A 288,358-nucleotide genomic window follows, 5' to 3' on the forward strand; every position below is an offset into this window, starting at 1 on the left:
ACAGTTTATTCTTAACAGTGTAGAGGTTAAGGGCATTGACACCCCTAAACACACACACAGAGGTGAAAATCTACATATAAATTCTGACTCCCCCAAAACTTTACTAATAGCCTACAGTTGACAGGAAGACTTACCAATAACACAAGCAGCTGATTAACACATATTTTGAATGTCATACATATTATATACTATATTCTTACAATAAAGTAAGTTAGAGACTAGAAAATGTTATTAAGAAAATCCTAAGGAAGATAAAATACACTGGAAGTAGGTTGAATCATAAAGGTCTTTATTCTCATCATCTTCACATTGAGGAAGCTGAGGAAGAGGAGGAGAGGTTGGCCTTGCTGTCTCAGGAATGGCAGAAGCAGAAGAAAATCCACATATAAGTGCACCTGCACCATTCAAATCCATGTTGTTCAAGGGTGCACTGTATGTACTAAAATGTTCACTCTCTATGATAACAAATTTTATGGAGCAGAAGAAATTACTCTACCTATAGTGTGTTCAGAGGGAGATGAGATTAAGATACTACCTGTAGTGTGTGCAGACGAGATGAGATTAAGATTCTGCCTATAGTGTGTGCAGAGGGAGATGAGATTAAGATACTACCCATAGTGTGTGCAGAGGGAGATGAGTTTAAGATACTACCTATAGTGTGTGCAGAGAGAGATGAAATTAAGAAGCCAGCGTAGGTACAAAAGGGATTAGAAGTCAACCTGCCTGGCTTTGCCTGGTGGCTCACATCTGTAAGCCCAGCACTTTGGGAGGCAAAAATGGGTGAATCTCTTGAGTCCAGGAGTTCAAGGCCATATTGGGCAACATGGCAAAACCCCGTCTCTACAAAACAAAGAAACAAACAACAACAAAAAAACAAAACACACAAAAAATTAGCCAGGTGTGGTGGGGCACACTTGTAGTCCCAGCTACTCTGGAGGTTGAGGTGGGAGGATCACCTAAGTCTGGGAGGTCAAGGCTCCAGTGAGCTGTGATTACACCACTGCACTCCAACCTGGGTAACAGCGAGACTCAAAAAACAAAAAAAAAAGTCGACCTGCCTGACTACAGGACATCAGCAGCCAGAAGCCAATTGCTAAAGAAGGTTAGTAGACTCCTCTCCAGAGAAACTGGGTATATCCAGAGAAAATATCTCCTTATCCTGACATTTGGAGCATCCCCAATAAAATGGGTAGTTTCATACCCAGCTCTGGAAGAGAAGCTCCCCACTTCAGGTTGTAAGCTTCATCTATTCTCAGAGCGTTGTTATTTTAGTGCCTCACTGTTAAATTAATAGGTAAGGATCTAGAGATATTTAAGGAAAATGTGCAAGAGACAAGAAAATAAAGGTGAGAAAACATAATGCAATGGACAAATGAAACCAAAAGAAAAAAGCTAACAGTAAACTTAAAGAGATAGATAAGCAACAGCAGGATTCTATCAAGTAAGAGTGGTCTGAAAGTTAGAACTCTTGGAAGTTGAAATTGTGAACCAAAATTAATAAGAAAATAGTAGAGCTGGAAATTAAAGTAAATAGAATATATCAGAAGATAGATTCAAGTAATAGTGGATTTATCCAAAGATAGATCCAAATGATGAACAGACAAAACAGCCTGGGTGGATCAAGGCAGGGAGATTCATTTCATTTCATTTATTTCATTTCATTTCATATTTCATTTCATTTCATTTTTTCATTTATTTCATTTCATTTTTTGAGACAGAGTCTCGCTCTGTCGCCCAGGCTGGAGTGCAGTGGTGCGATCTCAGCTCACTGCAACCTCCACCTCCCGGGTTCACGCCATTCTCCTGCCTTAGCCTCCTGAGGACTACAGGTGCCTGCCACCGCACCCGGCTAAGTTTTTGTATTTTTAGTAGAGACGGGGTGTTGGGCAGGATGGTCTCAATCTCCTGACCTCATGATCTGCCTGCCTCGGTCTCCCAAAGTGCTGGGATTACAGGTGTGAGCCACCACGCCTGGCCAAGGCAGGGAGATTTTTAAAAGTCAATTATTAAGATTTAAAGAAAGACAGGGAGGAGAAAACAGAGGAGAGGAAATTAATAAAGAAATCATGCAAAAGACTTTCTTAGAACTGGTGACATTTGATCTCAGGTTGAAATGCCTCCTTAAGTGTCAGTACATAAAAGACACACATGGCTCTGAAATTCTAGAACCAAGGAAGGAATGACTGTGTAAGCATCCAAAGAAGAGAAGAAAACTAACAAAGAAAAAAATCACCAAAAAAAGCAACAAGAATCGGAATGGCATTGTGTTTCTCAAAAGTGACATTAGATGCCAGAAGAGAAAGGAGCAACGCTTTCAAAATTTTAAGAAAAAAGTATTGTTGTCAGGCGTGGTGGCTCACGCCTGTAATCCTGGCACTTTGGGAGGCTGAGGCAGGAGGATCTCTTGAGCCGAGGCATTTGAGACCAGCCTGGGCAATATAGGGATACCTCATCTCTACCAAAAAAAAAAAAAAGAAAAAAGAAAAAAGAAAAAAAAAGTATTGTCAACCTAAATTTTTCAACCTAGATAAACTGTTATCAAGTATGAGAACGAAGCATCAACACTCTCCAGCCTGAAAGGCTCAGAACATTTGCCTGATGATGCCTTTCTCAGGAAGCTCGTGGAAGATGTGCTTCGGCAAGACAAGAGAGCAAATGAAGAAAGAGAAAGGTACAGCAGAGTCCAGGAAATCTTGGCTCCAACTAAGGCGAGGGGCAAGGAGAAGCTTCAGAAGAGTGACCTCTAGAGGAACCAGTACAGAATGTGTGGAGAGATTGAGTGCCCCGAGGGTGGTCTGGAGGGAGTAAAAGGAGACCCTCCTAGAATTGATGGCTTGATAGACTGTCATGGTGTATCCAGACATAACAAGAAGATGCAGACAATTATGAAAAAAAAGGATTTATTAACTCATGAAAAAACAATACAGTGGAAGAAAAAAATCTTTGTTCAATACTTGGCTTTGCAGTGAAGAACATTAACAATGATAAATTTGTAAACATTGAATAGTTTAATGTAAAATAGTAATTATGTTGGGGAAATGGGTGGAAGGGAGTTGAAGGGTAGGTGTAAAATAACTGCATCTGCAATGGTCTTATCAGTCAGTAAAAATCAAGAAATAGCAGTATAAGCCAATTTAAGTGTAAAGAGATAAGCAGTAACCCCTCCCACCACTGCCAAAAGTGCTAAAAGCAGTGCTTCTGAACGTGGGGTGGGATGGAGAGGGCAGGTGTTCATTTAGGATTTTCACTTGGCTGCATATGACAAGAAAGCACACATTACAGTGACTTACCAAGGCTACTGTTGTGTGCTGTCTGCCAAGAGAAGAGCATCAGTTCATGGGGTCACCGCAGTTCCAGACTCTTACTGTTATCGCGCAGTCATCGATAGTGTGGCTTTTGTCCTCACAGGTTCAACATGGCTTTTGTATCCCCATGTTCTGCAGTAGATGAGGAAAGACAAAGTCTAAAAGGTACATTCCAAGGAAGTCTTCCTCTTTTATAGGACCTTTTAAAATTAATAGTTTTATTGATATGAGTCACTCTTCATTTCCTCCCAAATCCCCAGCCCTAGGCTGACTAACATCCTTTCTATAGGTTTGTCTTTCTGCAGGCGAGCAATATAAATGGGACCATACAGTATGTGGTCTTTGCAGTACCTCTTTTGGGGGCCCGAGATTCCTGGCGCTGTCGCCAGGCTGGAGTGCAGTGGCGGATCTCGCATCGCTCAAGCTCCACGCCTCCGGGTTCACGCCATTCTCACCTGCCTCAGCCTCCCGAAGATGGCTGGGACTACCGACACACCACCTCGCCCGGCTATTTTGTATTTCTTAGTAGAGGCGGGTTTCACGGTGTTAGCCAGGATGGTCACCGATCTCCTGACCTCGTGATCGCCCATCTCGGCCTCAAAGGTGCTGGGATTTGGAGAACTGGTACGGCCCGGCCAGCAAGTACCCTCTTTCATGTCATATATGTTTAAAGTTCAACCATGTAATTGAATATATCAGTAATTGTTTACTTTTCTTTTTTTTTTTTTTTTTTGAGACGGAGTCTTGCTCTGTCACCCAGGCTGGAGTGCAGTGGCCGGATCTCAGCTCACTGCAAGCTCCTCCTCTCGGGTTCACGCCATTCTCCTGCCTCAGCCTCCCAAGTAGCTGGGACTACAGGCACCCGCCACTTCGCCCGGCTAGTTTTTTGTATTTTTTAGTAGAGACGGGGTTTCACCGTATTAGCCAGGATGGTCTCGATCTCCTGACCTCATGATCCGCCCGTCTCAGCCTCCCAAAGTGCTGGGATTACAGGCTTGAGCCACCGCGCCCGGCCAATTGTTTACTTTTCATTGCCAAGTAATATGCCACTGTATGGATAGCCACACAATGAATATGCCACATTTTATTTATCCCTTTGGATGTTTGGATTGTTTCCACTTTTCTGCTTTTATGAATAATGCTGATATTAGCATCCATGTGGAAGTTCATGGCATGGAAGCTCCACCCAGGGGCTGGGGCAAAAGGTCCTTGGGGTTCAAATATTCTCAGCTTACCATGCTTCGGGCAAAGCTGGGAATTTACCCTCTGTAACTCAGAGTTGGAGGGGATGAGGAATACTGGCAGCTTCTGATGAGATTGAGAGGTGAAGGTAGAGGGGCCCCAACTTCTTGGCCCCACTCACCCAGAGCGGAGCCTCTGTCATGCTGAGAAGAGTGGGCAGGGTCAGGTTCAAGGGTAAGACTCTCAGTTCTTACAGAGGAATTTTGTAGATTTTATGGAATAATGATTTCTTCATTTGTTCCCTGCCTTTTCGACAATTTTCAGGTAAATTAAATGGTTGATATTTTTACAATTAGGATGAGTTAGGAATTTTTTTTTTTTCTTGGAATGGGTACACTGAGCTCCTCACACTGCCATTCTGGAAATGGAACTCTGTCAGAGGTTCCTTAAAAAAGTGACTCAATGGCTTCTGCCAGTGTCTCTCTGGCCAGTTTTGTGACAGATGGTCACTCCTGTCTGCAAAGGTGGCTTGGATATGAGCAGTTTAATTAGATACATAAGCACCCCAAGTAGGGATAGTGGAAAATGGAGTTTAACTAGCACATTGCCCACAGAAAGGCTGACTGCTTGGCAGTTTTTAAAAGTCATGTGCATCCATTAGTTTGATAAAAGTTAATTGTAAAATGTGAAAAAAAATTCAGGGCCCACCAACATCATTTTTCAATATCTTCTCCTTTGATTACATAGTTGGCTTAAGGTTATACTCTAACAGGGTTTTTTTTTTCTTTTCCAAAAAGTAGTCATGAGAATGGTATTTTAAAAGTTCTTATCTGTTTTAAAAATAGCTTTATCACAAACTTTGGCTTGAATGAATGTTGACTGCATATTTAAGTCAAACTTTGCTTTAAGATTTCAAGCAGGCCTGGTGCAGTGGCTCACACCTGTAATCCCAGCAATTTGGGAGACCAAGGCAGGTGGATCACTTGAGCCCAGGAGTTCAAAACTAGTCTGACCACCATGGGGAAACCCCATCTCTACTAAAAATACAGAAAATAGCCAGACATGGTGGTGCACACCCGTAGTCCCAGCTACTTGGGAGGCTGAGGCAGGAGAATTACTTGAACTGGGGAGGTGGAGGTTGCAGTGAACTGAGATCATGCCATTGTACTGCAGCCTGGGCAACAGAGTGAGACTCTGTCTCAAAAAACAAACAAAAAAATATTTCAATCAAATGACGTTAAGTAGAAATCCGTGGGTGGCTTCATTGTTCTCATTTATAGAAGCCTTGATTTGCCGATTTTTGTCCACAGAATAATTTCTCAGTCTTTGAAATATATTCCCAAGTGCTGCACATCCTGAATCACTTCTTGAAACACATTGTGACTTTTAATTTATTTTTAATTTTATTTAAATTCTTAAAAATATGTATTTAGTGGGTACAAGTGCAGGTTTCTGAAAAGCATGTGTCGTGTTGTTGGGAAGTCAGGACTCTTAGTGCACCTGTCACCCAATAGTGAACCTCGTACTCAACAGGTAATTCTTCAACCTCCACCTCCCCACCCTTCCACCTTTTGTGTCTCAATATCTATTCCTCCACTCTGTGTGTCCTTGTGTACACATGGTTTAGCTTCCACTTATATGTGGGAACACACAGTATTTGACTTTCTAAGTTATTTCAGTCAGGATAATGCCCATCAGTTCCATCCATGTTGCTGCAAAAGACATGATTTCATTCTTTTTTCTGACATTGTGCCATTTTATTTGGTAGATTGAAGCATACTTTAAGGAAGGATTTTTGTCTTCTGCTTTGTTTGTTTTTTGAGACAGGGTCTCACTCTTGTTGCCCAGGGTGCAGTGGAGGTTGCTCACTGCAGCCTTGATCTCCTGGACTCAAAGGATCCTCCTGCCTCAAGCTCCCGAGTAGCTGGGACTATAGGTATGTGCCACCACACTTGGCTAAATGTTGTAATTTTTTGTAGAGATCTGGTCTTACTATGTTGCCCAGGCTAGTCTTGAACTCCTGGGCTCAAGTGATCCATCTGCCTTGGCTTCTCGAAATGTTGGGATTACAGGTGTCAGCCACTGTGTCTGGTGGAGAGTTTTTTTCAAGTCCTTGACATTTATTCTCTTGCGTTTATTCTTGTCTTTTTTGTTTGTTTGATTTTTGAGACTGAGTCTCGTTCTGTCACCCAGGCTGGAGTGCAATGGCATGATCTCGGCTCACTGCAACCTCCGCCTCCTGTGTTTAGGCGCTTCTCCTGCCTCAAGCCTCCTGAGTAGCTGGGACCACAGGCACATTCCACCATGCCTGGCTAATTTGTATATTTTCAGTAGAGACGGGGTTTTGCCATGTTGGCCAGGCTGGTCTTGAACTCCTGGCCTGAAGTGATCTGCCCGCACTGGCCTCCTAAAGTGTTAGGATTACGGGCGTCAGCCACTGCGCCCGGCCTATTCTTGTCTTTGACTTAGACATCTTTCATTTGGCTTTAAAATGCTCTTAAACATTTTTTCCTTTGCTGTCTCATTTGCTCCGTTTCTCAATCATGTTCTCCACCACACTGAATGACAATGGAGCGGAGTCTGTTTTTCTTTTGTGCTGCTTTTATTGTTATCTTCATTTCTGGAGACTCTCTCCCTTTCTTTTTATCTGAGTTTGTCAGTCCATCATTTCATGTCCTTTGCATCATGTTGCCCTTGTTGTCCAACTCTTATGTTTCTTTTTCAGACCCTTACATGTGATGGACAAGACATTCTGTAAATTCTTCCATCTCACAGAGAACTTATTTTCCCCAATTGTATTAGTTTTCTATGTCTGCCATAAGAAATTTCTACAAATTTATTGTCTGAAAAACCACAAAAATTATGATCTTACAGTTCTGCAGGTCTGAAGTAAAATATGGGCCTCACTGGGCTAAAATCATGGCACTGGCAGGGCTGCGTTCCTCTGTGTTTCAGGGGAGATGCTCTTCTCCTGCTTTTCCAGCTTCCAGAGGCTTCCGTTATTCCTTAGCTCGTGGCCCTTTTCATCTGAGTCCTTCACACGTCACATCCCTCTGACCCTCCTTTTACCCTCCTCTTTCCCTTGTAAAGACCCTCATGTTCGGGTCCATAGATTAGGCTTACCTGGATGGTCTGAGATACTCTCGCTACCTTCAAGTCAACTGATTAACAAACTTAATTCCATTTGCTGCCTTAATTCTCCTTAGCTATGTGTCTTCATCTGTTTTATGTGGCTATCACAGAATGGCACAGCCAGGGTTATTTATAATGAACAGAAATGTATTTGGCTCATCGTTCTGGAGGCCCGGGAGACTGAGTGCACAGTGAGCACAGTGCTGGCATCTGGTGAGTGGCTTCATGCTGTGTCATCCCATGACAGAAGGCAGAAGGGGCACAGAGGGCAAGAGTAAGAGCAAGAGAGGCTGAACTTGCTTGTTTTTGTTTTGGTTGTTATTTTAAGAGACAGGGTCTCTCTCTGTCATCCAGGCTGGAGTGCTGTGGCACAATCACAGATCACTGTAGCCTGGAATTCCCAGGCTCAAGTGATCCTCCCACTTCAGTCTCCCACATAGCTGGGATGATAGGTGTGCACCAGGCTGGTCTCGAACTCCTGGCCTTAAGTGATCCAGCTAATTTTTAAATCTTTTGTAGAGAGGGAGTCTCGCTGCATTGCCCAGGCTGGTCTTGAACTCCTGGCCTCAAGTGATCCTCCTGCCTCAGCCTTCCAAAGTGGTGGGATTCGCAGCATGAGCCACTGCTTTTATAACAAAACTATTCTTGTAATAACGAACCCATTCCCTGGAATAATGACATTAACTCATTAAGAAGCACAGTGTCCTCGTGAACTAATCACCTCTTATGAGGCCCTTACCTTCCAACACCATTGCCTTGGTGACGAGGCTTCCAGCACATGACTTTGTTGGGGCGTATTCAAACCAGAGCGCCGCGCTACGTCACGAGAGCGCCGCATCACGTCATTAGCGCGCCGCCGCACGTCTGCGAGCGCCGCCGTCACGTCATGAGAGCGCCGTGGCACGCCATGAGCGCGCTGTGTCATATGATGTAGTTATGGTTTATAGGATTTAAGCTATGGGCATCTCTGGGAGCCATTATTGTGCCTGCTTTGTGGTATACCATCATCGCTCAGTGTTCTCCATTATCTTTCTGTCTGCCATATGCCTTTCCTCTTTTTGTTTTCTCCTCTGACATTATCTTTTATAGTTTTCATGATGGTTCTTATAAAAAAATTGGTCACCTTTCTTGAAATAATGGAATTTTTCCTGGAGTAGCGCTTTTTTGGAGAGTAGTTGGGAGAAGGCTAGCAAATATCCCCAAGGAGTCTGTGGATATCGTTCAGGGGAGATCTGTGAGTTTGGATGGGAAGAATTTTCTCTTCTTTATTTTCTCTAATGAATGTGAGTGACACAACCCATTATTATCGGTAGGTCCTATACATTTTTCACATTAGTAATTAGATACTTTCATATTGTTACAGATTTGCTGAAATGTCAGTTGCTGTCACCACAACTTTCAAATTATGCCAGTTATTAGGCCCACTGCTAGATATGATTAATTGCTGCATAAATATTACAAACTTTAAAAATGTTTGACTATTCCCTTTGTCATCTCTGTGTTTTATTTCACTCACTTGAAGTCCTTGTTCTGAGAAAGGATATATCCGCGTCATCGGTCATCAGACTGACAGCGAGTTTCGGGCAGTGCGAGGCCCAGGCCTGGGGACGTGCTGGCAGGGCAGGCAGCGTGAGTCCTGCCTTCCTGCATTCATCCTGTGCTCTGTGCTCCTCTTTGTGGGGTGTGGTCCTCTCCAGACTAACGGGAAGTCTTCTTGACTCACACCAAAACCTACGTGTCACAGATTTGGGGTGATTTAACTTGCACTTCTCAGCGACTGGTGTCAGCATGGCTGAGGCTGGTCTCGACCTGCAGTTTCTCCCACACTGGGAACATACAACCACTTGCTCTGGCAGATACTCGTCCGTGTTTCCTCCCCATTTCCTGCTGTCATTCACAGTGTCCAAAGAGGTTTCGAGGTTTGCCCATGGATTTGACCTTTGCCCATGGACTTGACCTTGTGGCTCCAAAGAGAGCGGGGCTCAGGGTTGACGATTCTACTAGTTTGTGCTTCAGCCCTAGAAAAACCTTGATTCTCTTTGCCTCCCCCAAGTTCTACAGAGGGTCTCCCTCATCCTGTCCCTCCTCTTCCTGGTCCCAGGTGCCAAGCACCTGGGGGTCAGTCCTCTGCTGAGTGGTGGCGTCATAGAAGTGGAGATTCCTTTTTTGTTTCTCTTTCTTGTTGTTTTTAGTTGATTTTAGAAATGACACGGGGGCTAGAGCTATCCCCCAGCTCTCTTTATCAGGAACTCTTTTTAGCTTTTTCTGTAACTTTTTAACAAATTGCTGATGTTATTTGCAACAAATAGATGATGCAGAATTGTGTGGAGCAGAAACTTCTCCCGACTCAGTCATCTCTTTTAGGGGTGACCTTGGAGGCAAAAATGGTATGTGTTTTCCATTCTTTTCTCTATGCTTATACATATATTTCAAGAATTCAGTCCATTTATTATTTATATTGGTATATCTGGTAAAGTGAAATACAGTTTCTTACTTTTAATACTCATATTCTTGCACAACCAATCTCCAGAATCCTTTCATCTTGCAAAAGTGAAACTCTGTACTCATGAAACACTAATTCCCCTTTTCTTTCTCCCCCATCCCGTCCCCCACCCTCCGTTTTTTTTTTTTTTTTGTCCCTGGTTCTATTTTTTGTTTCTGTGAATTTGGTTACTGTAGAAACCTCATATAAATAGAATCGTACAGTGTTTGTCCTTTTGTCCTTTGGTGACTGTCCTATTGCACTCAGCAAGTGTCTTCAAAGTTTGTCCATGTTGCAGTGTGTGTCAGAATTTCCGTTCCCTTTAAACTAGAGTATTCCGTGGTGTATTTATAGTGCTTTTTGTTTTTCCGTTCATCTGCTGAGGGAAGCTTGGGTTGTCTCTACCTTTTGGCTCTTGGGCATAGCCGACTGTTATGGACAAGGGGCACTAAAATAACCGTTTTTTTTTTCCCTGCAGATAACTGACTGCTCTCAAATGTCCCTTATCTCTGATGAAGGAACTTGAATTGTTTATTTTTTGATTATTTGTTTAAAGATAAGGCTGAAAGTCAGGAGCTGTGAATTCCAATTCCTAGAGTTTCCGGTGGGCAATATAAATGACAGGTGTGGACGGAAAGTAGTAGGTAGTAGGGAGTGGTGGGGACTGTGGAAAACTTGAGTCTGTGCTCAGTGGGGCAGCCTGTAGAAGCTCCTGGTGCCACGTTTGTTGAAGGGATGGTGGTTGACTTAGTTCTAGAATTCTAAGTTTTAAACAGAAACCTAAAATCTGACTACTTTATGTAAAAGCCCTGATTTTACATCTTGGCAACAAACTTAAGAGATGTAAGTATACTGTGAGACTGAGATTTTGTGTCTACACCTCACAATAAAGATGAATCAACTAAAAATGTATTCAAAAGGAGACAGGCTTTCCAAAATTGTGAAAAAGAAAAAAATATATAGGTGGGATTGAATTTATTCCCTCATATGTGAAACTGTTTATATTTCAGCAATAAAATGAAAGTGACTCAGTCACTGGTTTTTAGTCAAGCCATGTACGGCTCACAAAAATCATACTATTGGCTGGGCGTGGTAGCTCATGCCTGTAATCCCAGCACTTTGTGAGGCCAAGGTGGGTGGATCACCTGAAGTCAGGAGTTCGAGACCAGCCTGACCAATATGGTGAAACCCCATCTCTACTAAAAATACAAAAATTAGCCGGGTGTGGTGGTGGGCGCCTGTAGTCCCAGCTACTTGGGAGGCTGAGGCAAGAGAATTGCTTGAACCCGGGAGGCGGAGATTACAGTGAGCCGAGATAACGCCACTGCACTCCAGCATGGGCAATAGAGTGGATTCCATGTCAAGTAAACAAACAAACAAACAAAAAACAAAATCATACTATTACTTTTGTAATGAAGAATTCTTACCTATTTTTCTTCTCTTTGTGAGTTTGCAATAAAGTCTTCTCAATTTGCTTTAACTTGGAATGTGTCTTTCAGAAGTATTGGAGAGCATTGGGGGGCATTCCTTAAAGGTAGATGAGGCAAAGAACCATGACAAGGGGCTCTGACTCTAACACTCTTGGTGAGTTCTAGAGATCAGATTATGAACACAGGAAAAGGAGAAGATAAATGGGATTAAGAAGCCAATTCCAAGCATATGACATAGCATGCTTATATTAAGGACTTGGCTCTCATAAAGTAAGAACTGACAGCTTTTTTCTTGATGGCCATCCACTTTATAGTCTGTCTCAGAAGGTGTAGAGGTCCAAGAATTGGGGGCCACTGGAACTCTTGGGTCATAGACACATTAGGAAAACCCATCTCAGCTGGGGAAGCTGACTCAGCACCAGCCCTCCAGGCCCCAGAGGAGCAGTCATCCCTGGAAAGAGGGAAGAGCAGTAGTGGCAACAGAAGGTCGCTTCTCCTCACAAGAACTCACAAAGTCTCGGTAACATTATGACTGTACTTTCTGAAACCCAATTTGTCTTTGTTCATAACTTTTCCCTTCCTGCTAATCACATTTTTGCTGGTGAGAGAAAGTGAAATTGCCATTTTTAATATCAGCCAGTCACTTTCAATTTGAAATGCAGTCTCTTTCTTGGTAACCTCAGATCCTTTGGCACTCCCCACCTCCGATCTCTTCTGTTCTCTCTGCTAGGGGAGGGTGTCTGGCTTCTGGGCTGATCTCTGCCTTTGCTGAGCCCCCCTGAGGTCACCCCACTTGGGCTTGTGTCTTAGTCTATTTGTACTACAAAACAGCTGAGACTGGGTGATTTCTAAAGAACAGAAATTTATTTCTTAGAGCTCTGGAGGCCATGAGGTCCAGGATCAAGGCACTCGCCTTGGTGCCCGGTGAGAAGTGCTCTCTGCTTCCAGGATGGTGCGTTATTGCCATGTCCTCACATGGCCCATGGCAGATAGGCAAGAGAAAGCACCACCTTGAACCTGGAGCCCTTTTACAAGGGTGTGAATCCCATTCATGAGGGCAAAGCCCTCATGACTCAGTTACCCCACAAACACCATACCCCTTAATACTGTTGTTTTGGGGGATTAAGTTATTTTTAAATTTTTATTTATATATGTATATTTATTTATTTATTTGGAGACAGGATTTGGCTCTATTACCCAGGCTAGAGTGCAGTGACACAATCTTGGTTCACTGCAAATCTTGACTTCCCGGGTTCAGAAGATCCTCCCACCCCAGCCTCTGAAGTAACTGGGGGCCACAGGTGCTCACCACCACACCTGGCTAATTGTTGTATTTTTTGTAGAGACAGGGTTTCACCATATTGCCCAGGCTGGTCTTGAACTCCTGGGCTCAAGAGATCCTCCTGCCTCGGCCTCCCAAAGTCATGGGATTACAGGCGCCCAGCTGGGGATTAATTTCTAACATGAATTTTGGAGGGACACCATTATTCAAGCCATAGCAGCTTGGGTACTAGCCTCCTTCTCCACTGCATCTGGCACCACATCCTCACCCTAGTGTCAGGCCTCCTCAGATTCTCAGTCATCCCCCAAACTTCTGTTTCTTCCTTGGGTCTGAGCCATGCAGCGTTTTGTGAGTATGTCCTGGCCTGCTCACCTGGCACCTGGGTGCCAATTCCTTGTTGTTTTCGAAGCGAGGTTTCTTTCTCTGAGAGGCATACACTTTCTCTGGGCCACATCAGGACCACGAGGTGTGTTTTCCTCTGCTAGATCCTAGTAGGTTCTGTCCCTAATGGATGCTGGTCTGATCACCTATGGGATCTGCTGTACTCCTGTTAAAATACTATGCTGCCTCACAGGGCAGAGCACATGCCTAGCCTTAGGCAATTTATGCCCTGACTTTAGGAAGAATTGGCACCTATTGGGGAAGGAGGACATTTTAAAAAGGGAGCACTGCTACATGGAGAACTGGTGTGATGAGAGGGGTTGAAGAGGCCGGAGAGACCCACTGTCAGTAGCATCTTATTTCAAAGCCACCAAAATCATACCAACTTGATATCTGCTCTAGGAAACACCCCTTTTCTCTTGGTTTATTTATTTATTTAATTTTATTTTTTTTGAGACGGAGTCTCGCTCTGTCATGCAGGCTGGAGTGCAGTGGCATGATCTCGGCTCACTGCAAGCTCCGCCTCCCAGGTTCAAGCGATTCTCCTGCCTCAGCCTCCTGAGTAGCTGGGATTACAGGTGCCCGCCACCGAGCCCAGCTAATTTTTGTATTTTTAGTAGAGATGGGGTTTCACCATCTTGGCCAGGCTGATCTCCAACTCCTGACCTCAGGTGATCCACCCGCCTCCGCTTCCCAAAGTGCTAGGCTTACAGGCATGAGCCACCGCGCCCGGCCTCCTTTTCTCTTTTTTTAATCACAAAGTTATGTATGCTTGTTGGAAAAAAGTCAATCAATACAGAAACGAATAAGGTCTAGAAAATATAAGTCCTCTCTGTTTTCCTATTTCCTGTGTCGAGTTTCAAAGATAGATCTTCCTGATTTGTCTACACATGTATTAGTGCAAATGTGTGTTTTATTTTTTTTCTCTTTTTATTATATTTATTTAAGGTGCACAATGTGATGTATTGGTACACATATACATAGTGAAATGATTACTACAGTCAGGCAAATTAACATATTCATAGCCTCACAGTTTTTGTTTGTTTGTTTGTTTGTTTGTTTTAGCATAGTAAGAACACCTAAAATCTCTTAGCAAATTTGTAATATACAATCCTATGAACTGTGGTTCTCATGCTGCACATTGCATCTCTAGTCTTATTCATCCCTCCCATTTCCTCCTTCTGGTCACTACCGTTCTACTCGGTTTCTATGTATTTGACCTTTTAAAGATTGCACATGTAAGACTGACCATACAGTATTTGTTTTCCTGTGCCTGGCTTATTTCACTTAGCATAGTGTCCTGCAAGTTCATCATGTGATACATTAAAAAAATCTCTCCCTCTCTCTATATAGCCTTAGCCCAACTTGCCTGATACCTGATAGAATACTATTGTGCCCTTGCGGGTGACAGAGCTGTCACACCAGGCTGACAAGCAGAATCCCCTTTGCAGTAGCAACTCCTCACGTGTGCTTCCTACGCCCTTAAAATGCTACTGTGTGGGGCAGTGTGGGTTTGAGCAAATGAAAAGCAACGCCAGCCTCTGCAGCCTGAGAGAATCTCTCCTTCAGGGAAGCAATATGTCTTCTCGTTGCTCACTGAGAAGGGTAACCACTTCCTCCCCAGGCTGACGGTGGAGGGATCAGCACGTCACTGGACAGAGAGAGCAGCGGTGAGCAGTGGGAGCTGAGCTGAGGGTTATACGCAGGGTCAGCGCTGCACTGCAGTATCATTACTGTTCTGTTTTTTCTCACTATGTTGCCTGGCCTGGACACAAACAATCCTCCTGCCTCAGCTTACTGCTCTGTTTTGGACTTTCCCGTGGAATCTTGACTTTCAACTTTGAGTGTTTTAGGTCTCGTTCCCTCACCTATACTTTCTTCTTCTTCTTCTTTTTTTTTTTTTTGTTGAGACAGGGTCTTGCTCTGTCACCGATGCTGGAGTACAGTGGTGCACTCATAGCTCACTACAACCTTGAACTCCTGGGCTCAAACGATTCTCCCGTCTCAGCCTCCCAAGTAGCTGAGACTATAGACGCACAACACCACACCTGGCTAATTTTGTTTTTATTTTCTCTTTTGTAGAGATGGAGGTCTCACTGTCTTTCCCAGGCTGGTCTTGAACTCGAGGGCTCAAGCAACTCTCCCACCTTGGCCTCCCAAAGTGATGGGATTACACGCATGAGCCACTGTGCCCCGCCTCACACCTATACTTCCATGTCTTGTGTCTGGATTTTGGGGTTCAGAAAGCTCCTATGACATTTCCTCAGCCTACTTCTACCCATGAAAACGGGGCTTTTCCCAGTCTCCGTACGACCGACTCAGCCCTGTTTCTTTTCGCTTTACCCTCTGGATCCTACACCAGCTATTCATTGCTTAGTCTGGACCTTACACCAGCTATTCATTGTTCATTCTGGATCTTGCACCAGCTATTCATTGCTCAGTCTGTATATTACACCAACTATTCATTGCTCAGTGTGTATTTACATTTTTGCTTGTTTGTTTCCTCTGCTGTATTCAACTTGAAATCATTCTTGCAATTTTAGTTTGGAATTCAGTGCTGTGAGTTCCAGTCCGTTTAAGTGAGCTTCGGATATGTAATGGAAGTAGTTATTTTTCTTAAATGTACAAGAGTAAATTATTATTATTTATGTTTTTTTTGCATAAATGATGCATGGAAAATCACTACATTTTACTTTTGTGAGTTGACTTATTTATTTGTGTTGATTTTGATATTCCCAAATCTGAAACAAAATTTTTTCAGAATGCATAATAACACACAGAGTATGGTGATCTTTCATTGACAAGTTTTTATATATGATTAGAGTATCTTTTCAAGATTCTTAATCTGCCTTTTTTTTAATATAGGGTCTCACTCTGTTACCCAGGCTGGAGTACAGTGGCACAATCCTAGCTCACTGCAGTCTCAATTTCCTGGGCTCAAGTGATTCTCCCACCTCAGATCCTGAGTAGCTGGTACTACAGGCATGCACCACCACATCCATCTATTTTTTAAATTTTTTGTGGAGATGGGGTCTCACTATGTTGTCCAGGCTGCTCTTGGCCTCCTGGCTTCAAGTGATCCTCCTGCCTCAGCCTCCCAAAACATTGGGATTAAAGGTTTGAGCCACTGAAACTGGCCTACAATTTGAATACTACTGTACGCTTTACATTTTGCTGTCAGGTATCTTTTTTTTTCCCTCTCTACAATAAGGTATTGTAGATCAGGTATTGTTTTATTTGAACTTCACAGGAAAGCTGAGGTGAGGGTCACAGGCAAGGAGTCGGGCCACTGGAGTGGTTGCAGCATTAAATGGAGAGTAAAGCAGCAAAGGCTGGAAACCTCATCCACTTCTCATGAACTTCTCACTGCCCGGAGTGACTGATGTCCTTACATAACTGCAGCCAGTTCACCAGCTGCATGATTGACAGTGGCTTAATTGACAATTGCCAAAACCTGGAAACAGCCCAAATGTCCTTTGCCTAGGGAATGGAAAACCAAATTGTGGCCTATCCATCCCATGAAATACTTTACTGCAGTAAAAAGGAATGATCTACTGATCTGAATCTCACATGCATCGTATGAAGTGAGCGGACTCGCTCACCAAAGGCTGCACACTGTTTATGTGACACTGTGGAAAAGACAGTGCTTTAGCAGATGGAGAAAGTGGGGCTGCGGGTGGGGACAGAGGCTGACTATGCGACAGCACAGTGGGTGGGGACAGAGGCTGACTATGCGACAGCACAGTGGGTGGGGACAGAGGCTGCACAGGGAACGTGTGCAGCTGATGCAGGTGCTCTGTGTCTTGGTTGTGGTGGTGGGTAGGTAGCTATATGCTTGTAAGTGCTCACAGGCCTGTGCATGAAAAAGGTGTGAATATTTATTTTGTTGTGCATATTTAAGGTGTATAGCATGGCGGTTTGATATACATAGTGAAATGATTGCTGCAGTCAAGCAAACTAACATGAGTTAACATAGCCACCATCTCACATAATAATCTTTATTGTGTGTGGTGAAAACATCTTAAATCTCTCTTAACAAATTTCAGGTTTATAATATTTTTAACTGTTGTTCCCACACTGTTTGTTAGATCTCTCGGCTTATTTATCCTACATAACCGAAATTTTGTACCTTTTGACTGTCATTTTATTTCCTTTACCCCTGGTAACTGTCTGTTTCTATATATTCAACTTTATTTTTTTCTGAGACAGGGTCTCGATCTGTCGCTCAGGCTGGAGTGCAGTACTGTGATCTCGGCTCACTGCAGCCTCAACCTCCCAGACTCAAGCAATCCTCCCACCTCAGCCTCCCAGCCTCCCAAGTACCTGGGGTGACAGGTGCACACCACTGCACCCAGCTTCCTTCCCTCCCTCCCTCCCTCCCTCCCTTCCTCTCTCTTTCTTTCTTTCTTTCTTTCTTTCTTTCTTTCTTTCTTTCTTTCTTTCTTTCTATCTTTCTTTCTTTCTTTCTCTCTCTTTCTTTTCTTTCTTTCTTTCTTTTTTTCTCTCTCTTTCTTTTCTTTCTTTCTTTTCTCTTCTCTCTCTCTCTTTCTCTTTCTTTCCTTTCTTCCTTCTTTCTTTCTCTCCTTCCTTCCTTCCTTCCTTTCTCTCTCTCTCTCTCTTTCTTTTTCTTTCTTTCTCTTTCCTTCCTTCCTTCCTTCCTTTCTTTTCCTTCCTTCCTTCCTTCCTTCCTTCCTTCCTTCCTTCCTTCCTTCCTTCCTTCCTTCCTTCCTTCCTCCTTCCTTCCTTCCTTCCCTCCCTTCCCTCCCTTCCCTCCCTTCCCTCCCTTCCCTTCCCTCCTTTCAGATGAAGCCTCACTATGTTGCCCAGGCTGGTCTCTAGCTCTTGGGCTCAACTGATTCACCCACCTCAGCCTCCCAAAGTGCTGGGATTACAGGTGTGAGGCACCACTCCTGGCCTAACTTTTTTTTTTTAAGATTCCACATATAAGTGAGATCATATAGTGGTTGTCTTTCTGTGCCTGGCTTGTTATGCTTTGTGTAATGTCCACCGGGTTCATTCATGTTGTGGCAAATGGCAGAGTCTCAATTTTTAATACTAACTAATATTGTATTGTGTATATGTGCCTTAAACTCTTTATTTATTAATCTGTCAACAGACACCTGGGTTGTGTGCCTATCTGGACCATGGTGAATAATGCTGCTATGAACATAGGTGCACAGATGTCTTTGTGAGGTGGTGATTTTATTTCCTTTGGATATACACTCAGAAGAAGGATTACTGGGTCATATGGCTGTTCTATTTTTAATTTCTTTAGGAACCTCCTTATTGTTTTCCGCAATGACTGCACCAATCTGCATTCTCAGCAGCAGTGTGCAAGGATTCCCTGTTCTTCATGCCCTAGTCAACGTTTGTCTCTTGTTGTTTTGATAATAGCCATCCTAATAGGTTTGAGGTGGTACCTCATTGTGGGTTTGGTTTGCATATCCCTGATGATTAGTGATGTTGAGCACTTTTTTGTATACATGTTGGCCATTTTTGTTTCTTCTTTGGAGAAATGTCTATTCAGGTCATTTCTTCGTTTTAAAAATCAGATTATTTGTTTTCTGCTATTGAGTTGTGTGAATTGCTTACATATTTTGGATATTAACTACTTATCTGATATATGGCTTAAAAATATTTTCTTCCAATTTGTTGGCTGCCTTTTCACTCTGTTGATTGTTTCTTTTGCTGTACAGGAGCTTTTTAGTTTGATGTATTCCCACTTATTTATCTTTACTTTTGTTCCTTTGCTTTTGGTGAGACATTAAAAATATCCATGCCAAGGCGAATATCAAGAAGTTTTTCTCCTCTGTTTTCTATTTTTTATTTTTAGTTTTTAATTTGTTTAGAGATTGGGTCTCATTCTGTCACCCAGGCTGGAATGCAGTGGAGTCATTACAGCTCACTGTTACCTCAAATTCCTGGGCTCAAGTGACCTTCTTGTCTTGGCGTCCTGAGTAGCTGGGCTACAGGTGCACACCACCATGCCTGGATAAATTTGTTTTTATTTTGTAGAGACAAAGTCTCACTATGTTGCCCAGGCTGATCGTGAACTTCTGGCCTACCGTGATCCTCCTGCTTCAGCCTCCCAGAGTGCTGGGATTACAGGCATGAGCCACCCTGCCTGGCTTTTTCTCTGTAAAACTTCTAGGAGTTTTACAGTTTTAGATCTTATGTTTAGATCTTTAATCCATTTTGGGTTGGTATTTGTATGTGTCAGCTTTTATTCGTTTGCACGTGGAAATCCAGTTTTACCAAAACCTTTATCTTTTAAAATCTTATATTTTTCTTGATTTTTTTCCTGTTTTTTTTTTTTTTTTTTTTCACACTTCTATAGCCAACATCTTTATTGAAGAGATTGTCCTTTCCCCATTATGTCTTCTTGGTGACCTTGTCAAAGAATTAGTTGACTGCATATACTTGAGTTTATTTCTGTTCCATTGGTCTATGGGTCTGTTTTTATAAAGGCATGGATTTTTATTGCGTATGAATTATACCTAAATTAACTTGACTAAACAAACAAGAACAAAAAGATCCCAGGTTCAGCCAATGAGCTCTTTTTTTTTTTTTGAAATGGACTCTCGCTCTTGTCACCCAGGCTGGAGTGCAGTGGCACGATCTCAGCTCACTGCAGCCTCCACCTCTCAGGTTCAAGTGATTCTCCTACCTCAGCTTCCTGAGTAGCTGGGATTACAGGTGCCAGCCACCATGCCCAGATATATATATATATATATGTGTGTGTGTGTGTGTATATATATATTTTCTATATATATATAGAAATATATATATATTTTTCTATATATATATAGAAATATATATATTTCTCTCTCTCTCTCTCTCTCTATATATATATATATATATATTGTATTTTTATTAGAGATGGGGTTTCGCCATGTTGGCCAGGCTGGTCTCGAACTCCTGACCTTGTGATCTGCCTGCCTTGGCCTCCCAAAGTGCTGGGATTATGGGCATGAGCCACTGCGCCCAGCCTGAGCTCCTTTCTTTTGGAGCATATTTGGTCTGCTTTCTCTCTAGCTTCAGCACCTGAAGTTTTTGCTGCTCCTGCCCCGGCCCCGGCCCTGAATGACACCTTCATCTGGTTCACGGAGACTCAGGTCTGCTCTCATGCCCCTGAGCAGGGCTAGATGCCTCTCTCGTCCTGTAGGGCATTCTCTCTGCAATTCTGTAGAAAGGTGGTGGTCATCGGAACCAACTGCTTGTTCTAGCTTCTCTGTGCCAGGCTCTGTTTTAAAGGCCTCACGTTTAGCCATTCACTCAGTGTTTTCTGACAGCCTTCTAGGATAGGTGCCATTATTTGGGCTGGTGTAGTGCTTGGTCAAATGCAGCATAATGAGGGATCAAGGCGGGAACAATTCCAAGCAAAGCCACTTGTTCACCCATCCTGAGTCTAGGAGATTTGGAAGATCTAAAGAAGTAGCAGGCGATTATTGTCACCATTTTACAGATATAGGCACAGAGAGACCCAGTTATTTGCTGACATCCCTCCACTGAACTAGGCGCTCATCCTTGTCACTCACCCAGAGGCTCACCCACCAAGCTCTGTTGAACTTGTGCCTTTGCCGGGCTGTGATCCTGTGGCTGTCTCATGGAGCTGCAGAGTAGGTCTGTGTGTGTCTCTTCTCAGGCTACTGAAGGTGAGGCTTTGTGTGCATGCCTGGCACATACCAGCCATTCCATAAGTGTTAGTGGAACAGGTGAGTCAATAAGTCAGGGAGTAAAATTTGTGCTTTAAAAGTAGAACATGATGGAGAGAACTTGTACTGCCTTCCAGCCACCTTGCTGTGAGAGGACAGGTCATGGGCTCTGGAGTTTGAAGGCTGGGTCAGGTCATGCTCTGGATTCTTTACTTGCTCACATGGCATGTCCTTAGTTTCACTTCCCTCGCTGTCAGTGGAGCTGTTGCAGCGGGCAGTGTCAGAGGCAATATCCATTTAGCGCTGCCAATTCGACCCCCATCCCCATCTTATACTGGCCTCCCACCCTGCTTCTGTGGGGTGCCTCAGAAGAGAGTAAGGTGAACCCAACTATGCAACCGAGACACGGCTTCGACAACACTGTTGATCCCGTTTGGAAAATCCAGCTATGTGAGTAACCGTTAGTTTCTCTGCCTCTGCTATGATGTAAGTGGGGACCACATCCTTCCTGCCCCTTCTGGGGCTGTGACTGCTATAAATTCATTGCATTTCCTCTCTAGCTGTTCCTGAGGCTGGCATCTGGGTAAGTCCAACTCCGTGGGGCAGGGTAGGTGACAGGACCAGGAAAGCAGTGGGGGAGGTTGTGTTGAGAGGGCAGAACTTGTCTTGGTTAATGCACTAGCAATTTCTTCTGCTAGCCTCCAAGTTTGTGCTTCAACAACATTTCTGGAATGTTCTTTTATCATCATTTGGGCTCTACGTGTGCAAGTGCATGTGTGTGTATGTGGTGGGGGAAAGGGGAGAGGACGGGGCAGCAAGCATAGTTTACACCCATGACCTCAGCAGATTTGCCCAGTATCCTTCCCAGGGGAGAAGATGGATGGGATACATAGAAGGAAACAAACCTCCTTAAAAACCAAAGGGCAGCAGCTATTGTGCTGGTGTTAGGGTGGAAGGAGCACAGAAGAAAGGCAGAATCCTGATGCGGATTGAAGGACTGATGGGGCAGGAGCTGGGAGGGTATGCAGAGCTCATAGGGCTGTCTGGAGAGCAGTCACCTCAGGATGCACAGGGCTGGGTTTGCGGGGCTCAGGAGGCGAGGAGTAGATAGGCAGGAATGGAGATGGGACGGGAAAGATGAGTGAGTCTGGGGCGTCTTGACATTGAACTGCAGTCACAGAAATTCCAATTTGGAGAGCTCCACTGTTTTCCAGGTTCTCTCCCTCCCTTGAGTGTTATTTATGGCTTTAGGTTGAGGTGCTTTGCCAAATACAGTGTAATCAAGGGATCAAGGCGGGAACAATTCCAAACAAAGCCAGCTTGTGTGTCCAGCCAGGCTCTAGGAGATATGGAAGATCTAAAGACACAGCAGGTGATTGCTAGTTTTTGTGGAACTCAAGGTCTAGTTGGGAAGACTATGTTGGTGAACGCTGCAGTGAAATACCTGTGATAAATGCTGGGAAAGTGTGTCTTTTAGTCATCTATTTTGTTGTCTTTGTCTTTGTCTGACTGAAACAAGGGATAGAAGACATGGTCTCACATCTCTGGTCAAAATCCTGGCTCTGTTCCTTCCTGGCTCCAAGCCCCTCGGCAGGCTTCTTAGGCCCCCTAAGACTCAGTTTATGCATCTATAAAATGGGGTTAGGGATAGATGCACCTCACAGAGCTCTGTGCAGGTTAGATGGGGAAAACCAGTGAGCACCTAGCCTGTGGAAAGCTCTAAATTAATGTGAATTATAATGATAATTGCAGATTTTGCAAGGAGACATTAAATAGATGTATGTTTTTATTTATTTTATTTTATTTTTTGAGACGGAGTTTTGCTCTTATTGCCCAGGCTGGAGTGCAGTGGCGTGATCTTGGCTTATCGCAACCTCAGCCTCCCGGATTGAAGCGATTCTCCTGCCTCAGCCTCCCGAGTAGCTGGGATTATAGGTGCCTGGTACCATGCCCAGCTAATTTTTGTATTTTTAGTAGAGACAGCGTTTCTCCATGTTGGTCAGGCTGATCTCCAACTCCTGACCTCAGGTGATCCGCCCACCTTGGCCTCCCAAAGTGCTGGGATTACAGGGATGCATGTTTTTATTATTCTCCGTTATGCACTCCCAGCTTCATCTTACTTCAATCCACTGGTTGATAGAAGTGCAGTCAAAGACCGTCCCCTCCTCTGCAAGCTTTTATGTTCTCTCTCCTCTCTCCCTAGCCATGTCCTGCTCTGCTATCAACACAGTTCCTCACCTCCTGGCCTTCTCCTTCTATTGTCTCTCATCCCTCTTCCCTCATGAAAACAGAAGCAAAGAGCTAGAGCCTTCAGTTTGGAGGAACTGAGAACATTCTCTTCTGCTTTCTCATTTTATAGATGAGGAAACTGAAGTGGAGGAATAGTGAAGAGTTTGTCCAATGTTGTAGCCCCGTAATCAACGGGACAAAAGTTTTCTTGCTGATGTGTCCAGATGGCATCATGAACTGGTTGTTCACCGTAAACTGTAATACAATCCTGTTTATGGACTTGTTTACATATTTTTCCCTCCATAGGGAAGCCTTTCTTCCATGGCTCAGAACACACTCCTGGATCGAGCCAACAGGAGAACTTTCTGGTAAGCATTTGGCTGATTTTTTTTTTTTTTGAGGTGGAGTCTCCCTGTGTCACCCAGGCTGGAGTGCAGTGGCGTGATCTTGGCTCACTGTAACCTCCACTTCCTGGGTTCAATCAGTTGTCCTACCTCAACTTCCTGAGTAGCTGGGATTACAGGCACCCACCACCACACCCAGCTAATTTTTGTATTTTTAGTAGAGACGCAGTTTTGCCATGTTGGCCAAGCTGGTCTTGAACTCCTCAGCTCAGGTGATCTGCCTACCTCGGCCTCCCAAAGTGCTGGGATTCCAGATGTGAGCCACTGTGCCTGGCCTTGGCTAACTTTTCAAAATTAAAGATTATGACTTGTTACAGTCATGTGACATTTTTTTCTGTCTGTTTGCTGAGTTTTTGATAATTTATCTCTCTCAAAGTGGAGACTTTAAAAAAGACTCATCCGTATGCCGTGTTCACTGCCTGGTATCTTAGTGAGGACTGAAGCCTAAGGACCCTGAGAACGGCTGCAGATGAAGATGGCAAGCACCCGCTGCAAGCTGGCCAGGTACCTGGAGGACCTGGAGGATGTGGACTTGAAGAAATTTAAGATGCACTTAGAGGACTATCCTCCTCAGAAGGGCTGCATCTCCCTACCGAGGGGTCAGACGGAGAAGGCAGACCATGTGGATCTAGCCACGCTAATGATTGACTTCAATGGGGAGGAGAAGGCGTGGGCCATGGCCGTGTGGATCTTTGCTGCGATCAACAGGAGAGACCTTTATGAGAAAGCAAAAAGAGATGAGCCGAAGTGGGGTGAGTGGAAGGAAGACTTTAAAAAAAATTGTGGCAAAGTGCACATCATGTACAATTTTCCACCTTAATTTTTTTTTTTTTTTTGAGATGGAGTTGCTCTTGTTGCCCAGGCTGGAATGTGGTGGCGTGATCTTGGCTCACTGCAACTTCCACCTCCCGGGTTCAAGCGATTCTCCTGCCTCAGCCTCCCATGTAGCTGGGACTACAGGCGTTGCGCCTCCACGCCTGGCTAATTTTGTATTTTTAATAGAGATGGGGTTTCTCCATGTTGCTCAGGCTGGTCTCAAACTCCCGACCTCAGGTGATCCGCCCGCCTCGGCCTCGCAAAATATTGGGATTATATGTGTGAGCCAATGCGCCTGGCCTTAATAATTTTTAAATGTACAGTTTAGTAGTGTTAGGTGCACTCACATTGTGCAACCAATCTCCAGAACTGTTTTCATCTTGCAAAACTAAAACTCCTCACCCGTTGGGCAGTAACTCCCCCTTGCCTCATTCTCCCAGCCCTGGTAACCGCCTTTCTATTTGCCATCTCTGTGAATCTTACTACTCTGGGTACCTTATATAAGTGGAAACATACAGCATTTTTTCCTTTATGAGTAGTTGATTTCACTCAGCATAATGTCCTCAGGGTTCAACTATGTTGTATCATGTGTCAGAATTCCCTTCCTTCAAAAAGACTGTATAAATACTCCATGGTACGCATATACCAAATTTTGTTTAGTTATCTGTTGATGGACACCTGGATTACTTCTACCTTTTTGTTATTGTTAATGCTGTTATGAGTGTCGGTGCACAAATATCTCTTCAAGACCCTGCTTTGAATTCTTTGGGGTGTATACTGAGAAGTGAAATTTCTGAATCATATGGTAATTCTGTTTGATATTTTGAGGAACTGCTTTACTGTTTTAGATACCATCTGTGCCATTTCCCACCAATAGCACACAAGGGTTCCAATTTCTTCATATCCTAAGAACACATGTTATTTTTATTTATTTTTCCTTTTTTATAGTAGCCATTCTAATGAGTGTGAGGTGGTATCTCACTGTAGTTTTGATTTCCATTCCCCTAATGATAAGTGATGCTGAGCACCTTTTCATATGCTTGTTGGCCATTTATAGAGCTTCTTCAGAGAAAGTTCTGTTCAAGTTCTTTTCTCATTTTCAGATCAGGTTTGGTTTTTGTTGTTGTCTTGTAGGAGTTCTTCATATATTCTAGATATTAACCCCATGTCAGATATATGATTTACAAATATTTTCTCCCATTCTGTGGGTTGTCTTTTCATTCTGTTAACTGTGTCCTTTGATGCACGGAAGTTTGTGTGTGTGTGTGTGTGTGTGTGTGTGTGTGTGTGTGTGTGTATATATATATATATTTTTTTTTTTTAAATAATTTCTTGGCCAGGCGTGGTGGCTCATGCCTGTAATTCCAGCACTTTGTGAGGCTGAGGTGGGTGGATCACCTGAGGTCAGGAGTTCAACACCAGCCTGGCCAACATGGCAAAACCCCATCTCTACTAAAATACAAAAACAATTAGCCGGGCGTGGTGGTGGGAGCCTGTAATCCCAGCTACTCAGGAGGCTGGCCTGAGGTAGGAGAATCGCTTGAACCCGGGGAGTGGAGGTTGCAGTGAGCTGAGATTGCACCACTGCACTCCAGCCTGGGCTAAAGAGCAAGACTCCGTTTCAAAAAATAAAAATTTCTTGTATTGTCTTGGTTTCTTCCTCTTTTCCCCTCTCATGGTAGTGCTATGAGAAGGTGGAGGCAAACTGTTTGTTTTCTCTAACTCCTTTAAAAAGCCAGTGCAGATTGTACCTACCCCCTGGGCACCTGCCATGATTAGCTCCTCTTTATCCGAATCTCAGCAGTGCCTGGACCTACCTCCAGTTCTCCATCCAGCTCCTCAGATCACATGTTTTGTCCAGTGTCTGCTGTGTGGTCAGCAGGCTTGGGCCTCTGCTTCCTGTGGCCCAGAGGGCAGCCTCTCTCCTCGAAGAACTGTGGAGTTTGTGGCAGAAGCTGTTCCTTTCACCATCGCTTTGGGAATTGGAATGTGAAAGAAATTCTCTTAATCCCCATGTACACATTGAGGATAAGGTTCTTTCTTTTGTCTTGTGTCCTAGGCAAAGGCAGGGCTCAGAGAAGGGCAGGGTGTTGCAGGATGATGATGTGGAGCCAGTAGTGATGGGAAGGAGGAGTAACAATGAGTCAGTGGATAGGGAGACACACGTTAAGACAGGCAGCAGTGTGGGTGTAATGACACCGGGGAAACAGACAGGCGTGTGCAGCCGGCGGAGATCAGAAACCGACTTCCGCAGTGACTCTCACCTGTAGTCCCAGCTACTCAGGAGGCTAAGGCGGGAGGATTGCTTGAGCCCAGGAGTTCAAACCTGGCGTGAGCAACATAGTGAGACCTCATCTCCGAATAAATAAATAAATAAAGCAATTATCATTGTGTCAGTACTTATATACTCACATACCCAAATGAAAGTGTCATAATCACAACTGTAGAAGTACTTTGCTAAGCAGTTTTTATGGATTTTGTGGCACATTCAAGAACCCCATGAAATAGCTTCTGGTTTTATCCCTCCTGCAAGTGAATGAAGTGAAGCTGGAAGAGATTCTGACTGGCCCATGGCTTCTTTCTAGCCATACCCAGAGCTGGGGTAAAAAGCAGGACGTGCCTTTGATCAAAGCCCAGCTCTTAACCACTATACCATCTGAGCTTCCATGTCTGGATTTTGAGGCAGAGAAGTTATAACTAGGGTCAGAAGTTTGTTTGTTTGTTTCCTGGGGTGGGGTTAGGTTTCAGGTAATAGACTTTGGCTAATCTACTGTGCTGGCTCATACCCGAGTCCCAGTTACTCAGGTACTGAAGTAGGTGCATCACTTGAGCTCAGGAGTTCCAGGCTGGAGTGAGCTGTGACTGTGCCACTGCCCTCCAGCCTAGGGAACAAAGCAAGACTCTGTCTCTTAAAAAAATAAAAATAAAAAGAATAAGGTTTTGGTTTTGGCTTAGATTGTTTGGATTTTGTTTTGTGACATGGTTACCAATACCTTTCTTTATTTTCAGAATAAGTAGACAGCTGTCACAGGTCTTTTATGGGCTGGGTACGGTAGCTCATGCCTGTAATCCCAGCACTTCAGGAGGCCAAGGTGGGAGGATTGCTTGAGCCCAAGAGTTTGAGACCAGCCTGGGCAACATAGTGAGAACCTGTATCTACAAAAAATGCAAAAATTAATTGGGCGTGGTGGCACGTGTCAATAGTCCCAGCTGTTCCGGAGGCTGAGGTGGGAGGATCACTTGAGCCTAGGAGGTTGAGGCTTCAGTGAGCCGTGATTGTGTCATTGTACTCCAGCCTGGGCAATAGAGTGAGGCCCTGTCTCAAAAAAAAAAACATTTATGTTCCTCATAGATTCCTGCCCACCTGAAGTTATCTGTCTTATGTATTTCCCCTAGTGACTGACTCTTGTTTTACCTAACCTGAATTTCTCCTATAGAATGCCTTCTTAGGATGTGCTATCTAGTGACTGTTTGGGTTTGTGATTCTCAACACAGATGCATGTTGGAATCACCTGGAGCTTTCAGTATGTAACGGCTCCTGGGCCTCACCTCAGAGGGACTGAAAAAAAAACCTCTGGGAATGGAGTCCTGGAGTCCGTATTTCTAAATTTAAATCCTGGGTGATTCTAACGCCAGCCAGGATGCCCAGCCGCCGGATTAGGCATGGAACAGACTGGCCATTCTCACTCTAGAAGAACCAGACATCTCGACTTGACAATAGAAGATGTGTGTGAAATGGATTGCAGGGAACTGGGGTCAGGGAAGGGTGACCTTTCTTAGTCCACGGCCACGCTGGGGATGTAGGAGAGCTTGGAGATGCCCTCACAATCAGGCTGCCAGGGTCAGGCAAAAGCAAACGAGGGTAAAAGAAACTTAGCCTGCTTCACACGTTTGCTGATTGATTTCCGGGCCTGCGGAAGAGATTCTGAGACTGGGGACAGTGGGGACGTGTGCTTGGCAGGTGGACAGCAGAAGTTGTTTTGAGACTAGGAGTGCAGAAATGCTCCCAACTAGACTTTTGACTGGACACCTGTCCTCTGCAACTCAGAGCCATGTTTTGATTTGGGGGATGTTTGGGGTCTCTTCTCTTATGCCAAATATTAGGCCAGGTTTCAGTTGCATCCTCTGTGATAATAGTTCTGGGTTTTTACACCTTTTTTTTCCCTTTTAGGTTCAGATAATGCACATGTTTCTAATCCCACCGTGATATGCCAGGAAGACAGCATTGAAGAGGAGTGGATGGGTTTACTGGAGTGCCTTTCCAGAATCTCTATTTGTAAAAAGAAGAAAGGTAAGCACCTGGGGTGGTGCTTCTAGTTGAGCTTTAAGGCCTGGTTCAGGAGGCTCTGCGAAGCCGAGCAGCGGGGTGACTTGGCCACACTATAGGCTCCTGCTCTTTAGGATGCAAAGGCCTGTCTCAGGAAATCCATTGTCAGTTGAAGAAACACATTCATGTTTGTGTGGCTCTTGCAGTCCCAGAGCCAGCAGGGGTGATTAGGCATTTCAAGTTTGATAAGGTGTGGGATGCAGATTGTTTAAAGGAATAAGATTGATTCAAAGAATCTTTGGGCTGGTGGCTACACATACAGACAGGCCTTCTGCTCAACTGTGTATCTGAAAAAGTTGACACCAGAGATTCTTGGCAGCTTTCCCATCCAGGGGAGAGAAGCTGCACCTTCCATTTCTCCATTCCGGTTACCACTTGCTTCCGACGACAGGCCCCTGTTGAGAGCGCATCTCAGGTAGATGTGTGTGGCCTTTCCCCCAACTTCCTGTCTTTGCCGTAGATTACTGTAAGAAGTACAGAAAGTACGTGAGAAGCAGATTCCAGTGCATTGAAGACAGGAATGCCCGTCTGGGTGAAAGTGTGAGCCTCAACAAACGCTACACACGACTGCGCCTCATCAAGGAGCACCGGAGCCAGCAGGAGAGGGAGCACGAGCTTCTGGCCATCGGCAAGACCAAGACGTGGGAGAGCCCCGTGAGTCCCATTAAGATGGAGGTGCTGTTTGACCCCGATGATGAGCACTCTGAGCCTGTGCACACCGTGGTGTTCCAGGGAGCGGCAGGGATTGGGAAAACAATCCTGGCCAGGAAGATTATGTTGGACTGGGCGTCGGGAACACTCTACCAAGACAGGTTTGACTATCTGTTCTATATCCACTGTCGGGAGGTGAGCCTTGTGACACAGAGGAGCCTGGGGGACCTGATCATGAGCTGCTGCCCTGACCCAAACCCACCCATCCGCAAGATCGTGAGCAAGCCTTCCAGAATCCTCTTCCTCATGGACGGCTTTGACGAGCTGCAAGGTGCCTTTGACGAGCACATAGGACCGCTCTGCACTGACTGGCAGAAGGCCGAGCGGGGAGACATTCTCCTGAGCAGCCTCATCAGAAAGAAGCTCCTTCCCGAGGCCTCTCTGCTCATCACCACGAGACCTGTGGCCCTGGAGAAACTGCAGCACTTGCTGGACCATCCTCGGCATGTGGAGATCCTGGGTTTCTCCGAGGCCAAAAGGAAAGAATACTTCTTCAAGTACTTCTCTGATGAGGCCCAAGCCAGGGCAGCCTTCAGTCTGATTCAGGAGAATGAGGTCCTCTTCACCATGTGCTTCATCCCCCTGGTCTGCTGGATCGTGTGCACTGGACTGAAACAGCAGATGGAGAGTGGCAAGAGCCTTGCCCAGACATCCAAGACCACCACTGCGGTGTATACCTTCTTCCTTTCCAGTTTGCTGCAGCCCCGGGGAGGGAGCCAGGAGCACCGCCTCTGCGCCCACCTCTGGGGGCTCTGCTCTTTGGCTGCAGATGGAATCTGGAACCAGAAAATCCTATTTGAGGAGTCTGACCTCAGGAATCATGGGCTGCAGAAGGCGGATGTGTCTGCTTTCCTGAGGATGAACCTGTTCCAGAAGGAAGTGGACTGTGAGAAGTTCTACAGCTTCATCCACATGACTTTCCAGGAGTTCTTTGCTGCCATGTACTACCTGCTGGAAGAGGAAAAGGAAGGAAGGACCAACGTTCCGGGGAGTTGTTTGAAGCTTCCCAGCCGAGATGTGACAGTCCTTCTGGAAAACTATGGCAAATTCGAAAAGGGGTATTTGATTTTTGTTGTACGTTTCCTCTTTGGCCTGGTAAACCAGGAGAGGACCTGCTACTTGGAGAAGAAATTAAGTTGCAAGATCTCTCAGCAAATCAGACTGGAGCTGTTGAAATGGATTGAAGTGAAAGCCAAAGCCAAGAAGCTGCAGATCCAGCCCAGCCAGCTGGAATTGTTCTACTGTTTGTACGAGATGCAGGAGGAGGACTTCGTGCAAAGGGCCATGGACTATTTCCCCAAGATTGAGATCAATCTCTCCACCAGAATGGACCACGTGGTTTCTTCCTTTTGCATTGAGAACTGTCATCGGGTGGAGTCACTTTCCCTGGGGTTTCTCCATAACATGCCCAAGGAGGAAGAGGAGGAGGAAAAGGAAGGCCGATACCTTGATATGGTACAGTGTGTCCTCCCAGGTTCTCATGCTGCCTGTTCCCACAGGTAAGGAAACTCGGCTTCCAGCTACTTCCTCCTGCTTCCTCGCTAGCTTCTTCTTGGCACGTGCCTCCTCTCATCTCTTTTCAACTGTCTTCCAAATACAGTTGCCACAGCTACATAATGCCACCACCATCTGTTTTAGACCCCTTGATGAGCAAAGACTGACGTATGGTAGGTGGATATATGGGATGAGGAAAAAACAATAAAACAAGGAACAAATGTTTGGGAAATGCCAGTTTAGCACAAGGTAGGATTGCCTACAAATGTTTGTCAACTGAAACTGCTTGTAAGCTACTTGGAGTGCTAGTGCCTAAGAGTCAGTCAATGTCTGTGGGGCAGAACAATGCCAGAGAGCCTGTGTCCCAGGAGCACAGGGGATAGAGGGCCTCAGAGCGGGAGGCTGGGGAGAGGTTTCTTAGAAACGTGCAATCTAAGCCTGCCTTTAAGGAATGGTGGAACCTGGGTGCATAGAGAAGAAATGAAAGGAATTCTGGCACTGAAGACTGGTGTGAGCCAAGTCAGGAATGCAGTCTGAGAAAAAGTGTGTGCAGGTGACAGTGGAGAGAGACACAGTGTCCTTGGGAAAAAACACGGTGAAGGTAAATCAAGGGAAATAGAGCAGAAACGTCGAGACCCTCCGTCTAGGCCCCCATGTTGCTCTGCACTGGGCTGTGGCCGAAAGCCCGTTTTCGGGGCTGTTCACACACTTGCTGGGTGGTTGGAAGCTAGTGGCCAAGTCTGTGCAATGAAGTGGTTGAGTCACCTGACTTCTGAGTCCCTTCTGGGTTTATCATTCAGTGCCTCCTGCAGAAGGACCACCCACAGTGGTTGTAGGAAGGTGGCCACCCTGTAGTGATGTGTGAGTTTAACCTGGATAGAAGATACTAGACATGGGGCACAGTTAAGGGAAACAGGAGGCTCAGCGCTTCCACGGGCAGCAGTGAGTTTCAGCTTTCTCGATCCCTTGACATTACCATGACCAGGACCACCTTCGTAGTCATGGTTTGGCCATGAAGGACTGACTGCCCATGGGACCCAGTGGTGGCGAAGACCCAGGTCCTGGTCACAGGCTTGAGGTCTGGCTGTGGTACTGTCCGGAAACAAAGGCAGATGTCAGGAGGATGGGGTCATGGACTCTGACAAGGAAACTTGCAGAGTATCCAAAGCACAAGGGGACGGACCTGTTGACCAGTGGGGCGCGGGTATCCCCGCTCAGCCAGCTTCTGGAGGATGGGCAGTGAGAGAGTGAGAGAAGGCGAGGGGCAGCCAGGCTGGGGGTATACAGTGTTTAGAGAGAGGGCAGGCATGGGAAAACAGGGTACGGTTTCAACAGCAGCAAACAGTTCCGAGTGACTGGAAAAAAGACAGTTGTCTTCATCCATCAGGCTGCCATAGCAAAACACTACAGGCTGGTTGGCTTGTACGTGAAAGGAATGTTCACCTTACAGTTCTGGAGGCTGGGAAGTCCATGATCCAGGCTCTGGCAGATCTGGTGTTTGGTGAGGGCCTGTTTCCTGGTCAATGGTGCCTTCTCACTGTGTCCTCACATGGTGAAGGGCCAAGGCAGCTCTCTGGGGTCCCTTTCCTAAGGACAGCAGTCCCACTCCTGAGGGCTCCAGCCTCATAACCTAATCACACCTCAAAGGCCCCATCTCCTAATACGTCACGTTGAGGGTGAGGATTTCAGCGTATGGTTTTTGGGGCACACAAACATTCAGACTGTAGAAATGGGAGAAGAAGAGTAAGACAGAGAGAAAAGTAGGCAGAGCTACTTATTAAGAATGAGGTGGAGAGGGCAGGGAGACCTCATGAAGATCACACACCTGTGAGGAAGGCTTGCACACTCTCACTGAAGCCCCAGTGGGAGGCTTAGCACCCATCCCTCTAGGTGCCTTCCTCTGAGGACAGACTCTGACCGGAGCCCTGGTAGGAGGCTTAGCACCCGTCTTTCTAGATGGCAGCTGCCTTCCTCTGAGGGCAGGAGCTTGGTTGTATGTTCCAGTCCCTTCTGAGAACCAGAAGCCTGAGCATCTGTTAGAAATGCAGGATTGTGGACCCAATCTTAGACCTAGGGAGCTAGACTTTGCATTTGAATGAGAGCTACAGGTGATTCAAAGGTGACTGCATGTGTGGGTGCAGTGGCTCATGCCTATAATCCTAGGTTTTTGGGAGGCCAAGATGGGGGGATTGCTTGAAGCCAGGAATTCAAGTCCTTCCCGAGCAGCAAAGTGAGAGCACTTCTTTACAGAAAAACAAAAGCAAAAACGTGACTGCATGTTGGAGTCACCTGGACATTTAAAAAAGATCCATATAGCTGGACACAGTGACTCATACCTGTAACCTCAGCTACTCGGGAGGCTGAGGCAAGAGGATTGCTTGAGCCCAGGAGTTTAAGGCTACAGTGAGCTGTGATCATGCCACTGCATTCCAACTTGGGTTACACCTAAAAAAAAAAAGTTTAAAAAATTCGTCTGGTTGCACCTCAGAGATTCTGATTTTATTTCCATGGATGTGGCCTGGGCTTGGGATTTTTTTTTTTTTTCCGAGATGAAGTATTGCTCTGTTGCCCAGGCTGGAGTGCAGTGGCACGATCTTGGCTCACTGCAACTTCCACCTCACAGGTTCAAGCAATGATCCTGCCTCAGCCTCCCTAGTAGCTGGGATTACAGGCTCGTGCCACCACACCCAATTAAGTTTTGTATTTTTAGTAGAGAGAGGATTTCACCATGTTGGCCAGGCTGGTCTTGAACTCCTGACCTCAAGTGTTCTGCGCACCTCGGACTCCCAAAGTGCTGGGATTGCAGGTGTGAGCCACCATGCCCAACCTGGCCTGAGGATTTTTGTGAGCACTCCTGATGCTATTGTGTAGCCTGGAGTGAGGACTGCCCTCTGGTCACCCAGCACAGAACGTTCAGGGCCACGTTGGGACAGTGGACTGGTAAGGGCGAGAGAGAAGGACACTGGGGAGCAGGCTGCAGGGTGCCACAGTCAGCCACAGTCACAGGCTCATGCTGTCCATCCGAGAGGAGGCAGAACTGGTTTTACCAAGGCTCATGCAGCCCTCTTCATTTCTCTGGGAGTAATTTTTGGTTTCGTGACCCGTTTCTTAATCCCCGGAAGGCATTTCTCTGGACTGGTGCCCCCAGCTCCAGTTAGTTATTATTCAAGGCTGATTTCTTTTCTCTCTGTCTTCCTTCTCATTCCTAGATTGGTGAACAGCCATCTCACTTCCAGTTTTTGCCGGGGCCTCTTTTCAGTTCTCAGCACCAGCCAGAGTCTAACTGAATTGGACCTCAGTGACAATTCTCTGGGGGACCCAGGGATGAGAGTGTTGTGTGAAACGCTCCAGCATCCTGACTGTAACATTCGGAGATTGTGGTGAGTACCCGTGTGTGTGATCTGTGTGACTTCAAGTTCATATGAGAGAGAGAGAGAGGGAGAGAAACAGACTGGAGAAAGATCTTCAGGACCAGATTGCTGGTGTGGTTTCTTCCTTTTCTTTTCTTTTCTTTTTTTTTTTTTTTTGAGGCGGAGTTTTGCTCTTATTGCCTAGGCTGGAGTGCAGTGGTGCGATCTCAGCTCACTGCAACCTCTGCCTCCTGGGTTCAAGTGATTCTCCTGCCTCAGCCTCCTGAGTAGCTGGGATTACAAGCACCCGCCACCATACCCAGCTAATCTTTTGTATTTTTAGTAGAGATGGGGTTTTATCATGTTGTCCATGCTGGTCTCAAACTCCTGACCTCAGGTGGTCCACCTGCCTCGGCCTCCCAAAGTGTTGGGATTACAGGTGTGAGCCACAGCTCCTGGCCTATGGTGTGGTTTCTGCTGTAACAAAGTGCCATAGACTGAATGGCTTCAACAACATAAATTTATTTTCTTGCAGTTCTGAGGCTGAAAGTCTAAGATCAAGGTGTCAGCAGGGCTGGTTTCTTCTGAGGCTGCCCTCCTTGGCTTGTAGATGCCCCCTTCTCCCTGTGTACTGACGTCGTCTTCCCTCTGGGGGAAGAGTGGCCTAGTCTCCTCTTCTTACAGGGACAGTCTTGATGGATTAGGGCTCACACGCATGACCTAATGTTAACCTAGTCACTCCTTTTAAGACCCCATTTTCCAAAACAGCCACATTATGAGGTCTTGAGGATTAGGGTTTCAACACGTAAATTTTGGGCGGGGGGCACAGTTCAGCCCAGAACAAGTGAGAAGGCAAAATGGATTGGAGGCCAGCTGGGGAAGTTTTGTGTGGGGAAGAATGAAGGAGGAACTGAAAAAAATGTCATTTCTTGAAAAGACCATGATGCTCAATATATTCCATTTCCTCATGGACCATGTTCATAGATGGGAATTGGAGAATTTGCCATTTACCACAATGGTAACCTCAGCTAAAAACTATGAAAATACTTTTTTTTTTTTCTTTGAGACAGGATCTCCCTCTGTGACCCAGGCTGGAGTGTGGTGGTGTGATCACGGCTCACTGCAGCGTCGACCTCCCAGGTTCAAGTAATCCTCCCACGTCGGCTCCCCCGAGTAGCTGGGACTACAGGCATGCGCCACCACACCGGCTAATTTGTGTATTTTTTTTGTAAAGATGTGGTCTCATCACGTTGCCCAGCCTGGTCAGAATGCTTTGTATGGGTTGAAATGTTGCAGGGTGCTTGCTCTCGCCTGTTGTCCCAGCTACTCAGGAGGCTGAGGCAGGAGAATCGCGTGTACCCGGGAGGCAGAGGTGGCAGTGAGCGGAGATCGCACCATTGCACTCCTGCCTGGGTGACAGAGCGAGATTCCATTTCAAAATAATAATAATAATAATAATAATAGTAATGATGTGCTTGCTCCCTCCCACACCATGACTCAGATCCACACGCCCCAGGTGCTGTGCCTGGGCTGTCTCACCAGCTCTGTTTCGTTCCCTGCTCTGTGGATGCATGCAGGCGTCTGCATTTTTGAGGAGCCGCACAGCCAGTGTTAAAGCCTGCCACTCTAGGACATTTTCCTACCTCCCTCTCCGGCTCAGCACACTCACCTTGTCACCAGTCTTATCAATTTTTCCTTCTACCCGAGCTGTTTTCCACTTTTCCTCGTCCTCACCCCACCAGCCCAGGTCCAGCAACCGTCACCACTTGCCTGGACACGCGGTGACCTCCTGGACCATCATCTCCCTGGGGATAGGGTTTGCGTTTGCTTGTCTTGCCGTCCTCTTTGCCACGCCTGGACAGGCATCTTAGTCCCTGCCGGTGGTCAGAAACGCACACTGAATGGATGTTGGCTCTTTGGTCTCGCTGTGTCTGCCTTTCTCCCTCACTAGACCATTCTCCACACAAAAGTAAGATGGTCATTTAGAATATTCTGATTTGAGCCGGGCGCGGTGGCTCAAGCCTGTAATCCCAGCACTTTGGGAGGCCAAGACGGGCGGATCACGAGGTCAGGAGATCAAGACCATCCTGGCTAACACGGTGAAACCCCGTCTCTACTAAAAAATACAAAAAACTAGCCGGGCGAGGTGGCGGCGCCTGTAGTCCCAGCTACTCGGGAGGCTGAGGCAGGAGAATGGCATAAACCCGGGAGGCAGAGCTTGCAGTGAGCCGAGATCATGCCACAGCACTCCAGCCTAGGCGACAGAGTGAGACTCCGTCTCAAAAAAAAAAAAAAAAAAAAAAGAAAATTCTGATTTGATTGTGCTGTTCCGTGTCTTAAATGCTTTCTCTCTGCTCTGCTCCTTATATTTTACTTTATTTATTTTTGTCGATGTAGGAGGTGCAAGCGCAGCTTTTTTCCATGGATATATTATTGCACAGTGGTAGTGTCTGGGCTTTTACTGTAACCCCCCCTTTTTTTTTTTTTGAGACAGAGTCTTGCCTTGTCGCACGGGCTGGAGTGCAATGGCGCAATCCCGGCTCACTGCAACATCCACCTCCCGGGTTCAAGCGATTCTTCTGCCTCAGCCCCCCGAGTAGTTGGGATTGCAGGCGTGGGCCACCATGCCCAGCTAATTTTTGTATTTTTGGTAGAGACAAGGTTTCACTATATTGGCTAGGCTGGTCTCAAACTCCTGACCTCGTGATCTGCCTGCCTTGGCCTCCCAAAGTGCTGGGATTACAGGCGTGAGACACCGCACCCGGCCTTTGTGTAACTCTTACCCAAATAGTGAACATTGTACCCAATAAGTAATTTTCCAGCCCTCACCTGGCTCCCACCTTCCCACCCTTCTGAGGCTCCAGAGTCTATCATTCTACGCTCTGTGGAGTTACCCTTTGTTTAGCTCCCACTTGTAAGTGAGAACATGTGGTATTTGACTCTTTGTTTCTGAGGTGTTTCACTTAAGATAATGGCCTCCAGTTCCATCCATGTGGCTTCAAAGATGTGACTTCCTTCTTTTCTATGGCTGAGCAGTATTCCATTGTGTATATAGATCACACTCTCTTGATCTTTGCTCTTTTGATAAATTTCAAATTGTCGTACCATGGAGACTGGCTCTTTGGGACACTTAACCTTATTTCTCCGACTTCATCCCCAAGTTCTCTCCCCACTGCCATTGCCCTGTGTGATTCTGGAGAGGGAGACACAAACAGGAAAGGGTAGGTGACAACGAGATGTTCTGCAGATAAGTAGAGATCCATTTGTCCATTTGCTTGAAGTTGGTGTAAGGATAGGGACAGAAAGGAAGGTGGTCTAACAGGCTCCAGGACCTATGAACTATTGCCCTGGAAAGAAACTAGAATGTCGTTCTCGCCCCCACTACAGGGATAAATTTTTGTTGCTGGAGGTGGTGGTGACGGTGGTAGTGATGTGCGTGTGTGTGTTTGTGTGCATGTGTGTAACGGTGAAACCAGTAAAGAATCAGAGCTGCAGCGGGGTGCGGAACCCCAGCACTTTGAGAGGCTGAAGTGGGCAGATCATAAGCCCAGAAGTTCAAAACCAGCCTGAGCAAGCTGGTGAGACCTTGTCTTTACAAAATAATAAATAAATAAATAAATAAATAAATAAATGAAATAGCTAAGCATGGTAGCACATGCCGGTATTTGCAGCCACTTGGGAGGCTGAGGCAGGTGGTTCCCTTGAGCACAGGAGTTCTAGGTGGCAGTGAGCTATGATCTCGCCATTGCACTCCAGCCTGTGCAACAAAGTGAGACCCTGTCTCTAAAAAAAAGAAAAGAAAAAGAAAGAGAAAAAGAATCAGAGCTGCTTTTCCTTTCAATATAGATGGATGGCTGGGATGAAATCATCAAGCACAATGGGGTGACAATGTTGGTAAAGACAAGAAATAGCTGAGTGCAGCGCTGGCGAGGGCAGAGCCGACTGCGGGCACATCAACAGTTAGGAACACGAGGGAAGGAGGTGGAGTGCACAGGCCCACACCGCCCGTTTCACTTACAAGCCAGGAGCGCACCATTCACTTGTCTGGGGGGTGACTGCAATGCACCCGGCACTGTTTATGGCCGGGAGTTCACTGACGGGTGCTCCCTCTGCTGTGACTGGGGAGCCTGAGGGCTGACCTTGTGCTGTATTCCAGAGCTCTCTGATCAGATGTGTTCTGACGCTTTCTGCCTCTGTCCTTGGCATGAAGGTTGGGGCGCTGCGGCCTCTCGCATGAGTGCTGCTTCGACATCTCCTTGGTCCTCAGCAGCAACCAGAAGCTGGTGGAGCTGGACCTGAGCGACAATGCCCTTGGCGACTTCGGGATCAGACTTCTGTGTGTGGGACTGAAGCACCTGTTGTGCAATCTGAAGAAGCTCTGGTGAGTTGAGCCCATTCCCCAAAGGAAGCCCTGCCAACAAGGCATGTTTCGCACTCTGGCTTCAGTGAGGCCTGGTGGGCTGGAGTTTGAGTGACAGTGGCCTCGGCGGCTCAGGTGGCTGCGTGTGCTTGTCTCTGGGTGTCTGTAGCGTTTCGGTCAGTGTTTGTTGTGGGGAAAGTCACACACTCAACCCTGACAAGGGGCATAAGTAATAAAAAAAGAAGATGACTGCCTGTAGGGTGCCCACTGCCTTAGCTGAGAAAAAGAAAAAAACCAGTGTAATGCATTGCTTTAGAGGAGTTTTAGAATTTCATGACAAGCCCTGGGTCCTCATGTTGTATAAGAAAAATGGTGCTAAAGCAATGCAGACACTCGATGTTGTACGCAGCCCTTCCCTGAATGCTTCTGGGAGACTTGCATTTTGAAGGAGAGAAAAAAACACTTAAAAATGGAAGGGCCAATTCTCACCCATTAGGATGGCTATTATTAAACAAAAGCAAGAAAACTAGAAAACAAGTATTGGCGTGGATGCGGAGAAATGGAAGCCATTGTGTATTGCTGGTGGGAAAGTAAATGACGCAGCCAGTGTGGAAAACAGCACGGCAGTTCCTAAAACAATATAGAATTACTATTGAAGCCAGCATTTCCACTCCTGGGTATATCTGCAAAAGAGTTCAAAGCAGGAACTCAGCCAGGCGCAGTGGCTCACACCTGTGATCCCAGCATTTTGGGAGGCCGAGGCAGGTGGATCAGTTGAGGTCAGGAGTTTGAGACTAGCCTGGCCATCATAGTAAAACCTCGTCTCTACTAAAAATACAAAAATTAGCCAGGCGTGGTGGCACATGCCTGCAATCCCAGTTACTCGGGGTGGAGGCAAGAGAATCGTTTGAACCTGGGAGGCAGAGGTTGCAGTGAGTCAAGATCATGCCACTGCATTCCCACCTGGGTAACAGAGGAAGAGTTAAAAAAAAAAAAGAAGGCAGGAACTCAAACATGTTATTTGTTCACCCATGTCCATAGCAACACTATTAGCAATAGCCGAAAGGTGGAAATAACCCAAACGTCCTTCAACGGATAAAGGGTGTTGAAAAGTGCTATATATGTACATTCAGCTTTAAAAGGAATTCTAGTACACATTACAACATGGGTGAGCCTCAGGGACATTATGCTAAGTAAGATAAGCTAGGCTTGAAAGGGCAAATACTCTGTGATTGTCCTTATAGGAGGTGCCTAGAATAGTCAGATTCATAGAGACAGAAAGAAAGGTGGTTGCAGGCAATGGGAGAGCGGGGAACGGGAAGACATTGTTTAATGGTTATGGAGTTTCAGTTCTGCAAGATGAAAGGGGTTCTGGAGATGGTGGTGAAGATGGTTGCACAACAATGTGAATGTGCTTAAGGCCGTTAATCGTGCACTTAAAAATGGTTAAGATGGTAAATTTCATTTTACACGTATTTCACCACAATAAAGCTGAGTGTAGGGAGCTGGGAAGATGTAGTATTGGTGTGAGCTTGGAGAATGCTTGTTATTCCGCCAGATGGAAGAGGAAATCAGAAGTGCACGTAGAGCTTGGGTCCACTCCCTTTCCATGTGTAAACTGGAGTGGAGGCAGTGGCAGGTACAGGTGCCTCATTGTTCGTGGTGGAGCGTGGGTGAGAGACATGACTGACATTCTGCCATCTTTGTGGAAGGCTGGTCAGCTGCTGCCTCACATCAGCGTGTTGTCCGGATCTTGCGTCAGTATTGAGCACCAACTGTTCCCTGACCAGACTCTACGTGGGGGAGAATGCCCTGGGAGACGCAGGAGTCGCAATTTTATGCGAAAAAGCCAAGAATCCACAATGTAACCTGCAGAAACTGGGGTAAGTCTTCATGGGTGTCTCAGCAGAAAAGTAACTTCTTTTCAAAGGTGAATTATGTGGAAAACGTGGATGGGGGTTACTCTGGTCAGGCAGAGTTGAAGGTAGAGTAAGGAGGTAAAAACATCAGAAATGGTTTGAAGGACTGGATGCGTATAATGTATACTACTGCTAATGAGATAATTTATGCTAATTTATGATTATAGCATTATAGTTTCTTAGTGTTGGAAGAAACCTTAGAGATTGTGCAGCCCAATTGCCCATTGAGGGAAAAACTTGCTTCCAAGGCATTCACATGAATAGTCACCCATTTTATGTGTGCATGCTTGCAAGCATGCAAGTTATCGTACAGTGCGTGCAGCCTCTACACCAGGAAAGAGCTCTTGCCCTGCAGCCTCTGCACTAGGAGAGAGCTTTTACCCTGCAGCCTCTGCACTAGGAGAGAGCTTTTACCCTGCAGCCTCTTTATCCTCAGCAGTGTCAGGGCTCAGCACCTTCACCTGTGTAGCCATGCTCTCCCAGGTACACAGGCTGGTTTGTTAGTGTCTCTCTTTGAAATTTGGTGCCCAGACCTGATGATGCGTGGTGGATGTTTTAGCTCCCGTTGCAGAGAACTATGGTTTCACTGGTGGAGCCTCTGATTTCCTTATGCTTTTTGGCAGTTACATAAACCTTTTGGTTCATGTTGGAATTCTGCAGTAAACAGTAGTAGAGAATACCCACTAATAATCATGCACTTTCCCTGTACCACTTTCCTGTATCACCTGCTCTTTCCTGTTCTTACATGGATTTTCTCAGTTGGCGTCAGAAAGATGCTGTAAGGTGGGTATCTGTGTCTCCAGTTTGAAGAGGAGAAAATACAACTCAGGGAGCCTCATAACTTTGTCCAAGGACACTCAGAGAGAAGGTAGTGGAACTCAGTGTAGACAAACGTCGGTGACCCCCCCCCAGCCACTGCCTTAATTCCCAGTGCATTGCCTTAGGAGATGTTGCTAATGGGCTCTCTACGGAGCTTCTTCCTCTGGCTCTCAGCCTAAGGGTGGGACCTTCAATTTAGCTTTGCTAAACCTCATCTTACCTGTCTTTTGACCCATTGACTAAGCAGTTTCAAATCTTGATTCTGTCAATAATATCTACAAATACAACAAGCAAATTGTATAAGTCTTCATTCATTCATATTATTAATACATATACCAGCCAGATCAGCATTCAAGACAAAATAGAGCAGGAAAGGTCTTCCCAAAGGAGTAATCCACTAATCCGTAATTAACAACCAATATCTGTTCACAAAGCTCTGATCCTTCCTTGGGCCTGTCCCATCAGCCCATCCTCAGATGTGACCATGTCTCTTTCTGTGAAGTCTTCGTGCAGGGCCTTCATTTCCTCGCCTTAGGGCATTACCCTTCCTTAGCAGTTTGACTTCTGCTTCTCTAGGTTTGTTCAACAGACATGACTGGGTCCCTGTATTTTGCAGGCTCTCTGGGGGCTCTGTGGTGGGCACTGACAGTAGCCGTGAGTAAAACAGACCACAACCCTGTTTTCACAACCATGATTTTAGGGAAACGATAACAGATAATAGACAAGCTAAACAATATACAGTGTGTATAAGAGCTATAAGAAAAACTAGAGTGACGGTGAGGGGTGCTTCTCTGCTCAGGCTTGGCGAGTGCCTCTCTGAGCGGGTGACATTGGAGCAGGTGCTAAGTGAAGTATGGGATGGGCTGTGAAGGAGCCGGAAGAGCCCTCCAGGCAAAGCAGATGGAACCGAAGGGGCCCAGCCATAGGCGCTCAGGTGACTCTCTGATCCTGGTTCCAAATTCCAAATGACAAACAAACCAATTACAAATGTGCCTGTTGGCATCTGTAATACACTCTATGTAGTCAATACCCGACCTGGTAGAGCTGCTGTGATAAAGTATCACAAACAGAGCGGCCTGAACAACAAGAGTTTATTGCCGCTCAGTTCTGAAGGCCAGAGTCTGAAACTGAGGCATCATCAGGCTGGGTCCTTGTAGGTCGTACAGGTCCTTCCCAGTCCTTATTTTAGTTGACGTCTGCTGCCTTTAATTCACTTCTCTCCTCCTCTTTGGAAGCCTTCTTCTCTCTTACGTTTAGGTCACTGCTCAGTCTTTCCTGCTAATGTTATAGCTTCCCCCTTCCTGGATCCTGCATTGGCTTCTCTTCCTGTGGTCTGGGGATTTTGCCACTGGTTTAGTTTTGTTGTTTTATTTTTTTTTGAAATGGAGTCTTACTCTTGTCACCAGGGCTGAAATGCAGTGGCGCAATCTTGGCTCACTGCAACCTCCGCCTCCTAGGTTCCAACAATTCTCCCGCCTCAGCCTCCTGAGTAGCTGGGACTACAGGTGTGCACTGCCATGCCCGGCTAATTTTTGTATTTTTAGTAGATACGGGATTTCACCATGTTTGCTAGGCTGGTCTCGAACTCCTGACCTCAGGTGATTTGCCTGCCTTGGCCTCCCAAAGTGCTGGGATTACAGGTGTGAGCGCCACAGCCTGCCGGGTTTACCTTTTTGTTTGTTTGTTTGTTACTAAATGTTTCTACACTCCCTGAGAATTTTCATATACCTCTCAATTTCAACAAGGATAGGTCTTAAACCCAGATGTCATTCACAAACTTTTTATTAGAAAAGTAACACATGCTTGGTGTAAACATATCATAGTACAGACAAAGTGGAAAGTGAAAGCTCCTTCTCAACCCTCTTCTGAGAGAGCCATTTACAATAGTCTGATGAGCAACCATCCAGACTTTTTAAAATACAATAGATTGTTATATAATCCATCCATCTGTCCATCCGTCCGTCCGTCCATCCATCCGTCTGTCCGTCCGTCCATCCATCCATCCATCCGTCCGTCCATCCATCCATCCATCCATCCATCCATCCATCCGTCCGTCCGTCCATCCAAGGGAGTATCAGAGCTTTGTGAACACATATTGGTTGCTAATTATGGACAAATGGATTTCCTGTATATGCTGATCTGGGTGGTATTTATATCAGTAATGTGAATGAAGACCTATGCGATTTTCATGTTGCATTTGTAATACATTGTTACATAGTATTTTAAATGCCTAGTCTGTTAGAGCTGCTGTAATAAAGTATCACAAACAGAGAAGCTTAAACAACAGAAATTTATTGTCCCTCAGTTCTGGAGGACAGAAGTGTGAGATTAAGATACCAGCAGGCTGGGTCTTTCTGAGGGCTGTGGGGAATCTGTTCATGCTTCTCTTTGGTGTCTGGTGGAATGTCATCTTGCTGACACATTTTGACATTCCTTGACCTGTAGATGCCTCTCCCACACCATTGCCTTTATGTCTACGTGGCGTCTTCCCTGTGTCTGTGTGCGTCTTTCTCCATGTCCCACGTTTCCCTGTGAAAGAACACAAGTCATGGGCGCGGTGGCTCACGCCTGTCATCCCAGCACTTTGGGAGGCCAAGGCGGGCGGATCACGAGGTCAGGAGATCGAGACTATCCTGGCTAACACGGTGAAACACCGTCTCTACTAAAAATACAAAAAATTAGCCGGGCGTGGTGGCGGGCGCCTGTAGTCCCAGCTAGTGGGAGGCTGAGGCAGGAGAATGGCGTGAACCCGGGAGGCGGAGCTTGCAGTGAGCCGAGATCGCACCACTGCACTCCAGCCTGGCGATAGAGCGCAGACCTCATTCCTCAAAAAAAGATTAGTAACAACCTCTATCTTTTAACTAATTAAGAATTTCAGCAACCAATCCAAACACCAGTCTGAAGTACTGGGGCCTAGGACTTCCACATGTAAAGTCTTGGAGGAAACAGTTCAATCCATAACACCCTATCTATTGAAACTAGAACCATGATATAAATATTTTTCTGTGATATCCTTTTTTTTTCACTTATCATGGATAAATTTCCATGCTGATTTGTGTAGATCTATTGATTGGGGCATAATATCCCATAGTGTCCTTTACCATGATTTATTTCATCAAATAAGGCATTTTGGGATAACTGTTCTTTTCCACTATTACAAACAACTCTGCAAAAATCACATTTTTATATATAGTTTTATGCATGTGTATTTGCTTTTGAGATAGATATCTATAAGTGGCATTAATCAGTCAAAACTGTTATGCATTTTATGTGTTAGGTGTAGCCATACATGTGGCTGTGTGTTAGGTATAGCCTATGTGTTAGGTATAGCCACATTTTTTTTTCTTGAACTTTAGGTCCTCATGTCTAGCTGCATATTGTGTGCTGCCTGTCTCAATATTGCTCAAGGTCACACATGCTGAGCGTTTGCAACATTGGTTTAATTATCATACCCCACCTTCCACCCCCGTTCTCTGACCTGCTCCTGCCCTCTTCCTCCCGCCTCATTGAATGGTGGGGCTTTCCAGGAGGCTGCCAAGTGAGTACATGGAGGACAGTCCTAAAGCTCTGCTTTCAGTTCCCTCTACCACTCATCGTTACACCAGAGGGAACTTTTTAAAATGCAAATTTGAAAATATTGACCCTTTGTTCAAAAACCTTCAAAAGTTCTTCTCTGTTGTCAGAGTGACGTCTTAGCTTGGCACACAAGGCTGTCCCTGATGCTGCCCTCTCTCCTGCCACATCTTGCACTCCATTTTGAGTCATGTTGAGTAAGTTTTGTTTTGCTGTTTTAGAGATGCGGACTTGCTATGTGGCTCAGGCTGAATTTGAACTCCTGGGTTCGCCTACTGCCATACCACCCAGGGCGCCCGATCTCATCTGAACTCCTGGGTTCAAGCAATCCTCCCATCTTAGCCACCCAAGTAGCTGGGACTATAGGTGGACATCACTGTGCCTAGCTATGAATTAGTTTTGAAACACCTTGGTGGTTCTTTTAATCTTCCTTATCCTTGCATACTCTTTTCATTTTGCCTGGAGGGTTACCCCCACTTTCCCACTTTCTACCATCCATCTAAGAAGCTCCTACTTATTTTTTAATTGCTGTGATCCTCATTTTGTCCATTTAAAAGTAGGGATAAAAATAACTTTCCCATCTTGAGGTTGTGATCATTCAATGAGATAATCCTATTTAAAGTCATCATCCATGTCAAGCACACGATAAATACTGTGTGTGCTGCCTGTCTCAATACTGCTCAAGGTCACACATGCTCAATCTTCTTCCTCAGTTTCCTTCCTTCCTTCCTTCCTTCCTTCCTTCCTTCCTTCCTTCCTTCCTTTCCTTTCCTTTCCTTTCCTTTCTTTCCTTCCTTCCTCCCTCCCTCCCTCCCTCTCTCTCTCTCTCTCTCTCTCTCTCGCTCTCTTTCCTTTCTTTTTTTAAGACAGGGTTTTTTCTCTGTGGCTCAGGCTGGAGTGCAGTGGTAGGATCATAGCTCACTGTAGCCTTGAACTCCTGGGCTCAGGCAATCTTCCTGCCCCAGCCTTCTGAGTAGCTAAGACTACAGGTGTGTACCACCATGCCTGGGTAATGTTTAAAATGTTTAAAAATTGTTTTGTAGAGACAGGATCTTGCTATGTTGCCCAGGCTCATCTCAAACTCCTGGCCTCAAGTGGTCTTCCCACCTTGACCTCCCTAAGCACTGGGATTCAGTTTTCATTATGAGACATTTTTGTGACATAAGCAGGTAGTTAATAGATAAAAATCCCCAACAAATTAACTTAATACAGTACATGGCAAGATATCTAGCTTGGTAAATGTAGAGTTCAGTTAGGTGGATTGGTTCAAATCAAGATGTTATGTCGATCACATTCCTCTAATCCAAGGATTGGTTGGTGGGACATGGTTGTTTGATTCTTTAAACACTTTATTATGTGTTTAGTGTAACCATTGCTTAATAGTTACCAGCATTTTCACAATCTGGGTATGACATGTTCTTAACAAAACTACACTGTCTGTTGCCACTTCTATTACTATTACTACTGTGTAGTGCTCCCCAAACATCTGTTGAATAATCCATTCTACTCCTTTTTGGAAATAGTGGTAAAGCCTGCGTAACTTTAACTACATAACTTTAAAAATATTTTCTCTTTTCCTCTTTGAAGACCATCCCCATTCTACTGGAATGTCCCTGGCCTTTGCCAGGAATCCTACAAATCCCTTCTGCATGTTCATTAACAACAACCCTCTAATAGAATTCTTACCTGGGGGTGAGAGCTTAGTAGAAGCCACTCAAAACTTGCTTTGTTTTTGTCTGTCTCTCTTGGGTTTCATTTCCCTATTAGTCTTGCTTACTGTGTCTTTTCAATTTGATTCTTCCTTAATTGGGAAGATAGAAACCAGTGGGTGGATAATCGCTTTTTCCTGCTGGTCATCTGCTCACACTTTACTGTCTGAATAAACTTTTTCTGTATTTCTATTTTTCCTGCCTCTTAGACACCAAAGAGCTTAAAAACATGCCATTACCAAGGACTCTGGTAGGAAGGAGGCTACTCCTGGCTTTGTGGAAGGGCTGGAGTATGAGGCTTTCTGTGTACTGTAGACTACCTTCTGAGCATCTATGCTCCCAGGAATTACACCACTAGTGATTTTAGAGCTCTTATGCTCTTCCTGGGTGACAGAACGGGCTCAATTTGACTCAAGAATAGTACATCAAAACTCTTAATTCCATTGAGATTAATGCATTTCTGGGGTTTTATGCTCTAAGAGGCCCTTTGCTGTGCAGAAGGAAGACAGAGGTGGACAGAAAGGGCAGTGGGGAGACGATGAGACTAAAACGTGGAAAGTCCGGGTCTGGATCCCTCCCCACCACACACCTGCTCTGTGGCCTTGAGAGAAACATGTAATCTTTATAAGCCTTTGATTTCTAATCTGTAAAATGTATGTAATAGTTTTAGCTGCACTCCTTCCTTGCCAGGTTGATATAATAATCAAATAAGACTGGTCTCTGGGTCAGGCACAGTGGTTCACGCCTGTAATCCCACTTTGGGAGGCCAAGGTGGGTGGATTGTCTGAGCCCAGGAGTTTAAGACTGCAGTGAGCTGTGCACTCGGCCTGGGTGACAGAGCAAGAGCCTTTTTCTTTTATTTATTTGTTTTTGAGACAGAGTCTCGTTCTGTCACCCAGGCTGATGTGTAGTGGCAATCTCGGCTCACTGCAACCTCTGCCTCCCGGGTTCAAGCAATTCTCCTGCCTCAGCCTCCCCGAGTAGCTGGGATTACAGGTGCCCACCACCACCCTAACTAATTTTTATATTTTTAGTAGAGACAGGGTTTCACCATGTTGGCCAGGCTGGTCTTGAACTCCTGACCTCGTGATCCACCCTCCCAAAGTGCTGGGCCTCCCAAAGTGCTGAGATTACAGGCATGAGCCACTGCACCTGGCCTTATTTATTTATTTAGGCAGGGTCTCACTCTGTCGCCCAGGCTAGAGTGTGGCAGCACAATCATGGCTCACTGCAGCCTCGACTTCCTGGACTCAAATGATCCTCCCACTTCTCCAATGTGGTTGAGGGCTGCAGCGAGAAAGAAGTGAAAGGTGCATTTAGGGGAGCAGGAAGGCGGGAGGTGGCAATTGCTAAGGGCCCCATAGTGTTCCTGTCACAGCCCTAGCTACAGCTTAGAAGGTCACAATGGACATTCACCTGTTGTCTTTGATGTTTAAATCCACACTGACTTTCCATGAGGAGGATTTTTTTCCCTGTCTCTCTTCAAAACAAAACAAAAGCAAAAACAAAAACAAAAAACAAACAAAAGAACAGGTGTCTGCAGTGTTACGGGCATTATTAGTCGAGGATAACCGCTGGGATGTCTTTCTGGAAGGAGTGGTGCTGAGGAGCGCTCCTGGCTGGAGGAAAGCTGTGTGAGAAGCAGGAGGATGGGGTAACCGGCTCAGTTTGCCTTGGCTCTCTTTCTGTCGGAATGATCCAGCAAAATGTCTGCTGAGGCATCATTTGTGTCTCCTGTGGCAGCCACAGACAGCAGGCCATGCTCTCCCCAGATTATATCCGAGATGCTGGCTTCTGCTCTCTGAGCTAAAGGCTGCAGCTGCTGAGAGAGGACAGGGCATGGAGTTGAAGCAGCTGCACAGTGTTGGGGAAGAGCTGGGCACTGAGGACTCTTCTCCCCGTCCTTCTACAGGTTGGTGAATTCTGGCCTTACGTCAGTCTGTTGTTCAGCTTTGTCCTCGGTACTCAGCACTAATCAGAATCTCACGCACCTTTACCTGCGAGGCAACACTCTCGGAGACAAGGGGATCAAGCTACTCTGTGAGGGACTCTTGCACCCCGACTGCAAGCTTCAGGTGTTGGAGTAAGTCCTTCCACTTATTACAGCGATGAGAACACATGGTGGCCAAGGGTGGAGGGAAGTTTAGGCAGAGTGGCCACAAGATAATCTGTATCTTAGAAGTGAGGTGTCTTCTTAGAGTTTGCCTTGTTACAGGATCATGGGACTGGGAGGAGTCCTTCTAGATGATATAAAGGTAGGAACTGGAGTCCGTTCCATCACAGTTTTCTGTACCACAAAACAAGGGGGCAGTATGACACATATTTAATGGAAATGTAGGGAAGGGCACAGAATTCGGTAAATCGGTGAACAAACCACTGTTACTAATTTGATCTGTGCAATGCAGTGGATTTGAAAGAGATGCTCCTATCTGAAAAGGAGAGAGAAGAATCATGACTGGCATACAAGGCTGCTTCAAGCTAGTTAGTCCTGTGCTCTTTTTCTTTTTTGTACCTGAAAGAAGACAGACTAAGATGCTAAGATCTTGGGGAGCCGGGGGGATGGTTAAGGGGATGTTTTCTTTAAATCACCCCCTTTTGCAGATTAGACAACTGCAACCTCACGTCACACTGCTGCTGGGATCTTTCCACGCTTCTGACCTCCAGCCAGAGCCTGCGAAAGCTGAGCCTAGGCAACAATGACCTGGGCGACCTGGGGGTCATGATGTTCTGTGAAGTGCTGAAACAGCAGAGCTGCCTCCTGCAGAACCTGGGGTGAGTGCGCGCTGCAGAGATGCCCGTGGCGGGACTCTGAGTCCTCAGGAAATGTTGATGGTTATCAAAATCCAGGATGGCTCTGGCTTCATTTGCAGCCACTCAGGATTAGGTTGGGCCTGGGTCAGTTGTGTGGATTTTTTAAAACAGAGAATATGGGGCTTAAACTACACATTCCACTTCATTGAGACCATTAGAACAACCAAAGTTAAGCTGGATTTCATCCATATTCCCTAAAGAAACACAAGTACTAATGCAGTCATGGCCAAGCAGGATTCTGTTCTACACAAGGAACCGTACTTTGTAGAACTCGTCTATGGTTCATCCGATTTGGAAGGGTCTTTACATAGTGGAGATCTTGTTGTTTTGTTTCTGAGGATTTCTAAATGGGAAAAGAGTGCTCCAGGAACAGCAAGATTGGAAATTACATGAAATTCAACAGTGTGTCAGGACATTGCCGACCCACCTCTGTGATATCACTGAAGTAGTCGTCTCCTCTCTAGTAAGAGCTTCCTGGCGAGTCCCACGGTTCTGTCAGCTGTGATGATCGCACTTTTCCCTGAAGACGTTTTCACTGCTTGGCTTTAAGGCCAACATGTTCCCTTGGGTTTTCTTCTATTTCATCAGCTCTTTCTACTCAGTCTCCTTTCTGGTCTTTTCTTCATCATCCTGACCCTTATGTGTTGAATCCTCAGAGCTCAGTCGCTGGGCTAATTTTTCTTCCCTATACTTTCTCCCTCATTTAAATTACCTGGTCTTCTGGATTCATGATATATGTGCTGTGGCCTCCAGATTACATGTCCGTAAATTCTGTGTCTGCGTGCTTGTCTGATCTTTCTTCTTGGAGATTTAATAAACCTCTTAAACGTCACATCCAGATCCACACCCATGCTATTCTCTTCTACCTGAAACCTGATTCTTCCCCATCTCAGTCAATGGTCACTTCCTCCAAGTTGCTCAGGCCAAAACATTTCTGGTTCTGTCGTCACTGTCTCTTTTTTCTTATAACCACGTCCAATGTGTCAGCACATCCTGTGAGCTCTGCCTTCCCAGCTTGGCCACTCCCTGACCACTTCTGGCCAGCTTCATGGCTTCTTCCCTGGCTCAAGCCACCATCACCTGGTGTCTGGATTGTCATGGTGGCATTCTGACAGGCCACCCTGCATCTGTTATTCTGATTTTAGCAGACAAGGGATTCAGCTAAAATGTAACTCAGATCATATCACTCTTGCCAACATCGTCTGGTGACTTATCACTTTCATAATCAGAGCAACAAACTCATGGTGTATTCCATGCCCCACATAATCCAGCCTCTCCTGCTTCTGAAGATTCCGCTTCTCCCAACCCTTGCTTATTCTACCCCAGTACAGTGGTCTCCTTGCTGTTTTGCAAGAACACTGTCATCTCTGGATTTTTGCACTTGCTTTTCTTCCTGCCTAGAACTCTCTCCCCTTCAGTATCCACATGCATTATTCTCTGTACATTCCTAAATTCTCTCTTAAAGGTCTTCCTCTCTGCGAGGCTGTCTTTGACTATTCTACTGAAAATAGAAGCAAGCGCTTTTTTCTTCTCATTCTTCTCTGCAGTGAAGCACATCTTATGTACTATGTCGTTTTCTTGTTTATTTATTATCTATCTCTGCTCCCAAAATATAAATTCCTTTAGTCCAGGGACTTCTGTCCATATTAATGATCTCAAGGCTGAGAACCTGTTGGAATGCAGGTTTGAATAAATACAAGTTTGAATCAGCCTTGCATCCTTGTGCTGACGTAATGGAGCACGTTTGCTGCAGGACAAGCCAACATTCCCAGAGCTAAGAGAGATGGGGGAAGAAAAGAAGGATTGGTCAGGTCAAAGCTGGGGACACTACTACATGTAGAGTCACTGACCTAGCCCTGAGGGACATTCAGGACTCAGGCTGAGGGACAGGCTCAAAATAGATTGAAGAATCCATGAATGCAGTCAACCTGTTTTCTCAGGCTGCGATAACAAGCTGTTCTAGACTGTGTGACTCACACACGGAGATTTATTTTCTCACAATACTGGAGGCTGGAAAGTCCAAAATCAAGTCTCTGTGAATTTGGTTGCTGGTGAGAGTCCTCTTCCTGACTTGCAGATGGCTACCTTCTTGCTATGTGATTGCATGGAGTGAGGGGAGGGAAGGGAGAGAAGACAGGGGAGAAAGAACAAACTCTCTGGTATCTCTCCTGTAAGGGCACTCACCCCATCCTGAGGGCCCCACCCTCACAACTTCATCTAACTCTACCTACCTCCCAAGGGCCTCACCTTTAAGTACCATCACATTAGGGGTTCGGGCTTCATCATGGGAAATTTTAAGGAAGACAGGCATTCAGTATATAACACCACCACATTGAGATGGTTAGAAATGGTGCAGGACAAATGGGCGGATTTACTAGTTAAGTTGCAAGGGAAACTTTATTAAAGAGGAGGAAGAACTTACATCGAAGAAAATGTGAGAGGCATCCTGGGCAAATGCAATGTGTAGAATTGGTTGGGTTCATGACTAAATGAACATAAGGTAAAAAAATTTACAAGACAGTTAAGGAAGTGTAAATGCTGACGGGACATACAGTGATACTAAGAAATTATTGTTAAACAGTTTTGGTGTGATAGTGATATTATAATTATATTTTAGTGTCACAAAGTGAATTATTGACAGATGCATTAAATGCAATATTTAAAATAATCCATGGGTGGGAGGAGTGGGTGGGCAATAGAAGAAACAGGTTGACATGACCTGTTTAATAGTCGAACTTGAGTAATGGAGATGGGGTTCATTATACTATTTTCTATACTTTTATGTATGCTTAAAAAGTTCCCAACTACATAGTTAAAAATATAACAGGACCACATCGGGCACTTAGAGCTTTTTTTTTTCCCCCACATTTTTACTGGGAGCTGTGGGAGGGGCCTCCTCTGTCACTGGGGGCGCTCACAGTTTCTTCAGCCGCTCCAGGCTGGGGCCCTGGGGGTCTGGGGGTGGCTGGGCACGTCCGGCTGGTCCCGTCATCGCGGACGGGCACTGGGTAGTTGTGGGGCGTGGCCTTGTTGGTGGTGATGGAGTACTTGGTGTAGGGGCTGAACGGGGGCAGAATCACAGCGAGGCTCCCGACGACGAAGGACACGACGAGCGCTGGCTCCTCGGCCCAGGCATTCCTGAGGAAGCCGCGGAGTCTCGCGGCCATCTTGGTCTCGGCGGCGGCGACAGCGGCGAGCCCGCGGAGCACGCTGGGAGTTGTGGTCCCTTTTTGTTTGTTTGTTTAACATTTTAGAAGTGTGTGGAGTTTAGGGAAATGGAGAGAAGACACTTCTAAGGTTAACGACTCTGAGAGAGTTATCTGAAGTGTGCAACCCAGGCTCTCTATTTGCTTTTACAGGTTGTCTGAAATGTATTTCAATTATGAGACAAAAAGTGCGTTAGAAACACTTCAAGAAGAAAAGCCGGAGCTGACCATCGTCTTTGAGCCTTCGTGGTAGGGGTGGAAGCAGCGCTGCCAGACGCGGCGGTCTCCGGCCTCCAGCCGGGGGTCCCTCCAGCCGGGGGTCCTCAGGGGGAGCGAGCTGCGACCCATGCGGGCCAAGAGCACAGCTCTGTGATCCTTCCGGGGGAGTGTCGGAGAGGAGAGCGCGCCCGCCGGCCTTCGTGTGGAGAGCTGGGGCGGCTCCTTTGCGCCCGGGTGAGGGAGACCCCAGGGCACTGACAGCAGCGGATGTTGTTCTCATCCCAGCGCCTCAGTTAGAGGATGTTCCTCTTGGTGACCTCATGTAATTAGCTCGTTCAATAAAGCACTTTCTTTGTCTTTATTTTTCTCTTCTCACTGTCTTTCTTTTTCCTATCATTTTTTTCTTCTTTGTTCTGTTTACTTTTGCTCATATCATCATTCCTGCTATGTTTCTATTAACTGACCATAACACAGAACTAGTTGACTGTATATTATGTTGAAATTTTATGGCAGCTATTTATTTATTTAAAATTTTTGTAATACTGTTGTTTTCTAATAAGAATAATCCATGCTTTGTGTAGCTAGTTGAAAATTCAGGAATATGTAAAACTTTTTTTGTATTTATTTAATTAAATTGTTTCCTTTTCTTAATTTTAAAAAAGAGTACCTGGAAATTTTTAAAATTATTTCTCTAAAGCACTAAAGGTAAATTAAATTGCTTGGTGCATTTTAAAAGTCACTTTGGCAAATGGTTCTATTGTAGATAATTTTTAAACTACCTCACTCTAACTGTAATGAGTGGAATTTCATCTTTGCTAGGATAGAATTGAAAATCGTGGAGTGAAAGGTTTGAGAGTATCAGAGCCTGCACTCCTAACTAGAAGTATTATGCAGAAGATGCATCTTGCTTTCAGTTGATAACAGCTTATTTTGGATGTATCCCATCCGAGGAACAGTTCATCTATCATACTTCACAGAGCATTAAGTTTTAAGGAAATATTTACTAATTGCTTCTCAACACATGGACAATTCTTAAACCGCATGGAATTGCTCAGGATGGAAATCCTACTTCCTCTATACAATTAGCCGTCAAAGTAGCCACACTTTGCTACTCAAAGTGTGGTCTATAAACTGTCAACATAGGAGTTCGTGTAAGAATGTAAAACAATCACATTATTAAACATGCCTTTTAGATGAGCTGACATTTAAAAAAAACCCTTAAGACTGTTTTTATAAGGGAAACAGTATGAGATTTACATTCTATTGCAAACTGTCTTGTTAGCACTTCTGAGCAGCACCAACTGGAGATTGGGTTTCTGCATCTTGGTGAACTATTACCAACTGCCTTCCTGCTACAAACACTTTGATACCCTGTATAAATAATGTAATCAGAAACACATAGCTGAGCTTGAAAGAGAGAAAGATAACTTTTGGGCATTAGGACTTTAAAACTGGCCAGGTTGCTGAGAATGCCATTATTTCATTCCTTTTTATGACTGAATAGTGTTTTTCCATGGTATATATCTCACATTTTCTTTTTCTTTTTTTTTTGAGATGGAGTCTCACTCTGTTGCCCAGTCTGGAGTGCAGTGGCGCAACCTCAGCTCACTGCAACCTCCGCCTTCCGGGTTCAAGCAGTTTTCTGCCTCAGCCTCCTGAGTAGCTGGGATTACAGGTGTGTGCCACCATGCCCAGCTAATTTTTGTATTTTTAGTAGAGACGGGGTTTCACCATCTTGGCCAGGCTGGTCTTGAACTCCTGACCTCGTGATTCACCCGCCTTGGCCTCCCAAAGTGCTGGGATTATAGGCATGAGCCACTGCACCCAGCCTATCTCACATTTTCTTTATTCACTAGTTGACTGATGGGCATTTGGGCTGGTTCCGTATTTTTCCAATTGCAAATTGTGCTGCTATAAACACGCATGAGCAAGTAACTTTTTCATATGATGACTTATTTTCGTCTGGGTAGATGCCTAGTAGTGGCATAGCTGGATCAAATGGTAGATCTACTTTTAGTTCTTTAAGGAATCTTCACACTGTTTTCCATAGTGGTTCTACTAGTTTTTGTACTAGTTTACATTTCATGGAAAAACTTTCTATAGAAGAAAATGTAAACTACAGAGAGAAAAAAAATCCAAAATCACAGGAAAGAGATAGCAATCTACTTAATTCCTGGAATTGTCTGAAAAAGTCATGTAAAATTTGTGGAGATTTAAGTATATGGAGAAAAACACATATTCATTATAAGTAAAATAAGATTGTATTTCAGCTTCATCTTGTGTATACTTAGGAGTAATAGAAGACACAAATGGGGAAAGAATAAAAGAAATACAGGAAGAGGAAAAGAGAAAAGAATCAGGAAATTGGAAGTTAAATAATTCCACACATACTTATTGAAGTCTATTTAAACAATGCTTAAAAACATATGGCCTCTTAGAATTACACTTTTAAAATGAACTTTGTCGCTATGGGATTTGGGGTATTATGACAGGAAGTGAGATGTTTGAAGACAGAGTTTTTGAGCTCTCTGGGTATTAACTCCTTAAGTGAAAGATGCTCTGAGTGCACAATAGACTTGTGCAGTGCTCTTTAATTGATGGAGATGCTACATCTCACGTCCTCATCGTCCACAGAGCCTCCAGATCCTGGCCAGGAGTCTCCTCAGAGCCCCTTTCACATCTTTATTTCTCAGGGTGTAGATGAAGGGATTGAGAGTGGGGGTGATTATGGAATAGAAGAGAGAAATAAATTTGCCCTGCTCTTGGGAGTAGCTGGAAGGGGGCTGAAGATACATGTAAATGGCAGGTAGGTAGAAGAGGGAGACGACCATCAGGTGGGAGGAACACGTCCCAAAGGCCTTGTGTCGTCCCTTGGAGGATTGGATCCTGAGCACTGCGCGGGCAATAAAGCCATAGGAGAGAAGGATGAGAGCCAGGGGCACCAACACGAAGAAGGCCACCAGCACAGCCAGCGTGGCATCATTCACAGCTGTGTCGGCACACGACAGCTTGATCATGGCCGGCACCTCGCAGAAAAAGTTGTTTAGCACCTGCCGCCCACCGAACGGCAATTGCACAGTCAGGACCACCTGCACGAAGGAGTTGCCGAAGCCACTGAGCCAGGCCAGAGCCACGAGCTGCTGACAGAGAGCACGGTGCATGAGAACGGCGTAGTGCAGGGGCTCGCAGATGGCCACATAGCGGTCCAGGGCCATGGCGGCCAGGAGGATGCACTCCGTGCATCCCAGCCAGTGGAAGACTGCATACTGCACAGTGCAGCCTCTGTAGCTGATGGTCTTCTGGGAACTGCCCATGTTGACCAGCATCTGAGGGACTGTAGTGGTGGTGTAGCAGAGGTCCAGGAAGGACAGGTGGCTGAGGAAGGTGTACATGGGACTGTGGAGTTGAGGATCCAGCTGGGATGCCAGGATGATGGCGACGTTCCCCAACATGGCCAGCACGTAGGACAGCAGGAGGACCACAAAGAGAGGGAGTTCCAGCCATGGCCTGTCAGACACACCCAGAAGGATGAAGGCTTTAGGGGGGTCCCCTGAGAAGCTCTGGTTGTCACTTTTCATGTTGCGGTATTTTCTGGCACCTGTGACAAATTGAGAAAATCCGAATGAATAATACCTGAGAAGAGGAGCTGATCGCTTTCCTCCGTCTTGCATCCACTCTTCCTTCCCCAGGTGATAGCCTGTTTGATTCTCCTTACCTCTGTGGAGACGCTGGGATGTGGAGGGATCAGAACAAAGCGCCCCAGCAGCAGCCTGTGGGTCTTTGCTCTCCTTCCTACTCAGTGGCCTCAACTAAAGCCATTTAATCTCCCTGAACTTCTGCATCTGTGAAATGGGGAGAAATACCTGCTTCAACTGCCAAGGCTTGGGGACGATAGAGACATTAAGTATGTGAGAAGAATACCTCATGAATGACAGTTGTGTTCCAGGTAGAGTGAAGCCTGCCACAGCTCCCATCACTGTCAGAATGTTCGATTTCTGTCTACATCCACATCGACAGGGAATTGTCCACCTTTTTAGGCTTTCTCATTTTGGGAGGTAGTGGTAGGAGGCAGGTGGGTGGTGACATAAAGCAAGCAGAAGGGCTTTGTGAGCAGCTGGGGGCTGTATTGATAGAACCACCCCCCATCACCTGCTCACGCTTGCATCTGGCTCCCCGATTCATGCTGATCTCTGCTTTCAAGACCGCTCACGCACAGGCAGCCCTGTCACTCACACTGGTGGTAAAAGCAGCACAGTTCTAGGTCCTGTGAGCCTCTGGAGTGGAAGAGCCAAGTCATATGTTACTTCAGCCCCTGAATAGGTCATGGTAGTTAATGAGACCCCAGAGCATGGAATTTTGAGCACAGGGAGAAAGCTCTTGATTGGCATGAGAAAGGTAGTCCCTGGAACTGTCTACGGAAAGATCAGACTGCCCTCTATGGCTAGGTTTTATCTGATGGCTTGAGTGACATTCCAATTTCCTGCACAATTTCTTTGCCAAGCAGCTGTCACCACTCAGTGATAGAAAACAGCCAATTTGATTTCTGAAACCATTGCTGTTAGGAAGCAACTGGGTTGCCACCTGCTGATTAGTGGCTCCTTTCGACTGCACCCTTGGCTTCTCACCTCCTACACTCGCTCCAGCATTGCACACCTTCCAGTTCCTGATGGGGATGATATGCTCCATGATAGGATTGAAAAATATTATTAATAAACAATAATTAATAATTTATTACTAAATCCTGCAAGCAGATAATTTATGAAGGATTTTTATTCTTGATGTGGTACCTTATGCATAGACTGTAAAACTAACGGAGATCTGCTCAGCTTAGATGTTGCAGCAGGTGTTCCCCGCTGCCCCAGTTGATATTCTGATGAACTCTACTGTTACTGGAAAACAACTCAAACTCCAGGGTTTCAGTGGAGGAATAAGTTCAAAATTTCCCTCTTGCTTCTCTAGTTTCAAAACTACACACGGTTTGTTAGAAAGTTCCCAATATTCTTGGAAACACTCAATTACTGTACTTCCTCCCAGATTCTATCAACAATACTTACGATATAAACTTCACAGAGTGTGATCTTATCTCCAACGAGCTCAACATGCCAGCCAAAACAGTGAGCTGCGGCTGAGCAAAGTCAAGCAAGCACATGTTCAAGCCTAATTATTAAGCAGTAAAGGAATTAGGACATTTCTCCTTCTGAGATTTCTCATTCCAGACTTTCTTTTCAGAGCCTAACCTGGGAGAAAAGGGAGAAGTTGTAGGGATAGTGAAGAAAGAAATGAGAGAATGAAGGAAGCAAGAAAGATAGAGGGGTAAATGTAGGCGGCAATTTATAAGAAAGACAAGTTATTTGCCACTCACGACGAGCCAGGTACTGTAATAATAACTTGATGTTGCTTTAATATCTCAGCAAGGTCCATGTTTTCACCCCTAATTCACTGAGTGACTTGGGAGGATAGCTGGTCTACCTTAGTTACACAGCAGCAAATGGTAAAGCCAGGACTGAAAGCCAAATTCCTGCTCTTAACTACTATTCTCTCCAGAACTTTGCTTTAAAAAAAGAGCAGCTGGTGACATGGGAGCAGCAAGGGCAGTCGCCTAAATGACTGAGACAAAAGAAGATGCTGGGAAGGGGAGATGAGAGAGAGGAAGGTCACAGGAGAGAAAGCGGCTGGGATTACAGAGGAGAGGTTTTCTTGTAATTATAGTCCACTGTACATGTGCACACCTACGTACACACGTGCACACACCTGCATGCGCGCACACACACACACACACACACGGTTTCTCAACGGCAAAGCTGGATACTCCCCAGCCCTGCCCCTCATGCCCTGGATCTGATGCTCTTCTATTCAGGCCTTTCCACATGGAGCTTTCGTAGGTGTCTGGCCTCTGCAATCCTTGACCTTCTTTCATCTTCCAAGTACAGGTGCCCCCCACGGCACAGCCTTGCTTCCCTGGATGGACACAATCATTCCCACAAATGTCGCCGTGGCATTCAAACGGAATCCCTCCAGGCTGTTTCTACATCTGCCAGTTCCTCACTGACCTCTAACCTCCTTTTTGACATTGTGAACCGAGGCATCCCAAATTTCAGCTGGCAGCCATCCTCCCAGACTCAAAGCAACTCCTTCACCTTAATTCTGGCTGACTTCTCCTCAGTCACGGTGACACCAAGTACTGAGGTTCTTTCTAATCATGTTCTACTCCTCATTCACTCTAGTTCAACACCAAAGTTAAATAATTCAACACCCATGCAGTGCTGTGATCCCACCCATACAATGTTGCTTCGTTGCAGGCACGCACCGTCTGAATCCTCACCACTGCCATCCTGGGCAGAAACCCTCACCAGGAGCCCTCTTGGAACTTGCTACCTGCCTCTCTGCAGGCAGCTTCAACCCCTCACTCACCCTCACACGAAGTCATCTTTCTGAGACTCAGGCCTTAAGAGCAAAGATACCTTTAGGTGTTTCAATTACCAAAAATATAAGAACCCATCGCTCAAGGAGTTATCTGCTGATTGTATTGTGTTCACACTGAATTCCTGTAGTTTCCTCTGAGACCCATCATGTCCCTCTGCCTTGGCAGCCACCACATGGTATTTTAACAGCAGCACTTAGGCCATGGCTGCTGGCAGGCTAGTCGGTGAACCCGCGAGCTGTGATACACCCTTAGATATATATCGTTCCCTGGAGGATATATAATCCTTATGATTCATATATCTATATTATCTATCTCTTATCCCTGACATTTGCTGCTGAGATCTCTGCTGAAGCTTGACGGAACGCATTGTTACCTATTCCACCACACAGATCTAAAATCAAATTCACAGCAGTGTGTGGAATTCCTAGAAAGCAGCTTATGAGATGGGCAAACAGAATTTTATGGATCATAGATTTTATTGCTTATTAGTCCAAAGGGTGTCTTTCTTCAATCTAGAATGCAGCCTTCCACCCCACAACCGGGGTAGCCTGGTCCAGGCCCTGTTCAGCTGCAGAGGCCATCATTGGGATTACACTCAAGAGAGTCTTGGGGACGAGGCGTAATGATAGCAATGTTTTTCTGAACTGATAGTAACAGGGACTCTTTCGTCACAAAAAGAGAAAGAGCCCCTTTCTCCTTATTTGTTTGCATTTGCCATCCTGGTTCAATGGCATGCTTTTTCTTAGACAGGAGTGTGACAAGTACAATCGAGATATTAGCTGGCACAGGGGCTTGAGAGCACACAAGCCCAGCCTCAACTCCACCTCTTCATCTTTATTCTCAGTCTCACTCAGCAGCCTCTGCAACATAGTTAGTGTCCCTGTGCATGCACAGTCCTTTCTCATCCTATACCAGGGTCTGGGGAAGTGCACATCCTCCTGCTGGGAATAGCAGGAATGTCTTGTGAATCTTACCTCCTTCCCTTCCCTTCATGTCCCGCCTCTGGTTTCAGGACAGCCGTTTCTTTCCTTTAACTGTCCTCACTAATTGAACACTATTCATCGTCTTCTGTAGCTCCCACAGTACAAGGGGGTTTGAGGACCATGAATATCCCTATTGCCACAGCGGACCTGAGGTCTAATTTTTCATAACACTTTAATTTGAAAGATTAAATACATTCCTAGCATTGAGAGGAGAAGGGAAGTAAGTCAGCGCTGAATGGGCACTCACCAGCTCTGTCTGTGCACCAGGCACTGCATATGTGCCTTCCCATATCCCGTTTCAATAACTCTGGAAAACTCAGAGGTTCAGAAAGATTAAGAAGTTCACCTCGTTCAGGGACTGGGGTACGAGTCCACGGGGTAAGCTATTTAAACACCCAATGCTGGTTCACACAGAGGGGAAGTTACTTTCTTGTAAGCCTCTGGATGTCATAATCTGTCCCTCTTAAAAGTAACAATCAGTTTCCCTTTAAAAAATGTATTTTATATTTACTTAAAATAAATAGAGATGGGGTCTTGCTATTGCTCAGACTAGTCTCCAACTCCTAGACTCAAGTGATCCTCCCACCTTGACCTCCCAAAGTGCTGGGATTACAGGCGTGAGCCACCTCGCCCAGCCCAGTTTCCCTTTTGCATGCACGACTTTGTTAAACACCCTGTAAACCTGAAAAATATTAAAGACCTCGTCTAATGAAAAAATTTTAAATGTGCTGTTATCACTTGGTAATCATTTCCAATATGTTAATTTTTTACTTTTTAGGGAGATTGTAATTTCTTTTTTTTTCTTTTCTTTTTTTTTTAATATTATACTTTAAGTTCTGGGATACATGTGCAGAACGTGCAGGTTTGGTACACAGGTATACATGTGCCGTGGTTGTTTGCTGCATCATCAACTCATCATCTACATTAGGTATTTCTCCTAATGCTCTCCCTCCCCTAGACCCCACCCCCCGACAGACCCCCGTGTGTGATGTTCCCCTCTCTGTGTCCCTGTGTTCTCATTGATCAGCTCCCACTTATGTGTGAGAACATGAACATGTCTTACATATTATGTCATTCACAGCATAAATAATGCAATTAATTCACAAAAATGATCATTGATTTTGGTAGCAAATCTAAAAGCCTCATCCCTCAAATAGCTCCTTATTCCGGAGGGTAGGTAGAGTCCTCAGCCTCATCAGTTATTCCTTCTAGTGCTGGGGAGGAGGGGAAGAGGAGGAGAAGGAGCTGGGGCCCAGCAGTGATGGCCTATGGGAGGGAGGATACGGCTGCACAGCCCTCAGCGCACGGCTCACGCAGGGTCGGCCCCTCTGCACATGCCTCCCCCCTACCACTGCCACACTTCTTCGCGTTTTTATGTGGTCTGACTTTTTCAGATTTTTCAGTCTGAAGCTTGCTTTCTCGGGGACTGATACTATTCAGCTTTGCGTTCTCTTTTTCTCTTTCCATGGCCTTGCTCAGCTCAATACTGCCCTTGTGACTGCAATTCAGCATCCTCAAAAATAGGGGCAAGCAGAGGAAGGGGCTCAGGGTCCCCGTACACTGTGTGCAACGTCCGCTGTTCCAATGAGTGTCAGAGAGCATGCCTACCTACAGGCAGAGCATCCTGTTCTGCTCCCGGCTCCCTTTTCTAGATAAAACGACCCAACACAATTTTATACTTGCTGCTGAATGCGTGGTCATTGTTCATCGACTCATCCATCCTCCACCTCAGGTGCCCGTGGTCTCCAGCATAGACCAGTGTTAATACTGCCGCAGCCTGCACCTCCACTGCACTGTACAGATTTTAGCTTGACTAGAGTTGAGGATGAATCATTCACCTCCAGGGTACCCGGCTCCTACAGAAGACTTGGTTTAGGACTGAAGCCATATTGCAGCCTGTACTGGCCTTAGTTGCAGAGGGATATTTAAGGATGGACTTACTAGAAATGCTCTTCGTATTCCAGGAAGACACAGCTCATTTTCTCTGATGGGCCACTGTGGCCTTGCCATTTACTGGAACCCCGCCCTCTGAGCAAGTCTGAGAGATTATTCTCAGTCTAGAAGGAGTCTGCTGTCCGTTGCAACAGCCTTGCTGGGGAGACTCAGGCTTTTCTGGACTCTCCCTTGGCAGTGCGTGAGGTCCGTGGATCTGCCCTAACCTTGGTCCCCCAGAGTGCCTATAGACACCTTGACATGCTGGAGGTTACTTCCGAGGATAAAGCTTTCAGGCAATACACCGTGCCCGTGTCACGTTCCCTGTTCATTTCAAAATTATCCCTCAGGTTTAACTTGATCTCATCCTCTCCACTGTTTTCTATAAGGGCCCTGCTCATTCTCCCAAGACTTGCTCTCCTCTGGCTGTGAAATTATCCTTAACCCTGATGTTTTATTTAATTAGTGTCTAAGGAGTTAGCTGATAATTGAGGTGGTGTGAGAGCTTGGAGTTCTTGCAATTAATGGCAAATCCCAGAAGACCAGAAAACCAGAGAAAATGGATCAATAATGGGGAATGAGAACTCGTGTGTGTGTGTGTGTGTGTGTGTGTGTGTGTGTGTGTGTGTGTGTTGAACTCTTTAGGGTTGGTGCATGGTGGGGCGATTACTGTAACATCAGAGTGGAGTAGTAACTAGTGTGTGATTCAGTTGAAGCATGAGACCTGAACTGGCTTCAGCACCAGGCTCGGTCCTCATGCTGTGTGTCTTTGAGCAGGTTACTTAACCTATCTGTGCCTCACTTGTGTCATCTAAAAAACACAAGAAACATTAGTATTGTTTTGCACAGTCTGTTACAAGGGTGGAATGAATTGGTGCTGGTAAAGCACTCAGAACAATGAGTGGCACAGAGTAATACATGTTGAGGGGTTTTTGTTGTTCTTGTTGATATATTGTCTCAGCACCCTGTTCTATTTTTCACATGGAGGGGATAAAAAAGTCGTAAGAGAGCCCACAAGAAGTAGTGCAAATTTTATTTTATTTATTTTTTTCCTTTCTTATTTGTATAAATTTAAGGGCTACTGGTGCAATTTTGTTACACGGATATATTGTGCAGTGGTGAAATCTGGGCATTTAGTGTAACTATCACCCGAATAATGTACATTTTACCCCACATAATTTCTCCTTCCTCACCCCCTGACACCCTCGTACCCTCCGTAGTCTCCAGGGTCACTTACTCCATCCTCTGCATCCCTGTGGACACATCATTTCGCTCCCACTTGTAACTGAGAACATGTGGTATTTGACTTTCTGTTTCTCCGTGGTTTGGCTTAAGATAGTGGCCTCCAGTTCCATCCACATTGCAGCAAAGACATGACTTCATTTTTTTATGGCTGAATAGAATTCTTATAGTGCAAGTTTTAATTCTTGAGCAATAATTCATGTGATTAAATGCTGCTACAGGAGCCACTGTGAATAGCAGCACCTTGGTGCAGTTACTCTCCCTCTCTAGGTTTTGACTTGATTATCTTTTCTCTCTAGCTTTAGATGTCTAAGTGGACGCAGGGTGAGTCATGGCCGTGAGTCAGGGCTCTATTTTTACCTTCTGGGGATGGAGGGAGGAGAGAGAATATGTACCAGAGAAAGATGATGCGACTGTGCTTTGGCAATGAAGTGGGAGCTGTCCCTAATTCTAAGCATGCTCTGTTGTACTCTCTTCCACGGAGAGCCAGATGAGGCACCAGGAACGTCTTAGACACTATCTTTTTTTCTTTTTTTTTGAGACAGAGTTTCGCTCTTGTCGCCCAGGCTAGAGTACAGTGGTACAATCTCGGCTCACTGCAACCTCCGCCTCCCAGGTTCAAGTGATTCTCCTGCCTCAGCCTCCCGAGTCTATGGGATTACAGGTGCCTGCCACCAAGCCCAGCTACTTTTTTGTGTTTTTAGTAGAGACAGGGTTTCACCATGTTGGCCACGCTGGTCTCGAACTCCTGGCCTCAGGTGATCCGCCTGCCTTGGCCTCCCAAAGTGCTGCGATTACAGGCATGAGTCACCATGCCCGGCCTTAAACACTGTCTTGTTATCCAGCTGGGATAATTTCCAGAGGTGGAGAGGCTTACATATCTGTGCAGTTGGGGGAAGAAAGGTGGAATAGGCAGTTTTGTGCTGAGAAAACCGAGATGCAATTGTAGTTGGAAACTCTCATGACTAAGACTGACACAGGGTCCCACTGGAATTGTGCTAATTGTCATCTTGATCATCTTTCTTCAAATATCTGTTCTCCCACTCTTATTGTTGGCACCCGCTTTTACTCCATGCAGCAAGGTACTCTGTGATGTGATTATATTTTCCAGGCTTTCTGACAGATAGGGGAACCTAATGAGATAAAATTACTGGGAAAGCTTGGAAAAATATTAGCCAATCCTCCTTTCTCTATTTTTGTGCATGGAATGTAGTCTTGATGGCTAGAGCCCTAGCAGCCATATTTGATCTTTTTTTTTTTTTTTTTTTTGAGACGGAGTCTTGCTCTGTCGCCCAGGCTGGAGTGCAGTGGCCGGATCTCAGCTCACTGCAAGCTCCGCCTCCCGGGTTCACGCCATTCTCCTGCCTCAGCCTCCCGAGTAGCTGGGACTACAGGCGCCCGCCACCTCGCCCGGCTAGTTTTTTTTTTGTATTTTTAGTAGAGACGGGGTTTCACCGTGTTAGCCAGGATGGTCTCGATCTCCCGACCTCGTGATCCGCCCGTCTCGGCCTCCCAAAGTGCTGGGATTACAGGCTTGAGCCACCGCATATTTGATCTTAAAGAAGAAAGGCACATACTAAGAACGGTGGAACAGGCCAGCCACGGTGGCTCACACCTGTAATCCCAGCACTTTGGGAGGCTGAGGCGGGCGGATCACCTAAGGTTGGGAGTTTGAGACCAGCCTCACCAACATGAAGAAACCCCGTCTCTACTAAAAATACAAAAAATTAGTCAGGCATGGTGGCGCACGCCTGTAACCCCAGCTACTCGGGAGCCTGAGGCAGGAAAATCGCTTGAACCTGGGAGGTAGAGGTAGTAGTGAGCTGAAATTATGCCATTGCACTCCAGCCTGGGCAACAAGAGCAAAACTCCATCTCAAAAAAAAAAAATAAATAAATAAATAAATAAAAATAAATAAAAAATAAATAAAAACATAAAGAAAGAAAGAAAGAATGGTGGAACATTGAGAAGGAGCCAGCTTACTTGATATTTGATGGTCACATAGGTGCCGTGAACTGTTGGCTTCCAGTTTCTTTGACATAAAAGCAATAAGCTTCCATCTTATTCACAGCACTGATCTGGGTTTTATGTCTTAGGAAACTGAACTCAATTCTGGCAGTGATTTCAGGAAGATTTTCTGAGATTTCTTTTGTAATATTATTGTGTTATAAGATATAATAAAGCACAGATATTAGTAATTCCAACCTCTAAAAGAATGTGATCTAACGCAGTCTGTGTTGATATCAATGTCACAGATTAACAACTGAAAAACAAACAAATGGATACATTTAATGATCAAATAGATGATGATAAATACTTAATGCAGCTGCAGTCAGAGGCGACTGAAGATGAAGGCAGCCAGGAGTCAAAAACTGTTTTATAATTCCAGGCATTCTAGAATGAGAAAAGAGAAGAGTTGCTCTGCTTGGTGTGAACCGGGGGGCTCCCTGTGGAGAGGGCAGGCGTGATATGGATTGCCTGTATTTCTAGAATTGCATGTTATTTCAGCTGTGGTTAGGATTTGAGTACAGAAAAGAAAGAATCACACCAATATCCACAAGGAATATATTTAGGCTGATATTTATTTAACATGAGTCCGATAGATGGAAGTGGTGAAAAATGGGCGTTTGCAGCCAAATGAACTGGATTCAAATCCCGGGCCTCACGCATTAAGCTTGGGACCTTAAATGAGTTGCATAAGTCTTCTGAGGCTCAGTTTCCTTTACTGGTACAATAGCAATAATAATTTCTGGCAACTGCATTGATAAAAGAATAACTGAAATAACATATGCAAATATATTAGTACAGTTCCTGGTACAAAACTTAGTAAGCGGCAGTCCACACTTTCCTTCTTGCTTTCTTTCCTTCCATTCACCCATCCACAAATATTTAAGACATTCTTTTTTTGTTTTTGAAATGGAGTCTTGCTCTGTTTCCCAGGCTGGAGTGCAATGGCGTGATCTCGGCTCACTACAACCTCTGCCTCCCAGGTTCAAGCAATCCTCCTGCCTCAGCCTCCCAAGTAGCTAGGATTACAGGCACACGCCACCACGCCTGGCTAATTTCTGTATTTTTAGTAGAGATGGGGTTTCACCATGTTGGTCAGGTTGGACTTGAACCCCTGACCTCATGATCCACCCTCCTTAGCCTCCCAAAGTGCTTACACGTGTGAGCCACCGTGTCCGGCCAAGAAATTCTTATGATGTGCCATGTGCTGTGACTAACGGTGAGATGTAGTGTAAATGGAATTATTTGTGCCCTCAAGGAAACTTTGGAGTGATAGAAGTGTTTTACTAATTGTTTGGAATGGTAGTTGCATGACTGCTTACACTTAGCCAAACTCATCAAACTGAGTATTAAAATGAATAAATTTTGTTATATGCAAATTCTATCTGAATAAAGCTATAAGAAAGTATTTGGGCCCATGTGGAGCTACCAGAATGGTGTGGAAAAAGAGACATTAAGCAAATCGTCGCATAACTATGAAGTATAGCTGTGAGAAAGATTAAGAAGGAAAAGAAAGGACAACAAAGAATGCTTCAAAAAGGACCTATTCCTGGCTGGGAGAGGTGGAGGGCCAAGAACAGTTCCTTCTGGATGGGACGTTCAACCTGATCATCATTATCGTCATCAAGTTTAATGACTTCTGAGATGTGCACTGGTGAATACTAATCAGGATGAAACACAGTCACACCTCTGAGCTGTATCCGTGCTAAACCCGTGAGGATGTTAGAACTGACCCACCTGCAGTAACAGAGTTTTCTTGCCTCCAGTATCCTCAGACTGCTCTGATAGACAGCAATGTCCATAGTATCCATGCCACGTAATTTACTGATTGATATAATAATGTCTTCACTAGATTTATGGGCAAGACCTTTGTTCAGAAATAAATAAAGAAGATCAGACCAGAATTAAGTATCATCTATGATTTTTGCCTCTTTGGCATCTAATCAATTAAAATGAAAAATAACCCAGGCGTCGTTCTAAGATCCCACAGTTTGATTTTTGATTTAATAAAAATCACATAAGTAACAAAGTCATCGATGTTGTAACTAGTTTCAGGCTATGTAATGGCAGTCACTCTGGGTGCAAATCAGTGGCTATGACTTCATTTCTGCAAGGTATTGTAGATACAAACATGTGGTTAGCTACAAATGAAAGGAAAATGAAGGACTGCTTCAGCAGGAAAGCATTGCAAAATTAGATTTCATGTATAAGGACTACATTTTCAGATTAACCAGATAGGAAAAACCATGTTGGAAAAAAATGAAGTCTTATAATGTAAGATCTGGGAATTAAGAAATATTAAGTAAAGTAAGATTTAAAAAACAATATTTTTTTAAAAAGGAAAAGAAAATGAGAATAGGAGGAATGGTAAAGAAGGAAATAGAAAGATTAAATAGTACCCTTTGTGAGAGACGTAGTGTGACAGATAACTTACCACAACAAATTTTAATTTGTATTTGTGAAACATTATACTTTAAAAAGCATTTCAGGTCATGTGACAGTATGGCTCTGAATTATAAACTTCAGTAACTCTTCGTATTTGCTGACAGATTATAACTAGTGAGATTTTTCCAAAATAATTAATTTATAATTACTTCCAAATAGTTTCTATAATTATTAAATAAATCTGACAGAGTCCAGGGCTAATACGTGATGTAGAAAGACAGTAAAATGCTTTATGTGAGTCTAGAAGAAAATGCAAATAATAGTCTTCTTACTAGCGTTAGGATGCATTATCACTGTACCACAGTTTGTCACTTTTCATACTTAAAAGTGAGTTAAATAAGGTATTAAGTTAAAATTAAAAATTCTAGTTCGACAAATGGGTGGGAAGAGCTTTACATGAAAAGCTTTATTCTTTTTTTTAAAAATAAATTTTATTGTGCATGCTTAAGGCATACCACATGATATTATGGGATGCATACAGAGGTAGTAAAATGGTTACTATGGTGAAACAATTACCATAGCCATCACCTCATAGCTATCTGTGCCAGCTGATGGCAAGAGGAGAAAAGCAACTGTAATCTACTCAGCAAAAATTCTGAGTCTAATATGCTTTATTAACTCTGGTCCTTAAGTTATGCTGTACATTAGATCTTCCAACTTGTCCATTCTGCATATCTGCTACTTTGTATCCTTTCATCTACCTTTCTCCATTGCCTAAACCCCAACCACTGTTTTATTCTCTCAATCTGTATATTTGATCTTTTTTTCAGATTCCATATATAAGTGAGATCATGCAATATTTTTCTTTTTCTGTCTGGCTTATTTCACTTAGCATAATATCCTCCAGGTCTATTCAAATTATGGATAAATGGCAGCATTTCCTTCTTTTTTTTTTTTTGGAGGGTGGTGAATACAGAGGATTTTATTGTTGATGAAAGTGGCTTTCAGTGGGAAGGGGAGCTGGAAAGGGTATGGAGTGGGAAAGTGGTCATCCCCTGGACTCTGGCTGTCCCCGGCCAGGCTATTCTCTGAAGTCCCACTGTCAAGCCGTCCCTCTGAAGTCAAGCTGCTTCTCTGACATCTGGCTGCTTCTTCTCTTCTCTTCTTTTCTGCCGTTCCTCTGCCAGTGGAGCCTGGGGTTTTTATGGGTACAGAATGGGCGGGCCAGGGGGCTTTGAGAAAAGGCAACATTTGAGCAGAAAAATGGGGATGTTCTCACTTTGGGCCATGGTTCTAGGCTTGAGAGTGGGGCTTCACCAGGGACCCCACCCTTTTCTGCCTAGAATTTCTCTGCCTCCTGTCCCTATCAAAACCATAGTGTAAGGGAGCATATCAGCAGTTAATCTGAAGCCAGAAGTGTGGAGAGAGGCATTTCCTTCTTTTTAAGGCAGTGAGATGCTTATGTCTATCTAGCCATCTAGCTGGCAAGCTCACAGTCTGTCTATTCCTTCACTGACAGACACTTAGGTTGTCTTCGTTCCTTGGCTATTGTGAATAATGCTGCAATGAACATGGGAGAGCAAAAGTCTTTATGAGGTGGTTACTTAATTTTCTTTAGGTATACCCACACGAGGAATTGCTGGATCATATAGGAGTTTTGTTTTTAACTTCTTTAGGAATCTCCAAACTGTGGTCCATAATGGCTGCACCAATCCACATTCCCACCCACAGTGTACAAGCTCCCCCTTTCCACATTCTCATCAACACTTCTTATCTCTTGCCTTTTTGATAATAGCAATCCTAACAGATGTGAAGTATTATCTCACAGTAGTTTTGATTTGCATATCCCTGATGACTAGTGACATTGGGCACCTTTTCATATACCTATTGGTCATTTATATGTCTTCTTTGGTAAAGTATCTATTCAGGTCTTTTACCCATTTTTCATTGAGTTATATATTCTCTTAGTTTTGAGTTGTAAGAGTTCTTTATAAATGTTGGGTGTTTACCCCTTATCAGATATTTTTTTCCAATCCATAGGTTACCTTTTCATTTTGTTAATTGTATCCTTTGCTGTGCAGAATCTTTGTCGTTTGAAGCTCTATTACTATTTTACTTTGTTCTGTGGTGTTTATGAACTAGGGCTTTGCAGAAATGGAGGAAGTGGTAAACCGGTGAAAAATGCTGTCCAAGCGTCAAAAGTCCTTTGAGCAAAATCAGGGGCTCTCCAGATTTCTAGACTTGCCTTTCTCTCTCTTTGCTCAAGAACTGTTTCTCTGGAACACTCTGTCCTCCTCAGCCCTGAAAACAAATATATACTAGTGTTCTTCAATACAGTTCTCCATGCTTATAGAATTATATACATATGTGCAAATAAAATATGTGTTCCTTTATATGACAAATTATATCATATAATATAAATGTAAATTATATGCATAAAAGTTTAACTTTTCTCTATTTCTCATCTCTCTACAGTATTTACTTTAGAATTGTCATTCAGACTTTAGAAAGACATCACAGGAATGCATATTTAACAGTCATTTAATAAAAAAGAAATTCAGTGGATTTTCAGATAAAAAGTAAATTTTATAATTAAATTATATGTTACAAATCAAGGGCCAATAGCAGCTGTGAATGCATATTACCTGTTTCACAAAAGAGTTATTTCTTGTGCTGAAAAGCTAGTCAAAGGTGAACATACTAATACGTAAGTTTGGACCTTATTATTAATTATTTGCCAATTAAGAATGAGATTTACAAACGCCTTTTGTTGAGAAAGAGATTTCTTCCAGGATCCTCAGTACCAGGGTTTATTGAAAAGTACTCTGTTGCACAGCAAGGTGTCTATAGTTAAGAATAATATATTGTATATTTCCGATCGGGTGTGGTGGCTCACACCTGTAATCCCCAGCACTTTGGGAGGCTGAGGCAGGTGGATTGCTGGAGCTCAGGAGTTCGATACCAGCCTGGGCAACATGGTGAGACCTGCCCTGCAATTCCCATCTCTATTTAAGAGAGAGAGTAAGAACAATAATATATTGCATATTTCAAAAAAAAAAAAGCTAAAAGAGGGGATTTTAAATGTTCTCATCTCAAGAAATAATAAATCTTTGAGGTGATGGATATGCTAACTGAATCACTCCACAATATATACACATGTAATTCATAAATATGTAGTTACTATTTGTCAATTAAAAATAAAATAGAACTTAAAAGTTACAGTATTTAGCTTAAAAAATAAGTGATATAAATTATATGCTACATTGTGTATTAATCATAAATATTATATTTATTATATATAATGTATATTATATTATGCATTATATTATATATTATATGGCATATATTAGTCAGCATGCAAAGAAATGGGTAATATCATGTAGTTTTCGTGTACTTTGCTTTATTACTGTGGGAAATGGAGGGAAATCCCTTTACGTGGGCTGGGTAAGATCATACTCATCTTTTTTTTTTTTTTTTGGAGTCTTGCTCAGTCGCCCAGGCTGGAGAGCAGTGGCCTGATCTGGGCTCACTGCAAGCTCCGCCTCCCAGGTTCGGGCAATTCTTCTGCCTCAGCCTCCCGAGTAGTTGGGATTACAGGCCCCGCCACCATGCTCAGCTAATTTTTGCATTTTTAGTAGAGACGGGGTTTCATCATGTTGGTCAGGCTGGTCTTGAACCCCTGACCTCAGGTGATCCACCCACCTAGGCCTCCCAAAGTGCTAGGATTACAGGTGTGAGCCACCACGCCCGGGCCGTACTCATCTTTTATAGTGGCAGGATCCTTTCCTCCCCAAGCTATGCAGTGGTGAAATGCTAGTGAATTTTCTTGACATGGCAGTGATTTCAGTGTGAAATGAGCTGCCATTTCATATCTTCATGGTGTTGCTGGTTTTACTCAGGGCTCTTTGGTTATTCTGCAATTCCAATTATCTGATTCTGTTGAAATCCTGTGTGTTGCTGCCTCTGCCGCCCCTTCTTCCTCATTCTGCCCTGGGGAATATGTCAGATATTCAAGGCACACAGTACTGGCAAGACTCGCTTACTAAAAATCCATTTCCACCCCCACTCAAGTTTTAAGATCAGAAACGAGGTGGCTACTATCCTCTGTTATCTTTCATTCTAAAGTAAAATAATTTCTGAAATTCCCAAATGCTGCAGGAGAAGTATTACAAGGAAACCGAGAAATCACGTTTGAGAGATACCGTAGACGATTTGCTTCAACTTTCACGGGTTACTTCTTCGCCACTCCCTCTTCACAATCACTTTTCTTCCACTTCACAGTAAAAAAGTGTTCCTTTAACCCTTCCTGAAGACGACTAAGAAGCACTGCTCTATGGCCCAAAATCCTCATTAAAGGGATACTTAAAAAAAAAAAAAGTATCATTTATGGCAGAGAGCACTGCGAGAGCTTAGGTATGAACTGCTGGAGGCAGCATCACCTGACGCCCACCAGGGGGCGAGCACGCTGCGGCGCCGGGGCCCCCCATCCATCCCGGGTATTGGTTTCCTTTTTCCTCCTTCTCATCTCTCTGTTAATACCTATCCTAGAGTTAGAATGCAGGCTTGAAAAAAAGTCACGGGGATGCATTTGTTTATTTGTATAAATTACTAGGGATGTAAGTGCACCTGTGAGACGTGGCTAGACTGCTCGTGGTGAATGAGGGCGTTTAGGTAATCATCACCTGAAGAGGATGCACCACACTCGGCAATTTCCCATCCCTCACCCCTCCCACTCTTACACCCTTCCGAGGCTCCAGTGCCTATTATTCCACACTCTGTGTCCATGTGTACACAGGCTTTGGCTCCCACATGGACGTGTTTAACACGCTTATTTAATTAAGAGTCGACAGAGGCCTTTTCAGGTGAAAAGTAAGTCTGGTTGGCCGGACTGGTTTGAAAATGAGGACTGGGTTTGCTAACGAGGATAAAGGGGAGGAATTTTCCAAAATTGAAATATACCTTTTAAATGCTCTTTCCTCTCTTGGAATATTCTCCCCACTTCCTCTCTCATCCAGGACATTTCCCTGCATTCTATAAGGCTCAGCTCAGTGTTATCTGCTCACGCCAGTGTGAGACTAAGAATCAGTGAGTGGAAGAATCTGCCTTAGAGTCCCATTCTGCTTATTCCATTGTGTGCACCATTAGACTTTGGGGACTCCAAGAAACTGAGAGCTTCACTGGGCTCTCCAAAGCTGGGAACCACGTTTTCTCTGTAAGGAGACCTGTCTTTACTCCCATCACTCTGTTGAAGTCCTAGTGTCTTTTGTGCATAATTGGTTTAGGGATCACAGTACTTGCAACAGGAAATTCTAGAGTAATTCTTTCAACCACCTTTTGTTAAACCTTTGGCTTTGTGGTAGATTTTAAGACTGGGGTCAGTGGTGATAGAACTGACCAAAATTAACTAATTAATGATGTTGGATTGCTGTAGAATGACTGTATTAATTTCATGTGGGGGCATTCTAAGAACTCCAAGTGTGTGGAGGTGAAGCTGCAAGTTTCCATAAGGAAGGTATTTCTGTAAAGATTGTAGAAACCTAAAATAACCTAATTTCTTTTAAACACATATGTATATACACATGCCAAATTGCAGGGCATTGCAGAGCACCTTAGTATCTGTTGTTTTTTATTTTTTAAACTTAGAGACAGGGTCTCATTTTGTTACCCAGGCTGGAGTGAGGTGGCGTGATCATAGCTCAGTGCAGCCTTAAATTCCTGAGCTCAAGAGATTCTCCAACCTCTGCCTCCCAAGCAGCTGGGACTACAGGCTCACAGTACGATGTCCAGCTAACCTGTTGGTTATTTATACCCTGGGTGATCTGTTGCACAGGTGCACCTGTTCTCTCACTTATTTCTCGTGGCTTCACAGTATCCTCTAATGTACTGCTCAATTCCCAGAGGTTTATTTTAAGCCTTCATGTATTACCTCTTGAGACTCCCTTTCATTCCCAGTGGTTTTGAATTGCCTCTGTGGATGGGAAGCCAAATGCCCTCATCTCAGAATATAGCAGGCTGCAAGTTCCAACTACAGGGAAATGATGTGTCTTCAGTCCATGTGTAGGGAGTGTCTTAGTCTGCTTGGGCTGTCTTAAAATAAATACTGCACACTGAGTGGCTCAGACACCAGACATTTATTCTCTACAGTTCCAGAGTCCGGGAAATCCAAAATCAAGGTCCTGGAAGATTCAGTTTCTGGTGAGGCTCCTTACAGATGACTGCTTTCTTGCCTCTGTGTGTGTGTGTGTGTGTGTGCATGCGCGTGTATATGAGAGACAGAGAGAGAGACACACACACACACACAGAGAGAGAGAGAGAGAGAGAGAGAGAGAGAGAGATCATCTTTCGCATTTCTCTTCTTGTAAAGGCCCTAATCCCATCATGAGGACTTCACTTTCGTGACCTAATTACCTCCTAAGAGTCCCACCTCCAAATGCCATCACAATGGGGGTCAAGGCTTCAACATATGAATTCTGGGAGAAGCTAAATATTAAATTCATAGCAGGAAGCCACAGCAAGTCTCTCCATCATATTGGAGATAAATGAAGACACACTCTGAGAATCATTTGAGAAAAGTCACTCAATGGCTGAGATGAGTCATGAGGATATATGATCTACTTTCATTACTATTTATAAACATGCTTCTGTTATCAAGCCAAGCAAAGTGTCCTTCTTTGTACCTAGAATGTAACCAAGGAAAGCTAGAAAATGAACCACCAGCTTTTTGTTTTGTTTTGTTTTTTGTTTTTTTACAATGGCAGAATAGCAAACAATGGAATGGATCTAAGGAGTCCAAAGGCAGAGTTTTATCATCCAGGGAAGGGAAGCCCTGCACTCTTATCACATAACAGAAACATTCTCACAGTGGAGATGGATGTAGCTGGATGAATAAAGCTCTCACAGTTGGTGAGACACATCAAGCCACTGCTGCTTTTGGTTTTTGATTCCTTGTGGACCACAGATGTTTGGCATTTCGGGGAGATTTGGTAGGGTAGAGAATGCATTGGCTTGCTGACGGAAGGACTACACTCTTATCTTCTATCACCTTTCCAATAACTTCTCTTCTATAAAGCTGCTTTCTTGTGGGTTTTTATAAAGTGTTGCACAGACTCTGAGCATATGCATTAGTGGTTTATACTCAAGATGGAAGTGCATTCCTAACAATCTTCTGCCCCAGTCTGAGCGGCCGGTTGGCTCTACTCTTTGATATCTCCCTTTGTAAATCAATGCTCACTGGTTCAAAACATCTTTTCTCAGAAGTAAACCTCTCTTCTTGTCAGAGATCTCACTAGTGTACCCTCTGGCACTCTATTGTTCAATTTCTCATGAAGGATCCTGGGCCCTTAATGTTTTCTCTCTCTTTTGGAAAACAAGTTAGTGTTAATAATCTGACAATAAAATTGTTTACAGCAAGATTTTTCTGAACCCTTTCCACACAGAAAATTTCAAAAGTTACAACAAGTAGAACATGTCAAATGTTCAAACTTTCTGAGAAAAAAGTATACTTGCTTTCTCTTTGAAGTTATAACGATAAGAGAGGAACCTGCCCATCAAATTTAGTCCAAATGAACTATGGAGCTCTGATTTGATACCACCCGACTGTCTTCTCTGCCTTAGGAAATGTTAGCGAGGGATCAGATGTTCAGAACCACGCCCACTTTGAAGCAGATGCCTCATTATGAGCAAAGCATTTGTCTTCATCTCAACAATGTTGGGCTGGGAAGTCAATTTCTGTTTAGATACATGGAAAAAGGAAGGCATTTCATTTAGCTGGGCATCATGGTGCCCACTTGTGGTCTCAACTACTTGGGAAACTGAGGCAGGGAGCCTGAAGCAGGAGGATGACTTGAGGCCAGGAGTTCAAGACCAGCTGGGCAACATAGTGAGATCCTGCCTGTGCAAAACAAAAAAGTTAGCCAGGTGTGGTAGCATGCACCTGTAGTCCCAGCTACTTGAGAACCTGAGGTGGGAGGATTGCTTGAACCCTGGAGGTCAAGGCTGCAGTGAACCATGATCCTGCCACTGCACTCCAGTCTGGGTGCCAGAGTAAGATCTTGTCTCAAAACAAACAAACAATAAAAAACAAACAAACAAACAAATACAAAATGCACACACACAAAATAAAAACCAAAAAGGCAAGTCATAGACTCTAAAGGATAACCAGCTTTAAACTTAAATTAAATTAATTTTTTTGAGCCCAGGAGGAGTTCAAGGATGCAGTAAGCTATGATTGTGCTACTGTACTCCAGCCTGGGTTACAGAGCCAAATCCTTTCTCTTAAAAAACAAACAAATAAAAAAGAGCAAAAGTGGGGCATTTCATAAAGGAGAGGCTTGGACCTAGTTTTTGATCGTATCTACTTTTAAATAATATTACGAGTAGGGAATAAATGGATAGTATATATATTTTTTGCTGTAAGTTTCTGGTTAAATTCCCCTCTATTTGTTATGAGAGATCAAAAGTAGTTATCTTCCAGCCCAGGCACAGTGGCTCATGACTGTAATACCAGTATTTTGGGAGGCCAAGCTGGGAAGATTGCCTGAGTTTGAGACCAGCCTGGGCAATACAGGAGGACCCTGTCTCTATAAAAAAGAATTTAGGCCGGGCTCAGTGGCTCACGCCTGTAATCCCAGCACTCTGGGAGGCTGACGTGGGTGGATCACCTGAGGTCAGGAGTTCAGGACCATTCTGACCAACATGGCAAAACCCCGTCTCTACTAAAAATACAAAAATTAGCCAGGTTTGGTGGTAGGTGCCTGTAATCCCAACTACTCGGGAGGCTGAGGCAGGAAAATCACTTGAACCCAGGAGGCAGAGGTTGTAGTGAGCCGAGATGGTGCCATTGCACTCCAACCTGGGCGACAGAGCGAGACCCCATGTCAAAAAAAAAAAAAAAAAAAAAGATTTTAAAAATACATACTTTAAAAAGTAGGCATCATTCAGAAAAGGGAGTCTCCTATGGCTTTGGCAAGCGGCGAAAACAAATTCGACAAGGACATTATGTGCTTCTGGAGTCCAAATAAATTGGGATCCCCTTTGTACTCTATTAATCCTTAGTTTAAATCTCTGTTCAATCACTGTTCCATGTCTTATGTCTTAGGCATTTAGAGCTTAATATTTAGTGATCAGTATACAATGGAAGAAGGCTGTCTAATCTCTAGAAGCATACAATGAAACAGAGAAATTAGACGAATGCAGATGATGGCTCATAAATATATAAAATAAGATATATCGAATCAAATTTGTCATAAATTAGTTGAAAGAAGTAAATCTGTTATGGTGAGGCTGAAATTATTATCTCATAAATGAATGAGATGGATTGTGAGGACATGGATGAAGTAAGAACGGAATAAATTGTAGGGTGACAAGGTGTTGGAGGAAGGAGGGAGGGCATGAGTTGCTTGGAAACAGGAGAGGTTAGAATGAGTAGTTGAGTAGGACACATATCAATCCAATAAGTCTTATTTAGAAATCTTCTTGGGACCTATTCAAGTGTTCTAGCAAATTTACTTGAGAGCATCTGGTAAAAGGGAGAAATTACAGGAAGAGATTTGAAAAGATGGTGTTGTTCACTTTCGCATAGATGGATGGACCATGCTGCCCATTGTGTCCACTGAAAACACATGTGCCCATTGTGTTCTCAGAAGACATTTGGGAAGGGTCAAGAGAAGCACAATGGCTCTATTTGGGATTTCAGAAGATAGCACTTTCTAGTCAAAAGAGCTTCTGCAGACATCAGGGTAGCTCATGTTGAGAGATGGGAACTCTTTCCTTGGAGCTTGCGGACACTCATTTGGAAAGCCGACATGCTATTATTAATGGATGCATGCAGGCAGAGATTATCTGACTTTTCAAGACCACCCTACCCTAGGATAGTAGGATCCTACTCCACGCCCTCTTCACTTTCTTATTTCTCAGGGTGTAGATGAATGGTTTGAGCAGTGGAGTGACAACAGAGTAGAAAAAAGACATGAACTTGGCTTGAGTATTATTGGCAGAGTGCTGGACGTACATGTAGATTGCTGACCCAAAGTATATGATGACGACCACCAAGTGGGAACTGCAGGTGCTGAGAGCCTTGTGCCTTCCTTTGGCTGAAGATAACTTCAGTACAGCCCTCACAGTGAAGGCGTAAGAGATGAGCACAAGCAGGGGTGCCACCAGTGCAAAAGGGATAGCACCTACAGTCAGGGACAGGTCATTAGCAGTGGTGTCACCACAGGCCAGCTTGATCAGAACAGGCACCTCACAGAAGTGATCCAGGGTGTGGTGACCACAGCATTGAAGCTGGAAGGTGAGCATGGCTTGGATCAGGGAATTGGCCAGGCCACTGGAACAGGCTGCAGCTGCCAGCTGCACACACACCCAGGGACGCATAATGAGTGTGTACCTGAGGTGCTGGCAGATAGTCACATGGCAATCAAAAGCCATTACTGTCAGCAGGGCACATTCAGTGCAACCTGTCCAGTGGAATAGGTAGGCCTGCGTGATGCAGCCCCAGGAAGCAATTGTCTTCCCTGGTCTCCAGAGGTTGGCCAGCAGCTGTGGTACAATGGTGAAGGTGACACAAAGGTTGAGCACACAGAGATTGTCCAGGAAGAAGTACATGAGGGTCTGGAGTCTGGGCTCCATGAGGGAGAGAAGGATGATGGAGCTGTTTCCCATCAAGGTGAGGATGAAGGAAACCAGGACCAATCCAAAGAGAGGAATCTCTAGCTATGGATGCTCCAAGAAGCCCAACAAGACAAATGTGCTGGAAAAATTCACATTTTCTCCTTGCATGGTATCCACCTTACATACAGCTAGAGGGAAAGAGACAAGATTTTGAGGATAAATGTGATTTTTATTTTTTTATTTTCTTTTCAACTTTGATTTAATGTTCAGGGGTACATGTGCAGGGTATTCAGGCAGTAAATGTGTGCCAAAATCCCACTTTCATATTTCAACCACTCCATAGGAACCTCCCCAAGTCTTCAGCTATGCTGGCGGGATAATCTGCATAATTGCTCTGGGAAGTTCTTAAAATATGAGGCAGATTCTGTATAGCACTTCCCTAACAGTTGACCTTAAAGTAGGGATGAAGGTGTAGTATTCTAGACATAGTGAGAAACGCTACAGAGCCCAGCCAACTCAACTACATATCTGTTTATATAAAGATTTCTCTCTCTTTTTCTCTGTCCCTCTTCCATCTTCCTCTTCCCCACCATTGTCTTCCAGTTCATTCATAAAGCTCACTAAAAGAAGACATGCACTCCTTTGCATTTAGCATGTCTCTTTCAGAAAATCGGTTATAGGAAACACTGCTTAATGTTTCCTTTCAGTCAAGTTAGATGGAAGATATTTGGATTCTCAGATAGACAGGTTAGAAATTGTGGGTGTTCTTATAGCTGCAAAACAGCACAAACTCTTTCTGTAGTGAACAGGCCATCCAATGGTAGTTTATTTTAGGCAATCCTCTCTCCTTATCTTTTTCCTCCCAGTTTTAATTATGGTAAAATATACATAACATAAAATGCACTGTCTCAACCATTTTGAAGTACACGGTTCAGTGGTATTAAGTACATTCATATTGTTGGGCTACCATCACTGCCATTCATCTTTAGAATCTTCATCTTGTAAAACACAAACTATACATATTAACCAATAATTCTCTGTTCTCCCCTCCTCTGAGGCCCTGGCAATCACTATTTTTCTTTCACCTATCCTCAGCTCACCACCACTTAATTGTGAAAACAGCTCATTTCCCCTGACTCATTTACTGTGCTTGGGGAAATCACCTTTGTTCCACCTTCCAAAGAATGAAATTATCTCCCAACTAGGCCAGAGAGGCAGTTACTGTTGTGGTGTAGTTTTAAAATGCTGAGTACCACACTATCAAATACATTTCTGTTATTAGTGTGCTCATACTTCTCAACTCATTTTATGTTGCAAAATTTTACCAGGATGGGTCATGATGAGGAGTTGTCACATAATAACTCATAACAACTGCAACTGTCAGTTTTATGGGTGTTTATCAAACTAATGTTATTTAGAAAGACTCACACCTTTTTTGTGTGTTTTTTTTTTTTTTGTTTTTTGAAATAGGATGAGTAAGATTGATTGTAAGAGACAGAGAGATTCTGAGACAGATGGGCAGATTGTCTTTCCAGATTTCAAAATCAGAGTGATTGCCATTAGTTATAACTTGAACTAATCTTTTAATTACAGTTTTAGACTCAGTACTCCTACACTAGCTTGAAACTTCAATATTTTGAAGAACGTGAAAACTAGCAAAAGCCACTACATAGTTCTTGTACTTTATTCTTCTAGCCATAGGTTTTATTTGGATATAACAAATTTGTATTTTTGCCCTTAAACTGTTAGGTCACACAGTTATGTGTGGATGCCAACCCCATTAAACCAATGTAGAATCCACTCAGTTTTTATATACCTGCAGTATTAATTATAACAAGATTGATGAGACTATTACGAGGTTGTAAGCATTTTCAACTGTTTATGAAAAACATAATGTATAACTTTTAATGAGCAATTTTTCTCAATGTTCTAACAAATACAGCTTCACATTGCTAACACCCAGAGTCTAGTTTTAGGAAATATATATGAAGTCCTCTGTATTGTATCAAAAATATTTATAATTTATCATGTAGAGATTACTACAAGATATGAAATTAGAATGAGAGCTAAATAATTCAATAGTTCGATGTAGCCATTCTCTAAATATACCTCTTTTCTTTCTAAACAAAAGGAAATCATTCACCAAATCCTCTTCCTACTCAAAGGCTTTTGTGTTGACAATTTTCTCAAGATTTGCCATTAAATACGATTCAACTTTGTGGATATGGTTCCAAATAGAATTTTAACTGAGCTGTATAATGATTTTATTCCATATAATTTCACTACCCTTTGGCTTTAAAATTATGTTAAAACAATATATATACACACATATATATGCTTAAATATATATGTTTATATATTATTGTAACATAATTATATATTTAAACATATATATGTATATTTAAAAACTGGCTGATTAACTAGTAAATATAACCTTGCCTTTGGGAATTTCCTTACTTCTTAAACTTCTGTGGAGAATAAATGTATTGTGGACCTTAATTAGCACAATTTCCTGAAGAATTAACTTTTGAGTTCCATGCTTAGAAGCAAAGCTTGCATGAACAAAGAACATCTGTTGCCAGACATTTTATAACAATGATCAGTGTCACTACTTGACAGCAGCACTGCTATTGTCACTGTTGTATTGTACTCCCCATACTCCGGCTTTCCACCCAGAAGTCAGTCTGATACAACTGGCAGGTTGATTTTATCTACACACTCCATTATCATATGCTATGGACTGAATTGTGGCTCCCAAAATTCACATGCTGAAGCGCTAACCCCCAGTGTGACTGCATCTGCAGATAGGATCTTTGGGAGGTAATTAATGTTAAATGAGATAATGAAGGTGGCACCCTAATTCAATAGGACTGTGGCCTTATTAGAAGAGGAAGTGCTCTCTCTCACTTGCTCGCACGCTCTGTGTTTCTGTCTCCCTTTCTCTCTCTTTCATATTCTTTCTCTCTCCCCACCATGTGAGGACACAGAGAAAAGGTGATCTTTCGCAAGCCAGGAACAGAGTCCTTACCAGAAACCAAATCCTGACAGAAACTTCATCCTGGACTTTTTGGTCTCCAGAACTGTGAGAAGGTAAAATTCTATTTTTTACACTGTGGTGGTTAATTTGTTATGGCAGCCCAACCAGGCGAATGCATCACCTTCATTATATTGTCTCTCTCTACCTCATTCATTCTTCTATCCTTTTCATTTCATCAAAAAACAAATCATTATGTAACATAAAGTGTGGATACACAGCAAATGTTTTCATTTGTTCCACATTTTGAAGGACTTTTAATCTCACACATGGGAAGAGTGCATATAAACTAGTTTCAGAAAACAAATAGCATGAATTTGGAAACATAATTTCCTGAAGGCCGAAAAAACTAAAACTATGAGTTAAGTTTTTAGAAAATGCTACAAAATTATATTTTTTTCTTTATGCGGAAATAAAAACACACAAGGAAGACGCAGAATAATTGCTAACTACAATCTTATTTAGAAAAGTGAGTTCTAGAAGAGCATTTCAGCACTATACTGTCAAGCAATTAGGAATAATCACCTTGCATTGAACATGTGTTTAATTCTTTAGATTCACAGATATTACGGCACAATATCTTCAATTAACTTGTAAATGATCATAGTCATGGAAAATTCCTATCAGAAAAAGTATCGGCCCGGTGCAATGGCTCACGCCTGTAATCCCAGCACTTTGGGAGGCGGAGGCGGGTGAATCACCAGAGGTCAGGAGTTCTAGACCAGCCTGGCCAACATGGTGAAATCCCATCTCTACTAAAAATTTAAAAAAAAAAGAAAAAAAGAAAAAAAAATTAGCTGGGCATGGTGGTGCATGAAAGCAGAATCCTGGAATTAAACATTGACTAAGTTTGTGATAAACTCTGGGGAGACCTGGAGGAGAAACTAAATACATAATCTTGTAATTTTATAAGCATTTTGAGAAAGTGTGAGCAGTAGTAGCAAATGTAGGCAACTCTAAACAAACATGAAAAATAGCATGATTTGCAGAATGTGGCTTTGGATGTTGGTTGAGAGTGGGCACCATGGACATGGTTGGGGCATCTGGTTTAGGGGGATGAGCATAGTGTTTGTATCCAGAGTACATATCTCTGGATCTGTGTCACAGACACAGTGACACTACATACTTAGGGCAAGAAGTATCAGCACTTTGAGCCTCAGCCTTCTTGCACAAAAATGCAAGATATAACGTTCGCCTCCTAGGGTTTGGAGATGATTGAATGCTTTAATGTATGGGAATAGAAGGCATGCTGAAACTGATTATTTCTTCATTCCAAAAATGATTATTTTTTGTAAATAATAAACAAAAACAAGCAAAACCATAACAGCATGCAAGAATCAGTGTGGGAAGAGCAGAAATTATGTTGCCGTGTTCCAAATACTACCGCCTACATTTTAACAGTTGTTGAGCCCTGTGCAATTTAGTTAGCTTCCAGCTGAGCCTCTATTTTTTCACTTCTAGAGCAAGAATTATCACAGTTTATATATTATTTGCACTTTAACTTGGTGCTAAATAACTGGGAAATATATGTAGTCAATGTAGAGGAAACTGAAGCACAGAGAGATCAGGAAAGCTACAAGAGAAAGCAGAGCTACACCATGACACAGCTGGAGATTACACTCACACCAGAAGCCAGGCCCTTTCACTGCACTGCCTCATAAAAGAGATGCAAATCTATGATGATGCAAAGCTGGCAGGGATTGCTCATGCACATCACCCCAACAATGAAGAAGCTGATTCTGAGTAAAAAAGATAAAACGTAAACAGGATGTTGCTTTAAAATTCAACTGCTCCATTATAGGCTACGGGAAAGCTGGTTGGGAAACCGCTTGTGCAATAACATTCTGACAATCTCTCTCTCTCTCTTTTTCTTCATTCAGTTTAGAAGGTTCTATGAAAAGTTTTCTTTGATTACACATTTTAAATAAATAAAGCAATAGAGAAATTATGAGAAAACCTAATGAATTGTTTTCAATAGTAAAAATACCATTCATATAAAAATCTAGTAAAACTATGCATTCTATACTGTTAAACCACCTGGTTTTTTTTGTTGTTGTTGTTTGCTTGTTTTTTGTTTGTTTATGTAACTTATTTTTTCCTTTCCTTTCTTTTTATTTTTCAACTTTTATTTTAGATTCAGGGGAGGTAATCTTTTCAAATTGAATTTTAAATTGACACACTGGAGTGTTTGGGAGGGGAGTCTGGAGACTTGCTGTAGAACACTCTCTTTGAAGGATTTATTATTGGCAGGGCCAGTGTTATACAGAAATAATATCATTTTCTAAATGAGTTCACATTTGGAAGAGAGGGACATACACCTGAACATTTTTTTCAGTAGGAAACTACATTAAAACACAATGAGAGCCAGCAGTGGTGGCTCAACGCTTGTAATCCTAGCAGTTTGGGAGGATGAGGTGGGCGGATCACTTGAGGTCACGAGTTTGAGACCAGCCTGGGCAACATGACGAAACCCCATCTCTACTAAAAACACAAAAATTAGCCGAGTGTGGTGGTGTGCGCCTGTAGTCCCAGCCACTTCTGTGGCTGAGGCAGGAGAATCACTTGCATCTGGGAGGCAGAGGCTGCAATGAGCTGAGATTGTGCCACTGCACTCCAGCCTAGGTGACAGAGTGAGACCCTGTCTCAAGAAACAAAACAAAAATCGCCCCCCGCCCCGCTGCAAAAAAACAAAAAACATTTGGAGGTCAATTTTGGATAAGTAGGAGTTATTTTTTTTCCAAGGATTTTCTCTGTGCAGTACCATTGAAAGTAATTTACTTTTGGCTGGGCCACCAACTTTTGGGAATAGTGCAAAAAGAAGACTACTTCATGAAATCCAACGGCAAGTTAAATGGACACCTTTTGCCATCCCCTTGCTGCCATGATGTTAGAATTCTTACCTATCACTGAGATACCTTGTTTCCACAGACACCTAATCTAATCCATTCTTCATGCTTACCTGCTTGAATAATCTTCAGAAACTGCAATCCTCATTTTATGATTCAACTATTTTAAAGCCCATACGGAGCCTCCAAAGAGCAACATGTGACACCTGGAGCCATCTCTGACTTGTCCTGTATGTCACCCCATGCCTCCTCTCTCACCAACCTCATTCTCTTATCACTTGTTCCAATGTTTAAAAAGCACATGCTAGTTTCAGATAGAGAGGAGGAAGGGGCTTTGAGATCTGTTGTACAGCACAATGGCTATAGTAAATAATAATGTATTATGTATTTCAAAATGACTGAGGGTACATTTCAAATGTCTCACCATAAAAAATGATAGGTAGGTGAGGTGATGGATATCTTATTAGCCTGACTTAATCATGCCACGTTGTATAAATGTATCAAAACATCACATAATTGTACCTCATAAATGTATATAATTATGATTTCTTAAACCAAACTAATAGTAGTAATAAATTTTAAAAAAATGAAAGAATGACCAAAACAAAAAGGGGAGAAGCACACACTCTAGGCTGGTTTCTTTGCACATGCTCGTTTCTCTGTCTTTCTCTTGCATTAACTGGCTAGAGTCCTACTTATCCTCTAATACTTGGATCAGTCTCATTTCCTTCTATGAAACTTTCTGTGATGTCCCTGTCTTTGTTTCCAAATTCTGCTTTGTTTTCTTGTGTCATTACAGTCCCCTGCTGGCCCTGCTTTCTGCCATGTTTAAATTCCCCTTGCCTCCTCAGGACCTAGTTTTGGTCTGTAGCAGCTATTTACTAAATGCATAAGTAAATAGATTGATTCTGGGGTTACTGATCAAAATATTTGCTTCTGTAATGTCAGTCTAATTCTATCGTCAACTATTGTCCCAAATAAATGCTCATATGGCCTGCTCTTGTCTACCTTTTTATAGTTCACTTAGTCATTGTCGCCTCAATTCATCCACAAATGCATTCTTTCACTTGCCATACAAACTTCTTTGTATTTTTTCCCCCAATTCTACTCAACACTCAACACTTGGTTCAAATTTGACTTTTTCTTTAGCCATTTGTCTTTACTATTGTGTAAGATACAGGATGGTAGAAATTTTTTATTCTATTGTCTTGATTTTTAAATATAATACCTGGTACAATGCTTGATGCCTATTAGAGGCTCAATATGGGCTTGGATAATTATCGTTTTTTGTCTGTTTGGCTGTTGGCTTTTCCTTTGCCACTGGCTTTTAAAAAATGTATACACTCAGTCCTAATCTGGTCCTGGACCTGAAAACTACTGTGGTGATTCTGGAAAGGGGGTCATAATTAGGTCTGAGAGGACTGTCTCCGTAATGCTTTTATTTGGGGTCCCATGTTTTTACCTCCCATTACGTAGAGTAGTCCATGCTCCTTGGGTAAGTGAGAGAATCTCCTTCATCATTCTGGGAATTCAGTAGAACAGAAGTGAGTGTTAATTCCTGTGCTCAAACCCAACCTAAACCTAAGTGGCCCTTCCACTCATTTTACCTTGAGGTTAAAGAAGGAAGAGAGGTGAGGAGCCAGCAGTAGGAATATTCAGACCTAGGTCAGGAGATGCCGATTCTCTTCAGGGGGTCTGGAGTTTAATGGTCAGATGGGTGAGACTAACCCAAATTCAGCCAAGAGAGAAAAAACTTGCTGACATTGGAAGGGACCTCCTGAGGTTTATTCTTTTGACTCCTCTGAGACCTGAGCAACTACATGTAGATAATAGTTCAGGGGCTTAGTAGGTAAAAAGGAGGGATTTCTGCTCCTTCTAATTTATTGTCTTTAAAATAATCTTTGCCTTAGGGAATAAACCTGAGTGAGCTGAAGGCAAGACCCTGAAACAATAAAATTGTTGTACAACAGGATTGAAATAGAGTCTTTGGCCACATCATGTTTTCATAGGCTTCCTATTAAAGAATGTGCAGAGGGACAGAATGATGTCCACCATAGGGGAATTTTTGTTTAAAATTTTATAGTTAATTACATGTGAAGCAATAACCTAAAAAGAATAAAATATCTAGGAATATAGTTAACCAAAGAAGTGAAAGAGCTCTACAATGAGAATTACAAAACACCGCTCAAAGAAATCAGAGAAGGCACAAACAAATGGAACAATATTCCATGCTCATCGATAGGAAGAATTAAAACTGCTAAAATGACCACACTGTCCAAAGTAAGTTATAGATTTAATGCTAATCTTATCAAGCCACCAATGACATTCTTCACAGAATTAGAAGAAACTATTTTAAAATTTATATGAAATAAAAAAAGAGCTTGAATAGCAAAGGTAATCCTAAGCAAAAAGAACAAAGCTACAGGCATCACATTACCAGATTTGAAACTATATTGTAAGCCTACAGTCATCAAAAAAGCATGGTACTCATTCAAAAACTGATACAAGAAACCAAAGGAACAAAATAGAGAGCCCAGAAATAACATTGCAAACCCACAACCATCTGATTGTTGACAATGCTGACAAAAACAAGCAATGGGGAAATGATTCCCTATTCAATAAATGGTGCTGGGATAACTGGCTAGCCATACACAGAAGATTGAAACTGGACCCCTTCCTTACACCATATACAGAAATCAACTCAAGATGGATTAAAGACGTAAATGTAAAACCTAAAACTATAAAATCCCTGGAAGATAACCCAGAAAATGCCATTCTGGACATAAACCCTGGCAAAAATTTCATGACAAAGATGCCAAAAGACACCAAACAATTATTGCTCTTTTTGTAATAAGAGTAAAATTGACAAATGAGATCTAATTTAATGTAAGAGCTTCTGCATAGCAAAAGAAACTATCAATAGAGTAAACAGATAGCCTACAGAATGCGAGAAAATATTTGCAAACTATGTATATGACGAAAGGTCTAATATGCAGAATCTATAAGGAACTTAAACAAAGTTACAAGCAAAAAAAAAAAAAAAAAAAAAAACCCAAAACAAAACAACCCCATTAAAAAGTGGGCAAAAGACACGAAAAGACACTTTTCAAAAGAAGACATACATGTGACCATTGAGCATATGAAAAAGTGCTCAACATACATGGAGCACAGTGGCTCACACCTATAATCCTAGCACTTTGGAAGGCTGAGGAGGGAGGATCACTTGAGCCCAAAAGTTCAAGACCAGCCTGGGCAACATAGTGAGATTCCATCCCTACAAAAAATATAAAAATTATCCAGGCGTGGTGGCTACTCAGGAAGCTGAGGTGGGAGGATCACCTGAGCCTGTGGAGGCAGAGGTTGCAGTGAGCTGTGATCAAACCACTGCACTCCAGCCTGGGTGACAGAGTGAGACCCTATCTCAAAAAAAAAAAAAAAAAAAAAAAAGACAAAAAACAAAAACAAAAACAAAACAAAAAAACTCCACATCAGAGAAATGCAAATTAAAACCACAATCTGACACCAGTCAAAATAGCTATTATTAAAATGTCAAAAAATAACACATGCTGGCAATGTTGTGGAGAAAAGAGAACTCATATACGTGACTGGTGGGAATATACATTAGTTCAGCTCTTGTGGAAAGCAGTCTGGTGACTTCTCAAAGAACTGAGAACTACCATTTGACCCAACAACTATTCACAATAGCAAAGACATGGAATCCATTTAAAAGCCCATCAACCGTAGACTGGAGTTTTTAAATGTGGTACATATAGACAATGGAATACTATGTAGCCACAAAAAGAATGAGATCATGTCCTTTGCAGTAACATGGGTGGAGCTGGAGGTCATCATCCTAAGCAAACCAATACAGGAACAGAAAATCAAATACGGCATGTTCTCACTTATAAGTGGAAGCTAAACTTTGAGTACATGTGGTCACAAAGAAGGGAACAACACTCACCAGGTCTTACCTGAGGGTGAAGGGTAGGAGGAGGGTGAGGATGAAAAAACTACCTGTCAAGCACTACACTTAGTACCTGGAAGACAAAATAATCTGTACACCAAAACCCTGTGAAGTGTAATTTACCTGTATAACAAAGCTGCACATGTACCACTGAACCTTAAAATTTAAAAAATAAAAACAAAAATACCCATAAATGTTAAGAGAACAAAAAAAGTTTAGAATTATAATATCAGTATTATACCATTTATGTAAAGTTTTAAAGTGTGCAAAAATAGTATATTATTTTTGAATACACGGATGAATTAAAATTAATTTGAATATGTTTGAAAATGGTAAACATAAAATTTATTTTACCTCTGTGGAAAGAGGGAAATAATATGTTCTCAGGATCCTTGAATATACCTATGTTTTATTTCATAAAAGAGCTGGAACACGTAATACAGATGTTAAAATGTCGTAAAGCTGAGTGGTGGTTAGTCTATCCATTGTTATCTTATTTTGTCTATGTATCTATAAGTCCAAAATATTTTATAAGTTTAAAAAATCTACCAACATAATGCCAAATAATCAGTTTTACTGACATTTTCTTGAATTGACTAAAATAAACAGGTTTTTTTGAACAACAAAAAAAACATGTGAAGCAGTATACTTTAAACATTAAACACATCACTTCAGTAGAAAATTGAGAAGTTCTTTAGGTGGATAGATATTTATTTTCTTGCCATGGGGGCAACTTTATGGTATCTTTATGAAATACCATATTTCACAGTACAGTTTTTCTTGAACTGTACTTTTTCTACAACGAAAACCATTATTTTATTCCAGTCTTCCAATGTTAACTATTATCACCATCATTCAGAGAACTTCAGAGAGGATGAAACTACTTAGTTTTACTTTATGAACAAGTTATTGGCTGCAATGACTTTTCCCCGCCATGGGGGAGCTGGTGATGAGCTTATGCACTCCCAGCTTGGAGAGACAACTGTCACAAACACGTTTTTTATTTGTGTAACTGTAAGGGGTACAAATGCAGTTTTGTTACATGGATATATTGCACAGTGGTAAAGTCTAGGTGTTGGCTGTAACCATCACCCAAATAGAGTACATTGTACCCATTAAGTAATTTCTCATCCCTTATCCCTGTTCCACTGTGAACCTAATGGACTTCATTCACTCCTCCAGGAAAGGGAAATACTGAATCAAGGAACAAATTGTAAACATCAATACTGTAGAAGGTGTTGTGTTAAACTCCAAATGCAAAAATTCTCTTTCATTTTAGCTAGAAATATCCATTTTCAAAGTTCTAGAAATGACAGAATCCCATGCAGTAAAAACACAATTATATATATATAAAAAAACTTAAAATGTTAACTTGGAGCCTGAAAAACCATAGTTTGAATCTCTTTACTAATTACCCTCCACCTCAATAGTATCAGTTGCATTTTGCCTAATGTAATGGGAAGGGTAAGAGATAAGGTGATTGGTGAGAGGTGGTTCCAGTTTGGGCAGCCAGTGGCTACTAGTTATTTGACCTTGAGTAAGTCAGTCACCTCAGTATAGTTGGAAATTAATTTTTTCTTATGTAAAATTAGAAATTAAGTTTTTTCAAACTATATGCAAGTTTTTTTAATCAATAAAGGTTAACAGTTGACATTCAAGAAAATTGGAGATATTCTATTTTCTGCTACTTCTTAAGAGATTCCTATTTTGACTTAATACACTAATGTCAGTTCAAAATGCTAAATGAAATCTTCCAAACAAATGATTTTTCGCAGCTGTATGGAAAGCTGCCGTTGCCATCTAGTGTTTCTGTCTGAGAGGTCTCCTGTAGGAGGTGAGATGAGAGAGCCTTGGCAACTGGGAAGACACATGCACAGTGAATGTGGGGAGAGGTAGGGCACAGTAACCTACACAGGACTCTCCTGGGTGAACACCAGCCTCCTGATGTAGCCCCGTCCCAGTAGGAGGTAAAGACATATTGAGTGGAATGGAGGGAAGAATTGAAGTTTCCCGTAGCCTCTTAAAGTGGCAATAACAGACCCAAGAGTTTCCTATATCGGTGTCCCCCTTACCTCATTCTTTCTTATATTGGAGGGTGTACATTCTTTGGGCATGCTTGCCTCCCCACATTTTCATGATTTTAATTTTGTGAGTCCAGGACCAAATGAAGAAATTGATCTACTTCTGTTTTGACATAGAACCCAGAAATTAATTCTCTTTTCAAGAATACCTGAGCCCCATGTTTGGAAACTTTCTGTGTTGCCTCCCCGGTGAGTTTTGTGTTTGTGTGTGTGTGTGTTGTTGTGGGGGGGGGGGGGGGGGGGGCCCCGCTGGGCCAATCTCTAGATGACAACACCAATTCCTGAGGTCTTAGCTCTGTAAACAAGCTGATGTCAGTTTTCCTCATGCTCCTAGATGATTCCAAATCCCCAAGGTGACATGGCATTAAAGTTGTCCTCCTATCTACTTAGTATGAACCAATAAAATGACATCATCTATATTCTCAAAGCTCTTAGAACTACGTGTGCTTTCCTTTATCCCTGGGGGTGGTCTGCCATCTCCTTAACCCTAGACTACCTGTATATATGGACGTGATAAAACATGTTGACCTGAAATGTGGCACTATGCCATACCACTCACTGAGCTTGTCATTCCTGCCCACAGTTCATCATTTCTCTTTCAAGCTCTGCTACTTAAAGGCTTATTAACACTTAAATGGGACAGACATTATTTTTGTGCTCAATCTCCTTTCAGGGTTTTCATTGGAATTTCCTCTGGAAGATCTGGAAACTAAAAGGGACCAGAATTAGCTGCCTTATCCATGAGAAAACTCCTGGTTGATCTCTGGAATTGAAGTAAGGAGGGTTGACAGAATCATAGGTCTTCTACTTTCTGGGAAGAACAAGGGTGAGATTTTAATGCAAGCTTTGTTGTAGCAATGAGATTTATATCTGTATCTTCAGTCTTCTGTATGCAGATATAGAGTTATCTTTGTAATAGTTTTGATTAGAGTTTATATCTGTTAGAACACCAGAGTAACGGGTTTCTCAATGCCAACTTATAATTTGGAACTCAATTTTGGAAAAGAGACATTGTATCCAACTCAGAAACAATCAAATGCACCAAATCCTAACAAAGTGAATCTAAAGTAGATTAGGAGTGATTATGTGATTACTCATTATCCATTTGTCCATTGCTAGCTGAGCCAATCCTAGAGCCTCTTCTGAGCCTACATGCACACACAATAAACCAATCTTTTTAGTCTCTTGATAAAATGATAGCTGATTTGAACAGAAAACCATGTGATTCTGTTTAAATCAAGCATTGCAAATCTCTGGCGATTTTTAGAGTGGTCACAAGCTTCTCTCTGAAAACGGCTCATGATGATGGATTTTATTGTTAGGATTGTAATGTGTAGGTTAATGGGAGTGCAGTAATCAGTGATTGACTTTAAACAACTACAGCATTAAGTGGCTGAGAAATAGATAGGAACAGGGAGGAAGGAAACTTGAGTTAATGCGTAGGGCTGGCACTATAAACCTTGCTCTGATATGAAGCTGTAGTGCAAGCATTGGCTATTCTTTCTTCTTCTCTGTTATTGAGGTTGATAATCTCTAACATGGAGATTCTAATGCCTGTCCTGTCCACCTTTCAGGGCTGCTGTGATGATGGTTTGAAACTAGACTGTGAAAGCTCTGTAAAAGTCTAATATATAGTAATATGAAAGGGTTGTGATTGTTTATGATGTGCTCTATAGCTAAGCCAGGCAAAAATAGCTCTACTGCTTGGCATTGTTAAATCCTGTTCAGTAAGCACAGAGAACCATTTGGTGGATTCTCCTCTACATGAGTTGGTATAGTTTTGGGCATAACCTTCAACCAGAGAATCAACCTAATTCAGACCTTGGGGCCTAAGTTTTCAAAATTAGTAAACATTTATAGTATTATGTGTCAACTAAACTAGTAAAGGTATTTGGGTATTTCTAAGAGCTGCATTCCTTGCAATTTCATGGTTCTGAACTAAAGAGCTAAGAAATGTGAGAAGACAGGGTGCATTAATTTATAGTTGAATACGTGTTAGGTGAAACAGAGAAGAGCCTCTGCATATTTGTCATAAGGGTTAGCAGTGGGACATTTTGGATTCAAAGAATAAAGCATTGTGAAAAAAAGTAGTTTTGAACAGATGACTACAAGGTAAACTTGCAATTTTGGCTAAGGAGTCAGAGCCAAAGTGATAAACTTTGCTATGATCACCCAAAGTTATCACAACTTTATCACCCAAAGTGATAAAGTTGCTGAGCAATTTGTGTAGCTTGTCATTGCCACTCTTGGGGTCTTCTGAACCTGGGACAAAACTTATGATGGGTCTGAGGATACAGAAGTACAAGTTGTTTTTAATAACCAATGCCTGTAAAGTGTGTGTCTGTGAAAGTCTCCTTTGTGAGTACTCAGGAAGCCTCTGAAAGTCTTCCATTGTTTGATACTTTGCTGGCTACTTCTGATAGACCCTGCACCCTTTTACCCTTTCATAGGGCTTTGCAGAGGGTCCGATGCCTGGACCAATGGATGGGAACTACCGAATTCCCAATTGCAGCTCCAACAGGATACAGCTCATAGCATGTCAGTTGTCAGGATGGACAGGTGGTGACAGCGGCTGCATAGACACATGTCCTTCAATGTATTTCTGTGCCCTCACTCCCACAGCTTTCTTCTTGTGTGTTGCCCAGATCCTGTTTGCTATTATCACAGCGGATACACGCCTGGGTGGACATTGGCTGTATAAGGCAGAGTTCCCATCAAAGCTCTCGGCTTAGACTGGAAATCATCAATAGCTGAAAGGGCTCAGGGTATAAACTCAGTGTCACCAGTTACATAGACATGTGAGGTCTGAGTGGGGAATTAGAGAAGATCTAAACTCTTTCCCATGTTGCACAAGAAAAGTCAAGTTAGAGAGAGATGAACTGAATAGCAGGCCATACATTTGCAGACCTGTGTTTTACAGAGGCAGAATTAAACCTATCATCTCAGTCCTTTCTTGTAGGGTCAAAAATCACTGTGTTTCTTCTTAATAAAATTACATGCCATTAAGGAGTTGCCTGGTATGTACATTCATGTCTTCCCTAAGCATCATCCATAAATGTGGTCCTTCATGACTTTGCATATACTACCTCCTCTTTGTGAAACATATTTAGCTCAATCTGCTACATGTCAAATTCTTACTTATTATTTGGAACAACCAAAAAAAATTCTTAGACTCAGTAGTCTCCCTTAATGCAAACTGCTCACACAGGCCCCCCTGGTCACTTGGGAGTGATCTGCATAATGCTCAGCCTTTTAACAAATATTCTTTGAGAGAACTTTCTCTTTCTCCCTTCTTTGTCATTATTCATACACATTATTCACCAAGGAGGGAAGCTCCAGAGTCAATTCATCCCATCTTCCTGGGGCATCAGGCACACGACTTTGCACGTAACAGGTTTCAATAAGTGTATTCTAAAAAAGCAAAGAAAGGGCAAATGGCCCTCTTAACTTCACAGACCTGTAAATGGAAATTGGAGAGTGCCAGACGATCTGCATGTGCTCCCTTATCTAATTCTTTCATTGTTTCTCTGTAATAGCTGGTGGATTATGGGAAAGGACAATGCCAGTGACCTACAGGCATTCATCCTGGTGGGCTTTTCTGATTGGCCTGGACTGGAGAAAATTCTCTTTGCTGTTATCTTGATCTTCTACATCCTGACCCTGGTGGGCAACACTGCCATCATCCTCTTGCTGGTCGTGGATGTCAGGCTCCACACACCCATGTACTTCTTTCTTGGGAACCTGTCTTTCTTAGACCTCTGCTTTACAACAAGCATTGCCCCTCAGCTGCTGTGGAACATGTGGGGTCCAGAGAAGACCATCACCTACCACGGCTGTGTGGCCCAACTGTATATCTACATGGTGCTGGGCTCCACCGAGTGCATCCTCCTAGTTGTCATGTCCTATGACCGCTATGTGGCCGTCTGCCGGCCCCTGTACTACACGGCAGTCATGCACCCACGTCTCTGCCTGCAGCTGGTGACCATGGCCTGGTGCTGTGGCTTCCTAAACTCCTTCATCATGTGTCCTCAGACGATGCAGCTCTCACGGTGTGGACGTCGCAGGGTGGACCACTTCCTGTGTGAGATGCCTGCTCTCATTGCCATGTCCTGTGAGGAAACCGTGCTGATGGAAGCGCTCACCTTTGCCCTGGGGATGGCTCTCCTCCTGGTGCCCCTCTCCCTCATCCTCATCTCCTATGGTGTGATTGCGGCCGCGGTGCTGAGGATGAAGTCAGCAGCAGGGCGAAAGAAAGCCTTCCACACCTGCTCTTCTCACCTCACAGTGGTCTCTCTCTTCTACGGAACCATCATCTACGTGTACCTGAAGCCAGCCAACAGCTACTCCCAAGATCAGGGGAAGTTCCTGACTCTCTTCTACACCATTGTCACTCCCAGCATCAACCCCCTCATCTACACTCTGAAGAACAAAGATGTGAAGGGGGCCATGAAGAAACTTCTGGGGTGGGAGAAAGGGACTGGCAAGCCTCAGTGAGGGGAACACTCTAGTAATGTAGACAGTTTACTGGAGTTATTCTCTTAGACGTGTCTGTGGCCATGTGGAGAACTAATATTCAAGCAGTAGAGTGAACGTGGGTGGGAAGATGCTTTCGAGTTTGACCCCGTCCTCTGCCCTCTGGATGTGAAGTGGTTTCCTTCTGTTTGAAGGTGCCTGCTTCAGGATATCTCTGCTGTATCTTGCACTTTCCTTATCTTTTTGATTTATCCACAACCGCTGAGAACTTATAAAACTAATTCAATCACACAAAGGCACTGGGCAGTCTGCAGATTATGTCATGGATGTCAAATAAAAATTGAGACAACATGAGTGGCCTTTTCTTCAAGCCCTTTTATTTGCTTCTGTGGCAGTTTTTCAAAGAGAGAGGGGTCAACATCAGTCAAGTTATAGTGCCCTGTCCTGGATACAGGTTGGTTTTGTATGAGTAGGGAATATCCTTTGAGTTGCTTTTTGAAAAAGACGAACTTGCTCAGAGTTATTTGCATCTTCTCCTTGACCTTTTCTCATAGCCAAAGTACCTACAAAAGAGCTGACTTTAGTCAGGAATGCAAGCCTTTGCGAAGAACAGAGCAAATGATACACATCCAGATAGAATGAATGACTTTGTTCTCCTTAACAGGTTACTTTAAACAGCTGTAAATATTCTACTTCAAAGACAGCTGTCCTATACTCAAATTAATCACTGACCCCCAACCTCCACCAATAACTCTGATGACCAATCTTGTAAAATCAGTGCATGTTGGAATGAGGCGTTACTGAAAGCAGTGTTTCCAAAACTTGATCGTGCATCAGAACGCTTAAGGCACAAATTTCCGAGAACTCTCCAAATTTCCTGAATCAACAATGCCAGGTGTGGGTCTAGGCATCTCTGTTTTTAAAAAGCTCTCTAGGTGTTACCGATGGTAGATTTTGAAATCATTGTTTTAGGCCGGGCGCGGTGGCTCAAGCCTGTAATCCCAGCACTTTGGGAGGCCGAGACGGGCGGATCACGAGGTCAGGAGATCGAGACCATCCTGGCTAACACGGTGAAACCCCGTCTCTACTAAAAAATAAAAAAAATAAAAAAAATGAAATCATTGTTTTAGAGATAATAAAAATCCAGCTCCTCACATTACCCAGGACTCTTCCTGTAGCATTCTGAATCCATGGCTGCCTTAACTGGGTATGAATGATTCCGTGCACCAGGCATGGGAAAGACAGTATCATCCATATCTGGATTTGGAACTGATTTATCTTCTCACCAGTTAACTTTCGAAGCCTAGCCTTTTTCATGTGTATTATGGAGGTCATACTCCTCACCTTAGAGGGTTGTAGTAGAGATTAAGTAAGACAAGGTGTGTTAAATATGAGGTGGGTGGTCTCTCAGTAATACTTACTTTTTTTCCCCCATGTACTACAGGCATTGGGCAATCTTCTTTTGTAGGTCTTATGCAATTGTTATTTAGATCTTGTTTTTAGTAAAATTCTGCTTCAGTATTTTTCCATTTATTATCTGCAAGATGCAAAATGTTCTTCTCTTCCATGTGTAGACAACACCCTTTGCTTGCTTCTTTCACATTAGGTAGATAGGATCCCTCATAAACTCTCAGAGGACTTTGCTTCCTATTTTTGTACCCTAATATAAATGTGGGTTGGGGGGTGAGGTGGCGATTCAGGGTAAGTGTGCAGATTTCACATTATTTGTAGATAATACCAGTTCAGGCTTTTTGAATTATAGGGCAGAGTGTGTCCATAGACTATCACAGAGGTTAAATCTATGAGATAACAAAAATACCCAGACAGAAATGGAAAAAAATTCAAAGTTGTTTAAACAGGTGTTTTGGAACTATTGCATAAAATATTTCAAAACCTGTTGCTCCTGTCATCTTCCTGAATAAAGATGATCATAGGACATGCGAAAAGTAGATATTCTTTACCCTATTTGCAAATAATGTGACTAAAACATACGGAGGCTAAGGGAGTTGCTTAAATTACAAGGCAAGTGAATACCTAAGATGGCATTCATTATTTGTCAAACATTTCCCATGGAGTTTTTCATTCCATTAATTACTGCTTACACATTTAGGTCCTATGTGGTTAAATTTGGACTATTGGACTATTTAGTAGCCAAATGCTATTTTTTATTGATAAAAAATTTAAGTTTTTCTTTTAAAATCTTTTCTTTTAAAATCATCCAAGGGCATCATCCTAGAGATAAAAGATTAAAAAGATTTTGTCTGTTAATCCAAATACCAGTCCTTTTCTTTACTCCAATTCTCCTGGTTGAGTTTCTGTGGCATAAAAACTGCCAGGAAAGCACCCCCATATATCTAATGAGTATATTTTCAGCTTAAGTGGAGGAGGGTACTGGCCACAGCTGTGAATATCATTTCCCACGTGGTTTTTTTCTTTATATTAATGCTATTTCTGTGATAAATTTTTCAACGGATCAAGTTAAGGAGTATTTATTAAATGCATATAATACCCTGGAAATTCCAAGGAAATCAAAGAAATTGACATGGCTATAGGGGCCTGTCCACTGACAGCTCCTAGGGTACACTACCATTCAGATCCCTGTCATTTGTCCTAGCACTGACACTGCAACAGTGGACGTTTTCATTCAATAACACCTTTATCTTGGATACAGTTAGTGACAAGTTGGAGTTTCAGGGTATGGGGAGAGGAATCAATCAACCCATCTACAAATTGACCATTGACTTACGTGCTTTAGTTTTGTCAACTTTAAATAATCAGATTCAGAAAATACGATTAAATATATAGTTTATTTGAGGGCAAAACTTGAGAACTAGCCACCTGAATAACACAGACTCCAAAGAAATCTAGTCAGTACTCCAAAGTGGAAAAGTTAAAGTTCACTGATTTAGGCAGAAGCAGAGGAGTTTAGCAGAGTTACAGTATTTTTCATATAAGGTCAATAAATACATTATGGTGATTTGATTACGTTCAGTTGGCTACATGCCAAGGAAAATTGTTTAACATGAACATTCCACAAGAAGGGGTAACGGTCTTGAGGAGTCTTATCTCTGGTACAATTTAGTCTTTCCTAATCATTTACAGGAAAAAGCAGAAGTTGCAGCTGTATGCTACGACTCAGGCCACATAGTCACATTCCTCTTAAGGCTCAAAATAATTTAAAGTTCCAACAGCTTAAGTTTGAATTGCTTATTTCACAGTTTGATAAAATTTGTTAATCTGATTTCCCTATAGGGGCTTAGGAAACTGATTCAAAGGTACTCCCCCAAATTCTCATCAACTGGAAAGAAAATAGAATAAAATACTACTATAATAAAATTGGACAAAGTAATGATATAATACAGAGTAAGGTAGAGATGGAATAGTAAGAAAATATTTGACCAGAGAATTGAACTAGAACATAAAATTGTGAAATTCTGATGCTCTTTAAAAAGTATTTGGGAAATACAGAAAGACAATAATGATACATTAAAAAAGTATTTCTGTCTGAAAAAAAGTTTGTGTATGGAAGGCAGGTAGAGTAAGATTGATTGTAAATGATGTTGAATCTGGCCGGGTGTGGTGGCTCATGCCTGTAATCCTAGCACTTTTGGAGGCTGATCACTTGAGGTCAGAAGTTTGAGACCATGCTGACCAACATGGTGAAACCCCATTTCTATTAAAAATACAAAAATCAGCCAGTCGTGGTGGTGGGCACCTGTAATCCCAGCTACTTGGGAGGCTGAGGCAGGGAGAATCCCCTGAATCAGGTAGGCAAAGGCTTTCTTCCTTCCTGGCTGGCTTCCTTCCTTCCTTCCTTCCTTCCTTCCTTCCTTCCTTCCTTCCTTCCTTCCTTCCTTCCTTCCTTCCTCCCTCCCTCCCTCCCTCCCTTTCTCCCTCCCTCCCTTCCTTTTTTCTTCTGTCAGCAAGTATACTATGCTGGGACAATGGAGATATGTATATTAAAGACTTAAAGAAAAAATGCAATCTGATGCTGACAATGTGGTGTGGAATGAATGAGGTGGGTACTTGACTTGATCATTGAAGTTTGGGTGTTTCTATAGGACATGAAGTCTGTTTTGAGTCTTAAAGAGTGAATAAGTTAGAAAGGAAAAGAATGAGAAGGAAATGCTATGTGTAAAAAATAAAAAGACTGTGCTAGTCAAAGAGGAGATGAAAGGTATTTTGAGTTCAGTAGTTTGACATATTTGTTTGTAGGGTTCTTATGGGGAACTGCCATGGGTAAATAATGGAGGCACAGGCAAGAACAAGGTTGTTGAGCACACTCTTCTAACCTAATATCAAGTTGAGGAACTTGGATTTTATTTTCCCTAACATGGAGAGAAAATGAATGCATTTAGGAAAGAGTGGCATAAGTAGGGTGTATTTTAGGCAGATCATTTGCTGCAATGTAAAGTATATCTCTGAAAAGGGAAGAAGAAAAGCACTTTAATAACTCAAGAGAGAAGTTGTAACAATTTAATTAAGAAAACCAGAGTGTGAGTGAAGAATAGGAATTGGATTTTGGAGATGTTAGGGAATAGAATTTTCAGAATTTAGGATTTGACTGGAAGTGAGAAATGAGTAAGAGAATAAACACGACTTAATCTCTGGTATGTGATTAGCTTTTCTGGATGTAGAAAGAGCATATTGGGTGGTGGCTGAAGACTTTAATTTTACATGAGTTGATAATTAACACAGTTTTCTCCCAAATTAGAAGGAAGCATCTCAAGAATCATTATTTTAAGACTAAGGGTCCAAATCCTGTGAAAATAATGATCTCAGATTCATCAAGTCCTCTGAGCCATCCTGGCACAGAAGGACTTATTAAGCTTTTGCTAACACACTCCAAGCTATGGAACTAAGCCATTAAAAACTGTGGTGTTCTTATGTCTGTTTTGGGCCTCTGAGGTGAAGGTTTCTTGGGGATTGTCTCTGTTGTCCCTACGGGAATGAGCTCTGAGGTCTGGGTGGATGATGACAACCCCAGTAAGGGATGTGGCTAACAAGTCAATGTGTCTGGAATCTCATTGCCCTGGGCAAAGGCAGAGATAGTTTGATCCTGATCTGCCTGACTTAATTCTGTCTCTGAGCAGTACATCTATAATGGATCAAACCATATAATTCCTTAAAAGTCCAACAGCTGGTGAGTTAAGTCAGTAAATGGTCCAGTTCAAACTGACTTTATTTTTATTACCCAGGTTATTCGACTGAGCCGATCCATTCTTTTACTTTTGTCATTGCAGATATAATTACACTAACAATCAAAGCACTGTTTCTTCCATCCCACCCAGTGAGAATATAGGTGTTTATCTTTCTGTGCCTGATGTATTTCACTTAATATAATGCCCTCTGGATTTATCTGTGTTGCCGCAAATGACAGGGTTTCGAATCTGTATCAGTGAGGAATTTTGTTTGTAATTTCACTTTTGTTCTATGCATTATTATTATTATTTTTCAGATAGAGTTTCACTCTTGTTGCCCAGGCTGGAATGCAATGGCGCAATCTCGGCTCACTGCAACCTTCGCATTCTGGGTTCAAGTGATTCTCCAGTCTCAGCCTCCCGAGTAGCTGGTAGGTGACTGACAAATGCTCCAAAGTAGCCAAAACTTAAAATTAAGTTAAAGTTTACCTTCAAGATTCAACCTGAATGAGTTGCTCTGTATTGCTGGTAACAAAAAATAACCTTTAATGGTATAAAAGCAAACCTCAGAGAATTTTTTTTTCCCCAGTTGACATCTAAATGGGAAGCTGTAAAATATTTGTATGGCCTTATGCACTTTTTACTTTAGAATTTCAATTTTTTCTAGTTAAATTTTTTCTAAACAGATTCTTGCGTATTTGAAAGACAAATGACTTAATTTAAATGCTTAAGCAGTTTTTAAGAAGTTAAAGCTGTTGTGCTTATTCTTTTAATGGTTTATTTAATATAACTACATTTTAAGAGTTTGATTTAATGTTAAGTTCCTCTGAACTTTGGTTAAGCAGAAAGCATTACATGAGATTCTTGACATATGCTTTCAAGGAATCTCTTTAAAAAACGTTAAAGGTAGAAGTATTGAAATTTTAATTACGTATTTGCATAATTTGAAAAATTATGTCTTGCAGCTTTTTAAATGCCCAAGTATGATACATATTTTCTCTTAGTAATATGACGATAATAACTGTAGTTACCATGGGCTAACTATATGCTACACGACATGCTAAATTCTGTATGTATATTTATCTTCTAATCTTTAGAATTGCCTAATAAGTTTGGCAGTTTTATTGTCTTCATTTTTATAATCATTATTCTTGATTCATTATATAGTCATTTTTCTGTGCTTGATTCTTTATGTATGTTTATGTTTGTTCATGCAGTTTTATTTCTAATAATGTAATAAACATTTAGAAATTAGAAAACTGAGATTTAAAAGTGGAATAAATTGTCCATGGGACACCCAGCTATAACACGCTCAGAGCCAGGATTAAAACTGGCATCTGTCTGATTCTAAAACCTGCGATGGTAACTACCGTGACTGCAGAAATCTTCCTTGATCATTCTACGTCAATTGACTTACCTGTCTCTTTCTACTCTCAGTCTTCTTTATTTTTTTTCTTATACTCATTACCATTTGACGTGTGTGTAGTTTTTTTTTATAGAGATGGGGTCTTGCTTTGATAATCATACATGTATATTTTTAATATACTATCTGTCTCTCTTGCTTTTTTGTTCACTGTTCTCCTAAAACAAGTCCAGGCATTTGTATGTGGTTTGTAGGTATTGGTTGATACTTAAATGAATGAATGTAATTAGTGTATTCTGTACACCTTCAGTGCATATATTATTAAAGATGTGATAGATTTCGTGTTTTCCTTTCTTTATATTGTTATTACTATATTGCAGCAGTCCCCAATCTTTAGCACCAGGGACTGGTTTCGTGGAAGACAACTTTTCCATGGACTGGGCAGGGGGACGGTTTCAGGATGATTCAAGTACATTACATTTATTGTATACTTTATTTTATTATTATTGCATTGTAATATATAATGAAATATAAAACTCACCATAATGTAGAATCAGCGGGAGCCCTGAGCTTGTTTTCCTGCAACTAGACAGTTCCATCAGAGAGTGATGGGAGACAGTGACACCCGAAATGTGGTGCTTATGTCCAGTCTGCTCCGTAATCTTGGCTGCTGTCACTGCAAAAAACCCTGCTTCACAAAGACAGGATGTTGGAAATGCAAGCAGGTGTTTCAGTGATACTATTGACAAGGAAATGTCAGTCCTCCTGTGGAGAACAGCAAAGGCTTTGCTGTCCTTAAATTTTACATAACATTTTGTATTATTGGTCCTTCTCTGTGTTATTTTTTTTTTTCTGATATCTCTCCTCTGTTCCTCCTCCTCTTAAATGGTACATCTAATCCTGTTCTCTTATTCTAAATTTTAAAATGATTTTTCAATGCCTGCAGGTCTTTACTGAATACCTCTATAATCATTTAACTCCAATTCTATTTCAATAGCTAGGCTGCCCATCTGGTATTTCCATTGGTTATTATACTTATCACAAACTTGATAAATCTGAAATTCTGTGCAATAGATAATTTTCTTGTGGTAGTTAAAAAATATGTTCAATAATTATTTGAAACTCTTCAAAAAGTATGAGGTATCTTCAAAAAGTTCATGGGAAATGCATATTATGAAGAAACCATGCATAGATTTCAGAAATATTTTACACCTAAATAAACTTGTACTAACTTGTTATAACATGTCTGAACAGGATCTAATTTGAGGAATTATAATAAGAAAACTAAGACATCAATTTGAAAAGAGGTCCTATTAGAGCAACATGAATTCTGCCAAAATTAATGCAAGAATAAACATCAAATTTATGGCAATTTTGGGTGAAACAGTAAAATCACTGGTTCTTTATGACAAGTTTATGAGGACAATGCCCTCCAACATTCGCAAGTTTACAAATGAATAACTCATTTGAAGAAGGGATGATAAGATATTGAAGATAAAGCCTGCAGTGGCAGACAATTCACATTAGTTCACCAGAAAAAAAAAAAAATCTTGTTCATGTCCTGCTTTAGGAATAACAATAGCATAAACAGCCAACACCATAGCCATCTCAATTGGTTACATTTACACAATTTTGAAAAATTTTCCACTCAATAGTTTCAAAAACTCTTGTTCCCAGATCAACTGCAGCAAGAGCAGAGCTTTCAACTGATATTTTGCATAAGTGGAATCAAGATCCTGAAGCATTTCTTCAAATAATTTTAAGAGGAGGTCAAACACAGCTGTTCCAGTGAAATCCTCAAGACTTTCTAGAGGGCCCAAAACAAAAGAACCCCAATAACACATGCTATTATGAGAGTATTTTGAGAAAGTTAGCCAAAGTTTTAGAAGAAAAACTTCCAGGAAATTTCACCAGAGAATTCTTCCCCACCATAACAATATTCCTCCTCATTCCTCTCATCAAAAAAAGACAAATTTGCCAGAGTTTCAATAGAAAATTATTAGGCATCCACCTTATAACCCTGATTTTGCTCCCACTAATTTCCTTTTTCTTTTCTGATTTAAAAAAAAACTTGAAAGGACACCCATTTTTCTTCAGTTAATAACATAAAAAAGACTGTCTCGACATGGTTAAATTCCCAGGACCTTAGTTTTTTGTAGGGATAGACTAAAGGCCAGTATTATTGCTTATAAATGTGTCTTGAACTTGATGAAGCTTGTGTTGAGAAATAAAGTTTCCGTATTTTACTTTTGTGTTTTACTTTCATTTTTTCACAAACTTATTGAAGTCCTTTCATAGACCCTAATTCTCTTCTTCTTGAAGGTATGTCCAGCTTCAGTATCCTTTCTTGTGAATAGAATGTGACAGAAGTGACCATGTGTGACTTCTGAGTCTAGGTCATCAAAGATTTTGCCACTTATGCTTTCCTTTTTTCTAAGCCACTCACGCTGGAAGAAACCAACAACTATTTGGTGAGAATAATCAAGCAGCCAAGCAGCCCTACAAAAACATCCATGTGGAGAGAACCTGAAGCCTTCAATGACAAACACCACCAACTCGCAGGCTGTGAGTGTGAGCAAACTTGAAAGTGGATCTTCTACTTTCGGTCAAGCCTTTGGATGACAGCCCCAGTTGAAATCTGACTGTAACCACATGAGATATCCAGAGGCACAACCACCATGATAAATTGTTCTTGAATTACTCGTTTACAGAAACTCAATTAGGTAATAAATACTGTGAGTTTATGATACAAAATTTTGGGGTTATATGTTATGAAACAATAGATAGCAATTTCACTCTTTCAACATCCATTTTATTTTTATACAATAATGCATTTTTAATAATGGGGTATGTATTGAGAAATGCACCATTGTGTAATATCATTGTTGTGTGAACATCGTAAGATGTACTTACACAAACCTAGGTGGTATAGCCTATCACACACCTAGAGTATATGGTATAGCCTATTGCTCCTAAACTACAAACCTGTGCAATACGTTACTGTGCTGAATACTGTAGGCAACTGTAACACAATGGTCAGCATTTGTGTATATAACATAGAAAAGGTAGAGTAAAAATATGGTATAAAGATTAAAATGGTACACTTGAATAGGGCATTTACCTCAGATGGTCTGCTAATTTTCATGGTCACATGAAGATTCCACTGAGATATATTTTCCCATAGGTGACAGCCTTGACTATGTGCACCATCCATGAAGGTCCCCTTTGCCTTGCTTTTCCTGACTTGTCAAGTGCATGATGATGTGGCAAGCCAGCGCAAGAGCTGAACTCTGTTCTCTTTCTATTGAGTTCTGCAGCTATTTATTCTGAGTTTGGTACCTAGACTTTGTAGACCCCATTTCTTTGACATTCTTGGTAGAATCAGGTCATCTTCATCCCATTGTGCTATCCTTGTGTTACTGTTATGTTTTATGATGCCTAAAGTTATTTTATAGAAGAATAATCTGAGGGTAGACCATAGGCCTAGAACCTTTGAGCCTATTGTTTGAGCCAGCCTCACAGAGAGGACAGTTAGTGGTTTTCACTGGATCAGCATCAATTTGGATAAACATTGCTGTCAGTTACTATGAAACTGGTTACATTTTCTATTCGGGTTTTTTTTTTTTTTTTGTCTTAAGAAAACATTTTTAATCAGAGCATGTTTTCTATGGTTTTACACCCACTAGGGTCATAGGCTTTTTTCTGCCTTAAGAGATGGCCAATGATTGCATTGGGGTCTAGACATTAGGTGCACAGAATTACATACAAACTGTACTCTAAATACTCTTCATTTTAGGATAAAACTATTGGTACATATATATTTTTATTATAATTCTTATGCTTATTTTTCTGAATAGCATTACTTCATCAAAAATTATTTGAACCTTTAATGGCCACACTAACGAATGTTGACCAGAGAAACATTGTTCCTTTGAGTGGCCTTTTAGGAAAACAAAGATTCCTTGGGTCCAATGGGCAGTATTGTTAGTTGGTAGGCAGAGGACTCCACATGAAATCCTGAATCAAACACTGCTCCACTAAAATATTCTGTGGCTAAAGATGAAAAATTTTACAATCAGAAGCAATAAAAACTAGACACATTTTTTAGTAAATCTTTCCCTTTCTTGTCCTTCGGTTGCCTCCTGGCATGCAGCTCTCCCTCCTGTCTCTTATGATTCTGTTCTCTCTTCTTCTGCCCCACCATTGACTTTTCCTTCTTGCTTTCTGTCCTGAAATTATTTTCCCGTCATAAATTCTCAAATTATTTGTTCCATCTAAAGATCCAACTTTACCATGAGCCAGATATGTGAGCAACTGCAGAATTTAAATCTAGTGCACGAGTTCAGAGTCATACATGAACTAAGAAGTTATAATGAACAATTTTTAAAAACTAGACAAGGAAATAAAATATTAATCAAATGATTTAGAATTCTTTAGGGCACATATGGCCCAGGTTTGCTGGACATATCAACTTGTACACCTGTTAATTGAAACATCAGATGCGAAATCCTAGATGACAAAATGTGATTTGGTCTGACCTGGTGGTCAGCATTGTGCCATACCTTTGGAATTGACAGATAAAGACAGGAAACATGTAGAATTCCGCTTTCCAAAATAAATATCAGGGTCAAAATCATTCATAAAAACAATAAAATTATTAAACTATGGAAGAATTTGGAGATAGACTATAAAATTTATTGTCACAACTCAAAGCTAAATAAAACAGGTTTTCATTAAAAATCAAATTATGTAAAAGTTGTAAAACTTAAAATCTTAATATCAGGAATAATTATATAATAAAAGCTATCATAAATACTCAACAGGAAACCAGAAATTTTAATTATTTTGCCATTTGTTTTACTATCAACTCTGATTATTGTGTTTCTTAAAAGAAACAAATATACCATTATGAGGTGATCAGAAGCAGACAAGGAGATTAGACATTCCCTCATTTATTCACTCAGCAACCCTGCTACAGAACTAAACCTATGCCAAGTGCCCTGGTGGGCCCAGCATGTGGTGCTGAGAAATGATTGTATTGCCCTTTCCCCCACTCAGGGAGCCCACAGTCTGAGGATATATGGACAAAAACACTAAAGCAAGTACATATAAAAGAAGAGTAAATGCTATAATAAAGTAACATGTTGGGAGGGAGGGCAGGGGAGCCATGGCATTCGAGGGACCCAAATGCCTCATTGAGGTGACATTTATGCCATGACCAGGATAACAACAGAAGGCCAGCCCTACACAAGTCTGGGAACAGTATGTCAGGGAGATGCCACTCCTGGTGCAGAGACATGCAGGCAGAGGTGACGTTGGCAGAGGATGTGAGAAAGAGGCCGGTGTGGGCTAGAGGGAGCCTGGGGGAGAGAAGAAAAGAGGGAGGATGACTCTGGGGGCTGGAAGAAGACAGTGATCTGCCTCTCTCTGACAACATTGTCCCCAAACTTAGCACCTTTAAACAACAATGCTTACTATCTCATGATTTATGTGGACCAGAATCTGGACACCGCTTTGCTGGCTGCCTCCACATGGGGCTCCATGAGGCTGAGGCTGTGTTCTCAGCTGAAGCTGGGCTGTGGGAGGATTGGCTTCCAAGCACACTCACGTGGGTACTGTCCAGGTTCAGTGTGGACTGAGAGCCTGAGTGTCTCCTGGGGCCTGGGCACTCCCTCATTCTCTGTTGTGTAGGCCTCTGCCTAGGGCAGCTCATAACACTGGAGCTTGCTTTCTGAATTTGAGGAATACAGCAGAAAGACAGGGAGATAATTACATATTGACAGAGAAAGACAAAGACACAGGCAGAGAATGAGGGATAAAATACTGGACAGAGTAAGTAGATGAGAGAAATAGACAGAGAGATTGAGAAAGGAAACACAGAAGTGACTAGGAGAAAATGACAGCTTTTTTGATAATAACATAATGAGAATTGCAATACACTGAACATTTCCCCACCAAAAACTGTGTACGTTGAAATCCTAGCTCCCAGTGTAACAGTGCTAGGAAGTGGGAGGTAATTAGGTTCTGAATCCTCATGAATGTGATTACCAGCTCTATAAAAGAAACCCCAGAGAGCTCCTTACTCCACTATCTGTCAGGTAAAAATACAATGTAAAGTCTACAGTCTTCAACTCAGAAGACAGAGTTCTCACCAGAGCCCAACCACGCTAGCGTTCTGATCTTCAACTTCTGTCCTCCAGAACTGTGAGAAAAAACATTCTGTTGTTGATAAGTGGCTCAGTCTATCTTTGCTATAATAGCCTGACCTAAGACAGAAGTGTTATCCCATTACGTCCGTTGCATTCTGTTGGTCAGAAGTGAGTCACTAACCCCTTAGTATTGTGAGCCTTCCTGTAAGCCTTGCCCACCACATAGGCCAAAATGAAGGACATGGGTCTGATTCTGAATATAATGAGAAGGCACTGAAAGGAGTAATGTCAGAGGATGACACTCTCTGAATTCCATTTCATCTCAAACTCTTACTGATGCAGAATGAAAAATGAGGCTGAGAGGGGAAGCGACTTTCCAATATCACATTGCTGGATACAGGCCTGTTTGAGGTGTACTCTATGCTACCTCCCATTCCTTCTTATAGTTCCTTTATCCCTAAGTGTGTGCATTATCTACATGGGATGCCACACTATGAGTTTTACAAGTTTTATCTCATACACACCTGATGAGTTCCCTAGGAAGAAGATGCTGGCATGTTACCCACTGTACGTGTTGAAAGGCCCCTAAACCCACAATAACTTTGCTAGTGTCACAGAACTGTAAGAAAGAGTAGGTTCTTACCCACATCTGTGACCTCACACCTGAGGCCCTGGCTGTATTCAGGTCTTTCCAGGGAACTGAGGGCTGTGTTTGCATAACTGCACACAGGTAAAGAGTTAACATGCAGGGATAGTGAGCAGTCAGTGGCCCAGCAGGGCCTTGGGGTAGGTCTTATGGAAGCAAGGAGCCCAGAGGATGAAACTTTGAAAAAGTGATCTTACTTCCTTGGTGACAGACCCCAACAGAACTTAGAATTCTGGTAACCAAGCACCCACATCCTAGAGACAGCCCTGTATCCAGGTGGGAAATGCTTGGTTGGAAATGCTTAAGAGAGCACAATGTGCACCTGCTAGATCCCAACTCTCTTAGGCTCTTGCTTCAGGAAGGCCTAAAGTGAAAATCTTTTCGGAGATGCTGACATTGGCTTATTCCTCACCGTATAAGTCTCTGGAGATTTTGCAGGGGTTGCCCAGAGGTAATATGTTAAGTCTAGGGCAGGCTCCTCCAGCCTAGGTCTCATCAATGCTTTCATTGTCCTTTGCTTTAGAATGTAAGGAAAAATCAGGAACTTAAAATAGGAAAAATTGACCAAAACTACATTTTTGTGAGATTCCCTAAGGTTCGTTGTTGTTGTTATTTTGTTTTAGACAGGACCTCACTCTGTCACCCAGGCTGGAGTTCAGTGGCACAATCACAGCTCACTGCAGCCTAGATCTTCTGAGATCAAGCAATTGTCTCACCTCAGCCTCCGAAGTAGCTGAGGGACTACAGGTGCACACCATCACACTTGGCTAATATATGTATTTTTTATCTTTAGCAGAGATGAAGTCTCATTATGTTGCCCAGGCTTGTCTTGAACTCCTGAACTCAAGCAATCCTCAATTTTTGATACATAGCTTTGCTAGGTGTAGGATTCTTAGTTGACAAGTTTTTTCTTTTTTTCTGTGAGCACTGGCTAAAGAAAGTTTAAAAAGAAGAAATAGAGAAACTTCAAGTAAGGCAATTAAACGAACAAATTAAGAGCTAAGAAACAACAAAGACTGAGTACTGAGGTTGTAATTATGGCAGCTAATGATAGAATGGATCCAGTCAGAGAGTTTAGGCAGAATCGTACTTGCAGAGAGTAGAAGTCTGAGGGTGAAGGTGTCCTAAATGAGGCCAACTGGAAGACTTGTTTATTACAGAATCAAAGACAATGCATGGGAACACACCATGCCAAACCCAAACAGGTTGAGGTGGTGCTCTGTGCAACGGTATATAGGTTTATGGGAAGAAAAGCTACTATTATAACATCAAGTTGTTTGTTTTTTTTTTAATTAAAAGAATCACAAATGTGGCAGTTATAATCAGGGTTAAGGTTAAAGTTAAAGTTGTATTTCAGGTTTGGTTGGTGGGTGTCACAAAGAAAAAGTATGTCTGTTGCCAAGAAGTGGGTGTTCTAGTTTGTGAAATAAAACATCCCAATGACTAGAAACAGTAGAGGAGAAAAAGGGATGGGATGGCAAACACAGGTTCCTGGAAATTTATATTAAAATAAGGTTTACAAAGGAGGGCAGTGTGCATCTCAGTCATCAGTGCTGCCTGCAATGGAGTATTTCTACCCATGATAAATACACCATAATATGTGAGAGGTGAAAAGCAGCCTACCTTATGCTTCCCACGCCAGATGCCTTGATTTGGGGCTCTGTTCCCAGGGAAAAAGAGCACATCTTTGAAGTAGTTTTGGAGCAGGAGGTATCTTCCAAATTCCAACGAAGTATCTTATATTTCTAGGTGATCCTGAGACCTCTGCAGAAGAAATAAATGAAGGCCATGAAACTTCCTTGAACTAGTGGAAATCCATGAGAAAATCTGACATTATGTTCTATTCTCTTGGAAGGTAGAAATATTGTTTGACTTCTGTTTTGTTGACAAGAAGTGAGGCCAGACCACCCATCTGAACAAGGCTACCTGGGACAATTACCTCACACGTGGAAAACATTGGAGTCCATCTGTTTCCAATCTGCTGTCTTCCAAAAATTAGAGAAGTTCAGTTTTCCCTTTGATATCCTGTTTCTAACAATCCCAGTGCCAGTGCTGTCCTGCTTCCACAAGTGACAGTGACAAATATGAGCCTGAAGGAAGATGAGCTGATGGCATTCCCAGCTTATTATGACTCCTTGGGGGCCTTATCTTACATACATGGATTCAATTCGTAGACTTAGCTGGGTGAGTATCTATTATTCAGCTGCATTAGAAGTGACTACTTAAGACTTAGGTCTTAAGTAGTCCTAAGACTACTTAAGTGGTGAAATGAGGCAGGATTTTCTCCTCATGATTGCCATCTTACTATCACTGAATCATAGCTAAAATCAGAAATTATTCACGAAGAAACAGAAATGTAATATTATGAGGACATATATTTAGAGATTGGTGGAAAGGCCTTCATAATTTTGTGGCGTGCTCTTTGAGCTGGAATTATAGTTGACATTTCATTATATTAGCTATACTAGACTTTATGCATTTATGTAAAGTTTTATTTACTTTTATGATACTGTAAGTTCTGGGACACATGTGCAGAACGTGCAGGTCTGTTACACACGTATACATGTGCCATGGTGGTTTGCTACACCCATTAACCCATCACATACATTAGGTATTTCTCCTAATGCTATCCCTCTCCTAGCCCCCCACTCCCCGAAGGTCCCCGGTGTGTGATGTTCCCCTCCTTGTGTCCATGTGTTCTCATTGTTCAACTCCCACTTATGAGTGAGATTATGTGGTGTTTGGTTTTCTGTTCTTGTGTTAGTTTGCTGATAATGATGGTTTCCAGCTTCATCCATGTTCCTGCAAAGGGCATGAACTCATCCTTTTTTATTGCTTAATAGTATTCCATGGTGTATATGTGCCACATTTTCTTTATCCAGTCTATTGTTGATGGGCATTTGGGTTAGTTCCAAGTCATTGCAGCAGTGAACACTGCTGCAATAAATGTATGTGTGCATGTGTCTTTATAGTAGCATAATTTATAATCCTTTGGGTATATACCCAGTAATGGGATGCTGGGTCAAATGGTATTTCTGGTTCTAGATCCTTGAGGAATTGCCACACTGCTTCCACAATGGTTGAACTAATTTACACTCCAACAGTGTAAAAGCATTCCTATTTCTCCACAATCTCTCCAGCATCTGTTGTTTCCTGACTTTTTAATGATCGCCATTCTAACTGGTGTGAGATGGTATGTCATTGTGGTTTTGATTTGCATTTCTGTAATCACCAGTGATGATGAACTTTTTTCACGTTTGATGGCCAAATAAATGTCTTCTTTTGAGAAGTGTCTGTTTATATCCTTCGCCTACTTTTTGATGTTTTTTTTCTTGTAAATTTGTTTAAGTTCTTTGTAGATTCTGGATATTAGACCTTTGTCAGACGGATAGATTGCGAAAACTTTCTCCCATTCTGTAGGTTGCCTGTTCACTCTGATGATAGTTTCTTTTGCTGTGCCGAAACTCTTGTTTAATTAGATCCCACTTGTCAATTTTGGCTTTTGTTGCCATTGCTTTTGGTGTTTTAGTCATGAAGTCTTTGCCCATGCCTATGTCCTGAATGGTACTGCCTGGATCCTCTTCTGAGGTTTTTATGGTTTTAGTTCTTATGTTTAAGTCTTTAATCCATCTTGAGTTAATTTTTGTTTAAGGTGTAGGGAAGATGTCCAGTTTCAGTTTTCTGCATATGGCTAGCCAGTTTTCCCAACACCATTTATTAAAGAAGGAATCCTTTCCCCATTGCTTGTTTTTGTCAGGTTTGTCAAAGATCAGATGGTTGTATGTGTATGGTCTTATTTCTGAGTTCTCTATTCTGTTCCATTGGTCTATGTGTCTGTTTTGGTACCAGTATCATGCTATTTTGGTTACTGTAGCCTTATAGTATAGTTTGAAGTTGGGTAGTGTGGTACCTCCAGCTTTGTTCTTTTTGTTTAGCAATGTCTTGGCTATTTGGGCTCTATTTTGGTTCCATATGAATTTTAAAATAGTTTCTTCTAATTCTATGAAGAATGCCAATTGTAGTTTAATGGGAATAGCATTGAATTCTTTTATAAATTACTTCGGGCAGTATGGCTATCTTCATGAACTAATTCTTCCCATTCATGAGCATGGAATGTTTCTTCATTTGTTTGTGTCCTTTCTGATTTTTCTGAGCAGTGGTTTGTAGTTCTCCTTGAAGAAGTCCTTCACATCTCTTGTAAATTGTATTCCTAGATATTTTATTCTTTTTGTAGCAATTGTGAATGGGAGTTCACTCATGGTTTGCTGTCTATTATTGGTGTACAGAAATGTGTGTGCGTTTTGTCAATTGATTTTGTATCCTGAGACTTTGCTAAGTTACTTATCAGCTTAAGGAGATTTTGGGCTGAGACAATGGGGTTTTCTAAATACAGAATCATGTCATCTGCAAACAGAGACAATTTGACTTCCTCTCTTCCTATATGAATACCCTTTATTTCTTTCTCTTGCCTGATTGCCCTGGCCAGAACTTCCAATACTACGTTGAATAGGAGTGGTGAGAGAGGGCATTCTTGTCTGTTGCCGGTTTTCAAATACGCTTCCGGATTTTGCCCATTCAGTATGACATTGGCTGTGGGTTTGTCATAAACAGCTCTTACTATTTCAAGGTGCGTTCCATCAGTACCTAGTTTATTGAGAGTCTTTTGCATAAAGGGGTGTTGAATTTTATTGAAGGGCTTTTCTGCATCTATTGAGATAATCATGTGGTTTTTGTCATTGGTTTTGTTTACGTAATTGATTATGTTTATTGATTTGTGTATGTTTAACCAGCCTTGCAAACCAGGGATGAAGCTGACTTGATCGTGGTGGATAAGCTTTTTGATGTGCTGTTGGATTTTGTTTTCCAGTATTTTATTGAGGATTTTTGCATCGATGTTCATGAGGGATACTGGCCTGAAATTTTTTTTCTGTTGTGTCTCTGCCAGATTATGGTATCAGGATGACGCTAGACTCACAAAATGAGTTAGGGAGGAGTCCCTCTTTTTCTACCATTTGGAATAGTTTCAGAAGGAATGGTATCAGCTCCTCTTTGTACTTCTGGTAGAATTCGGCTGTGAATCTATCTGGACCTGGGTCTCATTAATTACTGCCTCAATCTGAGAACTTGTTATTGGTCTATTCAGGGATCCAACTTCTTCCTGGTTTAGTCTTGGAAGGATGTATGTGTTCAGGAATTTATCCATTTCTTCTAGATTTTCTAGTTTATTTGCATAGAGGTGTTTATAGTATTCTCTGATGGTAGTTTGTGGGATTTCCGTGGGATCAGTGGTGATATCTCCTTTATCATTTTTATTGTGTCTATTTGATTCTTCTCTCTTTCCTTCTATATTAGTCTGGCTTGTGGTCTATCTATTTTGTTAATCTCTTCAAAAACCAGCTCCTGGATTCATTGATTTTTTGAAGGGTTTTTCGTGTCTCTGTTTCCTTTAGTTCTGCTCTGATCTTAGTTATTTCTTGTTTTCTGCTAGTTTTTGAATTTGTTTGCTGTTGCTTCTCTAGTTATTTTTTAATCATGATGTTAGGGTGTCGATTTTAGATCTTTCCTCGTTTCTCCTGTGGGCATTCAGTGCTATAAATTTCCCTCTAAACACTGCTTTAGCTGTGTCCCAGAGATTCTGGTATGTTGTGTCTTTGTTCTAATTGGTTTCAAAGAACTTATTACTTCTGCCCTAATTTCATTATTTACCCAGGAGTCATTCAGGAGCAGGTTGTTCAGTTTTCATGTAGTTTTGTGGCTTTGAGTGAGTTTCTTAATCCTGAGCTCTAATTTGATTGCACTGTGGTCTGAGAGACTGTTATGATTTCTGTTCTATTGCATTTGCTGAGGAGTGTTTTACTTCCAAGCATGTGGTCAATTTTAGAATAAGTGTGATGAGGCGCTGAGAAGAATGTATATACTGCTGATTTGGGGTGGACAGCTCTGTAGATGTCTATCAGGTCCGCTTGGTCCAGAGCTGAGTTCAAGTCCTGAATATCTTTGTTAATTTTCTGTCTCATTCATCTGTGTAATATTGACAGTGAGGTGTTAAAGTCTCCCCAGTTTATTGTGTGGGAATCTAAGTCTCTTACTATTATGATTGAGTGGGAGTCCAAGTCTCTTTGTAGGTCTCTAAGAACTTGCTTTATGAATCTTGGCGCTTCTATATTGGGTGCATATATATTTAGGATACCTAATTCTTCTTGTTGCATTGATCCCTTTTATCATTATGTAATGCCCTTCTTTGTCTTTTTTGATCTTTGTTGGTTTAAGATATGCTTTATCAGAGACTAGGATTGCAACGTCTGCTTTTTTTTTTTGCTTTCCATTTGCTTGGTAAATATTCCTCCATCCCTTTATTTTGAGTGTATGTGTGTCTATGCATGTAGATGGGTTTCCTGAATACAGCACACCAATGGGTCTTGACTCTTTATCCAATTTGCCAGTCTGTGTCTTTCAATTGGGGCATTTAGCTCATTCATATTTAAGGTTAATATTGTTATATGTGAATTTGATCCTGTCTTTATGATGCTAGCTGGTTATTCTGCCAGCTATTAGCTGAGCAGTTTCTTTATAGTGTCGATGGACTTTACAATTTGATATGCTCTTGCAGAGGCTGGTACTGGTTTTTCCTTTCCATGCTTCAGGAGCTCTTATAAGGCAGGCCTGGTGGTGACAAAACCTCTCAGCATTTGCTTGTCTGGAAAGGATTTCATTTCTCCTTTGCTTATGAAGCTTTGTTTGGCTGGATATGAAATTCTAGGTTGCAAATTCTTTCCTTTAAGAATGTTGAATATTGCCCCCCACTCTCTTCTGGCTTGTAGGGTTTCTGCAGAGAGGTCCACTGTTAGTCTGATGAGCTTCCCTTTGTGGGTAACCCGACCTTCCTCTCTCGCTGCCCTTAACATTTTTTCCTCATTTCAACCATGGTGAATCTGATGATTATGTGTCTTGGGGTTGCTCTTCTCGAGGAGTACCTTAATGGTGTTCTCTGTATTTCCTGAATTTGAATGTTGGCCTGTCTTGCTAGGTTGGGGAAATTCTCCTGGATAATAGTCTGAAGAGTGATTTTCAGCTTGGTTCCATTCTCCCTGTCACTTTCAGGTACACCAATCAAATGTAGGTTTGGTCTTTTCACGCAATCCCATATTTCTTGGAGGCTTTGTTCATTCCTTTTCATTCTTTTTTCTCTTTGTCTTCACGATTTCATTACGTTGATCTTCAATCTCTGATATCCTTTCTTCTACTTGATCGATTTGGCTATTGATACTTGTGTATGCTTCAAGAAGTACTTGTGCTGTTTTTCAGCTCCATCAGGTCATTTATGTTCTTTTCTAAACTGGTTATTCTAGTTAGCAATTCCTGTAACCTTTCTTCAAGGTTCTTAGCTTCCTTGCATTGGGTTAGAACATGCTCCTTTAGCTCGGAGGAGTTTGTTATTACCCACCTTCTGAAGCTTACTTCTGTCAATTCATCAAACTCATTCTCTGTCCAGTTTTGTTCCCTTGCTGGTGAGGTGCTGTGATCCTTTGGAGAAGAAAAGGCATTCTGGTTTTTGGAATTTTCAGCCTTTTGTACTGGTTTTTCTTCATCTGTGTGGATTTATCTACCTTTAGTCTTTGACGTCAGTGACCTTCGGATGGGGTTTTTGTGTGGACATCCTTTTCGTTGATGTTGATGCTATTCCTTTTTGTTTGTTAGTTTTCCTTCTGACAGTCAGGCTCCTCTGTTGCAGGTCTGCTGGAGTTTGTTGGAGGCCCGCTCCAGACCCTGTTTGCCTCATTATTGCCAGCAGAGGCTGCAAAACAGCAAAGATTGCTGCCTGTTCATTCCTCTGGAAGTGTCATCCAAGAGAAGCACCCACCAGATGCCAGAACGGGCTCTCCTGTATGAGGTGTTTGTCAACCCCTGCTGGGAGTTGTCTCCCAGTCAGAAGGCATGGGGGTCAGGGACCCACTTGAGGAGACAGTTTGTTCCTTAGCAGAGCTTGAGCACTGTTTTGGGAGATCCATTGCACTCTTCGGAGCTGGCAGGCAGAAAGGTTTAAGTCTGCTGAAGCTGTGCCCACAGTCACCCCTTCCCCCAGGTGCTCTGTCCCAAGGAGATGGGAGTTTTATCTATAAGCCCCTGACTGGGGCTGTTGCCTTTCTTTCAGAAATGCCCTGCCCAGAGAGGAGCAATCTTGAGAGGCAATCTGGCTACAGTGGCTTTGCCGAGCTGTGGTGGACTCTGCCCAGTTCAAATTTCCTGGTGGTTTTAACACTGTGAGAGGAAAGCCGCCTACTCAAGCCTCCGTAATGGCAGACACCCCTCCCCCCACCAAGCTCAAGCGTCCCAGGTCACCTTCAGACTGCTGTACTGGCAGTTGAGAATTTCAAGCCAGTGTTAGCTTGCTGGGTTCCATGGGGGTGGGATCCACTGAGCTAGACCACTTGGCTTCCTGGCTTCAGCCCCCTTTCCAGGGCAGTGAACAGTTCTGTCTCACTGGCATCCCAGGTGCCACTGGAGTACAAAAATAACCTCCTGCAGCTAGCTTGGTGTCTGCCCAAATGGCCACCCAGTTTTGTGCTTGAAACCCAGGGCCCTGGTGGCACAGGCACCCGAGGGAATCTCCTGGTCTGCGGGTTGCAGAGACAGTAGGAAAAGCGTAGTACCTGGGGCTGCAGTGCACCATCCCTCAGGGCACAGTCTCTTGCGGCTTCCCTTGGCTAGGAGAGGGATTTCCCTGACCCATTGTGCTTCCTGGGTGAGGCAATGCTCCACCCTCTTTCTGCTCACACTCCGTGGGCTACACCCACTTTCTAACCAGTCCCAATGAGATTAGCTGGGTACCTCAGTTGGAAATGCAGAAATCACCCGCCTTCTGTGTTGATGTCGATGGGAGCTGCAGACCAGAACTGTTCCTATTCGGCCAACTTGCCAGTGACCACACCCGCCCACGTTGTTTTTTTTTTTTTTTTTTTTTTTGTTTTTTTTTTTTTTTTAATGGAATCTCGCTCTGTGGCCAGGCTGGAGTGCAGTGGTGTGATCTCGGCTTACTGCAACCTCCACCTCTCGGGTTCAAGCCATTCTCCTGTCTCAGCCTCCCAAGTAGCTGGGATTACAGGTGCACGCCACCATGCCCAGCTAATTTTTGTAGTTTTAGTAGGGACAGGGTTTCACCATGTTGGCCAGGATGGTCTTGATCGCTTGACCTCTTGATTCGCCCACCTTGGCCTCCCAAAGTGCTGGGATTACAGGCATGAGCCACCACTGCCAGCCTGGATATCTCCTTTTAAGAATTGTCTATTCATGTCTTTAGCCCACTTTTTTTCTCTCTCACTGGTTTGAGTGCTTTGTAGATTTTAGATATTAGTCCTTTGTCAGATGTGTTGTATATTGTGAAGACTCTCTCCTACTCTGTCAGTTGTTTGTTAACTCTATTTCTTTTGCTGTGCAGAAGCTTTTTAGTTTACTTAAGTGCCATCTAGTTATCTTTGTTTTTGTTCCATTTGCTTTTAGGTTCTTGGTCATGAAGTCTTTGCCTAAGCCGATGGGTTTTCCAATGTTACCTTGTAGAATCTTTATGGTTTCAGGTCTTAGATTTAAGTCTTTGATCCATCTTGAGTTTTTTTTTTTATAAAGTGAGAGATGAGGATCCAGTTTCATTCTACACGTGACTTGCCAATTATCCCAGCACTATTTGTTGAATAGGGTGTCCTTTCCCACTTTATGTTTTGTTTGCGTTGTCAAAGATCAATTGGCTGTAAGTATTTGGCTTTATTTATGGGTTCTCTATTTTGTTCCATTGGTCTATGTCCCTATTTTTTATACCAGTATCATGCTATTTTGGTGACTACTGCCTTATAGTATAGTTTGAAGTCAGGTAACATAATGCCTCCAGATTTGTTCTTTTTGCTTTGTCTTGCTTTGGCTATGTGGGCTTTTTTTTGTTCCATATAAATTTTAGGACTGTTTTTTCTAGTTCTGTGAAGAGAGAAGGTGGTATTTTGATGGGAATTGCATTGAACTTGTAGATTGCTTTTGGCAATATGGTCATTTTCACGATATTTATTCTACCCATCCATGAGTATGGGATGTGTTTCCATTTGTTTGTGTCAACGTCATTATTTTTAAAATGCTGCCATTTGACTATCTCAGAACCAGAATATGTGGACTATGAACCACATGAAAGCTAAGGAGCCACCAGACAAGGCAGCCAGATAATGAGGTAAGTAATGAGAGCATGGAAAATGAATAAAAGCCTTTCAAATCTCTGACAAAGTAACTGAAGACAAGGACTTTTCCCCTGTGTGAAGTTTGTGGTTGACACATTGTGGCACTGCAACAGTAATTTTAATTTTTAATATGCAAGAATATATTTAGAAATACAGTTTAAAATGTTTAAGAAAAATGAATGGTAACTGATTAATATATAATAACTCTGTACCTTGATGAGGTCCTTGTAGGTCCAACAGCTTCCTGTGTTAACAGACGTAGTGTATTATTCCATTCTCACACTGCTAGAAAGAACTACCTGAGACAGGCCAATTTATGAAGAAAAGAGGTTTAATTGACTCCCAGTTCTACAGGCTGAACAGGAATCATGACTAAGAGGCCTTAGGAAACTTACAATCATGGTGGAAGGCGAAGGGGAAGCAAGCACTCTTAACACGATGGAGCAGGAGCAGAGGGAGGTGCCACACACTTTTAAAGAACCAGATCTTGTGAGAACTCATTCACTATCATGAGAACAGCAAGGAAGCAATCTGCCCCCATGATCCAGTCACCTCTCACTAGGCCCCTTGTCCAATTCAACACGAGATTTAGGTGGCGACACAAATCTAAGCTGTATCACATAGCAGTGATCAGACTCAGGAAGCACATTTATTATACTGACCACACCTACACATAGTTAGCTGATAAGACTGCTATCTGTTGGTTGAGGGGGGAGGAGACCCAAAGAAGGACCAGAATATTGTCATTTAGGGTATGATGTTTAGGCTATTAGGTGGACAGCAAAAATGGCAGAGGAGGGTAGGGTGGTACAATGAGTGATAGACGATCCGATGTGAATTGAAGGCCTGAAAACTACAAGAACAGGTGTGTTTTGCCACCTACAGTAAGAACACTCATGTCAGTAAGGCAGGACCACTCCTTCTTGTGTATTTCTGAAAACACATACAGGAATTCCTAATCTCTCATTCCCTCTTTTCTAAATGTCATAAGACAATTTGTAGTCCTGTGTTGACATTATGGATTTTGGTTTAGAGTTTAGACATTTAAAAGATACTGGACCCTAGGTCTGTGACAGTGCAGTTAGTGAACACAGGTGATGAGTATCAAACAACTTGAGTAAATGATTCCTCGTGTCCATGTTACAACTTTCAAGTTCCAATTCATGCTGACTTAGTTTAGTTCTAGATGTGTATTCTCATGATGATATCTGCAGATACAACATGCTCATAATAGATTCAGTTTCTAAACTGTCCCTTAAACTGGTTTCTCTATAACTTTCATGTTGATTGTTTTTTTAAAAAACTCCAGATCTAATTGCACTTTATATACGGCTAGAGATCAGACAGTAACCCTTTTCTGAGTTTAAGGTCTACAATCCTTTCAGATTAGACCTCAAATGGACACATCCTGTACCTGTACAGCAGAGCTCTGGAAAACCAGAGGGATGTAATTGTAACCCTCTGTTTACACTGCATCCTTACTGCTTCAGCAGCTGAGTCAAGCCAAAACCAGTGATAGTAGAAAATTATATTCGTACAGCCAACATTTAATTGTTGACATATAGAAAATACCTTTTTTCAGTTAATTTCTTAATTATAGGTGAGATCTATGTTCCCAGCCCAAATACTCGATGGGTGTCTATTTAATAATGTGAACATTTAGTTTGCTTTCACTGAAGGAGTGCAGGTCATAAGACACACTACCAAAATAAACCTCTACAATGATCCTGATTATTCTGTTTAACTGATCTCTGGGCACTGTATAATATTGACTGGAAAGGCACAAAAGAACATTCCTTGCTTTTCTGCTCTTTTGTGAGTGGACATGGCAAGGAAGAAAATCCTTTCACCTTTGCACAAAGCTGTTCTTTTGGATAATGTTAGACTAATCACTGAGTAAGAAGACTGGACCAAATCTTTAACAATTCAGAGGAAAATGAATTTAGGGCTCCCTTATTCTCAAGGGCCCCCAGGCTATTTTCCCCAAAATGTACAGGTATTATGGGTAACTTATTACTAGGTGTCTTGTCTCTTTCCTGTCTAAACCTGCAGTTCACAGTGCAAGGCTGGCACACAGTGTGAGACAATACTCTTTATGCAGTGGATTTTAAATCATTGGAACACAGAAGTGTAAAATGTGGAAACGTGAGAGCTGATCATATTAATTGAAGCTATTGTTCCACAAATTTTAGGAGATTGTATCCAGTAGCAGAGAAATTGGTTCGTTAGTAGATTCTGACAAAACGTTGGTTTTTATATTATTTACTTTTTTCTGAAAAGAACAGAAAGTTTAAAAAATTTTTATTTTTAAAAGTCTATCCAGTTAACTTGCTTGACTAGATCAGAGTGCTGAGAAAAAAGTTTTAGCTTCCTTCTCTTCACAAATATCTTTACTTAACGTCTTGCCCTTCAGTGCTAGATAATCAGCAGGCAAGAGAGACTTGCTAAAAACTGTGGGTGGTGGAATGGATCCTCAGTACTGAGTACAGAACAACACGTGCCATTTTCTAATCATTGTGTGTGCGGAATTGGTGGGTTCTTGGTCTCACTGACTTCAAGAATGAAGCCGCGGACACTCGCGGTGAGTGTGTTGCAGTTCTTAAAGATGGTGTGTCCAGAGTTTGTTCCTTCAGACCTTCAGATGTGTCTGGAGCTTTTTCCTTCTGGTGGGTTCATGGTCTCCCTGCCAGGAGTGAAGCTGTAGACCTTCCTGATGTTACAGCTCTTAAAGGCGGCGAGTCTGGAGTTGTTCATTCTTCCCGGTTGGTTCATGGTGTCATGGCTTCAGGAGTGAAGCTACAGGCCTTCCCGGTGAGTGTTACAGCTCATAAAGGCAGCCTGGACCCAAAAAGTGACCAGCAGCAACATTTATTGCAAAGAGCAAAAAAACAAAGCTTCCAAAGTGTGGAAGGGGACCCCAGCGGGTTGCCACTCCTGCCTGGGGCAGCCTGCTTTTATTCCCTTATCAGACCCCATCGACATCCTGCTGATTGGTCCATTTTACAGAGTGCTGATTGGTGCGTTTACAATCCTTGAGCTAGACACTGCTAGACAGAAAAATTCTTAGTCCCCACTAGGTTAGCTAGACACAGAGTTAGCTAGATACAGAGTACCAATTGGTGTATTTATAAACCTTGAGCTAGACACAGAGTACTGATTGGTGTATTTACAAACCCTGAGCTAGACACAGAGTGCTGATTGGTGTATTTAGGATCCTCTAGCTAGACATAAAAGTTCTCCAAGTCCCCATCAGATTAGCTAGATACAGAGTGCTGATTGGTGCACATACAATCCTCTTGCTAGATACAAAACTTCTCCAAGTCCCCATCAGGCTCAGGAGCCCAGCTGGCTTCACCTAGTGGATCCTGCAGGGGGCTGCAGGCAGAGCCACCCGCCACTCCCGAGGCGGGCCTGCACTCCTCAGCCCTTGGGCGGTCGATGGGACTGGGCGCCAGGGAGCAGGGGGCGGCGCCCGTCGGGGAGGCTCCGGCGGGATGGGAGCCCACCTCAGGCGGGGAGGTCAGACATGGCGGGCTGCGGGTCCCGACCCCTGCTCCGCAGGGAGGCGGCTGAGGCTCCGTGAGAATTCGACCACAGCGCCGGCGGGCAGGCACTGCTGGGGTACCCCGCGTACCCTCTGCAGCTGCTGGCCCGGGTGCTAAGCCCCTCACTGCCCTGGGCCGGTGGCGCCGGCCGGCCGCTCCGTGTGCGGCCCGCAGAACCCGCCAGAACTCACACCGGCCCGCAAGCGCCGCGCGCAGCCCCGGTTCCCGCCCGCGCCTCTCCCTCCACACTTCCCCGCAAGCAGAGGGAGGCGGCTCCGGCCTCAGCCGGCCCACAGAGAGGCTCCCACGGTGCCGCGGCGGGCTGAAGGGCTCCTCAAGCGCCGCCAGCGTGGAGGCCGCGGAGGCGCTGAGAGTGAGGGCGGCTAGCACATTGTCACCTCTCAACTGCGCCCGTGAACCTCTCTAAACAGGCAAATGAGACCACGGGTGATGGAGGGTCAGTGAGAGCTCGCAGGGAGACGCCATTCTGCTGGGGTTCTGGAGAGGCCAAAGGTGAAGACGGTCCTGTTAGCGGTCGGCAGGGCCTTTTACTTTCTGGCCATTACTGGCAACTGCACCAACCTCCTCCTCTCGCTGGTGGCGCCTCCACTAAACACTCCCACTTCCTCCGCGACCGGGCCCTCCTCCACCTCCTGCCACAGCACTCGCAGCTTCCCCCAGGTGCTGGTTAACCTCGGGGGCTCAAGCAAATCCATGGCCCGCGGGGTGAGAGGTGCGGCCCTCTGAAGCCTCTGGCTCGGGGTCTGGCCTGGCCGCGCCGGCTCCGAGGGCTGCTGTTTCGCCCTGAGGTCGCCGCGTACACGTACCTGGGGCGGTGCGGTCACCGCCGCTGCAGCCACTTCGTGTGTGTGACGCCGGCCAACACTGCATTTCCGCGTAGACCGGCCAAGTGGAAGGCCTGGCTTTCCCCGGCCACCCTCGCGGTCCTACCGCGCCTCTCGCGCGACTTGGCCTGGGCCCCTCGGGGTCGGCACACTGCTGCGCATGCGGTCTCAGCGCCCGGCCTTTCCGCGCGGCTGCCGCGCTTTCCACAGCACCGCAGTCTGCACGAGCGCCGGACCCGCTTCAGCTGCTTGTCACCGCCGCTCAATTCCCTCACCCACACGCCGAGAAGACTAGAAAGGCGCCCTGGGGAAGGCTCGCGGGAAAGCCCGCAGCCGCTGGACGCGGGAGGACATGGAGGTAGGCGGGAGCACTCACCGGTGATTCCGTGTCGTCGGCGAAGCGTTTTCTCTTCAGGAAAACACTGCACAATGGCATCCATTAATAAAACGGTGGGGAACGGGCGCCGCGGTGCTTGCCTGCAATCCCAGCGCTTTGGGAGGCCAAAGCGGGGGGGTTGCTTGAGCTCGACAGTTCCATAGCAGCCTGGGCAACACGGCGAGACCCCATGCTACGAGAAATTTTAAAAATTAGCCAGGCGTAGTGGCGCCTGCCTTTAGTACTAGTTACTTGGGAGGCTGAAGCGGGAGGATCGCTTGAGCCCAGGAGTTTGAGGCTTCAGTGAGCTCTAATCACACCACTGCACTCCAGCCTGGGCAACTGAGCAAAACGCTATCTCTGAAAAAAAAAAGTGGCAGGGATGTGAATGTAAATGGAGCAAGCCGTTCTCTCTTTCAGGGGTCTCAGACTTTGTATCTTTGCTTGCAGGTGGACTGACTCTCCCATGTCCTTCAAAGTTAATTGCAAAAGAGTTCATTGCAAGAGATGATGTGCTGGTGGAAAGAGAGATGCTGCTTCCTCTTTCCTTAGTGGGGTTTTACAGGCAGACAATGACTGCTTTGCAGCTCACTTGTGACTGATTCCACTGAGCGGTAATGTCAATATTAGATACAAGAGTAAGGAGACAGCATGGCAGAAACGCACGTGTGTGTCTGTGGGGAGTGTTTTCTGGGGTACACTTTTTACTTCCTACGGGCCCTTTTGTTCTGAATTTTCCAGACCGCTGTGCAGATGACACTGTTACTTCCTCAGGCTGTTGCCTGTCCCCTCAGGCCCTAAGTAGGTAACATGTACCTGCCTAAGAGCAGTGTTTCCTTTACATTTCAGGTTATATGCCACTTACAACATCAATTTAAAGAATGTGGCAAACATTTGTTATTCTAGGTTAGCATAAAATGGATTAGAAAATTTCACAGAGGACTATGCATGGTAGTGAGTCAGCTGTGTGTATGTGTGTGTGTGAAATTTGTTTCTTACACCGACAGAAAAGTTTGAAAGTCACTACTTTAGAGCTTTAGAGAGTTTCTGTTGGAACAAAGTTCCAAGCAACCCATACGTCTGTACAAGAGGAAAATCGAGGAATATCACTTTAAGGAAACATAGGGTCATGTGTAGCAAGATACGGATTCGAAGTGTGTGTAGAGCAAGGAAATCACAGCTGCTTAGTATGGGAGGGTTTGCCAGGATAAATGATGATGATATGTTGACAGTGATAATGTTAATCATGCTAATTATGATAAAAATGAAACTATTTTTTCAACTCATGCATTTTCACCTTTTGACAGTCATGAAGTAGGAACATTTTAAGATTTAGTGGCAAGTCATAGTTTTTACTTCATATTTCCCTTTAAAATTTACACTAAAAAACAAAGGTGAGCTTCTCTGATTACTCTAAAAATAAATGAAATTGCAACTATTTCCATGAACTACTTATGCTTAGTTCCTGTAATGGCTAGTTTTGTGTCAACGTGACTAGATTGTAGTACCCAGATATTTGGTCAAATACCGGTCTGAGTGTGGCTGTGAAAGTATTTTTTTCAGATGACATTAACATTTAGATCAGTAGACTTTGAGTAAAGTAGATTACCCTCCATGATGTGGATGGGCCTGATCCAATTCAGTTGAAGGCCTTAAGAGAAAACAGACTGAGGTCCTACAAGGAAGGAGGAGTTCTTACATCTGCTTTCAAGCTACAGCTGTAACACCAACTTTTCTTGGAGTCTCCAGCCTGTCCTGAAGAGTTCTGATTTGCCAACTCCCACAGTTGAGTTAGCCGGTTTCTTCAAATAAGTACCCTCACCTCTTCACACACACACACACACACACACCCCCACCCACCCACACACACCCACACCCCTTCTGTTGATTCTCTTTCTCTGGAGAGCCCTGACTAACGCAGTTGTACTACAAACTTCCCAGAAGTTACAGAAAACAAAGCACATCTTGATCAAATTTGGATGTTTTTGCCTTTTTTTAAAGCCCCTAAACTCTTTAGGTTAATGCATAGTTTTCAAATTTCGTTTCTCATGTTCAAATATGTTTGTTCAAGCAGGACAATCTTTCCTTATATTTTCAGTTCAGATTTCCTCATTGGATTATTAGAGGTTAAAAAAATTATGGACATTGCAAAAGGAAAAGGGGAAACCAACTTACGTCTATACTACTTTATCTTCTGATTTTTGAAAGGGAAAAGAAGTTTGTTGCAATCTTTCTTTTTCTGTATTTCTTATTAAGCCTCTGAATTTTTCACTACTTTGTCTTACAGTTTTAGTATGTTTAGCCTGGTGTGTACTAGACATTGCCTCTGGCACTACACCACATGCATTTAGTGTGGGCCTATATAAACTTAGTCAAGCAACTGTGTTAGAAAAAAAATTTTATTCTGGTGAAATAAATGTTTTAGATTTTGTTTTTTATTATTATTATTTTTTTTTCATTTTTATTTTTTGAGACAGAGTCTTGCTCTGTCACCCAGGCTGGAGTGCAGTGGCGCGATCTCGGCTCACTACAAGCTCAGCCTCCTGGGTTCACGCCATTCTCTTGCCTCAGCCTCCCGAGTAGCTGGGACTACAGGCGCCCACTACCACGCCCGGCTAATTTTTTTTTTTGGTATTTTTAGTAGAGACGGGGTTTCACCGTGTTAGCCAGGATGGTCTTGATCTCCTGACCTTGTGATCCGCCCGTCTCGGCCTCCCAAAGTGCTGGGATTACAGGCTTGAGCCACCGCGCCCGGCCAATGTTTTAGATTTTGAATTTATATTCTTGCTTTTTTTTTTTTTTTTGCAAGGAGAAAATCCTATAGGCACCTTTCTAACCATCCACCCAACTAGGAATTGGGAATCCAAAAAAATTAAGAATTCACTCAATTTTTATATACTTGTAGTATTAATTATAACAGGATTGATGAGACTGTTACAAGGTTGTAAGCATTTTCAACACTAAGAAAAACATAATGTATAACTTTTAATGAGAATTTTTTCTGAGTGCTCTAACAAATACAGCTTCACATAGCTAACAGTCTAGTTTTAGAAAATATATGAAATCCTCTGTATTGTATCAAAAAATGTTTATCATTTTTAGTAAATAACTGTAAAGATTACTACAAGATATGGAATAAGAATGAGTAGCTGAATATTTCAATAGTTCTATGTAGCCATTCTCTAAGCACACTTCTTTGCTCTCTAAACAAAAGGAAATCATTAAACACATCTTCCTACTCAAAGGCTTTTGTGTGGACAGTCTTCTCAAGGTTTGCTGTTAAATACGATTAAACTGTGGATATGGTTCCAAACAGAATCATTTTATTCCATATAACTTCACCACCCTTTGGCTTTGTTTTCTTTTCTGAATATCAGAAACTTGGTCTAAATAATGATTAATTTGATAACGATGATTTTGGCAAAAATGCCAATGTTGATGATGCTGAGGATGAAGTAACAATCTTTCTATATGTGGAGATTATATACTTTCTTGTTTTCTTTATCTTTCTCCTTTGATAGCCCAAATCTCTTCATTTGATGGGCCTTAAATTAAGGAAACTCATGGGCAATTGGAATAAAAACCCCAAGGTGGGGTAGTATTATCTTGTGATCTAAGCAAGGACCAAGTGACCTTTCCCAGGGACTAAGAGGAAGCTGATGGTTGTCACATCTCAGTTCATTTTATTTCAGATAGAGAAGGAGTTGGCAATTGAAGAAGCTCCATCCATCTACTGTTTGTCAGTAGCTCTTGCTGTGCAGTTTGGGGTTGGCAGCCTCCTACAGAACAGATGTCCTGTCAACCTGTATACACTTTATCTCCTTTGAACCACTGTAGTTTTGATCTCTGTTACAGCAGTGTAATAATCAAGTAATAATCAAGACCTATATGAAGAAAACTGGAAATCTTTCCTGAAGGAATAAAAGATCTACATACATATATAGATAGGCATAATTCCTAACATTCATTGAGGTTTTACTGTGCTAGTCACTGTATTGAGTACCAATTTCTCGTTACTTAATTCTCTACAGAAACCCTTCAAGACTGGTGTTTTTGCCACCCTTTACAGATAAAGACAGCAGAGTTCAGAGAGATAGGTTTATTGACCAAGGACTCATACTCAAGTGAGGCATCAGGACCCATAGCAAGTGCTTACTCAATGACATGATCCCACCCCCGTGCTTCATTATCCACACGGAAGTCTTGGTCCTGCAAACATGGTAAATTTTCCAGACGTTAACTTAAAAACGTGGTTCAATACCAACCACAGTCCCAATAAGATATTGTTTTGGGTTAGGAGGAAGCTAGTTGTGACTTTAACCTGGTAGAGCAGAATATAGTGACAACCATGAAAAGTCTAAATTAGAAAAATAGATAACGATTGATGCCTTGTTCTACTAGATGACAAAATATACTATACATCAACAGCTATTAAAAGTGTGTTACAAATGTGAATAAATGAAATAAAATAAATGAATAAATATTAATAGAATTGATATTCCTGAAACAAATTTGCACATATATGAAATTTTGAATATGGTAAAGATATAATTTAAAGCTAATAACAAAAATACAACTAGTGAAATAAATTGTTTTGGGACTATTGACTGAAGATTTGGAAAATAATAACATCTGTCTTACACACACACACACACTCTCTCTCTCTCTCTCTGCAGATGCAGCGAATTGAAAACCTAAACATAAAATAGAAACCCATAAAACAAGAAGATAAATACAATCTGGAAGATCGGAGGCCATTTCTAAGCATAACTCCAGGCATGAAGGCTTATCATGCCTTTTACTTCTTCCAAATAGTCTGAATATATGAAATTCCATGCATCTAGGACCTCTAAGACATTTATTACCTGGGCCTGAGGGATCTCTCAGACCTCACTTCCTGCCATTCTTTCCCTTACTCTATTTCAGCCACAACAGCCTTTCAACACATGAAGCCCTTCGTCTTCCAAAGCCTTGATACTGGCTACTCCCTCCCTTTGGGATGCCCTCCATACTCATGCTGTGTGACTTCTTCCTTCATTTCAGGGGAGAAGTCAAGTGGCAGCCCTAGACCTCATGTCACCTTCTCCAGGCTCACCCTGCATGGCGGTTGATCATATCTCTTCTTAACCGACATTCTCATTTGCTTCCTTTGTTGATGAGTATTCTCTCTTCCCGGAACTTTTGCATCCCATGAAAGCAGGAATATCAGTTATTTATTCCTGCATCTTCAGCCTTCAGTACAGGCCACATACATAAATGATGTTTAAATAATAATTCATTTCTTTGAATGAAATAGTGAACAGTTCCACAACTAGAAGGCATAAAGGCATGATTGATAGAGTTTAATACATACAACATTTAAAACTTTTTGTACCACAAATGAAACAAACAAAACATAGCAAAAGGATAAACGTCCCACTAGAAAAATGATTCAACACTTACATGATGACAAAGATGTGTAGAATCATATGTCAACTATCACTACAAATCAGTAAGCAAAGTGTAAAACAATGAAAATTTAAGAAAAAGCAATTTATTGAAGAAATGCAAATAGCCCCCAAACATACCAGAAGATGTTAAACCTCACTAATGATTAAATCAATGCCAAATAAAATGATACTGAGGTAAGATTTACAAGTAAAACTAAAGTTACTGACAAAATCAAATGTCAGTGAAATTGTGAGAATATATGCCTTTGTACACATTATTGGCAAAAGTATGAATTTGGTCTCTGAAGGGAAATTTAAATATGTCCACATAATGTCAACATGTTCTGTGAGGAAAAAAACTAAAGTGCTTTTTCTATTCTCTCACTCAACAATCAACACAGAATACTTCTATGACTAAAGGTGATGAGGTTAAGCCCATATACCAAGCAATCAATCAATCCTGTGGCAGACACCAGCTGGGTGTCCTTCAATTCAGTTTTGACACTGTCTACCTGGAAATAACGCCAGTATGCAGGGTGATGGCTAAGTCTCAGAAGACATCTCCCCATTTCCAAAACCAATTATAAGCCTCAAGTTCTTTTTACCTGTGCATCTGACCAGTGAATCAGCAATAAGTCTGGGTGACCACAGCCCCTTTCTTGGGTTTGATTAATTTGCTAGAGCAGCCCACAGAACTCACGGAGGCATCTACATTTAGCAGTTTATTGTAAAGGATATTGCAAGAAATACAGATGATGAGGTGCATAGGGCGAGGTATAGGGAAAGGGTGTGGAACTTCCATGTTCTCTCCAGGTTCACCACCTTCCAGGAATCTCCACGTGTTCAGCTGTCTGGAAGCCCTCTGAACCCAGTCCTTGAGGGTTTTTATGGAGGTTTCATTCTGTAGGCATGACTGATTAAATCACTGGCCATTGGTGATCTGCTTAACATTCATCCCTTCTCCCCTCCACGGAGGTTGGGGGCTGGGTCTGACTATCTTAACCCTCTAATTCTGCCTTGGTCTTTCAGGTGTCCAGCTCCCATCCTGAAGCTACCTAGGGACTACCAGCCATTTGTCCACTCATTAACATACAAGTACCACTTTAAAGAATCTAAGGATTTTAGTAGTTGTATGCCAGGAAACCTATTGAAGACCAAATATACACTTCAGAGTATTACACATGTGAATACCATTTGATTTTTTATTCTAAAATTTATCTTGAGCTACTAGTCAAGTTTGCAAAGATTTCAATACACATGAACTTATTGTAGCTTTGTTTGTAATAATGAAAATGAGAAAATTCCATGGTCGTTGGGTTTGAAATATACATGTGCACAGCATGTGTTGAGATGAGAAAATATCTATGATCTGTTAAGTGAATTTATTCGCCAAGAAATCTTGAGCGTGCTATTCTCTGGGTTGGTTTCTCAATTCTTGCATTCCTTTCTTACCACGAGAAGCTTGCCATGTTGAGGGTGAGTATAATTTTTAAAGTTTATATTTTTTACTGTATTTGACTCGCAACACTTGACCTAAAGTTCTGACAGAAGCTGGAAGATAAACTGGTGTGTGAGAAATTACCTTAGTCTGGGTGTTTCCAAGGCAGAAGCTGTGTCCAGTGCACATGTTCTGTGATCCCAAAGAGCAGGAAAGGGCAAGGACAAAGAGGGTTTGGCCATGACCAAGGGTGACTGGTGCTCCATCCTTCTGGAACCTGGGAGCTTTGTGAAATGCATCTTACTTCAGGAAGTGTGTCTCCACTGGCTTACATCCCCATAGTCAGTGTGGCTTGGGTCCTTCACTCTCCACATTTCTCAGCTGTGCATGCTCTGGTGATGCATGACCCTCACAGTGGGCAGCATGGGAGGAAACCCAAACGTGAAGTAGAGGGTTCACAGAGCAGGTTTGGGATGATCCAGGTTTTGTATCCTTCTGTGAGAAGCCATCAAAGCCTATGGTTGCTGCAAGAGGAATAAAGGAAAAGATGGAGCCTAGAAAATTCTGACATATTAGGCTGAAAAGGGACCTGGCATTGAAAGACAAGTCGTATCCAATATGGCATGTAAGCATTTTCCTCTTTATTTACTATGATTTAAGTCCAAGTAAGATGGGACTTCACTCTATTTAGAAAGGTCTTTCACTTTCAGGATTTACTGCCTCAAGATGGCTGTGTTGGAAGATCCAATAGTTCTACTGGATGTAGAGCCAGAAATTGTGTGGGAATGCCTGGTGTTTCTTTCACTTCTTCTTGGATACCAATCTGAGGCACAAATCACATTTCAAGTGTGTTTCCTTGGGTTTTGGAGAGGATGTCTTCATTTTCTGTTAAGCATTTAGGGAGCAGTTGGGTGAACACATGACCAATCAGCCTGAGCATTTAAGGCAGTTGGAGGAAAGTGTGAGCTATGGTCATCGTTCTCCTCTGTGCCAAACAGGGACTGATGGATGGTCAGGCCAGTGCTGTCCTCATGGTTCTGGGAGGGTCTACGTTACCCCCAAATAAACTGATGAGGACCTGCACTCCTGTCCTGACTTGACACCCAGCCTTGAGGTCAAGAAGATGACAGATATTTGGGGGTAATGGGTCCCAGAGGATCCTTCTGTCACTTCCTCATTGCTTTCTCTGGAGGTTCTAAAAACTTGACTACTGAGCTTAAACAAAGCCATGAACTGGCAGAGGAAAATTACAGTGCATCCAAACTCCAGAGATTTTTAATTAATCTTTTCAAGAGGTTAGGGAAAGTTTTTAGTATTCAGATTGAAGTTTTTCTTCAGATCTTGAATGTTTGAACATTTTTTATTTTAGCTTTTAGTGGACATATAATAATTGTACCTATTTCTGGGGTAAACAGTGATGTTTGGATATACATAATGTATAGTGATCAGATAAGTGTAATTAGAATATCCATCATCTCAAACATTTATCGTTTCTTCGTGCTGGGAACATTCAATATCCTCCTTCTAGCTGTTTGAAAATACAGAATATATTATTGTTATGGTCATCCCACAGTGGTATAGAACACTAGAACTTACTCCTCCAGTGGAGCTATAATTTTGTATCCTTTAACAAATCTCTTCTCATTCCCCCACCACTGCTATCCATTCCCAGCCTCAAGTATCCTCTGTTCTACTTATTTCTATGGGATCAACTCTTTTTTTAGCTTTCGTATATGAGTGAGAAATGCAGTATTTAACTTTCTTAAAAATTTTATCTGATACTTTAAAAGTTACTATTTCCCCCATTTGTTTCTGTTTCTTCAGTCTTTGGGTTCTAAACTGAGTAAAAAATGTCAATAACTTGATTTCTCCCTTCCCAACTCATACTAATGTTATGTGTCTCTGACTCCTAGAGTACCTGCTGTCTGCTTTTTACTTCCCCTTCCCCCACCCCGAAGCCCCTAAAATTGTATAATTATTTTTAAATTTCATTTTACTTTGTTTTTAATTCACAAATAACAATTGTTCATACTTATGGGGTACAGTATGATGTTTTGATACATGTATACTTGTGTAATGATCAAATCAAGATAATTAACATATCCATTACCTAAAACACTTGTCATTTCTTTGTAGTGAGAGCATTCAGAATCCTCTCTTCACAACATGGATGAACCTAGAAGACACTGTGTTAAGTGAAATAAGCCAAACACAAAGGGACAAATCCTGCATGATCTCACTCATATTTCATGTTTAGCCAACTATTAAGGAAAAAGTATGGGCCACTTTACAAATGAATCTGCATTATACACCAGCAACAGAAAGAAGCAAATGGCATTATACCACAGTACCCCTCCAGGTGGTGCCAAAAGATGGTGAGGAAGGGAAACTTCCCAGTGGTCAAACTACAGGCAGTTTAGCTGGTTGTTAATTTTTTATAGAAGGAGATGGGCACAGAAGTTTGGATATGCACTGATTTAGGAGCATTGGATAACAGGTTTTTTTGGTGAGAGATTTGTGAAGAACAAGGCTGGAAAATTAATGGCAGGCAAATCTGGAGAAGAGGACATTGAAGAATTTCTTGTAAAGTGCACAGATCATGAAGATATTTGTCTTACATAGATGCCCATGGAGAGGGCATCCACTGCAGAGATGGATCTTGATAGTATGGTAGATAAGATGACTCATCTAGTAGATAATCAGTCAATCTCTTTTGCCAGCAGGCTTGCTCACTGGGCCTATGAGAAATTGAACATGGAAGCAGGGATGGAAACTATGAATGGGCACAGCATTATGACATTTCTCTCACCAAGGTTAGCATGTAATTTGGCACTATTTCCAGGTGTCTGGCTGGACTAGTAGCGTAGTGATTACTTTGGACTCTCTTGAGCATAGAGTAAGCAATGTTAGTCTTTATAGGGACAGAATAATATTCTGGGGACCGTTTTGTCTTCCATGCCCCAACCATTTACATAATGAACAAAGCCTTAACCATCACCATGGCATCCCCTGCAATGTCACCTGTAACTAGGAAACATATTTCACAGCCAAAGGGGAGTGGCAATAGAATCGCCCTTGGAATTCATGATTCTTACTTCATACCTCAATATTCAGAAGCAGTGGGCTTGACTGAATGATGGAATGGGCTTTATTGAATGATGGAATGGCCTGCTGAAGGTTTAGTTATTGAAGCTGAGAAACAATACTGTGTAAATAAGGACTACTTTCCTACAGGCTGCAGTGTATGCCCTAAACCTGCAGCCACCGTAACCTGATACATGAGTCCAGAAACCAAGACTCGAGAGTGTCTTGTACATGATGCATAATAATCCAATTGAAGAATTTTGCTTCATTTCACTGAAAGTTTGGATTTGGTGTGATGGTTAATGTGATGTATCAACTTGGTTGGGCTGTGGTGCCCATTTTTTGTTCAAACACCAGCCTAGGTGTTACTGTGAAGGGTTTATTTTTGTTTGTTTTTGTTTGTCTGTTTTGATGCGATTAACATTTAAATCAGACTTTTAGTAAAGCAGATTACCCTTTATAATGTGAGTGGGCCTCATCCAATCAGTTGAAAGCCTTTAGAGAAAAGACTGACCTGCTTCCAAAAAGAGGGAATTTTGCCTCCAGACTTTGAACTCAAGCTGCAACATCAACAGCTGTCAAAATTTACAGCCTGCTGGCTTGCCCTGAAAATTTCGGTCTTGCCAGTTCCCTAAATTATGTGAGCCCATTTCTTAACTCTCGATCTCCTTTACTGTTTTTTTTCTCTCTGTCCCATGTGTGTGTATGTGTGTGTGTGTGTGTGTGTGTGTGTGTGTGTGTATGTGTATTTGTGTATATATTCTCTTTTACATATATTTTTGGTTCTGTTTCTCTGGAAAACCCTGACTAATACAGTGAATTGGAAGATCCTAGTACCAAAGTAGACTAGTTTCATGAGAGAATATAGAGAGTCATAGTTCCTTATATTAAAAACTAAATATATATATATAGAGAGAGGTGAACTCTATTGATAGGTTACTCTATTGACAGAAGTTCTTTAACATCTCGAAAGACTAGGTGTTGTAAATTAGAACTCGTTTGTCCTTTAGATACATTGTATACACAGATAAGTAAAAGAAAATGCACAATCATAAGAAACAATGGTGAATCTCGCCTCACTGTTAGCACACTGGCGTAGAGCTCTCTGCACCTCTCTTATCCCCTCCTTCCTTGAACTAGTCCACAAACACCATGCCATCCCCCCACAAAATAACATTTCGTATGAATTTTAACAAAAAGTTATTTACAAAATATGTCATTTTACTATCTCTAATTTTAACATATATCAGGTACTTCAGAACATCTGGAAGGAACAGACATTTCAAAAAAGCTTAGCGTTGTCAACTCTATAGAGAAGTAATAAAATGCACACACATAATGGATAGAATATGAAAATGTCTTGGAAATACGACCCTTCAGGACTAGGTAGGTCTCGCCCAACTGCGACAAAGAGGTCGCCCAGAATGTGGACCTGCCGGCTCCGTGGCCTAAACGGGCAGCCGACCCCGCGCCCCTGGATCACCTTCTTCGCCCTCCACAGCCTAACGGCTTCCTCCCTGCTTACCGCCGTCACTCAAAGGCGCTGAATCCCGGCAGCTCGGCGCAATCTTGGTCTGGGCCGGTAGGGTTGGACCGGGAGATCAAGGCTGGGGGAGGTCGCCGCTGTCGTCAGGTCCCCGAGGTGGGGTAGGAAGAGGTTCGCCGCAGCCTGAAGGCCTGGGCTGGGCGGGGGAGCCACAGCGAGGGCTCCGGAGCCTGCAAGGCGGAGGCCGCGGCCTGTCTTGGGACCAGCTCACCCCAGGCGCAGAGCCGAGGGCTGGGAGGGCTCCAGGGGCGCCGGGAAACAGGCCGGCTCCGGTCTCCCTGTGCGCTCTCAGCATCGTCAAAGTTTTTTTAGCCACGGAGCGTCCTGGAATCCACCCGATTCGGATACTGAGAAACAGCTGTATAACAACGCAAGGAATTTACAAAACAAGATGACAGTCAACATGTGTATATATAGCAAAAACCAACAATGGCAATTTAACAAAACTACGATAATTAACAAACAATAAATGTATTTTCTTGGTCTGGAAATAGTGTGAGCACACTCCTTTCAGATTTCCATCTACCTTGAGCTCAAACAATATTGGAAGAAAAACGACATCCCAACGACATCCCAAGTGTCCCGTCCTCCAAGGTCAGTTTGCTCTATGTAAACTTGATCTTCCTTCTCAGAAGGAACTGGAGTCTCTAAATTTGGGCCCGCTTGCCTGCAGAGCCACAGCAGTTCTCTAACACAGTGTGTCGGAGGGCGCTCTTCACCTCTGTGTTCCTCAGGGTGTAAATAAATGGGTTCAGCGCAGGAGTGACTACGGTGTAGAAGAGAGCTATGAACTTGCCCTGCTCATGGGAGGTGCTCTTGGCTGGCTGGAGATACATTAAGATGATGCTTCCATAAAACAGAGACACCACGGCCACGTGGGAAGAACAGGTGTTGAGTGCCTTTCTCTGCCCTTCTGCTGACCTGATCTTCAACACAGCCCGGGCAATATGGGCATAAGAGACCAGGATGAGCCCCAGAGGGAGGACAACAAAGACAAAGCTGGCCAGGTACATCTCCATCTCATTGAGGCTGATATCCACACAAGCCAGTTGCATAATGAGGGGCATCTCACAAAAGAAGTGGTCGATGCGATTGTTCCCACACAGTGGTAGGAGCATGGTGAGAGTGGAGCCCACCATGCTGGTGGTCAGACCTCCCAGCCAGGAGGCCAAAGCTAGCCCAAGGCAAAGCTGTGGATGCATAATGACAATGTAATGGAGTGGCCTGCGGATGGCAGCGTAGCGGTCATAGGACATGGTGGCCAGCTGGACACACTCGGTTGCCCCCAGCCAATGGGAGATACAGAACTGGACCACACACCCTCCATAGCTTATGGTTTTTTGTGGTCCCCAGAGGTTGGCCAGAAGCTGTGGGACAATGCTTGTGGTGAAACTGATGTCCAGGAAGGAGAGGTTGGCAAGAAAGAAGTACATAGGCGTGTGGAGGTGCACATCCATAGGGGAGACCAGAATGATGATGCCATTGCCCAAGATCGAGACCACGTAAAAACCCAAGACAACTATGAAGAGGACAGCTTCTAGTGAGGGTCGTGCAGAGAAGCCCAGGAGGACAAAGACTTCTGGAGAACTCACATTGGCTATTTCCATCATTGTATGCTGGGGGTGGGGAAAAAGGCCACCTGTGGGAAGAGCACAGGGCATACCGGGCATGAGACAAGCAATTACATTAGTTAGCAAACATTAAAAGTAAATTTTATTTCATTTTATCTTATTCTTTTTTAGAGACACAGTCTCACTGTGTTGCCCAGGCTAACCTCAAACTCTTGGGATCAAGCAATCCTCCCACCTCAACTTCCTCAGTAGGTGAGAATACAGGCACGCACTACCATGACTGGTTAAAAATAAATTTTATAGCCATTGTTTTCAAAAGCAGCCACTCAACAGCTCTGTGGATGGCACTGCATTATCTTCCTCACAGCCAACTTGGACTGTATAATAAAAGACTAGGGGGTGTTCACTGTCTGGAGAAAATGGACATTTATGCAAAATCCTTAGCACTGTTTTTTTTAAATTGAAATATTGTAGTAACAACATCTACATGCAACCTAAATGTTTAACAATAAAGGGTTAGTCAGGTAGAGAGTGGTCTTTCATGTGATGAACCACTGTACAGGCATTAAAATTGTGCCCTCTCAAATTCCACAATCATCTGCAATTTTTTTCTGTCATTAAATATGTCCAGTTTTTTATCCCTCCTCACCACCTCTGCTACTACTGGCCCATCTTGCCATCATTTATCATCTGAATTTTCATCTAATATTCTAACTCATCTCTCTGCTTCTCCTTTGCTCCCCTTCCAAGTACTCTCAAAAAAGTGTTGGGGCTCAGAAAACGATACCCCAACATGAAGGTCTCAGAAGCAAAAGTTTCTCTTTCTCCTGCCTTTTTGTCCCTGGCTCTTTCTTCCCCGAGGTTAGCCATAGAAATTCAAAGCCAGTCATAAAACCTAAAAATGTTACTCTAACTTTCCCTCCACCTTTCTATGTTAAAACCAGCCATAAATAAATTATCTGACCTACGTTACTGGATTGTAGATCATAAGACCTCCATTCGAGACAGGTCTTACTCCTTACCAAAAAAAAAGGAACACTGCTCAGAGAGGCCACAAAGAACCTCACAGATGGGTCTTGCTGGGCTTCTTCACTCAGTCCATCAGCATTAGATCATGCCCTTCGTGTTCAATCATATTTCTACATGGCTGTCCAAATGTCTTTGAACCTAAGCATAAAATTGGGAAGTTTTTCCTGTATCTTTGGATCCTCATCTAAAGGCTCCTCTGTCATGTAAAACTATGATTAAATAAATGTGTATGTCTTTTCTCCTATGAATCTGCCTTTTGTCAGTTGATTTCCGTGAAACTTCAGAGGACAAAGGTGAAATTTTCCCTCACTCCTACAAAAGGAATCAGAGGATTACATTAAAACATATGATCATGTCAGTCTGCTGCTCAACACCCTCATTGTCTTGGTACAAGGCTTGTAGCTGCAGTTTGCTATACTTACAGTGCTTTCTCCCCAAGACACCCACACACCCCCTTTCTCACCTTCTTCAGGCCATTTTTGAAAAGTCACCTTCTAACTGAGGCCCTCCCTCACTGTATTATATAATATTGAAAACCCTTACAATTCCCTTCTTTCTCTTTCCTGAATTATTTTTATATAAGGCAATAATCTTATAACAAATAAACTACTCTTATTTCTTTTGTCTGCTACCTGTCTCACTCCACTAGATCATAAATTCCATGGAGCCACAGTTTTGTATTGTTTACCTCTGGGTCCCCAGTGTCTAACCCAGTGTCTGATACACAGTAGTCCCTTAATATTCATGGACGTGCATCGTGAAACAGGTTGCTAGAAAGGTTCTGTGGGGTGGAAGAGGCAGGACTAGAGTAATATGAGGGCAGGTGGAAGGACTCAGCATAAACTTTCAGTAGTGTTGTCAGGAAAGAGCTCTTGGAACTGCCAGAGGCGTGCAGAAGGGTCTGGATATCCTCTGCTTTTGTACAGTTGGAATAAAACAAACACGATTTATCAGGGGCAGTGCATAAAGTCAGAAATTGGATAATTTCAGTGTGCTTCAGATGTCCCTGAAGACCTCTGGGGTCCTTCTTTGCAAAAACATTAATTCTAGCCTGTATTTTAAAAAGAAGAATCAATTTATTATAGTTAGGATTCACCCAAATTTGGGGAACAGAGCAGCTGTGAACTTAACTGTCAGCCTTCTTAAAATCCCAGAGAGTAGAATTTATCTATCCCTGTAACTGGAAGTCAATTAAACAAAATAGACATGAACAGACATGTGCATTCAGTTTTAAAAATACAGGTAGGTTTTCCATTGTGCATGTATAGAAATAAGGCTCAGAAAACTCCAGGCATTTGTTAAAATTCACATGTGGAAGCTGTCCCAGTGCGGACTTACTGTATCAGAATACTGAGACAATCATCTGGCCTGTATATAGTAGGCCAGGGAAGCATTAATACTGTGGGAGAAGGCATCCTGGAGAATTCCAACCTCCTCCAAATCAGGGAGGCAAGCCGGGGGCCTCCTAGTATTCCTAGTACTTTTGGGAGGTTGAAGTGGGGGGAATCACTTGAGCTCAGGAGTTTGAGGCCAGCTTGGGCAACATAGTGAGAGAGTGTCTTTACAAAAAAATAAAATGACCAAGTGTGGCTGTGTGTGTCTGTGGTCTCAGCTACTTGGGAGGTTGAGGCCAGAGGATGGCTTAAGCCCAGGAGATCAAGGCAGTAACGAGGCATGATTGTGCCACTGCACTCCAGCCTGGGCAACAGAGCAAGACCCTGTCTCAAAACAACAAACAAATCAGGGAGGTAGTTGAGACCTGTCAGAACGTGAGTGTTTTCAACATATGAATGTGAGAAAGAAAAGATGAACTGGGATTGGGACAGTTAGGTACAACTGAGTCATGACACAGTCAAAGTGGGTGTACTGTATACAGAGTCACCGCTGATGAGCTGAAAAACAACAGGTTCAACTGACGACTGCATTATGACCCGTGGGTGTATTATGTCCCATCTGTGGAAAGATAAAAATTTTGTTGACTCACAGTTGATAACATGCAGAAAATGTATAAATGATGCTGAGAGAGGAACTACAAGATCACTCATGAGGTAATAGTTTAGTAGAATTTTTGAGGAAAAAGATCTTTGTGGTGATCTGATCTACTTCTAGAAATGTTTAGCAACTTATCCAAAGCCCCAGGGCTGCTTAGTCATACTGGAGCTATGCCGAAGATTCAGATTCTTAGTACAAAAATAGTATTTTCAGTAAAGGAAGAGGTTTGCTTACCCACAGAGATTCACCAAAATTGTCACAATTAAAAACTTACCTTTCAAAATGCAACCCTAACCCAAACACTGTGCCATTAAGACAAAGATAGCATACTGAAGGTTAAGGAAACATCTTGCGTTCCAATTTTGTCTGAGTTAACTAGGCAGTCACAAACTGTATCCCAGAGCATAGGCAACCTGCTAAAATATCAAAGGCCACATGAGAAAATCAGATCACTTAAATGGATCAGTGCTCATCAGTTTTAACTGGAATTACCAGAAAGTCTGAGATCCCAGTTTATCTTAAATACCATAAAACCAACAACAAACAAATGACAAAATCCAAAATGTCACTTACTAATGGTGAGCTAGCAACATCATCTCCATTTATGCAGGGTGGAAATGTTGTAAAATGCGCAATATTTTATTAAAAAGACTGATAACAGTCATGAATTCAGTGCATGTGGCACTGAAAAAATAGATTAGCCAAGGGATTTTAAAGCCCCGCAAATAGTGGAAATCTCTAAGTCGGTGGTAGCAGACGTGTTAGATTCTGTTCAAATTCATGTCTAAAGGACACATTATTAAGTATTTAAATCACAATGGGATTGAGCTAGAAGAAAGCACTTAAAATATTTTGTGAGAAAATTGATAATCAAAGGAGTGAGAATGGCTCATGGTGTTTCCAGAATGAGAAATTATATGCAGACCCCAAAGGGTGAAGTGTTACGTAAAGTCTTTATAATTCTGAGACATTGATTGTAACCTCTGGAGCCTTCAGGAGGGAGCCTGAGGGTGATGGTATATATCAGGGGAGTAAAAGTGGAGGGAAAAAAGCTTTTGGGATTTCTTTCCCTATTGGATAATTATAATTTCATTGTATTACACACACGGAATTGTTTCTTTTTTATGACTAGAATATTATTTTAGGTTTGTATACTGCCAAACTGCTTACGGAGCGTAAGAATCAAGTCTATCATGTAGTGGGGGGGATAGTCTGAGATATTTGCTCATTCTGTTAATTTTGATACATGCTACTACAGACTCTTTTGCTAAAAAAAAAACCCATTGATTTTATTATTGGTGTATACCTCAGTGATGAGATAATGTTTTTCTTAATAAGTTAGATTTACCAATTTATTTTTATTTTGGTAAAATACAGATAACATATAAATTTATCATTGTAACTATTTTAAGTGTGCAAGTCAGTGGAATTAAGTTCTTTCACAAACTTTTTCATCACCTCTATCAAGCGTCAGAACTTTTTCATCACCTCAAATGGAAAACCTGTAGCCATCAAGCAGTCAGTCTTCATTTGCCAGCTCTCCCCAGCCCTGCCAACCACTAATCTGCTTTCTGTCTGTATGGATTTGCCTATTTTGGATATTACATATAAATGGACTTATACATGTTATTGTGTCTTGTTTCTTTCATTTAACATGATATTTTCAAGGTTCATCTATGTTGTAACATGTTCAGTACTTCATTCTCTTTTAAAGAGGAATAATATTCCATTCTATGACTCTACCCCCTTTTGTTTATTCATCTGTTGACAGACATTTGGATTTGTTTGTTGATGAACATTTGAGTTGTTTCTACCTTTTGGCTATTGTGAATAGAGCTGCTATGAACATTCACTTACAAGTTTTTGTTTGAACTCCGTTTCTAATTCTATTGGGTATACCTGGGAGTGGAATTGCTAGGTCTTATGGAAATCCTATGAGCAACTTACTATGGAACCAGCAAACTTTTCTGCTGCAGCTAAACCATCTTTACATTTCTGCAAGCGATTTGTGTTTCAGTTTCTCCACATAATCACCAGCACTTGTTGTTTTCCACTTTTTACAATCTTTTTTTTCCTTTATGGCCATCGTAGTGGAATGCAAAGTGGCATCTCACTGTGGTTTTGATTTGTGTTTCCCTAGTAGCTAATAATGTTGTGCATTTTTTAATGTGCTTTTTGGCCACTTACTTGTCTTCTTTGGAAAAATCTCTATTCAAGTCTTTTGCCCATTTTTTGATTGGGTTATTTGTCTTTTTGTAAGTGTTCTTTATATACTCTGAATACTACACCCTTATGAAATATATGATTTGCAAATATTTTGTCTCATTCTGTATATTGTCTTTTAACTCTTTTGATAATGTGTTTTTGATGAACGAAAGTTTCGAATGATGAAGTCTAATTTATCTATTTTGTTGTTGTTGTTTTTGGTTTTCATATCATATTTAACAAAACAGTGAGACTTCCAAGGTCATGAAAATGTACTTCTATAATTACTTCTAAGGGTTTTATAATTTTTTGCTCTTTCATTTAGGCTTTTGATATATTTTGAATTACTTTTTTGTATATGCTGTAATGTAGGGTCCAACTTCATTCTTTAGCAGGTGTCGATCCAGTTGTGTTGAACTGGATATACGTTTTGAAAGGACTGAACTTTCTCTATTGACACCCTTGTCAAAAATCAAGTGACATAGACCCATAGATGTTAGTTAGTATCTAGTTTAATGGGTCTAAATACGAACCATATTCTGAAGACTCTCTGAATTACATTCGTGGCCAGCACCTCTATGCCAGACTTCAGATTCATATATCTACCTATACTACAGCTTCATTTGATGGTGTTATGAACCGAATTGTGCCCTACACCCATTCATATGCTGAAACCATAACCCCCAATGTGACTATATTTGGAGATAGGGCCCTTAAGGAGATAATTATGAGAAATGTGTTTATAAGAGTGGTGGCCTAATGTCATAAGATTGGAATCCTTATTAAAAGAGGGAGAAATACTAGCTGTCTTCCCTCCCTCCCTACCCCACTCTCTCCCTTTCCACACATGCACAGAGGAGAGGCCAGATGAGGACACAGCAAGCAGGCAGATGGCTACGATCTGGAAGAGAAGCCTCATCAGAAACCAACCCTGAGGGCATCTTGATTTTGGACTTCCAACCTCTACAACTGTGAGAAAATACATTTCTGTTGTTTGCCACCACCCAGTTTGTAGTATTTTGTTTTGATATCCCGACCTGCCTAATACAGATGGCTAATGTGAAGCTCCAATGCAACACTTTAGAAAATGAACCCTGTTGTACACCTGACCTCCTCCAGCTGCAGGCTCCTCTTGTCAGTTGATGACAACTGTGTTCTTCCATTTGCTTAGTCCAGAAGCTTGGAGTCCATGTGGTTCCAAACCAGGTCTGTTCTGCCCATGGCACAGTATGCCAATCACTGAAACGATGAGTTTTGCGGCAGAGAATGAGTTTATTTATGAGGCAGTCAAGTGAGAAAGCAGGAGAACAGGTCTCAAATCAATCTCCCTGAAAATAAAATTTTAGGGATATTTATGGGATAGAGGAGTGAGGTGGTCCCAGGTGTAGGAAAATGTGATTGGGGTAGGAAAAAAGATACTGAGATAATCAGTAATCAGTAATCTGCTCAAATATCATCAAACTTCATGGCTCTTCATAGCACACATGTTCACAAAATGGTGTCTTTAACATGATCTGAGGGTGGAGTTTTGGGCACTGTGACATCCAAAGGTCACCCATTGGACATTCATGCAGGTCCAGTTGGGGGCCAGTGGTTTCAGCTAGCTTGAACTGGACAAGAGTTGACCCTAGTTCCTGAAAAAGAACTTAAGCAGTCATTACCACAGTGATCTAGACGTGAGAGATGTTATCTATAAGGAAACTGGTGGAAGTTTTATTATATATTGCTTAGCTATGTGACCTTTAGCTATGTAAATCTTAAAATAAACTAGAAGCAAGTGACCGGCTAAAAGCAAGTGACTAAAGCCAGTGAGGCAAGTTAAGTCTGGACCTAATCAAGGGAGCCCTCGGCCTCAAACATTGACCCCTCTCATTTCCACAACCTCTGTTCCTCACATCAAATCTGTCAGCAAATCCTATTGACTCTACTTTTAAAGATATCCAGATTACAATCATTTTTACAACAAATCACCCTGTCTCAGCTAGATTACTTGTATTAAAATCACAACCATTTTACTTGAAAACACTTCGCTGACTTCCTACCTGACTCTAAATACAGCAAGTTGTTTCATAGTCCATGAGGTATCTACTGTCTGTGCCTTCCCCCTCCACACACATTACCTCTCTGGTCCCACTTCCCACCACTTCTCCCATTCCTCCCTCGACTGCAGCCTCACGGGCCTCCTTGTTCCTCAAACATGCCTCCTTGTTTCTCATTTGCCATGCTGCTTTTAGCTTTGCTGGTTCCTCTGCCTCGAATAGTTTCCATCTCTCTCTCTCTTTCTCTCTCTCTCTCTCTTTTTTTTTTTTTTTAATACAGTGTCTCACACTGTTGCCTGGGGCTGGAGTGCAGTGGTCTGATCTCAGCTCACTGCAACCTCTGCCTCCCGGGATTACAGACATGCGCCACCATGCCTGGGTAATTTTTTGTATTTGCAGTTGAGGTGGGGTTTCACCATGTTTGTCAGGCTAGTCTTGAACTCCTGACCTCGTCATCCACCACCTCAGCCTCCCAAAGTGCTGGGATTACAGGCTTGAGCCACCACACCCAGCCAAAAACATTCTGATAATGCAACAAATTCCGAAATTGCTTTACCAAAAAGATGAGGTTCTCACTGACTTAACTGAGACTTAAAGTAAAAATGCTGATCTGTAGTCCAGGAAGATATACAGGGATTTTGTATCCTGTAGTAAATGTTGCATCTTTCCCACTGAGAACCTTTTCAATCACATTCATCCTGAGAAATCACAGTCTTATGACCGTCACCACAAGCTCAATACAAATCACCCAAACCAGATCCTTTACTGTCCTGAAATCCATTTCAAACATGATGCTATGGATTTAGTATTTTTTTTTTTTTGAGACTGAGTTCCTGCTCGCCCAGGCTGGAGTGGGTTGTGCAGCTGCGGATCTCTCGCTCACCGCAAGCCCTCAGGTCTAAACGACTTCTGCCTCAGCCCGAAAGGCTGGGACTACAGGCACCTGCCACCACTGGCTAATTTTTGCTTTAGTAGAGACGGGTTTCCACCATGTTAGCAAGGTTGATGGTCTCGGGATCTCCTGACCTTGTGGATCTGCCTGCCCGCCTCCCAAAGTGCTGGGATTACAGGCGAGCCACCGCTACCGCCAAACCCTAAAACGGTATTTAATGGCATGAAAACACGTGCAAAGGATGATCCTATTTTTGGAATTTTTTTGAGACAGAGTCTCGCTTGTCGCCCCAGGCTGGAGTGCGGGCGATCTCGCTCACTGCAAGCTCCTCCGGGCCTCCGGGTTCACGCCATTTTCCTGCCTCTAGCCTCCCGGTAGCTGGGACTACAGGCCACAACCACGCCTCAAGCATTCTTGTATTTTTAGTAGAGACGGGGTTTCACCGTGGTCTCGATCTCCTGACCTTGTGATCCGCCTGCCTCGGCCTCCCAAAGTGCTGGGATTACAGGCGTGAGCCATGGAAATTTTTAAATCAGCGGGTGCATGTTTGTTTTCACAAAGCAAAGATGATAAATGTGTGCATCAGAATTCACAAGGGGGCTGGATGTGGTGGCTCAAGCCTGTAATCCCAGCACTTTGGGAAACCAAGGCAGGAGGATCGCTTCAGCTCAGGGGTTTGAGACCAGCCTGGACAACATAACAAGGCCTTGCCTCTACTAAAATAAAATAAATAAATAAATAAAAAGATTAGCCTAGTGTGATACACATGCCTGTACTCCCAGCTACTTGGTGGATGAGGAGGGAGGATCGCTTGAGTCTGCGAGGTACAGGCTGCAGCTGAGCCCTGATCATGCCACTGTACTCCAGCCTGGGCAACAGAACAAGACCCTGTCTCAAAAACAAAAACAAACAAAAAAGCACAAGAAAGTAGTTGAGGGTAGTAGGATTCTGGGTTATTTAAATATTTTATTTTTTCTTATTTGTACTTAATTTTCTACATGGCACTGAGAATCTAAATCAAGTTGAATATTGTGCATGTCTTTGTTCTCAAACAGCAGCCATGGCCATAAGAATAAGCAGAATACCTACGGCTTACTAAGACTCCCTTTCACGTAGCTCCTATCCATTCTACAGATGGAGAACGTGAGTTCCAGGAGATTTGTTTACCAGACCAATTTATCCTAGGATGGTACAGAATGGGAGTTAGTGCTGTAAAAATGGAAACCTTTTGTGTTACCATATTTCTGTCATTCAGTGCCTAAAAACTAACATGGACCTACTTGAGCATTTGAGGATTAATGCGCTTATTTGTGAGTAATCAGATAAGAGAAACAAAGGTTTATTTCAGAAGCTCTCAAATTTTAGTAGGAAACAGGAGGACTCCACCCCCGAGAGTTTCTGATTCAGCAGGTTTGGATCTTGAGAATTTGCATTTCTAATAAGTTCTCAGTGATGCCCATGTTTCTGGTCAAGGACCAGCAATGGTGGAACATGCTTCTTAGTGCCTTTACTGGTCCATGGATTGGCTGGGGTGGCATCACCTGGGAACTTGTTAGAAAGGCAGAATATTGATCCCAGTTTGAAAGAGTCAGAATCTGCATTTTAACAGGATCCTCAGGTGATTTGCTTACATGAGAAAGTTTTGGAAGCAGCACTTTGGTACATAGGTTCTCAAATACGAATTAGATAAATCATAAATCTGAAATGGAGTGTGTGACATTCCTGCTTGTAATATATTTTTCTTATGTTTATGATTGATAAATAAATAATACAAAACTTATAAATAATTATAAAGCACTCCAGACTCCTGAGTTCTGCTGCTGGTTAACAGTCAATTAAACTTCCTCAGTCCTGATTTCCTCATTGGGATAAAAAAAGAGTTGGAATAGGTGAGCATATAGTTTCTGATTTCAGCAAATAGATTTTGTGTTGGTTGGAAGCTGAAGAAAATCAGCCACCTGTGGTGTAAATCCTTCGGCGGGAGACATCATGAATAAGCGATTTCAGTCTCCTGACAGCCACGGCTCAGAGTCAGCTGTTAGCTAATCTCCTGCCGCTGATATTGTGGCCTCGAAATTATCACTAGAACCAGCTTGTGCTTTGTGGCTCTGGTGGGCAGCGTAGGGGAGGAAGTGGGGGACCAGATGCTGGCAACAGGTCTTCCAGGCCCTGCATTTTCCCCATTGTCATGTGAGTCTTTGAGTTGACAACCAGAACAACGGCTTCTTAACCTACCCCAAATAATTTTGATAACTTTCTATTCTCATCCTTTTTTTTCTCTTTTTCTTTCCCATCTTGTCTTTGGAAGTATCAGACCTCTGAGGAAAGGCTATTGACATTTGATCTGATTATCATTGCCAGAGCCACAAAAAGAAATTTTATTTCTAATGTTGTTTTTTTTTTTGTTTTCCCCAAGAAGAGGCTTTCTGTTTGTATGTTTGGAAGAGGAAAACATATTTGGAATCTTGAGATCTCAGATCTCCATAATGAACAGTTTGCCTAAGAAATCATGAATCCAGATTAATCATTTCTATTCCAGCAAAAATGCAACTCTCTTATTGCCATTCTTGTGTAATCTTATTATTATGCTCATTTCGGAGGAATAGGGAAGTCCTTACCTTGTTTCGTCTTGCGATACCACAATTTCCTTGAAAGCAAAGTGAACCTGGATAGATTCACTCTCATGTTTCAGCCTGATTTTTTCCCACTGTATGTCCACATGTGTGTGTATGAGTGTGTGTGTGTGTGCACATGCAGGCACACACACACACACGCACACTCACACTTTCCTTTCCGCCTCCCCTTTCGAGCTCTTCCTGCCTTCTCTATCATGCGCAGGCCCCTGGCAGCTCGTGGTTGGCAGGAGCACGAACCCGTGGTCAGATGCAACGTCCTGCCTCATGCATTTTCCTCTTGGTGCTTTGGTCAGAACTTCCCCAAGTGGAGTGAAACTCAGGAGCTGAGAAACCGAGTCACTGTGAAAAGATGGGAAATTATCTCCTGCGAAAACTCAGGTGAGTCTTAACTCTTGGTGCTGCCTTTCTTGGGAGAAAGAGAACAGAGATAAGGAGGCTGAACATATGCATTTGTAATGGTGAGGTACATTGTGCTTCTAGAAGGTTAAGCCTGAAGACAGCATCCTCTAGAAGCACACAGTGACGCCCCGTTGACTCCTTCTCTTGCCTTACTCTGGGACCATGATAGGTTGCCAGATGTAGAAAACAAAAATACTGGATGCTAAGTCATATTCAAATTCCAGAAAAACATTTTTTTTAGTATGAATGTGCCTCATATAATATTTTGGCCATTATAACATGGGTTGTACTTTACTAAAAAGTTATTCATTGTTTATCTGAAATTCAAATTTAGCAGTGCATCTTGTAATTCATCTGGCAACCGTACACAATTGTCACGTGAATTTTTCTGCTCCTCTTTTTCTTCATGAGAGTGTAGAGCTTAACTTTCCATCCATCAGCTTTGTGGGTTGGTATGAGAATGAACAGTCAGGTCCTTGCAAATTATGGATGCATGATATGCATTTGAATGCTTCTGACTTTAGTCACACCTTTTTTGGTAATGTTTAGCCTTACACTCTTCTAATACTTCATAATTTATAGAATGTATACAGATGACAGGCATTATTGTTCTTACATCTTGCTTAATCTTAAATGTTGGGTTCTACAGCATCCCACTCCTCTGTCCACTCTCCCAGTCCCCTTCCAGACAATCTTGCATATGATGTGACTACATTAATAGACCCAAGGCAAAACTCTCATCATATCACTCCTGTGCTCCAGTGGGCACCACGTAGAAACATGACTGGACAAAAAGGATATGACCTAACGCTAAGAGACTGAGTGGAAAATCCCAGCAAGTCTTGTTCTGTCTGTTTAGATTCTTCTTGACCTCTCTGTGCAGTTTCCTTACTTATGGGTATGGGGCAGAACACTCTCTGGAATGGTGGCTTATGACCTTCGGTCAAACAAAATAGGTCAGAGAAGCTGTCTTTATGAGATAGCAGATTGTCTTCCCCACACCTGATGGTTCATGCCGTCTCCTTTCACCAGGTTAAATAGCTCAACTGTCCCTTGACTTCTTCATTTAGTCTTTCAGTAAATCCCTATTTCTTAAAGAGTTTAAGGGTGGCCGGGCACAGTGGCTCACGCCTGTAATCCCAGCACTTTGGGAGGCTGAGGCGAGTGGATCATGAAGTCAGGAGATCGAGACCATCCTGGCTAACACGGTGAAACCCCGTCTCTGCTAAAAATAAGAAAAATTAGCTGGGCGTGGTGGCGGCGCCTGTAGTCCCAGCTACTCGGGTGGCTGAGGCAGGAGAATGATGTGAACCTGGAAGGCAGAGCTTGCAGTGAGCTGAGATGGCGCCACTGCACTCCAACCTGGGCGACAGAGCGAGACTCTGTCTCAAAAAAAAAGAAAAAAAAAGAAAAAAAAAGAAAAAAAAAAGCTTAATGGTTCATGGATGGAGAGGGCCCATCAAAGTTCAGGATGAGCATGAGTCTGGGCAGTAGATGGAGGAAAAATGACACAATTGTGCTGAGAGGTAAATTCAATTATTTACCCTGAAGAAAAAATGCTTCCCTTCTTTTAAAGTTAACCAATATTTACGGAAAGCCTAGGTAAGACAGTGGTCTTGGTGGCAAGAAAAAATTAAACATGGAAGGAAAATGGATATGGAGGCAAATTTTGAAAATGGATAGGCCCCTTCAAAGAACGTCGTACTTAATCACTGACTCAGCTTTAAAAAAAATAGGCATTACGTGGCTCAGATAATTAAAACTGAGAGAGAATTAAAACTTGCCAAGGTTGCCTTTGCTATAAAATTATGAATGTAACATGTAATTTATGATATCAAGTCATCCGTCATTTCCATTACACCACAATGTCTTCTTTTTAAGATAAGGCAGGTGCTAATGTGTTCTAGGTAGAAGCACAAACAGTGCACTGTACAAATAAAAGGAAGGAAGGAATGGAATTCTGATTTGGGATAGCAGGAAGGAAGGACATGTTTGAGGAATTGCCATTTGGATTGTGCTGTAAATGTTAGGCAGACTTACAAAGCAGGAAAAGATGGTCCAAGCTGAAGGGACAACCTGTGAAAATGTATGAGTTTCAAGTACACAGTATTACTGTCAATAATTGGAGCATATTGTTCAGAGATGACTCCAGTAGCAGAAGAAGTTGAGAATGAAGTTGGGGGTCTGATAACGAAGTGCCTTCAAAGGCACGTACCAAGTGGTAAAGCAGTGAACATTTATAAGCTGGAGAAAAATGCAGTGTGGCATGTATTTCAGGAAGAAATGTCTATGCTCAGTGAGTATGGAGGAATGACACAGAGAGAAATAGACAACAAGCTCTTAAAATATACCAAAGAAGATGCAGGGGCAAAAGGAAAACGTCCCCTTTGTTCTCTGAAGGTTCTCTGAAATCAGTTGAGAAAAGGCAGATTAATAGGACAAAAGTCATACAAATTTATTGATCATCATTTTATTGACACAGGAACCTCAGAATGAAGATGCAAAGATGCAAAGGAAACTGTCCATTTCTATGCTTAGGTTCAACAAATTTTGGCTAGCCATGTAGAAATATGATTGGACAAAAAGGATATGACCTAATGCTAATAGACTGAGTGGAAAATCCCAGCAAGTCTTGTTCTGTCTGTTTAGATTCTTCTTGACCTCTCTGTGCGGGTTCCTTACTTATGCGTATGGGGCAGAACACCCTCTGGAATGGCGGCTTATGACCTACGGTCAAACAAAGTAGGTCAGATAATGTCTTTATGGCCGGTTCTTACCAGAAAGATAGAGGGAAAGTTAGAGTCATCTGACTAGTTTTATGGCTGGCTTTGGGGAAAAGAGGTTCTGGTTTCTATCAATCACCTTGGGGAAGAGGGATTCTAATTTCTATGGCTAGCCCTGGGTAGAAAAGAGTTGCCACAGAGAGGAGGGCAGGAGAAAGAGAGCTGCTTCTGAGGCTTTTATTTTGGAGTATCATTTTCTGAGCCCCAACAAAGAGATGGTAAAGAGCTGAAATTCATCAGGAACAATCAACACGAAGAGGAAATTCAGTGAAAGTAAATGCATTCCCAAGGAGTCACCTTGGTGTGTGTCAGTCATTTGGATCACAGATGTGGTGTTAGAGAAGGCTGGAGAATGGCCTCTAGAACACGGATGCAGAGAGGCTCCTGTTGCCCTGACCCTGCTTGTCAGAGGCCTGTTACCTCGGGCAATACCTAATTTGCAGCCTGGTAATTGGCTGCAGATGAGTCTGGGGAACGTAGCTGCTGCTTTCTAGCCTCTGACTAGCAAGAGGGTGAAATAAATGTTGACATCGCCCATGGGCAGTGTCCATCACATACCCTCTTTAGTCTTTATTTCAAAATTCATTTAGTTCTTTGAAGATTTTATCCTCCCATATAAATTTATACACAAATTCTGAATTTGTGTATTGTATAAAAAGTGCCAATTTGAATTTTGATTGGGATAACATTGTGAATATAGAGATCTATTTGCAAATTCTTCTATGTTTATGCTGATAAACTATATATATATATATATATTTATATATATATATTTTTTTAAGATGGAGTCTTGCTCTGTCACCCAGGCTGGAGAGCAGTGGCGCGATCTCAGCTCACTGCAACCTCTGCCTCCCGGGTTCAAGAGATTATTCTGCCTCAGGCTATGGAATAGCTGGGACTACAGGCACGCACCACCATGCCCGTCTAAGTTTTGTATTTTTAGTAGAGACGGAGTTTCACCATATTGGCCAGGCTGGTCTTGAACTCCTGACCGCATGATCCACCTGCCTCGGCCTCCCAAAGTGCTGGGATTACAGGCGTGAGCCACCACGCCTGGCCTATGAAGATATACTATTAATACACCAGTCAAAACAATTATTTATAACCACGTTTATTCAAATCTTCTTTAATGTATTCTAATAGAGCTTTAACTTTTTGTTTTTCTTTTATTCCTTGTTAGATAGATTTCTAGATACCATATGCGATAGTAATAAATCTATGAATGACATTTTTTCCTAGCCTGTTATTGTTGGAATGTTACTGAATTTTGCAAGATGACTTTGTATCCACTAGCCTTGTTGAATTTCTCATTTTTCTTCATGGCTTTTTAATCCTACTGGGTTTACATAGTTAATATATCATCTATAAAGTTAAAGATTTTTCCATTCTTTTTTGTTTCTTACAAATCTTATAGGTATCTTTATCATGTTTTATAGCATAATTATGTTTAACAATGTCAGAATTCTTAGGCATCATTGTCTTGTAACTGATCATAATAATTTTTTTCTAAATTTGTTTTCATTAAGGTTGTTGTGTATTTTTGACATTTATATGTGGCATTTATGTTTTTGGCATATTGCCTCTATCAAAATAAGGAGATTCTACTTTTTAAAAAAATATGTAGAGATGAGGTTTCACTATGTTGCCCAGTCTGGAGTGCAGTGGCTATTCCCAGATGCAATCAGAGTGCACCTCAGCTTTGAACTCCTGGCCTCAAGTGATCTTCCTGCCTCAGTCTCCCAAGGAGCTGGGATTACAGGCATACACTACTGCACCCAGCTCTTCTGAGGGTTTTTATTGTTAATAAGGACCAAACATTATCAAATGCATTTTTAAACTATTGAGATAACCTCATGAGTCTTCTCTTAGACTTCTAAAGTGGTTAATTGTGTTAATAAATATTTTTGCTAATTACCTATCTTTTAATTTCTGCGATAAAACCCATTTGATTGTGATGTATGCAATTTTACCATAGTTTTAGATTTAGTTAACTTATATTTTATTGAGGATTATTGCATCTATTTTCATGATTGAATTGGACCTGTGATTTTTTAAAATTTGATTTATTTAATTTGAAATGAAAGTTTACCAATCTGATTAAATGGGTTGGCATTGTTTTACATTTTTCTACTTTCTGGAACATCTTATATATGAGAGAGTATATTTGTCATGTGAAGTTTGGTAAATTGTGTATGCAGCTGTGTAAGCTGGAATTTTTTATTATTGATGGTATTCATGTGTCAGTTTTTTATTTCATTTTTTCCAAGATATTATTCATTTTAAGCCATCATGTTTATTATAAAGAATTCTTCATCATGTTTGTTGTATGTCTGTAATACTTATTCTGAACTTTCTGTTTTCATTATATTTTTGTCTCCATTCCTTATTTCTTTTTGCTATCTTACTGATATTATTCTAAGATATAGTTCCCTATCATATTTATTTTTACCCACAACTTTCTTGTTTCCTTTTTCTTCTCCCAACTTCTTAAGATAAATGCTTACTTTGTCATTATTAGTCATTTATGTTTTCTTATGAATGTATTTTAGCAAGCTATTTTCTTCACACTTCACTTTATCCTTCAAATAGTCTTGTGTAGCTTGCATTATTATTTTATTCTGTGTTTTTAGAAAGTTCCTTTATGATTCCCTGTTTAACGTAAGGATTGTTTAGAATATTACTTATACCTAGACATGTACACTTTTGGTTATAGCTTCTTGGGTTTTAATTTTACTGCTTGATAGTTGGAGAAATCGTGTGCAAATTGCTGATTTTGGGGGATGTTTATTAAGACTTTCTTTGTGGAGTTATGAAGTCATAAGTCAACATCCAACATTTAGAAAGTTTAAAAATAAGAAGAAAAAACCCAGAAGGTATAAAAAATTACTCATAATCTTAATTATTTGGCCAAGATACTTTTGAAGCTTAGTAAAATACCTATTTTTAAAAACAATGGAGTATCAGTTGATTTATTAATTCGGTCAACAAATTTTTGTACATCACCTGTGGCCTGATATTATCTGAATTCCTCTGGATTAAGAAAAACACTTTTTACTTTATTCACAGTAGAATTTAGTATCCAGTTATGTTCAATAATATTAATGATGTGGAATTCCAATTAGGTCCGTACTGATGCTAAGTACTTTCCTGTCTGTCTTGTTTTCAACTTTAAAACACAAACATCCTTTAGATGTATAAGTCAATGAATCATTAATAACCCCAAGGACAATTATTTTACCAAATTCTTTCTTTATTGACCAGTTTAGGAAGATGGAATCATGAGAAAACTGAACTCCAGGAAAAGGGGGAAAAAAGGAGACACTTAAATTACTTTTTACCTGATCTACAATCTGCACTTTTAAATAAACATTACATCCAGATTTGACTGTGATTGAGACTATTATACAAAATCTCTACATCAGCAACTGATTCTATAAAAAGCCCCCTCCTCTGTAAATTGATATTCCTTTATGTTTAACAAATATATTCTTTGCTTAGTAGCCTTGTGTGTTGATATCTAGCAATGTTTCTTGAACGTATACATATGAGCTCTATTCAGGGAAGGCACTTTCTCAGCGTTGGTTCGAAATGCCTTCCCTGAATCCTGCTGGTAAGCAGAGGTGAGGCTCTTACATGCAAAGCTACCTAGAAGCAAAAGGATAGACCAGCGCTCCAGAGGTGATAACAGAGGAAAAGAAAACCGTGAAAGAAATGCTGTGTTTGGACAACTGGTGGAGTAGAAAGTTTGATTAACCAAGTCACAAACACAAGCAGCTAACTATTGTGTTAACCATGCAAATCACCTGATTTCTCTAACTTCATCATTTAGTGTTTGCCTGATTATCATAAAGATGATGATAACTGATGGCAAAACACCAAGAGTAATGTGAAAAAATCAGCTTTCCTGAATGTATGTAAAGATCCCAGTGTCTTATCTGCACATGAATGGCCACATGCAGCAGGGCCCTGAGAAGCTTGCTGTGGTTCAGCGGGCCAAGACTGACAGTCCTCATAGTCCACAAAGGTGTGTACAAGCAGCTCAGCTTGCCTCAGGTTGTTGCAGAAGTGGCGCCTCCCTGTTGTTAAGGTCTTTCTAGCTTCTTGGGAGCTCTCACCTCTTCTGGAGATTCAGGAAGTTTGCATGTCGGGTCACAATAAATCCAAAGACTGAGAGAATCAAAAGTCAGACTATGGGCATTTTGTCCCATCAGAGGCCTGGTTTCTGTGGTTAAGTTCTGAAATGCATTCTATCTGGGACTGCTTATTGATTTTGAAGGAAAGGGAAGTTTGTCAAAAAGAAAAGGCAGGTTTGGTTTTAATGGTACAGAAAGAGAAGAAGGTGAAAAATGTGGAGGGCAGTAACAATCTCTCTTTTTTCTTATGTGTTTCCATATAGTTGCCTGGGAGAGAATCAAAAGAAGCCCAGGAAAGGAAACCCAGATGAGGAAAGAAAACGGTAAGAACAGAGCATATCAGAGTCTTTTTTTTTTTTTTTTTCTCTGAGATTACTTCCAGTGTCTGTGCTCCACTCGAACTAACACCTCTCAGGGCCACTGTAACAGAGTTCTTTGGTGATTACCCGCATGACCTGGCAGCAGGTTAGACACTGACTCTGTCTAAATAAGAAAGACAGGGTGTTAGCCACATGTTTTGTTTCTATTGATTATATAATGCGAGCGTAGAAACATAAAGATAGAATAAAGGATGTCTGGTTTTGGTTGGTTATATGCAGTGGCCGTATTTCCCACCTTTTCCTCACAAGTAGCCAGAATAATGTTTGGAAAACATGTCTCATTATGCCTTTTCCTTGCCTGAGACCATTCAATGGTTCTTCACTGCATTCAGAATAAAATGCAAACTCTTCACCAGGGCCTACAATTCTATCAGGATTGGATTCTGCATCTCTCCCATGTGGTTCCTCACCCTCTACCTTCACTCACTATCTTATATGCTTTCTCCTTTTGTTTGATGTTCTTCAAGCCACCAAACTCAGCCTCACTTTAGGGCGTTTCTACAAGCTGGTCTTTTACTTCACAATTAAAATAAATTTCCATATTTGCACTTGGACTGATTGGTAATGTCTCCTCTTGGAGATGCTGGCCCTCATGCCCTTCTCTGAAAGATTATGGAGGAACTTTGCTTCGGCACCCCATGGTTTTATGGCACTAGAAACTACCTGTATTTGTTGTGGCCTTTATCTCAACTTGTAGCTCTATATGTTGTTTGAGCTGTTTATAGTCCACTTCCTTCATAGACCATACGCACTTTAAAGTCACATCTGTTTCACTTGCTAGTGTATATCTGTTGCTCAACCCTCACAAGACACTCAATGGAAAAAAGATAAAAAATAGAGTGGAAAAATGGTAGATATCTAGATGTTGATATCTTGCCTCAGCTTAGATGAACAGAAACACCCTGCCTTGTTGGTTAACCATAGGCTTTTCATATTTTTGCACTAAGCTCTTTTTTAATCATTTCATCTCAGTGTCTTGGTTTCTGTCTCTGAGATGGCTTCTTCTTCTCTTCCATGGTATGAAGGGGCAGAGGATTGAGGAGATGAGCCAGGTATCTGTTGGTGATGTGAAATGATGTTTGCAGGCATCAGCCCCCTCCTAAATGTTTGAATAACACTTTCCTGCCAAAGGAGAGAGTTGGCTTCATGAGTCAGCACTCAGGGACAGTGGAGTTGGCTATGCCTATCTTGTGACCCTGTCTCATGCTCTCTCCACTCCCCCTACTCCCCTTATGGTTTGTAGCTAGAGAGGAGATAGCAATGATTTAGTGATGTTATTGAACCAAGGTTCTTTTATCAGCTGCTGTGAATCAGTTCTGTATAGCGTCTTTTAAAGTAGACTTTTAGGCATAAACTAGTCATTTAAACTAGGCTTTTGTTTCATCATGTCTAAGGTGAGATCTGCACTAGATGTCATTCTCTAGTATTTTTCTGTTAAAGGAACTGAAGTGTTAACATTTTCAAATACCAGCAAGTCTTTATTACAAGCAGCCAATAACTAAATGTAGATAAATTAAATGTCGTTAGGGTTTTCTCATGCAAGAAAATTTTAGGAGCACGACTCATGGAATTTTCACTAGTCAGCATGGTGAGGAAAATCTGAACCATTTTACCATTCTAGTCAATTGCAGTCAAATATGTGTTTCACGCGGGCTGAGAAGTGAGTTTCCTTTTTGGCTAATTTCACAGGATGATGTCTATTGAATAAAGTTGGATCTTCTATATCTTCCTGAGTCAATTTTGATTATTAGATTCTTACCAGAATATTATTCAGTAAAACATATTTACAGAAAGGACAGTATGAGCTCTTTCAAGTCACTTAACTTTTGAAGTGTAGGTTTATAGAGGTATAGTACAGTAAAATTCACCCTTATATATACAATTTGATAAGTTTAGGAAAAACATACACAGTCATGTAATCACCACAGTCAAGATACAGAATATTTCTACCACCCCTCCCTTTCCCTTCAACCCCTGGCAACCACTGATCTGATTTCTGTTTTGCATTTTTTTCCAGGATGTCATAGTATCATTGCTTTTATCTTTATTGCATTCTTATTTTTGCTTTCCTTAGTTTTTTAAATTATTGCTATTCTAATTGTTTTGAATTCAAAACTTAAAAATTTTGTTCTCAATTTTTTTTGTTTAGGAATGGAAGCATATATGAATATAAACTTTCCCTCTAAATAATATTTTACCTGTATCCTATGTGTAATTAAAGGAAATACTATTATTATCTAATATTTTGTAACTTTTAATTTATTCTTGGACCTGAGTAGTTTTTAAATTTCAAATATTGTTTTATAGTCTTAAATATAATTTAAATTTTATTTCATTGTTACCAGTATCTGTGTGGCCTGTGTTATTTCTGCTTTATGGATTTTATTAAGGTTTTCTTTGTCCTATATGTTAACTTTGAGACAAATTACTTACATTCTGTAAATTTTGGGTTCTTCATATGCAAAATAGCATTAAAATACTACAATTTTAGCTTGTGTTTATGGAAAAAGAAATCACGGCCTATTTCATCAGCATGATGGCTGTCTGGCACCAACACTCAATACATACTAGCTGGTATCTGTGCACATCATTATGTACCTAGATTTTGAAAATCTATTATGTAATCTTTTGTTCAAAGATTATAATTTTGGAATTTGTCTGCTAGAGAAACATTATTGTGTATTTCAGATATTCACTGTCATTATTTTTCCTACTTGTTATCAGCTGAGAGAAATTAATCTACTGGTTTATTTAAGTTACCTTTCATGTTTTCTTTTTCTTTCTTTCATATGGATTCTAAATAGTTTCGTGTGTAGCAATTCATGACGGTATCAGGTGTTTGTTGGTTTTAATCTCTATCATGCCATCTCCTGTCCAGCTCGTTTTCTGAAATGACAGTCTTGCTAAAGTCTTCATCTTCCGGAGCGTGAGAAGGTCCCTGTGACGGGAGATCAAAGACACCAGGGGACATTGCAGGCAGCTTCCTCTCGGATAGGGAGGATAGAGGGACGTCCTGTTTCATTAGTATGGCCTAGTCCAGTTCCCACATATCAGTCTGTATTCATTTACCAAGGCTCTCAAGCAAAGTACCATAGACTGGGTGGCTTAAAGAACCAAAATTTTCTTTCTCACAATTACAGAGACTGGAAGTCTGAGATCAACGTGTTGGCAGAGGTGGGCTGTTTTGTGAAGTCTGTCTTTGGCTTGTCAATGACTGTCTTTTCCCCGAGTCTTCGAATGGTCTTCCCTCTGTGTTATGACTGTGTTTAAATTTTCTGTTCTGACAAAGACACCAGTCATACTGAAACAGGGCCCAATCTTATGACCTCATTTTAATGTAATTACCTCTGTTAAGATCCTATCTCCAAATACAGTCACATTCTGAGGTTCTGGGAATTAGGACTTCAACATGTGGATTTTAAGGGGACACAATTTAGTTCATGAGAGATGTCAAGAAAATCTAAGAGGATTCCTAGAAATCCAGGAATTCCTGCCACTGTCTGGAAGTTTCCAGTGGCCACAGCATGCAGAATTGTTCCACTGTATTTAAGACAGAGTGGACAACCAGTAGGTGCTGATAATCCACAGCCTGGACTTAGACAGGTTTGGATTTTGTGGCTAGAGCCTCAGAATGACACATAACCGAGTGGCCGAATTCTTCATTCACCAACTGCTTTGTTACATAACTTCGCATTTTACAAAGTCCAAATGTGGTTGTGCAGTAATGTTTGCTTTATTTCTTTCCTAAAGTCCTCATAGGTTTTAGATTATCTCAGTACTAAGACATATGACAATACGTTTTCTTTCCTTGGAGAGTAATACAGTTCTTGGATCGTATCTTTCTCCTCACAACTTAGTGAGTGTAATTCCGCTCTGTGGCTGTGGAGCTGGGCCACCTTAAGCGGCTTTCCTGATGACTTGGTTTTACATACGTTTTCCCCATGAAAATTCAAAAACTCATTATTTGTTCCCTACTCCCACCCCCTAATAATGTATTATTTTCTTTTATACATATGTCTTTATTTTAAATTTTTTTCTCATCTTTCTTGAGCTGATTGAAAAACAAAAATTGTACATATTGAAGGTATACAATATGATGTTTTGATGTGTATATATGGTGAAGTGATTACCACTATAAAGTACATTAACTACTTAATATATTTATTATCTCACACAGTTACCATTGTTTTTGTGTGTGATGAGAATGCTTGAGATCCACTTTCTTAGCGAATTTCAAGCACATGTTGTCACTGGCTGTAGTCACCATATCTCAGTGTTCCGTGCCATTTGTTTTTTCCCCCTGTGAAGTCAGTTTTCAGATTTAAGTATTTATTTTATGACTTTTCTCTTGTTATACTTTTGTTTCATTTGTTTAGATCTTTTTTTTTTTTTTTTGAGACCGAGTCTCGCTGTTGTCGCTGGCGCTGGAGTGCAATGGCGCAATCTCGGCTCACTGCAACCTCTGCCTCCTGGGTTCTAGCACTTCTCCCGCCTCAGCCTCCCAAGTACCTGAGACTACAGGTGCACACCATCATGCCTGGATAATATACAGCTTTTTTGTACAGACAGGGTTTTTGCCATGTTGCCCAGTCTGGTCTCAAACTTCTGGGCTCAAGTGATCCACCTGCCTTGGCCTCCCAAAGTGCTGGGAATACAGGCATGAGCCACCATACCTGGCCTATTTTTAAAAGTGATATAGCTAGCATACTTGTACATATTTGGGTGGTACATGTGATATTTTGATAAATGTATACAATGTGTAATGATTAAATCAGAGTACTTGTGATATCCATCTACTCAAACACCAATCTTTTCTTTGTCTTGGGAACATTACAATAATTCTAGCCATTTTGAAATGTACAATAAATTATTGTTAACTATAATTTTCCTCACCATGCTATCAGATACTAGGACTTATTTGTTCTAGCTAACTATATTTTTGTACCCATTAGCTAACTTCTCTTGATTCTTTCCTCTCCCATTAATGTTGTTTTAATTTAACATAAAAATGTTATTCTCTACAATTGTTTTCCTGGTTTAGGCCAGTCCATTTTCCTTCTCTATTTATTATTGTTAATTATTATTCACAATAATTATTAGTAATTATTCCAATAATTGTTCCTTCTCCATTTATTATTGTTAATAACTATTAACAGTAATAAACAGATATTATTTTTCTGCTTCTAAATATTGTTTCTGCTTTTTTTGTTTTGCTTTTGTTATGCAGTTCATCTTTGTAACTTTGTGCTTAGTATTCTGAATGAAAGTAGATCATTTGTGAGATAAAATTGTGTGTATGTGTGTGTGTTTAAGGAGGGTGCAGAAGAGAACCAAGCTATGGCTGTGACTGAACCAAACTGAGGGCAGCTCACCCGGTGCTGTAAAGCCAAAAACATCCACACTGAGGGTTGCAGCAGGACCAAGGATACATCTATTTGCAGGTCACCAAGCAAGGAGAATCGGTCCCTCAGGCTTAAGACCTGTCCTCTTCAATGGCTGACAATCAAGGGTTTTAAAAGGCGGGGGTAAATTTCCGGAAAGCGGAATTTACAGGCAAAATTGTAAATCAGTACATAGAGATTATAGTTGGTTTGGCCTAAAAAGTTGAGATACCTTGAAGCTGAGGGGGAAGGGTGCCTTATGGGTCATAGGTGGAATGAAAGATTCTTTGATTTGCTATTGTTTAAGGAAGCAAACTTTGTCTAAAAATGTGGAGTCAAGAGAAAGGAATGCTAAGGTCTGGCTTCTGGTCATGACTTTCTCAGGCTCCTCAGGAAGAAATGTAGACAAAGCCTGGCAGTGGGAGTTCAGTCCTCAGCGCCCCCGCGCCTGAGGTCTGTGTGCCAGAGGATGCGTGTGGTGGAGGTCCAGGTTTCCTCCTGCTGATCAGGCTGCTCATTTACTTCTCAGGGCTGGCCGGGTGCTGGAATTTCCCTTGAAGAAACTCATGACTTTCCTTTATTTCCTTGCTTGTGGGTGCCCAACAGACTTCCAAGAGGGGTCTCTGCTCTGTTGCAAAATCCAGGCGGTGATTGTGGCATGTCGTTTTAGAATACTTCCTCACAAAATATTCTTCCCTCAGCCCAGGCACATCTCTATACTGTGTAACTGGCTGTCCTTGAGGCGGGCAGCTCATTACGAGTTATATCCTTTTTTCATATTTCCCCTTAAATTTAGGAGTCTGACCGACAGATAAATAAAAGGTGATATGCTGGCAACCCCATCTCCTCACTACCACCTTTGAATCCTCTTTAGTGTGTAAATTGTGTCCCTTTAAAAATAATCTCTATTTCTTTCATCACTGGCCCACATTTATTATTTTTATTTTATTCTATTTTATTTGGAGATGGAGTCTTGCTCTGTCACCAGGCTGGAGTGCAGTGGCACGATCTTGGCTCACTGCAACCTCCATCTCCCTGGTTCAAGCAATTCCCCTGCCTCAGCCTCCTGAGTAGTTGGGACTACAGCCACATGCCACTGTGCCCAGCTAATTTTTTTTTTTTCGTATTTTAGTAGAAACGGGTCTCACCATGTTGGCCAGGATGGTCTCGATCTCCTGACCTCATGATCTGCCTTCCTTGGCCTCTCAAAGTGCTGGGATATAGGCATGAGCCATTGCACCTGGCCACCACACTTTTTAATGTCTATTACCGTAAAGTTTTAGTTAGAATTTGTAAGACCCTCTCATTTACCTTTAAGGATTTATACACCCTCATCAAGAATAGCAGAAAAGTAAATTTCAAAACTTTCAATTTTCTCTCTTGAGTTGTCCTAAATTTCATTATATTATACGTATGTTTTCCATGCATGCGATAATATATCTGATAAGCTAATAATTCCCTTAGCTTCTTGCTGTATGGAGCTTTGTTTTCCACTTTTCATTGTTTATGTAGATTTTTGTGGTTTTTCAAAAAAGGCTGGAGTAAGCAGCCTTTTAATTGTATTTAATATTTGCATGGAAAGTCTAACAATGGCCTTAGGTTAAGGGCAACCAAATGCTTTGAAAGGCATTTTCAGCTTGGGAGAACCTGGAGTATCTCATGTTAACGATCTCTTTCCTTGTAGGCAGGAAATGACTACATTTGAAAGAAAACTTCAAGATCAAGATAAGAAAAGTAAGTCATGGCTGTATAATATTTTTCATAGTAGGGAAGTGCAAATTTAAGCATCCAATTAGCAGACACTCTTGAGCCTATTGTAATAACAGATTGCAGAAGAGGCTGCTTGGAGTTCTTACTCTTTCATAAAATTGATCACATCATTCTTGATATTAAAGTGATATTTGTATATTATTTTTTGAGAGACATTTAAGAAACGCCTGTGGAAAGAAGTTAACCAAAATTCTACTGATTTTAATTTGTATATTGGTGTTCTAAATTAGGACCTCTGAATATTAGCAGGTGATAAAAAGTGTGTTTTTTTTTTTTTTTTGAGATGGAGTCACACCCTGTCACCCAGGCTGGAGTGCAGTGTCGTGATCTCGGCTCACTGTAAGCCCCCGCCTTCTGGGTTCAAGCGATTCTCCAGCCTCAGGCTCCTGAGTAGCTGGGATTACAGGCAGACACCACCACACCCAGCTAATCTTTGTATTTTTAGTAGAGATGGGGTTTCAGCATGTTGGCCAGGCTGGTCTCAAACTCCTGACTTCATGATCCACCTACTTTGGCCTCCCAAAGTACTGGGATTACAGGCGTGAGCCACCACTCCTGGCCCCTAAAAAGTGTATTATTTTGTTCTTAAGAAGTTGAAAGAAGTTGGTGGTGCACTCCTGTAGTCCCAGCTACTTGGAAGGCTAAAGTAGAAGGATTCCTTGAGGCCAGAAATTAGAGTTCAGCCTGAGCAATGTAGCAAGAGCCTGTCTTTAAAAAAAAAAAAAAAAAAAAAGAATTTGCTCTGTTTGCCATAGTATCTAGGTATAGTAATAATGTAATTACTCGAAATCCACAGTTATGAATAACAGGGCTCAGCCCCTGTGGACAAGTATATCTAAAGGAAACTCTGTTTATTTTTACCCCCAACTTTATTGAGGTATAACTGACAAATAAAAATTGCCTATATTCAAGGTGTGCAATGCGATGATTTGATATATGTATACACTGTGTAATGATTACTACACCAAATTAATATATCCATCACTATACATAGCTACCATCCTGTATGAATGTGGGGACATAAGGGCACTTGAGATCTATTCCCTTACCAAATTTCAAATAAAGAATACTATGTTGCTAACAAACAAACAATGGGGAAAGGATTTCCTATTCAATCCGTGGTGCTGGGTTAACTGGCTAGCCATATGGAGAAGATAGAAACTGGACCCCTTCCTTACGCCATATACAAAAATTAACTCAAGATGGATTAAAGACCCAAATGTAAAACCCAAAACTATAAAAACCCTGTAAAACAACCTAGGCAATACCATTCAGAGCATAGGAATGAGCAAATATTTCATGATGAAAACATCAAAAACAATTGTAAGAAAAGCAGAAATGGACAAATGGGATCTAATTAAACTAAAATATTTCTGCACAGCAAAAATAACTAACAAGAGTGAACAGACAACTGGTCACAGTGACTCATGCCTGTAATCCCAGCACCTTGGGAGGCCGAGGTGGGCAGATCATGAGGTCAGGAGATTGAGACCATCCTGGCTAACATGGTGAAACCCCCTCTCTACTGAAAATGCAAAAATTAGCTGAGCGTGGTGGCTTGTGCCTGTAGTCCCAGCTACTTGGGAGGCTGAGGCAGGAGAATCGCTTGAACCCAGGAGGTGGAGGTTGTGGTGAGCCGAGATAGCATCATTGCACTCCAGTCTGGGCGACAGAGTTAGACTCTGTCTCAAAAAAAAAAAAAAAAAAAAAATTAGTAGTGGATTTCAGATTCACACATATGTAAATTGCTTCACCATTCACAGATGGAATCAACATGAATCTGCATATTTGTATGTAACTTGAAATCGTTACTTGTGTTATTTCTGTACCTACCTCTATAGTGAGTGTTCATTTTAAAGAATTGTATAATTTTCCTGTAATATTTACATAAAATTTATATCTTAAATTTGCAGCTATAATCATTCTTTCTTTATGCTTATTATATTGCATTGACAGCACATTTATGAACATTTTATTACCAAATTTTGAAATCCATTTTATTCAGTACATTAATGTGCTTTATTTACAGAAAGAACATACTATTGATGGTGTCTCAGAACACATGTTCTTTCTTGATTTTGTCACTCAGCCTTGAGAACTTCAATTATAAGACGGGGTAATGTCAGATGTTTCGATAATAGGCCTCTGCAGTTTTATTATTTCTACACTCTGTTTTTTTCACCTTTTCCTTCGATCTGTGATGCTGCAAAAGTCTCACAATGCTTTCCTTTCTTTCTTTCTTTTGTTAATATTCCAGGCAAAGAAGTTTCATCCATTTCTAATCAGGTAAGTAGAAAACAAAAAGCAAGACAAAAGAAAAACACAAACTTTTATTATGTTTGTCTGATAAATGTCAAAATACAGATGATTTATTCAAGAGTAGCATCTGTCTTCCTTCATTTGTAATTTCTAAATGTACTTTTAGAAATAGTTCATATTTTAAATAATTTATATGGCCATTGTAATGCAGAAATGAAAGGAAATAAAAAATCAAAAAGTATTTTAACTGATCTAGATGAGTAGCAAGTTCTTATTGTTTTGGCCTCAATTCTGCTGAAGTCTAATTTTATTTATTTATTTATTTTATTTATTTATTGAGACAGAGTCACACTTTGTCATCCAGGCTGGAGTGCAATGGCACAATCTTGGCCCACTTCAACCTCCGCCTCCTGGGTTCAAGTGATTCTGGTGCCTCAGCCTCCCAGGTAGCTGGCTTTACAGGTGTGCACCACCACACCTGGCTAATTTTTTATTTTTAGTAGAGACAGGGTTTCGCTGTGTTGGCCAGGCTAATCTTGAACTCCTGGCCTCAAGTGAATCCCCTAGCCTCTGCCCCACAAAGTGCAGGGGTAACAGGCATGAGTCACTGTGTCCAGCCTATTATTTTAATTTTCAAAGTTATTATGACAAAAACAGATGAAATTAAGTAAATTTATACTTATAAACTGACCACCATAAAATATTAATTATTTTTAGCTTTCCACATTCCCTTTCAAACCTTATATCAACAGGCCCCGATGTGTGATGTTCCACTCCCTGTGCCCATGTGTTCTCATTGTTCAGCTCCCACTTATGAGTGGGAACATGCAGTGTTTGGTTTTCTGTTCCTGTGTTAGTTTGCTGAGAATGATGGTTTCCAGCTTCATCCATGTCCCTCCAAAGACCATAAACTTATTCTTTTTATGGCTGCATAGTATTCCATGGTATGTTTATGGTACATTTTCTTTATCCAGTCTAACATTGATGGGCATTTGTGTTGGTTCCAAGTCTTTGCTATTGTGAATAGGGCTGCAATAAAAATACATGTGCATATGTCTTTATAGTAGAACAATTTATAATCCTTTGGGTATATACCCAGTAATGGGATCGCTAGGTCAAGTGGTATTTCTAGTTCTAGATCCTTAAGGAATTGCCACACTGTCTTCTACAATTTACACTCCCACCAACAGTGTTAAAACATTCCTATTTCTCCACATCCTCTCCAGCATCTGTTGTTTCCTGATTTTTAATGATCACCATTCTAACTGGCATGAGATGGTATCTCATTGTGGTTTTGATTTGCATTTCTCTAATGACCAGTGATAATTAGCTTTTTTTCATATGTTTCTTTGGCTGCATAAATGTCTTCTTTTGAGAAGTGTCTGTTCATATCCTTCACCTACTTTTTGATGGTGTTGTTTTTTTCTTGTGAATTTGTTTAAGTTCTTTGTAGATTCTGGATGTTAGCACTTTGTTAGACAGATAGATTGCAACAATTTTCTGCCATTCTGTAGATTGCCTGTTCACTCTGATGATAGTTTATTTTGCCATGCAGAAGCCCTTTAGTTTAATTTGATCCCATTTGTCAATTTTGGCTTTTGTTGCAATTGCTTTTGGTGTTTTAGTCATGAAGTCTTTGCCCATGCCTATGTCCTGAATGGTATTGCCCAAGTTTTCTTCTAGGATTTTTATAGTTTTAGGTCTTATGTTTAAATCTTTAATCAAACTTGAGTTAATTTTTGTATAAGGTGTAAGGAAGGGGTCCAGTTTCAGTTTTCTGCATATGGCTAGCCAGTTTTCCTAACACCATTTATTAAATAGTGAATCATTTTCCCATTGCTTCTTTTTGTCAGGTTTGTCAAAGATCAGATGGTTATAGCTGTGTGGTGGTATTTCTGAGGCCTCTGTTCTGTTCCATTGGTCTATATATCTGTTTTGGTAGCAGTACCATGCTGTTTTGGTTACTGTAGCCTTGTAGTATAGTTTGAAGCAAGGTAGCATGATGCTTCCAGCTTTGTTCTTTTTGCTTAGGATTGTCTTGGCTATATGTGCACTTTTTTGGTTCCTTATGAAATTTAAAGAAGCTTTTTTCTAATTATGTGAAGAAAGTCAATGGTAGCTTGATGGGAATAGCATTGAATCTATAAATTACTTTGGGCAGTATGGCCATTTTCACAATATTGATTCTTCCTATCCATGAGCATGGAGTGTTTTTCCATTTGTTAGTGTCCTCTCTTATTTCCTTGAGCAGTGGTTTTTAGTTCTCCTTGAAGAGATCCTTCACGTCCCTTGTAAGTTGTATTCCTAGGTATTTTATTCTTTTTGTAGCAATTGTGAATGAGAGTCCACTCCTGATTTGGCTCTCTGTTTGTCTATTATTGGTGTAGAGGAATGCTTGTGAATTTTGCACATTGATTTTGTATTCTGAGACTTTGCTGAAGTTGCTTATCAGCTTAAGGAGTTTTTGGACTGAGACTATGGCATTTTCTAAATATACAATCATGTCATCTGCAAACAGAGACAATTTGACTTTTTCTCTTCCTATTTGAATATGCTTTATTTCTTTCTCTTGCCTGTTTGCCCTGGTCAGAACTCCCAATACTATGTTGAATAGGAGTAGAGAGAGAGGGCATACTTTTCTTGTGCTGGTTTTCCAAGGGAATGCTTCCAACTTTTGCCCATTCAGTATGATGTTGACTGTGGGTGTGCCATAAATAGCTCTTATTATTTTGAGATAGCTTTGATCAGTACCTAGTTTACTGAGTGCTCTTAGCATCAAGGGGTGTTAAATTTTATCGAAGGTCTTTTCTGCATCTATTGAGATATTCATATGGTTTTTGTCATTGATTCTTTTTATGTAATGGATTACATTTGTTGATTTGTGTATGTTGAACCAGGCTTGCATCCTAGGGATGGAGCCGACTTGATCATGGTGGATAAGCTTTTTAATGTGCTGCTGGGTTTGGTTTTCCAGTATTTTATTGAGGATGTTCGCATTGATGTTCATCAGGGATATTGGCCTGAAATTTTCTATGTTTGTTTTGTCTCTGGCAAGTTTTCATATCAGGATGATGCTGGCCTCATAAAGTGAGTTAGGGAGGAGTCCCTATTTTTCTATTGTTTGGAATAGTTTGGGAAGGAATGGTACCAGCTCCTCTTTGTACCTCTGGTAGAATTCAGCTGTGAATCTATCTAGTTCTGGGCTTTCTTGGTTGGTAGGCTAATTAATTACTGCTTCAATTTCAGAACTTGTTATTGGTCCATTCAGAGATTCAACTTCTTCCTGGTTTAGTCTTGGAAGGTGTATGTGTCCAGAAATTTATCCATTTCTTCTAGATTTTCTAGTTTGTTTGTGTAAAAGTGTTTATAGTATTCTCTAATTGTAGTTTGTATTTCTGTGGGATCAGTGGTAACCTCCCCTCTATTATTTTTTTAGGGTGTCTATTTGATTATTCTGTCTTTCTTCATTATTATTCTGGCTAGTGGACTATCTATTTTGTTAATCTTTTCAAAAAATCAGCTCCTGGATTCATTGATGTTTTGAAGGGTTTTTCACATCTCTATCTCCTTCAGTTCTGCTCTGATCTTAGTTATTTCTTGTCTTCTGCTAGCTTTTGAATTTGTTTGCTGTTGCTTCTCTAGTTGTTTTAATTGTGATGTTAGGGTGTTGATTTTAGATTTGTCCCGCTTTCTCCTGTTTGCATTTAGTGCTATAAATTTCCCTCTAAACACTGCTTTAGCTGTGTCGCAGAGATTCTGGTATGCTATGTCTTTGTTCTCATTGGTTTCAAAGAACATCTTTATTTCTGCCTTCATTTTGTTTACCATTATGTAATGGCCTTCTTTGTCTCTTTTGATCTTTGTTGGTTTAAAGTCTGTTTTATCAGATTGCAACTCCTGCTCTTTTTTGCTTCCCATTTGCTTGGTACATCTTCCTCCATCCCTTTATTTTGAGTGTATGTGTGTCTCTGCATGTGAGATGGGTCTCCTGAATACAGCACACCAATGGATCTTGACTCTTTATCTAATTTGCCAGTCTGTGTCTTTTAAATGGGGCATTTAGCCCATTTACATTTAAGGTTAATATTTGTTAAATGTAAATTTAACAAATATTATTATGTGTGAATTTGATTTAAGGTTAATATTTGTTAAATGTAAATGTAAGGTTAACCTTTAAGGTTAATATTTGTTAAATGTAAATTTAATAAATTTACTTTTATTAAAAATTAAATTTACATTTAATTTATATTATTTATATTAAATTACATTAATAAATTATAATTTATATTATTTATATTAATTTACATTAATACATTTACATTTATTACAAATTAAATGTAAATTTAACAAATATTGTTATGTGTGAATTTGATCCTGTCATTATGATGCTAACTGGTCATTTTGCTCATTGGTTGAGTGGTTTCTTCATAGTGTCGATGGACTTTACATTTTGATTTGTTTTGTTTTTGCAGTGGGTGGTATTGGTTTTTCCTTTGTACATGTAGTGCTTCCTTCAGAACGTCTTGTAAGGCAGGCCTCGTGGTGACAAAATCCCTCAGTATTTCCTTCTCTGTAAAGAATTTTATTTCTCCTTCACTTATGAAGCTTAGTTTAGCTAGATATGAAATTCTCGGTTGAAAATTCTTGTCTTTAAGAATGTTGAATATTGGCCCCCACTCTCTTCTGGCTGTAGGGTTTCTGCAGAGAGATCTGCCATTAGTGTGATGGGCTTCCCTTTGAGGGTAACCCAACCTTTCTCTCTGGTTGTCCTTAACATTTTTTCCTTCATTTCAACCTTGGTGAATCTGACGATTATGTGTCTTGGGGTTGCTCTTCTCAAGGAATATCTTTGTGATGTTCTCTGTATTTCCTGAATTAGGATGTTGGCCTGTCTTGCTAGGTTGGGGAAATTCTCCTGGATAATATCCTGAAGTGTGTTTTCCAACTTGGTTCCATTCTCCCCGTCACTTTCAGGTACACCAATCAAATGTAGGTTTGGTCTTTGTTCACATAGTCTCATATTTCTTGGAGGCTTTGTTTGTTCCTTTTCATTCTTTTTTCTCTAACCTTGTCTTCATGCTTTATTTCATTAAGTTGATCTTCTATGTCTGATATCTTTTTTTCTGCCTGATCAATTTGGCTATTGATACTTGTGTGTGCTTCACGAACTTCTCGTGCTGTGTTTTTCAGCTCCATCAGGTCATTTATGTTCTTCTCTAATCTGGTTATTCTAGTTAGCAATTCCTGTAACCTTTTTTCAAGGCTTTTGCTTCCTTGCATTGGGTTAGAACATGCTCCTTTAGATCAGAGGAGTTTATTACCCACCTTCTGAAGCCTACCTCTGTCAATTTGACAAACTCATTTTCCATCCAGTTTTGTTCCCTTGCTGGCAAGGAGTTGTGATCCTTCGGAGGAGAAGAGTCACTCTGGTATTTGGAATTTTCAGCCTTTTTGAGTTGCTTTTTCTTCATCTTTGTGGATTTATCTACCTTTGGTCTTTGCTCTTGGTGACCTTTGTATGGAATTTTTGCATGGTTGTCCTTTTTGTTGATGTTGATGCTATTGCTTTCTGTTTGTTAATTTTCCTTCTAACAGTCAGGTCCCTATTCTGCAGGTCTGCTGGAGTTTGCTAGGGGTCCACTCCAGATTCTTTTTGCCTGTGTATCACCAGTGGAGACTGCAGAACAGCAAAGATTGCTGCCTGCTCCTTCCTCTGGAAGCTTTGTCCCAGTGGGGCACCTGCCAGATGCCAGCTGGAGCTCTCCTGTATGAGGTGCCTGTCGATCCCTGTTGGGAGGTGTTTCCTTGTCAGGAGGCATGGGGGTCAGGGACCCCCTTGAGGAGGCAGTCTGTCCCTTAGCAGTGCTTGAGCACTGTGCTGGGAGATCTGCTGCTCTCTTCAGAGCCAACAGGAAGGAATATTTAAGTCTGCTGAAGCTGCGCTCATAGCCTTCTCTTCTGTAAGCCCCTGACTGGGGCCGCTGCCTTTCTTTCACAGATGCCCTGCACAGAGAGGAGAAATAGAGAGAGGCAGTCTGGCTACAGTGGCTTTGCAGTGTTGGTGTGGGCTCTGTCCAGCCCGAATTCCCCTGTGGCTTTGTTTACACTGTGAGGGGAAAACTGCCTACTCAAGCCTCAGTAATGGCGGATGCCCCTCCCCGCACCAAGCTCAAATGTCCCAGGTCGACTTCAGACTGCTGTGCTGGCAGCAAGAATTTCAAGCCAGTGGATCTTAGCTTGCTGGGCTCCATGGGGGTGGGACCCACTGAGCAAGACCACTTGGCTCCCTGGCTTCAGCCCCTTTTCCAGGGGAGTAAACCGTTCTTTCTCACTGGTGTTCCAGGCACCACTGGGGTACGAAAAAATCTCCTGCAGCTAGCTCAGTGTCTGCTCGAATGGCCAGTCAGTTTTGTGCTTGAAACCCAGTTTTATGCTTGAAACCCAGGGCCCATGTCATGTAGGCACCCAAAGGAATCTCCTGGTCTGTGGGTTGTGAAGACCATGGGAAAAGCGTAGTATCTGGGCTGGATAGCACTGTCCCTCAAGGTATGGTTCCTCATGACTTCTCTTGGCTAGAGGAGGGAGTTCCCTGATCCCTTGCACTTCCTGTGTGAGGTGACGCCCCACCCTGCTTCTGCTCACCCTCTGTGGGCTATACCCACGTCTAAACAGTCCCACTGAGATGAACTGGGTACCTCAGTTGGAAATGCAGAAATCATCCACCTTCTGTATTGGTCTTGCTGGGAGCTGCAGACCAGAGCTATTCCTATGCAGCTTTGTTCTTTTTGCTTAGGATTGTCTTGGCTAAACAGGCTCTTTTTTGGTTCCATATGGAATTTAAAGTAGTTTTTTTCTAGTTCTGTGAAGAAAGTCAATGGGAGCTTGATGGAAATAGCATTGAATCTGTAAATTACTTTGGGCAGTATTTCCGTTTTTATGATATTGATTCTTTCTATGCTTGAACATGGAATATTTTTCCATTTGTTTGTTTCCTCTGTTATTTCCTTGAGCAGTGGTTTTTAGTTCTCCTTGAAGAGGTCTTTCACTTCCTTTGTAAGCTGCATTCCTAGCTATTTTATTCTCTTTGTAGCAATTGTAAATGGGAGTTCACTCATGATTTGGCTCTCTGCTTGTCTATTATTGGTGTATAGGAATGCTTGGGTTTTGGATACCTTAGGTGTAAGAGCACCACTGGGTATATAAAGAAGAAGGGAAGGTAGTACACTGAGTTCAATTTATGAATGACCCTGGGTCCTTGATTTCTTTTCTCTTTGTGCTTGGCAGGAAAACGAGAATGGCAGTGGTTCTGAAGAAGTGTGCTACACTGTCATTAATCACATCCCCCATCGGAGATCTTCCCTGAGCTCCAATGATGATGGCTATGAGAACATTGACTCCCTCACAAGGAAAGTGAGAGAATTTAGAGAAAGGTCAGAGACAGAATATGCCCTTCTTAGGACTTCTGTTAGTAGGCCTTATTCCTGCACCCATGAGCATGATTACGAAGTTGTGCTTCCACACTAAAACCCTCAAGCCGCTTTATCACCTTGTAGCAATGAAGATGATGCAGAACAGCAGACTCTGGAGAAGTTCTTCACCCTGAGCAGTGCATGAAACATTCCTTTCTGGCTAAAGTTTAGAAATATTATCTTATTATATATCCTTAGGCAACTCTGAAATGTGGCATCTCTGTGGTTTAGGTGGAATCATAGAAATTGAAACAATGATCTAAAATATTCTATGTGTTTTTGCTTGCAAAGTTTGAGGACATGGAGGTGATAAAAAAACTTTCTTAGGACAATAATGTAAAATGAAAATAAATTCCTAATCCCCCTGACTAACTGAATGGACCACCTTCTGGGCCAAGGAGACCTCAGATGATCTTGAAAGACTGAATTCTGGCCATGATAGGAAGGGAGATGAGACACACCTTGTTATACCCCTTCCCTTTTGGAGTTTAGGCACAAGTGACCAGGATGAGTCATAAGACTGATGAAACAGACTGATTGTGGCAATAAGAGTCCCAATTCCTACCTGACTCTGGTGTAGATCACACGCTGTCTGAGGGATTCCATCTATGAGACTTTGTCTACATAACAAAGACCTTGGTTTCCACAACCCCTTTATTTTAGCTAAAGCATTCTTTTCTACTGACTTCTTAAGTCTTTAGACAAAGCTTAACTCTTTCAACCAATTGCCAATTAGAAAATATTTGAATCTACCTATGACCTGTAAGCTCTTTCCTGCTTCAAGATCTTGCCTCTTTAAGCTGAACCAATGTGCACTTTCCATGTATTGATTTGTGTCTTTGCTTGTAACTCCTGTCTCCCTAAAATGCATAAAACTAAACGGTAACCTGACCACCTCAGGCACACTTTCTCAGGACCTCCTGAGAGTGTACCCCAGGCCATGGTAACTCATATTGGCTCAGAATCAACCTCTTTAAATATTTTACAGAATTTGGCTTTTGGTTACCAATAAATCTCCACAAATAAATGTCCAAGAATCTTCAATTCCAACCCTGCTCACCAAAGTTCAAATGCCAACATCTCCCCATCCAATTACCTATTTCATTTTTGAGGTGTAATCTACTCAATAAACTGTATAAGACCAGTGACCAGACCCTTTGCTAACCTGATATTTACTTCAATTTTTCTTTTTCTGTGTACTGGAGATTTTTGCTTATAAACTTACAGTAATAGTTCAGAAATTAATAGTTTTTGACATTGGCTTTTCTGAGAAGAAAATTGAAAGTGTCACAAAATAAAAAAAAAAAGATGAAATGAATCATATATAATTGTCCATTTTTTCAATTTTCTAGCCAATAGAGAATTGAAGGATTCTGTTTAAAGATTAGTAAAAATTGAAAATAAACTTGTGCTTATACTTTGTGTGCAACACACTAGTTAATTTAACCTGTGACTAGTTATCTCTACTGAAGGTGGATGTATAGTTTCTGGTTTTAAAATTCAAGCAAACTGGAAAATAATCCATCTAATTATACTTTCTTTCCCAAGAAATTTTTAAATGATATGCCAGCTTCCTAATTTGGAGATAAAAGCCTTAATTGACAATGCATTTATGATATATATTTTTTGTATAGTTACAGTATACAAGTTGAATATCCCTTAGATAGATGCTTGAGAGCAGAAGTGTTTTGGATTTAAGATTTATTTTTGGATTTTGGAATATTTCCATACACACAATGAGGGAGTTGGAAGATGGGATTCAAGTCTAATCATAAAATTCACTGACAGACTGGATTAAGAAAATATGACACATACACACCATGGAATACTATGCAGCCATAAAAAAGGATGAGTTCGTGTCCTTTGTAGGGACATGGATGCAGCTGGAAACCATCATTCTCAGCAAACTATTGCAAGAACAGAAAACCAAATACTGCATGTTCTCACTCATAGGTGGGAATTGAACAATGAGATCACTTGGACACAGGAAGGAGAACATCACACACCGGGTCCTATTGTGGGGAGGGGGGAGGGGGAGGAATAGCATTAGGAGATATACCTAATGTAAATGATGAGTTAATGGGTGCAGCACACCAACATGGTACATGTATACATATGTAACAAACCTGCACGTTGTGCACATGTACCCTAGAACTTAAAGTATAATAATAATAATAAACAACTTATGTTTGATATACACCTTACCTAAATAGCCTGAAGGTAATTTTATATAATATTTTAAATAATTTTATGCCTGAAACAGAGTTTGTGTACATTGGACCATCAGAAAGCAAAAGTGTCACTATTTCAAGTCAGTGCTCAACAACTTTCAGATGTTAGGCTGGTGATACAGTTCATGCTGGTGATCCGAGTACTTTGGGAAGCCGAGACAGGTGGTTCTCTTGAGTCTGGGAGTTTGAGGCCAGCCTGCACAACACAGGGAGACCTCGTTTCTACAAATAATTAAAAAATTAGCCAGGCGTGGTGGCACACACCTGTACTCAGATAATTTCTCAAACAGAAATGGCCAAATGGGTGATTTTTTATCAATTCATGGGCTGTGGCCAGTGGTTTGGTGGATGGTGAGAGACTTGGAATGAATATGATTGGACAATTGGTGGCAAGGAGGTCTGCGAAAGAATTATGTGGACGGACCTGTCTTGACAGGCTAAAAACCTGAAGATATTGTGTTATATGAGTGCTCACCAAAGAGTGACGTCAGCAGAGAAACTTTAATAGTCAACAGTGTGTGGATACCAGTCAGCCTCTTTCCCCAGTCACCCAGTCATCACACAGTGGGCTCCCAAACGAGTGGCCATGGTGGCAGGGATGGAGATTTTGCATAATTTCCATTCTTCAAGGCTGACTGCGGTCACTGCTGATTGCCCAATCTGCCAGCAGCAGAGACAAACATTGGGCCCGTGATATGGCAGCATTCCACAGGGTGATGAGACAGCTGCCGGGCGGCAGGTTGATTACACTGCAACACTTCTGTCATGGAAGGTAGTTCTTACTGAAATACACACTTACTCTGGATGTGGATTTGCCTTCTCCGCACGTTATGGTTCTACCAAAAGTAACATCTGCAGACTTACAGCGTGCCTTATCCACCATGATGTTACTTTACACAGCTTTGCTTCTGATTAAGGAATTCACTTCACAGCAAACAGAGTGTGCCAATGAGTTCATGCTCATGAATTATGAATTCACTGGCCTTACCATGTTCCCCATGATCCTGAAGCAGTTGGCTTGTAAGAATAGTGGAATAGTCTTTGGAAGACTCAGTATCAGTATCAGTTTGGTGGTAAAACCTTGAAGGGTTGTGAGACAGGTTCTCTATGATGCTATATAGACTCTGAATCAATGTCCAATATATGGTGAGGATTCATGGGTCCAGGAACCAAAGGATGGAAATGGAATTTGCATCATTCATTATTATTCTTAGTGATCCACTGACAAACAATTTTTGTCCTCATGATTTTAAGCTCTGCTTGCCTAGAGGTCTTGGTTCCAGAGGGAGTAATGCTTAGGCCAGGAGACAAAACAACATTTCTTTTAAACTGGAAATTAAGACTGCCACCTGGCCACTTTGAGCTCTTTGTTCCTCTGGATCAAAAGGTAAAAAGGAGAATTACTATAGTGGTTGGGGTAATCGATACTGACTAAAACGGACAAATTGGACTGCTACTCCAACACTCTACACAGTACTATCATGCTCTGTGATTAAAGTCAGGGGAAAACTACAACAACTTGATTGAGACAGGACTATTAATGGCTCAGATCCTTCAGGAATAAAGGTCTGGGTTGCTTCACCAGGTGAAGAACTACAACCAAGATGCTTGCAAAGGCAAAAAGTACATAGAATCTAAAAGAAGGCAGTTATAAATACCAGCTACAATCAAGTGACTAGTTACAGAAATGAGGACTGTATTGTTATATTTCTTCTTTATTTTGTTGTGAATATGTTTGTATGAGTGCATATATGTACAGACAAATAAACATTTATATGTATATTACATATGTATTTTATGTATTACATATACATATATGCATATGTATACACATATTAAGCAAATATCTTTGATGTCTTCCCTCTCTTATCCTCTTATGATGTAAGATAAGATGTATTACTTTTACATCACAGTATGTAAATTATGGGATATCAAAGAGAAAATAACGCTTGTTAGTTTCCTTATTTGAAGATTCAGTATGGTTTGAGGAGTTGTGTATGAGTGTCAAGGTTGAACTATAAGCGTTAGTTTTATGTGTCAACTTTTCTAGGCTATAGTACCCAGCTAGGTCAAACACCAGCCTAGATGTTGCTGTGCAAGTATATTTTAGATGTGATTAACATTTAAATCTGTATATTTTAGATGCAATTAGCATTTAAATCTGCTTTACTCAAGGAGTCTGAATTTCTAGACTGAAGACTCACCTTGGGGAATTCAGACTTACCAGCCCCTACAACTGTGTGACTCAATTTCTTAATTTCTCAATAGACAGTTGAAAGATAGATAGATAACAGACAACAGATAATGGTTCTTTGGAGAACCCTGACTAATACGTCAACTATCCATCCATTAATCCATCTTAGTTATTTGAAGTGTTTCAGATTAAATTACAGACATCAGGATGCTCCTGTCTTAACCACTTCACTGTGTATACCATAACTATAGTTCTCAGAATTGTGTTTTTGATGTGAAATTTAAATTCAATAAAATTTAAAAAGATCGTACAGCACATTCATTGAGTTTTAACAAATGCATGTATCTTTGTAACCTGAAATCACCCCAAATGTTCTATTATACCAATTCCAATAGATTCTCCTTTTCATGATTCTTCCCAGAGGCAATCACACTTTGGATTTATCCACCATAAATTAATTTGACTTATTTCAGAACTACATATAAACGAAATCAGTCTATTTTGCATGAACTTCTTTTATTGAGATGCATACTCATTTTGTTGCCTATATCAGAATTAATTCTTTAAAAACATTATTTTATTCCATGAATATGCCAGTTTTCTAGTCAATTATTTATAGATACTTAAGCTACCTGCTATGAATATTTTCTTACATGTGCTGTTATGTACACATTTGTCATTCCTTTTCAGTAAATTTCTAGTAGTGAATTATCTAGGTCAGAGAGTAGGTATATTTTAGTTTTATAAGAAACTCCCAGACCTTTTGCAAGTGATTGTATCATTTTTTCCCCTCCCGCATACAATTTATGAGACATTTGATTGCTCAACACCCTTGCCAATATTTGTGGTTGCTTTGTTTAAGTTTTTTCTTTGTAGGGGGCGTGTGGTAGTATCATGTTGTATTTTGCATTTGTATTTTCCTGATGTCTAGTCATACTGGCTACTTTTCATGTACGTGTATATCTATCTGTTTTTTATTGGTTGCCTATTTTGCTATTGTGTCGCAGGGTTTCTTTATATATCTCTGGTACATCCTTGTCACATGTGAATTTTGCTAGTATTTTCTCTCAGTCTGTGATTTACCTACTCATTTTCTTAATGGATCTTTTGATGAGCAGATATTTATAATGTTGATGAAGTTACAATTGTAAGTATTTTTATTAGTGTTTTGCTTTCTGTGTCCTATTTGACTAAACATCGTATACTCTCCTGTTGTGAACATATTGATCTAAGGTGTTTTATTAAAAATTTGATGGTTTAGCTTTTTCTATTAGAATTATGGTAGATCTCCAGTTAATTTTGTTCATAGTGAAAGCAGTGTCATGCTTGACTTTTCATTTTGAAAAGTAGCAATTTGCTGAGGAGACTTTCCTGTCCAGATTAGACTGCTTTTATGACTTTGTTGGTGTTGGGACTCAGAAACCAGCACCCAAAATAAGCCACGCTGACATGCTGAACTGAAGAAGAAGTCTCAAGGTCTCTGTGACTCCTCCTTCCACCATCCCTCAGTCCTCTGTCTTTCCCAAAGCACTGGGTGCAATTGTTCTCTGAAGTTACCTTATGTGCCTAAAGTCTGGACCCACTAGAGAAGAAAACAATGACCTCTGGCCCCTTTGCTGAGTTTTCATTCACTGAACTCGTATTGCAGGAAGAGAGACAAAAGTCTGCTGGTGCACTTGGACAGATTTTTGTCACAGATCATTGTCTTCTCTGTCGGCCCCACAGACTTTGTCCCAGGCTATTGTATGTTCTTCGAGCCCATGGAATTCCTCTTTACTACCCCCTTTACTACCCTTTACTACCCCCACTAAATTCATTCATACTTCTCCATTTCCCTTTCCCCTAAGAAGAAGGGTACTAACTCTCTGTAGTCCATTGTGTGGTGGGGTAATTATTGCGTGATTCTGCCCCATGCATGAGTTAATAAATTAAGGATATTCTCCAATTAATCTGTCTTTTTGAGTTGATTTTTCAGTGAACCTTCAGAGAGTAAAAGGAAAATTTTTCCTTGATCCTTAAATTAAAAATTGATTGCACAATGTTCATATCAATACCACACTGTCTTAATTACAGTAGTTTTATGGTAAACCTTAAAATCAGGCAGTGTAAGTCTTTGAACACATTTTTTAAAAAGATTGTTTTATATGTTCTAGGATTATTAAAATTCAAGGTTTGCATGCTGTCTCAGGGAACACCACCTTCCCAGAGCCCATATGTGTCCTAACCTGGAAGCTTTCTGAACATCTGAACATGGTTGTTCAAGAGTTTTTATGGAACCCTCATTATGTAGGTATGGTTGATTAAATTATTGACCATTGGTGATTGAACTCAATCTCCAGCAACTCTCTTCTCCCCCAAAGGTCAGAGGTTAAACATATTGTGAGGATGGAGTGGTGACTTCTAAGATACACACAAGAAAGAAAACTGGAGGTCTGACTTTTAAAAATGATCCTTTTGGCTACTGTGTTGGGAAGAGAGTATAGAAGACAAGGTTGGAAGTAGAAAATCTGAGGCAGAAATCAGTGAGAGATGATAGTGCTCAGGAAAGAAAAATGGTACCATTAAGTTGGTAGGACCCATATATCTACTTTATATAATGCCACATGGGCTCTTGAAAAGTTATATCACTTTTCAGATCACAATTTATTTTTGATATAATGATTTTTCCACCTGAAGTACACTATATAAATGTATCACAGAGGGAAGCTTGATAAGGTTTCAGGCGAAAGTATATTCTTTATTTACACGTCACACCATTTTTTACTCAGATATTTTAGTACTTGATGCATATAAACTGCTTTCTGTGTTTGAATGAACCAGGTCTTCATTTGTTTGTTTACATATACCTAGTAAGAGATGAAAAACAGCCTCATTAAGAGTCTTCCATCTGTAGTGTTCATCTGCTATTTTCCCGTATGTTGTTGATCTCTTAAAGAGCCAAAAAGATTGATAAATGGCGAAGTGAATTATGCAAAAGGAAAAGGAATGAATGCAACATCATGACATTATTAAAATAAAGGAATGCAGAATTGAACTCTAGTATATTGTAAAGTTAAAAGGAGAAGGCAATGAGTAAGCACTAGCAAAACAGAGTGGAAAGAGCAGCAAGCATGGCAAGAGAGAACCAGACAGTATGATGTGCTGGAAGCCAAGTTAAGAAGCACACGAAGAGCTACTCATACAGAATGGGCTGACGGACCAAGTAGCTAATGATACAGAATGATGGACCCAGATGATGATTGATGTAATCATGTGACAGTCAGTAGTGACTTTGACAAAAGCTCATACAGAACAGCCGATGGACCAAGTAGCTCATCATGGGGAATGACAGACCTTCAAACTGCAATTGAGAATTGACTGTTGGAGGTAATTATGTGAAGGTCAGTAATGATTTTGACAAAAGCTGTGTAGGAGAAGGGAAAAGCCTGATCAGAGCAAGCAGAAGGAGAAGGTGTAGAAAACTCTTTCTAGTCTTCTGAAGGGACAGAGGAATGGGGAATGTCAGGAGTCCCAGACTAGTAGAGAGAACGCTAGCATCCGACCACTTTGAATCCAGACTTTAAATGAATCCTTCTGTTTTCAGTCATGTGTTCTGCCCCTCTCTTCAATGGTATGTAGACCTTCAAGTGCTCAGTTTCTCAAGAGGTCTGCCAGGGTAAATGGGTTTGCTTCTGACTTGAATATCCATCTGATGACATTTAACTGTTAATCTCTGTGGCTCTGGTAAGTCAATTATCAATTCTCCAGCCACATTATTTTAAACAATTTTTCTTGGAAATGTAACATATATATGTTATATATAAAATACATGTTATAATTATATATTTTATATATACATTTATGTATTATATATAAAATTACATGAAATGGTCAGTTTAATAATGACTATACATAAAAATTTACATATCACCACGTTAAGAAATAGAATATGCCAACATCTCAAAACAACCCTACAAGCAGAAATTAATAAAATTAAAAGCAAGAAATGAATAGAGAAAAATCAATGAAACCAAAAGCTGCTTTTTTTTGAATAGATCAATGAGATTGATACTTCTCTAGGCAGGCTGACCAAAAAAAGAGAAAGGAAGAAAGGACACAAATTACTAATATCAGAAATTTAAAAAGAGTCATCACAACTGATCCCATGGCCATTAAAAAAATAAAAGAATATTATATACAACCCTATGTCCCCAAATTTAATAACCTGGATGAAATGGATCAATTTCTCGAAAAGACACAGTCAGCTAAAACTGAGACAAGAAAGAATAGATTATTGGGGTCATCACAGCATACCTATATATGTTTCCTAACCTATAAATACATTAAATCAGTAATTTATTAACCTTCCAAAGCAGCAAACAACAGAGTCAGATGAATTTTCTGATAAATTCTACCAGACTTTTGAGAAAGAAATTACACTAATTTTATATAGTTTCTTCCAGAAGGAAGAAGCAGAGAGCATACTTCCTAACTCACTCTTTGAAGCCATCATTATCCTAATACCCAAACCAAACAAAGACATTACAAGAAAGGAAAACTGCAAAAGTACAATATTTCTCATGAACACAGATGCAAAAATTTTAATAAAGATTTGCAAATCAAATCTAACAATGTATAAAAAATTATAAACCATGATCAAGTGGATTTATTCCCAGTATGCAAAGCCAGTTCAATATTGAAAAATTAGTTAATGTAATTAATCAAATCACAGACTAAATTAAAAAATGGTATGATTATATTAATAGATGCATTTAAAGCATTTGGCAAAATCCAATACTCATTCATTATAAAAACTCTCATCAAACTAGGAATAGTGGCGTAACTTCCTCAACTTAACAACGAACATCTACAAAAAAACTGTAGCTAAAATTATACTTAATGATAAGAAACTAGATGCTTCCCCACTAAGATCAGGGACCAGGCAAGGATGCACCCTCCCACCACTCTCATTCAACATTGCACTTTCCAGGTCCTAGTCTACCCAGGACCTGAAGAGGACGTAAAAAATTACAGATTTGGCAAGAAGAAATAAGACTACCATTTAACATATGATGTGACTGGCTATGTAGAAACTCCCAAATAATTGAGCAAAACCCAAACAAAAAGATATTCTTGGAACTAACAAGTCATTATAATGAGGTGGCAGGGTATGAGATTAATATAAAAAGTCATTGATTACCTATAGACTAGCAATGAGCAATTGAAATTTGAAATGAAAACAATGTCATTTACACAAGTACCATAAATTAAATACTTGGTATAAATCAACAAAATGTGTAGAAGATCTATATGAGAAAGACTATAAAATTCTGGTAAAAAGAAATTAAAATAGAACTAAATAAGTGAAGATATATTGCATGTTCATGGATAGGAGGATTTCATGTTAAAATGTCAGTCCAAGCACTGTGGCTCATGCCTGTAATCCCAACATATTGGGAGGCAAAAGTGGGAGGATTGCTTGAGCCCGGGAGCTTAAGACCAGCCTGGGCAACAGAATGAGACCCCATCTCTACAAAAATTTTTGAAAATTAGACAGGTGTGGTGGCATGTGCTTGTAGTCTCAGCTACTCAGGAGGCTAAGGTGCAAGAATCAGTTAATCGCTGGAAGTCAAGGCTGCAGTGAACGCTGTGTTTGTGCCACTGCATTCCAGCCTGGGTGACAGAGAAAGACCCTGTCTCAAAAAAAGAATCAGTTCTTATCAAGTTGATCTATAGATACAGCACAATCCCAATCAAAATTCACGGACATTATTTTGTAGATATTGACAAACAGATTCTAAAGTTCATTTGGAGAGGCAAAATATCCGGGATAGCCAACACAGTGTTAAAGAAGAACAAAGTCAGAATACTAACAGCCCCAGAATTCAAGGCTTAGTAGAAAACAACAGTAATGAAGACAATGTGGTGTTGGCAAGAGAATATGCAATAAGTTGATGGAATGGAATAGAGAACTCAGAAATAGACCTGCATAAATACAGTCACCTGATTTTTAACAATGGTGCAAAGGCAATTCAATGGAGAAATAATAGTTTTTTCAATATATAATGCTGGACCAATTGGATCCATGTGGAAAAAAATGAAGGTAGACACACTTTATGCCCTTCAAAAAAATCAGCTCAGGATGGACCATAGAGCTAAATGTAAACACAAAGTTATAAATTTCTAGACGATAGCAGAAGGGAAAATATAAGTGACCACTTCTCAATAATTGTTTTTTGAGATAGTCTTGCAGGTTGGTTTCAAACTACTAGGCTCAAGCGATCCTCCCACCTCAGCCTCCCAAGTAGCTGGGACTATAGGCACACATCACTTGGAACCAATGACATTTTAAATATAAGACAAAAGACACTCTTCATTATAGAAAAAAAAAAAGTTGAATGTCATTAAAATTAAGAACTTCCAGGAAACAAGTGTCCTTCAATAGGTGCATAGATAATAAATAGATAAACAAGATGTGGAGCTGTCTATGCATAAAATGAATTTCTTTCAGTCTTTAAAAGGAAGGAAATTCTGACACATGCTACAACATAGATGAACCTTAAAGATGTTAACGCTGCGTGAAATAAGCCATAAACAAAAAGGATATATATTACATGATTTTACTTACATGATATACCTAGAATAAGCAAACTAATAGAGACAGAAAATAAGTTAGTGGTTACCAGGGATTGGGAAAAGGGATGAGTGGGAAATTATTGTTTAATGGGTACAAAGTTTCAGTTTGAGAAGATTGGAAAAAGTCCTGGGAGATTGATGATGTTTCCTAACCTATCAATAGGTTTTTGCATAACAGTGTAATGTACTTAAAGTCACTGAAGCCCACAGTAAAAATGAATAAAATAATAAATTTCATATAGTATATATTTTACCACAATAAACAAGTAAACAAAAAAAAATTTTTTTAAGTTAGAAACTTCTAGACTCCTAAAGAGACTGTCAAGGGACTGAGAAGAAACGGTCACAGACTGGGATAAAATGATATGCAAAAGACATACCTTGTAAAGAACTTTGATCCAAAATATACAAGAAATGTTAATACTAAATGATACGAAAATGAACAACCCAATTAAAAATGGACAAAAGATCTAAATAGACACCTCACCAAAGAAGATAAACGGATGGCAAGTAAGCATGTAAGAAGATGCTCAATACTGTACATCATTCTAAGATTGCAAATTTAAGCAAAAATGGGATACAGTAATGCCTATCAGAATGGCTAAAATCCAAAACACTGGCAATACCAAGTGATGATAAGATGCGAGCAACAGGAACACGCATTCATTGACCGTAGGAAGGCAAAATGCTACAGTCAATTTAGAAAACAGTTGGGCAGTTTCTTGAAAATTTATACACAGTTTTATCATAAGATCCAGGAATCGTGTTCCTTGGCATTTACTCAAATGAGTTGAACACAAAAAAACTATAAATGTAGGGTTTTTTCACAATTATCAAACTTTATTCCTAATTACCAAAAATCGGAAGAAACCCAGATGTCCAGTAAAAGGTAAATAGGTGAATATACTGTGGTATATTCAGACAATGCAATATTATTCAGTGGTAAAAAGAAATGAGCTATCAGGCCACTAACAGATGGAAGAATCTTAAAAGCATATTACTATGTCAAAAGTCAATCTGTAAATGCTACATACTGTGTGATTACAACTACATGACTTTCTGGAAATGACAAAACCATGGAGATGGTAAAAAGATGAATAGTTGCCAGGCATTCCGGAAGAGGGGACATGAGTAGGGCGAGCACAGGGGATTTTAGGGCACCAAACCTATTCTGTATGATAGTGTAATGGTGAATCTATGTCATGCATTTTTCAAAATCCATCAAATAAATGACACAAAGAAGATACTGTAAACTATGAAATTTTGCTGATTAAAAAAATACTCCAAGGGACAATGCTTTCTTTCTTCCAGAAATGACCATTATCCTGACATTATCAAAATAGCTTTCCCACTTGTATTGACCACCTTTGCATGCACTTGTACAATATTGTGTAGTTTTGTCTGTTTGGAATTTTATATAAATGGTGTCTTTATATTCATTTTTGCTTAACATCATATGTATACAATTCATCCATGGTAAATAAAAACATATTTTAAAAGCAGATTATTAATCCATGGTGTAGATGATTCTAATTCATTTGTATTCATTTTTGCAGAGTTCTCCATTGAATGAAGATACTGCTGTGCTATTCCTTTGACTCTTGATAGACAGCTGATTGTTTCCAGTTTTTGGTGCTTTTAGACAATACAAGTATTTTCTTGTATATATTCTTGTGCATTTGTCTAAGGTTTTTTCTAGAAATGTTAAAGGTAGAATTGCTGAGCATTAGTGTGTACAAACTTTTGACTGCACTAGAAAAAGTCACAATAATTTTAAAATAGTCATTATGAAGTCCAAACGTCAGTGTATCAGCATTTGTGTTGCTCTGCATTCTTGTCTGCACTTCATGTTATCAGCCTTTTGGATTGTGGTAAATCTTGTATGGGGGTGTGTAATGGTATCAGGGAGTAGTTTTAATTTATATTTTTCCTGAGCACCTTTTTAAATTTATTGATTTATATTATGTAATACTTATTCAATTATTTGGCCCATTTTTCCTATCGGATTATGTATTTTTTCTACTTTTAGGTTCAGGGGGTACAGTGCAGGTTTGTTACATGGGTCAATTGCATTTCACTGAGGGTTGGTGTAACAATTATCCTGTCACTGAGGTACTGAGCACAGTGTCCGATAGGTAGCCTTTCAACCTGTTCCTCCTTTCCCACCCCTCCCTCCCCAGTAAGTCCCCAGTGTCTATTGTTTCCATCTTTGTGTCCATATGTGTTCAATGTTTAGCTCCCACTTATGAGTGAGAACCTGTGGTATTTGGTTTTCTCTTCCTCTGTTAATTCATTTAGGATAATAGCCTCCAGCTACATCGATGTTGCTGCAAAAGACATAATTTCATTCTTTTTCTTATGGCTGTGAAGTATTCCATGGTGTTAATGTACCACATTTTCTTTATCTTTATGCAGCCCACCTTTTTTTTTTTTTTTTTTTTTTTTTTTTTATGTGAGACAGAGTCTTGCTCTGTCATCTATGCTGGAGCGCAATGGTGCAATCTCGGCTCACTGCAACCTCCACCTCCTGGGTTCAAGTGATTCTCTTGCCTCAGCCTCCTGAGTAGCTGGGATTACAGGTGTGTGCCATCATCCTGGCTCATATCTTTTTGTACTTTTAGTAGAGATGAGGTTTCGTCATGTTGGCCAGGCTTTTCTCAAACTCCTGGCCTCAAGTGATCCTCCCGCCCAGTCCTCCCAAAATGCTGGTATTACAGGTGTGAGCCACTGCGCCCAGCCTATCCAGTCCACCACTGATGAGCATATTGGTTGATTCTATGTCTTTGCTATTATGATTAGTGCTGCAATGAACACATACGTGGATGTGTCTTTTTAGTAGTATGGTTCATTTTCCTTTGGCTATATACCAGATAGTGGGAATTCCAGGTTGAATGATAGTTTTGTTTTAACTTCTTTGAGAAATCTCCACACTGCTTTGCACAATCGCTGAACTAATTTACATTCCCAACAGCAGTGTGTAAGCATTCCCCTTTCTCTACAACTTGCCAGTATCTGTTTTTATTTTTATTTTTTTAATAATAGCCATTCTGACTGGTGTGAGATGGTATCTTATTGTGGTTTTGATTTGCATTCCAGAAAGAGAAAGAGAGAGAGAAAACAATTTAGAAAACATATTTGAGGATGTAGCTCATGAACAATTTCCCAATCTCTCTATAGAGGTCAACATGAAAATTCAAGAAATTCAGAGAACCCCTGTGAGATACTATGTGAGATAACCATTCTCAAGATACATAGTCATCAGATTCTCCAAGGTAAATGTGAAAGAAAAAATGTTTCTATAGCTTTCTATACCTATAATCCACTTGAAACTTTCACGAATAAATTGCACATGGTAAAATTGAAATAGTAAAACATTAAATAGTAAAACTAAAATTTTATGTATAATAAAAACTGTAAAAATTTATTTTTAAATCTATTTTAAATAGGCAAAAGTGTATTTTACCTATTTACTTAATATTATAGGACATCTGGGTTTCTTCTAGTTTTTGGTAATTATGAATGAAGCTGCTATAAACGTCTGTGTGTAGGTTTTTTGCATGGACATAATTTTCAACATTTAGACATGAAATTTCATTTCTTTCACTATGGTGAAAATACATAAAGTTTACCATTTGAACCACTGTTAGGTGTACAATTTAGGGGCATTATGTATAATCAAAACGTGTGCAGCCATCAGCGCTGCCTGTTTTTAGACTTTTTCATCATCCCCAAAGAAATTCTTTAGCAATTTCATTTTTATCTGGTTATCTAATTTTTGCACAACTATTTAACTTCACTGATGTGCAGTGACAACCTTGTTGTATATCACGGACGTTTGTTGGTGTTTCTGGGTTCTTGTTTCTATTGATCCATTTGCCTATCTATGCCCAGATATCACACACTCTTAATTACTATTTTAGGAGATCTCAATAATAGAATAATTTTCTCACATTTTTTTCTTTTTCCAAAGTTATTTTTTACTTTTTCAATGTAATTTAATTTTCATATACAGTTTTAGAATTAGCTTTTCATGGGTCACCAAAGCTTGTTTGTATTTTCTTTTTTCTTTCTTTTTTCTTTTTCTCTTTCTTTCCTTCTTTCCTTCCTTCCTTCCTTCCTTCCTTCCTTCCTTCCTTCCTTCCTTCCTTCCTTCCTTCCTTCTTTCTTTCTTTTTCTTTCTTTCTTTCTCTCTCTCTTTCTCCCTCCCTCCCTTTCCTTCCTTCCTTCCTTCCTTCCTTCCTTCCTTCCTTCCTTCCTTCCTTCCTTCCTTCCATCCATCCTTCCTTCCTTCCATCCTTCCTTCCTTCCTTCCTTTCTCTCTCTCTCTCTCTCTTTCTCTCCTTCCTTCTTCTTTTTTTTGAGACAGAGTCTCGCTCTGTCACCTAGGCTGGAGTGCAATGGCATGATCTCGGCTCACTGCAACCTCTGCCTCTTGGGTTCAAGCGATCCTCCTGCCTCAGCCTCCTGAGTACCTGGGTCTACAGGCGCCCACCACCATGCCCAACTAGTTTTTGTATTTTTGGTAGAGATGGGATTTCACCATGTTGGCCAGGCTGGTCTCGAACTCCTGACCTTGTGATCTGCCCACCTCGGCCTCCCAAAGTGCTGGGATTACAGGTGTGAGCCACCGCACCCAGTTGCTTTTTTGTATTTTCATTAGGTTATTATATTAAACTTACAACTCATTTCCCCAAATTTGTTTTTTCTTTGTCTCATCCTCATTGGTTAATACCCTAGGATGTCTTAATTGTCAACGATGGAAGATGGATGAGATAAATTCATGCTTTCCATCTGTTGTGTTTATCTACCTGTACAGTTCTACATACATTTACCTTTTTAAAATCAATGATGATAATTTAATATTTATGTCCCCACCACCTATCCTAAGATACGAAATAGCATCTCTCTCTCTTTCTCAAGAAGTGAAGTATAAATTTCCCATTAAAAGAAGCAAAAACTGCAATCTCATTTCCATTTGAGTTCAAGTTTCTGTTGAGATTGCTTCCTATGAGATTACTTCAAATGGCGTGGTATGATGTAGAATTCTGTGATACCTGACTGTTCTGAAAACTGTCCACATTGACTTCCCACCACTCTGTCATACCCTTTATATGTGTCAGCCTTGAAAAACTATTTTCAGACACCTAATATGCTTTTTCCTTCTGGTAGTTTTGTCTGGTAGTCTTTTCCTCACATTTCTGACTAGTTTCGGCTTTTTTTTTTTTTTTTTTGAAACTTTGATCAAGCATTCCTTCTTCAGATAGCTCTTTTGTCCTTTCAAAGTCTAGATTAAATGCTTGTTGTTTTCCCTTACATGGTAACATGGCATCATGACACTGCACTGGGTTTACACAATAGCTTTAGCTTTAATCTATCTTCTACTAGCATGTAATCTACTTGAGAACAAGTTCTTTGCTAATCTCTGTTTTCTTGTTCAATAGCTAGAAAGAGGTAAGTATTCAAGAAATGATTATGACATGAAAACCTTCTTAATAATCGATAGCTAATCTACTCTGGCTAAGTTTTACTCATTTATGAGTAAATGTTTCTGAGGAATAAAATATGAAGAAATATACTGTGAGAAGAATATTTCCATGTAAGCAAATAGCAAGTAAGAATGCCCTAATATGGGAGACAAATTAAAATGTAAGGAATTTAAACAAAGCAAAACATAACTCCAAGACTGGAACAAACAGAGCTGAGGAAGTAAGCTGAGGCAAAGCATGCCGGGCCCTGTAATCAGTGCTCAGAACTTTGGGATTTGTCAGCATCAAATGAAAAACCATGAAGGGGATTCAAGTAAAAGGCTGATACAGAAGGATCGCTAGATGACTGGCTGGATGGGTGAGTGCATGAGAGACTGTGCACATGTGTTCAATGAAGTATTGAGAGTATTTCCAGAATTGCATTTACATTTACATTTCCTAGATTAGAAAAGAGTGCTTCATATGGTGAAAATTATGACCTTAGGGATTACAACTCACTTTTTCCTTTGGTCATCTTGTGTTTAATAAGTATTTTCTAGTACAGCCTGATACCCCAGAGGACCAACTCATGAGCTCTCTGCAGAGTGTGCAAGCATCCATTCTTCAGGGAAATTGACAACAGTCATAAGACATAGTTTGTTGACTTAAAAATCATTTTAAAATTTAAAAATTAAAAAAATAAAAAAATCTAGTTTTTCTTTAGAGCATACCAAAAGGTATTTGAATTTTCATTTCCTTTTTTCAAAGATGGAAACAGAAACATAGAAAAGAAACTACGAGTTTGAGGATCTACAGTGATTAGTGATCAATCATTTTGGATCAGTGTCACCATTTAGCAAATGAAAGGTAACTGGGTAATGCATTTCAGAAGAAGAAACGTTAGTGGATTTGCGAGAAATTGGCTACTGAGATGCTTCTAACAGTACCAACTGCCTCAGTGAATTAATGAAAATATAGGGTTCTCCTCTTCAGTTTTGTGGGCTCAAACTTGTATTTTAAATAGTACCACATTAGTAGTGATGCATACAGTATTCAGGTCACATAGTAGCAAAGACACCTTTGCCTCCCCTTTCTTCCTCGATGCTTAAACTTGAATAATAATAATGAAAATTAAATTTTTGTAACCCGGCCCTTGTACAGTTCAATTTTCTTCTCTGTCATTCTCATTCCACTTCAGGAAAAAGGGAGAATTAGTCAATGCAAGCAAAAACTAAATGCTGAGATGAGACCAAATGTCTCTTGCAGGAATGATTATAGTCTTCACAGTGGGTAGCTCAGATCTGTAATTACATGTAAAGCTAGCTATCTATCTATCTATCTATCTATCTATCTATCTATCTATCTATCAACAGATTTTTAAAGGTGATTTTTGTAAGATTTCTCAGTCCTCCTTCTCCCACAAGTAACACTTCCTGTGTTTTACAGTGTCTCACCAGGTCCCCCCACTGCACATTGATTAGAGTAAACATACTTGGATCTAGTGCTGAGGGGCCATCCTGTTGAATGAGACAAGCATATTCTGAACTGCTTCCCATATTCCAATTGTCCTCTGGTGTCCACTTCTGAACCTGAAAACACCATCCTAGGATTAAACTCTAGATGTTGGTTTCATCCATGCCAGGTTTTCTCAACAGGTTTGACAAAGCAAATATCCCCAAACTCAGAAGCTACAAAGCTGTATCTTATCTGCTAGTTTTTTCATAATTATATTCCTACCCTTCATCCCTTCTCAGGGTCACTGTCAGTCATTAATATTTATCAGAACCCCACTTGTCACTGGCCCTGCCTATATATTCTTATTTAACCTCCCTTACTCTTCTTACTCCAAAGCAGAGCATTCAGATATATTTGTGTGAAATAGGAATTGATGTATACCAAGGAGACACTGTTTCCTGTCTACACGTATGCAGTATGAACATCAGTTATTTAAGCGTTAAATATCTGAGGATTCTTCAAGAGAATAGAGCAGTCTGGGGAGCTCAAAGCTGTAACTCAAAACAGAGAAATTTTCCCCAAAGCATATAGTTTAAAGGAAAGCAGAACACTAAAAATGACTCACTAAAGAGATGACTTAGAATGGTGAGTAGTGGTTGCCCGGTAGGTACATGTGTGTCCTTTTTCCATTTCAGCAGGAACCCATGACAGCAGCATAATATGTGGGAATTTGGAATGCCAGCACCTATGCTCAAAATTTTGGTTCTGCTATGCAAGTGTCCTTGGGTATGTTACTTCTCCGCTCTCAGCCTTAGTTTCCTTGTCTGTGATGATAGGAATGGGGATATCATTAGTATCATTGTCAAGAGAATATAATAGGTTCATATAAGTCATGTCCTTAGAACAGAGCTTGGTGCCAGTGAGTGCTCTGTAAGTGTCTCCTCTTATATCATCAGAATCACCAGGAGCTCCTGACTCTATTGTTGACCCAGGGCTCATCTGTCTACCCCAAATGTGATTTGAATTAACCACAGCAACACGTCTTAGATGCACAGAGAAACTGATGCTAATCTCCTCACTTTATCTATGGAGATACTTAGTCCCAAGGACATGAAATCATTTCCTAAGGTTAATGAGGATGTCAGTGATCATCCCATGATCTCTCACTGTTCTTTCTCAAATTCCTGGATAGCTGCACACAGATTGCAGTCCTGACATTCTCTCAGGATAAATACCACATATACAGCTCAGAACATCTGTCCTGTGTTGCAAAACAGGTAACAGCAGGCAGAAGGTTTCATTAGCAAAGCATTTGGACTAGGCTGTGTATTCCATTGAAGAGAGAGAAGTGGCTCCCACAGTTGACAATGCCAGGGGGGACCACTGGACTTATTTACTAAGCACTTGGTTTACTGTCAGACATGATGTTTGCCCTGGTGGTTCTTTCAGCACCCCAGTCTTCAGAGGAACAAACTGATTATCACTCCCTTGCGGTTGTCCCTTCACTTCCAGGTTACTTTTCAAGAGGATGCTGACTCTATCCAGTTGGTAACACTCTCCTGGAAAAATTCACTTGGGCTTCTTTTGAGGAGGGAAATATATCAAGCTATTTGATTTAGTGGGTGCAGACAAAATTTAATCTACAATGCTGCTGAAACTGGAAATCATGGCTTTATTTTTGTCATCTCCTAAACGACCCAAAGAATTTTAAGAGTCATTTCTCTGAAATTAAGGACTTATGTTCATTTTCAAAAGCCATGTAAATTATGCTTTAAATCTCTCCTAAATGCATATGTCTTCCATTACCCACGCTGCTGTCTATCGAATTCTATCAAACCCTTGGAAGACTTTTATTGCTGGCCTTACCTCTATCACTTTGTCCCAGTTTTCTTCTCCTTCCTGCATGCATCTTTATTGTCTATGAATGGTTACTCTGAAGGAAGGACTCATAGAAATGACCTGGGGTCATTTCACATCCACTGACCCTCCTACTAGAAATCCTGCAGAGTTAGGTCCTCTGTTTAAGTGTGGAGGAGAGAGGTGGACTTCCAGGTCCTTGTACTGTAAAATAAACACACTTAAAATAAACGGATAATTCATTGGGAATTCTCTTATCAGACCATGCTGTTTAAAATTATGAATGAGATGCATTTATTTTCAGATAAAAGTATAAATTGGGTCAGAAAGACTGGAAGGTGAAAGTAGGGAACCATTTGCTCCTTTTCCGTCCTGACATTCCAGATCCCTTTTTTGCTTACCCAGCGACTGCTGTAGTCTTCAAAATAGTTTCCTGACATTCACTTTTGTGAAATTGTCCACGTGGTTGTCATTGTACATAAAAGTGCTTGTCTAGACGTCCAGCATCTGTACAACATGGCCTAACACAAATCTACAGCTGGTTGCAGCCTCTAAAGCCCTTTTTACTCTCCATCCCTTGCTGTCTGAACCCCAGTAACACCCTACTTCTAGCAGTTATGAAGATGCCAGGTTATTTCAAGACTTTGTATTACGCATAAGACTGTTGCTTCTTCCTGAACTTTGTTTAACTTGAGTGCCTTATAATCTTCAAAACTCAATGCAAATCTACTTTCTAAAATTTGTCTTTCATCTCCCTCTTTCTTCCCTGCACTTTCCATGGTAGAATAGAGTTAGATTTGCTACCCAGTTACACCTAGAACTGATTCTTGTAGTTATTTTGGGGTTTGCTTGTGGTTTTCTAATAGCTAACAAGGTTCCTGGTAGCAAAACTCATGTATTTTTATTTCACATTCCTGATATCTAGCATAGGGCCTGAAACACATTATGCATCCAGTACATATTAATGAATAGATTAAAACAATGTCCAATAAGAAATGTTAAATAACAGTTTTTCATCTAATATAAAGGGCTTTAGAATGTGTTATTAAAGAATGGGAAAACTTGTCTTTGATGTATTTATATTGAATAGAGTAGTGTGTAACAACGTCTAAGCAGATGTAGTGAGTGGATACCGTGAAAAGCACAGCAAATGACAAGACTTGGCAATGGAAAACTATATGCTAAGTTTGGAGAAATAGAAGTGGTTCTGTATGGTTGGGGCTTACAGTGGCTAAAATGCAGACAGCAAACCTTGCAAATGAGGCTTAGGCATGATTTTGGGGTGATTGTAAACTGTATGAGGGACTTTTGACCTATCTTTTAATAGACCTAACACACTGTTTACTCACATGCATTCATCTGCACCAAAGGGCAGGCACTCTAGATCTGCTATTTCATATAGTACTTACACCATCCCTAAAACATGAGAGCTAGTCATCCTCTTGATGTTGCAGATGAGCAAACTAAAGCTCTGTGGTATCCAGCACACAAATAACATGTGAAAGACCAGGAATTAAACTCAAGCCTTTTCTGTTGTGACAGTCCTTGCTTTTTCATCATACTCTACAGACTTTCATAAACACAAGTAGCAAACTAAAGCTCCATGGTATCCAGTACACAAATAAAATGCGAAAGACCAGGAATTAAACTCAAGCCTTTTCTGTTATGATGGTCCTTGCTTTTCCATCATACTCTACAGACTTTCATTAACACACGTAGCAGCAATAGCATGTGTGTGTAAGGACATTAAGTGTAGCTTCAGTGGTGTCCTAGTGGTACGACACTAGTTACAAGTTCATTTTAATGATATAAAATTGAAATTTTGACAACTTGAGCTGACACAAGAAATTTTGTTGTATATGGACATGCAGTTAACAAGTATTTCAAAACTGAACAGGATTGGTTAAAAAAAAAAAAAGCCAGCTTCAGAGTAAGTATGTAGGGTCTTGAAGTGTTGGCTGTGTCAGCTGCATTTGATTTTTACAAAGAGCTGAGGGATGGCCATGATTGATGTGTCATATTGCTTATTAGACCTGCAGGGTTAGGCATTTGCCTGAGGATGGTGCTTATATTCATTTGGCTTCCCTAATCTTGTGATTAAATAATTGTCATTATTGTAAATTATATACATGATTTATATGTTTATATATGTCTTAATTGTGGAGGATGTAATGTCAGTAGGTGGTGTTAATGTGTTACAGATGGGGAGAGTATAATGGGCAAAGTCCTTATTGCAGGGGGAACACTAAATTGATCTCAATTTTGTTCTTGGAGTTTTTAGACATGGTCACTCTGACTCATCTCAGCATCAACTGGCTTAGGATTGAATGGACAGAGACTGGCTTTAATTATTCAGTCTCCTTATTTCATCATGTATAAAGCTTCAATCATTTTGATTTTTTTCCCATTCTGTGGCCCAATGTCCTATTGACACCCAAATTTTAATGAATTTCACTTTATTAGCCCTCTACAGTGTTTCTTGCTTTCTATTTATATTACACTCTGTCTCTTCCAAATGCGTAACATTGCTCACTGAGGCTTTAGCTGCCTACACAGTCTCTGGACAGGGGCGTTTTCTGTTTCAAATTCTCTTATGCTGTACAGACATAGTGATCTTAAAAAGGAAAATTTAAAACAAACTACAACCTATGCTACCCAAACAATGTCTACTGATATTATGGTCCTTGAAAAACTAACACAAATTTACTTTGTAAGTGCCACGTTTTATTATATAGCATTCCCTATATATACAAGATCACTCTCTAAATTTGGAATCGTTTTTCCTATTGTGTCTTTTAATGTACCTTCTCCGTTTCTGTACTCAAGGTATTTTTGTAGGCCTGGATTGCTTTTTTTTTTACCTCGTTCAGAGCAATAACCACACACTTGAACTCCTGAACCTTCCTCTCTATCAGTCACTTACCCTTCTCTGCATTCTCATAGTGCACAGATGATGTCATGTGTATTCAGACATGCTTCATCATGTGTTCACCAAATTTATATGTACAATTGGTAGATCCTGGGAATATATTATATTTCCATGGTGTTTGTGGTTCCCACAGTCCTATAAAATCCCACCACCTTTACATGAAACAAACTGTTGATAAAAATCAGGCAAAATCTCAGTGTTGATGTATTCTAACTTTGTTTTATCCTCCAAGGTAGGTGAAAAACCTATGGCCGACAGACTGGGTAGGACACTTCATGGGATAATCAAATATATCAGACATTAGTATTCTCTACTTTGGCTTTTTCTTTTCACCTGTTTCCAAATTTTGTTTTCCCAAAACCTAGTTTTTAATTGTTAAGGTCTTGATATAAAACACTTTGGGTTTCTGTTTAATGTTATTTCATCTTTAGAGGGTGAATAATCAAAGCAAGTGTAATGTAGGGGACCAATGACAGCGCCTCCCTGGCTTCATTCTCTTAGGGTTTTCAGATTGGCCTGTTAGAGCTGGCTCTCTTTGGGGTAATCTTAATTCTTCACCTCATGACCCTTCTCAGCAACACTGCCATCATCCTAGTATCCCTTTTGGACTCCAAACTCCACACTCCCATGTACTTTTCCCTCCTATCTCTCCTTCCCTGACCTCTACTTCACCAGTAACATCACCCTTCAGCTTCAAGTCAACCTGGGCGGTTCAGATAAGTCCATCACCGACGGCGGCTGTGTGGTTCGGCTTTACATCTCCCTTGCCCTGAGTGTGTCCTCCTGGCTGTGATGTCCTGTGACCGCTATGTGGCTGGCTGCTGTCCTCTACGTTAACGCCTTCATCATGCATCCTCGGCTCTGTCACATCCCGGCGTCTGTGGAGTGGTTCGGGGGAGGAGCCACCACCTGCGCAGTCCACTCTCACCTGAGGCGCTGACTTTCTTTTAACCTTCTGCTACCTGTCATTCGGACTGCAGAAATGGCCTTTCTAATGGGCAAGGGATATTTATGTAGAGACTTAATCATTTCCTCCCTTACATCTCTTTCATACATTGCCGAATTCATGCAATTTTTAATGCGTCATGGAACTTATGTTTGTCTTCCCTCTTTTAAGAAATGGATTAGGCCGGGCGCGGTGGCTCAGGCCTGTCATCCCAGCACTTTGGGAGGCCGAGGCGGGCGGATCACGAGGTCAGGAGATCGAGACCATCCTGGCTAACACGGGGAAACCCCGTTTCTACTAAAAAATGCAAAAAATTAGCCGGGCGAGGTGGCGGCGCCTGTAGTCCCAGCTACTCAGGAGGCTGAGGCAGGAGAATGGCGTGAACCCGGGAGGCGGAGCTTGCAGTGAGCTGAGATCCGGCCACCGCACTCCAGCCTGGGCGACAGAGCGAGACTCCGTCTCAAAAAAAAAAAAAAAAAAAAAAAGGATTAATTTAATTATTAAAGTATTGAGAACACAGATGTGAACAAAATAGAACATATGTTTCATAGAGTTTATATGCTAATGGGCCAACTTGATTTTTGGTAGATTTTCACTATGTAATGATATCTATTATCAAAAAATAGAAGTCAATGTTAGAAAAAAGATCCTCATTTTTAGCAAATTGTTTGTAAAACCAAATCTATATTAATGAAGCTACAAGGTTAATGGTATATGTTTTTATTTTATTTGGATGTTTAGTATTAAATTGATATGGCTGCAAAGCAATATTATCAAAGCAGAGATACTTCATCTTGATGAAAAACAAAGTTTATATTATTTTCTAAATTATGATTCTGTTCATATTTGTATAAGAAAGGAGATAACCCATAGATGGGTTTTAAAGAGTCTAACATCTTATCATGGAAATCGAATTTTAGATGACAGAGAAGATATTTCTTTTAAAGTTACTAGAGTCAGAGGATGTATCCACACAATATACTAGGATATGGTTGGAAACAGAATGTTCTCTCTTGTCCTGAGGAGGGTACAAACATCTCTGAACTTCTAGTGAAATGCAGCTTAATGATCTGGACAAAATATTAAGGAAAGAAAAATAGACATTTTAGGCAGCATATATAATTTGGAAATTGTTAACAAGCATAATTATGTAATTAGGTAATCAAGGGAAAATGGAGACTTTCCTATTTTGAGCAACAGTAAAGCAATGATTAATTTTTACTTCTGTAAGTCGTTTGAAATACTGTAATAGTAGAAAAGAGGAATAAGAGTAGAATTATCTACTTGCCTCACAAAATGTGAAAATGGGAGATTTGACTGCAGTGACAACTGTACAGTGCAATCATGCCTGTTTGCTGTCCACTTGGAAGTCAGTCATAGCCACCTTGGTGTGGTCAGCCAGTTACTCCAGGGATTTGCTCATGAGACTCTTTCTGTTACTTTTGAATGATAGTATTTTTTTAAATGCCATAATCATACCTTATAATGGAGTAATCAGGATGAATTTAATTGGTAAAGTTTGGGAAAATGCCGAGTTTCCTGATATCTTACTGTGTGAATCCTTAAGTAACAGGGAGAGATGATGACTGTAGAGTATTTCTCCATGGCCATATCCCAGGATCCTCCATTATGGACATTTTAATGAGTCACACATTTTCCATGGAGGAAAGATGATAATTCTCTAACCCTTCTGGGGACATGATGATGCCATATTAACAAACATGCTTTTTCCTTCCCAGAATAAATTACCTCCTTATCAAAAAGGTAATTACTGGGGTTTCTCACCTTCAAGTTCTTTTTCTTAGGGGCAAGGCACTGGGAATAGCTCACTTTCTTCTGACACATTTCCAAGCAGGCTCCAAATTCTGGTTCAGAAGCCATCTAATTCTTTCTAGTATTTGCAATGGACATTTTCATGTTGTATCACAGACTACATGAACCAGGAGTGATACCTTTTTGAGCCATTGCAGAGAGATTCAGTTCCCAGAGAAGTGGCATCTAGCCATGTGATACTTCCTACTCATAACTGAGGATCAAATTTCACCTGTGCACCAAACTCTCCAGGATGTTTTTTAACATCTCATGATTCCTCCAGGTGGGGGATAAAGAGTAGATATTCTACATATTCTGTGCATACTGACACTCAATTCACGCAGTAGTCAGTGGCAGGAATCTTGAACACTCACTGACTGGTTTCTGCGGGACCTCACATTTGTTTCTTAGCTTGAGCTTTTCTTGAACGGCTCCTATGGCTCTGGGACCTTGACTTGAACAAACCTATTTATTTCCTCTTGAGACACAGGTAGCCGGAGATACCATGGGCAAAGAAGTAACTTCTGAGGCCAGAAAACACGTTCCTGGCCAGAAATAGGTATGTAGATGGGAGGGAACCGGTCCAGTGATGATGGTCAGGTTGTATGGTTTATTGCATGTAACTATGACATTAAAGCAACAGAATTGTGAAGTCTGTGTATTTCAAATGAATGATTTCGTGTTTTTCCTGTTTCTATTTCAGAATCTTTTTTTCTCATAAATTGTCATGATTTCTGTTTTTTTTTTTTTTATGCACAATATTATGTCTGCTCAAAGCCAGCAAAGAATAGGTTTAATTTAATCAGCTCTGAGCTTTCTATATTCTTCAGAATAAAAAAAACTTTTCAATTCAAAGCTTTCTCTGTGGGATACACACTTGTGAAACATCTTATCAGGGTTTAATGTCATTTAGTTAAAAGAGAATTAAGTCAGGATATGTTAGCTGCTCAGACAATTAATTTTATTTATGACTATAAATAAATTCCCAGAAGTTCAGTTCCAAAAGGAGATTAAGATATGGCACACATCGTTACTTATCACACTTTCTGCTCCTTTATTTATTTTTCTGATCTGCTTAGTGCTATAATTACTTTTAAAAACAATTAAAGTGCTTGTCACCCACCTTTCATATAAATATCCTACTTCCTCTCATGCTACATCCCATAATCTCTGCATCCTATTGAAAGGACATTGGGATCAATTTGAGTATTATTTTTGATGCAACTTTTTTGTTGTTTCTAAAAGGAAAAATTAGTTAGCTAGGAATATTTACTGTGTTTGGCCTAGAATTATGTCTATTCTGTTTGGATCAAAAAGCTGTGTTTAGAATTTTTTAAAAAATATGTTTTTATATTTATGTTTTGTTGTTGGATTTGGGAAATTAGAAAAAAAAATCTGGCCAGGTGCAGTGGCTTACGCTCATCATCCCAGCACTTTGAGAGGCTGAGACAGGATTGCTTGAAGCCAGGAGTTTGAGGTCAGCCTGGGCAACATAGCAAGACCTTATCTCTCAAAAAAAAAAAAAAAATTTAGCTGGGTTAGCTGGGTGTGGTGGCAAATGCCTGTAGTCCTAGCTACTCAGGAGGCTGATGTGGGAGGGCTGTTTGAGCCCAGGAGTTGGAGGCAGCAGTCAGCAATTATTGTGCCACTTTACTCACACCTGGGTGACAGATGGAGACCCTATTCCTAAAAAATTTTTTTAAAATAAAAATATTTACCAGAATAGAGTGAAGGATAGATGATTCATAACAATATTTGTATACTTGAAAGTATTTTATAAGGAATAATAGTTTATGGGTTCAGATCTATGACAGCACTTTGCACTCTACCCTGCAACTACATTGCAAAATAATAGATGCTCATCTGGAAGAACAAATCTGTGTTAGGGAACAAGGCGTGTTATGGGGGCTTGCATTCTTTGTTGATTCATGTGGTGTTTCTGATGGTGAACAACTAAGAGGAACAAATGGAGGACGTGATGCTAAGGCCTGCGTCTCGTGAATGGGCATCGTCTGAGCAGGTTGGTGAGAGAGAGATGAGCACTTATGAGTGTGAGGAGCTGCGGGAAATGTCCAACACAAGGCAAAGAGAAGCATTTTATCAATGCTTGTGTTACAGTCAGGCAGGATACTGTGTGGTATGAAAACACTTAGAAGTTTGCAATAGTTTAAGATGGATGATTGGGCCAGAGGTAGACCCATCACAAGATGTATTATGAGTATTTTGTCTTCTAAGGGTGGCAATCCGTGGTGTTTAAAAGTGGTAGGTGTTGTGGGGACACAGAAAACAGTATTTTTATAAATAGGTCATTCGGGAAATGTATCCCATGGGATGCCCCAGAGCCATGTGGATTCATTCTGGGCAAGGAGGCCAAATGTGCCCATATTGGGAGAGCTTTCACCTGATAAATCCAAAAGTCTGCTTCACGTGTGGTTTAGGGCCCATGTGATGGTGTATGTGGGGCTGAAGGAAGATGAGATTGCACAGAAGAATAAACAGAAGTTCAGGGAAGAGAGTCAGCATCTGGGGAGGGCTGAAAAGGAAACTGGTTGGCCCTTGGAAGAGACTCCTTAGGTATTGTGGAAGGGGCAATGTATTAGTATGATTTATTTTATCTCAATTACATAACCTGATTCTTTCTAAGATACATTTGTATATTTAGGGAAACTGATCTTGGAGTACAAATATTTTTCTACTTGAATTAAAAAACTTTATTTCATTAAATTTTTCTACTTTAACAAATTAATGATGTTTTGTGATATAGATATTTTAGTTTTAAAACCAAATTACAAATTGTTCACAATATCCACATTAACTGGCTGTCACATATAACATATAGTCATATGTGGCTATCTCTGTATGAAGTACATTGTATCAAAATATTTCTGAAACATGACCACAACTTACCATGCATACGTGTGGATTTTGTATTATTATTTTAAATGTGCTATTAGATTCTCTTTTTTCCTAAGGCTTTGTTTAGGGCTTTTTTCAATGTTATTTATTAAATATTTATTATTTTGTTAAATTTTTATTTTGAGATGTTGTTTTTGCTTTCACTAAGTTTTATTTTCTGGTAGTTTTATAACTTATTTAACTTAATTGTTTATTTTATCTTGTTTAATAAATATGTTAAAATTGTGAGTATGATTATGTTTTGATATTCAGCTTTCTTTTTAATGACACATTTTTAAATAATCTCCCTTGAAATGTTGACATTACCTCTTACTGAACTTTTTGTTATTGATTTCAGTTTTACAGCAATGAGAGAATACAGGAGCAAAATTTCTGCTTTATTCATAATCAAAATTTTTATTAAGGCTTAATACCTGGTCAATGACACAGACCTTATATTACTAGCATTTTTGTTTTTTAGTATAATAATGTTGTGTTATTTGGTGCATGAAAGCTTGTCAGTAATATTTCCTCAAAGTGTATTTACAAAGTAACTACAAGATTCAATGTTTTAGCTTGGATATTAGTTTTCATGGTGTTAAAAAGTAAGCTACTTATGTCAAGAAACTTACTGTAAGAACTTTAGGACATACCATGTTTTTGCTGCTTGACTTTTTCATGTCTCCTTTTCTAAGAACTTCATTTTTCTTGTTTCCATTGCATTCTGTGCACATTACTCAAGCACATCTTAATTCTGTTCCATTTTTTCCTCCTAACTATACGATATGATCTAAGCATTATATATTTCTGTATTTTTAAAAACGTACCTGGGACAATCCCTCTTTTTAGTTCGATTCTCATTTCAAACCACTTGTTTGACTCACTGGAGGTTATGATAAATGTATTGAGAATGTGGACAATTACTTTTATCTTCTGGAATATATACAACTTATTGGAGCAATTCTTTTAAAAATGCACATTCTCTACCTAACTTTTGTTTTGTAGGGGCCTTTTTTCTTTTGTTTTTTCTTTATCTCATTCTTATAGAATATTATTTTAGTGTGCAAAGCCTAGGCCCACTGGGATGTTTCTTTACTATCCATCATTTCTGAATATAGACAGTCAACAAGCTTGCTGTTTTCCCAGATACACTGGGATGGTTTGCCTTTACTTCTTCTTCTTCTTTTTTTATTCCTCAGTGCTCTTGTACTTGGAATGTAAAACTTCTACTGGAGGATTAAATATTGATACTTTAAAAATTATGTTCAGTCCTTCAGCAACTTGGTGAGAAAGTGTGGGTGGACATCTGGAAGTTTCACTCAGATACAGTTTTTCAATCACTTTCCCCCCAAATAAATGAAATCTCTACTAGGAATCATACCCAGCTCATCTTGGCATTTAGCTCTGTCACTCACTTATGGGTCTAGCTAATCTTCCCAGCAATGAGCAATCTACTATATGAAACAATAATTCCAGTGGGATATTTTATTTTCCACGACCTGCTATACTCTACACCTCATTTCTCCAAAGCTAGTGATGTGTAGAATGGTGCTCAGAGAAGAGGATTTTGTGCTCTGTGTCCATGTGATTTTGTTAAGTTTCAGTGTATCAGGAACATGATTTGTGGAGTATGTGATATAGGCTTATAGGCATTCCTAATTTTAGGGTTGTTCTTGTTCACGTTGATTTTTTTTTCTATTTTATCAACTTTTGTGAAGGTTATTAGGTTAAAGAAAGAAGTTACAGAAATACTACATTCAATCTAGCAATATTTACTTTTTTTTTTTTTTTTTTTTTTTGAGACGGAGTCTGGCTCTGTCACCCAGGCTGGAGTGCAGTGGCCGGATCTCAGCTCACTGCAAGCTCCGCCTCCCGGATTTACGCCATTCTCCTGCCTCAGCCTCCCGAGTAGCTGGGACTACAGGTGCCCGCCACCTCGCCCGGCTAGTTTTCTTGTATTTTTTAGTAGAGACGGGGTTTCACCGTGTTAGCCAGGATGGTCTCGATCTCCTGACCTCGTGATTCGCCTGTCTCGGCCTCCCAAAGTGCTGGGATTACTAGGCTTGAGCCACCGCGCCCGGCCAATATTTACATTTTAAAAATTGTTTCTTAGAACTAATGTCAAACTTTTCATGTTTAGTAATGTATGATGTTCTTAGTGACCAATGAGAATGGTTTTCTTGCTCAGAAGAGTTGCTGTTGTTCAGTAGGTTGAAGTTCAGTGTTATCTGCAAATGAAATTAATTACTTTCCATGCACCTTGTGATGCACTTTTGGAAGGTCCTGGACATTGCTGCTCTCCTCCCAGAGTCTACTCATAGGCGTTTACTGGGAAGGCATGAAAGGTTCAGAATGAGAGGAAATCTGATCCAAGGCAGTAATTCTTCACTGTGAAAATTTAAAAGCCAGTGACTTAGGAGCTCACAAATGAAAAACCAGGAGAACATTTTGCAGGACACTGATGTGCAGCGACAAAGAGAGGACTAATAATAGTTAATGTTGCCCAATATTTACTTAAAGAAAATGAATTTGAAAAGGAAACACTTTCTTCAGTAATAGAAAGACACTTAGTTAATAATAGACAAAATGTCTGAACCTTCCTACTTGGAAAGAGTGAAGTGAAAAGGACAAGATAATAATGAGCTTACTGCACAGTGTTTCCATTTTGTAGTTAACAAGAGTTTAGTGTTCATCAAAATCAAGAAGGAAGAGTGTGTGGCTATGATTTCTGATAGCCACATTACAAGTCCCTCTTACTCACATGAATGCTGTTAATAAAGCCAGATTCAAATAGATGGTAGGATCACACACGTTTGAGGCAGCTCCAATTTGGAGGAAAATTGGTAAGTTTTTTCTGCCAGATTTTTAGGTCTGTTCATTTGATAATGATATCAACTATCTTCTAGTTGACTCTACCTGTATTAATTTCTCTTGGGAGAATAAAAGAGGTAAAAAATCGTAGGTATTACATAGATGAATGATCTTTGAGAGGTTACTCTGTGCTGAGCACTTGAGGGGCTGGGGCTGTGAGCGCTTGTCACATGTGGTCCCTGGCTTCATGAATCTCACAAACTATTGTGAATAGACACACATACAACTTAGTCAAATACACACAAAACAGAAAAAGTTTTAAAAACTTAATCTCTTGGCAAAGCTTTTATGTGGTTAAGAACAAAGGTTATGGGAGTGGTCACCTTGGTCACTGCAGACAGAAAGGAAGGACTGGCCTTTCTATAATGAAGGATTAATTTGCATGTTCCTGAGTAGAATTGTCTCATAAATCAGATGTAATGCTTATTTGCAAATAAAATATCCTCGGCCGGGCGCGGTGGCTCACACCTATAATCCCAGCACTTTGGGAGGCCGAGGCAGACGGATCGTGAGGTCAGGAGATCGAGACCATCCTGGCTAACATGGTGAAATCTCATCTCTATTAAAAATACAAAAATTAGCAGGGCATGGTGGCATGTGCCTTTAATCTCAGCTACTCGGCACTGCACTCTAGCCTGGCAACAGAGTGAGACTCCATCTAAAATAAATAAATAAATAAATAAATAAATCATCCTTAATTACTTGCTCCCAGTAATGGGAACCACATTTTGCTTCTAAACTTTAAGCTATTATGCAAAGTGCAAATGATTCCAGGAAGAAAAGGTCTAAAATAATAGGGATAACATTTCTTTATGAAAAACTACTTTGGGAGTCAGGAGCATCCTGGGTCCCTATGAAAAGAAGCAAGCAATAAATAAAAGCAAACAAACAAATAGGAACTCAAGGAAGGAAGAGGGGACACAGAGTATAGAATGTACAGAGAAATGAAGTCAGAAGAGACAGATTCAAGCATCGCCTTTATGACTTAGTATGTGCCTTTGGTCAGGTCACATAAGCTCTCAGGAGTTGATTTTTTTTTTTTTTTTGAGACGGAGTCTCGCTCTGTCACCCAGGCTGGAGTGCAGTGGCCGGATCTCAGGTCACTGCAAGCTCCACCTCCTGGTTCATGCCATTCTCCTGCCTCAGCCTCCCGAGTAGCTGGGGCTACAGGCGCTGCCACCTCGCCTGGCTAATTTTTTTGTATTTTTTAGTAGAGACAGGGTTTCACCGTGTTAGCCAGGATGGTTTCGATCTCCTGACCTTGTGATCCACCCGTCTCGGCCTCCCAAAGTGCTGGGATTACAGGCTAGAGCCACCGCGCCCGGCCAGGAGTTGATTTTTAATTAATGCCAATCACATGTAGTACATTTCAACCATCTACCCTTATAAATAATTGCCACACTTCTGATCTCAAACTCCTGGCTTCAAACAATTCTTCTGTGTCAGCCTCCCAAAGTGCTGGAATTACAAGTGCAGGCCACTGCCCTCAGCCCAAATTTTCACACTTTTAGGATAAAAAAATCATTTTTCTCCTGTAATTAAAAATTGCTGAAATAAAACCTCAGGTTTCTGTCTCTAGTTAGAATTATCTGAGCCTCTCTTTTTCTGTAATTTGAAAGACATTAATATAAAAGGGGAAATTTATTTTAAAGGGAGGGTCAAATTTATTTCTTGCAAAAGATGATGTCTGCTCTTGCTCTTCTCTGCTTTGGAAAGGATTGAAGGACAGCTAAGATATTAGAAGGATGTATATTGCGTTTATTTATAATGTACATATTTGGAAAATAAATAGATCTAAGTCACTGGATGTAAAGACATAGCTTTTAAGCATTTAACATACAATACTTTTTTGGGTGGGCAGGTAACATTGTCACTCATTTAACCCTATGTGATGTGTTATCTTTCTCAGCTATTCCTCAGCCTTCAGGAACACACTTTACATATGGGGATGGTGAGAAATACCAGTGAGAGCAACCTAGCAGGTTTCATCCTTTTGGGGTTTTCTGATTATCCTCAGTTACAGAAGGTTCTATTTGTGCTTATATCGATTCTGTATTTACTAACTATTTTGGGGAATACCACCATCATTCTGGTTTCTCGTCTGGAACCCAAGCTTCATATGCCGATGTATTTCTTCCTTTCTCATCTCTCTTTCCTGGACCTCTGCTTCACCAGCAGTGTTATTCCCCAGCTCCTGGTAAACCTGTGGGAACCCATGAAAACTATCACCTATGGCGGCTGTGCCGTTCAGCTCTACGTCTCCCATGCCCTGGGATCCACCGAGTGTGTCCTCCTGGCTGTGATGTCCTATGACCGCTATGTGGCTGTCTGCCGTCCTCTCCGTTACACCGTCTTAATGCATCCCTGTCTCTGCATGGCCTTGGCATCTGTGGCATGGCTCAGTGGAATAGCCACCACCCTGGTACAGTCCACCCTCACCCTGCAGCTGCCCTTCTGTGGGCATCGCCAAGTGGATCATTTCATCTGTGAGGTCCCTGTGCTCATCAAGCTGGCTTGTGTGGACACCACGTTTAACCAGGCTGAGCTTTTCGTGGCTAGTATCCTTTTCCTTATAGTGCCTGTCTCTTTCATCCTGGTCTCCTATGGCTTCATTGCCCACGCAGTGTTGAGGATTAAGTCAGCTACGGGGAGACAGAAAGCATTTGGGACCTGCTCCTCCCACTTGACGGTGGTAGTCATCTTTTATGGAACCATCATATTCATGTATCTGCAGCCAGCCAAGAGTACATCCAGGGACCAGGGAAAGTTTGTTTCTCTCTTCTACACTGTGGTGACCCCCATGCTTAACCCTCTTATTTATACCTTGAGGAACAAGGAAGTGAAAGGGGCATTAAAGAAAGTTCTAGCAAAGGCTCTGGGAGTAAGTATTTTATGATTATAAAAAAAATCGCAAGTAACACTGTGATGAATTTCTTTTTTTTTTTTTTGGTAAAAAATAATGTCTTTTAATAAGAGGCTTTTTTTAATGGGCTCTTCTCCCATTTTCTTTTGATTAAATACTTGTACAATATTTTGCATTATGTAAAATACAATGGAATATGTCTACATACATACATGAAACATATGTCTACAAAGTCGTAACTTGGCCATTACTCAGTAGTAGTATAAAGTGAATCCTTTAGTCAATGTATGCTTCAGTGCCTTTGCTGTAGAATATAACATTTGTGTAGTACATTTGAAACTACTTTTAAATAAGATAGGCATGAAAATATTCAAGAAATGCTTATGTCAGCCAACTTTTTTTTTTTTTTTTTGGTTGCCAATAACACATGAATCTCTGAGCCTTCCTGTAGATGGACACATAGTTCATTCCTTTCCAAGAATGTAGCAGAGATGCATGCATATTGAGCAAGCTGTAATGAGGCAATTTTTAAATTGTACCCTATATGCCATCCTCTTAACATGTGGAAGAGATGTGTAGACATGCAAATACAACACAAAGACAAAGGGCACACTTTAAAGGTGATGTATAAAGTAGACGAAAGCAGCCTAGTTCTCTGGTTGTGTAGTTACATCAAAGAAATAGTTTGAATTGCCTAACACTGGAGTCTCGGTCCATAGAAAAAAACACAGCTGTAAAATTTTCTATGGCTCACATAGATATATAAATAACACTTATCATTATTATAACTGCATATCTGTATAGGAAACATTTTCATAATTTTGAGATATATCTTCCAGATAAAACCTTAACCAAATTGTTTAAATTATTTGTACTAAAATACTGATCTTCATTTACCATGGCTTCACTCTAAGTGGTCTTTGCCTATACCATTCTTTTTCTGGAAATAAGGAATTTTTGCATTTTAAGTCTAGAAAACGTCATGTGAACTCATGGTATGATACTTCCTATTTCACTGCATTATAGCAGGCATTGGATTGTATAGTCTGTAGTAGGAAACTATGTCCTCTGTTCAAACTTACATCAAAATAAATAAATGAATTCAGTGAGATGAGGAAGGATATTGTAGAAGGGTCTTGTAAGTCCAAAAGTGGTAATCATTTTAAATACAGTATTAAACGTTAGAGAATGAGCTGTCATTTTTAACTGCTCAGAAGCAGAGGCATAATTAGTAAGATAATGCACTGTACGGCTTCTATCCTTTCAGTGTCTCTCAGTTGTTTATTTACCCGTTTGTTACATTTTTGATGTGCAAGTACTGACTATTACATGCAGTGCTAGTTGCTAAGAATAGGTGGAAAACTAGAAATAAAAGGTATATACCCACACTGAACTCATTGCTATTAGAAAAGATGAACCTAAAAACGAAAAATACAAAAATTAGCTGAGCATGGTGATGTGTGCCTGTAATACTAGCTACTCGGGAGTCTGAGGCAGGAGAATCGCTTGAACTCAGGAGGTGGAGGTTGCAGTGAGCTGAGATCGTACCACTGCACTCCAGCCTGGCAACAGAGTGAGACTCCATCTCAAAAACAAAACAAACAAACAAACCCCCAAAAAACAAAACAAAACAAAACAAAAACTACAAGATGACCATGAAAATGAAACTGGAATAAGGCCTGTGAAAAAAATAGTGTGTTATGCAATTGATTATCAAGGAGCTAACTGAAGGCTTCCTGGGAAAGTGGCATTTAATTTGCCGCCTCAGTAAAGCTAAGAAGCAACCCTGGAGGACTAAAGGGGAAAGGATGGGTAAGGAAAGGAAAGCGTTTCCTGTAGAAGACTTTGCCTAAGGCAATGCTGTCAAGTTGTCAGCTGGAGCTTTATCTTGACCTTCCAAATCTGGTTAATATGGGTGTGTACCCAACCAATTATAGTGCCTGCTGTTTCCAAACTCTCCCAAACTTCCCCAAATTTTCTGAGGGCTTTTATTTTTAGAGTAACTATGATCTTTTGCTGTTTATAAAACTCTCATGAGTTTAGAACACTTTAAACAAAATTATGTTTTAAGCAGAGATAACGCAGATATGACAGAGCATGCACTGAAAGCATTTGAATCTTCCTTATCATTCTTTTTTCCTTATGCTGGCCCTTCCATCCCTTTCCAGGAATACCACATTCTTCTCCAATATTAGAAGCAACAATCTCTCTTCCTGCAATATTTTGACACCAACAAATACCCTGACTTTGAAAGATCCAATTTATAAGCTGACAAGGTTTAAAAATACGCTTATAAACATAGACAGATTTCTCTTGAGTACTACCAAGTGGTACCACGATATCATGGTACTTTGTCAAGTGACAAAGTTCCTCCTTATGTTACCAAAATAAAAATAATGCTCTATCATTGTTTGCTGTGGATTTTTAGTAAGTTATGCCAAATGCTTTAAACTATATTGGATAAAATATTTGTAGAGCAAGTAGGATCTATAGCCCTCAAAATTTTATATTGGACCTTCACTTTCTAATCAATGATATTTTTTCAGAAGAAGACTTGCATAAAGTGGGATATCTATTTATGTTTATTTTGTCACCATTCATGGAGACACATATTTCATCCATTAACAAGTTTGCTTATCAAATGTAAATTAAGCTTGTTCTGGGAACTGGGGTCTGAATAATTGGAATCATAGAGATTATAGTGCAACAAGGATGCAATTAAACCGGCACTAACAATAAAATGAGTTAAGACTTGGGTTAGGAAAAGAACTGTAATGGTGAAGTACATACAGTATAAGATATACCCTATTTTTAGAGATGAAAGTATTTTTTCTTTTTTAAAAAATTTTACTTTACGTTCTGGGATACATGTCAGAACGTGCAGGTTTGTTACATAAGTATACATGTGCCATGGTGGTTTGCTGCACCTATCAACCCATCAGCTAGGTTTTAAGCTCCATGTGCATTAGGTATTTGTCCTAATGCTCTCCCTCCCGTTCCCCACAATGCCCTGACAGGCCCCAGTGTGTGATGTTCCCCTCCCTGTGTCCATTTGTTCTCATTGTTCAACTCCTACTTTATGAGGGAGAACATGTGGTGTTTTGTTTTCTGTTCCTGTGTTAGTTTGCTGAAGATGATGGTTTCCAGCTTCATCCATGTTCCTGCAAAGGACATTCACTCATCCCTTTTTATTACTGCATAGTATTCCATGATGTATATGGAATACTATGGTATTGCAATGGTGCCACATTGTCTTTATCCAGTGTTTCCTTGATGGGTATTTGAGTTGGCTCCAAGTCTTTGCTACTGTAAATAGTGCTGCAATAAACATACATGTGCATGTGTCTTTATAGTAAAATGATTTTTAATCATTTGGGTATATACCCAGTAATGGGATTGCTGGGTCAAATGGTATTTCTGGTTCTAGATCCTTGAGGAACTGCCACACTGTCTTCCACAATGGTTGAACTAATTTACACTCCCACTCACAGTGTAAAAGCGTTCCCATTTCTCCACATCCTCTCCAGCATCTGTGTGTTGTTTCCTGACTTTTTTTTTGAGACGGAGTCTCGCTTTTTTGCCCAGGATGGAGTGCAGTGGCATGATCTCGGCTCACTGCAAGCTCTGCCTCCCGGGTTCAAGCAATTCTCTGCCTCAGCCTCCCAAGTAGCTGGGATTACAGGTGCTCATCATTACGCCTAGCTAGTTTTGTTTTTGTATTTTTAGTGGAGATGGGGTTTCACCATCTTGGCCAGGCTGGTCTTAAACTCCTGAGTTCGTGATCCACCCACCTTGGCCTCCCAAAGTGCTGGGATTACAGGCCTGAACCACCATGCCTGGCCAGGGATTATTTTAAATGTAAGTAACAATTCAATTAAAAACAATGAGTGGCTGAATGAGTTTATTTATTTTATTTTATTTTATTTTATTTTTTTGAGATGGAGTCTCGCTCTGTGGCCCAGGCTGGAGTGCAGTGGCCGGATCTCAGCTCACTGCAAGCTCCGCCTCCCGGGTTCCCGCCATTCTCCGGCCTCAGCCTCCCGAGTAGCTGGGACTACAGGCACCCGCCACCTCGCTCGGCTAGTTTTCTGTATTTTTTTAGTAGAGACGGGGTTTCACCGTGTTAGCCAGGATGGTCTCCATCTCCTGACCTCGTGATCTGCCTGCCTCGGCCTCCCAAAGTGCTGGGATTACAGGCGTGAGCCACCGCGCCCAGTCTGTTTCCTGACTTTTTAATGATCCCCATTCTAACTGGCTTGAGAAGGTATCTCATTGTGGGTTTGATTTGCATTTCTCTAATGACCAGTGATGATGAACTTTTTTTCATATGTTTGTTGGCCACATAAATGTCTTCTTTTGATGGGGTTGTTTTTTCTTGCAAATTTGTTTAAGTTCTTTGTAGATTCTGGATATTAGACTTTTGTCAGATGGATAGATTGCAAAAATTTTCTCCGATTCTCTGGGTTGCCTGTTCACTCTGATGATAGTTTCCTTTGCTGTACAGAAGCTCTTTAGTTTAATTAGATTCCATTTGTCAATTTTGGCTTTTGTTGCCATTGCTTTTGGTGTTTTAGTTATGAAGTCTTTGCTCATGCTTATGTCCTGAATGGTATTGCCTGGGTTTTCTTCTAGGGGTTTTATGGTTTTAGGTTTAAGTCTTTAATCCACCTTGAGTTAATCTTTGTATAAGGTGTAAGGAAGGGGTCCAGTTTCTGTTTTCTGCTTATGACTAAGCCAATTTTCCCAGCACCATTTATTAAATAGGGAATCCTTTCCCCATTGCTTGTTTTTGCCAGGTTTGTCAAAGATCAGATGGTTGTAGATGTGTGGTGTTAATTATGAAGCCTCTGTTCTTTTTCATTGGTCTATATATCTGTTTTGGTACCAGTACCATGCTGTTTTGGTTACTGTAGTCTTGTAGTATAGTTTGAAGTCAAGTAGCGTGATGCCTCCAGCTTTGTTCTTTTTGCTTAGGATTGCCTGGCTATACGGGCTCTTGTTTGGTTCCATACGAAATTTAAAGTAGTTTTTTCTAATTCTATCAAGAAAGTCAATGGTAGCCTGATGGAAATAGCATTGAATCTATAAATTACTTTGGGCAGTATGGCCATTTTCACAATATTGATTGTTTCTATACATGAGCATGAATTTTTTTTTTCCATTTATTTGTTTCCTCTCTTATTTCCTTGATCAGTGGTTTGAAGTTCTCCTTGAAGAGGTCCTTCATGTCCCTTGTAAATGGTATTCCTAGGTATTTCATTCTATTTGTATCAATTGTGAATGGGAGTTCACTTCTGATGTGGTTGTCTGCTTGTCTATTGTTGGTGTGTAGGAATGCTTGTGAATTTTGCACATGGATTTTGTATCCTGAGACTTTGCTGAAGTTGCTTATCAGCTTAAGGAGTTTTTGGGCTGAGATGACGGGGTTTTCTAAATATACGATCATGTCATCTGCAAACAGAGACAGTTTAACTTCCTCTCTTCCTATCTGAATACCCCTTATTTTCTTATCTTGCCTGATAACCCTGACCAGAACTTCCAATACCATGTTGAATAGGAGTGGTGAGAGGGGGCATCCTTGTCTTGTGTCAGTCTTCAAGGGGAATGCTTTCAGCTTTTGTCCATTCAGTATGATATTGGCTATAGGTCTGTCATAAATAGCTCTTCTTAGTTTGAGATATGTGCCATCAATACCTAGTTTATTGAGCGTTTTTAGCATGAAGGGGTGTTGAATTTTATCAAAGGCCTTTTCTGCATCTGTTGAGACAGTCATGTGGTTTTTGTCCTTGGTTCTGTTTACGTGATAAATTACATTGACTGATTTGCATATGTTGAACCAGTCTTGTATCCCAGGGATGAAGTCAACTTGGTCGAGGTGGATTAGCTTTTTGATGTGCTGCTGGATTTGATTTGCCTGTATTTTATTGAGGATTTTTGCATCAATGTTCATCAGGGATATTGGCCTGAAATTTTCTTTTTTTGTTGAGTCTGTGTCAGATTTTGGTATCAAGATGATGCTGGCCTCATGAAATGAATTAAGGAGGAGTCCCTCTTTTTCTATTGTCTGGAATACTTTCAGCAGGAATGGTACCGGCTCCTCTTTGCACCTCTGGTAGAATTCGGCTGTGAATCCATCTGGTCCTGGACTTTTTTTGGTTGGTAGGCTATTAATTACTGCCTCAATTTCAGAACTCATTATTGGTCTATTCAGGGATTCGACTTCTTCCTGGTTTAGTCTCGGGAAGGTGTATGTGTCCAGGAATTTTTCCTTTTTTTAAAAATTTTCTACTTTATTTGCATAGAGGTGTTTATAGCATTCTCTGATGGTAGTTTGTATTTCTGTGGGATCAGAGGTGATATCCCCGTTATCATTTTTATTAAGTCATATTACCTAACTTTAAACTATACTATAAGGCTACAGTAACAAAATGGCATGGTACTGGTACAAAAACAGACACACAGGCCAGTGGGACAGAATAGAGAACCCAGAAATAACTCATGAACCTGCAACTATCTGATCTTCAACAAAATCTATAAAAATAAGCAGTGGGAAAAGGACTCCTTAGTCAATAAATGGTGCTGGTATAACTGGCTAACCATGTGAAGAAGCATAAAACTGTACTCCTGCCTCTCACCATATACAAAAATTAAATCAAGATAGATTAAAGACTTAAAAGTAAGTTAAAACTATAGAAATCCTAGAAAAAAAAAAACCTAAAAAACACCATTCAGTACATCAGTCTTGGCAAAGAATTTATCGCTAAGTTTCCAAAAGCAATTGCAACAAAACAAAAAATTCACAAGCTGAATATAATTATACTAAATAGCTTCTGCACAGCGAAAAAAAAAAAAAAAAAAGAAAAAAGAAAAAAGAAAAAAAATTACCAACAGGGTGAGCAGACAACCTACAGAATGAGAGAAAATGTTCACAAAGGTCTTATATCCAGAATCTACAAGGAACTTAAATCGACAAGCAAATAACCCCCCCAAAAATCCAATTAAAAATGGGTAAAGGACATGAACAGACATATCTCAAAAGAAGACATATGAGCAGCCAATAAACATATGAAAATATGGTCAACATTACTAATCATCAGAGAAATGTAAATCAAAACCACAGGGAGATACCATCTTATACCAGTCAGAATACCGGTTATTAAAAAGTCAAAAAACAGCAGATGCTGGTGAGGCTGGGGAGAAAATGGAACACTTATACACTGTTAGTGGGAATGCAAACTAGTTCAGCCACTTTGAAAGCAGTTTGGAGATTTCTCAAAGAACTTAAAATAGAGCCACTATTTGACTCAGCAATTCCACTCCTGGGTATACACCCAAAGGAAGATAATTCATTCTATCAAAAAGGCACATGCACCTGTATGTTGGAGCACTATTTATACTAGCAAAGACATGGAATCAACCTAGGTGCTCATAAGCAGTGGACTGGATAAAGAAAATGTGGTAGACATGTGATACACAATGAAATACTACGGAGTTATAAAAAATAATAAAAATGTGTAATTTACAGCAACATGGATGGAGCTAGAGGCCATTATCCTAAGTGAGCTAATGCAAGAACAGAAAACCAAAGATTGCCTGTTCTCACTTATAAGTGGGAGCTAAACAGTAAATACACATGATTGTAAAGTTAGGAACAATGGACACTGGGGACCAACAGACATGGGGGGAGGGAGGGGGCTGTTGGTTGAAGAACCACCTGTTGTATACTATACTTACTTCCTGGGATGAGTCACTGGGACCCCAAGCCTTAGTGTCATGCATTTTACATGTCATGCATTTTACCCATGTAGCAAACCTGTACTTGTTCCCTTTAATCTATAATAAAAGTCAAAATGATTAAAAATTATTAAAATGGTGAGTTTTTTGTTGTGTATATTTTATCACTTTATATTTATTTTATATATATGCTTATATACATATAATAAATATTTTACCACTATGTATATTTTTTAGAAATTAAAAACAGGCTATGAATTCAGAGGGGAAAGAATTCAGGAAGGAAGTCTAAAAAATACAGTGATTATATAAGAGCTTGAACATATGAAAAACTAACAGATTTCATTATGTCAAATAACCTCCCAAGTGACACTGTTGATGTAGTACAAAGATCACCAGACTTGAATAGTTTTGAATTTCAGCCCTAACTCTTTTATACCTAGTAGAAAAAGTTATTGACAGTTACATCAAAGATGGGCCTAAATTTCTAGCTTGCATAATTGGATTAATAGTGACATTATTTACTTTTACAGCAAACAAAATGGAGAGAGCAAGGGTTTAGATCTGAACACAGTGCATTTGAGGTGTCTCTCCAAGTGGACATGGTAGTTTCAAAATAGGATACATGAATCTAGTCCTCAGTAGAGAAATCTACACGTAATTAACATAGCAATAAGCATATGGTTTCCCATAGGGGAAAATTTAATTTGTTAGAAGATGAGGACACTGGACTGGGACTGATGAATCCAACCATTAAGGGCTTAATAGAGTAAGAAGAGATTGCAAAAGAGACAGTTATTCTAGACATTTGTTATGATAGCTTTAATACAAAGTATCTCAGTTCTAAGAGAATGATGCTCAAGGCTAGAAATCCAAAGTACGGGCAAAGAGATTCTCTTTAAAGGGGATGATGAAGATCTTCTCTATGGTAACTAGAGTGAAGGAGGAGGGACCCAGAAGACTTAAGTGGGTTTTCTTTTCTCTCTTTCATGTTGGACAAGTTTGATGGCTTCTATTTCCTATGTGAAGTAAGAGGTCCCAGAATAATACTGAAGAAAGAAAGGAATACTTCACACTGGGGAAATATGTGTATTATTGTTCCTTGATGATCCCAAGAAGTTAGTCAGTTCCTCCACTAATTGCCTACTGGGGATGCAGGTTTTTCCCAGAAGACGTGGTAAAAGCAAATCATGGCAATTTTGTAAATTTGCAAAATTCACAGTTTCTGCTTCCCTTTTTCTCCAAGTTTTCATTGCCACTAATATAATTTCCTCAGGATAAACTCAAGTGAGAAAAATAAATCTTGAACAGATTGTTTTTTGAAGCCAGTTGTCTTGTGGGTCAACAGCAGGCTAGACACAAAATAACAAAGCTAAGAAAAGGTTTTATGACTTGCATCCTGAAGATGTGGAAAACACTGACACCTTTAAATATTCCTGAGAGTAAGTAAAAATTCAATCTGGTGTAGTCTAAATTGAATGCAATCTTATCTTAAAGAAGTTTATAAAAGTTAATAGGTAGAAAGTTTATTGCTTTCATTACTGTTGGATTTGCTTTATTATTAAAGTAATAATGTTGTGTGACACAGGTAAACTATCTGGACTTCTGCTTTCATTTATCAGATAAAAAGATAGGGCAATTTCTTGTTAGTCTTCATAAGTGTAAGTTAGTGTCATATAATTAATTAGTATAATTAGCATTTTGGGGATAAATTTTACTTATACAAACAACTTAGTTGATAGATATAGCACACACTCAATTCCACAAAAACACAACTATAACTCAAGTGGAAAACTCAATTCAAGGTAATTTCAGCCTTCTGTAAAAAATCACTCAAGAGAAGTACTGCAGAGGAAGTTTCCTCAAGTACACCATTTCTAACCTTTGAAATTGTAAGCTCTCTGCCAGCTGAAACAGAGGGATAGTTGAAGTACAATTTAACCAAAATGAATGAGGGTTTAAATTATTGGGTTGGATTTCATTGAGTAGAAATAAAATGTTTTCCAGAGGACCACTCTTTCTTGACAATATTAATGCTGCTCTAATTTCTGTGTTTCTTTCTCTTGAAGTAATTGTATTTAGCAAAATTTGATGGTTGGCAAGAATATGTATGGGTAGAGGACACTTACTTAAACATCAGACCAAGTACTTTACCGATCAGGTGGGCAACTTCCAATCTGGTCTTAAAACACTTGAACAGACACTAGGAAATCTATAGCCATTGGTTTCATATTTTCACCAACTGGTCAAGTAACCATGGAAGACCAGAGCATCTGGAAAATGGACTAGACCAGAAACGCATTGGTCTTAAGTTGGATTCTCCAGATTGAGAGAGGACACGATTATGATTTTTCAGTCTCTGTCTTAAAGCTTTATTCAGGCAGATGGTTAGAATAATGAACAAGGGCTGAGTGGCACGACAACACAGGTATTTAAGGGGTTGGTTTGTGGTTAAAAACCTGTTTTGCAGGGAATTGCAAGGACTTGGCATGCAATGGTGCTTGGTGAAAGCTGAGGTAAATCAGCACAGATGTGACGGTCATATCGCTGTTGAGGGTTCCATGAACAAAAGGCTCCTGCAATTTTATGGATCCAGGGACCATGAGAAAGGGAAAGGGCTAGATGTGGAAAAGTACCGATAGGCGAAAGCTGCCTCCCCACCTCAGTGTTCCTGAACAGCCAGCACGTTGAAGACTCTGGAGGCAGTTGCAGTCAAGGGCTTGCTCTGACCTCTCTGGTTTGTCATGTTCTTTTGCATAATGATGTTTATATCTTAAGCGTCTTTATTCCTTGCTCATCTTTATTCCTTGCACTTTGTTTGGTGCTGTGGGCAGAGGTCTTCTTCCAAAGCCTTCTTATAAGGCAGGAGAAGGGGAAAACCTTAAAGACAACTTTCCCATCTTTGACTCAGTGTTCAGTACTTTACCACATGTAGCCCTTTCCCTTTCTCACTCTCCCTGGTTTTGGGGTCCATAAAATTGCAGGGGCTTTCGTTCGTGGAACCGTTGACAGTGACAGGACCTTCGCATCTGGGCTGATTTACCTTCACCAAGCACCACTGCATGAGAAGTGGGGCAGTGGGATGGGAAGGGATTAGCGGGAGTTGATGCTTCTTCCAGTTTTATACACTGAAATACATTATCATAGTCAGTGATTAGAGGCTTCACTGTAACTTTCATTTTGGTTCTTTGCTGTTTTAGGCTCCTCTGACACCTTATAGCTCAGCTCTCTCTCTAGGTCAGCTGATCCACCAGTATTAACCACTTCTTTTCCCAGTATCTTCCGTCCAGAAAGATTCAACATAGTCTGACTAGGAAATAGGACACATAAAAAATGCATTCATTTCTTCATCAAGCATTTATTGACACATTAGTATGCATTTGATATCATATAAATTCCATAAAATATCAGTAGAACGTGACCCCTCACTTTAAGAAGTAGGTTATGGTTTAGTAGATATATACAGTCATAAAACATTAGGTCAGTATGGTATTGGAGTTTTTTATTATGGAGGTAAGTTTAGGGTAGGAATAAACACAAAATAAGCCTCACAAGGCTGGGTGGAGGGATGTATGAGAGAGGGTGCTAATCAGAGTCAAAGAGGACTTTGTATGTTCGTGAGAAGTACTGAGCCTTAAAAGTGTGTAGATAACTGCCTGGTGAAGGGAGTTGGAGAAGATTATCACTGTCATGGGAAGCAGCATAAGAAAAGTCATAGCTCCATTATGCTTAGCAAACTAATGCAGAAGCAGAAAACCAAATACCACGTCATCACTTGTAAGTGGGAGGTAAATGATGAGAACACATGGACACATAGAGGGGAGCAACACACATTGGGGCCTCCCAGAGAGTGGAGGGTGAAAGGGGGAAAGGAATAGGAAAAATAACTAATTAGTACTAGGCTTGATACCTGGGTGACAAAATAATCTTACAGCAAAGCCCTGTGACACAAGTTCACCTGTGTAACACACCTGCACATGTATGCCTGAACTTAAAATAAAAAGTACACACACACACACACACACACACGGCATAGTTGGATGTAAGGGCTCAGCTTGCTTTCTGCCCTCTTCTCTAAATGTGTTTGTGATCATTCTCTTCTCTGAACTTGTACTAATATCTATCTTTTCCTATTTATTATTTATTTTGCCATGTTTAATGCAAAGATTTTCCATTATAGGGAGAAATATAAATTAGAAATGTCTAAAATTGTAAAAAAAAAAAAAAAGTGTCTGAGTTTAGCACAAACTAGCATTTCTACAGACATTCTGCAAATGTTCCCTCTGCCTCTGGTGGGAGGAAGGAACCCACAGCTGGCTCTGAAGGGAATGTAAATATGCACATTAGACACAATCACCTTATTCAAATTTTATGCTATCATTTTACAACAAGCAGGAAGAATAACCTTGGCTGATGAGATTCTGAAACACATTTTGAATTGGGAGTCTTGGTTAGTCATACAACAATTTGTCAGAATAGGAATTGTTCTGTTACTTCACATATCCCTACTTTACTCGTTTGAAAGAAAAGCATGAAATCATCTTATATCCTCAGTTTACCTCCCTTTCCATTGAAAAGTCAGTATTAGGTGAATTTTGTCATTTTCGTTCCATTAATTTTTTTCCCATTGACTTTCATTCAGTTCGTGTTGTCATTTTTGGTAATTCTCAGGCTATTCACACGACATGAACCTAGTTAGTATCCTGAGAACTATGGACCTATCCCTACCTGAACTCCCTCACATCAATATCCTCCCTACCCATCTTCCTATCAATGAACCAATATTTCCAAAATGAAAACAGAAAATATGACTCTTGTGTGCTCAGAGCCTTTAACAACATCTCACTGCCTGCACAGCAAAGCTAAGAACTTTATTTCACCCAGTGATTTCTACGGTTTGACTCCAAGCATTTTATTTTCTAAGCATACCTTCAGCACTCACCATTTTGAATCTTTTTTTTTTTTAAACTACACTTAAAAAAACAGTATTTATCTTGTTGTACATGATAAATACAATTTTAATTTGTCAATTACAAATAAATGAATAAGTAAAGAAATAAAAACAAAGTAAGTAAAGAAATAAAAACAAAACAAACAAAAAAACTATATTTTAAAATTTCAATAGCTTTGAGGGCACAAGTTTTGAGGATTGTAAATCATGCGACTATAAAGACACATGCACATGTATGTTTATTGCAGCACTATTCACAATAGCAAAGACTTCGAACCAACCCAAATGTCTATCATTAATAGACCGGATAAAGAAAATGTGGCACATATACACCATGGAATACTGTGCAGCCATAAAAAGGATGAGTTCATGTCCTTTGCAGGGACATGGATAAAGCTGGAACCCATCATTCTTAGCAAACTATCACAAGGATAGAAAACCAAGCACCGCATGTTCTCTCTTATAAGTGGGAGTTGAACAATGAGAACACATGGACATGGGGAGGGGAACATCACACTCAGGGGCTTGTTGGGGGGTGGGGGACTGGAGGAGGGATAGCATTAGGAGAAATACCTAATGTAAATGACGAGTTGATGGGTGCAGCAAACCAACATGGCACATGTATACCTATGTAATAAAGCTGTACTTTGTGCACGTACCTTAGAACTTAAAGTATAATTTAAAAATCCATGATAATAGTGGTATCATGTGATCAGCTTTCTGATTAAATACTGACTCATTCATTCCATAGTATTTACTGAGCCCAACTGTGGGTCAGGCCCTTTGCTAGGTCCTGGGGACACAGCAGTAACTTTAGTTGGCTGAAGTAGTGGAAAGACAGTTGGAGTGGCCACAGGTAACTCCATTTACTCTTTTGCACAAGAAAATTAAATACACATGTCCTAGGTGCCAAAGGTGTTTATGGAATCAAGTATATGAGCTGCCTTTAGGGAAATATTAAGCCTAACTCTGGACTGGGCTTAATCCAGCCCCATAAGTTTACAAATTGAGTAATTTGGGGCATGCATTTTAAACATTTTTCATCTGTGGAATTAGAACACTACTACCTACCTCACATTTTGGAGCACATTAAATGAAAAATGCCCAGGAAAAAAAGCTATGTTTTTATAAAACAGTGTTTATCTTGCTGTACATGATAATTATATACAATTTTAATTTGTCAATTAAAAATAAATGAATAAGTAAAGAAATAAAAACAAAACAAACAAAAACCTATATTTTAAAATTTCAATAGCTTTGAGGGTACAAGTAGTTTTTGGTTACCTGGATGAACTGCCTAGTGGTGAATTCTGAGATTTTAGTGCACCTATCACCTGAGTAGGGTACACTGTACTTAATATGCAGCTTTTTAAATCCCCTACTCCCCTCCCACTCTCTCACCTTTTCAGTTTCCAGCGTCCATTATACCACTGTGTGTGCCTGTGCATACCCATAGCTTAGCTCCCACTTGTAAGTGAGCACATACGGTATTTGCCATTTCTGAGTTACTTCACTTAGAATAGTGACCTCCAGCTCCATCCAAGTTGCTGTGAGAGGCATTATTTCATTCTTTTTCGTGGTTTAGTCGTATTCCATGACGTATACCCCATTTACTTTATCCACTCATCGGTTGAAGGGCACTTAGGTTGGTTACAGATCCTTGCAGTCGTGCATTGAGCTGTGATAAACATACATATATTTGTGTCTTTTTGATATAATGACCTCTTTTCCTTTGGGTAGATACCCAGTAGTGGGATTGCTGGATTGAATTTTAGATCTACTTTTAGTTTTTTGAAAAATCTCCATACTGTTTTCTATAGTGGTTATACTAATTTACATTCCCACCAGCTGTGGATAAGCATTCCCTTTTCACCACATCCATGCCAACATCTATTTTTTTTTTGACTTTGTAATAAAGGTCATGCTGGCTGGGGTAGGGTAGAATCTCACTGTGGTTTTAATTTGCATTTCCCTGATTATTGGTGATGTTGAACATTTAAAACAAATTTGTTTGTTGGTCATTTGTATATCTTATTTTGAGAAATGTCTATTCATGTCATTTGCCCACTTTTTGATAGGATTATTTGTTTTTTCTTGCTGATTTGCTTGAGTTCCTTGTAGATTCTGGATATTAGTCCCTTGTCAGATACATAATTTGCAAAATATTTCTTTTTGAATCTTCTTACAAAGACAAGTGAATCATTCACACATCCTCTTCCAATGTTCTCCAGATGACTTTGAGTTTTCTTAAACAGTCTTATAAGTTATTTTCATTTTTGTTTATAATTTGTTTTGTGTTTTTGACATTTTGAAAGTTAAGGAATTTTATTTATTTTCATTTTTATTTTTTGAGATGGAATCTCACTCACTTTGTCTCCCGGGCTGGAGTGCAGCAGTGTGATCTTGACTCACTGCAACCGTCCACCTCCTAGGTTCAAGCAATTCTCCTGTCTCAGCCTCCTGAGTATCTGTGACTACAGGTGTGCACAACCACACTTGGCTAATCTTTGTATTTTTATTAGAGATGGGGTTTCACCATGTTGGCCAGGCTGGTCTTGAGCTCCTGACCTCAAGTGATCCACCTGCCTCAGCCTCCCAAAGTGCTGGGATTAAAGACATGAGCCACAGCACCCAGCCGAAATGTTAAGGAGTTTTAATAGATTTATCTAAGGGTTCCTTCAAACAAATTTTATATTTATAAGAATACCGCAATGCATCTTTAACTCTTATTAATTATATATATTCTTTTGAGTATATCTATTTTTCTTCACTAGTAAGGACTGTTAGCCAACTTGGTTAAATAATGCCTAAATAAATAAAAAATTTTAAAAATAATTTTTAGTTTTTGGCAGTTCAGTCATTGAATAAACTTGTATGAGATGATTTGAATTTATATCATGTATTTTGGTTCCTTAAATATGTCTTTTCATTTTCCTCCAGTTAGTACCAATGTGACACATGTCAGAAATGATTTTCTACCTCTTTCATACCAACCATACCCATTTAAAAAGTTTTAAAGTCTTTGTTTTAATTAGTTTTATCTAAAAAGGCTTCCTCATCTGATTGTGCTTACAACCAAATCTCAGTAAGGTATTTCATATGCAGATTACTTGTTGACAGTTGAAAATCATGGAGATATTGTTCACTCTGTTTTGAGAGAAGTTTATTTTTAGTGGTAGGTCATTGTGGATTTTTTGATATGCATGTAAATATGCACTTTGATCGGCTTTAATAATCAGTCCCCAGACAACTCCAAAGTTGAAACCATTCATAATTTTTAAAGATGAGCCTTGAACTGAAATGAAGAAACATGGATTGATGTTCCAAGTCAGCAGCACATTAGGGATGAAAAATGAACAGTTTGGGAAAGTTAGTCTCCATGATCCTCTCAGCTCGTGTATTCTGTATTAATTGTTTTGGATGTACCCGTTCCATTCCTGTCTTAGGTGCAGATCCCCCTGGAGGGATGGGATTGGCCAATGAGAGTTCCCTAATGGATTTCATCCTTTTAGGCTTCTCAGACCACCCTCGTCTGGAGGCTGTTTTCTTTGTATTTGTCCTTTTCTTCTACCTCCTGACCCTTGTGGGAAACTTCACCATAATTATCATCTCATGTCTGGATCCCCTTCTTCACACCCCGATGTACTTCTTTCTCAGCAACCTCTCTTTACTGGACATCTGCTTCACTACTAGCCTTGCTCCTCAGATCTTAGTTAACCTGCGAGGACCAAAGACCATCACTTATGGTGGTTGTGTGGCACAGCTTTATATTTCTCTGGCACTGGGCTCCACTGAATGTATCCTCTTGGCTGTCATGGCCTTGGATCGGTACGTTGCTGTCTGCAAACCCCTCCACTATGTAGTCATCATGAACCCACGGCTATGCCAACAGCTGGCATCTATCTCCTGGCTCAGTGGTTTGGCCAATTCTCTGATCCATGCAACTTTTACCTTGCAATTGCCTCTCTGTGGCAACCATAGGCTGGATCATTTTATTTGCGAAGTACCAGCTCTCCTCAAGTTGGCTTGTGTGGACGCCACTGTCAATGAATTGGTGCTTTTTGTTGTTAGTGTTCTGTTTCTTGTCATTCCACCAGCACTCATCCTTATCTCCTATGGCTTCATAACTCAAGCCGTGCTGAGGATCAAATCAGTAGAGGCAAGGCACAAAGCTTTCAGCACCTGCTCCTCCCACCTTACAGTGATGATTGTTTTCTATGGCACCATAATCTACATGTACCTGCAACCCAGTGAAAGCTATGCCCAGGACCAAGGGAAGTTTATCTCCCTCTTCTACACCATGGTGACTCCCACTTTAAATCCTATCATCTATACTTTAAGGAACAAGGATGTGAAAGAGGCTCTGAGGAAACTTCTCTCGGGAAAATTGTGATTCCTATGGACATGATATGCAAGGAATTCATTGTAAGACATGTAGCTATTCAACTTCTACTTAGTCAAACCCATAGTTCTAAATTTCACATGAGCTATATTACTATTCACTTATTTTCTTTTCATAAGGGACTTTTTCCTTTTCTATGTGTAACTAAGTAAAATGTTTATATGTTTATTTGGGAGCATACACTATTGAAAAGAGAGCTGTGGATGGTTGTAAATTGTGATCCTTACCACAAAGTCTCTATTTTATGTCTGACACTTATTCCCAGGGATTCAGAAAGATAAATTATTAAATATTTACCACTTATTTATCCAGGTTATGAGGATTTTCTTCATTTTTAATAAAATGTTCAGTTTCCTGCCAAACACTTCACATTTACACAGTAATGTCCTTCATTATAGTTTTATGTTGAAAATAAGGAATTCCTGCATGTGCTCATAGTTCAAATTTATTGGTCAGTAGGATATTGTATTAGCTATTATTAAACAACCATTCCAAATACATTTTAAGAATTTAATAAGGGGCAACAAGAACAAAATATGCTAAACACATTATTTTTCATAACTTAGAGAGTGCATCTCTTTTTGTGTTCTGAGGCCACTTTGTCCTTGTACAGAGCCATGCTCATCTTCTCTGTATTATTTCAATGTTAGCATATGAGTTGCGGAAGTAAGCACTGAGGTCACTTTATGCATGGTAGGTACAAGACTTTTGAAAGAATAAAATAATCAAATAATTTTGTTCTAAACCTTTTCATACATTTGATCAATGAGAATAATTGGACTTAAAAGACATTATTATTTTCTTTTTTGAAAAATACAGCTTCATTGATATATAATTGATATACATATTTAATGTATAAAATTTGATGAGTATGATATATACATATACCCTTGAAAATATCACCACAAAGTAACACACACAACCATTACATCTAGAAGTTTCCTTGTGCCTCTTATTTGTGCTTGTTATAACACAACATATGATCAACACTTTTAACAAATTTTTCAGTCCACAATACAGCACTGTAAACTATAAGCACTATGCTTTACAACAGATCTCTAGAACTTATTCATCTTGCATAAATGAAACTTTGTACTCATTGAACAAAAACTCCCCATTTTCTTGTCTCTCATCCCCTAGTAACCATTATTCTATTCTCTACTTCTAAGACGGTGACTATTTTAAATATTGAATATAAGTGAAACCACACACTACTTGCCCTTCTGTGACTAGCTTTTTAATTTACATAATGTCCTCCAGTTTCATTCATATTGTTGCAAAGGAGTCAATTCAGCAAGAGGATATAACAGTTGTAAACATATATGCACCTGACACTGAAGACACAGATTATATAAAGCAACTATTATTAGAGCTAAAGAGAGAGATAGGCTCCAATGCAATAATAGTTGGAGACTTCAACAACCAACTTTCAGCATTGGACAGATCTTCCAGACAGAAAATCAACAAGGAAACATTGGACTTAATCTGCACTATAGACCAAATGTACCTAATACACATTTACAGAACATTTCATCCCAGAGCTGCAGAATACACATGCTTTTTTCTCAGCACATGGATCATTCTCAAGTATAGACCATATGTTAGGTCAAAAACAAGTCTTAAAACATCCAAAAAATTGAAATAATATCAAGCATCTTCTCTGACCACAATGGAATAAAACTAGACATTAATAACAAGAGGAATTTTGGAAACTATAAAAACACATGGAAATTAAGTAATATGCTCCTGAATGACCAGTGGTCAATGAAGAAATTAAGAAGGAAATTGAAAAGTTTCTTGAAATAAATGATAATAAAAACACAACATACCAAAGCCTATGGGATACAGCAAAACCAGTACTAAGAGGAAAGTTTATAGCTATAAGTGCCTACATCAAAAAAGAGGAAAAATTTCAAATAAACAATCTAATGATGCATTTTGAGCAACTAGAAAAGCAAGAGCAAACCAAACCCAAAATTTGTAGAAGAAAAGAAATAAGAAGATCAGAGCAGAAATAAATGAAATCAAAATTGAGAAAAAGGTCAACGAAACAAAAAGTTGATTTTTTGAGAAGTTAGACAAAATTTATGAAACTTTAGCCAGACTGAGAAAAAAGGGAAAATATCTGAATAAATAAATTCAGAATAAAAAAGGACATTATAACTGATTACTGCAGAAATTCAAAGGTTCATCAGTGGCTACAATGAGCAACTATATGCTATTAAATTGGAAAATCTAGAAGAAATGAACAAATTTCTAGACACATAAACAACCTACCAAGAATGAACCATAAAGAAATTCAAAATCTGAACAGGCCAGTAACCAGTAGCGAGGTCAAAGCCGTAATAAACAGTCTCCCAGTGTAGAAAAGCTCCAGGACCCAGTGGCTTCATTGCTGAATTCTACCAAACATTTAAAGAAGAACTAACAGAATCCTACTCAAACTATTCCAAAAAATAGAGGAGGAGGGAATACTTCCAAACTTATTCCATGAGACCAGTATTACCCTGATACCAAAACCTGACAAAGACACATCAGAAAAGGAACACCACAGGTAAATATCTCTTATGTTATGGATGCAAAAGTCCTAACAAAAGTCTAGCAAACTAAATTCAACAATATATTAGAAAGATTATTAATCATGACCAAGTGGGGTTTATCCAAGGGATGCAAGGATAGTGTTAAACTTTGCACTATAACAATAGCTTAAAACATGAAAAATATAATTATATAATTGAATGTTGCAAAGTCATGTTTTCACATTATTAAAAAGCAGTGATGTGTGGTTTTCATGAGATACAAGTTGAATTAACTTGTATTTTCCTTATCATGGAATATCCAGATTTATTGGGTGAACATGGTAAAGACCGAAAAAGTTGCCTTGGGATAAGAAGTAAAGGATAAAATAACTCACATAAATTTTGTGTATTTCTGCAAAGTGAAACATAATATGAATAAAATAACTGGAAACAGCACCGTTTTCATTTTAGTTGATGAGCAGACAATTGTAAAGACATAATTTTCAAAACTATGATCATGAAACTGCTTCCAAAATAAAGAAAATAGTAAAACTTGTGGATTTGCCTAAATCAGAGTCTTAGAAATCTGTCTTTTGAGAATTCAGAGTGAAGACACAAGCTATGTGTACGAGGCACTTAAACAAATTATACCAGCTTTCCATTTAGGAGAAGAAAACTGAAAACTTAGGGCCATGATCTCTATGTAGATGGAGAACTTACATATTTATTAAGATAATGAAATTGTGGAATAAATGGCTTGCTTCCAGTGATTAAAAATTATCTGCAATATTTTGACCATATTTTTTATGAATTGCAGTGAAGAATTATAAAATATTTGACCACTGTATAAATCTTTAATACAGATATAATCTTTAATACACTATAGGACATGAATAACCTCCTCCAAATTCGTTTTCCAGGATCTCTAAATAGACTATTTCAAACTTCAGGTTTATGATTTTAAAATTTTAATTCATTTTGCAACTAATGAACTGGAAATAAGAGTCTTCATTGTGAAGCATCTTCATATTTCTAGGTTTCTGATCAATCAGAAGGACAGAACTCTCTGGAAAAGTCATTAATATTTTTTCCCATGTCCAGCAATCAATGCATTTAGGTAAGAGTTTTCCAACTTAGTAAGAAAAATACGCAGGTCTTATTGAGCTTACTCCATTCCTATGAAGCAAGTTGTAGGCACTCTGGTGAAGAAATAATATACTTCTCACTGATACAAAAGCTATTACTATTGGATTTTCATGATGTAAGATTGCATGCCAAAATTACAGATCTCGATAAAGAGTAGAGGAAAGCAATGTGACACGGGGGCCCTAGGAAGGGAGAACGAGGAGTTCAAGTGAGAGTTTATAGTTCTAAGTAGGGTGGGGCAAACACATTTCACCTGGTGGGAAAAGATAAAGCAGTTCCTGAGAATTCTAGGAAATACACATCAGCAGGTAGATCAAAGTCCAAAATCTGAAATACTATCAAACTGTGGTAAGTTTACTATTTTTTTTCCTCTTGTCTTCAGGTGGCTTAACCTATGATGTAGGCCCAGTCATGGAAGAGCATCTTATGTAAATCCAAAATTAATCTAAAATGAGAAGTTTATATAAGGACTTTAGCATTTAGAAAGATGGAGTTGAAGTACTGTTTCTTTTTCCTTCTGCCAAGTTCAATTACAATCTTTGGACACTGTATATAAAACAAGCATAGGAAGATTCTGGAAGGTGAAGGGAATAAGACAGACCAGCTGGGTACTGGTTTGTTGTTGTTTTCTTCCTCCTGTATGTGCCAGCCTAGGTCTTGGAAAATCTCACTGTCCAGAAATGCTGAAGGGCACAGACCTAAAGAAAAAGTCCATATAAAACCCAAGTCTCTCCAGTCAAAGGACAAGGAAAAGGGAAGGCAAGCAAGACAGAAACTTCTAGACAATACCTTCTCCACTCCAGCCAAACACCACAGAAAAAACAGAGTCCTACCTCTAGTCCCACCAGAAACATTCAAACGGGGAACCTGGACATCCACTCTTACCTGATTTTGCCTCTCCCACCCCTTGATGGGCTGGTGTCAGCAGAGGCCTGCTGGAGAGTCTGAACTTTCGCCACAGCCCAACGATAACAAGCCCATCCACTATGGTGTCAGTAGAATTACGTGGAAGCAGTAACAAAGCACATTTGCCCATTACATCCACAGTGATATCCAGCACAGAGCTGGAAATCCCACCCTGCCAACAGCAATGAGGAGTCCTTTCTCTTCATGTAGGAGCCAAAGAAGTGGTGTTTGGAGGGAGTAACGCCAATTTTATTTTGGGGTGAAGATAAGATATTGGGGTGAGCAATAAGAGGATGTGCAGGAGTATTATTAACAGCAAGCAAGATCTTGAAAGGTATATGATTCCCCAAACAGTACTTCTCCATTTTGTTGGCATAGCAATTCAGAAGGACACTTTGGAAGAGGAGCTGGGTCATTCGTGACTTCTTAGTGCTCCTGTAGAACACAGGTGGCTCGTGCTAATTGATATGACTGAAGGCCCTGGAGTTCTCACAGTGCCAGATCACAAGGGCCATCCTGGCACTGAGTGGGCCTGTGGGTACCAACCCTGCAGGTTGGGTCCATGGGTACCAGCCTGGTGCTTGTGGCCACAGGGGAAAGTGGTCTGCGGTTGGTGGACTTAGAGCCTGTATCTGTAGGGCCAGCCTGGATACTGGGTCTGCTGGTGTTGGAATGGTGCCCAAGGCCCGGGTGGACGGCCGGGTGCTGTGGTCTTCAGGTGCCAATCTGGAACTGGGGTAGGCCTGAAGCCTGGGGTTATAGGGTTGGGTCTGGCGGCTGGGTGCGTGGGTACTGACATGGTGATTTGACCTGTTGGGCTAGTCTGTTTCTGAGGCAGGCCTAAAGACTGTGGCTGTGGGAGCCAGCCTGACGCAGGGGGATCTCTGGAGCCCGGAGCTTCTGAGGCTGACCTGGCAGTAGAGCAAACTTGGAGACTGTGTTTGCAAGTCAGCTTGGTATTGGGAATGAGGTGATGTGCGTAAGATGACACTGTCTTTCCCACCCTCTTCATTGCATGTTTTAACATTTCTGTGCTGCAATATCTCATCTGGTTTTCTTAGCTCGTGTGAAGGTCTTTTTGGGCATGAATAGTTGTTTGAATTGATGTTTCCGTGGGGGGATGAGAGTTGGAAAGTCCTATTCCACCAACCTGCCGATGTCATTTGTAGAAATAATTTCTTCAACAACAAAAGAAAAAACCAAAACAAACAAATTTTAAAAATGGAGAATTCTGTAATCCCAGAACTTTGGGAGTTCAAGGTGAGTGGATCACCTGAGTTCGGGAGTTCGATACCAGCCTTATCAACATGGAGAAATCCCGTCTCTACTAAAAATACAAAATTTCTGGGCGTGGTGATGCATGCCTGTAGTCCCAGCTACTCAGGAGGCTGAGGCAGGAGAATGGCATGAACCTGGGAGGCGGAGCTTGCAGTGAGCTGAGATCGCACCATTGTATTTCAGCCTGGGCGACAGAGCGAGACTCCGTTTCCCAAAAAAAAAAAAAAAAAGTGGAGAATTAATAGAAAAACAACATTGAAATTAATAAGTTCTATGTACCAAAACACTATAAAGAGAAATATAAAACTACAAACTTGAAAAAATATCTACAACTAATTTCATCAATAAAGACTTAGTATACTAATGAAAAATAATTTCGACATACTAATAAAAATAAACCCAATTTTAAATGAGGAAACATTTGAACAGCATTCCACAAAAGAAGCAATCTGGTGACCACTCAATCCATGTAGGGGTGAGGAATGGCATCAAATGAGACAGAGGATTAGATAAGAGTCAGAGCATTCAAGCATACAGGCCAGGTCAACAAATTTTACCTTTAATATCAAAGAAGTGCAGAGAAAGGTTTTAAGACAAGGGTGTCAGATTAGTTTTGTTTTTCTGTTGTTGTTATTTCTTCTTTTTTTTTTTTTTGAGACAGGATCTTGCTCTGTTGTTGAGGTTGGAGTGCAGTGGTGTGACTATGGCTCACCTCCATCTCCCTGGCTCAATAGATCCTCCCACCTCAGCCTCCCTAGTAGCTGGGACTACAGGCACATGCCACCATGCCCAGTGAGATGGTCTCAAACTCCTGGGCTCAAGCTATCCGTCCGCCTCAGTCCCACAAAGTGCTAGGATTACAAGCATGAGCGAGGACATCCAGCTAGATTAGCTTTGCGTTTAAAATTTGCCATTCATATACAAAATTGCCTTGGGATAGAAAGGGCAGTGAAAAGGCACAAATATACCTATCAGGGAAGAATATTAGGATAAAAATATTAAGAATGAAAGTCTAGTTCCAGAATCTCTGGTTGGGTTTATACCTATTGTCAAAGCGTAATTATTGGTCATTTCTTCTTTCACTCTCAGCACAAGTGCTCTATCTAATCGAGTCTCTGGGTGTGTGGAAGGTTATATTATTCAATTAATTCCCATTCTTTTATCCCACATCACAGAAAAGAATATTTCTTATTATTGCTAGTCACTGAACTAATCAAAGCTTTGCTTTGCTTCTTGCTCCCCAAGGACATATTTACAGGAAATCTTGTCTCCAGAGACTTCTGAATTATAGAGAGTTTCTCTCATTAGGATCTCACTTATTAACCACCATTTCATTACAAATATTGAATCACAGCTAAACGGAAACCAGATGTGGCACTCATCAAGTTTGTATTTTTGAATCAGGGAGAAGATAAAGATATTTGCCGTCGCAACTTGGAGGCTACAGCCACATTGTTAGATTAAGGCATTTTTCAATTTTATCTGATATGTTCAGGTAAACCAAGGCTCCTTCTCAAAGAAACAGAAATTTGAAATTTTGAATGACTGAAGTTCCTCAATGGCCCAGTTCAACAAAAATCAGCTCACAGCATGCAGTAAGTTCAATACCATAAGTGGAAAATAAAACCATAATAATGTTATATTATTTTTCAATTAATAGATTGCACTGATATGTTTCCATACCATCTTCTTATCTGATTTATAGATTAAGCACAATACATTTTAGAATACACACTCATTTCTTTTTTTGGGGTGATAGCAGTTCTGGATCTGGGTATGAGCAATACACATCCGTGAAAGCAGGTAAAAGAAAAAAGGGAGTAGTATAATACGAGTCTTGATGTGTGGTGAAATTGGATGAGTCCATATTTCCTTTCAGTGGTGAAAGTTGTGTGTGTGCCTGTGTGTGTGTTGTCTCGATGTATGGTGGGATTGGATGAGTCCATATTTCTTTTCAGTGGTGAAAGTTTGTGTGTGTGTGTGTGTTCAATGAAAAGGATGTTCTGTGTACATTTAAACATGTTTGCATTTACTGAATTTTTAAAAATTCATAATAAATGAGTCAATTCCAATGCCTGTCAATGCTGTATAATAGTTCTCATTTTAGAATCCTTGATATTTCTCTTCCTGATTTTAGTGTCACCATATCATTCCTTTAAACATTTTAATAAAAGAGATGTTAATTAATGGTGCCCTGGTAAATTGTAATCAGAATAGATTCCCAAGATGAAGTCTGTTCTTTTGCTTGGTCATAAGAAGCATTTTTCTTTCCAATTGGTTGTACCTGTCCGTTAAACAACCAGCTATTTAGGTAATCAATGTCAGAAAACTAGAACAAATAGAAACACATTTTCCAGTAGAGAGACACTCAGTTGACTCCATTTTGGTTTTCTTTCCCTGTTTAACTTTTGATTTGCCCTAGAAAGACCAGGAAATCAGTGACTGCCTAGAGTGAGAACTGGCAGAAGAAGAGATTATATACAAAGAAGGATAAGGAATCTTTTGGATATATGAAAATAGTCTGCCCTGATTGTGGTGGTGGTTTCATAGGAATATACAACTGCCAAAACTCCTAGAATTGCATACTTTAAATTGATACAATTTACTGTACATAAATTCCAGCTACATTATTTGATATGGGTGAAAATCCATTTCAGAGTTTGGCTTAAACACTATAGAAGTCTGGGAATGAGGACACCATTTTACTGGACTGGACTAATCCAAAGCAAAATTAAAAAAATAAAAATAAAATGAGTCACAGATGCTAGGAAAGATCATTATAGAAATTGTTCAATATTTTTAGGGGTCTTGAATACATATTTGATATTCTTTTTCTTTGAATCTCAACATTGAAGATGGATTCTGAAGACCAGCAAAAAGACTAGACTGATGTAAATGCACATTTTCTAGCAAATCCACAACCATATCCTAATCATACTATAAATACTTTTGTACCTCTGCCTTTTCCTATGTGGCTTTCTTCAAAAATATCAGTTTAAAAATCATTCAGTAAAATAGTTCTCAAGACCTAGCTCAGATACTGTTCTTGGCAACTCTTCCATAACAACACAAAATAAGACCGATCTCTTTTCTCGATACATCCTCTATCACCCTTTCTCATCACGTCTGTTATTGTTTATAATACCAGACTCCACTTAGTATTTTACCTCCCTGTGTCCTCTATTTGATTGTTTAAGTTTTGAATTCAAGAACTGTTTCTTATGAAATCTTTTACTCTAAGAGCCAACCATTGTGCTTTTTATGTGAGGTGTTTAACAAATGTCTCCTGATACTTTTTTGAAAGGCTGTGACTATAACCTCACTAAATAGTTATGACATAAGGAGCCTTTTTTCCAGATTACTAATACCACTTTGATTTTATTTTCATAAAAACTGAAAAGAACTATGAAAACCACTTGCAATGCTGTACTTTAACACATAAGGAGCAAATAAAATGCTTCAAAATAAATGTGTATATTCAATCAATGGAATAATACTCATTTTTTGTCCAAGTATGCATACTTCATTCTTTTATTATTACTATATATTTTCTTTGTTGATTATGTCGGTGTGGTTATTCATTCTCCCTTTTTAGTTTGCATTTTGGTTGTCCTCTTTATACACCTCACATACTAGGATGTACTTATTGAGAATATGCTTTGTATAAAGCACTATTCTGTGTAATTGAGATTTAGGTTTAGAACGATAGTATCCATGCTGCATATGAGTAACCTTATATTTAATTATCACAAATTTAAATGTCACTTGGGGTAGCCATATTTGATATTTCTGTAATCCGTTTTTTTTCTCTCTTTAGGAAGAAATGGAACGACCACAAATGATTTTAACCAAACTGAAGTTGCTGAATTTTTCCTCATGGGATTTTCGAATTCCTGGGATATTCAGATTGTACATGCTGCTGTATTCTTCCTAGTTTACCTGGCAGCTGTCATAGGAAATCTCCTAATCATCATGCTTACCACTCTGGATGTTCACCTCCAAACCCCAATGTATTTCTTTTTGAGAAACTTGTCTTTCTTAGATTTTTGTTACATCTCTGTCACAATTCCAAAATCTATTGTCAGTTCCTTGACTCATGATACTTCCATTTCTTTCTTTGGGTGTGCTCTGCAAGCCTTCTTTTTCATGGACTTGGCGACTACAGAGGTAGCCATCCTTACAGTGATGTCCTATGACCGCTATGTGGCCATCTGCTGGCCCTTATATTATGAGGTCATCATAAACCAAGGTGTCTGTCTGAGGATGATGGCCATGTCATGGCTCAGTGGGGTGATCTGTGGATTCATGCATGTGATAGCAACATTCTCATTACCATTCTGTGGGCGCAATAGAATACATCAATTTTTCTGTAATATTCCACAGCTCCTAAGCCTCTTAGACCCCGAAGTAATTACCATTGAGATTGGAGTCATGGTTTTTGGTACAAGTCTTGTGATAATCTCCTTTGTTGTAATTACTCTCTCCTACATGTACATTTTTTCTGTCATCATGAGGATTCCTTCTAAGGAGGGTAGATCAAAAACATTTTCTACCTGCATTCCACATCTTGTGGTTGTAACACTCTTTATGGTATCTGGCAGCATTGCCTATGTGAAGCCAATTTCAAATTCTCCCCTGGTTCTGGATGTTTTACTGTCTGTGTTCTACACAGTCGTGCCCCCGACCCTGAACCCCGTCATCTATAGTCTGAGGAATAGAGACATGAAGGCGGCCCTGAGAAGGCAGTGTGGTCCCTGAGAAGGCAGTGTGGTATGCTAGATGAAGAATTCGATTAGGGACCAGACTCTTGAACTTTTTTTCTAATCAGGCAATTTGTAAACTTTCTGGGCTTATATTTTCAATTGGTTGCTGAGTTCTTTCTTGGTTTTTAAATTAAATTCAGCTATAGTTTACCATACTCTCCATATTTGGGTGAATTCAACCCTAGAATGCACTAAAAGGTACTTTGGGGTATTCAAAATATTAGAACTTGTGTGTTTATTCATTTTTATGTGTTGTCTGTCTCAAAATTTTATAAATTATATTGTACTCAGTAATGCAATATATTAATATAAAAGTGAATTACTAATATAAAATGAATTACTACAGTATGTGTATATTAATTATAGTAGAACAAGATCATATGGATTAAAAACAACCAAATGGAAAATAAACAAAAGGTAATACTGTGTGCTCAAAATTTCTTCAGCATTATAAAGTATGATCAAATAGGCTAGAGATCAGTGCTTTGGGGGTACATCTATTGGGTGAGATGAAATATATGCAACAATATCACAAACAATTAAGGTTCACATACATTTATGGTGCTGTGTATAGGAAGGTTCATAGAGGAGAAATGTCATTTTCATTGTATTTTAATTAAACACAATATTGTGTTAAGCTAACTAAAATCTTCTTCCATTTTTCCTCTGCATAGGAAAGCATGAACTGAAAGTTATTATGCATTATTCCCAGAATGTTTTTATGTGTATTCTATGTAAATATTCATCTATACAATGCATAGCATCATTTTATAAATTAATACTTAAACTATAATATAAATAGCATCCTACCTTAGTTATCCTTTTTAAAGTCCTTTAAATTGTATTTTTAATTGACAAATAAAAATAATTATATATGTTTATGGGGTAAAAGTGATATTTTAATACATGTTTGCAATGTGGAATGATTAAATCAGGCAATGTAATATATCATCTGAAACATTTATCATTTATTTGTGGTGACAATGTTTAAAATCCTCTCTTTAAACTATTTTGAAACATACAATACATTGGTATGAATTAGAGTAATCTTGCTGTGCAACAGATCACCAGAACTTATTCTTCCTGTCTAACTGGAACTCTGTACTCCTTGACCAACATTTCCCCGTTACCAATCTATCATGACCCTTGCCCGCATCTTCTGGTCACCACCGTTCTACCCTGTATTTTTATGAGTTTGACTTTTTTAGATTGCACATGTAAGTGAGATCCTGTGGTATTTGTCTCTCTGTGACTGGCTTATTTCACTTAACATGATATCCTCTCTAGTTTCATCCATATTGTCACAAATGACAGAATTTCATGTTTTTTTTTTTTTCCAAAGCTAAATAGTATTCCATTGTGTGTGTATACTACATTTTAAAAATCCATTTGTCCATGATGGACACTTAGATTGATTCCATATTTTGGCTATTGCAATGCTGTGATGCATATGGAAATACAGACATGTCTTTGACCTACTGATTCCAGTTCCTTTGGATAGATGCAAGCGTACCTCATTGCATTGCACTTCATTTACTGAATTTCACAAATACTGCATTTTTTACAAATCAAAGGTTTTTGGTAACTTTGCACTGGGCAAGTCTATTGGCACCATTTTCCTGACAGCATGTGCTCACTTCACGTCTGTATGTCACATTTTAGTGATTCTCACAATATTTCAAACTTTTTCATTATTGTTATATTTGTTTTGGTGATCTGTGATCAGTGATGTTCAATGTTACTATTATATTTGTTTGGGGGAGCCATGAACTGTTCTCATATAAGATGATAAACTTAATAAGTGTGTGTGTTCTGACTCTCTGTTGACTGGCTGTGTCCCCATCTTTTTTCCTCTCCTTAGGCCTTGCAATTTCCTTACATACAACAATATGAAAATTAGGTCGATCAGTAATCCGACAAGGCCTCTGAATTTTCATGTGAAAGGAAGAGTTGTCTGTCTCTCACTTTAAATCAAAAGCTAGAAATCATTAAGCTTAGGGAGGAAGGTACAGTCACTCAAATTACGAAAAAATGCAACATCTAAAAGAAAACATTGATAACTGCAACTTTATTAAATGTAAGGCTTTATGTTCACCCACAGTCATCTTAAAGTGGAAAAAATCCCAAACTACACACCCGTAGAACCTAATTGCCAAAGGATTGGCACTCTGAATATGAAAATGACTCCTTTAAATCAGGAACAGATCAAGAACATGTAAAAATGTGCATTGTACTTGAAGAGTACATTATCCTGGAAAAGTCATCTCACAGCAGAGAAAACATAATTTGTCCAGTAACACAGGCAAGCTTTCTAAAATGTCTGATAACATCAAGTGTTGGTGGGCTTAGGAACGACTTGGACACTCACACTGCTGTTGTTAGTGAACACAATGATCCATATCTTGTTAATTTTCTGTCTCAATGATCTGTCTAATATTGACAGTGGGGTATTAAAGTCTCCCACTATTATTGTGTGGGAGTCCCAAGTCTCTTTGTAGGTCTCTAAGAACTTGCTTTATGAATCTGGGTGCTCCTATATCGGGTGCATATATATTTAGGATAGTTAGCTCTTCTTGTTGCATTGATCCTTTTACCATTATGTGATGTTCTTCTTTGTCTCTTTTGCTCTTTGTTGGTTTAAAGTGTGTTTTATCAGAGATTAGGATTTCAACTCCTGTTTTTTGTTTGTTTGTTTGCTTGTTTGTTTGTTTTTGCTTTCCATTTGCTTGGTAAATATTCCTCCCTTTATTTTGAGCCTATGTGTGTCTTTGCATGTGAGATGGATCTACTGAATACAGCACACTGATGGGTATTGACTCTTTACCCAATATGCCAGTCTGTGTCTTTGAATTGTGGTATTTAGCCCATTTACATTTAAGGTTAATATTGTTATGTGTGAATTTGATCCTGTCATTATGATGCTAGCTGGCTATTTTGCCTGTTAGTTGATGCAATTTTTTCATAGTGTCAATGGTCTTTACAATTTGGTATATTTTTCCAGTGGCTGGTACCAGTTGTTCCTTTCCATGTTTAGTGCTTCCTTCAGGATCTCTTGTAAGGCAGGCCTGGTGGTGACAAAATCTCTCAGCATTTGCTTGTCTGTAAAGGATTTTACTTCTCCTTCGCTTATGAAGCCTAGTTTGGCTGGGTATGAAATTCTGGGTTGAAAATTCTTTTCTTTAAGAATGTTGAATATTGGCCCCTACTCTCTTTTGGCTTGTAGGGTTTCTGCAGAGAGATCTGTTGTTAGTCTGATGGGCTTCCCTTTGTGGGTAACTTGACCTTTCTCTCTGGCTGCTCTTAACATGTTTCCCTTCATTTCAACTTGGTGAATCTAATGATTATGTGTCTTGGGGTTGCTCTACTTGAGTATCTTTGTGGTGTTCTCTGTATTTCCTGAATTTGAATGTTTGCCTGTCTTGCTAAGTTGGGGAAGTTCTCCTGGATAATATCCTGAAGAGTGTTTTCCAACTGGGTTCCATGCTCCTCATCACTTTCAGGTACACCAGTGAAACATGGATTTGGTCTTTTCACATAGTCCCATATTTCTTGGAGGCTTTATATATTTCTTTTCACTCTTTTTTCTCTAATCTTGTCTTCTTGCTTTATTTCATTGAGTTCATCTTCAATCTCTGATATCCTTTCTTCTGCTTGATCGATTTGGCTATTGATACTTGTGTTTGCTTCACGAAGGTCTTGTGCTGTGTTTTTCAGCTCCTTCAGGTCATTTATGTTCTCTAAACTGGTTATTACAGGTAGCAATTAATCTAACCTTTTTTCAAGATTCTTTGGTTCCTTGAATTGGGTTAGAACATGCTCCTTTAGCTTAAAGGAGTTTGTTATTACCCACTTCTGAAGCCTACTTCTGTCAATTCATCACTCATTCTCGATCCAGTTTTGTTTCCTTGCTGGCAAGGAGTTGTGATCCTTTGGAGGAGAAGAGGTTTTATGGTTTTCAGAATTTTCAGCCTTTTTGTGCTAGTTTCTCCCCATCTAAATAGATAGTGGATTTATCTATCTTTGGTCTTTGATGTTGGTAACCTTCAGATGGGGTCTCTGAGTGGATGCCCTTTTTGTTGATGTTGATACTATTCCTTTCTGTTTGTTAGTTCTCCTTCTAACAGTCAGACCCCTCGGCTGCAGGTCTATTGGAGCTTGCTGGAGGTCCACTGCAGACCCTGTTTGCCTGGGTATCACCAGCAGAGGCTGAAGAACAGCAAAGATTGCTGCCTGTTCCTTCCTCTGGAAGCTTTGTCCGAGAGGGGCACCTGCCAGATGGCAGCCAGAGCTCTCCTGTATGAGGTGTCTGTCGGCCCCTACAGGGAGGTGTCTCCCAGTTAGAATGCATGGGGGTCAGAGACCCACTTGAGGAGGCAGTCTGTCCCTTATCAGAGCTTGAGCGCTGGCTGTGCTGGGAGATACGCTGCTCTCTTCAGTGCTGTCAGGCAGGGATGTTTAAGTCTGCTGAAGCTGTGCCCACAGCCACCCCTTCCCCCAAGTGTCTGTCCCAAGGAGATGGGGGTTTTATCTATAAGTCCCTGACTGGGCTACTGCCTTTTTTTCAGAGATGCCCTGCCCAAAGAGGAGGAATCTAGAGAATGCCACTGTCTTAAATAGCATTTTCAGGGTTGACATTGTGCAGTAGGTGAAATTTAGGCAAAAGATTAAAGGAGGTAAGGGAATTGGTCCTAAGTTATTTAGGGGAAGAATGTTCCAGACAGAGAAACATGTGCAAAGTCCCTAGGTAAAAGCTGCCTGGCATATTCCAAGAATGAGGAAGAGATTGGCATGGCTGGAGGGGAGTGAGTGAGGGTCAGGGAAGTGGAACACGCAGGTGAAGAGGCAGCTGAGTAGCAGATCTCCATGGAGGAAATGAGGGCCCACTGCAGGGCTTTGAGGAGTGACGTGATCTAACTGATTATTTTACAGTGCCCCTCTAGTTGCCCTGTAGGAGATCAAAGAAAGAACTGGGAAGCACCACTGTGGGCTGTTGGAACAATCCTGGCAAAAGACAATGGTGGCTCCAGCCAGGATGGAAGGGTTTGGGAGGGGCTTACCTCATGCTCTGTGATGGTTTATGTCTCTCTCATGAGGGTGTATGCATTTCCTCAATACCTGGCAGCAGCGGAATATTGGATCTATTTAAGATAAATATTAACAGCCTGATTATAGGTGTTATGTTATTATTCCAACAATAACCAGTCCCCTAATTCTCTTATTCCAGCTCAGTGTCCAACAATTCTGTCCAGTTCTGACACTAGCCGGAGTTAGCGCTGATCCCAGGGGTTAAGGGCTCAGTTCCCCAAGACCACCTCCACTTCAGATGCAGGCCAGAAATGGGCTATTTATACTCTGCCTAGCTCACTCTCAGGGTATTTACACTTCTGCTTAGCTCACTAAAAATGTGAGGGTTGGTAGTTTGTTTCAAACTATAACTCCACCACTCCTGTCCCCAGGTTTTAGAATTTTCTAGAATGGCTCATTCCTCAGGAAAGCGCTTTACTTACAGTCACAGTTTATCTTAAAGGATACATCTTAAAGGATACAGTTTAAGAGCAGTCAAATGCAAGAGATGTACAGGGTAAGGGGTGGGGTGGGGATGGAGATTCCCTGCCTTCTCTGGGGACACCAGCACCTCAATGTGTTCACCATCCTGAAAGCTCAGTCTCATTGTTTCAGGGGTTTTACTGAAGCTTCATTACATAGGCACGATTGATGGCAACTGGTGACTGGACTCAATCTTCAGCCCTTGTCCCCCTCCCTGCAGATCAGGGGGTAGGGCTGAGAGTTCAGTCCTCTATTCATGTGGTTGGTTGCCCTGGCCACCAGCTCCCATCTAGAAGCGATGTAGGGGCCATCTAGAGTCACCTCTTAGCATTAACTCAGGTAAGGTCAAAAGGGGCTCTTTATGAATAATGAAAGAAACTCCTATCACTCAGGAAATTCCAAGAATGTCAGGTGCCTTTTTACCAGGAATCAATGGCAAAGACCAAATAGATAAACATGTTGACCTTAACTTTTGAGACAGGGTCATGCCAGAGCTCAAGTGATCCTCCTGCTTCAGCCTCCCAAGTAGCTGGGACTAAGGTGCATGCATTCATACCTGGGTAATATTTTTCATTTTTTGTAGAGATGGGGTCTCCCTTTGTTGTCCAGGCTGGTCTTACATTCCTGGCATCAGGGATTCCTCCCGCATCAGCTTCCCAAACTGTTACAATTACAGGTGCGAGCCACTGCATCTGGCCCAAATATATGTTTTTGATGATAACACAATGGGAGTATCAAAAATTCAGATGGGAGAGCAGAGTCCAGTGTTCAGAAGAACAGGCAGATCAGTGAAGTCCAAGTGTCTGAAAACCAACCCAGGCAGGGAAGAGTAGGTGGGCAGTTGGAATGCCAAGAAAACTAGAGCCTGACATGGCTGATGAAGGATGGAAGTGGATGCGGGCTTTCAGCCATGAGCAGTTGGCAATAACTTAGAAGTGGAGCCTGGGTGTGGAGAAGGAGCAAGAGGATTTTCAATTTTTCAACCCCTCCTAGGTTTCAGGAGTTCATGAGTGTAAGTTCATGAATGTCAATGCATATTCACATGCATAGCTCCATGTCTCCAAATCTTCACTTGCTTGACAAGATCTCAACCCCATGTTTCTCTTGTCTCCTTAAATTCCTCCCCAGCTATTTCTGGGTGTCCTTGGAATGGTGATGTCTCAACATGGGCTTGGGAACACGTTTGCTCCTCTTCTTTCCACTTGAGTCCAGGGGCCTCGCCATGGCCTCTCCACCTGGTGGTCTTTGAAAGACATGATTCCTGTGCACCCAACAGACCCCTGTGAAATAGGAATACAAATGTCTCATAGGATGTCAGTGAAGATTCAGTAAGATAGTGTTTATAAAGCACTGAAGATTAAATAAGAATGTTTGATCCCTACTAAAACTCAGTTAATAGATGGTGTTGCTATTATTACTGTTCTTATTGTTAGGCACGGTTTTGAATTTCTCACCATCTTAATTGCCACTTAAAATGAACAACTGTCTTTGTGGATATAATTTCAGAGACAGCATGGGGACTAACTTTTTCAAATTATGAACCTAGTGCCTCCCACAGTGGTAGAAATTAAAATCCTGTGTGAAAACACAAATATGCTTGGGAGAGGTACTGGTTGTCAAGAAAGTTCTTTAGTTTCCTTCCTGTGTGAAGAAGCAAGCACGGCTCAAGGGGCCCTACCAAGGCCATGGAGAATGGTGATTGCTGCTCACAGCCACCCAGTCTGCGTTCTCCTTTCTAAAGGAGATCTAAAGAGGTGGGAGTAAATCAGTTCAGTTTGTAAAAAAACACACACACACACACACACGAAAATGTGCAAGAGGGAATCCCAGGGCCACTTTGGGGTGAGACCTTTTCCATGAGCAGGAAGGATGCTGAGGAACTAGAGCAGGGCCCAGGCGGGAAGAAGAACCAACAAGGTCACATGGCAGCTCAATCTGGCTGGGAGCTGAGCTCTGCAGTATGCTTGGGAATATAAATAATGGGGACATAAAAGAAAAAGAAAAAAAAACAGATTTCATTAGAAATGTAAAATCAACCAGGAGGGCAGCTCTGTCCTGCTGGGGCATAAAGCCATGGTGGAGGCCCAGGAAAGTCCTGTTGATGGAAAACAGTATCTGGGCTTTTGGCAGCAACAGATGACTTAGATAGGTTCCCTTGATTTCAGTACTCTCACTTTTACACTGAAATTAGGTTATTTGATTTCTCAGCACCCGGTAGAGTGCCTGCACAAGGACTGTGCAGTTAACATTTGCTGAACTCCACAGAATTGAGGATGGGGTGGAGAAAAGAGCAGAGTCCATCAGGAGAGGGAGGTAAAGTTGACATAAAGAAGTCTGAGATGCTCTAGAAACCCTTTCCCTACTTCACTTTTTTTTTTTTTTTTTTTTGGCATTAGCTTTGAGCATTAAGATGCAAAGTAAAAGAGAAGGAAAAGGAAGAGGCCCGGAGTGAGGATAGTGCATGGAACTCATCCTCATGAAATTCTTCTCTGGTTGCTGTTCCCATGAGGTTATGCGATCCCTGAGCACAGGAACTGTGCTCCTGGGTCCTGATACCAGTGTCCAGTTCATAGTAGGGGCTTCCCATCTTCTGATAAGAATAAATGAGCACTTCTCAGATCGGTGACTTGCTCCACCCCATAATAACCCTGGGAGGAGGGTGTGGTCAGTCCCGCTGTACAGGTGAGAAAGTGAGCTAGGAGCTGTAACTTATCCACACCCTCCCAGCAGCAGTTGTGAGAGCTGGGATCACACAGTTGATTCACTGCCACAGGGGAAAAGTGGAGCAGGGAGAGGGGTAGAAAGTGAAGAACAACTTAGGAAAATGAAGGAAAAGCAGAGGAGAAATTAACTGACTGGAAAAATAACAACAGTTGGAAGACACACGAAAAAGGGACAAGTGCATCAGAGTGTATTTTGGCACTTATTACTCTATTTCCTTTTTATACTACTTCCCTTTTTCAACTTAATCAGTTTTATGATGGAATGCTTCATGAGTTTACATCTTAAGTTTCCTACTATTGTCTCTAGGGCTGACATTTCATAAAAATACCCTATTAGCATGCATTAGATATATTTTAATGCACATACTGCTATAGCCAGCTCACTCCATTTCCAGATATTACATAAAATGTTGCAAGCCAGGATGTTTAATCAAAGGTGGTCAAAAATGTAAGAAGAAATCAGAAACCACATGTGTTTTTGATATTTCCTGGAGTGGCCAGTACAGCTGACGGTGTGTCACCTTTACAGCATCTAAGGGCCTGCGCCTCGTTTTTCTTTACTAATGCAAAGTCCCCTCAGATTTGTCACTTGATGTGTGACGGTGTTTAACCCTTCTCCAGGTTAATTCTCCTTTGGTAAAGCTTTCTTTGAATGAGCCAGGAATTCTCGCCACCAAGCAGCAAACCCTTACTAAAGTTACCAAAAGATTCAAAAGTCTGATGCGAAGTTCTATCATCTTATTTAGGCCTAACTTTTACAGCACTCTAGGGAATTCACGATTCCCTCTTTAGAAGTGGAAAAGGCGGGACTGCTGACTCAGAAACGGGACGTCCTTTCCCAGAGCATGTTTAATGTCACTAAAACTAAAAGTGAAGCAATTGTGTCTACCTTAGCCCGAAGAGAAGGGAAGTTGGTCGTCTGGCTTCTTGGTGAGTGGCCTGTCCTGGAAATCCCACCTGGGCCACAGGCATGTCGGTGTGAGGATCTAGTCTTCCCGAAAGCGGACTTGCCACGCTCTGCGACAGGCTTGGGAGATGGAGCCCGAGCCCTGGGTTCTCTCAGCTTCCAGCTTAGGAGGCGGAGTGGGAGGAGCGGGCCTGGCGGCCGTGGGGGCGGGTCTCCTCCACTAACGGTTTCCTGTAGCTGCTGCCGCCGCGCTCCTCTCCCGGCTGTGGCAGAGGCGCGTGGCGGCCGTGGGGGCGGGGCTCCTCCACTAACGGTTACCTGTAGCTGCTGCCGCCGCGCTCCTCTCTTGGCTGTGGCAGAGGCGCGCGCCTGCGCCGTGAGGATCCCGCCCTTGGGCTGCCTGAAACCTCTCTGAGCGACCTGGCGGCCATACCGCGGCGCGGGCGTTGGGGATTCACGCGAGCCTCACGACGCCGGCGACTGGAGACGGGGAACCTGGGCCGAACTGGGACGAGGCAGCGCGGGAGGACGCGCTGGGCGGACGCTGGGGCCGCGGAGCCCAACCGCCCTTGTTCTGGACGCCGCTTCGCGGTCCGCACCGGCGGGCGCCCTCTCCTGAGGGGAACTGAGGCGGGGCGCCGGCCACCACTCGTGATTTTCCATGACTCACCCTCTTAACACTGTGTCCCCTCAGCCCCCGCTTTCTGGAATTAAGATGATTTTCCACGGGCATTATAGTCAGAGGTTTTCTCTGAGACATCTGGAAAAGGTGACTCAATGATTACTCGTATTTTTCCATGTATGTTATACATTTAACTGGAATACTGGTAAATATCTTTATCTTTTATGACTTGGAAGTTTTTCCCAGTTTTGAATCAGAAATTTATGACGAAGAATCTTCTGCCATAATATAGGACCTATTACTTTGAGGAGTGAACTTAACAGTGCTAAACCGCACATGAAACGACTTGGTAGTGAAAACTTTGAAAAATAGGAACATTTCATGTCGTCACATGTATCCTCCAACACTGGGGAAAGTTCAACAGTTGCCTTAAAGCAGGAGTCTAATTGAAGACATTTACTGAAAAGTTACTTATTCTTTTTGAAATTCTCTTCTGATAAACGTCTTACTGGGATAACGAACATCTTCAGGATGTGGGAGTCCAGCGCATGTCCACGGAGTGCCTGAGCAACGCGGAATGGCGTTTCAGTGCTGGGTTCCTTAGACCCGGTGCAGACCCTGCTGAGCCTTCAGCATCTGTGAGTGAGTCCCTCAGCGTCACCTTGGCCTCCCGTGTAGCTAGATCAGTCTTCCAGCCCCTTGTTCTACTTGCACAGGTTTTTGATTAATCTCTGGAGATGGGTCAGGGCTCCCTATCAGCTCCCCAAGGCATTTGCTGGCTTCTGACATTTACTTGGAGGACTTCAGGCTGCGAAAGAGCAATGTTTGCCGTTTCTTCTTTGGTGTCTGCCCCCGGGTCTTGACCTTTTTCTGGAGTCTCCTCTCCTGGTTCTTTACCCACCTCTTTGGTTTCTCCTGTGATTCTTTGTCAACGTGTCCCCTAGATGTCACACTCTGAGGCTCAGTTGTGGCTGAGTCTTGCATTAGAAGTGTTTTTGCAGATGTCTTTGTGAAGCGTGGATATGGGATGGTGAAAGTGATAGTGTGTGTAGAGTGTTTGGGATTAAATGGGCAAGTGGAAGGGCGTCTGGGTAGGACCCCTTTGTCCTGGTGTGAGGTAATGAGGTTCTAGAATGTGCTGTCAAGGTGAAACTAAAAGGAAAGGATAGACAGGAGACTGTAAAAGGCAAAATTATGGTAGTTTAGTAACAAATGGATGCAGGGACTGGTGGATGGATGTAGAAGAAGGCAGAAAATATCGCCAAGGACACTGCAAGTCCTGAATCAGACCAGGAAAATTAAGGTTCAATTAACAGAAATAAGTCCAGAGGGAGAACTAATTTTGGAGGAAATGTGGTGATAAGTTTGCTTTTCTATACGGTTGGGCTGCTGGAGAGACATCAAGAGCACTTAGGAAAATACAGGAAATAGAGAGGTGGGTGACCTAAGTCCTACTTCCTATCCTGTCTGTGTATGTATAACAGAGGCCAAATGAATTCATGTGTTGAGATCTGCTTTCCTATTTCTAATAGCAATGGCATAAAATGAATTCTAGTCAATTCTAACGTCTCTAGTAGACAGTCATATTCACTAAGTAGCTACAAATCCAGGGCTCTAACTCAAGGAAGAGAGATCAGGGCTGGAGATAGAATTTTTGCAAGCAACTGATGCATAGCACGTTTCTGTATTTTGGTAAATGTGTTGAGAAGATGATTGCAGTTGAGCAGCTAACTGCTCCAGATACTATCCGAGGCCTAACTGTTCCAAATACTATCCAAGGCGTGAATGATTTGTCCTGGAGTAGGTGTGCAGTGTCACTGTAGCATATCTACTACAACAGACATGATATGTTTCCATACATTGTCTCATTTAACACTCAGAAGAACTTCAGGAGTAGTTATTACTAGTCCATTTTGCAGAAGCTTACAGTTAAGATTCAGAGATGAAGCGTCAGGTCTATCTGATTTAAACCCAGGTCTATCTGATTTCAAAGTCTATGGACTTTTTGTTATTTTGTACCATAATCTGTCAGGATGTGAATGGGCGATGAAAGTTAAACAAAACTATTGGAAATGGAGAGGAAGGGCTTAAACCATTAAAATTAACTTCAGAAGTCAAGGATGAAGCTTGGGCAGAAAGCAAGTAGAGGGCACAGTTCTGTCCCGATTTACAGAGGATGGGTTTGTGACCTTTCTGATGCATTAAGTTAGTAATGCTAAGATGTGCCATCCAAAATGGTCACCTGTGTATAAGCCACTCTTTCACAGAGGTGGGTTTTTCTTTTCTTTTTTAATTCCCATGCTGCTCAAAACCTTTTAGATTTGAATTATTGGAAAAAGTATCTCAGGGTAGGCAGGAAGCCAAAGTTATTGACAGCTGCTTGTCACTTGCTGGTTTTGCTTTGCATGGACTTGCTCAGCAGTAGGGACTTACTTAGTCCTCAGTCTTTCTAGGTTAACTACCACCCTCTTGGTCCTTGTTTCTGTTTTGCTTTTCCTGGCCTGGACATGGAATTTGTAAGTGCCACACATTATCTCCCGTCCCATGACCGTACTGAAGCTATAAATTATAGCTTTGTTCCTTCCTAATCTGTTTCCTTCCACATCAAATGTGTTTGCGCCTCAAACCAGGAAGTTGGAAATGTTATTTAACTTTTCTGCATTTTAATTGGTCACAAATCTCTCCCCTTACACACATGCCCCCAACTTTTGAGGAGTCTTGAGCATCTCCTTAATGTCCTTGACAGTTGATCAAAGGAAGACATGTTGGGAGATCCAGATTGCAATTAATATTGTATTGTTTGCTTAAGGATTTGAAGAGAGTTATTGCTTCTTAGTAAATGAAGATGAGCATCTTGAGGTTTATAAGGGAGGTTGAGGTTTACTTGGCCAGAGATCCAGATGTTCACTTTATTTTATAATCATCCTTTTTAAAAAACAAAACAGACTGACGTGGGAAACTGAAGATTTCAGATGGCACATTGCACGTAGGGATAAACAGTACCAATATTACTTTGCTTGGAGTGCTTTGGGATCCAGAAATGGGGAGGCCTAATTAAAATCACCAAATCTTGGCAAGCTCAGGAGGAGGGAGCAGATAGCACTGCCGGGGTGGTCTGTGCTGCTTGAATGCTCTTTTGGAGAATCTCTTCCCTGTAGATAGGCCACAGATTACAGTTTACCAAAAGCATTGACTGTCAGACCCACGTAGCCGGTTTTCACTAACATGGTTTTGCTCTGGGTCTTCTTCCAAGTCCTCTTTTTTTGTTTGTATGTTCGTTTGTTTTTTCTTTTTTGTTTTATTTTATTTTTTGTTTTTTTGAGATGGAGTTTCGCTCTTGTTGCTCAGGCTGGAGTGCAATGGCGTGATCTTGGCTCACTGCAACCTCTGCCTCCAGGGTTCAAGCGATTCTCCTGCCTCAGCCTCCCAAGTACCTGGGATTACAGGCGCCTGCCACCATGCCTGGCTAATTTTGTATTTTTAGTACAGATGCGGTTTCACCATGTTGGCCAGACTGGTCTTGAACTCCTGACCACAGGTGATCCACCTGCCTTGGCCTCCCAAAGTGCTGGGATTACAGGCATGAGCCTCCGCCCCCGGCCTCAAGTCCTCTTTTAAATATGGAAACTTCTTCCTGCATTGCACAGTCTTTTCTCACTCTCTTCCTGCCTCCCTTCCTTTCACTATACGTTAGCTATACTGAATTGGACATATAATTCTTAGCTTATGTACGGCTTTCTTTTAATAATTAAATAGCTAAACAATGGCATGATCATATATGATCATGATTAACAACCAGAGAATAACAACATTGTCCGTATTTATCTCTGTACTTTTTCTCTGCAGCCTGTATGCCTGTCTCTCTTACCTCTTTGTGCTGATTGTTCTGTTGCCTTTTTTGTAGTTTTCATAATTTTGTCAGTGTGCATGTATTTATATATGTTTATGTATGTATGTATATGTGTTGTTTGTGTATACATGTTCACATGTATGTGTAGCCTAAATATAGCACCTAAACAATATTCTATTTACTTTTATTCATTTATGAACTTCATAATGAATCTTATTATTCTGTATGGAGCGACTTGGAGTTAGCTTATTTCACTCAATAGTATGTTATTTATATCCAACTGTGTGTACAGTTTAGTTTGTTTTTCCTTGCTGCCTATTATTCCACTTGATTATGTCACATAATTTGGGTAGTTTGTAAATTTTTGTTGTGAGCAACAGTCCTCATATGAATCTTCTTATCCATGTTTGCTGAAGCACCTGTGCAAGGCATCAACTAGTTCTAAGAGGCTTGCTTTAAAGTTTAGTGGGAATATGTACATGAAAGTGAGAACTGGTGGGGCACGATGGCTCATGCCTGTAACCCCAGCACTTTGGGAGGCTGAGGCAGGTGGATCATGAGGTCAGGAGATCGAGACAATCCTGATGAAACCCTGTCTCTACTAAAAATATGAAAATTAACTGGGCGTGGTGGCAGATGCCTGTAATCTCAGCTACTCGGGAGCCTGAGGCAGGAGAATTGCTTGAACCCGGGAGACGGAGGTTGCAGTGAGCTAAGATTGTGCCACTGCACTCCAGCCTGGCAATAGAGCAAGACTCTGTCTCAAAAAAAAAAAAAAAAAAAAAAAAAGAAAAAGTGAGAACTGTAGCACTGTAGCAGCGTGCCCAGATGTGTGATTCAGAAGTGAAGCTAGAATGAAGATGATGTAGAGAAAGCAAGGAGGCCAGACGGGAGATTGTTATAAAGCCAGGAAATGTTGAAAGTTAGTATGATTGGAAATGGAGAAGAGCAAGTTAGATTTGAGGGAGATTGGAGGATGGACATGCTGGGGCCTAGAAGTTAATGGCACTTGTGGCTGACAGAGAGAGAGAAACAGACATTTTCCCCATGCTTTCCAGCTGAAGTGCCTAGGTAGATGGTGATACTATTAAATAAGGTAGAGAATAGAGATGAGAGATAAGTATTGGAAGGGAAGCCAACCTTGGAGGGGATTAGTGTGAGTTGGGTGGTAGTTGGAAATACTGCATTTTTGGAATGGTAAAGGATGTCCTTTACATCCTGTCAAGGAAGTGTAGATTAGAAAGGTGGTCCTTCAGGTGAGATTTTGAGTCATGTTCTGTAGACAGTTAACCCTTAAGAGGTCAGTCCATAGGAACACACAGGAATGGACCCTGATGGGTAGCAGGTTGGTCTTGCTTATTGACCATAGTTTGCAAAAAAGGCACTTGATTGCACTGCTCCTGTGGATCACAGTAACACACGTGGTACCCTGCGTTTATGTGAAACAGAAAAATCTCCAAAGGAAAGCAGACATCAAGGTCTTTTTCTGGAAAGTCGTTTCAGGGAAGTTATAGACCAAAGCAGCTCAGAGATGGGAAGCCTCATTTGTCCCTTTCTTCTACATTACCCCCCCTTTTGTTATAGCCACCTCTGTGGCAGTGTATTCCAAAGTATACATCTAGTAGTGCCTTCCTACAGGATGCTGTTTGAAAATAAATGAAAAAATGCTGCTAAAATGTGGGAAATACTACTTAGTATAATCCTTTCTAAGAAAGGTGCTATAGATATTAATATGTTAAATGTCCTAAAAACTAAATTATTCCACCACTTTTTTTGTTCTCTAATATCTGTAGAGGTCTCAGAGAAAGCTCTGTTATAAGTGATATACTTTAGAAATGAAAAGAATGGTTTGTTTATGTTAATGATCCTGATTCATCATTACAATTTAAATTATGTTAAAAATGTGTATTTTTATCTATTTGTAATTGAGAAAAAATCTTTGATCTTTCAATTAAAAAATATTTTTGGACTGGCCGGGAGTGGTGACTCACGCCTGTAATCCCAGCACTTTGGGAGGCTGAGGTCGGCGTATCACGAGGTCAGGAGATTGAGATCGTCCTGGCTAACACGGTGAAACCCCATCTTTACTAAAAATACAAAAAAATTAGCTGGGCGTGGTGGCGGTACCTGTAGTCCCAGCTACTCAGGAGGTTGAGGCAGGAGAATGGCTTGAATCCAGGAGGCAGAGCTTGCAGTGAGCTGAGATCGCACCACTGCACTCCAGCCTGGGTGACAGAGCAAGACTCCGTCTCAAAAAAAAAAATTTTTTTTGGACTAAATTTCTGTTCTCTAGAATATTTGCTTCACCTGAGCAAGTTTCTTGCCAGTAAGAGCAGTTAATAAACATTACTTCTTGAGCGAAAAGAATTTTGAGGTAAAGTTTTGAATTGACAGTATTAGGGACAATATTATTTTTTTTTACAGTTTCCTTTATTTTTCTTTCAGTTACCTGGATTAGAGATCTGATTTCCGAAAGTTGTAATGTTTTTGTAAACCTTCAATCAAAAGGCTTAAAAGGAGAAGGTATAATTTTAACTTTACCAGGAGTATATGCTGTATTTCCTTGCATAAAGACAGAAAAGAGCCCTGGTTTCTCTGTGTCATTTGTTGTCATTTATAAGCTTTGACTGGAGGGGAGCAATGTCAAGGTGCATGGCAGCTGATGTTAGAGCCTCTGTTCAGTGAGCTATCCTAGAATTCAGGGATATATTTAGTTTGCCATGATTGGGTCAGGTGGAGCAGGTGTGCTTCTCAGAACTTGATGAAAGTTTGGAATACACAGAAACTGAGCTCACCATCTGCCAGAGATGTGTCTACCTTATCTCTGATTTTTATGCCCCTTCAACATGTCTAAAACTCTTTGATATCAGAGAGGCCAATGGAATCAATGTGTAATGCCTCACTGTTATTTGTGGACTACTGAGGACAGCCACAAGCTTTTCTAGGATTCTGGTGCTCTGCTTAAAAATAAAAACAAAATAATATGATTTAAAAATTACAGCAACAACAACAATAGCCTTTGGGCCCTCCCATAAATACAGATAACAACTAGTTGGGTAGAGTGACCATAATAAATACCTATCTCACTAGGCCTTAGTATTCATCTTGCTACACTTTGACACAGAAGTTCTGGCATCTCATACTCATTTACTATAGGCCTCCTTTAAGTCCAGATTTCAATTAGTCAACATAGAAGACTGTGAATGCTCCTCCCAGACACTTAAACTAACATATTAAATTATAAATCCTTCAGGAGTACCCATGGTAATGAATATTACCATATCTGGTCTTATATTACATCTTCTTTTGTCTAAAAGCCATAGAATGTACATCCATAGTTGTTCCTCAGACTTCTGCCAAGAAAAATGTCAAGACCTGCAACTCACTTAGTACATGAGCCATATTCCTCATGCATGTTCTCTACTTCTTCTCTGCCAAGCTGGATATCAATCTCCTATGCTTTAGAGGAAGTGAAAGATGCTGGCAAACATGTGAATAACTTACCCAGTTGAAGCCAATGAAAAGACTTATGTACAGAGTTACTGATTGTCTCAAATCAGGGTAGGAGGTATGAAATTCTTACACCAACAAGCAATATTCAGTGTTTTCAGTTTCAATGCCACTCTTGTCTTTGTTTATACTAAACTGTCTGCAACCCATTTCTCAGGATCACACTCCTCCCAATCCATGTCTTTCCTGTAGCATAGGAGAACTTGGATGATCATAGATTCAATTGGTAATGTAACTCTGTATCCTTCCAAATTAATCTAGGCTTATCAGTCTAAAGTTATTCTTGTATTCCAAAACAGGTGAGCAAACCAATTCAAGAACCCATTTTGATGTGTTGTTTTGTGAGGTTCTTAAAGTCTCAATTGGAGAATTAATTGGGTTCTGGTAGAAAACAGATGGCCTACTCAAAGGAGTTGAGAAGAGATTTTAATGAAAGAACTATTTACACATGGTTATTAAGGTTAAGAGACCCAACAAGCAATAATGTCACATAATAGAATTTACAAGACGAAATCTCAATTGGTAAGAAGAAAGTGGTTTTATTCACTGACAATGGTAGCTGTGAACTTAGGCAAAGGAAGAGGGCAATTGCCAGACCATAGGCTGACAGGAAGGAGTAGAGTTAAATACTCTGACCTCTCCTTCTACCCTCCAATATTCTGATGATATAGTTAAGTTTTGTATCCCCACCCAAGTTTCATCTTGAATTGTAATCCCCGTAATTCCCAAGTGTCAAGAGAGAGACCAGGTGGAGGTAATTGAATCATGAGGGTGGTTTCCCCTATGCTGTTTCCATGATAGTGAGTTCTCACAAGATCTGGTGGTTTTATAAGGGGTTCTTCCCTTTTCACTTGACACATCTCCTTCCTGCTGCCTTGTGAAGAAAGTGCTTTGCTTCTCTCTCACCTTCTACCATAATTGTAGGATTCCTGAGGCCTCCCCAGCCATGCTGAAGTGTGAGTCAATTAAACCTCTTTCCTTTATAAATTACCCAGTCTCTCATATGTCTTTATAGCAGTGTAAAAATGGACAAATACAGTAAATTGATACCAGTAGAGTGGGGTACTGCTATTAAGATACCCCAAAATGTGAAAGTGATTTTGGAATGGGGTAAAAAGAAGAGGTTGGAACAGTTTGGAGAGCTCAGAAGAAGACAGGAAGATGTGGGAAAGTTTGAAACTTCCTAAATAATTGTTTAATGGTTTTGACCAAAATGTTACTAGTGGTATGATCAATGAAGTCCAGGCTGAGGTGTTCTCAGCTGTAAATGAAGAACTTACTGGGAAATAAAGTAAAGGTCACATTTGCTATGCTTTAGCACAAAGACTAATGGCATTTTCCCCCTGCCCTAGTTATCTGTGAAACTTTGAACTTGAGAGTGATGATTCAGGGCATCTGGCAGAAGAAATTTCTATGCAGCAGAGTATTCAAGATGTAGCTTGGGTGCTCATAAAAGCGTTCAGTTTTATCCATTCACAAAGAGATAGTTTGGAATTGGAACTTATGTTTAGAAGGGAAGCAGAGCAAAAAAGTTCAGAAAATTTGCAGCCTGATAATGCAATGGAAGAGAAGAACCCTTTTTCTGAGGAGGAATTCAAGCTGGCTGCAGAAATTTGCATAAATAACAAGGAGCTAAATGTTAATTGTCAAGACAATGGGGAAAATGTCTCCAGAGCATGTCAGCAACCTCTACGGCAGCCCTTCCCATCACAGGTCTAGAGGCCTAGGAGGAAAAAATGGTTTTGCAGGCTGGGTCCAGGTCCTTGCTGCTTTGTGCAGTCTCAGGATGTGATGCCCTCCATCCCAGCTGTGGCTAAAAGGGGCCAACGTGTAGTACAACTCAGGTCATTGCTTCATATGGTGCAAGCCCCAAACTTTGGCAGCTTACATGTAGTGTTGGGCCTGTGGGTGCACAGAAGTGAAAAATTGAGGTATGGGAGCCTCCTCCTAGATTTCAGAGGATGCATGGAAATGGCTGAATCTCCAGGCAAAAGTTTTCTACAGGGGTGGAGCCCACATGGAGAATCTCTGCTAGGGCAGTGCTACAGGGAAATGTGAAGTTGGAGCCCCACACAGAGTCCTTACTGGGGCACTGCCTAGTGGAGCTGTGAGAAGACTGCCACCATCCTCCAGACCCCAGAATGGTAGATTCACTGACAGCCTGCACCGTGCAAAAGCCTGGAAAAGCCACAGGCACTCAATGCCAGCCTGTGAAAGCAGCTGGGAGAGGGGGCTGTACCCTGTGAAGCCACAGCCACATAGCTGCCTAAGACCATGGGAACCTACCTTTTGCATCAGTGTCACTTGAGTGTCAGACACAGAGTCAAAGGAGATCATTTCAGGGCTTTAATATTTGACTGCCTCCCTGGATTTCAGACTTGCATGGGGCCTGTAGCCCCTTTGTTTTGGCCAATTTCTCCCATTTGGAATGAGTGTATTTACCTAATGCTTGCACACCTATTGTATTTAGAAAGTAACTAACTTGATGTTTATTTTGATTTTGCAGGCTCATAGGTAGAAGGGACTTGCCTTGTCTCTGATGAGACTCTGAACTTGGGTTAATTAATGCTGGAATGAGTTAAGACTTTGGGGGAGTGTTGGAAGGCATGATTGGTTTGAAATTTGAAAGGGGCATGAGATTTGGAAGGAGGCAGGGGTGGAATGATATGATTAGCTTTTGTGTCTCCACCGAAATCTCATCTTGAATTGCAATCTCCATAATTCCCATAATTCCCACATGTCAAGGGAGAGACCAGATGCAGATAATTGAATTATGGAGGTGGTTTCGCCCCTGCTGTTGTTGTGATAGTGAGTGAGTTCTCATGAGATCTGATGGTTTTATAATGGTCTCTTTCCCTCTTCACTCAGCACTTGTCCCTCCTGCTATGTTGCAAAGAAGGTACCTTACTTCTCTTTCCCTTTCTGCCACGATTGTAAGTTTCCTGAGTCTCCCCAGCCATGCAGAACTGTAAGCCAATTATACCTCTTTCCTTTCTAAATTAGCCAGTCCTGGGTAGTTCTTATTAATAGCAGTATGAGAATGGACTAATACATTTGCCGTATTCTCACTGGATGAATACACCTGGCATGGAGAGGAAAGGAACCTGGATGACTCAAAACCTAGGGGGTCAGCCTTTTCTGGAGCAGAGTAGAGAAATCAGAAGGTGAATCTGAAGGGGGAAGACAGAAATTATCTAGCACACAAATTGCCATTGTCCAGTACTCTGTTGGTTTCCATTTTCTTCCTTAACCTTCTTTTGTTTTCAAAATCCTTATTCAGTCTCTGAAATTGCCTTGATTTACTTGCACGTCTCTCTTTCTTCAACATATGAAAACATCGTGTATCTGATAAAGCCCAACCATGTGCCTATTCAATATGTGGAGTTGAACAGCTGAACATAAGTGGATATCAACACACAAGTCCCTTTATTGGTACCAAAAGCATGAGGTAGACAATTCTGAGAAGGAATATGAGAAAGAATATTTCTTACTGTTTTTACTCTTTCACTCCAGAAAAAAATTATTCAATACCTTGCCTTGCCTTTTCACAACAGTACCTATATCTACATTGTATACTTTATTAAGAAAGTATAAGCAATGCAATTGGTGTTGTTATCTTACCACCATGAAATCCAAAGACATTTGCATTTTTAATGGCATTTCTGTCTTCCCTTCTGTTAAAATAGAAAACTAAAGTCCCTCTGGTTGTTACTTGGACTCAACTTTTACTTGCTTTTCAAAAGACATTGCTTCCACATGATCCCTGTCAGAATGCTTGTCAGTGATGTACAGACATGTCTCAAGATACAGTCCACTAAAATTTTTTATATTCCAGTTCCACATTCAGGTACATCCCTCTATATCTGTTTCTCTTAGAGACAAAGTTCTTAAAAATGTTGTCTAAAATGACTGTCTGACCTTCATAACTATTATTAATTCCTCAATCAATACAATTAAAATGAAGTCGTATCATCTACCACGTCAGTCTTAATAAATTCAGTGGCCTCTTCTCTCTCCTTATCCTACCTGAAGTCTTAGTAGCATCCTGTCCCACTGAGCACTCCTCACTCTTGAGCCCTGCTCTTTTCCAGGCTGCTGTGGCAGACACATTCCTGACTTTCTCCCTCATGCTGAATCTTCTTCATCCTGTTAAATTTCTCCTCAGTTCAGCCATCAATTCTTAGTGTAAACTGAAGATCTGGGCATGGCTTTCTTCTCTATGTTATCTTCCCCAGAGAGTTGGTCCACTTCAGTAGCTTTGAGGAACATCTGTATGTTGGGTACTCCAAAATTTAGACATCCACCTTGGTGGTTACTCTAAATTTCACACCAATATATTGAATACTTACTAAACGTACACATGGGATGTTTAATATGTATCATAAACCTAACAAGGCCAAAATACTTATACCACCAACAAATTTCTTTATGTCTGTTTTTTTTTTTTCACATACCTCTCTTAATAAAGGTAAATTGAACAAATGAAATTGTCAAAAAAAAATCTAGTTACCCCCTTTGGTGCTACAATTTTTATACATTCACAAATCCAGTTCTTCATTAAGTAATATCAGCTCTCACTACAGGCATTTGGTATCTGCATTCCATGCGGTTATGGTGAATTAGCTTTTTGATATGCTGCTGGATTTGGTTTGCTAGTATTTTATTGAGAATTTTTGCATCTCTTTGTCAAGAATGTTGGTGTAAAGTTTTCATTTTTTGTTGTGTCTCTGCCAGATTTTGGTATCAGAATGATGCAGTCTTCATAGAATCAGTTCCTACCTTTTGATTTTTTGGAATAATTTCAGTAAGGCTGGTACTAACTCTTCTTTTTATGTCTGGTAGAATTCAGCCGTGAATCCATCTGGTCTAAGGTTTTTTTCTTGGTAGGCATCTTATTACTTATTCAATTTCAGAACTCATTCTTGGTTTGTTCATGACTTTAATTTCTTCCAGCTTCAATATTGGGAGGCTGTGTGTTTCCAGGATTTTATGCATTTCTTCTAGGTTTTCTAGTTTATATGCATGGAAGTGTTCATAATAGTCTCTGAGGATATTTTTTTTTATTTCTGTGTGATTTGCTGTAATGTCACTTTTGTTACTTTGGATTTTTAAAATTTGGTCTTCTCTTTTGTCTTTATTAAGCTTGCTAGTGGTCTATCAATCTTGTTTAATCATTTGAAAAACCAATTTTTGGTTATGTTATTCTTTTGTACGGATTTTTCCATCTCAATTTCATTCAGTTAAGCTCTGATTTTGGTTGTTTATTTTCTTCTGCTAGCTTTGAGGTTGGCTTGCTCTTGTTTTCTAGTTCCTCTAGTTGCAATGTTAGCCTGTTAAATTGAGACCTTTCTAATTTATTGATACAAGCATTTAGCACTATAAAGTTTCCTCTTAATGCTGCTTTAGCTGTGCCCCCAAAATTCTGATATGTTGTGTCTATGTTTTCATTTGTTTCATATAATTTTTGTTTTCTGCCTTAATTTCATTCTGTACTCATTCAGGAGCAGATTGTTTAATTTCCATGTGATTGTATGATTTTGATAGATCTTCTTGATAGTAATTTCGATTTTTATTGTGCTGTCTTCTGAGAGTGTGCTTGGTGTAATTTCAGATTTTTGAATTTGCTGAAACTTGTTTTATGGCTGTGCATATGGTGAACCACAGAGTATGTAGTATGTACAGATGAGAAAAAAAATGCATATTCTGTTGTTGTCGTGTAGAATGTCCTGGAGTTGTCTATTAGGTCCAATTGGTCAAACGCTGAGTGTAACTCCAGAATGTTTTTGTTAGTTTTCTGCCTCAATGATCTATCTAAAGCTGTCAGTGGGGTGTTGAATTCTTCCAGTAGTATTGTATGGTTATGTAAATCACTTCATAGATCACTAAGAGTTTGTTTTATGAATCTGGAAGCTCCAATGTTGGGTGCATATATAACTAGGACAATTAAGTCTTGTTGGGTTTAGCCCTTTATTATTTTGTAATCCACTTTTTTGTCCTTTTTATCATTATTGATTTAATATCTGTTTTATCTGATATATGAATAACTACTCCTGGTATATTTTGCTTTCTGTTTACCTGATAGACCTTCCACTATCTCTTTACTTTGAGCCTGTGGGTGTCACTACTTGTGAGATGGATCTCCTAAACACAGCAGACAGTTGGTTCTTGCTTCTTCACTCAACTTACCACCCTGTGTCTGTTAAGTGGAGCATTTAGCCCATTTACATTCAGGTTTAATATTGATATGTGAGGATTTGATACTGGTTCTTTCTTATCTGTGAAGGTTGATGTTTCTTTATCCTTTCAAGTTTCTGTCCTTTGGATAGGCCTTTTTGTTTTTATGATCTTTATTGCCCTTGAGGATTTGACTGTGGTGCAAATTGGGTATAGTTAAATGGCTTCATTTCCGGATGATTTTAAAAGGCAAAGCTCAGCTCCAGACTCCTGAGTGGCATGCTCTAATCCTGGGGGATTGGGATTGGGTCAGTTGTCCTCTGGTCCCTTGAGGCCAATCTCTGGCTGGGCTGGAGGAGTCAAGGTACTCCCAGGAGATGACTAGGGCCACAGGTATAGATGCTCTCATGGGGACAGTGAGAACATCAGAGGTGGGAGGTACTCTGGCATAGTGTGCTTCAGGTGGGGTCACTCCAGCAAGGGGTGTCATGGGCAGAGGGTGGTTTGGTCGGGGGCATTCTGTTGGGAGACACTGCAGGCAAGAAGTGTTCCAGTGCGGGGCGGGGGGCTCTTTGGGCAGGAAGTGGAGCACTAAACTTTCACTGAAAATAGTTTGTATTCAGATGTTATGAAATTTGAAGTGAAAAAATAGATTTCCATATTCTGATGGTTTCAAACATACTTAAAAATGTTCCAATAAATGAATTAGATATCAGTTCTTTAAATACAAATTAATAAAAAGTGTTAATTTAGCTCCTCTGTTAAACTAATCACATTTCAAAGTACACAAAGGTCATGTGTTTAATGGTGCCATATTTAATAACATAGCTCTGGAAACCAACTTCCTAATCCTTGATTTTAGTATAATATTGATTGATCATCAAATGGCATATATTACCACAGACTGTAGAAGCTCACTATCCTTGAACAAAAAGTGAAGTGGCTAGTATTAGATATTTGATTTAATTAACTACTGTTGGGTCTTTGAGGTGAACATTTTCATATGTCAGATTGCATTCTACAATGGTAAAACAGTCTTCACTTCATGGTGTGTCCACTCCAACATCGATTACTTTTTGATTTTTTGATTTTGGCCATTCTTGCAGGAGTAAGGCAGTATCACATTGTGGTTTTGATTTGCATTTTTCTGATAATTAGTGATGTTGAGCATTTTTTATATTTGTCGGCCATTTGTCTATCTTCTTTTGAGAATTGTCTATTCATGTCCTTAGCCTACTTTTTGATGGGATTGTTTTTTTCTTGCTGATTTGTTTGAGTTCCCTGTAGATTCTGGATATTAGTCCTTTGTTGGAAGAATAGATTGTGAAGCTTTTCTCTGACTCTCTGGGTTGTCTGTTTACTCTGATGATTATTTCTTTTGATGTGCAAAAGCTTTTTAGTTTAATTAAGTCCTATCTATCTTTGTTTTTGTTGCATTTGCGATTGGATTCTTGGTCATAAAATCTTTGCCTAAGCCAATGTTTAGAAAGGGTTTTCAATGTTATCTTCCAGAATTTTTAGGGTTTCAGGTCTTAGATTTAAGTCTTTGATGCATCTTGAGTTGATTTTTGTATAAGGTGAGAGATGAGGATCCAGTTTCATTCTTCTACATCTGGCTTGCCAATTATTTCAGCACCATCTGTGACAAACCCAGAACCAATGTTATACTGAAAGGGGAAAAGTTGAAAGCATTTCCCATGAGATCTGGAACAAGACAAGGATGCCTACTTTCACCTCTTCTATTCAGCATAGAACAATCAGACTAGAGAAAGAAATAAAGGACATCCAAATCAGTAAAGAGGAAGTCAAATTGTTGATGTTTGCTGATGACATCGTTGTATACCTAGAAAACCCTAAAGACTCATCCAAAAAGCTCCTAGAACTAATAAATAAATTCAGCAAACTTTCAGATTACAAAATTAATACATTAATAAGTTCTTTAGTGGTGATTTCTGCACAAATCAGTAGTGCTGCTGGAGCTCAGCAAATGTCCCCAGAACAAGTGCAAGCTATATGCAGTTTGGGTCCCCTCTACACCAAGCAAAAGCTTCATTCTTTTCTGGTAATAGCTGGGTTTTGCAGAATATGGGTACCAAGTTTCAGAATCATAGTAAAGCCTCTGTATGAAGCAACAAGGGGCCAGAACATGAGCTAATGGAATGGACCCTGAAAATGAGAGAAGCTTTCACCAAGCTAAAAGAGGCTCTCAACCTTGGCATCCCAGACCTAACTAAGCCCTTCTCTTTGTATGTAGCAGAAAAAAAGGGCATAGCTATGGGAGTGCTAATCCAGAAGTTAGGGTCAGAACCCAGACGAACTGCCTACTCTTTAAACAAGTTGGACAGAGCAGCCTCGGATGGCCAAGTTGTCTGTGGGCAATAGCAGCCACTGCTATGCTAGTGAAGGAAGCAACTAAAATCACCCCGGGGCGACCACTGGAAGTTCTAACCCCCCATCAGGTGAACTCATTCTTTGAAATAAAAGGACACATCTGGATGATGGGGGAAAGGTTAACCAAATACCAGGCCATGCTCCTAGACAATCCAGATGTAACTGTTAAAATCTGTAACCACTGGAATCCAGGTTCATTGCTACCCACAGGCCCAATAACTGATCATTCCCATAAACAGGCTGTTACACACACATATCTTAGCTGGCTGATTTAAAAGATCAGCTTCTCCCAGATTCTAAGGATGACTAGTTCACAGATGGCAGTAGTTTTGTGTCAAATGGGAAGCACCAAACTGGATACAGCCAATGCCCCCGGCATACCAGCACAAAAGGTTGAAACCTTACCTGAGCATTAATGTTGGGACAAAGGAAAAAGCTTAACATCTATACAGATTCTAAATATGCATTCCTTGTGGTTCATGCTCATGCTGGGCAAACTGGAAAGAAAGAGGACTACTAACTAGCAAACACTTCCCTATAAAGCATGGGCCTGAAATTCTTCAGCTACTGGAAGCAATATACCTGCCAAAAGCTGCAGCAATAATTGTAGGGGACATCAAAGGGACTTAACTGCTATAGCACAAGGGAACAGAAAGGCTGATAGAGAAGCCAAAGCCAAAGCCCTCAGGGTGCAATCCCAACAGATCTAGCATTGCCTCTTTTCTCTGATTCCCCAATAGAATCTGAATACAAACCACAGGAAGAACAGTTAATAAAGGAGAAAGAAGGACAAAAACAAGGATCCTGGTGGTATATGGCATCAAAATTTTATCTCTGTCAAATAGCCCAATGAAGAATTTATAAAAACCCTGCATGACTTTCCATATAAGGAGAGAGGCCACCCTTGCCATGGTTAACAGTCTCTTCATTGGGCCTAACTTGGCTTCGGTGGTTAAGCAGATCTGTCAAGCCTGCTCACTGTGTGCACTTAAAAACTCAGGAAACCAAATGCCCCCTCTAATTGAACAAGGCCAGAGTAGAGAAACTTACCCGGGGAAGACTGGCACTTAGACTTCACCACTATGATATGCTAGTTTGCGAGGACACGGAAGTTTTTTTAGTGCTAGCAGATACCTTTAGTGGTTAGGTTGAAGCTTACCCTACCATAACAGACAAGAATAATGAGGTTATAAAGTTTCTCTTGAAAGAAATAATCTCCTGGTTTGGGTCACCTCAGAGCTTCCAATGTGATAATGGGACATCTTTTATCTTCCAAATAATTCAAAGGGTTGCTAAGGCTCTCAAATCAAACACCATTTACATTCAGCATAGAGGTCTCAATCCTTCTGGAAAGTAGAAAGGGCTAACCAAACTCTGAAACGGGCGTTAGCTGAGCTGTGTCAGGAAACATCAGAAACTTGGGTCTGCTTACTGCTCATAGCCCTCTTAAGGATCTGTAAAACCCTTAGAGCAAAAATTAATATAAGCTCATACGAAATGTTATATGGAACGCTGTTTTTAACTAATGATCTAATTACTGATCCAGAAAAATCCAGTTTAGTAAAATACCTAGTTAAACTGGGATAATTACAGCACATTTTACAAAACCTTGGAACTCAAAGACTCCCCACACTGAGAACTAACCAGCAACCCCCAAATCAGGCCAGGAGATAAGGTACTCATTAAAACATGGAAGGGGAGATCACCTCAACAATTACAACCCCAGTGGAAGGAACTATTTTCAGTGATAACTGGTCATGCCTTCTGCAGTCGAAGTACTATTATTAGGTAGGTGGATACATGTTTCAAGGGTCAAACCTGCAATACCCAAAGCCTGGACCTGGAACCTGAAGTGCCCATCAGCCACCACACCTGTGCACCTGGAAGACCTGAAGATAGCCAAAATATAAATACATGCCTACCAACTTTTCTTGGTGTCTGTTGCAGAGTTACTGTAGGTTGGATAATAGTAGCAATTTTTATATTTTTTGAAGTTTAATTGCCTTCTTCCAGACAGATGGAATCACTCCCTTTGTAATAATTAAGCAAGTTGTTTAAATTCATTTCTATAACAATCATTCCTGACAGTAATACGTATCCACCCCTGAAGTTCCCGTTTTATAGAGCAAAAAAAACAAGTATTCTTTTGTTCCATAATGGTCACCCATACGCTGTGTATACTGGGACCGTGCCTACTGGGAATCAATCTTATTTTACAACAGAGCTTTGCTTTACTCCTCCAGCAATTAATGGACTCTGAGTATTTATTAAGAACCTTAAATTTACACAAAGACTGTTAAATACCATGAGTCCAGCTTTGGCAAAGGACTGTTGGCTTTAATTATCTCCATCATCATCCAAATACATTGCCCTCCCAATCTTGGGAGATTGTTTCCAGGAATTTATTAATTTCTTTTATTTTTTTCTAGCATGTGTGCATAGAAGTGTTTGTAATCATCTCTGAAGATTTTTTATATTTCTGTGGGGTCATTTGTAATGTCACCCTTCATATCTGTTCATGCTTATTTGAAGCTACTCTCTCCTTTCTTTGTTAATCTAGCTAGTGGTCTATTAATCTTGCTTATTCATTCCAAGAGGTGCATTTTATTTTTATTGATTCTTTGTATAGATTCTTGTGTTTGAGTTTTGTTCACTCCTGCTCTGAATTGGTTATTTCATTTCTTCTGCTAGTGTTGGGGTTGGTTTGCTCTTATTTTTAGTTCCTCTACATGCAATGTTAGGTTGTTAATTCGACATCTTTCCAGCAAGTTGGTTTAGGCATTTAGTGCCATAAGCTTTCCTCTTAATACTACCTTAGCTGTATCTCAAAAATTAAGATGTCTCTGTTTTCATTAGTTTCAAAAAATGTCTTGATTTCTGCCTTAATTTTGTTCTTTACTCAAAAGTCATCCAGGAGCTAGTTGTTTAGTTTCTATTTAACTGAGTTGTAAGAGATCTTGGTATTGATTTGTATTTTTATTGTAGTGTGGTCCAAGAATGTGCTTAGTATGATTTTGACTTTATTCAATCTGTTGAGACTTGCCCATGGCCTACCATGTAGTCAATCTTAGAGTACGTGCCATGTGCAGATAAGAAGAATGTATATTCTGCAGTTGTTTCTTGGTGTATTCTGTTGATGTCTACTAGGTCCCATTCATCATGTGTTTAGTTTAAATCCAGAATATCTTGGTTAGTTTTCTGCCTCTGTGATCTAGTGCTTGACGTGCTTGGAGTGTTGAAGTATCCCATTACTATTTTATGGTTATGTAAGTCTCTTAGTAGGACCCTAAAGTCTTGTTCTATGAATCTGGGTGCACCAATATTAAGTGCATATATATTTAGGATTGTTAATTCTTCTTTTTGAATTGAATTCTTTATCATTATGTAATGCTTCTTTTTGTCTTTCTTGTCTGTTGTTTGTTTAATGTCTATTTTTTTTATTAAGAATAGCATCCCGTGCTCGTTTTTATTTTCTGTTTACATGATAGATCCTTCTCCATCCTTTTACTTTGAACCTATGTACCTTTGCATGTGTCCTGACATGTGAGACTGGTCCCTTGAAGACAGCAGACAGTTTGGTCTTGCCTCTTTATCCAATTTGCCATCCTATGCTTTTTGGATATTTACTCCATTTACATTCAAGGGTGATATTGATATATGAGGGTTTGATCCCATTGTGTTGTTAGCTAGTTGTTTTGCACACTTGATTTTGTAGCTGATTTATAGTTTCAGTTGGCTGTGTACTTAAGTGTGTTTTTGTGGTGGCAGATGTCTTTCTTTTTATCCATGTTTACCACTTCCAAATAGGCCTCCTGTAAAGCAGGTCTAGTAATGAATTAGCTTAATGTTTGCATGTCTGAAATCAATTTTTATTTCTTCTTCACTTATAAAGCTTACTTTGGCAGGACATGAAATTCTGGGTTAGACTAAATTCTAATATGAGACTTATATGTAGGCGAGGAGTTTGCCTTTATTTGCTGATGCAATTTGTTGACTGAATAAGCTTGCTTCCTTCTTAAACTTAAATTTTGTATTGATAATATAACTTCTTCTTTAAAGATATTTAAATGAGATAATATTGATATACTAAAGAAATCTTAAGATTTCAAATATACCTGAGATATTTTTACTTGATCAGCTAATTTTATTTTTCTCTATATAGTGGAAACTTGAAATAACTATTTCCTAAAGAGAAAAACTTCATACATGGTACATATGGATTTGATCATATGCAAATATGGGAAATAATAAGTACAGAAATACTAAGAAAGTTTGATTTCTGGGAAATTATCAATAGACTGCTAATTATAGGCACACATCCCTTGAACTGATTCTCATTGTGTTTATCTGCTTAAACCATCACATCTGACTTCAATGTGTATTCTTTGTGTATGTAGAGGCTTACATTTACACCAAGTAACTGCACAAAACAAGTAAAGACATTGCACTAAACGAGAACTTATCTGATTCTCTAATATATAAGCAGTCAATCCATATGGTTAATAAGGAAGATTATAGCACGTCTTCCTCAGCAGTATGTTATTAACAGCATGATCATTCTTATTTCTCTAATTAGATGGCTAAAACATAGGATTTAGTTATGTTTGTTTTAGAAAAATTAATATAAATACAAGTTATCTTCCCACATGAACAAGTTCTGCATTCTATAGATCAAGACCAAAAGTTTGATAATTTGATTTAACAAATTTAAACAGTCAAGTTTAAGATTTAGGGAAATGTATTTATATTTTTTGAAAGATATGTATTGGTTATGTAACCTTGTGAAGAACCAGATTGTATGTTTAAATCAGGGTGTTATTAACTTATTTTTTATAATCCTTTATTTATTTTATTTTTTTGAGACAGAGTCTCATTCCATCCCCCAGGCTGGACTGCAGTTGCTGCAATCTTGGCTCACTACAACCTCCACCTCCCAGGTTTAAACGATTCTTCTGCCTCAGCCTCCTGAGTAGCTGGGATTACAGGCACGCACCACCATGCCCAGCTAATTTTTGTATTTTTAGTAGAGACTGGGTTGTTGGCCAGGCTAGTCTTAAACTCCTAACCTCAAGTGATCCACCTGCCTTGGCCTCCTAAGGTGCTGGGATTATAGACATGAGTCACCACACCCAGCCTTTTTTTTTTTTCTAAGAGTCAAATTGGGGGTGGAGCAAGATAGCCGAATAGGAACAGCTCCAGTCTCCAACTCCCAGCACGAGCGACACAGAAGACAGATGATTTCTGCATTTTCAACTGAGGTACTGGGTTCATCTCACTAGGGAGTGCGGGACAATCGGTGCTGGTCAGCTGCTGCAGCCCGTCCAGCGAGAGCTGAAGCAGGGCGAGGCATTGCCTCACCTGGGAAGTGCAAGGGGGAAGGGAATCCCTTTTCCTAGCCAGGGGAACTGAGACACACAACACCTGGAAAATCGGGTAACTCCCACCCCAGTACTGCACTCTACCAAGGATCTTAGCAAATGGGCACACCAGGAGATTATATCCCACACCTGGCTGGGAGGGTCCCACGCCCACGGAGCCTTCCTCATTGCTAGCACAGCAGTCTGCGATCTAACGGCAAGGCAGCAGCGAGGCTGGGGGAGGGGCACCCGCCATTGCTGAGGCTTAAGTAGGTAAGCAAAGCAGCTGGGAAGCTCGAACTGGGTGGAGCTCACAGCAGCTCAAGGAGTCCTGCCTGTCTCTGTAGACTCCACCTCTGGGGACAGGGCACAGCTAAACAACAACAACAAAGCAGCTGAAACCTCTGCAGAAGCAAACGACTCTGTCTGACAGCTTTGAAGAGAGCAGTGGATCTCCCAACACGGAGGTTGAGATCTGAGAACGGACAGACTGCCTGCTCAAGTGGGTCCCTGACCCCTGAGTAGCCTAACTGGGAGACATCCCCCACTAGGGGCAGACCGACACCCCACACCTCACATGGTGGAGTGCACCCCTGAGAGGAAGCTTGCAAAGCAAGAATCAGACAGGTACACTCGCTGTTCAGCAGTATTCTATCTTCTGCAGCCTCTGCTGCTGATACCCAGGCAAACAGGGTCTGGAGTGGACCTCAAGCAATCTCCAACAGACCTACAGCTGAGGGTCCTGACTGTTAGAAGGAAAACTAACAAACAGGAAGGACACCCACACCAAAACCCCATCAGTATGTCACGATCATCATCAAAGACCAGAGGCAGATAAAACCACAAAGATGGGGAAAAAGGGCAGAAAAGCTGGAAATGCGAAAAATAAGAGTGCATCTCCCCCTGCAAAGGAACACAGCTCATTGCCAGCAATGGATCAAAGCTGGATGGAGAATGACTTTGACGAGATGAGAGAAGAAGCCTCCAGTCCATCAAACTTCTCAGAGCTAAAGGAGGAATTACATACCAAGTGCAAAGAAACTAAAAATCTTGAAGAAAGAGTGGAAGAATTGATAACTAGAATAATTAATGCAGAGAAGGCCATAAACGAACTGACAGAGATGAAACCATGATATGAGAAATACGTGACAAAACGCAATGCTTCAGTAACCGACTCAATCAACTGGAAGAAAGAGAGTAATTGTAAAGGATTGAGGATCAAATTGAATGAAAATGAAATGAGAAGAGAAACCTTAAAGAAAAAGAAGAAAAAGAAATGAACAGTGCCTCGCAAGAAGTTGGCGCGGGATTTCCTGTAAAAAGACCAAATCTCCGTCTGATTGTGGGGTGCCTGAGTGAGGGGTACTGGAACCAAGTTAAAACACCTTCAGGATATCATCCAGGGAGAACTTCCCAACCTAGTAGGGCAGGCCAACATTCAAATCCAGGAAATACAGAGAACGCCACAAAGATACTCCTCGAGAAGACAACCCAAGACACATAATTGCCAGATTCACCAAAGTTGAAATGAAGGGAAAAAATCTTAAGGGCAGCCAGAGAGAAAGGTCGGCCACTCCACAAAGGAAGCCCATCAGACTCCACAGCAGATCTCGGGCAGAAACTCGCCAGAAGAGAGTGGGGGGCCACATTCAACATTCTTAAAGAAAAGAATTTTTAAACCCAGAATTTCATATCCAGCCCAACCAAGTTTCATAAGTGAAGGAGAATAAAATCCTTTACAGATAAGCAAATGCTTAGAGATTCTGTCACCACCAGGCCCGCCTTTACAAAGAGACCCTGAAGGAAGCACTAAACATGGGAAGGGAATAATAACTGGTACCAGCTGTTGCAAAACACAAAATGTAAAAGACCATCGAGGCTAGGAAGAAACTGCATCAACTAACGAGCAAAATGTAAACAGTTAATAATCATTGGCAATGGCAGAGGCCAGGAAGAAACTGCATCAACTAACAATCAAAATAACCAGTTAATATCATAATGGCAGGACTAAGTCTTCATACAATATTAACCTTAAAAATGTAAATAGACTAAATATTCCAATTAAAAGATACAGACTGCAAACTGGGTAAAGAGTCAAGACCCATCAGTTTGCTGTATCTAAGAGACCCATCTCACATGCAGAGACATACAGGCCTCAAATAAAGGGATGGAGGAAGATCTACCAAGCAAAATGGAGAACAAAAAGCAGGGGCTTGCAATACAGTCCTGATAAAACAGAGTTTAAAACCCATCAAAGATCAAAAGAGATAAGGCCTAAGACAATGGTAAAGGGACTAATTCAAATAGGAAGAGCTAACTGGTCCTAAATATATATGCACCCAAATAAGTGGAGCACCTAGATTCATAAAGCAAGTCCTTAGAGACTTACAAAGAGACTTAGACTTACAATAATAATGGGAGACTTCTGCACACCCCACTGTCAACATTTAGACAGGACTAACGAGACAGAAAGTTAACAAGGATATCCAGGAATTGAACTCATCTCTGCAGCAAGCAGACCTACTAGACATCTTATACAGAACTCCACCCTAAATCAACATACATTCCTCTCAAAACCACCATCTCAAACAGAACAACATAATTCTCAAAAGTAAAGCACTCCCTCAGCAAATGCACAAGAACAGAAATTATAAATAAACTATCTCTGTGACCCGCAAAGTGCAATCAAACTAGAACTCCAGGACTCAAGAAACTCAATCAAAAACTGCCTAACCATACGGAATCCAGGAAATCAACCTGGGTTCCCTGAAATGACTACTTCAAGTACATAACGAAATGAAGGTGAGAAATAAAGATGTTCTTTGGAAACCAATGAGAACAAAGATACAACATACCAGAATCTCTGGGACACATTTTAAAGCAGTGTGTAGGAGGGAAATTTATAGCACTAAATGCCTGAAGCAAGAGAAAGCTGGAAAGATCTTAAAATTGACACTCTAACATCGCAATTAAAAAGAACTAGAGAAGCAAGAGCAACACATTCAAAAGCTAGCAGAAGGCAGAAATAACTAATAGTCAGATGCAGAACTGGAAGGAGATAGGAGATACAAAACCTCCCAAAAACTTCAATGAATCCAGGGAGCTGGTTTCGAAAAGATCAACAAAATTCGATAGACAGCCAGCAAAGCACTAACAAAGAAGAAAAGAGAGTAGAAGAATCAAATAGGACGAATAAAATGATAAAGGGATATCACCACCAATTACACAGGTGCCACAAACTACCATCAAGAATATCATATAAACACCCCACGCAAATAAACTAGAAAATCTGGAGGAAATGGATAATTTCCTGAACACTTACACTCTCCCAAGACTAAACCAGGAAGAAGCTGGAATTCTGAATAGACCAATAGCAGGGCTCTTGAAATTGAGGCAATAATTGTTGTAGCCTACCAACGAAAAAAAAAGTCCAGACCAGATGGATTCATGTTGAATTCTCTACCAGAGGTACAAGGAGGAGCTGTACCATTCCTTCTGAAACTATTCCACTACTAGAAAAGAGAGAATCCTCCCTAACTCATTTTATGAGGCCAGCATCATCCTGATACCAAAGCTCAAGTAGAGACACATCGAAAAGAGAATTTTAGACCAATATCCCTGATGAACATCGATGCAAAATCCTCAATAAAATACTGGCAAACCGATCCAGCAGCACATCAAAAAGCTTATCCACCATGATCAAGTGCTTCCATCCCTGATGGCATTCAATATATGCAACCAATAAATGTAATCCAGCATATAAACAGAACCAAAGACAAAACCACATGATTATCTTAATAGATGCAGAAAAGGCCATTGACAAAATTCAACAGCTCTCATGCTAAACACCAATAAATTCGTATTGATGGAACGTATCTCAAAAATAATAAGAGCTATTTATGACAAACCCACAGCTACAATATCATACTGAATGGGCACAAACTGAAAATTCCTTGAAAACTGGCACAAGACAGGGATGCCTCCTCTCACCGCTCCCATTCAACATAGTTAAAGTTCTGGCTAGAGCAATCGTAAGTAAGAAAGAAATCAAGGGTATTCAGTTAGGAAAAGAAGAAGTCAAATCTGTCCCTCAGCTGGCAGATGACATGATTGTACATTTAGAAAACCCCATCGTCTCAGCCCCCAAATCCTTAAGCTGATAAGAAACTTCAGCAAAGTCTCAGGATACAAAATCACCGTGCAAAATCACAAGACTTTGTATACACCAGTAACAGACAAAACAGAGAGCCAAATCAGAAATGAACTTCCATTCACAATTGCTTCAAAGAGGAAATAAACTTGTGGAACTAAATCCTACAAGGGATGTAAAAGGACTCTTCAAAGAGATCTTACAAACCACTGCCCAGTGAAATAAAAGAGGACACAAAACAAATGGAAGAACATACCATGCCTTGGATAGAAAGAATCAATATCGTGAAATGGCCATACTGCCCAAGGCTGCAATTTATAGATTCAAATGCCATCCCCATCAAGCTACCAATGAGCTCTTCTACAGAATTGAAAAACTGGCTTTTAAAGTCTATATGGGAACCAAAAAGAGCCCGTGATTGCCAAGACAAACCTAAGTCAAAAGAACAAAGCTGGAGGCATCACGCTTACCTTGACTTCAAACTATACTACAAGGCTACAGTAACCAAAACAGCTTCTGGTACCAAACAGAGATATAGACTACAATGGAATAGAAATAGAGTCCCCAGAAATAATGTACTTACATCTACAGCCATTTGATCTTGACAAACCTGAGAAAATGTAAGAAAGGAAAGATTCCTATTTAATAAATGGTGCTGGGAAAATTGGCTAGCCGCTAAGTAGAAAGCTGAAACTGGATCCTTTTCCTTACTCCTTATATGAAAAATTAATTCAAGATGGATTGGAGACTTTAAATTGCTAGGACTCCTAATACCATAAAAACCCTTAGCAGAAAACCTAGGTAATACCATTCAGGACATAGGCATGGGCAAGGACTTCATGTCTAAACAAAAGCAATGGCAAATAAAGCCAAAATCCCCATGTAAAATGGATCTACCTAAATCCAAAGAGAGTCTTCTACAAGCAAAAGGAAACTACCATCAGAGGGAACAGGCAACCTACAGACTGGGGAGAAAATTCTTGCAATCTACTCATCTTGACAAAGGGCTACTATCCAGAACCTACAAAGAACTCAAGTAAACAAATTCCCATGTAAGAAAAAACAAACAACCTCATCAAAAAGTGCAAGTGTGTTGATATGAACAGATACTTCTCAAAAAGAAGACATTCATACAGCCAACAGATTACATGAAAAAAATGCTCATCATCACTGGCCATCATCAGAGAAATGCAAATTAAAACCACAATGAGATACCATCCACACCAGTTAGAATGGCAATCATTAAAAAGTCAGGAAACAACAGGTGCCGGAGAGGATGTGGAGAAATAGGAACACTTTTACACTGTTGGTGGACTGTAAACTAGTTCAACCATTATGGAAAAACAGTATGAAGGATTCCTCAAGGATCTAGAACTAGAAGTACCGCTATAACCCAGCCATCCCATTACTGGGTATATACCCAAGGGATTATAAATCATGCTGCTATAAAGACACATGCACACGCATGCTTCATTGCACTATTCACAATAGCAAAGATTTGGAATCAACCCAAACGTCCATCAGTGACAGATCGATTAAGAAAATGTGGCACATACACACCATGGAATAATACCATGTTTTGCTAAAAAGGGATGAGTCTGTGTCCTTGTAGGGACATGGATGCAGCTGGAAACCATCATCTTCAGCAAACCATCGCAAGAACAGAAAAACCAACACTGCACGTTCCTCACTCATAGGTGGAACTGAGCAAATGAGATCACTCTTGACTCGGGAAGGGAACATCACACACCCGGGCCTATCATGGGGAGGGGGGAGGGGAGAGGGAATGCTTTGGGAGTTATACCTGATATAAATGACGAGTTGATGGGTGCTGACAAGTTGATGGGTGCAGCACATCAACATGGCACATGTATACATATGTAACAAATTTGCACATTATGCACATGTGCCCTAGAACTTAAAGTATAATAATAATAAAAAACAAACAAACAAAGAAGAGTCAAATTAGTGTGAGTAAAAAGGAAAATGGGTATTTAATATGGAAATCAATATCTACTGTCTCAAGATATTACTCTTCTTGTAATAAAAACTGCCTTAGTTAATTTCTTAAATTTGCTATTATATCTTCAAAATATTAAAATATAAAGATGTAGATAGACAATTTGCATAGCTCTGTAGAACTGTGAACATTTGAGAACCTGAAAATGGACATGGCAGTTGTTTTATGTTGCATTCTCTTTCACTGACACATTAAACATCCTTCATTGACTGAATGATGTTCAAGCACTTTGTGGTTATTACAGTAATTTTCTTTCCTAAATTTCATCATTTGAAGAGATAGGCAATCAAAGTTTCTTTTCTCTGAAAATGTGGTACAGACCCAGTGCTTTTGGGAAAAAAAATAACATCTCTCAAGTACTCAGCATTTTTATTAAAATCTTACAGGAAAAAAAATGGGGACAGAAAATAATTTAGTGCCATTTGTGTAAACAAATCATTATGTATCATTTGTATTATTTTTCTATATATTTTATCTGAGAAAGAAAAGCATTACTAGTTTCCACCAGGCAAAATAAATGGGTGGAAGAGGAGCATAGAAAGCAACTTTTACCCTTTATTTTCTAACTATCTTCTCTCTTTGAATTTTCTTTCATGCACATGTAACATAAAAGAAAATAAATTAGTTTTCAAAGTGACAGAAACATGGAACAAGTATTGGAGACTTTTAATTAAAGTGGTTTTTTCCAACATTTTTAAACATTGTGTTATGTGGGCTATTAAGGTACACACAAACACAATTTAAAAATTAAATGAGAGTAGATAAAGTCACCCTGTCTAGCATGAATGATTTTTGATAACCCATATTTTATTAAACATTCTCAGACATGTGGTCAAATTCACACATTTTAAGAGAAGAAGGAGTTGAATAAATGTGTGAATGTATTTGTTCCTTATTTGGGTGACATTGACAGTATCAGTTATATTGTATTTATGTTTTATAGGCTAAATTTATTTTATTAAGGAATACTTTCTGGAAATGACATGCTAATGTTTATATTTTAATGATTATGATGTTAAACTTATATATGCATATTTATTTCTTCTCACTAGAGATGCTCTGCCATAGCAGATAAGCATTTATTCATTCATTCATTCCATTGTTTATCTGCATTTTCTATATATCTGCTAATTGCCAAAGTTTTTATCATAACTTATATAGTAAGGAATAATACACAGCTTCTCCATGATATTTAATATTGAGATAGTGCATAAGATTATGAACACTGACAATACAAGGGAGAATAAAGCAAGTGCTTAAGCAGGTGTGAAAAATGCACCATCAGCTGTCACTGAGTTGTGAAATCCCAAACAATACTGAAAGGTCAGCATCATTTTTGCTAAGGAGGTAAATTTTTTTTCAACAAGGAAATGTATTATTTTTTTCTTCAGAATTTGGCTCAGAACAGTAACATAAAAATATTTACATTAAAATAAATTAACATGCAATTATTTAACCATATATAATAATTTGTGTCAGAATAAATTGACCTTTCCATGAATTTAATAAAAACTAAGATTTGTTTTTAAATTCATTACCATCCTTTCAAATATTTGGTGTGAAACTTGGTAGCAATGCAATTGTCTGATGTACAGAGCAGATTTCACCAAAAGATATTACACCAAGGAACAACCGATGCCCCTTCACAGAACATCATCTCACCCCAGACTCAGAAACTGAGCAGCCAAGCTTCCTTCCTATTGTGGGATCTGGCAGGCAGCCCACAATGCAATGGGGCTCTTTCTTTGTTCCCAGGCGGATCAGCAGGTCGAGAAATAATAGACACACACAAGACATTAAAGCTGGGTCCAGGCGGGTCACCGCCTTCTGGTCGTGTAATGCCGCCAATGCACTGGATATACCAGCATTTATTATTAAGTTTAGTGAGGGCGGGGGTAGGTTAGTGAGGGATTTAGGGTCGTTTGATTATGAGGTGAGATGGTCACGGGGGATGAAGTAATTCTTTAATGTAGCATCGGCATGCAGAAGTACAGCATACAGAGATAGGAATTTACAATAGAGTGTGTGCATCTGCTGATTTCTAACAGAGCCTTAAAACAGAAACACAGTCTTTCCATGACCTATGATTAGCAAGATATTAAACAGCAGTAACAGTTGCAGCAAAAGCTGGTTACAAACAATCAATAGAAACAGGACGTGAAGCTAGACAACTGGTTAGACCAGAAATTCCCAGAAGGGACTATGCCTTAACCCTGAAGAGGCCTAGAAGAGCCGTGGCAAGAGGAGGGCGTTTATAGCCCTATGTTATCCATATGAACAGGCGCCCCTCATGCATCTGTTTATAGGCTCTCCATGAGGGTTGCACTCCATTCCCAGAGCTATGAACATCTGCTTTTCTGGGATAGGAATCTTGGTGATGTGAAACCTCCCTGACTGCATGTCTGTTCATAGGCTGTCTGCAGGGGGAAGCACATCACACGCTATTGGCTCATTCTGGCAGCCCAACCTGGCATTGTCTTTACACAATCCTGCATGCAATTTTGTATTTACAATAATCAGGAGCATGTCATCTTTTATTCCATAGCAATAGTTTCAGGGGGTTCCCTCTACACCTTCCCAGGAATCACCATGGAATGTGTGAACAGTAATAGACCCCGGAGATTATTTAAGGACTGGTAGAGTTCTAGGAATCAGCCAAACTCTTTTTCACACTAACCCACTATGAAGAATATAGTTCAAATGCAGTGCTGATTCTTTCACTTTATTTTAACACTGAAACAATATGTTGTAGAAACCTTCATTTTCCCAAAATAAAAAACAATCTGAAAAATATTTGCATACGGTTTTTTAGACTGTCTATAAGTGCCCATAAAAATCTGTCACTAGGGCTGGGCACAGTGGCTCACGCCTGTAATTCTAGCACTTTGGGAGGCCAGAGTCTTTCTCTTGAAAAGGAACTGAGGATGAATATTTTAAAAAATACGAGTGCAGGAGATGTTTTATAAAGTAGTTTTAATAATTGAAATCCCTAATTAAAGTAGGGCTAGCACAATTCATCATCAGCTGTGCATCAATTACTCCCCAAGAATTTCTCATTACTAAGCTCCCTGGTTTGTTACCTGTGTTTATTGGTTATTCTTTCCAGAAATACCCTGTGGAGAGAGGAGACAATTTTCCCACAGTGATTCAGTTTATCCTCATGAGGCTCTCAGACCTCCCCAAGGTGCACTGTCCTCTTTTTGTGGTCTTTGCCATCATCAGATCCCTTTGGTGGGAAATGGAGTCATTCTCTTAGCCACTGGGACTGAGGTTAGGTTGTGCACTTCTACGTTATCACCTTTTGGTAAATGTGTCCCTTTTAGACATATTCTACCCATCAGCCACTGTTCCCCAGATGCCAGGGAATCTCTTGACTGAGGAGCACAGCATTTCTTTTGTTGGTTGTGCTTTGCAGTTGTATTTCCTGGTGTCCCTGGAAACAGAAGTCTTCATTCTTGCCACCATGGCTTATGACCTGTATGTGGCCACCTACCCTCCCCCTTCATTATACCCTGATTATGACCAAAGTTTGCTGTTTCCAGCTGGTGTCTGGGAGGGACCTAGGCAACTAGCTGATTTCTCAATTCCCTCCACACAGTGGTCACTCCCACCTGTCTTTTCTGCAAACCAGATGGAGTTACCCAGTATTCTGGTAACATGTTACCAGTGGTGCTTCTCTCCTGCACATCAATGGACATGAAAAAAATGGTTGTTTTTGTGGTATCAGGTATCTTGGGGATCGGTGCCTTCATGATCACCTTTATCTCTTAAGATACATCATTTCCACTCTCCTAAAGATCCAGTCTGTGGAAGGCAAGAGCAGAGCCCTTTTCCGTGAGCTCTTTCCCTCTTGTGTAGTCTGTTTTATGACATGACCTACATGTGCACCTTTCCCAGTTAGCTGTTCTCTGCCAGAGATAAATTCATCTCTGTGACATAAATTATTACCCTGATGTTAAACCCTATCACTTATACCCTGAGAATCACAATAGCGAAAGGAGTGCTCAGAAAAGTTTGGTGTTATAGAACATGTTTACATCTAGCATAATATTAAAACAGAATGACTCAGCACTCCACTTAGAATAAATTCACAAGAATTCACAAAAAGAATAATTTTCTATAGATAGATAGAATAACTATATATAAATTTATCTGTACTCAAAAATAGATATAACCTAATTATACCTATACATATGTGTGTGTGTGTGTGTGTATATATATATATATATATATTTTTTTTTTCTGTTTACTGGGACCTTAAAATTTATCATCCAAAAATAGATAACATTGATAATTAATGAAGACCTGTTAATAATAACACTAGTGTGAGATGTATAAAATGAGCCTGTCTTAAGTAAACTTAGGTCTATGGCCGCCTTACCTATATCCATGATCATATTCATTCCTATGCCTCTACTCACCTGTGTCTATCATCTATATTTAGATGTATTTATATTAATTTCTAAATCTATGTTTAGCCATCTATGTATAGATTTTTTCTGTTAAATAATATATGGTGTATATAATTAATAAATCTCAGTTCTATTCAGGCTATGACCAGTGATCAGTTGTTCAAGCAGATTAGTGTGTATTTAGTAACCAATCTTTGTTTGAGGGGATGGGCAGGAAGATGATGAAAGGCAGCATGAGTCTTTGAATTAGTTTATAAAATAAAAATTGATTTTCTAGCTGGGGTGGGTTTGATAAATATATCTTTGTTCCTGAAGTTTGTCCATTAACGGAGGACCTTGTGTTGTATTCAGTTTTGTTTCATAAAGGTGAGTTAAGATATATATGAATAACAGCAACAACAAGACAACTTTGTGGTAGGGGAACAAAGAAAAAGCATCGGTTATTGCCCAACAATTTTAACTCAAAATGTGATTGCTTTATTCTGATAGAAACAGTTCCCAGAGATACTCTCTTGAGGTAGTCCAGTTCTCTCATTTGACAATCACTTGGCCTCCCAATGAGAGCTCTTAAAAATTAAAATAGGAGTATGTGAAAGGCACAGGGACTGAGCAATGGTTTAAATCGTCTCTCACAGAATACGAAAGACCGGGGAAGGGGGATTTGAAAGCAGCTTTGTTTTCTTTACTTGGCAACTTCCTGGAGCTTGGATCCCTGCCAGTTAAACCTCTGCTCTGGGTGTGCCAGGGGACTTGTTAGAGTGCTACAATATGCCAGTTAAAAAGTTTTAATTAAATAGAGGAAACGACAGGCACTGGCACCTGCAGTTGGGATCCCAGGAGGGGAAGAACTTGTTATAATATCCTTTGGGTTTCTAACTTAGCTCTCCCTGGCATTCTGGACAGTAATGAAGCCCCAAGTTCATTTAAAGGCACCTTGGCAACAGTGAAATCAGGCAAATTTTGACAAAAAGTTTTAGGTTTCACCTGGGACCAGATGCAATTCTCATACAAAGTACTGGATTATTTGCTTATTATTAAACACACTGTGTCTATGTTTGTGATAGGAAGACAGACAATAGTTTGTTCCATTAATTTGAGGTAGAACAGCAAAATGAGTCCCCCTTGATAACTTTGGGCTCATTTAACAACTGTGCTTATGTTCCATGACGTTTATCCGCATATGATTATTATTCACTGGAATAAACTGATCATTCCGAGGACAGCCCTAGTTCCCTCATATGACTACGTATTTCAGTATTTGGAAAACAATCCAGATTCATAACTGGAATCTTTCTTTTAGTATTGTGACTGGGTCACAGCATTTATAATAAAGTTGTCACTGCACTAAAAATACCATTATTTTATTAAGTGTGGAAAGATATGATATTCAGCCTTCTTCAAAAGTAGCTGTTTGGTTATTTAAAGTTAGCTCATAAGTTTTATGTATTTATAAAGCTGAAGAACTTGGGCTAGATTCTTAACAAAAAAGTTTTCAGTTTGGTAAAAGGTTCAGTCAAGTCAGTGTAAAACATAAAAATCCTAGGATAGATTGAATTGACTTCAGTTATTTTAATATAGCAAATTCTTTTTATCAGTTGAAGTGTTTTAATTTCAGCCCTCGTGTAGAGGAAAGTATTGATTAAACAAGAAAACTTCCTGAGTAACACAAACTCCATTAGTTTTGTTGATGCAGAAAGCCAAACTCTGTAAACTATTTGAAGAGGTTTATTTTCAGCCAGATACGAATGACCATGACTCATGACACAGCCTCAGGAGGTCCTGAGAAGACATGCCCAGGTAGCTGGGTTACAGCTCGCTTTTACACATTTTAGGGAGATAGATTCCCAAGGTAGCAGGGTTATAGCTCGCTTGTATACACTTAGGGAGACAGGTTCCCAAGGTAGCTGGGTTACATCTTGCTTCTATACACTTTAGGGAGACAGAAGTTACAGGCAGACATAAATCAATACATGTAAAGTGTACACTGGTTTGGCCCTGAAAGGTGAGACATGTGGAAGGTAGGGTGTAGGAGAGGGCTTTTCAGCTCCTAGGTGAATTCAAAGATTTCCTGCTTGGCAATGGGTTGAAAATGTTAAGTTTTGCCTGAGAAGAGTTGAAGTCAGCATAAAGAAATGCTTGAGTTAAGATGAGGGAGATTGTGGAATCCAAGGTTCTTGTTATGTCAGTGAAGCCTCTAAGTAACAGGCTTTGGAAGGAATGGATAGTAAATGTATCTTATCAGATCTTTAAAAAATCTGGAAAAGACCTGGTAAGGGAAGGAGATTTTCTACAGAATACAAATTCCTCCTACAAGAGAGGGCTTTGCAGGGACATTTCAAAATATGTCAAAAAGAATATATTTCGGGACAAAATACTTTGATTTCCTTCAAGGCCTGCTCTCTATCATGTGATCCGATACCAGAGTCAGGTTGGAGTTGGGTATCTCACGGCTACAAAGAATCTGTTTTGTCAACCTTATGATCTCTATTTTAATGTTCATGCTGGTCCGTTGTACCTAAACTCCACAGGGATGAGGGTGTGTGTGACCCCCCTTTTCCATCATGGCCTGAGCTATTTTTTCAGGTTTCTTGGGATCCCCTTGGTTAAGAGGAGGGTCCATTCAGTCACTTGGGCACTCAGAATTTTATTTGTGCATTACATTCTCTCTCTTTCTGCTGACTTACATTATATTTCTTTCCTGCTACTTCAATGAGTATGCTCCTAACCTCAGTTACTTTCTATCATTTTCTACTTAGTGTCCCACCTTCCCGATTGCTTAAAGATATCTTTTGGTTTGAAATATATCTTGGGCTTCCCACAATGTTCTTACCTCATTTTTTTCATTGTGCCAATTTAGAAAACTATTTCATTCCCATACATGTTCAAAATATTGTTGTTGTTATTATTATATCCTATATAATGGATGCTAATACTAATTTAAATATTTAGGTTTTAGGGGATGGATACTAAAGGGGAGATTTTGATCAAAGATTATAAAATTTCAGTGAGACGGGAAAAATAAGCTTTAGTGATCTATTGCACTGAATGATGACTATCACAAATAATTGTGCATTATATATTTAAAAATTGCTAAAGAAAATCGATTTTAAATGTTTCCAACACAAAATAGAAGTGTATAAGGTGATAGATTTGTTCATTACTGTGATTTAATCATTCCACAATGTAAACATGTATTAAAATATCACATTGTATGGCAACAAAAGCCAAAATTGACAAATGGGATCTAATTAAACTAAAGAGCTTCTGCACAGCAAAAGAAACTACCATCAGAGTGAACAGGCAACCTACAGAATGGGAGAAAATTTTTGCAATCTACTCATCTGACAAAGGGCTAATATCCAGAACCTACAAAGAACTCAATCAAATTTACAAGAAAAAACAGCCCCATCAAAAAGTGGGCAAAAGATATGAACAGACACTTCTCAAAAGAAGACATTTATACAGCCAACAGACACATGAAAAAATGCTCATCATCACTCGCCATCAGAGAAATGCAAATTAAAACCACAATGAGATACCATCTCACGCAGTTAGAATGGCAATCATTAAAAAGTCAGGAAACAACAGGTGCTGGAGAGGATGTGGAGAAACAGGAACACTTTTACACTGTTGGTGGGACTGTAAACTAGTTCAACCATTGTGGAAAACAGTGTGGCGATTCCTCAAGGATCTAGAACTAGAAATACCATTTGACCCAGCCATCCCATTACTGGGGATATACCCAAAGGATTGTAAGTCATGCTGCTGTAAAGACACATACACACGTATGTTTATTGCGGCACTATTCGCAATAGCAAAGACTTGGAATCAACCCACATGTCCATCAGTGACAGACTGGATTAAGAAAATGTGGCACATATACACCATGGAATACTATGCAGCCATCAAAAAGGATGAGTTTGTGTCCTTTGTAGGGACATGGATGCAGCTGGAAACCATCATTCTCAGCAAACTATCGCAAGAACAGAAAACCAAACACCACATGTTCTCACTCATAGGTGGGAATTGAGCAATGAGATCACTTGGACACAGGAAGGGGAACTTCACACACCGGGTCCTATTGTGGGGAGGGGGTAGGGGGTAAGGGGGAAGGATAGCATTAGGAGATATACCTAATGTAAATGATGAGTTAATGGGTGCAGCACACCAACATGGCACATGTATACATATGTAACAAAACTGCATGTTATGCACATGTACCCTAGAACTTAAAGTATAATTAAAAAAATATATATATCACATTGTGCTCCATCAGTATATACAATTTTTATTTTTCAATTAAAAACATAATAAAATAAATTAAATGCAGACAGCAGTTTGACTCCTTTGTTTTAAGTCCCTTTTATATAGGCCAGAAGCCCACGACCTACTCTGGCTTCACACCAAGCGTCCTGCTTTAGTCTTCTGTCTCTCACATGGCCCCTCTACTCACCTTTATTTATGGGAATGTGCCTGCCTCTAGTGAAAGAGCCAGTAAATTGATAGTTCACCTCCACCTACTTTGTCATATTTTACCTGTTCCAGGTCTGCAGAGAGAGGAGTTTTCTGTCATAGCAAACCTTTGCATTAATACCTAAATGCACATAGATTTGAGAAGAACATTATTTGCCTTAGGTAGGTGTCCAGAGATGGAGCTGAGATTCCTGTGCGATTGATCTCAATTTATAACTTCAGTTTTCCTGTGTCAACTACAGTGATGTGTCGTTATTATCTTTTTGCTTGTGTTGGACCCCACAAGTGAGGGATTAAATTTGTTATCATAAAGTTATGTTTTATGGCTATTTAGATAGCTATCTATGGATTTGATATTATTTGGACCCGTGTCCCCACCCAAATTTAATTTCAAATTGTAATCTCCTGTGTCAGAGGTGGTGCCTGGAGGGACGTGATTGGATTATGAGGGTAGATTTCTCATGAATAGTTTACCATCATCCTCTTGGTGCTGTTCTTGTGGTACTGAGTGAGTTCTCTTGAGATCTGCTTGTTTAAAAGTGTATAGCCCCTCCCTGCTCTCTCTCTGTTGCTCCTGTTCCCAACATGTGAGATGTCTCGCTCCCCGTTTGATTTCTGCCCTGATTGGAAGCTTCCTGAGGCCTCCCCAGGAGCCTGGAAGATACCAGAATCACACTTCCTGCACAGCCCATAGAACCTTAAGACAATTAAACTTCTTTTCTTTATAAATTACCCTGTCCAGGTATTTTTTTATAGCGATGTAAGAATGGACTAATACAGGATTCATTATGGAAGCAATCACCTCTTTATGTAGTCATTGGACTGCTGTGATTAGAAAATTCACAGCAATGAGTTGGTCTCATTTTGTATATATTTTATTGAGTGTTTGCCATTTTTAGGTTACCTCTGGGATGGGGTGCAATTCTCATACACAATATACAGACCGTTTACTTATTAGAAGGATGTCTGTGTTTGTAACTGTATCAGGAGTGGGAGGACAGTGGTGAACTCATTAATGTGATTCAGTAGAACATCAAAATGAGATCTTCATTGTGGCTTTGGGATAATTTTTTGACACTTTTAAAATTAAAATTATTTTAATTCATAATATGAAATATGTTGTACACAATAAAATCCATCTAATTAATATTTACAAATTTAAAATAAAATAACCTGTAATTACTACACACAGAAGAAATATACATCAACAATTTATCTGAGCTCCTGGTGGTCTCTTCCCTTCCTCTCTGGAGAGCTACCACATTCTTAATTTTGTTTTGTAAATCATTTATCTTCACACTTTTACCATAAATGTCTATATCTTCAAATATATGTGTGCATGTCTCTTTTGAGCTTTATATTGACAGAATCATATCAAAAGCATTTTATTTGTTTGCACTTAACATTTTGCTTGGGAGATTCATTCATGCAAGTACTGATGGTTAAGACATTTTAAAAATATAAAACTGTTACGTAGTATTTCATTGTTTTAAAATAACTATTTGTATTTTCTTTTATCCAGTTTTCTGCTATCTAGAAAAGCCTCTTTGTTAAGACTTTTATTCTAAGGCAGATGGGAAGTCAATATAGGGTCTTGTGCAGAGAAGAAGTACACATATCATTTTTGCTACTCTGTAGGGAGTAGGTTGCTGAGGGGCAAGGGTAGAAGCAGCAAGATTACATGAGCATTTCATAAATTCACGAAGAATAAGTGGCCCAGAGCAGGTAGGTTGCAGTGAAGATGGTGAGAAGTGGTTGGATTCTGGATGTCTTTGGAAGTAGAGCCAACAGAAATATTGTAGAGTGGCTGTAGCGTGTGTACAGAAGACAGCACTCATGGGTGACCCCAAAGCTTTGGGCCAGAGGTATTAAGGGGTACCATTGTGATCAGAAGTGGTAGGCAAGGATGTGCCTGGAACAGATATGGGATAGGGAAATACCAGAATACAATACACCTGAGATGTCTAAGAGCCATTCAAGTGGAAAGGTCATGTGGGTAATTTGCTTACTGAATCAGTAAGTAAATATGTACACAATCTTTAGGAATCATTAAGACAAAGGAAAATAATCCAACAGAAAAAAAATGTCTGCAAAAGGCCTGAATAGGTAGTTAATAGAGTAGAAAGTATGGATGATCAATAAACATATCAAATGATACTGCATATGGATAATAATCGTGGAAATTAAAACCATGGTTGTACTCCATACTTGCTATTTTTCAGCAAATATTTAAATGAGTGAATATACTATGTTTGAATGAGGATATGGAGTGAAACGAACTCTGATGCATTAGCAATAGAAATGTGAATTTGTGTATCTCTTTGAAAAACAACGCGCATTTACCTAGTAAATATTCTAAGATTCATTTTTTTCCGTCCTAGACAGAAAGTCAAGGGCCTCAAAAAGGCTGCTGCAGGACCCTTTTTAGTCTAGTTTCCAGTCATATTTTGCTGTTGTCTCTCACTGATCTCATCTTCCCATTCTCCATTCCAAACACACAGGCATCTGTGCTGTTCTGGAATATATGCTCCTCAGTTCTGCTTCAGAGTTGGCATGCGAGGGATTTTCTTTTATTAGACTGTCTTCTCCAAAGTATCTATGAGACTCACTCTCTTATTGTTTTACCAATCTGTGCTCAAAACTCACAAACTCAAGGCCCAGCCTGAGCTCCCTACTGTTACCCACCAGTATTCTTGGTCTGCCCGAGTTTACTCTTTTTCCTGTTTACTATGATGCTGATGACCTTCCATCATGCTATGTAATTTACTTATTTATTATGATTATTTCGGCATCTGCTCTCTCACCACCTCCTCCCCGCACACGTACACTCTCATCCTAAAATATAATTTGCCCGTAAGCAGGGATTTGTGTTTTTGTTATTTCCTGATGTATCTCAAGTGCCTAGAGCATTGTCTGGCATATGGCACATAAAGTTAGCTTGGTAGATGCTAGTTGAAGGATGAATGATAACCAGTTACATGCAGCAGCATGCACCAATGTGTGCGGTGATGAATATCAGAGCCTCTCAACATTTAATGACTCTCTCATTAATTTTATTTTTGAGGAGATAATTTGAGCTTTCAGTTTCCTTCCCTCAAAAAATGAAGATAAAATAAATCATGCCAGTGTTGCCCTTTAGTAGATGAAAATACAATATTTTTGATTTTGTAAGAGACCTTTTTTATGATTTGGGGAAGATTCTAGAATTTTCTCTTTGTCTTTGATGTTAAACTTCACAAACATGTCTATGTTTAGATTTTTCCTAATATATCAGGTTACATTTTTAAGGTGGGACTATAATCCTGCTTCACATAAGGAAAACACTTTTTTCGTCCAATATATATTCTCATATGTATATTTATTTATTTCATTTTAGTGATGCTATTATGTTGAAGTCTTATCTGGATTTTGTCTGAGACAATTCTACCTATCAATTCATCAGAGTAATCACTAACTAGTTATGTCAAATCTGTTAATTAAAACATTTTTAGTGTTTTTTTCTAGATATTTATATTTGTACTTATTATTCCTACTTGCTTCTCTTTATATTTTTCTCCTTTATGTTAACTATGAGATCCTCATTTTGGGGTTATATATTTATTTTAAATTTTACTGTATGAGGAGTTAATAATTTTTATCTGACAACATGCTTTCATTTTGCTTGTTTCATTTTACTTTAAGGAGTTTGTTTTTCTCAGACAGCTCATATTTCCCTAGACATATTACCTACCTTTTCTTTAAATGTATTTGTGTGAGAAGTATTGAATCCAGGCCCCAATTTTTCCCCCTTCTATAAATATACCTGTGGCTATATCCTACAATTTTGAAAAGTGGTTTCCTCTTATTAAACAGTTTTTATTTCCTGATCTCTCTCTCTCTATTTCTTTCATCAATGGACTGAGATCACAATCTCTCTTTCATATTGTCCTAATACCATAGCAAATTAGAAAGCCATTTTACAGTTTCTAAATACATAATTCTTGTTTAGGTTGTTTTTCTTTTGGTAAATGGTCTATTTAATTTATTTATGGTGCCCTAATAGAAAGTCATTTAATAAATTGTGCATTTGAGAAGAATATGAGTGCATGAATGTAGTTGAATGATTCAAATCTTTACATCCCTCATTTTGTTTACTTGATATGTTGAATTTCCCCTAACATTGTATTGTGAATGTTGTATTATAAAGAGAAAGTTGAGAGACTTCTTCATATACATGTTCAGTAAACACTCATATACCCATGCTCTCTGTTGTATAGCAGATCTATCCTTTTTGACTTTGATTTTTATAGACTTTTAAAGACTTTTTTGAAATTGTAAGATTCTTTTAAAGAGATGGAGTCTTGCTATGTTGCCCAGGCTGAATTGCAGTGGCTATCCACAGGTACCATAATAGTGCAGTATAGCCTCAAACTCCTGGCCTCAAGCAATCTTCCTGCCTCTGCCTCCTGTGTATCTGTGACTACAGGCACACACCACCCACCCAGAAAACACTATTTTTTTCACAGCAGTTTTAGGTTCACAGCAAAATAGAGAGGAAGGTAAGGAAATTTCCCATATCCCTCCTGCCTGCACACATTCACAGCCTCCCCCTTGTCAACATCCATAGCACAATGGTACATTTTGTATAACTGATGAACCTACATCAATCATCATGCAAATTCCATAGTTTATCTTAGTGTTCACTCTTAGTGATGTACATTCTGTGATTTTGGACAAATGTATAATAACTGTATCCATCATTATAGCATCTTACATAATTTTTTCACTGCCCTAAAAATCCGATGTTGCTCTGCATCCTCTCCAGAAATTGGTGATGTCAGCGTTTCATATTTCAGTCATACTAATAGGTGTGTAGTGGCAACTTATTACCTGAATTTATATTTCCCTAACAACATATGATATGGAGCATCTTCTCATATGCTTATTTGCCATCTGTATTTCTTCTTTGGTGAGGTGTCACTTAAGGTACTTTGCCCTTTTTTATTTACATTGTTACTTTTCCTATTGTTGAGTTTTAAAGGTTCTTTTTTTCCTTTATTTTTTTTCTTTTTGAGATGAAGTTTCACTCTTGTTGCCCAGGCTGGAGTGCAATGGTGTGATCTCGGCCCACTATAACCTCCGCCTCCCAGGTTCAAGCGATTCTCCTGCCTCCCACGTAGCTGGGATTACAGGCATGTGCCACCATGCCCAGCTAATTTTGTATTTTTAGTAAAGACGGGGTTTCTCCATGTCAGTCAGGCTGGTCTCAAACTCCCGACCTGAGATGATCCGCCCACCTCGGCCTCCCAAAGTGTTGGTATTACAGGCATGAGCAACCATGCCCAGCCCTTAAGGGTTCTTTATGTAATTTAAATAAGGTTTTTTTTTTCTTTTTAATTTAGTGATGGAATCTTGCTGTGTTGCCCAGGCTAGTCTTGAACTTCTGGCTTATAACAATCCTCCCACCTCAGCCTCCCTAAGTGCTAGGATTATAGGTGGGAGTTACTGCAGCTGGCAATGGATAAGTTCTTTATCAGATGTATTTTTGCCAAATATTTTCTTCCAGTGTGTGGTTTGTCTACTTGTCCTCTTGACATTGTGTTTCACAGAGAAGATTTCTTTAAAATAAAGTTTGACTTTTCAATGATTTATTTTATGAATTGTGGTTCTTGTGTTTTATCTAAAAAGTTATTGCCATACCCAGTGTCATCTAGGTTTTCCCCTCCATCATCTCAGGGTTCTATAGTTTTGCATTTTATATTTAAGTCTGTGATTCATTTTAGTTTTTGTGAAGGACTTAAGGTTTATGTCTATTTATTTTTTGCATGTGGATATGCAGTTGTTTTAGCACCATTTGTTGAAGAGTGTTATTGCTCTGTTTTACTGCCTTTGCTTCTTTGTCAAACATCTGTTGACTATATGTATGTGGGACTATTTCTGGGCTCTAGCCTATCCCATTGTCTATTCTTTTACCAATACCACACTGTCTTCATCACTGTAACTTTACAATAAGTGTCAAAGTCAGGTAGTATAAGTCCTCCAACTTTGTTATTCTCTTTCACTGTTGTTCTAGTTGTTCTGGGTCTTTTGTTTCTTCCTTTAACTTTTAGGAAAAATTTCTTAATAAATACAAAACAACTTGCTGGGATTTTCAGTGGGATTACATTGAATCTATAGATCAAGTTGGAAGAACCAACATCTTGACAATATTGGGTCTTCTTATGCATGAGCGTGGAATATGTCTCCACTTATTCATTTCTTCTTTGATTTTTTTATTAGAGTTTTGTAGTTTTTCTTATATATGTCTTGCACATATTTCATTAGATCTGTACCTAAGTATTTCAGTTTTGGGTGCTAATGTAAATGGTGTTGTGTTTAAAATTTCTTCTTTTTATTTTATCATGTGCCCATAAGATTTTGAAGTATATATACATTGTGGGATTATGATGTCTAGCTAATTAACAATTGCATTAGCTCACCTAGTTACCATTTTAGTGGGAAAAGCACTTAACATCCACTCTCTCTGCGTTTTTTTAAGAATCCAATCATCGTTAATTATAGTCACTTTACTGTACAATAGATCTCTTGAATTTATATCTCCTAACTATAACTTAGTATCCTTTGACAAACCTTTTGCTATTCTCTCCTTTCCCCTACTCACCTTTCCTTCTGGAAACCACTTTTCTACTCTCTACTTCTATGAGATCAATTTTTAGAAATTCCACATATTAATGAGATCATTCAGTGTTTGTGTTTTGTGCCTAGCTTATTTCACTTAACATAATGTCTTCTGTAGCACATTCATGTAGTTCTTAATGAAATAATTTTATTCTTTGTATGGCTAAAGAGTATTCCATTGTGTATATATATCACGTTTTCTTTATCAGTTCATCTGCTGGTGGACACTGAAGTTGATTCCATATCTTGACTGTTGTGAATATGGTTCCGATAAACATGGGAGTGCAGATAGCTCTTCAACATATCAGTTTTATTTTCTTTGAATATCTACCCAGTAGTGGAATTGGTGGATCATATGGGAGTTCTATTTTTAATTTTTTGAGAAGCCTTCATACTGTTTTTTACAGTGGCTGTACGAATTTACATTTCCACCAACAATGTGTATGGGTTCCCTTTTCTCCACCTCCTCTCCAGCACTTGTTATTCTGGATATTAGCCCTTTGTCAAATGGATAGATTGCAAAAATTTTCTCCCATTCTGCAGGTTGCCTGTTCAGTCTGATGATAGTTTCTTTTGCGGTGCAGAAGTTCTTTAGTTTAATGAGATCCCATTTGTCAATTTTCGCTTTTGTTGCCATTGCTTTTGGTGTTTTAGTCATGAAGTCTTTTTAATTATAGCCATTGTAACTAAATTGAGGTGATATCTCACTGTGGTTTTGTTTTTCATTTCCCAGAACATTAGTGTTGTTGATCTTTTCTTTTTTTTACATACCACTACTTTTCTCCAGCTCACATTCATATACCAACAAATAAATGGCACAAAATACACAAAATGTTTTGTGATATTTGCATGTATGATGTGCACATGCACTTATAGGTAAATATTTGTGTATATGCATATGTAAGTATTAGAAGTTATGTACATATTTTTGGAAAATATTGGAATATATATTATGATATATATTTATGTGAGGGTATTGTGCATATTGCTTTGTGAATATTCTTCACATAAAGAGTACAGAATTTTGGAGACAATGAGACTGCTAGGAAGAAGGCAGGAATAAGAGAGGAAAATTTGGAATGGAGGTAACTATGAAAAATCAGTAAAATCTGAGATGCTCTAGAAGATGGTTCTAGAGTAGAGAGGTGATGTTCCATGTTGAAACTACTAGTGTTTCAGAAATGCAAACACCTTCCTAATTCCTTCCTGCATCTCCCTATTCTGGAAGCTGTACACCATTGGGTTTAATGTGGGAGTCACAAGAGTATAGGGTGCAGCTACCACCTTGTCTCTTTCAAATGTATAGCTGGAAGCAGGGCGGATATAGGTGTAGATTACAGGAGAATAGTAAAGGGTCACCACTGTGAGATGGGATGAGCATGTTGAGAAGGCCTTCCTCTTGCCTTCCACTGTGCGGATACGGAGAATAGCAACAATGATAAAACCATAGGAGATGCGGGTAAGCATAAAGTCCCCTATGGCCAGGGTAATATCAGCAACATACACCATCACCTCATTGATTCTTACAGGGCTACAGGACAAAGCCAGCAATGGGGGCATCTCACAGAAGAAGTGGTCAATGGTGTTTGGTCCACAGAAAGTCAACCTCATGGTGAGAGCTGTGTGCACCCAGGAATTGGTGACTGCAATAGCCATGACCATGCTGAGCAAGGCTACACACATATGGTGGTTCATAATAGTACTGTAATGAAGAGGGAAACAAATGGCCACATAGCGGTCATAGGCCATGGTGGTGAAGAGAACCATCTCAGCTCCCAGAGACCATGTGAAGAAGAAGAGCTGGGACATGCAGCCTGCATATGAAATGGTGTTTTCTGATGTTAGCGTGGTCCCCAGCATCTTTGGTATGATGCTTGTTGTACAGATGATGTCCACAACAGCCAGTGTCAGAAGGAAAATATACATGGGCGTATGCAAGGTGTTGTTAGAGATTATGGCAATGATAATGAGCATGTTGCTGAGAAAAGCCACAAGATAGATAATGAGAAAAAAGAGGAAGATAATTCCCTGGAGTTCAGGCTTTTTGGTGAGGCCCAGAATAATGAACTCAGTTACCACGCTGTGATTCATCCTGCTTGGGTGATTGAATGGCAGTAATTGCACAGAATAAACAACTGAACATTGAAAGAATCTGTGTGTTGTTAGGAGCTAACATGAGGAGTGTGTGTACTTAGGGACTTAATTCTTGATTGGACACAACTTTGCAGCAGGAATTCCCAT

At 40.5% G+C, this 288,358-nt stretch overlaps 10 protein-coding genes, 1 long non-coding RNA gene, 1 other non-coding gene and 1 pseudogene across 35 annotated transcripts; 6 read left to right on the forward strand and 7 right to left on the reverse strand.

Moving 5' to 3' along the window:
* Window positions 1–20,200: 20,200 nt before the first annotated feature.
* NLRP3 (NLR family pyrin domain containing 3) lies at window positions 20,201–53,157 on the forward strand. Of its 9 annotated transcripts, none has more exons than XM_031660346.1 (11): window positions 20,201–21,299; window positions 23,385–23,446; window positions 23,914–24,234; window positions 28,470–28,589; window positions 29,086–30,835; window positions 34,040–34,210; window positions 38,391–38,561; window positions 40,253–40,423; window positions 48,473–48,643; window positions 49,162–49,332; window positions 52,731–53,157. In XM_031660346.1, exons 3-11 carry the CDS (start codon window positions 23,952–23,954, stop codon window positions 52,828–52,830), a joined length of 3,108 nt encoding a protein of 1,035 aa, XP_031516206.1. In that variant the 5' UTR covers window positions 20,201–21,299; window positions 23,385–23,446; window positions 23,914–23,951; the 3' UTR covers window positions 52,831–53,157. The 9 variants fall into 9 exon arrangements, with proteins under 9 accessions (XP_031516206.1, XP_031516200.1, XP_021787894.1 ...); XM_031660340.1 differs by having other exon boundaries at window positions 20,202–21,299; window positions 23,859–24,234; XM_009195681.1 differs by lacking the exon at window positions 20,201–21,299 and adding an exon at window positions 21,395–21,432.
* Window positions 52,286–52,774, reverse strand: LOC116271742 (annotated as a pseudogene).
* A 1,473-nt stretch (window positions 53,158–54,630) lies between the features above and the next one.
* On the reverse strand, window positions 54,631–122,762 carry LOC103880245 (olfactory receptor 2B11). 14 transcript variants are annotated; one of them, XR_004180507.1, is made up of 5 exons: window positions 122,664–122,762; window positions 109,701–109,841; window positions 69,815–70,070; window positions 67,122–67,251; window positions 65,942–66,133 (listed from the first exon to the last, which is right to left on the reverse strand). XR_004180507.1 is itself a non-coding variant. In XM_017953048.3 (3 exons), exon 3 carries the CDS (start codon window positions 56,372–56,374, stop codon window positions 55,418–55,420), a length of 957 nt encoding a protein of 318 aa, XP_017808537.1. In that variant the 5' UTR covers window positions 56,375–56,394; window positions 109,701–109,841; window positions 122,664–122,762; the 3' UTR covers window positions 54,631–55,417. The 14 variants fall into 14 exon arrangements, 1 of the variants encoding a protein (XP_017808537.1); XR_641169.3 differs by having other exon boundaries at window positions 65,942–66,153; XR_001897979.2 differs by lacking the exon at window positions 69,815–70,070 and having other exon boundaries at window positions 65,942–66,153.
* LOC101007259 (putative olfactory receptor 2W5) lies at window positions 93,852–95,132 on the forward strand. The gene is given in 2 exon segments (XM_009195644.4): window positions 93,852–94,440; window positions 94,443–95,132. Coding segments are annotated over 2 exon segments (960 nt in total). The 3' UTR covers window positions 94,814–95,132.
* A 183-nt stretch (window positions 122,763–122,945) lies between the features above and the next one.
* Window positions 122,946–173,346, forward strand: GCSAML (germinal center associated signaling and motility like). 3 transcript variants are annotated; one of them, XM_021932247.2, is made up of 6 exons: window positions 122,946–123,039; window positions 147,121–147,296; window positions 154,497–154,556; window positions 161,679–161,728; window positions 164,022–164,050; window positions 169,638–170,183. In XM_021932247.2, exons 2-6 carry the CDS (start codon window positions 147,268–147,270, stop codon window positions 169,881–169,883), a joined length of 414 nt encoding a protein of 137 aa, XP_021787939.1. In that variant the 5' UTR covers window positions 122,946–123,039; window positions 147,121–147,267; the 3' UTR covers window positions 169,884–170,183. The 3 variants fall into 3 exon arrangements, with proteins under 3 accessions (XP_021787939.1, XP_031516275.1, XP_021787941.1); XM_031660415.1 differs by lacking the exons at window positions 147,121–147,296; window positions 169,638–170,183 and adding an exon at window positions 171,308–173,346 and having other exon boundaries at window positions 122,992–123,039; XM_021932249.2 differs by lacking the exons at window positions 122,946–123,039; window positions 169,638–170,183 and adding an exon at window positions 171,308–173,346 and having other exon boundaries at window positions 146,132–147,296.
* Window positions 134,686–136,204, reverse strand: LOC101006921 (olfactory receptor 2C3). Its single transcript, XM_031660392.1, has one exon. The coding sequence runs from the start codon at window positions 136,162–136,164 to the stop codon at window positions 135,202–135,204; it is 963 nt and encodes a 320-aa protein (XP_031516252.1). The 5' UTR covers window positions 136,165–136,204; the 3' UTR covers window positions 134,686–135,201.
* Window positions 173,347–187,745: 14,399 nt separating the features above from the next.
* Window positions 187,746–192,136, reverse strand: LOC110742377. The gene is made up of 2 exons (XR_002520066.2): window positions 191,319–192,136; window positions 187,746–190,276 (listed from the first exon to the last, which is right to left on the reverse strand). It is a non-coding gene; the product is annotated as an uncharacterized LOC110742377 (long non-coding RNA).
* Window positions 192,137–204,629: 12,493 nt separating this feature from the next.
* Window positions 204,630–205,713, forward strand: LOC101016085 (olfactory receptor 2G2). The gene has a single exon (XM_003919183.5). The coding sequence runs from the start codon at window positions 204,654–204,656 to the stop codon at window positions 205,656–205,658; it is 1,005 nt and encodes a 334-aa protein (XP_003919232.2). The 5' UTR covers window positions 204,630–204,653; the 3' UTR covers window positions 205,659–205,713.
* Window positions 204,717–243,234, reverse strand: LOC103881619. The gene is made up of 5 exons (XM_031667964.1): window positions 243,066–243,234; window positions 242,484–242,965; window positions 239,428–240,151; window positions 238,382–238,462; window positions 204,717–204,965 (listed from the first exon to the last, which is right to left on the reverse strand). The coding sequence occupies exons 1-3, from the start codon at window positions 243,232–243,234 to the stop codon at window positions 240,032–240,034; spliced, it is 771 nt and encodes a 256-aa protein (XP_031523824.1). The 3' UTR covers window positions 204,717–204,965; window positions 238,382–238,462; window positions 239,428–240,031.
* LOC101015388 (olfactory receptor 2G3) lies at window positions 221,751–222,727 on the forward strand. Its single transcript, XM_031660404.1, has one exon. It carries the CDS (start codon window positions 221,777–221,779, stop codon window positions 222,701–222,703), a length of 927 nt encoding a protein of 308 aa, XP_031516264.1. The 5' UTR covers window positions 221,751–221,776; the 3' UTR covers window positions 222,704–222,727.
* On the reverse strand, window positions 223,276–223,386 carry LOC116272078. The gene has a single exon (XR_004180802.1). It is a non-coding gene; the product is annotated as a U6 spliceosomal RNA (small nuclear RNA).
* On the forward strand, window positions 232,386–233,319 carry LOC101015729 (putative olfactory receptor 14L1). Its single transcript, XM_031660413.1, has one exon. The coding sequence runs from the start codon at window positions 232,438–232,440 to the stop codon at window positions 233,317–233,319; it is 882 nt and encodes a 293-aa protein (XP_031516273.1). The 5' UTR covers window positions 232,386–232,437.
* Window positions 243,235–287,190: 43,956 nt separating the features above from the next.
* LOC101014781 (olfactory receptor 13G1) lies at window positions 287,191–288,224 on the reverse strand. Its single transcript, XM_031660412.1, has one exon. The coding sequence runs from the start codon at window positions 288,206–288,208 to the stop codon at window positions 287,285–287,287; it is 924 nt and encodes a 307-aa protein (XP_031516272.1). The 5' UTR covers window positions 288,209–288,224; the 3' UTR covers window positions 287,191–287,284.
* Between the last annotated feature and the right edge of the window lie 134 nt (window positions 288,225–288,358).

The sequence above is a fragment of the Papio anubis genome, chromosome 1, assembly GCF_008728515.1.
Source record: "Papio anubis isolate 15944 chromosome 1, Panubis1.0, whole genome shotgun sequence".
NCBI lineage: Eukaryota > Metazoa > Chordata > Mammalia > Primates > Cercopithecidae > Papio > Papio anubis.

Excerpts from the sequence above, each read along its gene's own strand:
- NLRP3 (XM_031660346.1), top strand. The coding sequence starts at position 23,952 with ATGAAGATGGCAAGCACCCGCTGCAAGCTGGCCAGGTACCTGGAGGAC. Across the intron at positions 48,644-49,161 it reads TGCAAGCTTCAGGTGTTGGA|ATTAGACAACTGCAACCTCA; the intron begins GTAAGTCCTTCC and ends CCCCTTTTGCAG. Across the intron at positions 49,333-52,730 it reads TGCCTCCTGCAGAACCTGGG|GTTGTCTGAAATGTATTTCA; the intron begins GTGAGTGCGCGC and ends TTGCTTTTACAG.
- LOC103880245 (XM_017953048.3), bottom strand. The coding sequence starts at position 56,374 with ATGAAAAGTGACAACCAGAGCTTCTCAGGGGACCCCCCTAAAGCCTTC.
- LOC101006921 (XM_031660392.1), bottom strand. The coding sequence starts at position 136,164 with ATGATGGAAATAGCCAATGTGAGTTCTCCAGAAGTCTTTGTCCTCCTG.
- GCSAML (XM_021932247.2), top strand. The coding sequence starts at position 147,268 with ATGGGAAATTATCTCCTGCGAAAACTCAG. Across the intron at positions 154,557-161,678 it reads CCAGATGAGGAAAGAAAACG|GCAGGAAATGACTACATTTG; the intron begins GTAAGAACAGAG and ends CTTTCCTTGTAG. Across the intron at positions 161,729-164,021 it reads TCAAGATCAAGATAAGAAAA|GCAAAGAAGTTTCATCCATT; the intron begins GTAAGTCATGGC and ends TTAATATTCCAG.
- LOC101016085 (XM_003919183.5), top strand. The coding sequence starts at position 204,654 with ATGTGTTATCTTTCTCAGCTATTCCTCAGCCTTCAGGAACACACTTTA.
- LOC101015388 (XM_031660404.1), top strand. The coding sequence starts at position 221,777 with ATGGGATTGGCCAATGAGAGTTCCCTAATGGATTTCATCCTTTTAGGC.
- LOC101015729 (XM_031660413.1), top strand. The coding sequence starts at position 232,438 with ATGGGATTTTCGAATTCCTGGGATATTCAGATTGTACATGCTGCTGTA.
- LOC103881619 (XM_031667964.1), bottom strand. The coding sequence starts at position 243,234 with ATGCCCGTGGAAAATCATCTTAATTCCAGAAAGCGGGGGCTGAGGGGA. Across the intron at positions 242,966-243,065 it reads CGGCGTCCAGAACAAGGGCG|GCTCGCGTGAATCCCCAACG; the intron begins GTTGGGCTCCGC and ends CGGCGTCGTGAG. Across the intron at positions 240,152-242,483 it reads TCCCTTCTCTTCGGGCTAAG|GGGTCTGTTGGGTGCACAGG; the intron begins GTAGACACAATT and ends CCTATTTCACAG.
- LOC101014781 (XM_031660412.1), bottom strand. The coding sequence starts at position 288,208 with ATGAATCACAGCGTGGTAACTGAGTTCATTATTCTGGGCCTCACCAAA.